This window comes from Panthera pardus, unplaced genomic scaffold (genome assembly GCF_024362965.1).
Source record: "Panthera pardus isolate Hobbes unplaced genomic scaffold, ASM2436296v1 HiC_scaffold_27, whole genome shotgun sequence".
NCBI lineage: Eukaryota > Metazoa > Chordata > Mammalia > Carnivora > Felidae > Panthera > Panthera pardus.
The window spans coordinates 55,278,598-55,566,955 of record NW_026526843.1 but is presented as its reverse complement, the minus strand read 5'-3'; the positions used below and the strand labels follow the sequence as shown (position 1 = coordinate 55,566,955).

Genomic DNA, 288,358 nt, shown 5'->3' with positions numbered 1-288,358 from the left:
TTGAACAAAATATTAGCAAACAGTATTTAGTGGCACATTAAAAAAATAACCCATCATGATTAAGTGGAATTATTCCAGGAATGCAAGGATTTGTAGTTAATCATATTAATACATCAAAGGGAAACATTTTATGATCATCTCCACAAATATTGAAAAGACAATTGACAAAAATTAATACTCCTTCATGAGAAAACACTTAATAAAAAAGGAAATAGATGAATATTTCCTTAACCTAATAAAGTATATCTCTCTGAAACCAAACATCAGCATTAGTCATAAGAAACACAGATTCAATCTCTGTAAAGTAAGGAAGAAGATTAGTATGCTGACTATTACCACTATTATGTAATACTATTTGAGATGCCAGACAATATAATTGGACAAACACAGAAGCTAGAGTTATAAAAATTAGAAAAGAGGAGTAGAAACTGTCATAATTTATGTACAGTAAAATCACATATATATAGAAAACAGAATTTTGCATAGAATAAAGTCACATCCATTTTTTCAAATAATGAGTTTAAAAGATATAACAAAAGAAGCTAGTCCATTTACAATAGCAACAAAAAGGATAAAATATTTACAAATTAAAAATTGAAACCGTAGGGGAGGAGCCAAGATGGCAGAACAGCATGGAAGTTTTTTGTGAGTCTTGCGTCCATCAAATACAACCAGACCAACACTAAACCATCCTACATACCTAGAAAACTGATTGGAGTATTAACACAACAATCTGCACAACCTGAACCACAGATTTCAGCAGGTACATGGCATGAAGAGGTGAACTTGGGGAGAGAGAAGCCAGTGGCAGGCAGGGAACCACCTTTGCAGGCAGAGAGAGGACTGAGACTGAGGTGGGGGAGAATACGGGAAAAGCACCCCTCCCCAAAAGCAGCTGGAGAGAAAGTGGAAAATTGGAAACCGCTGCAAGGACTAAACTAAAAAGGGAGAAAGGAGAAAGGAAAGGGTTTAAATTCCATTAAGACTGTAAACAATAGGAGCGCAAAGTCTGCAACTCGGCAGCTCGATACCTGGCGGTGCTCTGGTGGGAAGAGTGAATCCCCAGAAACAGAGTGAGGTCTGGGAGGTTCTCAGGCCACACGGGGGAAAAGCGGTTCCCCTGCTGGAAGGACATTTGGTAGAGACTGTTGAAGCCACCTGGTCCCAGCAGACCCCAGAAAACGGCTACATTACTGGTGTTGGAACAAGGTCATTAAGGGTGAAGCCTGGTGCCATATGTGTGTTGTGATTTTCCATAATCCCTGAAGAGCTGAGCTACACTATCTCGTGAACTTTTTCTGGCACAGACTGGCACCTGGCCACAGTCTCGGGGCAGCAGCAGCAGCAGCAGGGTCCAGCAGGCGTTCCTGGGTGCAGCTGGCATTTGGCCGTTGCTCATTCAGCCATTGCTTGGTGAGACCCTCCCACAGAGGGGTGGAACAGGTCAAAGCCGCAGTCCTTCAGAAGTAAGGGGCTGGGGAAAACAGCCACATCTGAGACAAAACATGGGAGAGAGTTACTGCCTGGGGCTTGGTAACAGTGAAGAAGCGGGGAGTGGATGAAAGCTGAAGACAGAGGACAGATGTGTGATTGCTGATCAGAGAGAAAAGTTCCCATTCTAGAGACTGGGTAGCTGGGTGACACCATTTTCACCACTCCCGGGCATGCACATAAGCACCTATGAGCCCTGCAACAATCCACCCCAGTAGGCTAGCAGTGCCATCTAGTGCAGAACAGAGCTGTTACACTGGGCCCCACCCAATTGGGCCAATCTCCCTCTTCAAGAACACAGGTCTCACCGCCTACTTAGTTTATGGACTATAAAGCGCTACATAATCTGACTTCCAGGGGAAAACGAGGTAATTTCAGTCCTATTTAAATGTGTTAGCAGGTCCATCTATAAGTTTTCTTTCTTTTTTTTCATTTTCTTTTTATTTCTCTTTTACACTATTCTTTTTCTTGAATACAGAAAGAGAAAAACCTCGTTTTTACTTTCAATTTTTATTAAAAATATTTTTCTTTAATTATTTTTACTGTATTTTTTACTTTTAGTAATTTTTTTCAAATTCTATCTTACCTCCATCATTCTATTTTAGTCTACTTCAATGTATTCACCTTTTCAAATTTTCAAACGATTTCCTTGTTTTTGTTTTTCTTTTTCTTTTTTCTCTTTTTTGTTTCTTTTCTTTTTCTTGAATGCATAAAGTGAAAAACTTCATTTTTACTTTCAATTTCTATTAAAATATTTTTCTTTAATTTTTTACTATATTTTTTGCTCTTATGTAAATTTTTTCAAACTCTATTTTACTTCCATGATTTTATTTTAGTCTACTACATGTATTCACTTTTTCAAATTTTCAAATAATTTCTTTTGTCCCCTTTTTTCTCTTCTTTTTCTTTTCTTTTTACTGAATATAGAAAGAAAAAATGTCGTTTTTATTTTTAATTTTTATAAAAATATTTTTCTTTAATTTTTTTCCTACTAGATTCTTTACTTTTGTGTAAATTTTTTCAAATTCTATTTTACTCCCATCGTCTCATTTTAGTCTACTTCAGTGTATTCGTTTTTTCAAATTCCCAAATGATTTCTTTTCCCCCTCCCCTTTTTCTTCTCTAATCTGTCAAACCACTTTCAACACCCAGACCAAAACACACCTAGGATCTAGCATCATCTATTCGATTTTTTTCATGTGTGTTTTTAATTGTTTCATTTTAATATTTTTTTAAATTTAAATTTAAATTTTCCTACCTCATTAATTCCTTTTCTTCCTTCAAAATGAAAAAACGAAGGAATTCACCCCAAAAGAAAGAGCATGAAGAAACGACAGCCAGGGATTTAACCAACAAAGATACAAGCAAGATGTCTGAACCAGAATTTAGAATCACGATAATAAGAATACTAGATGGAGTCAAAAATAGATTAGAATCCCTTTCTGCAGAGATAAAAGAAGTAAAAAATAGAATGAAATAAAAAATGCTATAACTGATCTGCAATCATGGATGGATGCAGCGGCAGCAAGGATGGACGAGGCAGAACAGAGAATCAGCAATATAGAGGACAAACTTATAGAGAATAATGAAGCAAAAAAAAGGGAGATTAAGACAAAAGGGCACAATTTAAGAATTAGAGAAACCAGTGACTCATTAAACAGGAAAAACATCAGAATCATAGGGGTCCCAGAAGATAAAGAGAGAGAAATAGGGGTAGAAGGGTTATGTGAGCAAATCATAGTGGAAAACTTTCCTAACCTGGGAAAAGACACAGACATCAAAATCCAAGAAGCACAGAGGACCCTCATTAGATTCAACAAAAAACGACCATCAACAAGCATAGCATAGTCAAATTCACAAAATACTCAGGCAAAGAGAGAATCATGAAAGCAGCAAAAGAAAAATAGTCCCTAACCAATAAGGGAAGACAGATCAAGTTTGCAGCAGACCTATCCACAGAAAATTGGCAGGCCAGAAAGGAGTGGCAGGATATATTTAATGTGCTGAATCAGAAAAATATGCATCCAAGAATTCTTTATCCAGCAAGGCTGCCATTCAAAATAGAAGGAGAGAGAAAAAGTTTCCCAAACAAAAAATAAAGGAGTTTGTGACCACTAAGCCAGCCCTGCAAGAAATTTTAAGGGGGACTTTTTGAGGGGAGAAAAGATGAAAAAATATATGTATAAATAAATAAATACCAAAAGCAACAAAGATTACAAAGGACCAGAGAACACCACCAGAAACTCCAACTCTACAAGCATCATAATGGCAATAAATTCATATCTTTCAGTACACACTCTAAACGTCAATGGACCCCATGCTCCAATCAAAAGACATAGGGTAACAGAATGGATAAGAAAACAAGATCCATCTATATGCTGTTTACAAGAGACCCACTTTAGACCTAAAAACAACTTCAGATGGAAATAAGGGGATGGAAACCCATGTAACACGCTAATGGTCAACAAAAGAACGCTGGAGTAGCCATACTTATATCAGACAATCTAGACTTTAAAGACTGTATCAAGAGATGCAGAAGGGCATTTTATCATAATCAAGGGGTCTATCCACCAAGAAGACCTAACAATTGTAAACATTTATGCACCAAAGTGGTAGCACCCAAATATATAAATTGATTAATCACAAACATTGTGATAAATCAATTAATCACAAACTCATTGATGGTAATACCATAATAGTAGCAGACATCAACACCCCACAGCAATGGACAGATCATCTAACCAAAAAATCAACAAGGAAACAATGTCTTTGAATGACACACTGGACCAGATGGACTTCACAGATATATTCAGAACATTTCATCGTAAAGCAGCAGAATATACATTCTTCTCCAGTGCACATGGAACGTTCTCCAGAATAGACCATATACTGGGACACAAATCAGCCCTAAGGAAGTACAAAAAGATCGAGATCACACCATGCATATTTCCAGACCACAACGCTATGACACTCGAAATCAACCACAAGAAAAAATTTGGAAACGTAACAGATACTTGGAGAATGAATAACATCCTACTAAAGAACGAATGAGCTAACCAAGCAGTTAAATAGAAAATTAAAAAGTATATAGAAGTCAATGAAAATGATAACACCACAACCCAAAACCTCTGGGACGCAGCAAAGGCGGTCATAAGAGGGGAGTATATAGCAATCCAGGCCTTCCTAAAGAAGGAAGAAGGATATCAGATACACAACCTCACCTTACGCCTTAAGGAACTGGAAAAAGAACAGAAAATAAAACCCAAAACCAGCAGAAGACAGGAAATAACAAAGATTAGAGCTGAAATTAATGCTATTGAAACACACACACACACACACACACACACACACACACACACACACACAAAATCAGTAGACCAGATCAATGAAGCCAGAAGCTGGTTCTTTGAAAGAATTAACAAAATTGATAAACCACTAGCCAGTTTGATCAAAAAGAAAAATGAAAGACCCACATAAATAAAATCAAGAATGAAAGAGGAGAGATCACAACCAACACAGCAGAAATAAAAACAATAAGAGAATATTATGAGCAATTATATGCCAATAAAATGGGCAATCTGGAAGAAATGGACAAATTCCTAGGAACATATACATTACCAAAACTGAAACAGGAAGAAATAGAAAATTTTAACAGACCCATAATCAGTAAGGAAATTGAATTAGTAATCAAAAATATGCCAAAAAACAAGAGTCCAGGGCCAGAAGGCTTTCAAGGGGAATTCTACCAAAAATTTAAGGAAGAGTTAACACCTATTCTCTTGAAGCTATTCCAAAAAATATAAATGGAAGAAAAACTTCCAAACTCTTCCTATGAAGCCAGCATTACCTTTATTCCAAACCCAGACAGAGACCCCACTAAAAAGGAGAACTATAGACCAATTTCCCTGATGAACATGGGTTCAAAATCCTCAACAAGATATTAGGCAACTGGATCCAACAATACATTAAAAAAATTATTCACCACGACCAAGTGGGATTTATACCTGGGATGCAGGGCTGGTTAAATATCCACAAAACAATTAATGTGATTCATCACATCAAGAAAAGAAAGGACAAGAACCATATGATCCTCTCAATAGATGCAGAGAAAGTATTTGACAAAATACAGCATTCTTTGTTGATAAAAACCATCAAGATAGTAGGGATAGAAGGAGCATACCTTGAGATCATAAAAGCCATATATGAACGACCCAATGCTAATATCATCCTCAATGGGGAAAAACTGAGAGCTTTCCCCCTCAGGTCAGGAACAAGACAGGGATGTCCACTCTCGCCAGTGTTCTTCAACATAGTTTTAGAAGTCTTAGCCTTTGCAATCAGATAACAAACAAATAAAAGGCATACATATCGGTCAGGAGGAGATCTAACTTTCACTCATCACAGATGACATGATACTCTATATGGAAAACCCAAAAGATTCCACAAAACAACTGCTAGAATTGATTCATGAATTCAGCAAACTTGTAGGATATAAAATCAATGCACAGAAATCGGTTGCATTCTTATACACCAAAAATGAAGCGACAGAAAGAGAAATCAAGGAATTGATCCCATTTACAGTTGCATCAAAAACCATAAAATACCTAGGAATAAATCTAACCAAATAGGGGAAAAATCTATACACTGAAACTATAGAAAGCTTATGAAAGAAATGGAAGAAGACACAATAAAAATGGAAAAATATCCCATGCTCCTGGAGAGGTAGAACAAATATTGTTAAAATGTTAATACTACCCAAAGCAATCTACATATTCAATGCAATCCCTATCAAAATAACACCAGTATTCTTCACAGACCTAGAACAAATAATCCTAAAATTTGTATAGAACCAGAAAAGACCCCGAATAGCCAAAGCAATCTTGAAAAAGAAAACCAAAGCAGGCAGCATCATAATCCCAGACTTCAAGCTATACTACAAAGCTGTAATCATCAAGACAGTATGGTACTGGCACAAGAACAGACACTCAGATCGATGGAACAGAATAGAGAACCCAGAAATGGACCCACAAACGTATGGCCAACTAATCTTTGACAAAGCAGGGAAGAATATCCAATGGAATAAAGACAGTCTGTTTAGCAAGTGGTGCTGGGAAAACTGGACAGCGACATGCAGAAGAATGAACCTGGACCACTTTCTTACACCATACACAAAAATAAACTCAAAATGGATGAAAGACAGGAAGCCATCAAAATCCTTGAGGAGAAAGCAGGCAAAAACCTCTTTGATCTTGGCCGCAGCAACTTCTTACTGAACACGTCTCCAGAGGCAAAGGAAACAAAAGCAAAAATGAACTCCTGGGACCAAATCAAAATAAAAAGCTTCTGCACAGTGAAGGAAACAATCAGCAAAACTAAAAGGCAACTGACAGAATGGGAGAAGATATTTGCAAATGACATATCAGATAAAGGGTTAGGATCCAAAATCTATAAAGAACTTATCAAACTCAACATCCAAAAACCAAATAATCCAGTGAACAAATGGGCAAAAGACATGAATACACATTTCTCCAAAGAAGGTAACCAGATGGCCAACTGACACATGAAACAATGCTCAACATCACTCATCATCAGGGAAATACAAATCAAACCACAATGAGAGACCACCTGACACCTGTCAGAATGGCTAACATTAACAACTCAGGCAACAACAGATGTTGGCGAGGATGTGGAGAAAGAGGATCTCTTTTGCATTGTTTGTGGGAATGCAAGCTGGTACAACCACTCTGGAAAACAGTATGGAGGTTCCTCAAAAAACAAAAATAGAACTACCCTACGACCCAGCAATTGCACTACTAGGCATTTATCCAAGGGATACAGGTGTGTTGTTTTGAAGGGACACACGCACCCCCATGTTTATAGCGGCACTATCAAGAATAGCCAAAGTATGGAAAGAGCCCATATGTCCATCGATGGATGAATGGATAAAGAAGATGTGGTATATCTATACACAGTATCACTCGGCAATAAAAAAGAATGAAATCGTGCCATTTGCAACTATGTGGATGGATCTGGAGTGTATTATGCTAAGTGAAATTAGTCAGAGAAAGACAAAAATCACTCATATGAGGACTTTAAGATACAAAACATGAACATATGGGAAGGGAAACAGAAATAATATAAAAACAGGGAGGGGGACAAAACAGAAGAGACTCATAAATATGGAGAACAAACTGAGGGTCAAAGGAGGGGTTGTGGGAGGGGGATGTGCTAAATGGGTAAGGGGCACTAAGGAATCTACTCCTGAAATCATTGTTTCACTATATGCTAACTAAATTGGATGTAAATTAAAATAAAAATAAATGAAACAAGTTAATAAAAAAATGAATTAAAAAAAACAACAACTCATGAACTGTGAGATCATAACCTGAATCAATGTCAGATGCTTAACTGACTGAGCCACCCAGGCACCCCAGACAGTTAATTCAGATTTGTATAAATGCTTTGTTGTTGTTTTTAAATACAATAATACATAGTAAAAAAATTGAAATTATATAATTAATAGAAAAATATAATTATTAGAAGAAAACATTAGAGAAATACAAGTTTGAAATGGGGGATTTTGTTTCTACAATCTAAATATATAAGCCATAAGTGACAAAGGAAATTTTACTGCATTAAAAACAATACAAACAAAACAGAAAAACTTCTATGTAGTCAAATCGCCATGAACAAAGATAAGTGACAAAGCTAAGAAAACGTATTTGCAAATCATACTGTACTAATCAGGGTCCCAGGAGCAAACAGTTGATTCAAGGAGAGTTTGTTTGTTTTATGACTCATATTCATTTTATCTGGGAAAATAGCATCTTTTTGGCTACTTCTTTACACCATGTAAATCAGAAATGCCTCCTCCAATTTCAGCTCCACAAATACTTCCAGCTCTTTTTTATTAAGTTTTTAAAATTTTAATTCCAGTAGAGTTTGTGGGGAATAAGCTTAGGAATCCCCCAGGCTTACACCAATGGGTTAACAAGGCATAAAGAAGTACAAAGCCATAGGATGTTCACACCTGAGTTTGGGTAAACAAGATTAGGTGCATAAGGATAGAGAAGGGGGTATTAGGCCCCCAGAATAGAGTAAAGGGGGGGCTGGGGCCCCCAGAATAAAGTAGAGAGGTGCTTAGGCACCCAGACTAGGGAGGGCCAAAGGCCCCAATATAGAACATAGGTATAAACAAGATCAGGTGTTCAGGGCGGAAGCACCACTCAATTTAGTACTATAGCAGTAATCTGCTTTCACAGGAAGGAAGGACCAAGTTAGGTAAACAGGTACATTGGGCTATAGACCACTGCTCTGCACTGAGGGCAAAGTTGCCCAGAGCTGAGATGATTAACAAAAGAAAGGTGCATTGTCAACTCTGAGGTCATATGTCCTATCTGTCTCATCCCCTAGGCGAGCTAAGATAAACAGAGGTGGTGCCTCATCTCTTCTGTAAACAACCTTCTGCCCGACCACCCAGTGCCAGGATTTTGTTTTGTATTAACCCAAACACCTAACCCCAAATATCTTCAAGAATCCCTTTTCCTCGCATACCCAAGTTAATGTTCACAGTTTCATTGTCTCTTTGTGCACGTCCATCACCATGTTTGTAAGCCTTCTGATCCTAATAAATGGGGCAAAGACCCTTATTCGAGGCTCTTGTCTTTTCCTGGACATTAGCCATCTCTCGCATTTTAATCCTGTGTCCCGCTCTCTTGCTAGACAAGAGAGAACATTAGACCCAGAGTCTATGACACGAGTTAACATCCAGTGTGATATTAGTTTCAAGTGTAAAATAGAGATTCAACAATTCTATACATCACTCAGCGCTCATCATGATAAGTGTACTCTTTAATCCTCATCACCTATTTCATCCATCACTCCACCCACTTCCCCTCTTGTAACCATCAGTTTCTTCTCTATGGTTAAGAGTCTGTTTCTTGGTTTCTCTCTCTGTCTCTCTCTCTCTCTCTCTTTTATCTTAATTCCATTCTTTTCTTTCTTAAATTCCAGATATGAGTGAAATCATATGGTATTTGTTTTCCTCTGACTGACTTATTTTACTTATAATTATACTCTCTAACTCTGCCCATGTTCTTGCAAATGGCAAGATTTCATTCTTTTTTATGACTGAATTATATATATATATATATATATATATATATACATACATATATATGTGTATATATACATATATATGTGTGTGTGTGTATATATATATATATATATATATATATTCCATTCATCTGTTGATCCATATATTCTTTATCCATTCATTTGTTGATTGACACATGGGCTCCTTCCATAAATTGGCTATTGTGAATAATGCTACAATAAACAGGGGTGCATGTATCCCTTTGAATTAGTGTTTTTGCATTTTTTGGGTAAATATCCAGCAGTGCAATTACCAGATCACAAGGATTTCTATTTTTAACTTTTTGAGGAACCTCCATACTGTTTTCCAGAGTGGCTGCACCAGTTTCCATTCCCATCAACAGTGCACAAGTGTTCTTTTTTCTCTGCATTTTCGTCAACACTTGTTGTTTCTTGTGTTTTTTTTTAGCCATGCTAACAAGTGTGAAGTGATATTTCATTGTAGTTTAGATTTACATTTCCCTTGTGATGAGTGATGTTGAGCATTTTTTAATGTGCCTGTTGGCTATCTGCATGTCTTCATTGGAAAATTTTCTGTTCATGTTGCCTGACCATTTTTAATTAGATTTATTCGTTTTAGGGGGTGTTAAGTTGTATCAGTTCTTTATATATTTTGGGTATTACCCTTTATCAGATATGTCATTTGCAAATACCTTCTCCCATTTTATAATTTTCCTTTTTTTATTGTTTCCTTCACTATGCAAAAGCTTTTAATTTTGATGTACTCCCAACAGTTTATTTTTGCTTTTATGTCCCTTGCCTCAGGAGATATATCTAGAAAAATGTTGCTATGGCTGATGTCAGAGAAGTTACTGTCTATCCTCTCTTCCAAGTTTTTTATGACTTCAAGTCCTACATATAGGTCTTTAATCCATTTTGAATATATTTTTGTGCATGGTGTAAGAAAATGGTCCAGTTTCATTCTTTTCATATACCTGTTCAGCTTTCCCTATACCATTTGTTGAAGACTTTATTTCTCCATTAGATATTCTTCTTCCTCTGTCGAAGATTAATTGACTATGAAATTGTGCATTTATTTCTGTATTTTCTATTCTGTTACATTAATATATGTGTTAATTTTTATACCAGTACCACACACTTTTGATTATTACAGCATTGTAATTTAACTTTAGGTCTGGAATTGCGATCCCATCAGTTTCATTTTTATTAAAAAAAAAATATATATATATATATATATATATATATATATAGAGAGAGAGAGAGAGAGAGAGAGAGACAGAGAGAGAGAGAGAGAGAGAGAATGAGCAGGGGAAGGGCAGATAAAGAGGGAGAGAGAGAGAATCTGAAGCAGGCTCTGCACTGTCAGCAGGGCTCAATCCCACACACAGTGAGATAATGACCTGAGCTGAGATCAAGAGTCAGTCGCTCAACCTACTGAGCCACCCAGGCTCCCTAGTTTTGTTTTGCTTTTTCAAGACTGTTTAGGCTATTTTGGGTACTTTGTGATTTCATACATATTTTAGGATTGTTTGTTCTAGTTCTGTGAAAAATGTTGTTGGTTGGTGTTTTGATAGGGATTGCATTAAATATGTAGAATACTTTGAGAAGTATAGACATTTTAACAATATTTGTTCTCCTAATCCATGATCATGGAATGTCTTTCCATTTTTTTGTGCTACCTTAAATTTCTGTCATCAATGTTTGATAGATTTCAGACTATAGTTCTTGCACTTCCTTGGTTAGGTTTATTCCTATGTATCTTATTGTTTTTGGTACAGTTGTAAATGGGATTGTTTTCTTAATTTTTCTGCTGTTTTATTATAAATGTGTAGAAATGCAACAGATTTCTGTATATTGATTTTTGTATCTTGCAACTTTGCTGACTTTATCAGTTGTAGTAGTTTTTGGTGGAGTCTTTGGGGTTTTCTGTAGTATCATGTCATCTGCAAATAGTGAAGATTTTACTTCTGCCTACCAATTTGGATGCCTTTTATTTCTCTTTGTTGTCTGATTGCCATGGCTGGGGATTCTAGTACTATGTTGATAATAGTGGACATCCTTGTCTTGTTCCTGACCTTAGGGGGAAAGTTCAGTTTTTTCCCCATTCAGTATGATGTTCTCTGTGGGTTTTTCATATATGGCCTTTATTAACTTGAGGTATGTTCCCCCTAGTACTACTTTGTTGAGGGCTTATATCATGAATGCATGTTTTAATTTGTCAAATGATTTTTCTGCATCTATTTAAATGGTCATATGGCTTTTATCCTTTCTCTTATTGATGTGATGTATTGTGTTGATTGATTTGTGAATATTGAACCACGCTTACATCCTGGAAATAAATTCCACTTGATCGTGGTGAATGATTTTTAAATGTATTGTTGTATTTGATTTGTTAGAATTTTTTTTTAAGATATTGACCTGCAGTTCTCTTTTTTGTGGAGTCTTTATCTGGTTTTGGTATCCAGGTAATGCTGGCCTTATGGAATGAATTTGGGAGTTTTCATTACTTTTCTATTTTATGGAATAATTTGAGAGGAATAGGTTAACCCTTCTTTAAATATTTGGTAGAATTCTCCTGTGAAGCCAACTGGTCCTGGACCTTTGTTTGTTGGAGGTTTTTTGATTACTGATTCAACTTGATTGCTGGTAATCAGTTCAAATTTTCTGTTTCTTCCTACTTCAGTTTTGGTAGGTTACATGTTTCTAGGAATTTATCCATTTCTTCTAGTTTTCCCAATTTGTTGGCATATAATTTTTTCATAATTTTTCCTTACAATTGTATTTCTGAGTGTCGGTTGTTATTTCTCCTCTTTCATTTCTGATTTTGTTTATTTGACTTCTATCTATCATCTATCAATCATCTATCGATCTATCTATCTATCATCTATCTCTATCTCTCTCTTTTTAATGAGTCTGGATAGAGGTTTATCAAATTTGTTGCTCTTTTCTAAGAACCACCTCCTGGTTTCACTGATCTTTTCCATGTTTTTTTTTTTAATTTCTATACAATTTATTTCTTCTCTAATCTTTATTATTCACTTCCTTCTTCAGGTTTTCGGTTTGCTTGTTTTTCTATCTTTAGCTTCTTTAAGTGTAAATCTAAGTTGTTTGTTTTAGATGTTTCTTGCTTCTTGAGGTAGGCCTGTATTTCTATAAACTTCACTCTTAGAGCCACTTTTGCTGCATCCCAAAGATTTTGGACTGTTGTGTTTTCATTTTAATTTCTCTTCATGTAATTTTTTATTTCTTCTTTGATTTCTTAATTCACACATTTATTGTTTAGTAGCATGTTATTTAACCTCCATGTATTTGTGATTTATCCAGATTTTTTTTATTATGGTTGATTTCTAGTTTCACAGAGACATGGTTAGAAAAGATGCATGTTATGGCTTTGATCTTTTCAAATTTGTTGAGACTTGATGTGATCTCTCCTGGAGAAAGTTCCATGTGCAATTGAAAAGAATTTGTGTTCTCATGTTTTAAGATGGAATATTCTGAATATATCTGTTAAACACTTTTGGTCCAGTGTGTCATTCAAAGCCACTATTTCTTTATCGATTTTCTGTTTAGATGATCTGTCCATTCATGTAAGTGGGATGCTAAAGTTCCCTACTATTATTGCATTACTATTAGTTCCTTTATGTTTCTTATTAACTCTTGTGTATTTGGGTGTTTACATGTTGGATGCATAAATATTTATAATTGTTCTATCCTCTTGTTATATTGCCCCCTGAATGATTATATAGTGTACTTCTTTGTCTCTTGTTACCGTCTATTTTGTCCAATATAAGTATTGCTACTCCAGCTTTCTTTGACATTCATTTGCATGATAAATGTTTCTCCATTCCCTCACTTTAAATCTACAGGTGTCTTTCAGTCTGAAATGAGTCTCTTATAGGAAATGTATAGCTTTCTGTCACCCTGTCTTTTGATTAGAGCATTTAGTTCATTTACATTCAAAGCAATTATTGACAAGTATGTATTTACTGCTACCTTGGTACAAGAGTGAGAGAGAGCATGAGCAGGGGAGGAGCAGAGAGAGGTTCACACAGAATCTGAAGCAGCCTCCAGGCTCTGAGATGTCAATGCAGAGCCTGATACAGGGCTCAAATCCACGAACCATGAGATCATGACCTGAGCTGAAGTCGAATGCTTAACCAACTAAGCCACCCAGGCACCCCACTTTTGGCTGGTTTTGTAGATTTTTTCTGATTTTTTCTTCCATTGCTCTCTTTCCTCATTTGTTGGCTTTCTTTATTGATATACTTGGATTCCTTTCTCTTTATTCTTTGCACATATATTACTGGTTTGTGATTTGTGGTTACCATTAAGTGTGTATATAACATCTGTATATAGCAGTGTATATTAGGTTGATGGTTGCTTAAGTTTGAACCTCTTATTTACTCTCTGCTCCCCCCCCCCGACGTTTTAAGTATATGGTGTCATATTTTACCTCCTTTTTATTTTGTGAATCCCTTGACTGATGTTTACAAATGTACTTATTTTTATTGCTTTTGTGTTTTTTACTCTTCATACTCTTATGGTCTTTCTTTTTCACTCAAATAATCCCCTTTAATATTTCTTGCAGGGCTGGTTTAGAGGTCACAAACTCCTTCAGTTTTTGTTTATTTGAGAAATTCTTTAGCTTTCCTTTTATTCTGAATGATAGCCTTTCTGGTTAGAGTATTCTTGGCTGCATATTTTTAGCTTTTAGCACTTTAAATATATCAAGTCCCTCTCTTCTGGCCTGCAAAGTTTCTCCTGAAAAGCCTGCTGAAGTTTCCTTTATATATAACTTTCCTTTCTTGTTGCTTTACTTTTTTTTTTCCATTTTAGTTACCATGTGTCTTGGTGTGGACTTCATTGAGTTGGATTTTTGGAGGGATCTTTGTGCCTCCTGGATTTGGATATCAGTTTGCTTCCACACATTATGAAACCTTTCAGCTATTATTTCTTCAAATAAATTTTCTACCCCCTTTTCTCTCTCATCTTCTTCAGAGATCCCTATAAGGTGAATGTTATTATTCTTGATGGAGTCACTGAGTTCCCTATGTGTATTCTCATTTTGCATAATTTTTTCTTTCATTTGTTCAGCATGATTACTTTCTATTACTCTGTCTTCCAGATCAGTTTGTTCCTCTGGTTTCTCTAGCTTGCAATTTATTCCATCAGCTGTATTTTTAATTTCATTTATTGGATTCTTCATCCCTGATTGGTTCTTTTTTATCTTTTTGTTAAAGGTCTTACTGATGTCCTTCACTCTTTTTTTTCAAGTCCACTAAGTATCTTTGCGATCATTACTTCAAATTCTCTACCAGGTATATTACTTATGTCTACTTCACTTAGGTCTATTGCTGTGCTTTTGTCCTGTTCTTTCATTTGTGACATACTTCTCTGTCTCCTCATTTTGTCTAACTCTCTGTGTCTGTTTCTGTGTTTTAGGAATGTCAGCTACGTCTCCTCTTCCTGAAGGTGATGGCCTTATGACAAAGAGGTCCTATCATGCCCTGCAGTTCAGTTTCTCCTGTTCCCCAGGACCTGGTGCTTCAAGAGTGTCTTCTATGTGTATTGCATATGCCATGCCTTTGAGTTCTGGCCACTTATCCCTTCAGTCTAGTCATCTGCAGAAGCTCTCTTTGCTTGTTATGGACTGTGTTTGGTACCTGCCAAGTAGAGTACATTTTAACAAGGTGTGGGATAGTCTGCTTGTGAAATGAGAACTGTTGCCACTGCTGCCAAAACTGCGGTTCCCCAAAATGTGCAGGTCAGGGGATGAAGTATTGGTAGGGTTTGCATTTGTCATCTGGGTTATGGGGTTCACAGCACCAGGACTTAAGAAAGAGTGGGGGGGAGATTTATTGATGTGTGGGGGAGGGTCAGGAGTTGGTGTAAGTTAGATAGTGAGTGTGGGAGCCATGCTGGTTCCCACAGGTGGCTGTGTGTTTATGCTGGGGGTTGGGTGAGGAAAATGGCACCTGCCAACTCCTTTTTTTCTGGAGGTGTCTTCCAATAATCCCTGCCTCTCCATGCCATGCTCTGAGATGAGTAAACAACTCTTCCTCTGTCTTCCTCTGGTGTTTTTCAAACTACTGCTTCCAAGCTGTATATTCACTGGCTGTTTGTCTTGTTGTCTCTTTAAAGGCAGTAACTCCACTTCCTAATGTCCTCCTGTCTTTCCCAGAGATGAGCCTGCCCAATTTAAAAATTCCAGGCTCTAAGTCCCTCATAAAATTCAGCTGCTCTTTCAAAGCCAAATGTTGTAGGGTTCATCTTCCTCATGTGGGCTTCCTAATGTTATTGTCTTTTTTTTTCCCTTCCTTGCCACCTACTGCCTCCCAACTATGGATGAGAACAATCTATTTTGCTCCCAAACCGTGTCTTCACCCTTCTTACCTTCTTTGATGTGGCCTTTTCACTACCTTTCATTGTGTCATTTGTTCTGCCAGTCTTTGGTTTGTTTTCTGTGTTTTTTATCCTAATGTTAGTATCATCTAGTTGTATTCAAGGAAAGTTTAATAAAGGAACTATTTACAAAGGTGTGGACAGCATAAATAAGGGAGTCACAAAGATAATGCTATACCTCAGAGGTAGTAACATCAAGGCTTTTACCACTGTAGGCCTGAAGGAGTGAGGAGAGGAATGATTACTGGAACCTGGAAGAAAAAGAGTTACATGGAGAGAATCACCTTGATTGAGGTATGTAGTCATCTCAAGTCAACCCTGTAGGGAGAGCACTTCATTCTCACTTTCCTCCTTCCCTCTTATCTCCTAATGAGAATTTCCATTAACTAAGCACATTATAGGCCAAGGAGCCCATTGATATGTTATAGGTCAGTATTCTGGGGCACAGAACAGGGAGGAGAAAGATGAATAGTAGATCTAAAGGAACAAGCAAAAAATATCCAGCCTAAATATAACAAAGAGATAATTTTCCTTCATATGTAAAACCTTTTCATAATCGTGAATTAAAAGATCAATAATTCAATTAAAAAATGGGAATATTAACCTTCTGTGGAGAGACAAAGGGAAGAGAAAGAGAGGCTGTGAAAACATATCTGGACAAGAGAAAAACCACGGACCAGGGACAGAGAAAGATCCAGTCTCTAACTGTGGGGCTTTTTCTGGACTGGGGCTGGCTGCCCTGTTCATGCACCTGGGGAGGAGGGGAGCCAGCCCCAGGCTCGGTAACTAGTTCAGAGACACAGTCAACAGTGGGAGAAAGAAATCCTCTGTTGGGAGGGCTGTGGGAAAAAGGTATATAACCATTCAAAGGACAAAGACTGACTGTGCCCTCCAGCCAGAGGCCATATCAGTGGCGGGGAGCAGCACTTCGCCAGAACTGGGGCACATGGAGCAGGACCCTTTAAGACATCAGAGTTTAAATCCAAGCCAAGTGCCAGGGAGAAGTGGGAGTTGGTGGAGTGGGACAATCCGCCTCCTTCATACCCACAGCACTATGAGGACACTGTGAGGAGCAGAGTGGTTTGAGACACCTGGTCCATGGAAGAGAAACGGGGATATCACCATTTTTCTCCCCATCACTGACAAGGTGGGGCTTCAGGGATCAGAGAGCAAGTCCACCTTGGTGGCAAACCCACCTACACCAAACCATGCCCCTCTGTGCCTGGTAACTGTGTAACCACCTAAAATTAACACTGACCACCCAGACAGCCCCTCGTCCAGACCAGCACTGCCACTGGTTCCAAGGCACCCAGTGGTTTTTCGTCTTCTGATTTCATTCTTGGACAATTTTTATTATATAAATATTTTTTCTTCATTTTCACCTTCTTATTTTTTCCCTCCTCTAGTCTGGTTATTTTGGTTGTTGGTTTGTTTAAGCAGACATATTTAATCTATTCTCTTTATAACTTTTCTATATTTCCTTCTATATTTTCCTTTATCTTTCTCTGGATTAAGCCATGTAGCTTCTCTGCTTTGTCAATTTTCTTTTATTTTCTTTTCCCCCACCCTGTTGTTTTGTTGTAGCTGGTGTCGTGGGGGTTTTGATTTTGTTTTTGTTTGTTTGTTTTCTTCTCCAGGGCTGCTTCAATGAAAAAATCAAACCACACATGGTGGAGGGTCCAAAACATTACTATGAGTAGGGAGACAAAACAACCAGAGTCACAACAACAAAAAGCAAGTAACACACTCCAAAAAACACCTCCTTAAAGGCCAGACCCTCGACAGTGTATGATTCCTCTTTTATATAGTAGTGCTTGCAGGTGCAGGACACATAACAAGCTTTGAAAACACACAAGGAACAGAAAACTAGCCAAAATAATGAAATGGAAGAATTGTCCTCAAAAGAAATTCCTAGAAGAAATGACACCTAAAGAATTGATAAAAAGAGACATAAACAATGTAACTGAACAAAAATTTAGAATAATACTCATAAGATTAATCGCCGGGCTTGAAAAAGCATAGAAGATAGCAGAGAATCTATTGCTGCAGAGATCAAGGAACTGAAAAAATAGTAATGAATTAAAAAACGTTATAAATGGAATGCAAAATAAACGAGAGGTGGTGACAGTGAGGACTGAAGAGGCAGAAGGGAGATTAAGTGAAATAGAAGATAAAATTATGGAAAAAGATGAAGCTGAGAGAAAGAAAAATTCTAGACCATGAGGGGAGAATTAGAGACCTAAGTGATTCAATGAAACAAAATAATATCTGTATGATAGGAGTTCCAGAAGAAGAAAAGAGAGAGAAAGGGGCAGAAGGTGTACTTGAACAAATCATATTGGAGAACTTCCCCAATTTGGGGAAGGAAACAGACATTGATACTCAGGAGGCACAGAGAACTCCCCTCACACGTAACTTGAATGGATCTTTTGCACGACATATCATAGTGAAACTGGCAAAATACAAAGATAAAGAGAGAATATTCAAAGCAGCTAGGGACAAACTGGCTTTAACCTACAAGGGTAGAGACATAAGGGTAGTAGTAGACCTATCTACTGAAACTTGGCAGGCCAAAAGGAGTGGCAGGAAATATTCAATAGGCTGGATAGGAAAAATATTCAGCCAAGGATCCTTCATCCAGCAAGCCTGTCATTAAGAATAGAAGGAAAGATAAAGGTTTTCCAAAACAAACAAAAACTGAAGGAGTTCATCACCACTAAACCATCCCTACAAGAGATCCTAAGGGGGACTATGTGAATGGAATGTTGCAGACCACAAAGTACCAGAGACATCACTACAAGCATGAAAACTACAGATAACAAAATGACTCTAAATCCATATCTTTCAATAATAACACTGAATGTAAATGGACTAAATGCTCCAACCAAAAGACATAGGGTATCAGAATGGATAAAAAAACAAGACCCATAGATAAAAACTATTTTCTATCTACAAGAGACCCATTTTAGATCTGAGGACACTTTTAGATTGAAAGTGAGGGGATAGAGAACCATCTCTCATGCTACTGGAAGTCAAAAGAAAGCTGGAGTAGCCATACTTATATCAGACAAACTAGATTTTAGACTAAAGGCTGTAACAAGAGATGAATAAGAGCACTATATCATAATTATGGGGTCTATCCATCAAGAAGAACTAACAATTATGTTCAAGCACCCAATTCAGCACCCAAATATATGAAACAATTAATCACAAATATAAGCAATCTTATTGGTAAGAATGTGATAGTTGCAAGGGACTTGAATACTCCACTTACAACAATGGACAGATCATATAAGCAGAAAATCAATAAATAAACAATGGCCCTGAATGATACACTGGACCAGATAAGCATGATATATATATATATATATATATATATATATATATATATATATACAGAGTTTTTAACCTAAAGTAGTAGAATACGCATTCTTCTCAAGTGCACACAGAACATTTTCCAAGATAGATAAAATACTGGGTCACAAAACAGCCCTCAATAAATATAAAAGAATTGAGATCAGACCATGCACATTTTCAGATCACAATGCTATGAAACTTGAAATCAACTGCAGGAAAAAGTTTGGAAAACCTCCAAAAGCATGGAGGTTAAAGAATATCCTACTAAAGAATGAATAGGTCAACCAGGCAATTAAAGAAGAAATTTAAAAAAGTATAAACAAATGAAAATAAAAACATGACAGTTCACACTTTGGGATGCAGCAAAGGCAGTCCTAAGAGGAAAATACATTGCAATCTCAAGAAACAAGAAAAATCCCCAATATAAAATCTAACAGCACACCTAAAGGAACTAGAAGCAGAACAGCAAAGAAACCACAAGGCCAGCAGTAGAAAAGAAATAACAAAGATCAGAGCAGAAATAAACAATATAGAGTCCAAAAACAATAGAACAGATCAATGAAAACAAGAGTCGGTTTTTTGAAAAAATAAACACAATTGATAAACCCGTAGCCAGACTTCTCAAAAATAAAAGAGAGATGACACAAATAGATAAAATCATGAATGAAAGTGGACTTATCACAACCAATCCCTCAGAAATACAAGGAATTATCAGAGAATACTATGAAAAATTATATGCCAACAGACTGGACAACCTGGAATAAATGGACAAATTCCTAGACACCCACACACTACCAACACTGAAACGAGGAGAAATAGAAAATTTGAACAGACCCATAAGTAGTGAAGAAACTGAATCAGTTATCAAATATCTCCCAACAAATAAGAGTCCTGGGCCAGATGGCTTCCCAGGGGAATTCTATCAGACATTTAAAGCAGAGTTAATACCTATTCTTCTCAAGCTGTTCCAAAAATAGAAATGGAAGAAAAAATTCTGGACTCATTCTATGAAGCCAGCATTACCTTTATTTCCAAACCAGACAAAGACCCCACAAAAAAAGGAGAGTTACAGGCTAATATCCCTGATGAACATGGATGCCAAAATTTTCAACAAGATACTAGCAAATTGAATTCAACAGCATATTAAAAGAATTATCCATGGGAATGCAAGCTGGTGCAGCCACTCTGGAAAACAGTATGGAGGTTCCTCAAAAAACTAAAAATAGAACTACCCTACAACCCAGCAATTGTACTACTAGGCATTTATCCAAGGGATACAGGTGTGTTGTTTCGAAGGGACACATGCATCCCCATGTTTATAGCAGCACTATCAACAATAGCCAAAGTATGGAAAGAGCCCAAATGTTCATCGATGGATGAATGGATAAAGAAGATGTGGAATATATATACAACAGACTATTACACGGCAATCAAAAAGAATGAAATATTATCATTTGCAACTACATGGATGGAACTGGAGGGTATTATGCTAAGTGAAATTAGGCAGTCAGAGAAAGACAAACATCACATGACTTCACTCATATGAGGACTTTAAGAAACAAAACAGATGAAAATATGGGAAGGGAAATAAAAATAATATAAAAACAGGGAAGGGGAGAAAATAGAAGAGACTCAAAAATATGGAGAACAAACTGAGGGTTACTGGAAGGATTGTGGGAGGAGGGACGGGCTAAATGGGTAAAAGGCACTAAGGAATCTACTCCTGAAATCATTGTTTCACTATATGCTAATTTGGATGTAAATTTTTAAAAATACAAAAATAAAATAAGAAAAATAGGCAGAAGAGAGGGAGCAGGAAGATGTTGGTGAAGTAAGTAGGAGGACCCTAGGCTCACACGATTCAGTGAACACGACTAGATAACTATCAAATCATCCTAAATACCCCAGAAATCGACCTGAAGACTGACAGAACAAACTCCACAACTAAAGCAAGAAGAGGCCACATTGAAGAAGACACCTAACATATGAAAAAAAAAAAAAGACATGAACAGACATTTCTCCAAAATACATACAGATATATAATGCTAAGTGAAATAAGTCAGAGAAAGATAAGTACCATATGATTTCACTCATATGTGGAATTTAAGAAAAAAAAAACAAGTAAGCAAAAGAAAAAAAGAAAGAAAGACAAACTAAGAAACAGACTCTTAACTACTTAACTATAGAGAACAAACTGATGGTTACCAGAGAGGAGGTGGGTGGGGAATGGGTGGGGAAAAAAGTGAGAAATCCATTTCCAGAGAGGATTTTTTCCATTAAATCCCTCAGCATGAGAGAAAAAACACTCACTTTTTTTTTGTAAGCTCTCATAATGCTATTGTGGCTAATCCAAGACTAAGTTTTTCTTTTACTTCTTTCCACCTATGTGCAGTTTTTTCAACTGTTATTTAAGAGGGAAACATGGCACTAAAACCAATTTAATACATTAGAACTCTACTATTTTTACTAGCAAATGGGAAATTCTACTTTTTTCCCAAGGCAATTACTTTAAGTTCCTGAAAGCATAATACTTTTGTGTGTTACGATGAGAATGGGATTCCTGATGAAAATACTAAGTACCCAGCCTTCTTTCCACTGAAATGTTACCCACTTGTTCTCAACAGATCACATATAACTCAGTGTACAAGGGAAATGAATTAGTTTGGACTGCAGAAACATATCAAAAGAAAACTGATCTTTAATTTTAAAAAAGCTAAGTATGAAATACAAGGGTTTTACTAAAATCACACACAAAATGTTTTTGCTTTTAAATACAACTAAAAAAGGAACATTTGCTATTGCAGAAGTAGAGGTGGAGAATGTAAAGTCTGTTAGAGTGCAAAAGATACAGAGTAAATTGGAACTTCAAGGAAGACATAGTAAGAATGCTACCCTTGAGAAATGTGTACTAACTACACTATGTATAGGTGCTATGGTAGTTACTGAGGAACAGTGAGGAGACATCCTAGAATAAAGCCCCTCCCCATCAGCTCCAAGCCAGTACTTTGTCTTGGTCACAGTCATTTGTACCTCATGTTCATATCTTTGCCTGTTTTACTTTACATTTGATTATTTATCATTTTTATTAATTTGTAAGCTCTTTCTTAAGAAATATTAAATCCATCCTTGCTAGTTATCATTTACATATGTATGTATATGTGTGTTCATATATGCCTAGAAAATATTCTTTTTTGTTGGTCAGAAAAAAAAAAGAATTATCCACCATGATCAAGTGGGATTCATTTCTGGGCTACAGGCCTCATTCAATATTCACAAATAAATCAATGTGATATATCACATTAATAAAAGAAAGGATAATAACCACATGTTCTTGTCAATAGATGCAGAAAAAGCATTTGACAAAATATAGCATCCTTTCTTAATACAAACCCTCAAGAAAGTTGGGATAGAAGGAACATACTTAAACATCATAAAAACCATATATGAAAAGTCCATAGCTAATATCATCCTCAATGGGGAAAAACTGGGAGCTTTCCCCCTTAGATCAGTAACATGACAGTGATGTCCACTCTCACCACTGTTATTTAACATAGTGTTGGAAGTCCTAGCATCAGTAATCAGACAACAAAATGAAATAAAAGGCATCAAAATTGGCAAAGAAGAAGTCAAACTTTCACTTTTTGCAGACGACATGATACACTACATGGAATACCCAAAAGACTCCACCAAAAGGCTGCTAGAACTGATACATGAATTCAGGAAAATCACAGAGTACAAAATCAAGTTACATAAATCAATTGCATTTCTATACACCAATAATGAAGCAAGAGAAATCAAGAAATTGATCCATTTACAATTGCACCAAGAACTATAAAATACCTAGGGAGAAACTTAACCAAAGATGTAAAAGATCTGTATGCTGAAAACTATAGAAAGTTTATGAAGGAAATCGAAGAAGACACAAAGAAATGGAAAAACGTTCCATGCTCATGATTGGAAGAAGAATATTGTTAAAATATCAATACCACCCAAATTAATCTAAACATTCAATGCAGTCCCAATCAAAATTGCACCAGCATTTTTTCTCAAAGCTAGAACAAACAGTCCTAAAATTTGTATGGAAACACAAAATTTGGATCGTGTAGCCAAAATAATATTGAAAAAGAAAACCAAAGCGGGAGTCATCACAATCCCAGACTTTAGCCTCTACTACAAAGCTGTATTCATCAAGACAGTATGGTATTGGCACAAAAACAGACACAGAGACCAATGGAATAGAACAGAGACTCCAGAATTGGACCCAGAAAAGTATGGCCACCAAATCTTTCACAAAGCAGGAAAGAATATCCAATGGGAAAAAGACAGTCTCTTTAATAAATGGTGCTGGGAGAACTGGACAGCAACATGCAGAAGAATGAAACTAGAACACTTTCTTACACCATTTACAAAAACAAACTCAAAATGGATAAAGGACCTGAATGTGAGACAGGAAACCATCAAAACCCTAGAGGAGAAAGCAAGAAAAAACCTCTCTGACCTCAGCTGCAGCAATTTCTTACTTGACATATCTCCAAAGGCAAGGGAATTAAAAGCAAAAATGAACTATTGCGACTTCATCAAGATAAAAGCTTCTTCACTGAAAAGGAAACAGTCAACAAAACTAAAAGGCAAACGATGTAATGGGGAAGGATATTTGCAAATGACATATAGGATAAAGGGCTAGTATCCAAAATCTGTTAAGAACTTACCAAACTCCACACCCAAAAAAACCCAAATAATCCAGTGAAAAAATGTGCAGAAGACATGAATAGTCACTTTTCCAAAGACGAAATCCAGATGGCCAGCAGACACATGAAAAGATGCTCAACATCACTCATCATCAGGGAAATACAAATCAAAACCACACTGAGATAACACCTCACCACCTCACACTGGTCAGATAGGCTGAAATTAACAACCTAAGAAACAACGGATTCTGGTGATGATGTGGAGAAAAGGAAACCCTCTTGCATTGTTTGTGGGAATGCAAACTGATGCAACCACTCTGGAAAACAATGTGGAAGTTCCTCAAAAAAATAAAAATAGAACTACCCTATGACTCATCAATAACACTACTAGGAATTTACCCAAGGGATACAGGAGTGTTGATTCATAGGTGCACATTTACCCCAGAGCTTTCAACAATAGCCAAATTATGGAAAGAGCATAAATGTCCATCATCTCATGAATGGGTAAAGAAGATGTAACTTATATGTACAATGGAATACTATTTGGCAATGAGAAAGAATGAAATCATGCCATTTGCAGCAACGTGAATGGAACTGGAAGGTATTATGCTAAGTTAAATAAGTCAGTCAGAGAAAGACAAATACCATATTTTCACTCATATGTGGAATTTGAAAAACTTCACAGAAGACCATGGGGGAAGTGAAGGGTCAAAAATGGTTACAAATAGATAGTGAGGGAGGCAAACCATAAGAGACTTTTAAATACAGAAAACAAATGGAGGGTTGGTGGGGGGTGGGGGAGAGGGGAAAATGGGTGATGGGCATTGAGGAGGGTATTTGTTGGTGTGATCACTGGGTGTTGTATGTAAGTGATGAACCACAGGATTCTACCCACAAAACCAAGAGCACACTGTACACACTGTATGTTAGTCAATTTATATACTAAAAATGGGAATATTAGATGAACTGACAGTTCACTTAAATAGGAAATTAAATAACTCTCAAGTATGAACAGATGTTTACCTTTCCTCATTATTATGAGAGAAATGTGACTATAATTACACTGAAATAACTTTTTGTTTGCCTATCATTTAAGTAAGTATCCAAAGGCTTGATAATATACCCTATTAGAAAGGCTGTGAGGAAAATGGATGATGGAAAGGCAGTTTGGCAATCACAAATATATATATAATTTGACCCAGCAATATCATGTCTAAGAGTGCATTCTACACTATATCTACAGATATATTTCCACAGGTACAAACTGATGTATTTACAAGATTTTCATTGTAGTTGTAAATTATAATAGGAAAGGATTGGAAACAACACAAATGTCTATCAAGCAAGGCTGATTAAATAACCTATAGTACATCAATCCAATGGAATGCTATGGAACTTTACAAAAGAAGAGTGTTATCTGTGTCCTGATATGAAAATCTCTATAATACATGATCAGTGGTGGGAGGAAGGTGCAAGTGATTGTGTATAGTATGCTTCCCTTTGTGTATAAAGGGTAGAACATGAGAATATATATTCATATTTACTTATATTTATAGTAAAAACTCTGGATGAATACACAAACAAGTATAAAAGTGATCACTGCTTAGAATACTAGGGGGGTAATAAATGGGTGGTTGGGGGACAGAGGTGGGAAAAAAACTTTATTGTTTAAATTTTTACTCATTCAAAAATTTTCAGAATATTTTGCTTCTAATAATGATATAATTAAAACCATGTTTTAAAAAATCATCCATTATACACCACCTTAACTATGTGGTCAAGATTAACATTACTTCTAATAAGTCATAGTGACATTACATACCCTCTGATATGATGTACTAATAAGGGCAAATCGCTCCTGAAGTTTTCTTGCCAAAAATAAATAGCTTCAATTTAATCATGAAAAAAACATCAGAAAATCTCATTTAAGAGTCCATTCTACAGAATAACTAACCAGTATTCTTCAAGAGTGTCAAAGTTATGGAAAACAAAGAAAGTCTGAGGGTCTGTCACTAACTGGAAGAGACTAAGGCAAGATGGCATGTAAATGTGTTGTATGATTCTGGATTGGATCATAGGTCAGGAAAATTTCATTAGTGGGGAACTGTTGAAATTCACCTAAAGTCTGTAGTTTAGTTAGCAATCTTGTGCTATTGTAATTTTCCTAATTTTGATGATGCACTATGATTATGTAAGATGTTAATAATAGAGGAAGCTGAGTCAAGGCAATGTGGGAACTCACTGCACAATTTTTGAAACTTGTCAGCAAGTCCACAATTATTTAAAAATAAAAAAAAATATTTTAAAATAAGCATTGATTGAAAACTCCTTTGTTCTCCAGTCCTGCTGTGACATGTGGGAATACAGACAAACATCATTATCCCTGGTATTGAGGGATATGATAAAGATCCTAGATGTTTCCTCCTTCATAACACATGTAACTTTGCAACTATATACTCACTTGGGTGGTTATTTTTTAATGTCTGTTTCCTCACCAGACTCTAAATTTAACAGGAGCAGGTAAATTTATGCACATGTTGTATACATGATATGTGTCTTAAAGCACTTGTAAGGCATATAAATGGAAGAAGGATTATATTTATTTTGCATTGTTCCAAAAGTCAGGACCAAAACCAACATTGGAGATTACAGGAGGCAAATTTCATCTCAGTGTAATACATTTATTTTCTAACAGGTGGAGCAATCAAATAATTATATATGTATATATATATATATATATACACACACACACACACACACACACACACACACACACACTTTTGGAAGTATTCCAGAAGAGGCTAGGTTGAGACAGGAGTGACATCTTCAGGAAAAAGAGCAAACTAGACAACAGCTAAGATGCTATGATAACTATGATTTTGTATGCTTCTTGGCATATTGTACTTTAAATTTGCTTCCACTGCATTCATATTTGAATAATCAAGGAAGTTCTTGTTTTTACTACCCTTCAACTCTTGTGTTTTCAGTATATTAAATGCCAAGGTTATTCTTTGAAGCCTATTTTCTAATAAATGACATTTAGCTCATTGAAGCCTATCTGCTGAGTTCTACAAACTCACCCAGCCTTGGGAGATTTCCATGCAGACTATCCTTGTCAGCTTGGCAGTTCATTTTCAGTAAGGCCAGTATCAAAAACTTTAGGGGCCATATATACTCTAGTCCCAGATTACCTGAATTTTAAAAGGTCTTTGGTATGGATACTTGTCAAATTTTGTTTAAAGTCTACATAAATTATTACCATTTCAACCCCTTTATCCAAATTCAAAATGCTGAAAAAAATCCTAGTTGATTTTATCAGTCATAAATTTCCTTTACAGAAATCATTTTTTGCAGTTAAAAGAAAAAAATATATAATCATTTTTTTAGTTTAAAGACAATTATTTTTGTGCATATCTTCCACTGTATTATACATTAACAGAGTTTGTGCATAAACTTAGCAAGCCAAGTTAATAACACAGATGGAGAAAATTATCAAGTTTGAAATTCTTTTTTTGTTTTCATTTGCTGAGCCCTTAAATACCTTATGGCATATTTGGAAGACTTTGAAGTAGAATGTGGTGTTAGGTGGCCAGGGGATGGAAATATATTGAAAGATATTCATTGAGCTGCTTTTTTTCAGATCAAGTATTTTTTTCAGCCAAAATATTTTGAGAGAGCTAATTTGATTGATAGGAGTGGTTCGTAAGTTGTACCTTTGTGTGATGTACTAAATAATAAGAATTCACTATAGCCACACTTTCAGTTTCGTGGAGTAAGACTTTATTAATTATAAGTGAGAGGCAATATAAGGAATCAAACAATTATAGTAAATATAAAGAGGGAGAGAAGTATAAAGAATAACAATGAAGGCTTAATACATCAAATCAGGTACTCACAACATCCAATCGTCTAGCTGGGGAAGTCTGCGGTGAACAGCCTGGTTGAAGTCATGACTGAGGGTCCTGGGCTTAGCATCCACCCTTCAGGTGAGACTTCCAACTAGCTATTCCCACCAGGGCAATATATATACTATCCATGTGTGATTTATGTTTAGTCATTGTTTGCCTATGTGCAGTCCCAAGAGAGCTGATTTTTCTGTTTCTCTTATAGTATCTGATAATCTTAGGAGCCTGGGTCTCTGAATATTCCTCTTCCCTCCCTGATCCATTCCTGGGGACCATCCTAGTCTGGTTTAAGAAGGTGAGACACGTTAATCCCTCTTGGCATCAGGAACAAAAGGGCCAGTTCTGATCCAAAGGCCAAGTATAGAGTACAAGCCAACTAAGCCCCCCATGATCTTGTATGCATGGCTCTGGGCAGAAACGTATTACAAGTCACACAAAGAAGTTCTATACCAGAAATCTGAGCATGTTTAAATTAAAACAACAGAGAAAAATGAATAGTACTAATTTGTTAAAAGAAATTCAGATAGTCACAGGAAAATTGGCTGTGTGGATAGACTAGATGTTAATAGAAAGCTGAATTTTCTTCCTTTGCATGAATGTTCTGACTCCAACAGAACAATACATTTTGAAGAATTTCAGAGATTTCCAGTGGAAATAAAGCCACGGTTTTAGAGATGAACCACAGGATTTGGATATCAATTATTTTCAAGTTTTTGCATTTCTTGAACTAACCTTAGAAGTTGTCTGAATTATCAAGTACTTAAACTTAAAGAGAGGAGGGAAAGTAAATCTTTGAATTCCTACAATTTAAATGTGTTTTTTCTTTTCAAATTTTTATTTAAATTCTAGTTAGTGAACATACAGGTCAATATTGATTTCAGGAGTAGAATTCAGTGTTTCTTCACTTAAATAGAACATTCAGTGCTCATTATAACAAGTGCCCTCCTTAATGCCCATCATCCGTCTTGCCCGCCACCCAACCACCACCCACAATCAACCCTCAGTTTGTTCTCTACCTTTAAGAGTCTTCTATTTCCCTCTCTTTTTTTACCTTCTCCCCTATGTTCATCTATTTTGTTTCCTATATTCCACATATAAGTGAAATCATATGGTATTTTTATTTCTCTGACTGATTTATTTCACTAAGCATTATACACAGTAGTTCCATCAATATGATTGCAAATGGCAAGATTTTATTATTTTTGATGACTAGGGAATTTTCATTGTATATATATTTGTATATATTTATATACCACCTCTTCTTTATCCATTTATAAATGGACATTTGGACTCCCTCCATAATTTGGCTATGTTGATAATGCTGCTATAAACATGGTGGTGCATATACCCCTTTGAATCTGTATTTTTTTTTTTTATCCTCTGGGTAAATACCTACTAGTTCAATTGCTCGATTTTAGGGTAGTTCTATTTTTTTTAATTTTTAACTTTTATTTATTATTGACAGACAGAGAGATACAGAGCATGAGCATGGGAGGGAAAGAGAGAGGGAGAGACACAGAATCTGAAGTAAGCTTCAGGCTCTGAGCTGTCAGCACATAGCCTGACGTGGTTCTCGAACTCAAAAACCGCGAGATCATGACCTGTGCTGAAGTGGGATGCTTAACTGACTGAGCCACCCAGGCGCCCCAGGGTAGTTTTATTTTTAACTTTTTGAGGAGCTTCCATACTGTTCTCAAAATTGGCTGCACAGGTATGCATTCTTACCAACAGTGCAAGAGGGTTCCCCTTTATCCACATCTTCCCCAACACCTGTTATTGTTAATTTTAGCCATTCTGACAGGTATGAGGTGATATCTCGTCTTGGTTTGATATGTATTTCCCCGATGATGTTGAGCATCTTTTCATAGGTCTGTTAGCGACCTGTGTGTCTTCTTTGGAAAGTTGTCTATTCATGTCTTCTGCCAATTTCTTAACTGCATTATTTGTGTTTTGAGTGTTGAGTTTGATAAGTTGTTATAGATTTTGGATACTAACCCTTTATCAGACATGTCATTTGCAAATATCCTCTCCCATTCTTTACTCTGCCTTTTAGTTTTTTGTTTTCTTCACTGTGCAGAAACTCTTTTCTTGATGAAGCCCCAATAGTTTATTTTTTACTTTTGTTTCCATTGCCTCCAGAAATGTGTCTAGTAAGAAGTTGCTATGGCCAAGATCAAAGAGGTTGCTGCCTCTGTTGTCCTCTAGAATTTAATAGATTCCTGTGTCACATTTAGGTTTTTCCATTTTGAATTTTTTGTGTGTATATGGTGTAAGAAAGTGGTAGAGTTTCATTCTTCTGCATGTTGCTGTACAATTTCCCCAACACCATTTGTTGAATAGACTGTGTTTTTCCATTGGATATTCTTTCCTCCTTTGTTGAAGATGAGTTGACCGTGTAGTTGTGGGTTCATTTCTGGGTTTTCTATTCTGTTCCATTGATCTATGTGTCTGTTTTTGTGTCAGTACCATACTGTCTTGATGACTACAGCTTTATAATATAGCTTGAGGTCTGGAATCGTGATGCCTCCAGTTTTGTTTCTGTTTTTCAGGATTGCTTTGGCTATTTGGGGTTTTTCGTGTTTCCATACCAATTTTAGGATTGTTTGTTCTAGCTCTGTGAAAAATGCTCATTGTATTTTGATAGGGATTGCCTTAAATATGTAGATTGCATTGGGTAGTATAGATATTTTAACAATGTTTGTTCTTCCAATCCATGAGCATAGAATGCTTTTCCATTTCTTTGTGTCCTCTTCAATTTCTTTTGTAAGTGCTCTATAGTTTTTAGAGTACAAGCCTTTACCTCTTTGGTTAGGTTTATTCCTAGGTATCTTACAGTTTTTGGTGCAATTGCAAATGGGATCGATTTCTTGGTTTCTTTTTCTGCTGCTTAATCATTGGTGTATAGAAATGCAACAGATTTCTGTATGTTGATTTTATATCCTGTGACTATGCTGAATTCATGTGTTACTTCTAGCAACTTTTTGGTGGAGTCTTTTGGGTTTTCTACATAGAGTATCATGTCATCTGCAAATAGTGAAAGTTACACTTCCTCCTTGCTGATTTGGATGCCTTTTATTCTTTTCGTTCTATGAGTACTGAGGCTAAGACTTCCAGTACTATGTCAAATAGTAATGGTGAGAGTGGAAATCCTTGTCTTGTTCCTGACCATAGGGGAAATGCTCTCAGTTTTTCCCCACTGAGGATAATATTAGTTGTAGGTCTTTCATATATGACCTTTATTATGTTGAGGTATGTTCCATCTATCCCTACTTTGTTGAGGGATTTTATCAAGAATGGTTGCTGTATTTTGTCAAATGCTTTTTCTGCATCTATTGAGAGGATCATGTGGTTCTTATCCTTTCTTGTATTAATGTGGTGTATCACACTGATTGATTTGTGAATATTGAACCACCCCGGAAGCCCAAGAATAAATCCCACTTGATCGTGGTGAGTGATTCTTTTAATGTACTGTTGAACTTGATTTGCTAGTATATTGTTGAGAATTTTTGCAACAATGTTCATCAGGAATATTGGCCTGTAATTCTACTTTTTCGTGGGGTATTTGGTTTTGGAATCAAGGTAATGCTGGCCTCATAGAATGAGTTTGGAATTTTTCCTTCCATTTCCTTTTTTTGGATCAGTTTGAGGAGAATAGGTATTAACTCTTCTTTAAATGTCTGGTGGAATTCCCCATGGGAAACGCTGGACTTTGTTTAGGGGAGATTTTTATTATTATTTTAATTTCTTTTCTGGCTATGGGTATGTTCAAATGTTCTATTTCTTCCTGTTTCTGTTTTGGAAGTTTGTATGTTTCTAAAAATTTATCCATTTTTTCCAGATTGCCCAGTTTGTTGGCATACAATTTTTCATAACATTCTTTTATAATGTTTGTATTTCTGTGATGTTGGTTGTGATCTCTCCCCATCATTTGTGATTTTATTTATGGGATCCTTTCCTTTTCTTTTAGATAAGTCTGGCTAGGAGTTTATCAATTTTATTAATTCTTTCAAACAACCAGCTCTTAGTTTTGTTGATCTGTTCTAGTGGTTTTTTGTTTGTTTGTTTCTATATCATTTATATCTGCTCTAGCCTATTATTTCCAATCTTTTGCTGGCTTTAGTCTCTATTTGCTCTTCCTTTTCTGGCTCCTTTAGGTGTAATGTTAGGTTGTGTATTTAAGACCTTTCTTCTTTCTTGAGGTAGGCCTGTATTGCAACATACTTCCCTCTTAGGACTGCCTTTGCTGCATCCCAAAGGTTTTGGACTGTCATGTTTTCATTTTCATTTGATTCTATATACTTTATTATTTCTTCTTTAATTTCCCGGTTAGCCCAGTCATTCTTTGGTAGATTGTTTTTTAAAGTCCATATATTTGGGGTCTTTCTAAGTTTTTTCTTGTGGTTGATTTCAAGTTTCATTGCATTATGGTTTGAAGATATGCACGGCATAATCTCAATCTTTGTATACTTGTTGAGGGCTGATTAGTGACCCAGTATGTGATCTATTCTGGATAACGTTCCATTTGCACTCAAAAAGAATGTGTATTCTGTTGCTTTAGGATTAAATTTTCTGAATATATCTGTTAAGTCCATCTGGTCTGGTATGTTATTCAAAGCCATCGTTTCCTTGTTTATTTTCTGTTTGATGATCTGACCATTGTTGTAAGTGTGGTGTTAAAGTCCCCTACTATTATTGAATTATTATCAATGAGTTTCTTTATGTTTGTTATTAATTTATATATATATATATATATATATATATATATATATATATATATATATATGTGTGTGTGTGTGTGTGTGTGTGTGTGTGTGTGCTCCAAGTTGAGGGCATAAATATTTACAATTGTTAGATCTTCTTGTTGAATAGACCCAAAATTATCATATAATGCCCTCTTCATCTCCTGTTACAGTATTTGGTTTAAAATATGGTTTGTCTGATATAAGCATGGCTACTCCAGCTTTTTTTTTTGCCATCCATTAGCATAATAGATGGTTCCCCATCCCTTCTCTTTCAATCTGCCAATGTGTTATATCTAAAAAGAGTCTCCTGTAGATAGCATATAGATGGGTCTTGGGTTTTTTATCCATTCTGTCATCCTATGTCTTTTGATTGGAGCATTTAGTCTATTTGTATTCATGGTGATTTTTGAAAGATATGAATTTAATGCCATTTTATTACCTGTACAGTTGGTGTTTCTGGTGATGTTCTCTGTTCCTTTCTTATCTTCGTTGCTTTTGGGTTTGGGTTTTTTCCACCCATTCAAAGAGTCCCACTTAATATTTCTTGCAGGGCTTGTTTAGTGGTCAAAAACTCCTTCAGGTTTTTGTTTGTCTTGGAAACTGTTTATTTCTCCATATATTCTGAAATACAGCCTTGCTGGATAAAGTGTACTTGGCTGCATATTTTCCACGTTTAGCACATTGAATATATCCTGCCATTCCCTTCTTGCCTATCAAGTTTCTGTGGATAGATCCGCTGTGAACCTGATCTGTATTCCCCTGTAATTTAAGAACTTTTTCCCCCTTGCTGCTTTCATGATCCTCTCCTTGTCTGTGTATTTTGTGAATTTGACTATGATATGCCTTGGTGATGGCCAGCTATTATTGAATTTAATGGGAGTTCTCTGTGCCTCTTGGATTTTAATGTCTGTTTTCTTTGCCCAGATTGGGGAAGTTTTCAGTATTATTTGCTCACATATACCTTCTGCCCACTTTTCTCTCTCTTTATCTTCTGGGACACCTGTGATACAAATGTTATTCCATTTTATTTTTTTAATGTTTTATTATTTATTTTTGAGAGAGAGAGACAGAGAACCAGCAGGGAAGGGGAGGAGAGAAAGGGAGATAGAATCTGGAGCGGGCTCCAGGCTCTGACAGAGCCTGACGTGGGGCTCAAACTCGTGAACCATGAGATCATTACCTTAGCTGATGTCAGCCACTTAACTGACTGAGCCACCCAGATGCCCCCAAATGTTTTTCCATTGTAGTAAGTCACTGAGTTCCTCATATCTACCTTTGTGGTCCATTACCTTTGTTTCCTTTTTCTATTCAACTTCATTATTTTCCATAATTTTATCTTCTATGTCAGTAATTCATTCCTCTGCTAATCCATCTTCACTGTTATGACATCCATTTGGGTTTGTATCCTTGTTTTAGCATTTTTAATTTTGGCCTGACTAGATTTTACCTCTTTTATCTCTGCAGTAAAGGATTCTCTAATATCTTCTATGCTTTTCTCAAGCCCACCTAGAATCCTTACAATTGTTATTTTAAGTTCTGGTTCATACATCTTATATATGTTTTGATTAAATTCTAGGCTGTCATTTCTTCCTGTTCTTTCTTTTGGGGTGAATTCCTCCATCTTTTTATTTTGGAGGAAAAAGTAATTAAAATAAAGTTAAAAGTAAAAAAAAAATAAAGGTAGCTAGATCTTGGTGTGTTTTGGTCTGATTGCTAAGAGAAACTCGATAGAAAAAAGAAAAAAGTAAAAATTAAAAAAAAAATTGTGTTCTGTATCCAAGAAGACAACAAAAACAAACAAAAACAAACAAACAAACAACCCAAAGGAAGCTAGATCCTTTTTCCCCTAGTGCTGAAGCTTGGCAGAACTCTATTATCAGTAGAATTCATGTGTGGGAGAGAATTATGCTGGTCTTCTGTGAGGGGAGGAGCCTGCTGTTCTGATTCTCAGGTGGATTTGCCCTAGCGAGATGTGTCTGAAGGGTGCGGGGGTGAGGGGGGCAGGATTAGTGTAATGGCTCCATTCTCCACCCGGTGGTGCTGTGTAGCTCACTGAGGTCTTTCAGTATTCATGGGCTAGGGATGAAAATGGCTTCACCTCACTTTCTAGTCTCTGGAGCGAGATGTTTGTGACCTCACAGACAAGCAATCACCCCTCTTGTGTTCCTGGCTCCTGTCAGATCCCCACTTTACCCTTTCCTTGACTAAACTGTCTACCTCCCTACTCAGTGCCGCATTCTTGTGTTTTATCTTGGGCATCATTATGTTTCAAAACCCCATACTTCAGAGACTCCTGGAGCTCAGACCCATGCTGATCCCCTGGGGGAAGGTCTCACTATACTGTGGCTGGGGCATGGCCACACAGCAGCAGCAGCAGCAGCAGCAGCAGCAGCAGCAGCAGCTGAGTTTACTGTAAATTGCAACACATGCCTGGTGCCAGGGTTTGTTTGCTGCTCTCAGTGGGTATCTTTTTTCCTATACTGGTGAATGGGCAGTTCTATGTTGCCTGCAGGGTCTTTTGCCTGTGGAGAGGCCACATCATCTCCACCAGATGCAGTCTAAGCAAGGGAACTTCTTCTCCCTGTGCAACCCACGTGATCCTCAGACCACGCTGCCTGCTCCTAGGGATCTGCCTTGCTTCCTCAGAGCAAGGCCAGGTGCTTACCTCCAAAACTTTAGACTCTGTGCTCCAGTGTTTATGAAATATTGGCGATATTGAAACCCTCTCCTTTTTCCCTGTCAATGGTTGTGGGGAACTTTATTTGTGCAGAACCTTGCCTGTGTTTTCACTTTTTTTAAAACTCTTTTTCTCTCTAGCTCACCTCTGTGCAGTCAGGGCTCCCTCCCCACCACAGTGCCAGTAGCTCTTTTCTCCCACAAATCAACTCTCCACAGTTGCTACCTTCCATGGGTCATTTTTTTTTCTGTTTGTAGAAGGTGCAGCTTTGTTCTCTAAGACTTCTGATAAATTTTTTTGGGTGTTCAGAATGATTTGATATTGATTAAATCCTCACTAATGATTTCAAATAGAATTTCCTATGATGACAGAAATGATCTATAAATCTATGCTGTCCAATGTATCAGCATCAAGCCGTATGTGGGTATAGTGGACTTAAATTGTGGCTAATTTGACTAAGGAATGGATTTATTTTATTTTAATAGATTTAAATTTAAATAGCCAAATCTGGCTAGATAGAACAGGTATAGACCATTCTACACATTTCCAATTTCTTTGATACCTCTGACCTATTTGACATACTATGCACTTTTAGACAAGCACTATTTCTAAATCCCCAAAGTAAAAGTTAATGAAAATGATGCATATAGTCTCTTTTCTAATATATAAATTTTTAAATTCTAAGAGTAGCTTTTGTACCTGTTCTTTCATTTCCTTCTTTGTGTTGGAGTGTGGAAAGCTCCGAAGCATGTAATTAGAGGATAAGAAATCGTTTTGTGACTTTGATCTTTTTACATTTATAAAATATGAATCTGTTAAATAATGGTCATCGAGTAGTTCCAATGACTTTTTTCCAACCAACCATCCATTTAGTACTCATTAAGCTGTTACTATGATCAAGGTACTCTGGGATGGAAGTAAGGTAATGGAGTAGAGAAGAACTATTATTTACCAGACATTTTCTTAATCATAGATATCTGTAATGTAGGATATCTATTTTAATTTTCATGACTAATTCTCATGACTTCCTTGCATAGTCTTATTACTCCTATTTTTTTTAAATGAGGATACCAAGGATAAGATAGGTTAAGTGACTCACATGTGGCCACAGGACTAAGCAACAGAACCAGGACACAAAACCAGGTCTTTGAAGTTTAAGTTCAATCTTCTTTCCAATAAACTGCAGCTGCCATCTGAGTAATTTTTAAAAACAACATTAATGTAACTAACATAGGTTAATTATATTCCAAGAAGTATGCTAAATATTTTACATTCATTACTATTCAATCCCAACAACTGTATTAGTTTTACAAAGAATAAATTATAAAACACAGAGTAAATAACTTTAAGTGAGGAGAGTCAAATACTCTAGGAATTGAAGCAGGATTTGATAAGTCAGCTCTTCTACTACCCTAATTTTTCTTTAAGCATAATTGACTGGCTTGAGATCTTCTTTATACTTCAATTTCCAAATATGTCTTGAGAGTTCAACATGTCAAAGTACTATACTAAGCTTGGGGAGAGTGGGAAGAATGCAGATACATAAAACTAGTTTTTTTTTTCTTTAAAAGTATTTTGCTCTTCCATTGTTTTCCGTATCCCTTGAAGACTCCCTTATTCACAATTTATAAAATTTATCAATAATATTTATGAAGAATATTTAATCTGAAAGCAAAGTTAGTAATGCGTATCTATTATTTATTGCAAATTTGGCTCCTGTTACAAGTTGTATTCTATTTTATACTGAGGTAAACAGGGCCAAGGTAGAAAGTATTTAAAAGTTGTTAGACTGGAATCAAAATTACCATGATGTAAGTCTACTTGTTGTTAATAAAACCCTTACCCAGTTTTTTCTATTCTATTTCACCTATTCTACCTTGTCTCACACATTTCAATGTTCCCCTTCCAGATCTTTTAATTTTATAATAACACTGAAAATGTATTTGTAGCCATTTTAAGGTTTAGAGTGTATCTTATTGTTTTTAATTTTCTCTTCTTTGCTCCTGGGGATATTAAGTACAGTCTAAGTGGAAAGATTAGAGTTAGTGCTGGCCAAGAGCATAAAAAGCATTTAACAATAGTAAAATTTTTCATTTGATAAAATAGTTCAACTTGAAACAAATAAGTAAAAACTTGCTGGGTAGAGTGTGTGTGTGTGTGTGTGTGTGCACATACCTACATATATTTCCTTCCTGGAATTAATATCGAGAAAAACTCACTTAAGTGAATGCCCAGGTAGATGTTGCTTTCCTCCTCTTTTTTTGGCATACCATTTCTGACTCAGTCTGGGGAAGAACAAAAGAATAATATGAAGTCTAGAATGATTCAAGATGCCTACTTAAAGACTTATGACAGTTCCCAAATTAACTTAACATTTCAATTTTACTTGGGGTGAGCTGGACAATTCAGTAGAGATCAATATCTCTGGGAATATTCTAGCCTGTCTCAGAACAGACTCAAATCCAACTTGTTTGGAGAAAGGGATGAATGATTATGAGTCTTAGTCACCAATTCCTCTCCTTTAACTCTGAAAGCAAAACCTGAAACTAATTTGTAAAATCAAGCCTGTAAATCATCTCTATGATCCTGATATCTCAGAAAGAGCATGGAGTAATGAGTTTGGCTATGTGAACACAATCAAATCACAGTTCTCTATATTAGTTACATCATCTATAAAAAAACAAATTATAAAAAAAGATGGGACTATGTGCCAATTTCTGTGCCTCACAAAGCTGTTATGAATATTCAGTGAGATAATAAAGGTAAAGTGTTTCAAATACCCAAATTGCTACACAAAATAATATATTATTATAGAGAAAAGAAAAAAATGTTTTCTAGTATTAAGCACTAAAATAATGCACACATTCCCCCCCTGGATTTTCTGTACATTAAAAAAAATTACCTCTCAGGGATGTCTGGATAACTCCGTTAGTTAAGCATCTGAATCTTGGTTTCAGCTCAAGTCATGGTCTCATGGTTTGTGAGTTTGAGGCCCACATCAGACTCTGTGCTGACAGTGTAGAACCTGCTTGGGATTCTCTCTCTCTGCCCCTCCCCTGCTCATGCTGTCTATCATCTATCTATCTATCTATCTATCTATCTATCTATCATCTATCTATCTATCATCATCTATCTCTCAAAATACAACACGTCATTATTTTCTTTAAGTAGGGCTCCATGCCCAGGGCAGAGCCAAACATGGGGCTTGAACTCAAGACCCTGAGATCAAGACCTGAGCTGAGATCAAGAGTCAGATACTTAACCAACTAGGCCACCCAGGTACCCCAATCTTTTATTTTTTTTATCAAGTTTTTATTTAAATTCCAGTTAGTTAACATAGAGTGTGGTACTAGTTTCAGGTGTATAATTTATTTTTATTATTATTACTTTTAATATGAAATTTATTGTCAAATTGGTTTCCATACAACACCCAGTGCTCATCCCAACAGGTGCCTTCCTCAATACCCATCACCCACCCTCCTCTCCCTCCCACCCTCCATCAACCCTCAGTTCATTCTCAGTTTTTAAGAGTCTTATGGTTTGGCTCTCTCCCTCTCTTTTTTTTTCTTCCTCTCCCCCAAGGTCTTCTGTTAAGTTTCTCAGGATATATATAACAGTGAAAACATATGGTATCTGTCTTTCTCTGCATGACTTATTTCACTTAGCATAACACTCTCCAGTTCCATCCATGTTGCTACTAATGGTCAGATTTAATTCTTTCTCATTGCCAAGTAGTATTCCATTTTGTATATAAATGACAATTTCTTTTTCTTTTAAATATGAAAATTATTGTCAAATTGGTTTCCATACAACACCCAGTGCTCATCCCAACAGGTGCCCTCCTCAATACCCATCACCCACCCTCCCCTCCATCCTACCCCCCATCAACCCTCAGTTTGTTCTAAGTTTTTAAGAGTCTCTTATGTTTTGGCTCCCTCCCTCTCTAACCTCTTTTTTTTCCTTCCCTCCCCCCATGGTCTTCTGTAAAGTTTCTCAGGGTCCACATAAAAGTGAAAACATATGGTATCTGTCTTTCTCTGTATGACTTATTGCACTTAGAATAACACTCTCCAGTTCATTCCACGTTGCTACAAAGGGCCATATTTCACTCTTTCTCATTGCCATGTAGTATTCCATTGTGTATATAAACCACAATTTCTTTATCCATTCATCGGTTGATGGGCATTTAGGCTCTTTCCATAATTTGGCTATTGTTGAAAGTGCTGCTATAAACATTGGGGTACAAGTGCTCCTAAGCATCAGCACTCCTGTATCCCTTGGGTAAATTCCTAGCAGTGATATTACTGGGAAAGAGGGTAGATTTATTTTTAATTTTTTGAGGGACCTCCACACTGTTTTCCAGAGCAGCTGCACCAGTTTGCATTCCCACCAACAGTGCAAGAGGGTTCCCATTTCTCCGCATCCTCTCCAGCATCTATAGTCTCCTGATTTGTTCATTTTGGCCACTCTGACTGGCATGAGGTAATATCTCAGTGTGGTTTTGATTTGTATTTTCCTGATGAGGAGTGACATTGAGCATCTTTTCATGTGTCTGTTGGCCATCTGGATGTCTTCTGTAGAGAAGTGTCTATTCATGTTTTCTCCCATTTCTTAACTGGATTTTTTTTTTTTTGTTTTTTGGGTGTGCAGTTTGATGAGCTCTTTATAGATTTTGGATACTAGCCCTTTGTCTGATATGTCATTTGCAAATATCTTTTCCCATTCCATTGGTTGCCTTTTAGTTTTGTTGATTGTTTCCCTTGCAGTGCAGAAGATTTTTATCTTCATGAGGTCCCAATAGTTCTTTTTGCTTTTAATTCCCTTGCCTTTGGAGATGTGAAAAGTAAGAAATTGCTGCGGCTGAAGTCAGAGAGGTTTTTTTTTTCCTGCTTTCTCCTCTAGGAATGATGGTTTCCCGTCACATTCAGGTCCTTCATCCATTTTGAGTTTATTTTTGTGAATGGTGTAAGAAAGTGTTCTAGTTTCATTTTCCTGCATGTTGCTGTCCAGTTCTTCCAGCACCATTTTTTAGACAGTTTTTTTTTCCATTGGATATTCTTTCCTGCTTTGTCAAGGATTAGTTGGCCATACTTTTGTGGGTCTAATTCTGGGGTTTCTTTTCTATTCCATTGGTCCATGTGTCTGTTTTTGTGCCAATACCATTTTGTCTTGATGATTACAGCTTTGTAGTAGAGGCTAAAGTCTGGGATTGTGATGCCTCCCACTTTGGTCTTCTTCAAAATTACTTTGGCTATTTGGGGTCGTTTGTGGTTCCATACACATTTTAGGATTGCTTGTTCTAGTTTCGAGAAGAATGCTGGTGCCATTTTGATTGGGATTGCATTGAATGTGTAGATTGCTTTGGGTAGTATTGACATTTTGACAATATTTATTCTTCCAATCCATGAGCACAGAATGTTTTTCCATTTCTTTATATCTTCTTCAATTTCCTTCATAAGCTTTCTATAGTTTTCAGCATACAGATCTTTTCCATCTTTGGTTAGGTTTATTCCTAGGTATTTGATGCTTCTTGGTGCAATTGTGAATGTGATCAGTTTCTTCATTTGTCTTTCTGTTGCTTCATTATTAGTGTATAAGAATGCAACTGATTTCTGAACATTGATTTTGTATCCTGCGACTTTGCTAAATTCATGTATCAGTTCTAGCAGACTTTTGGTGGAGTCTACCAGGTTTTCCATGTATAATATCAGGTCATCTTCAAAAAGCGAAAGCTTGACTTCATCTTTGCCAATTTTGATGCCTTTGGTTTCCTTTTGTTGTCTGATTGTTGATGCTAAAAATTCAAACACTATATTAAACAACAGCAGTGAGAGTGGACATCCCTGTCATGTTCCTGATCTCAGGGGGAAAGCTTTCAGTTTTTCCCCATTGAGGATGATGTTAGCTGTGGGCTTTTCATAAATGGCTTTTATGATGTTTAAGTATGTTCCTTCTATCCCGACTTTCTCGAGGGTTTTTATTAAGAAAGGATGCTGAATTTTGTCAAATGCTTTTTCTGCATCCATTGACAGGATCATATGGTTCTTATCTTTTCTTTTATTAATGTGATGTATCACATTGGTTGATTTGCGAATGTTGAACCAGCCCTGCATCCCAGGAATGAATCCCACTTGATCATGGTGAATAATTCTTTTTATATGTTGTTGAAATCGATTTGCTAGTATCCTGTTGAGAATTTTTGCATCCATATTCATCAGGGATATTGGCCTGTAGTTCTCTTTTTTTACTGGGTCTCCGTCTGGTTTGGGAATGAATGTAATGCTGGCTTCATAGAATGAATCTGGAAGTTTTCCTCCCCTTTCTATTTTTGGAACAGCTTGAGAAGGATAGGTATTATCTCTGCTTTAAATGTCTGGTAGAATTCCCCAGGGAAGCCATCTGGTCCTAGACTCTTATTTGTTGGGAGATTTTTGATAACTGATTCAATTTCTTCACTGGTTATGGGTCTGTTCAAGTTTTCTATTTCTTCCTTTTTGAGTTTTGGGAGTGTGTGGGTGCTTAGGAATTTGTCCGTTTCTTCCAGGTTGTCCAATTTGTTGGCATATAATTTTTCATAGTATTCCCTGATAATTGCTTGTATTTCTGAGGGATTGGTTGTAATTATTCCATTTTCATTCGTGATATTATCTATTCGGATCCTCTCTCTTTTGTTTTTAAGAAGTCAGTCTTCAGTTATTATAGTCATATATGACAAAAATAGAAACTATGAAGTTTCCTTTCTGTTAGCTTTGCTAGAATGTTCTATCTTTGAAAGTTTCTATTCTTGTTCTATGCACATGACTTCCCAGAAAACTTGTTGCAAAGGGGGTCTCTTTTGATAAGAGACAAATTTTGATGTGGCAATTTTGTTGTATCAAAAGGTCTTTACCAGGTTACAGCAGTGAAATTTGGTGAATTCTGTATATGTGCAGAACAGTGTTTGGCTTCCCCACTTTTCATGGTTTAAATGTAATCACATAAGATTTCCTGACAGCTGTATGGCACCCCAAAAAGGAGCCACTTTGTGTAACTTTTGCTTCAAAACCCCCTTCCTTATTTAAAAGTTCTCTATGAAGTTAATGCTAATATCCACTTGAATCATATATGAAGTTTTCAGAATGCAGGCATAGCAATACATCTGTAACACAAGAAAATCAATGCTACTTCTCAGGATTTGATATTCAATTGGTATGTATTGCTCTAATATGGATATTGCACAGTTGGGAGTCAGGCAACTGCTAGCTATACAGCTTGGTCAGAATTGCTAATAGCAGCATTCAATAAATGAATACGCACAGAAAGCAACCTCTTATCTTTTCTTCAATCATTTCCTTGCTGATGAGTTCTAATTTATTCCCATACCAATCTATTACTAAATTGAAACATATAATTACCAAATTCCTTCTTAGAAATGTAAAACATCAAAAATTTGAGCATTCACTTATTCATGCTTAAACATTTTTTGTTCAATTACAAATAAATATAATGTCCAGCATCAGTCTTTATAGCTATTATGGGTTGCTACTTAAAATCATTTTAAAACATATTTATTCTGAAATTATGGCTATAACACAGCTACACTTGGCTAATGAGCTAAGGATAAAAAAGTCTTGCCTGTAGGAAAGATACATAAAAGTAAAAATAATAGAAATAAAGTTGAGAAATAAGAAATAAAAATTGGCAGCTAAAAAACTTTTTGTCTTACCAGGAAAATTTTATTCTAATAACTATTTGCATACAATAGTGTCTGTCCTGTTTGAATAAATTAAAGTCATAGTCATCTGACATAAAAATAAAGTAGCATTAGTAATAATACCAAAAACTTATAATTATCTACAAATAGTCAATCCACCAATATTGGCAGTTAACCCAGGTGGATAAAGATGATGGTCTTAGTTTTCGAGAAACTCAGTCCGGCTTGTACTATTCCCCTAATAGGTATGATAACTATGTTAAGGTTAATCCATTAACAAATGTGCTATAAAAGAACTAACAACTTGAATGACAGAATACCTTAGAAAATACCCACTAAAAGATGTACTAGTTGTTAGAATAAATATTCTACTATTTAACAAAATAAATTAAAAAGTGGAAATTGGGGCGCCTGGCTGGCTCAGTTGAATGAACATGGGACTCTTGATCTCGGGGTCATGAGATCAAGCCCCACATTGGGTGTAGAGATTACTTTAAATAAATAAATAAATAAATAAATAACTTTTAAAAAATTGGAACTTATTCAGTTAGCAGTTTTAATTGTGTTATCACCAGGCTCTATCATTCATTCAAAGGGGAAGCAAGTTAACAATTCTACTATAAAATAATGAGACCAATTCTCACAAGCTAAACAAAAAGTCAGCTTCATTAAATTATCATAAGAGCTGATGCAATGTGAAAACTGAGACTTTTAGAATAATGGCAACTGTGTAGGCAATTAATTTCACATACCCTAGAAGTAAGTACTTCTAAATACATGGTATTTGAATCAACCAATCAGTATTTCTATGTTAAATGTTGTATAGAATAATGAAGTACAAGATGTATTTCCTTGCTTCTATGAACTTATAATAAAGTTGGATAGACTAAAGCAACATACATTTAATTACAGTTAAAAGCTAAATGGAGAAGTTTAAATAAAGATCAATGTGGGCTACAGTAGTTTAATTATGGTGAAGTTAGGACTTGAACTGGTTCTTAGAGGATTACCCTACAATGAATATGCCAATAATCAATCATTGTCATTTACTTGGCACAAGGTCTAGATCAATCTATAAAAATTAAAATGTCAAATATATGAGTTTAGTGCTGTTTCTTTTTCTAAATACAAATAGATTACAGTCTCAGCCTGAACAGAGTGCCTGATTTGACCTTTCTCTATTTCATCTTATAGACCAATATGGTAAAATAAAAAGAAGGTCACACCTAGCCTACCAAATAAAACTTGAACACTTATAGGGGCGCCTGGGTGGCTCAGTCAGTTGGGCGTCCGACTTCGGCTCAGGTCATGATCTCACAGTTTGTGGGTTCAAGCCCCGCATCTGGCTCTGTGCTGACAGCTCAGAGCTTGGAGCCTACTTCAGATTCTGTGACTCCCTCTCTCTCTCCCCCTCCCCTGCTCATGTTCTGTCTCTCTCTCAAGAATAAATAAACATTAAAAAAGATTTTAAAAAACTTGAATATTTATGCATGTAGGTCCAGAAGAAAAATGATATATCAACTAGTACAAGGCATGCACTACCATAAAAAAATAAAACCAAATGTACATTAGGGGACGTGTTGACATCTGGTCATAAGAGAATTGTTAAAGTATTAAATTGAATAAAATTTAGTATTACCAGCATAGCTGGGAAATGTTTTGATTGTTTCCTTTGCAAGCATTTTTTTCAGTCTGAATTGAATTCAATTGTTCTTTTTTAAAATTTGAATGTATCACTTGAGATTCAAATAATAGTAACATTATGTTCTTCAGAATGAAGGTGATGACTTTGGGCACAATGTTGTGGGATCACTTGGTGGCCAAGCCTCAACTATGAATGAGGGTTATTACCTTGTGGGAAATACCCCTGTGAAATATACAGCCTGACTTCTGGGGCAAAGATAGACCCCCAGATAGAGCTGGGAATAGTCTGTGTCAGTGGTCTTGCCCAAGAGGTCAAGTCTCTGGCATTTGTTTAAGTAGAATATAAGTGAATATAATGAGCATATGGTGATTTAGATATTTGTTGTTGTTTTCAACTTATATTCATCCTTCAAAGATTAGTTCAAAAGACACATTCCTTGTGCAACTCTTCACTGATGAAGTCATTTTCTTTATCCATGTGCTCCCATAACATCTCATACAAACCGACCCTGTATTGTATACTGAATTGAATGATAAGGATATACACCTATATTCCCCATTAGTTGTTTTAATTCTTTGGGGTTAAAAATTGTGTCATTCTCTTATTTATCCCTACTGCATAGCAGAATGTATACAACCTAGTAAGTTCTAAAAACTTATTTTAGATTATTTGTTTGACTTTATTTATAGATGTTGTTTGGTAAATAAGTTATACACAATATATTGCAAATAAAGCATATGTGTATTTTTAAAATGATGGGCAAGTTTTAATCCTAAGTGTTCAACCTCCACTATACCTCTTGATGCTTCTAAAAAAGTGAAAAAAATAAAACTAAAAATAATAGAATGGTTTTAATTAAAAACGAGCCATTATTGTATCTATAGTGGCAGTTGTGTACTTTTGGAAAATATGCAAATGTCGGGACACAATAGTACTCTATATTCCATATCATTCATTCACCAGATATTTATTGAACACCTAACTGATTCCAGGTACAGTGCAAAGTGCTAAAGATAAATATATCTTTATAATACAGTACTCAAACTCACAGCCTAATAGGGAGAAAAAAATGAAGACAGTACAATGTGATCAATTTTGTAATAGAGAAATGATCACAGAGTATTATGTGATCATAAATGTGCCTATCCCAGGGTTGTTAAGAAAGGCTTCCCAGAGCAGGGGTTACTCAAGCAAAGAAGCAGGATAGATAATCCAGGTACAAGAGTCCATGAAAAGACATGGAAGTGAGTGAAAGCGTGAACCATTTTAAGAACTGCACACAATATATGCATGTTTCAATATATCTGTAACATAAGGGACATGGAGATAAAAAAAAAAGCATGATGCAGTTCAAAGGCCTATCTAAGTCATGGTAAAGGATTTTATCCTGAAGACTGTGATAAGGGAGTGGAGAATTGGGGAAGATAACTGAAGAATTGTAAAAAGAAGAGTGTCATGATCAGATTTGCATTTTAGAAATATCACTGGTAATTGTGTACAGAATGAATAGGAGTGGAGGAAACAGTTGACAAGATCAGAGACAGACAGCAATTATAATTAAGGCAAAATGTAATCATTGCATGAACTGACTTAGTAATATTGGGAGTGAAAAAGATATTTAAAACATAGAATTGAGAGATCTGATAAGATATGTGTGTTAAGTAAAAGAGAGACTCCAGAATAGTCTTAGGTTTCTGGTTTGGGTTACTGATTTGGGTACTGGATATATAACATTCACTAAGACTGGGAATAAAGAAGGAAGAACATATTTGGAGACAAAAGTTTTTGATCTGTTAAGTATAAAGGACCGGTGGGTCATGAGGATGGAGACATACAGTAGACAGCTGAATATATAAGTATGAATCTTAGGACAAAGATCTTGGTTGTAAAGTTTGATTTGGGAGATATCACCATAGATATAATAGTTAAAATCATTGTAGTAAATAACTCCCAAATCTTTACTTTTATCCAAGGCTTTTCTTCTGGGCTACAGATTCAGAGCAAGCATGTTTTAAATGGACTAGTGCAGGACAAAAAAACAGATAGTGGTAGATTGAGAAGAGTGGTAGTAAAGAAATAGAAGTAGTGTGGTCCACACTTTTAGAATACTGAGCATGAAGAGCTCAAGAAATAGTGCTATTCTTGGAGAAAACTTAGGATCAAAAAGTTGATGATTGGAGGTGGGATTCAGAAGGAAGGATACGTTTTAAATTGAAGCTAGAGAAAAGCAGGAAGTATGGGTATGGATCAAAATAATTTTTTTCTGTGGTGTCTCAGAAAGTTGAGGGTGTTCAGAATTGCATTTTACAAAGATTACTATGACGACATTTAAAGATTGAACTGAAGCTAGCTAAATTATTTCATAAAGGTGTGCATTCCTCAAGACAGGAGAACAAAACAGGGTATTAGCTGTTAAAAGAAGAATCATAGTATACCCAACACATTCCTACAAGCCCATATTAGCCAAATATTGAATATAACCTTAGATTATATTGAACCTGAGCATGAAATTGAGCAGAATACAAGATCAATATACACACATTAATTGTATTTCTATGTACTAGCGATGAACACTTTTTTTTCCTTTTAGCAATGAACAGTTCTAAAATGAAAATAAGATCATTCCAATTACAATAGCATCAAAATAAATAAAATATTTAGAAATAAATTTAATGAAAGATGTACAAAACTACAAAACATTGTTGAAACAAAGTAAAGAATATCTTATAAACAGAAAGGCATCCCATGTTCATGGATTGAAAGACTTATTATTGTAAGATGGCAAATTCCCGAAATTGATATACAGAGTCAATTCAAGTTCTATCAAAATTCCAACCATCTTTTTTGCAAAATAAGGACTTTATTACCCTAAAATATAAAATATGAAAATGCAAGAGAACCAGAATAGACAAAGCAATCCTGAAAAAGAAGAAAAAAATTAGAGTACTGAAACTTCCCAACAAAGCTACTATAATCAAGATAGTGAGGTAGTGATATAAAAATAAACATAGAGATAAGTGGAATAGAATTCAGAGTTAAGAAATAACCCCACAAATTAAAGTCTGTTTGGGTTTGACAAGGGCACCAATACAATTCAATTTAAGTCTTAAAAATTGTGCTGGGAAACTGGATGTTCATATGCAAAATAATGGAATTTGGACATGTAGCTCACACCATATATAATAATGAACTCAGAATAGCTAAAAGACCTAAAAGCAGGAGCTAAATCTATACAACTCTTAGAAGAAGAAAACTAGTGTAAATCTTCATGACTGGTTTAAGCAATGATTTATTAGATATGACACCAAAAGAACAACTGATGGAAGAAAAAATAGATAAATTGGAAAAAACTAAAATTTAAATTTTTAAAATGTTTATTTATATTTTTTGAGAGAGAAAGAGAGAGAGAGAGAAAGCAGGGGAGGAGCAGAAAGAGAGGGAGACAGAGAACTTGAAAGAGGGTCCAGGCTCTGAGCTGTCAGCACAGAGCTTGATGTGGGGCTTGAATTCACAAACCATGAGATCATGACCTGAGCCGAAATTTGTTGCTCAACTGACTGAGCCACCCAGGCGCCCCATGGAAAAAACTAAAATTTAAAATTTTGTGTTTCAAAAGACACCGTTAGGAAAGTAAAAAGATAGCCAAGAAAGTTTTGGTAAAACGTGTCTCATAGGGGACTTGTATCTAGAACGCACAGAGTTCCTAAAATTCAAAAATAAAAAGATAAATAATCTAACTAAAAATTTGGCAAAGTATCTGAATAGACACTTTTCTAAAGAATATATACAAATGGTCAATAAGCACATGAAAAATTGTTCAATGTTATTAGCCATCAGGGGAATGCAAAGTGAGGTTCTGCTTCATACCCACTAGAATGGCTATTTTAATAAAAAAAAAAATACAGACAGGGGCACCTGGGTGGATCAGTTGGTTAAGCATCTGATGTCGGCTCAGGTCATGATCTCATAGTTGGTGGGTGAGCCCCACGTCGGGCTCTGTGCTGACAATTCAGAGCCTGGAGCCTGCTTCAGATTCTGTGTCTCCCTCTCTCTCTGTCCCTTCACCCCCCCATGCTCACGCTTTGTCTCTGTCTCTCAAAAACAAATAATAATTTAAAAAAGACAGACAATAGTGTCAGTGAGGATGTGGAGAAATTGGAAAGGTGAAACACTGCTGGCAGGAATGTAAAAATGGTGCAGCCACTTTGTAAAGGAGTCTGGAAGCTCTTCAAAAAGTTAAACATCGAGTTATCATATGACTTGCAATTCCACGTTGGTATTTACATAAAATAATTGAAATTTTATACCCAATCAAAAATTTTACACAACTATTAACAGCAGCATTATAGTAGTCAAAAAGTAGAAATAAATCTCCTTCAACTGATGAATAGATAAACATAATGTAGTACATCCATAGAATGGAATATTAGTTGGTAAAAAAAAAAAGAGGACTGTAATACTGATGAGTGCGACAACATGGGTGAGCCTTGAAAAAATTGTGGTAAGTGAAAAAAGCTGGTGCAATTGTGAATGGGATCAGTTTCTTTATTTGTCTTTCTGTTGCTTCATTGTTAGTGTATAAGAATGCAACTAATTTCTGTACATTGATTTTGTATCCTGCAACTTTGCTGAATTCATGTATCAGTTCTAGCAGACTTTTGGTGGAGTCTACCGGGTTTTCCATGTATAATATGCCACCTGCAAAAAGCGAAAGCTTGACTTCATCTTTGCCAATTGTGATGCCTTTGATTTCCTTTTGTTGTCTGATTGCTGATGCTAGAACTTCCAACACTATGTTAAAACAACAGCGGTGAGAGTGGGCATCCCTGTCGTGTTCCTGATCTCAGGGAAAAAGCTCTCAGTTTTTCCCCGTTGAGGATGATGTTAGCTGTGGGCTTTTCATAAATGGCTTTTATGATCTTTAAGTATGTTCCTTCTGTCCCGACTTTCTCAAGGGTTTTTATTAAGAAAGGGTGCTGGATTTTGTCAAAGGCCTTTTCTGCATCGATTGAGGGGATCATATAGTTCTTCTCTTTTTTTTTTTTTTTTATTAATGTGATGTATCACATTGATTGATTTACGAATGTTGAACCAGCCCTGCAGCCCAGGAATGAATCACACTTGATCATGGTGAATCATTCTTTTTATATGCTGTTGAATTCGATTTCCTAGTATCTTATTGAGAATTTTTGCGTCTATATTCATCAGGGATATTGGCCTGTAGTTCTCTTTTTTTACTGGGTCTCCATCTGGTTTAGGAATCAAAGTAATACTGGCTTCATAGAATGAGTCCGGAAGTTCCTTCCCTTTCTATTTCTTGGAATAGTTTGAGAAGGATAGGTATTATCTCTGCTTTAAACGTGTGGTTGAACTCCCTTGGGAAGCCATCTGGTCCTGGACTCTTATTTGTTGGGAGATTTTTGATAACCGATTCAATTTCTTCGCTGATTATGGGTCTGTTCATGCTTTCTATTTCCTCCTGATTGAGTTTTGGAAGAGTGTGGGTGTGTAGGAATTTGTCCATTTCTTCCAGGTGTCCAGTTTGTTGGCATATAATTTTTCATAGTATTCCCTGATAATTGTTTGTATCTCTGAGGGATTGGTTGTAATAATTCCATTTTCATTCATGATTTTATCTATTTGGGTCATCTCCCTTTTCTTTTTGAGAAGCCTGGCTAGAGGTTTATCCATTTTGTTTATTTTTTCAAAAAAGCAACTCTTGGTTTCGTTGATCTGCTCTACAGTGTTTTTAGATTCTATATTGTTTATTTCTGCTCTGATTTTTATTATTTCTCTTCTTCTGCTGGGTTTAGGCTGTCTTTGCTGTTCTGCTTCTATTTCCTTTAGGTGTGCTGTTAGATTTTGTATTTGGGATTTTTCTTGTTTCTTGAGATAGGCCTGGGTTGCAATGTATTTTCCTCTCAGGACTGCCTTTGCTGCGTCCCAAAGCGTTTGGATTGTTGTATTTTCATTTTCGTTTGTTTCCATATATTTTTTAATTTATTCTCTAATTGCCTGGTTGACCCATTCATTCTTTAGTAGGGTTTTCTTTAACCTCCATGCTTTTGGAGGTTTTCCAGACTTTTTCCTGTGGTTGATTTCAAGCTTCATAGCATTGTGGTCTGAAAGTATGCATGGTATAATTTCAATTCTTGTAAACTTATGAAGGGCTGTTTTGTGACCCAGTATATGATCTATCTTGGAGAATGTTCCATGTGCCCTCGAGAAGAAAGTATATTCTGTTGCTTTGGGATGCAGAGTTCTAAATAGATCTGTCAAGTCCATCTGATCCAATGTATCATTCAGGGCCCTTGTTTCTTTATTGACTGTGTGTCTAGATGATCTATCCATTTCTGTAAGTGGGGTGTTAAAGTCCCCTGCAATGACCACATTCTTATCAATAAGGTTGCTCATGTTTATGAGTAATTGTTTTATATATTTGGGGGCTCCGGTATTCGGTGCATAGACATTTATAATTGTTAGCTCTTCCTGATGGATAGACCCTGTAATTATTATATAATGCCCTTCTTCATCTCTTGTTACAGCCTTTAATTTAAAGTCTAGTTTGTCTGATATAAGTATGGCTACTCCAGCTTTCTTTTGGCTTCCAGGAGCATGATAAATAGTTCTCCATCCCCTCACTCTCAATCTAAAGGTGTCCTCAGATCTAAAATGAGTCTCTTGTAGACAGCAAATAGATGGGTCTTGTTTTTTTTTATCCATTCTTATACCCTATGTCTTTTGCTTGGCGCATTTAATCCATTTACATTCAGTGTTATTATAGAAAGATACGGGTTTAGAGTCATTTTGATGTCTGTATGTTTTATGCTTGTAGCGATGTCTCTGGTACTTTGTCTCACAGGATCCCCCTTAGGATCTCTTGTAGGGCTGGTTTCGTGGTGACAAATTCCTTCAGTTTTTGTTTGTTTGGGAAGACCTTTATCTCTCCTTCTATTCTAAATGACAGACTTGCTGGATAAAAGATTCTCGGCTGCATATTTTTTCTGTTTAGCACACTGGAGATAACATGCCAATCCTTTCTGGCCTGCCAAGTTTCAAAAGAGAGATCAGTCACGAGTCTTATAGGTCTCCCTTTATATGTGAGGGCACGTTTATCCCTTGCTGCTTTCAGAATTTTCTCTTTATCCTTGTATTTTGCCAGTTTCACTATGATATGTCGTGCAGAAGATCGATTCAAGTTACGTCTGAAGGGAGTTCTCTGTGCCTCTTGGATTTCAATGCCTTTTCCTTCCTCAGTTCAGGGAAGTTCTCAGCTATTATTTCTTCAAGTACCCCTTCAGCACCTTTCCCTCTCTCTTCCTCCTCTGGGATACCAATTATGCGTATATTATTTCTTTTTAGTGTATCACTTAGTTCTCTAATTTTCCCCTCATACTCCTGGATTTTTTTATCTCTCTTTCTCTCAGCTTCCTCTTTTTCCATAGCTTTATCTTCTAGTTCACCTATTCTCTCCTCTGCCTCTTCAATCTGAGCCGTCGTCATTTCCATTTTGTTTTGCATTTTGTTTAAAGCGGTTCAGCTCCTGGTGACTGTTCCTGAGTCCCTTGATCTCTGTGGCAAGAGATTCTCTGCTGTCCTCTATACTGTTTTCAAGCCCAGCGATTAATTTTATGACTATTATTCTAAATTCACTTTCTGTTATATTATTTTAATCCTTTTTGATCAGTTCATTAGCTGTTGTTATTTCCTGGAGATTCTTCTGAGGGGAATTCTTCCGTTGGTCATTTCGGATGTTCCCTGGAGTGTTGGGGACCTGCAGGGCACTTCCCCTGTGCTGTGGTGTATAACTGGAGTTGGTGGGCGGGGCCGCAGTCCGACCTGATGTCTGCCCCCAGCCCACCACTGGGGCCACAGTCAGACTGGTGTGTGCCTTCTCTTCCCCTCTCCTAGGGGCGGGATTCACTTTGGGGTGGCGTGGCCCGTGTGGGCTACTTGCACACTGCCAGGCTTGTGGTGCTGGGGATCTGGTGTATTAGCTGGGGTGGGTAGGCAAGGTGCACAGGGGCAGGAGGGGCAGGCTTAGCTTGCTTCACCTTAGGTGATCCACTTCAGGAGGGGCCCTGTGGCAGCGGGAGGGAGTCTGATCCGCTGCCGGAGGTTTGGCTCTGCAGAAGCACAGAGTTGGGTGTTTGCACGGAGCAAGTTCCCTGGCAGGAACTGGTTCCCTTTTGGATTTTGGCTGGGGGATGGGCAAGGGAGATGGCGCTGGTGAGCGCCTTTGTTCCCCACCAAACTGAGCTCTGTTGTCCGGGGGCTCAGCAACTCTCCCTCCCTTCGTCCTCCAGCCTTCCCGCTTTCCGAGCAGAGCTGTTAACTTATGACCTCCCAGATGTCAAGTCCTGCTTGCTGTCAGAACACACTCTGTCCGGCCCCTCCGCTTTTGCAAGCCAGACTCGGGGGCTCTGCTTGGCTGGCAGGTTGCCCCTCTGCCCCGGCTCCCTCCCGCCAGTCCGTGGAGTGCGCACTGCCTCGCCGCCCTTCCTACCGTCTTCCTTGGACCTCTCGTCTGCGCTTGGCTCCAGAGACTCCGTTCTGATAATCCTCTGGCGGTTTTCTGGGTTATTTAGGCAGGTGTAGGTGGAATCTAAGTGATCAGCAGGACGCGCAGTGAGCCCAGCATCCTCCTACGCCGCCATCTTCCAACATTCTCCTCCTTTAATACGTATAACAAAAATCTTTGAGGCAGGGAGAAGCCAAGTTGGTTGCATAGTAGCAGGCTGCTAGGCTCTTCTCGCCCCTCAAACATAACTAAAAAACTATCAAATCATAATGGATACCCAAACAATCAACATGAAGGCTGTCAGAACAGACTCCACAACTAGAAGGAGAGAAGAGGCCAGATTGAGGAAGGTAGGAAATGCAGAGTCATAATTTGGGGAAGGAACAATCATGGATGCTGTGGAGGGGAGGGAGATGTGATTGCAGAGACAGGCGTGTGAGAGAGGAGCACACAGTGGAACACACAAGGAGAACACTTCCCCAAAGCCCTTGGTTGGGAAAACAAGAGGGACTGGTTTTTGTGAGTCTTTGTAATCAGCAGGGCTTGAAGACTGGAGTATTAAAAGTCATCAGGATTGGCTGAGGTAGAGGCCAGAGTGCTACCCCACTTCTTGAATGAAGGCAGGCAAACAATCCGAGTGCATACAGTGTGGAAACAGAGATCTGAGGAACCCTGGGACAAAAAAAGGGGGGAGATTATTACTCTTCTTGAAATTTGTCCCAGAGTTGTAGCATTCTCTGACATAATATGCCTGACGGAGAATTTAAAACAACAATCATATGGATACTTGCTGGGCTTGAGAAAAGAATGGAAGACTTCAGGGAGAACATTAATGCAGAGATAAAATAGTTAAAAAACATATGAGTGAAGTCATATGATGTTTGTCTTTGTCTGACTGACTAATTTCACTTAGCATAATACCCTCCAGTTCCATCCACGTGGCTGCAAATGGCAAGATTTCATTCTTTTTGATTGCCGAGTAATACTCCATTGTATATATACATACCACTTCTTCTTTATCCATTCATCCATTTATGGACATTTGGGCTCTTTCCATACTTTGGCTATTGTTGATAGTGCTGCTATAAACATGGGGGTGTATGCGTCCCTTTGAAAGAGCTTACCTGTATCCCTTGGATAAGTGCCTAGTCGTGCAATTGCTGGGTTGTAGGGTTTTCTATTTTTAGTTTTTTGAGGAAACTCCATACTGTTTTCCAGAGTGGCTTCACTCATATGAGGACTTCAAGAGACAAAACAGATGAACATAAGGGAAGGGAAACAAAAATAATATAAAAACAGGGAGGGGAACAAAACAGAAGAGGCTCATAAATATGGAGAACAAACTGAGGGTTGCTGGAGGGGCTGTGGGAGGGGAGATGGGCTAAATGGGTAAGGGGCATTAAGGAATCTACTCCTGAAATCATTGTTTCACTATATGCTAACTAATTTGGATGTAAATTTTAAAAATTTAAAAATAAAATTTAAAAAAGAGTTAAAAAACAATCAGTCAGAAATGAAAAAGGCAATAACAGATTCAAAACAGACTATATTCAATGAACACAAGCTGAAAGAAGTAGAGGAATGAATAAGTGATATAGAAGACAAAATAATGGAAAATAATGAAGATAAATGAAAGAAAGAAGAAATTATGGAATGGGAGAATAGATTTAGGAAACTCAATGACTCCACCAACTGTAATAACATTTACATTATAGGAGTACCAGAAGGAGAAGAGAGAAAAAAAGGGAGCAAAAAATTTATTTCAGGGAATAATACCTAAAAACTTCACTAATCTAGGGAAGGAAACAGACATCCAATTCCAGAAAGCACAGTAGAATCCCACCAAAATTAGTAAAAGCAAATCCAAAACTAAAACAGGAAGAAATAGAAAACTTGAACAGACTGATAACCAGAAAAGAAATTGAATCAGTAATCAAAAATCTCCCAACAAATAACCTTCAGGGCAAAGTGACTTCACAGGCAAATTCTACCAAACATTTAAAGAAGAGTTAATACTTAATTCTTCTCAAACTGTACCAAAAAAATAAACATGGAAAGAAAACTACAAAATTTATTCTATGAGACCAGAATTACCTTGGCTCAAAAACTAGACAAATATCCCACATAAAAAGGAGAATTACAGGCCAATATTCCTGATGACCATGGATACAAAAATTCTTAACAAAGTACTAGCAAATAAAATCCATAAGTACATTAAAAGAATCAGTCACCACAATCAAGTGGGATTTATTCCTGGGCTGCAAGAATGGTTCAATATTCACAAGTTGATCAAGGTGACAGGAAACATATGGTAATCTCAATAGATGCAGAAAAATCATTTGACAAAATACAGCCTCCATTCATGATAAAACCCTCAAAAATGTAGGGTTAGAAGGAACATATGTCAACATCATAAAGACCATATATAAAAGAAGCAGAGCTAATATCATCCTTGACTGGGAAGAAGTGAGAGTATTTCCTCTATGGTCAGGAACAAGACAAGGATGTCCTCTCTGACTGTTGTTATTTAGCACAGTACTGGAAGTCCTAGTCTCAGCAATCAGATAACAAAAAGAAATAATAATGGATCCAAATAGGCAAAGAAGTCAAGCTTTCACTATTCACAGATGATATGATATCCTATGGAGAAAACCTGAGTCTCCACCAAAAAATTGGTAGAACTGATACATAAATTCAGTAAAGTTGCAGGATACAAAAGCAATGTACAGAAATCTGTTGCATTTCTATACACCAATAATGAAACATTTGAAAGCAAAATCAAGACATTGATCCCATTTACAATTGCACCTAAAACCATAAGATACCTAGGAATAAACCTAACCAAAGAGGTAGGATTTATACTCTGAAAACTATAGAAAAATTATGAGACATTGAAAATAATAAAGACATGGAAAAATATTCCATGCTTATGGATTGGAAGAACAAATATTGTTAAAATGTCTATACTACTCAAAGGAATCTTCACATTAAATGCAATCCCTATCAAAATACCAACAGCATTTTTCACAGAGTTAGAAAAAACAATTCTAAAAATTTTTATAGAACCACAAAAGACCCTGAGTAGCCAAAGCAATCCTGAAAAAGCAAAGCAAAGCTAGAAGCATCAGAATGAAGCTACAGTACAAAGTTGTTGTCATCAAGACATTATGGTACTGGCACAAAAACAGACATATAAATCAGTGTAACTGAATAGAAAACCCAGAAATGGACCCACAACTTTATGATGAAGTCATCTGTGACAAAACAGGAAAGAATATCCAATGGAAAAAAAGACAGTCTCCAACAAATGGGATTGGGAAAACTGGACAGCCACATGCAGAAGAACGAACCTGGACCACTTTCTTACACCATACACAAAAATAAATTCAAAATGGATGAAAGACCTAGATGTGAGACAAGAAACCATGAAAATCATAGAAGAGAACACAGGCAGTAACCACTTTGACATTGGCCTTAACAACTTCTTACTAGATATTTCTCCTAGGGAAGAGAAACAAAATACAAAAGAAAATACTGGGACATCATCAAAATAAAAAGCTTCTGGGCAATGAAGGAAGCAATCAGAAAACTAAAAGGCAAGCTACGGAATGGGAGAAGATATTTGAAAATGACATATCTGATAAAGGGTTAGTATCTAAACTATATAAAGAACTTATAAAACTCAACACCCAAACAACAGATAATCCAGTTAAAAAATGGTCAGAAGACATGAATAGACATTTTTTGCAAAGAAGACAGATGGCCCACAGACACATGAAAAATACTAAACGTCACCATAATAAGGGAAATAGAAATCGAAAGAACAATGAGATATCACCTCATACCCATCAGAATGGGTAAAATTAACAACAGAAGAAACAGTAGCTGTTGGCGGGGATGCAGAGAAAGGGGAACTCTCTCACACTGTTGGTGGGAACGTATACTGGTGCAACCACTCTGGAAAACAGCATGGAGGATCTACAAAAAGTTAAAAGTAATACTATCCTACAATCCAGCAATTGCACTACAAGTTATTTACCCAAAGGATACAAAAATACTAATTCAAAAGGATACATGCATTACAATGTTCATAGCAGCATTATCAACAATATGTAAACTATGGAAATCACCCAAATATCTATTCATTGACTGATGAATAGATAAATGAGATGTGATATACATATTCAGTGGTATAGTACTCAGCCATATAAAATAATGAAATCTTTTGCAAAGATGTGGATAGAGCTAGTGAGAATTATGCTAAGTGAAATAAGTTACTCAGAGAAAGGCAAATTCCATATGATTCCATTCATGTGTGGAATTTAAGAAACAAAACAAGCCAGAAAAGGGAACAATAGAGAGAGAAAATCAAACAAAGAAACAGCCTCTTAACTATAGGGAACAAACTGATGGCTACCAGAGGGGGGATGGAAGGAGGATGGGCTAAATGAATAGGTGATGGAGATGAAGAAGTGTACTTATTTTGGTGAGTACTTGGTATTGTATGGAATTGTTGAATCATTAAATTGTGCACCCAAAGCTAATATTACACTGTATATTAACTAACTGGAATTTAATAAAAACTTAAAAAATATATAACTGTTTTGAATATAAACAATATAAAATAATTTCATTAGACTCTGTGCTTCTGGCTAGGGAGAATTTAAACATAGCATAAAAGAATGTTAACAACATGAATTTTTAAAGGAAATTAAGGCTCTATTATACTAGTTTTAATAGCTTTTATTTTATTTATATTTGTATAAAGTTTTTATTTCAATTCATTATAGTTAACATACAGTATTACATTAGTTTCAGGTGTGCAATTTAGTGATTCAACAATTCTATACATTACTCAGTGCTCATCATGATTATTGGACTCTTTAATTCTCTTTACTTATTTAATTCATTCCCCCACTGACCTTCCCTCTGCTAACCATCAATTTTACCTGTATAGTTAAGGGTCTGTTTCTTGGTTTCTCTCTCTCTTTATTTTCCTTTGTTCATTTGTTTTGCTTCTTAAATTGCACATATAAATGAAATCATATGGTATTTTTATTTCTCTGGCTGGCCTATTTTGCTTAACATAATACTCTTTAGCTCCATCCATGTTGTTGCAAATGGCAATATTTTATTTTTTATGGCTGAATAATATTCCAGATTATATATATAATCACATTTTCTTTATCTATCCATCTATCGATGGAGACTTGGGCTTCCAGCACAGAACCTGATGCAGGGCTCGATTCCACAAACTTTGAGATCATGACCTGAACTGAAGTCAAGAGTTGGACACTTAACTCATGAGCCACCCAGACACCCTTTGCATTTTTTGTATTAGTGTTTTGTAGTGTTTGTAGTATGATTATTGCATGGTACAGTAGGTTTATTTTTACCATTTTGAGGAACCTCTGTATTGTTTTCCACAGTGGCCACACCTGCTTGCGTTCCCACCAACAGTACATGGGGGTTCCTTTTCCTCCACATCCTCACCAACACTTCTTGTTTCTTATGTTTTTTTTTTCTTTTAGCCATTCTGACAGGTGTGAGGCGATATCTCATTGTAGTTTAGATTTTCATTTTCCTGATACTGACTGATGTTGGGCATCTTTTCATGTGTTTGTTGCCATCTGTACACCTTCTTTGGGAAATGTCTGTTCATGCCTTCTGTTAAAGGCCCATTTTAAAGATTGTATTGTGTGTTAATATACTTTTTTTCGCTTGTTCATTTTTTAAAGTTTATTTATTTTGTGAGAGAAAGGGCATGCATGTGTGAGTGGAGGAGGGGAAGAGACAGAGGGAGAGAAAATCTCAAGCAAGCTCTGTCCTGTCAGCTCAGAGCCCAACATGGGGCTTGAACTCATGAACCATGAGATCATGACTTGAGCCAAAACCAAGAGTCAGATGCTTAACTGACTGAGACACCCAGGAACCCCATCTTATTCATTTTCTATTGAAGTATAGCTGACATACAATATTACATTAGTTTAAGGTGTACAACATAGTGATTCACCTTCTCCATACATTATGTTATGCTCACCACAAGGGTAGCTACCATCTGTTACCATACAATGCTATTAAAATACCATTGACTATATTCACTATGCTGTACCTTTCATCTCCATGACTCATTCATTCCATAACAAGGAGCCTGTACTTCCCACTCCCCTTCACCCATTTTGTTTATAACCTCACTATCTCCCCTCTGGAAACCACCAGTTTGTTCTCTGTATTTATGAGTCTATTTCTTCATGTTTTTTTATTGTATTATTTTTTAGATTTCTCATATAAGTGAAATCACATGGTATTTGTCTTTATGAGAATTGATTCACTTACCTTCTAGGTGCATTCATGCTGTTACAAATGCCAAGATCTCACTATTTCTATGGCTAAGTAATATTCCATTGTATGTATATATCACTTCTTTATCCATTCATTCATAAATGGACACTTAGGTATTTGTATGCCTTGGGTATTGTAAATAGAACTGAAGAAACTCAATAACAAAAGGCAGATGGCAAAAGAAAGTGCCAGTCAACGTGATGATAGGTCAGTAGAAATTATCTAATCTAAAGAGAGAAATAAAAAGGACTACAAAGAAGCAGTCCAGTTTGCAATTACTTGGAATAACAGAAAGATGGATACAAAAGAATATTCGGAGAAATAACGGATGAGAATTTCACTAAATTGCTACAAACATACACTTACAAGTAGCTTGGCAAACTTGAAGCAATATAAACATGAAGAGAGCTATACTTAGGCACATCATGGTTAAACTGCTGAAAACAAAACAAAAAAAAAACTAAGGGAACAACTAAGAAGTAGCCAGAAAGAAAAAAAAAATAAATGACATCAAAAGCAATGGAGGTCCATAGACAGCTAAACAATATCTTTAATTTATTTTTTAAATTTACGTACAAGTTAGCATATAGTGCAACAACGATTTCAGGAGTAGATTCCTTAATGCACCTTACCCACTTAGTCCATCCCCCCCCACAACAACCCTTCCAGTAACTCTATTTATTCTCAATATTTAAGAGTCCCTTATATTTTATTCCTCTCTTATTTTTATATTGTTTTTGCTTCCCTTCCCTTATGTTCATCTTTTTTTGTATTTTAAAGACCTCATATAATTGAAACCATACGATAATTGTCTTTCTCTCTGACTAATATCGCTTAGCACAATACCCTCTAGTTCCAACCATGTAGTTGCAAATGGATGTAGTTGCAAGATTTCATTCTTTTTGATTGCTTAGTAATACTCCATTGTATATATATACCACTTCTTCTTTTTTTTTTTTATTTTTATTTTTTTTTAATATATGAAATTTACTGTCAAATTGGTTTCCATACAACACCCAGTGCTCATCCCAAAAGGTGCCCTCCTCAATACCCATCACCCACCCTGCCCTCCCTCCCACCCTGCCCTCCCTCCCACCCCCCATCAACCCTCAGTTTGTTCTCAGTTTTTAACAGTCTCTAATGCTTTGGCTCTCTCCCACTCTAACCTCTTTTTTTTTTTTTTTTTCCTTCCCCTCCCCCATGGGTTTCTGTTATGTTTCTCAGGATCCACATAAGAGTGAAACCATATGGTATCTGTCTTTCTCTGTATGGCTTATTTCACTTAGCATCACACTCTCCAGTTCCATCCATGTTGCTACAAAAGGCCATATTTCATTTTTTCTCATTGCCACGTAGTATTCCATTGTGTATATAAACCACAATTTCTTTATCCATTCATCAGTTGATGGACATTTAGGCTCTTTCCATAATTTGGCTATTGTTGAGAGTGCCGCTATAAACATTGGGGTACAGGTGCCCCTATGCATCAGTACTCCTGTATCCCTTGGATAAATTCCTAGCATTGCTATTGCTGGATCATAGGGTAGGTCTATTTTTAATTTTCTGAGGAACCTCCACACTGCTTTCCAGAGCGGCTGCACCAATTTGCATTCCCACCAACAGTGCAAGAGGGTTCCTGTTTCTCCACATCCTCTCCAGCATCTATAGTCTCCTGATTTCTTCATTTTGGCCACTCTGACTGGCGTGAGGTGGTATCTGAGTGTGGTTTTGATTTGTATTTCCCTGATAAGGAGCGACGTTGAACATCTTTTCATGTGCCTGTTGGCCATCCGGATGTCTTCTTTAGAGAAGTGTCTATTCATGTTTTCTGCCCATTTCTTCACTGGGTTATTTGTTTTTCGGGTGTGGAGTTTGATGAGCTCTTTATAGATTTTGGATACTAGCCCTTTGTCCGATGTGTCATTTGCAAATATCTTTTCCCATTCCGTTGGTTGCCTTTTAGTTTTGTTGGTTGTTTCCTTAGCTGTGCAGAAGCTTTTTATCTTCATAAGGTCCCAGTAATTCACTTTTGCTTTTAATTCCCTTGCCTTTGGGGATGTGCCGAGTAAGAGATTGCTACGGCTGAGGTCAGAGAGGTCTTTTCCTGCTTTCTCCTCTAAGGTTTTGATGGTTTCCTGTCTCACATTCAGGTCCTTTATCCATTTTGAGTTTATTTTTGTGAATGGTGTGAGAAAGTGGTCTAGTTTCAACCTTCTGCATGTTGCTGTCCAGTTCTCCCAGCACCATTTGTTAAAGAGATTGTCTTTTTTCCATTGGATGTTCTTTCCTGCTTTGTCAAAGATGAGTTGGCCATACGTTTGTGGGTCTAGTTCTGGGGTTTCTATTCTATTCCATTGGTCTATGTGTCTGTTTTTATGCCAATACCATGCTGTCTTGATGATGACAGCTTTGTAGTAGAGGCTAAAGTCTGGGATTGTGATGCCTCCTGCTTTGGTCTTCTTCTTCAAAATTACTTTGGCTATTCGAGGCCTTTTGTGGTTCCATATGAATTTTAGGATTGCTTGTTCTAGTTTCGAGAAGAATGCTGGTGCAATTTTGATTGGGATTGCATTGAATGTGTAGATAGCTTTGGGTAGTATTGACATTTTGACAATATTTATTCTTCCAATCCATGAGCAGGGAATGTCTTTCCATTTCTTTATATCTTCTTCAATTACCTGCATAAGCTTTCTATAGTTTTCAGCATACAGATCTTTTACATCTTTGGTTAGATTTATTCCTAGGTATTTTATGCTTCTTGGTGCAATTGTGAATGGGATCAGTTTCTTCATTTGTCTTTCTGTTGCTTCATTGTTAGTGTATAAGAATGCAACTGATTTCTGCACATTGATTTTGTATCCTGCAACTTTGCTGAATTCATGTATCAGTTCTAGCAGACTTTTGGTGGAGTCTATCGGATTTTCCATGTATAATATCATGTCATCTGCAAAAAGCGAAAGCTTGACTTCATCTTTGCCAATTTTGATGCCTTTGATTTCCTTTTGTTGTCTGATTGCTGATGCTAGAACTTCCAGCACTATATTAAACAGCAGCGGTGACAGTGGGCATCCCTGTCGTGTTCCTGATCTCAGGGAAAAAGCTCTCAGTTTTTCCCCATTGAGGATGATGTTAGCTGTGGGCTTTTCATAAATGGCCTTTATGATCTTTAAGTATGTTCCTTCTATCCCGACTTTCTCAAGGGTTTTTATTAAGAAAGGGTGCTGGATTTTGTCAAAGGCCTTTTCTGCATCGATTGACAGGATCATATGGTTCTTCTCTTTTTTTTTGTTAATGTGATGTATCACGTTGATCGATTTGCGAATGTTGAACCAGCCCTGCATCCCAGGAATGAATCCCACTTGATCATGGTGAATAATTCTTTTTATATGCTGTTGAATTCGATTTGCTAGTATCTTATTAAGAATTTTTGCATCCATATTCATCAGGGATATTGGCCTGTAGTTCTCTTTTTTTACTGGGTCTCTGTCTGGTTTAGGAATCAAAGTAATACTGGCTTCATAGAATGAGTCTGGAAGTTTTCCTTCCCTTTCTATTTCTTGGAATAGCTTGAGAAGGATAGGTATTATCTCTGCTTTAAATGTCTGGTAGAACTCCCCTGGGAAGCCATCTGGTCCTGGACTCTTATTTGTTGGGAGATTTTTGATAACCGATTCAATTTCTTCGCTGGTTATGGGTCTGTTCAAGCTTTCTATTTCCTCCTGATTGAGTTTTGGAAGAGTGTGGGTGTTTAGAAATTTGTCCATTTCTTCCAGGTTGTCCAATTTGCTGGCATATAATTTTTCATAGTATTCCCTGATAATTGTTTGTATCTCTGAGGGATTGGTTGTAATCATTCCATTTTCATTCATGATTTTATCTATTTGGGTCATCTCCCTTTTCTTTTTGAGAAGCCTGGCTAGAAGTTTGTCAATTTTGTTTATTTTTTCAAAAAACCAACTCTTGGTTTCGTTGATCTGCTCTACAGTTTTTTTAGATTCTATAGTGTTTATTTCTGCTCTGATCTTTATGATTTCTCTTCTTCTGCTGGGTTTAGGCTGCCTTTGCTGTTCTGCTTCTATTTCCTTTAGGTGTGCTGTTAGATTTTGTATTTGGGATTTTTCTTGTTTCTTGAGATAGGCCTGGATTGCAATGTATTTTCCTCTCAGGACTGCCTTCGCTGCATCCCAAAGCATTTGGATTGTTGTATTTTCATTTTCGTTTGTTTCCATATATGTTTTAATTTCTTCTCTAATTGCCTGGTTGACCCACTCATTCGTTAGTAGGGTGTTCTTTAACCTCCATGCTTTTGGAGGTTTTCCAGACTTTTTCCTGTGGTTGATTTCAAGCTTCATAGCATTGTGGTCTGAAAGTATGCATGGTATAATTTCAATTCTTGTAAACTTATGAAGGGCTGTTTTGTGACCCAGTATATGATCTATCTTGGAGAATGTTCCATGTGCACTCGAGAAGAAAGTATATTCTGTTGCTTTGGGATGCAGAGTTCTAAATATATCTGTCAAGTCCATCTGATCCAATGTATCATTCAGGGCCCTTGTTTCTTTATTGACTGTGTGTCTAGATGATCTATCCATTTCTGTAAGTGGGGTGTTAAAGTCCCCTGCAATGACCACATTCTTATCAATAAGGTTGCTCATGTTTATGAGTAATTGTTTTATATATCTGGGGGCTCGGGTATTTGGCGCAGAGACATTTATAATAGTTAGCTCTTCCTGGTGGATAGACCCTGTGATTATTATATAATGCCCTTCTTCATCTCTTGTTACAGCCTTTAATTTAAAGTCTAGTTTGTCTGATATAAGTATGGCTACTCCAGCTTTCTTTTGGCTTCCAGGAGCATGATAGATAGTTCTCCATCCCCTCACTCTCAATCTAAAGGTGTCCTCAGATCTAAAATGAGTCTCTTGTAGACAGCAAATAGATGGGTCTTGTTTTTTTATCCATTCTGATACCCTATGTCTTTTAGTTGGCGCATTTAATCCATTTACATTCAGTGTTATTATAGAAAGATATGGGTTTAGAGTCATTGTGATGTCTGTATGTTTTATGCTTGTAGTGATGTCTCTGGTACTTTGTCTCACAGGATCCCCCTTAGGATCTCTTGTAGGGCTGGTTTCGTGGTGACAAATTCCTTCAGTTTTTGTTTGTTTGGGAAGACCTTTATCTCTCCTTCTATTCTAAATGACAGACTTGCTGGATAAAGGATTCTCGGCTGCATATTTTTTCTGTTTAGCACACTGTAGATCTCGTGCCAAGCCTTTCTGGCCTGCCAAGTTTCAAAGGAGAGATCAGTCACGAGTCTTATAGGTCTCCCTTTATATGTGAGGGCACGTTTATCCCTTGCTGCTTTCAGAATTTTCTCTTTATCCTTGTATTTTGCCAGTTTCACTATGATATGTCGTGCAGAAGATCGATTCAAGTTACGTCTGAAGGGAGTTCTCTGTGCCTCTTGGATTTCAATGCCTTTTTCCTTCCCCAGTTCAGGGAAGTTCTCAGCTATAATTTGTTCAAGTACCCCTTCAGCACCCTTCCCTCTCTCTTCCTCCTCTGGGATACCAATTATGCGTATATTATTTTTTTTTTAGTGTATCACTTAGTTCTCTAATTTTCCCCTCATACTCCTGGATTTTTTTATCTCTCTTTCTTTCAGCTTCCTCTTTCTCCATAACTGTATCTTCTAGTTCACCTATTCTCTCCTCTGCCTCTTCAAGCCGAGCCATCGTGGATTCCATTTTGTTTTGCAATTCGTTTAAAGCGTTTTTCATCTCCTCGTGACTGTTCCTTAGTCCCTCGATCTTTGTGGCAAGAGATTCTCTGCTGTCCTGTATACTGTTTTCAAGCCCAGCGATTAATTTTATGACTATTATTCTAAATTCACTTTCTGTTATATTATTTAAATCCTTTTTGATCAGTTCATTAGCTGTTGTTATTTCCTGGAGATTCTTCTGAGGGGAATTCTTCCGTTTGGTCATTTTGGAGAGTCCCTGGCGTGGTGAGGACCTGCAGTGCACTTCCCCTGTGCTGTGGTGTATAACTGGAGTTAGTGGGCGGGGCCGCAGTCCGACCCGATGTCTGCCCCCAGCCCACTGCTGGGGCCACAGTCAGACTGGTGTGTGCCTTCTCTTCCCCTCTCCTAGGGGCGGGATTCACTGTGGGGTGGCGTGTCCCGTCTGGGCTACTTGCACACTGCCAGGCTTGTGTTGCTGGGGATCTGGCGTATTAGCTGGGGTGGGTGGGCAAGGTGCACGGGGGATGGAGGGGCAGGCTTAGCTCGCTTCTCCTTAGGTGATCCACTTCAGGAGGAGCCCTGTGGCAGTGGGAGGGAGTCAGATCCGCTGCCGGAGGTTTGGCTCCGCAGAAGCACAGAGTTGGGTGTTTGCGCGGAGCGAGCAAGTTCCCTGGCAGGAACTGGTTCCCTTTGGGATTTTGGCTGGGGGATGGGCGGGGGAGATGGCGCTGGCGCCTTTGTTCCCTGCCAAGCTGAGCTCTGCCGTCCGGGGGCTCAGCAGCTCTCCCTCCCTTTGTCCTCCAGCCTTCCCGCTTTCCGAGCAGAGCTGTTAACTTATGACCTCCCAGACGCTAAGTCGCGCTTGCTGTCGGAACACAGTCCGTCCGGCCCCTCCGCTTTTGCCAGCCAGACTCGGGGGCTCTGCTTGGCCGGCGAGCCGCCCCTCCGCCCCGGCTCCCTCCCGCCAGTCCGTGGAGCGCGCACCGCCTCGCCGCCCTTCCTACCCTCTTCCGTGGGCCTCTAGTCTGCGCTTGACTCCGGAGACTCCCTTCTGCTAATCCTCTGGCGGTTTTCTGGGTTCTTTAGGCAGGTGTAGGTGGAATCTAAGTGATCGGCAGGACGCGCTGTGAGCCCCGCGTCCTCCTACGCCGCCATCTTCCGGAACCCCCCACATCTTCTTTACCCATTCATCCATCTATGGACACTTGGGCTCTGTCCATAGGTAGGCTATTATTGATAGTGGTGCTATAAACATGGGGTGCATGTACCCTTTGAAACAGCATACCTATATCCCTTGCATAAATACCTAGTAGTTCCATTGCTGGGTCATAGGGTAGTTCTATTTTCAGTTTTTTGAGAAACCTCCATACTGTTTTCCAGAGTGGCTGCACCAGTTTGCATTCCTACCAGCAGTGCAAAATAAATCCTCTTTCTCCACATCCTCACCAACATCTGTTGTTGCCTGAGTTGCTAATGTTAGTCATCCTGACAGGTGTGAGGTGTTATCTCAATGTGGTTCTGATTTGTCTTTCCCTGGTGATGAGTGATGTGGAGCATTTTTTCATGCGTCAGTTGACCATGTGCATGTCTTCTTTGCAGAAGTGTCTATTCATGTCTTTTGCCCATTTCTTCACTGGATTATTTATTTTTCGGGTGTTGAGATTGATAGGTTCTTTATAGGTATTGGATATTAACCCTTTATCTGATATGTCGTTTGCAAAATCTTCTCTCATTCCGTCAGCTGCCTTTTAGTTTTTCTGATTATTTCCTTCACTGTGCAGAAGATTTTATTTTGATGAGGTCCCAAAAGTTCATTTTTGCTTTTGTTTCCCTTGCCTCTGGAGATGTGTTGAGTAAGAAGTTGCTTCAGCCAAGATCAAAGAGGTTTTTGCCTGCTTTCTCCCTTATGCTTTTGATGGCTTCCTGTCTTACATTTAGGTCTTTCATCCATCTGAGTTTATGTTTGTGTATGTTTTAAGAAAGCGGTCCAGGTTCATTCTTCTTCATGTTGCTGTCATTTTCCCAGCACCACTTGCTGAAGAGACTGTTTTTATTACATTGAATATTCTTTCCTCCTTTGTGAAAGATTAGTTGGCCATACATTTGTGGGTCCATTTATGGGTTCTATATTCTTTTCCATTGGTCTATATGTCTGTTTCTGTGCCAGTGCCATACTGTCTTAATGATTACAGCTTTGTAATACAGTTTGAAGTCCGGGATTGTCATGCTTCCTGTTTGGTTTTCTTTTTCAAGATTGCTTTGGCTATACGGGGTCTTTTCTGGTTGCATACACATTTTAGAATTGTTTGTTGTAGCTCTGTGAAGAATGCTGGTGTTATTTTGATAGGGATTGCATTGAATACGTATATTGCTTTGGGTAGTATTGACATTTTAGCAATATTTGTTCTTTCTATCCAGAGAGCAGAATAGTTTTACACTTTTTGTGTGTCTTCTTCAATTTATTTCATAAGTTTTCTATACTTTTCAGTGTATAGATTTTTCACCTCTTTGGTTAGATTTACTCCGAGGTATTTTATGGGTTTTGGTGCAATTGCAAATGGGATTGATTCTTTGATTTTTCTTTCTGTTGCTTCATTGTTGGTGTATAGGAATGCAACCGATTTTTGTGCATTAATTTTATATCCTGAGACTTTGTTGAATTCATGGATCATTTCTAGCAGTTTTTTGTTGGAATTTTTTGGGTTTTCCATATAGAGTATCATGTCCTCTGTGAAGACTGAAAGTTTGACTTCCTCCTGGGTGATTTGGATGCCTTTTATTTCTTTGTGTTGTCTGATTCCAGAGGCTAATACTTCCAATACTATGTTGAATAACAGTGGCGAGAGTGAACATCCCTATCTTGTTCCTGACCTTAGTGGGAAAACTCTAAGTTTTTCCCCATTGAGGATGATATTAGCCTTGGGTCTTTCCTATATGGCATTTATGATCTCAAAGTATGATCCTTCTATCCTTACTTTCAAAGGATGCTGTACTTTGTCAAATTCTTTCTTTGCATCTATTGAGAGGATCATGTACTTCTTGTTTTTTCTTTTATTGATGTGATGAATTACACTGATTGTTTGGTGGATATAGAACCAGCCTTGCATCCCAGGTATTAATCCCACTCGGTCATGGTGAAAAAAAATTGTAATGTATTTTTGGATCTGGTTGGCTAATAACTTGTTGAGGATTTTTGCATCCATGTTCATCAAGGAAATTGGTCTCTAGTTCTCCTTTTTAGTGGGGCCTTTGTCTGGTTTTGGAATCAAGGTAATGCTGGCTTCATAGAAAGATTTTGGAAGTTTTCCTTCCATTTCTATTTTTTTGGAACAGTTTCAAAAGAATAGGTGTTAACTCTTCTTTGAATGTTTGGTAGAATTCCCCTGGAAAGCCATCTGGCCCTGGACTCTTGTTTTTTGGAAGATTTTTGATTAATAATTCAATTTCTTTACTGGTTATGGGTCTGTTCAACTTTTCTATTTCTTCCTGTTTCAGTTTTGGTAGTTTATATGTTTCTAGGAAATGTTCCAGTTTTTCCAGATTGCTCATTTTATTGGTGTATAATTTCTCATAATATTTTCTTATTGTTGTGTTTATTTCTGCTGTGTTGGTTGTAATCTCTCCTCTTTCATTATTCATTATTTCATTATTATTATTCACTCATCATTCATTATTCATTATTTCATTATTTCATTATTGATTTTATTTATTTGGGACCTTTCCTTTTTCTCTTTGATCAAACTGGCAAGGGATTTATTAATTTTGTTTATTTTTTCAAAGAACCAGCTTCTAGTTTCATTGATATGCTCTGTTTTTTGTTTTTGTTTCTTTGATTTTGATAGCATTGATTTCCACTCTAATATTTATTATTTCCTGTATTCTGCTGGTTTTGGATTTTGTTTGCTGTTTTTTTCCAGCTCTTTAGGGTATAAGGTTAGGATGTGTATCTGAGATCTTTCTTCCTTCTTTAGGAAGGCCTGGATTGCTATATGCCTCCCTCTTATGACTTCCTTTGCTGCATCCCAGAGGTTTTGGACTGTGCTGTTATCATTTTCATTGGCTTCCATGTTAAAAAGAAGTTAGTTTTCTCTTTAACTTCTTGGTTATCCCATTCACTCTTTAGTGCAATGTTCTTTAGTGTCCAAGTATTTGTTATCTTTCCAAATTTTTTCTTGTAGTTGATTTAGAGTTTCATAGCCTTGTGGTCTGAAAATATGCACGGCATGATCTCGATCTTTTTGTACTTCTTGAGGGCTGATTTGTGTCCCAGTATGTGATCTATTCTGGAGAACACTCCATGTGCACTGGAGAAGAATGTGTATTCTGCTGCTTTAGGATGAAATGTTCTGAATGTATCTGTTAAGTCCATCTCGTCCCATTGGTCATTCAAAGCCATTGTTTCCTTGTTGATTTTCTGTTTAGATGATCTGTCCATTGTTGTAATTGGGGTATTGAAGTCCCCTACTCTATGTTATTATTATCAATGAGTTTCAATGAGTTTGTGATTAATTGATTTATATATTTGGGTGCTGTCACATTTGGTGCATAAATGTTTACAATTGTTAGGTCTTCTTCGTGGATAGACCCCTTAATTTTGATATAATTCTCTTCTTCATCTCTTGTTACAGGCTTTATTTTAAAGTCTAGATTGTCTGACATAAGTATGGCTACTCCGGCTTTCTTTTGTTGACCATTAGCATGATAGATTGTTCTCCATCCCCTTACTTTCAATCAAGTGTCTTTATGTCTAAAGTGGGTCTCTTTTAAACAGCATATAGAGTTTTTTCTTATCCATTCTGTTACCTTATGTCTTTTTATTGGAGCATTTAGTCCATTGATGTTTAGAGTGAGTACTGAAAGATATGAATTTATTGCCATTATGATGCTTGTAGAGTGGAGTTTCTGGTTGTGTTCTCTGGTCCTCTCTAGTCTTTGTTAATTTTGGTCTTTTTTCATCTTTTCTCCCCTCAAAGAGTCCCCCTTAAATTTTCTTGCAGGGCTGGTTTAGTGGTCATGAACTTTTGTCTGGTAAACTTTTAATCTCTCCTTCTGTTTTGAATTACAGCCATGCGGAATAAAGAATTCTTAGCTGCATATTTTTCCAATTCAGCATGCTGAATATATCCTGCCACTCTTTCTGGCCGGCCAAGCTTCTGTGGATATGCTTACTGTCAAACTGATCTGTCTTCCATTGTAGATTAAGGACTTTTTTCCCTTGCTGCTTTCATGATTCTTTCCTTGCCTGAGTATTTTGTGAATTTGACTATGAGATGCTTTGTCGATGATCTGTTTTTGTTGAATCTAATGGGAATCCTTTGTGCTTCCTGGATTTTGATGTCTGTGCCTTTCCCCAGGTTAGGAAAGTCTTCTGCTATCATGTGCTTACATAACCCTTCTACTCCTTTTCCTCTCTTCCTCTTCTGGCACCCCTATGATTCTGATGTTGTTCCTTTTTTTTTTTTTTTTTTGATGTTGTTCCTTTTTAATGAGTCACTTATTTCTCTAATTCTTTTTTTAATATAAAAAAATTTTAACATTGATTTATTTTTGAGAGACAGAGTATGAGCAGGGGAGGAGCAGAGTGAGAGGGAGACACAGAATTAGTAGCAGGCTGAAGGCTCTGAGCTGTCAGCACGGAGCCCAACATGGAGCCCGAACTCTCAAACCACGAGATCATGACCTGAGCCAAAGTTGGACGCTTAACCAACTGAGCCACCCAGGAGACCCTGATTTATCTAATTATTAAATCATGGTCTTTTGCCTTAGTCTCCTTCTTTTTTTTGTTTTTTGCTTAATTGTTCTCCATTAGTTTGTCCTCTAAATCGTTGATTCGCTGCTCTACCTCACCCATTCCTGCCACCGTGGCATCCTTTCAACATTGCAGCTAAGTTATACCATTTTTTTATTTCATCCTGACTAGTTTTTACTTCTTTTACCTCCACAGAAAGAGATTCTAATCTATTTTCGACCCGAGGTAGTATTCTTATTGAGATTCTAAATTCTGGTTCAGACACCTTGCTTGTATCTGTGTTGCTTAAGTCCCTGGCTGTTGTTTGTTCCTGCTCTTTCTTTTGGGGTGAATTCCTTCATTTTGTCATTTTGAAGGAAGAAAAAGAATTAATAAGGTCAAAAATTAAAATTAAAAAATTAAAAACAACACAGACACACACAAAATCAAATAAATGATGCTAGATCCTTGGTGTGTTTTGGTCTGGTTGTTGAAAGGAGCTTGATAGATTAGAGAAAAAAGGGGGGAAAAAGAAAAAAAAGGAAAACGTTTGAAAACTTGAAAAAAATGAATACAATGAAATCGAATAAAATGAAATGATGGAAGTAAAATAGAATTTGAAAAATTTGCAGAAACATAAAAAATATAGTAGAAAAATAAGGAAAATGTTTTTAATAAAAATTGAAAAGAAAATAATTTTTTTCTCTTTCTGTATTCAAGAAAAAGAAAAAAAGACCCAGAAATTGAATAGATGGACCAGCGAACAGACTGAAATATGAATGAAATTACATCATTTTCCCCTAGAATTCAAACTGTGAAGCACTTTATAGTCTGTAAACCAAGCAGTTGGAGAGACTTGTGTTCCTGAAGAGCAAGGTTGGCTCAGTTGAGCAGGGCTTAGTGTAACAGCTCCATTCTCCACTTGATGGCACTACTTAGCTTACTGGGGTGGATTGTTGTGGCACGTGTAGGTGTTTATGTGCATGTGCAAGAGGGGTGAAAATGGCATCGCCCAGCTACCCAGTATCTAGTATCAGAACTCTGTTATCCCCACTCAGCAATCATGCACCCGTCCTTTGCCTCTGGCTTCTGTCCACTCTCCACTTTTACACTGTCCGTGACCAAGCTGTCAGGTTGCCAGGTGGCACCTCTCTCCTGACTTTTATCTCAGATGCGGCTGTGTTTCCCTATCCCTCACTTCTGAGGGACTGCAGCTTTCACCTGCTCAGACCTTTTGGGAGAGGGTCTCACTGAGCAGTGGCCAGGTGCCAGTCATGTCCAGGAATGTTCATGGCACCGTGCTGCTGCAGATGGCCAGAGACTGTGGCTGGGTGCCAGCCTGCCCCAGAAAAAGTTCATGCAATCGTGTAGCAGCAGCATTTCAGGGATTATGGAAAATCACAACATCCATCTGGCACCAGGCTTCCCCCGTAATGTCCTTTTTCCAGCACCAGTGAATGTGATTGTTCTCCAGGCCCGCTGGGAACTTTTCTTGTAGGGCAGCCACACGGCCTCTACCAAATGACCTCCCAGCAGGGGAACCACCTCTCCACGTGTGGCCTGAGGACCCCCTGGGCCTCCCTCTGCTCCTGGTGATTCACCCTTCCCACCAGAACACCGCCAGGTATTGAGCTGTGGAAACTCAGACTCTGTGCCTCCCTGTTTAAAGAGTCTTGATGAAATTTAAACACTCTCCTTTCTCCTTTCTCCCTTTTTAGTTCTGTCCCTGTGGCTGTTTCCACTTTTCCACTTTCTCTCCAGCAGCTTTTGGGGGGGTGCTTTTCCCATCCTCTTCCCCCATCTCTGTCCTCTCTCCACAAGCAAAAAGAGCTCCCTGCCCTCTACAGCTTCTCCCTCCCCCAGTTCACCTCTCTGTGTTGTGTACCTGCTGAGTTCTGTGGTTCAGGTTGTGCAGATTGTTGTGTTAATCCTCAAATCAGTTTTCTAGATGTGCAGGATAGTTTAGTGTTGATCTGGCTGTATTTCATGGACACGAGATGCAAGAAAACTTCCATGCTGTTCTGCCATATTGGCTCCTACCACCAGCTATCTTTCTTAATTGCATTGACAATTTTTACAAAGCAGGAACTTTAGTGTGAGACAATTGAAGTCTTCCGACTAATAACCTGCATCTACATTGGTTTGGGTTGGGAAGGAGATCTATGATGAATCCCAAGTTCTGCTAATGAGATCTTCTCCCAAGTTTCTTCTCATATAATTTCTGCCAGAAGGGATGCTCTGTCCAGGGGCGTGGGAGGAGAAAAGAAGGTGATATGGTAGCCAGGACTCAGGGAAGAGGGGTGGAAATCCTAAACAATATCTTTGAAGTGTTAAGTTCTCTCCTACTTTCTTCCTCTTTAAAAATTCGATTTATTATATTTTGTCCCAATTTGCATATCATTTTCTCCCTTTTATTACATGTGAACTCATTCTTCAAACCTTAGCTTAAGCATTTCTTTTCATAAATCTGTCTTGACTTCATTGTGTTTCAGGTGACCTTCCTCTCTGCAAATTTAACATACATTCAATTCTCAATTATAACCCTAAACTCATCTAGTGTTGTCAGTTTTTTTAAAAATACTTTTCTTGGGGCATCTGGGTGGCTCAATTGGTTAAGTGTCTGACTCTTGGTTTTGGCTCAGGTCATGATCTCATAGTTTGTGAGTTCAAGCCCCACATTGTGCTTTGTGCTGGCAGCACAGAGCTTACTTGGGATCTTCTCTCTCCATCTCTCTCTGTGCCCCTACCATGCTTGCTTTCTCTCTCTCCCAAAATTAATTAATTAACTAATTAATTAATTAAAAAAATAAAATACTTTTCTTCCCATTAATTTGTGAGCTTCTTGATGGCACATATTACCACATTCATTTTTTTATGTTCTCTTAGTACCTTGCCTGACAGTAGTAGCTGCTTAATACTGATTCAACTTATTCAACTTTAGTACAGGATGCAACAAATTAATAGGTGACGAAAAATGTGCCTACTCTATCCATTAGAATCTAATGAGGAAGAAGACATTAAAAAAGTAAAACAAAATTAAGGATAATATCACAGTTGTGACAAGTGAAAGAAATACACTGTGCTACAAAGGAAAAGAACAGGGATAGGAAGCAGAGAAAATAACTTAGTAAACCTATTTAGAGGTGGAGTCAAGGAGAATTTCACAGAAATGCACTTGATCTGTTTTAAGGTATGCTTTCAATGAGTGATTTTTGCTCCATTTACATGTACTTTCTACATATTTATAGATTTTTTTCCAGTTGTGGATGTGAAACTTTTCTGAGTTTAATAGTCCAGTCTACCATGAATTGAAGAACATTAAGAAAATTAAAATTCACTTCATAACTAATTCCAAAGAACTCAAAGTGGGCCTAGAGTCACTATTTTTGGTGAACAAAATTATTATTTGGGGAAGAAGCAGAAAGAGAAACAATTCTTTTCTGATTATTGTAGTAATCCTAGAGTAAGGGATTGAAGATTACATACTTCTTTCCTTTTATTCCATTTCTTTGAATCATTCCCTGGTTAGGTGACCATTATTCACCAGATCTTAAATGCCTAATGTTCATGTTGCTTATGAATTGAGGCAAGAGAAAATATGGATATATTTAATCTCTAGACAAAAAAAAATTAATTAAATTTCCCTTCACAATATTTTTCTTTCTACCAACTTTTGATTAAAGATGCTAATGGAACAATCCTGGTTAATCAGTAGACTGGTTCTGATTTAAAGCCATTATGCCTTATTTATTTTTAAGATTATTCCTCATCTAGGATTAGTGTTCTTTCAAGATAGACCCATCACGAGGTCATTAAAGTATAGAATGACAGCAAAGGAATTGTAGACTCCAAGTGAGAAGAAACCAATGTTGTTCCCTTTTGGTTCCTAGCATAAAAACCCACTTAGTAGTGTTTATTAGATACCATTGTTCATTTATCTATCCAACAACAACAAAAATATCGAATGCTTACTATGTGTTTGTGGAACTATTGTATACTCTCAGGATACAGTGGTATCTGAGATTAAGTGTTATCCTCATGTAACTTACATTAGGGAAGGGAGAGGAGGTAGACAGTAAATAAATAATCAAGCAAATAAGATAATTTCAGATTGTGATAAATTCTATAAGTGCAAAAAACAAGGTGATGTAATAGTGACTTGGAAGGGGGCAATGTTAGATACGAAGACTCTTCGAAGAGATATTTGAATTGAGACTTAAAGCTGAGTAAAACACTCTCATTAAAAAAAAGTCAGGGTGGGGTGCCTGGTTGGCTCAGTTGGTTAAGCATTTGACTCTTGATTTTGGCTCAGATCATTATCTCACAGTCAGGAGATCGAGCCCCATGTTGGGCTTCATGCCCAGAATGGAACCTGCTTAAGATTCTCTCTCTCCCCTGCCCCTGCCTCATGCTCTCTCACTCCCTCTCTCAAAAGAAAAAGTCACAGAAATAACTTAGCAGAGAGAATAGCAACTACAAAAATCCTAAGGGAAAAACAGGTTTTATGTGTTCAAAGAAAGAAATTCAACATGGCAGGAATGTTAATGAAGTAGACAGATCATGCTGGAGTTTGTAGAATATGTCAAGACATTTAGTTTTATTGCCAGCTCAGTGGAAAGTCACACTGTAGGACTACACAAGAATGAGTTTGAATGCTGTTCAAAGAATGGTTTGCAGGGTTCCACAACTGGAAGGAGAAAGAAGAGTTCAGAATCTGACAGAAGTACAAGAGAGTATTGATACCTTCAACTAGAACTTGACAGTGGGGAAAAAAGAAGTAATATATTTCAGCAGTGTAACAAAGTTTATTGATAGATTGGACATAGAGCATAAGGGAAAGAGAGAAACTAATGATGACCATTAGTTTTTGTTTAAGCAGCTGAATGAATGGGGAACACTGGAGGAGGAGCAGGAACACTGTGAGGGGAATAATCAGACTTCAGTTTTGACATGGTTAGTTGGGGCATCTACTAGACATCCAAGTGGAGGTCTTGAGTGGGCAGTTGGATATATAAATTTGTATCCCAGGAGACAAGTTTGAAATAGAAATAGAAATTTGATAGTCACCAGGATATGGCTACTATTTAAAGTCATGTTACTAGACTTATGCACAGAGTGTAAATATAGAAAAAAAAAAAGAAAGGTTAGTAACAAGACTTCAGATGTTTCAACATTTAGACATAAGGTAACAAGGGGAAGCTGGGCCAGCAAAAGGAACTGGGATAGATCACATAGATCATTAGGAGGAAAAACAGGAGAGTGTAGTGTCATGGGAGCAAAGAGAGAGAAGAACGTATTTCAAGAATTAAGAAATGGCCCACTATATTACATGCTACTGACAGAAATGCCAGATGAAGAGAAATAACATTGGATTTGGCAACGTGAATTGGTTAGTAACCTTGACAAGAGCTGTTTTAGCAGAGTAGTGGGGACAGAAGCAAGCCTGGCATGGATTGACAAGTATAGGAGAAGTTAGAGGGTTGTTACAATGAAGACAGACACCTTTTTTTGAAATGTTTTAGAGGGAAAGGAAGCAAAAAAAAAAAATTAAGCAGTAGCTGGAAGATAATGTGGAGTTAAGTTTTTTGTAATGCAAATCTGTATATTAATAAGAATAATCCAGGAGAGAAGGATAAAAGTACTACAAGATAGAATGGGAAAAATTACATGAATAAAGTCCTTGAGATGGCAAGAAGAAGGATCATGAGCACATTTGGAGGAATTGATCTTTGGATATCTTTATCCAAATGAAGTTTATGGATACAGATGTAGGTAGGTTTGTAAGTTGGTGGTGGGAAGATAAAAATAGTTCTCTTCTGATCATTTCTGTTTTCTTAGTGAAATAAAGTGACGTCATCAACTAAAAATAAAGAACATGTAGAAGTAGGAGGTTTGTGGAGAGATGGGGTGATAAAATAATTGTCTCAGAGAGTAGAAGTATGAATTAATTAATTCTAGAATGGCTAGGCAGTGCGTTTAGGCCCTTTGCAATTTTTTTTATCACACATTTTCAAACTTGAAGTTCATCTGAGAAAATCAGATCCAGCCCTCCATGATGCAGTCTATTCCTGGTTCTGGGTATTGCGCCCTAGATAGAGCCTTAATCTATAACAACTGGAAAAACTTTATTGACATAGGAAAATGGAATGAATAGGACAAGTGCTTTGCCTGTGACTTCTAATACATGGGGCACCCGGTCAGGCTGTCCCAGGTAGATAAGATGGACCTGTTGTGTATATTCTTGCACACAATATTTTTTGCTCTATGGAATGTCATTAGAGAAGTCCAGAAACTTCTCTTGATTTTCTTACTTTTACCAACCCTTAGATGATGTTTTGCTCTTTGATCATGAATTCAAATGGGAATCTACTGACTTTCCTTATCAGGTCCTAATGGGCCCCTCCACAAGGCTTTTTCTTTGTCCTTTGAAATTGTCAAGCTAGACCACGGCTTAATGCTCTACTAAATAGATCTGTCTCACACTCTCACAGCATCATCTTCACTGTGAGTGCTGAAAAATGGAATTAATGTTTGTGGCTGTGTAATACCGAATAGGAAATTTCAAGGTTTTTTTTAAAAATAAAATATAGAAAAGGAATTATTTTTGATGGAGAAAGTGAAAGCCACATTGTTTTTGAAAAACATGAAAAGGCTCAACTTTGGGTCTAATAACAGTGACTTCAGGATAGGGTGACCAGGATAGTCCCACTTTCTGTTGGTTGTTCCAATGCAAACATTAACAGTTCCTCGTGTTACTCTCCTAAGTGTTCTGGTTTGGACAATAAACTATATTATCACCCTGTCTCAATGGTCTAATATAGTCACTGACTCTGGAGAAAACTGTCTTCAGTAGCTAGCTGTTATTTTTTCTGGACTCCCATGTGCTTCTAAGAGTAGAGTGCCACACTACTATCAGAACCACCATCACCACTACCTATAGGGCATAATCTCAAAAAATAATCTCACCATGTCAGTCTGGCCCTGCCTTCTGCTCTATAATTTTGTACTCTTAGATTCTGCCTGAAACACATTTCTACATTTAACTAGTTAAATCAAGGGCTAGTTCGGGATTAATAACTTTAAATCAGGCCCAAAATGGGACACACTACAGGTACACAGCAGTCCTTCTACATGATATGACCCCTTTACTACTTTCTATGGTATTTTCTCCCCAATATATCCATTCTCCTGAAGCTAGAGAATCTGGTTTATAACCCCTAGTCCAAATTTTGGATAAGCCTCTTTTCACCAGATCAGATATACTATTCTCTTTTGCCTTCTAGAGAAAGAAACCTGATACAATGAAGTTAAGTCCACTATGGAAGCAAAGGTAACCCCTTTAAGACCTGATGTATGGAATGATCAGGAACGCTTGATTCTGACTACTGTGACATCAGGAATCAAAGATCAGAGGGACTGGCTATAGACACAAGTGAAGTTTTCTTGTCAAGCTTCACTGAAATAAAACTTTCAAGAATCATGGTCTTCATTTTTTGTTTTGTTGTGATTTTTTGTTTTATTTTAAAGAAAATCGCAAAAACAAAGCAGAAAAGGAAAGGTCGAAGACCAAAGAAAGATATTTAAACAACGGAGGAGACATATTGGGTCAGTCTCATTCTTCTTGTTTGTATCAGAGAATTTTTCTAGATACCTAATCTTTATCTCATCTCTGACATTATTACCAATCCAAGATTCCTCACTCCAACCCCCAGAGGTGGTTGTTAACATGACCTGAAAGTTAGGAATGAGTCATGATGTATATTTCACATATTACTTACTTACTCACTTACTTAATTTTTAATTTTTTTAATGTTTATTTATTTTCGAGAGAGAGGGAGACAGAGCCCGAGCAAGGGAGGGAAAGAGAGAAAGGGAGACATGGAATTTGAAGCAGGCTCCAGGCTCTGAGCTGTCAGCACAGAGCCTGATGCAGGGCTCAAACCCAAAAACCATGAGATCATGACCTGAGCCAAAGTCAGATGCTTAACCAACTGAGCCACTCAGGCAACCCACTTAATTTTTTTTTTAAATCAGAAAGTGCACTGTTTTATAGTCTGCATCAGATTTCCCCGTGTCAAAATATCTCTACCAAAGTAGCAATGTAAAACAAAATCAATATCCTTGATTTCAATATGGCTCCATCAAAATCATCATGTCAGCAATGTTATGTACCCAACATAACCAGTGTGGTTATAAGAATAGGCTTTGTGTAGATCCAGTATGAATCCAGTTATATGCCTCATATCTGTGTTAAAATGCTGATTTCTTGTTTCAATGCCCATATTATTACAACTTACTCTTTCTAATGCAATTACTCAAAGTGCAGTCTTTAAGTACCAAGCATTTATCAATCGATTTGTATGTATTACCTTCTCTCCAAAGCTCTCTGCAGTATGCCGTGCCTGTTTGATATTGAAGCTCTCTATATTCAGAGTGCTGAAAAGTATTCTTTTTCTGCATTACTTTTGTCCACTGTGTTTTCTCTGGGTATGTTTTCCACACTATGACAATGGGAAGGGGAATTCACATATAATCCTTTTGGCTAGAAAGGTCAGTTAGTGCTTAGAGTGGCAGCTGAAATGAATCTTCTATTTGCATTTCCCCTTCAGCAAACCATTCTCCATCATAGATAAAAAGATGGTAGATAGATGTTGATAGATGATAGATGGATAGATAGATAGATACATAGATAGACGATATAGATAGATAGATGATAGATAGATAGATAGATAGATAGATATGAGAGACAGACTTGCTAAGTTATCGCTATAAGTAAACATTTGCCTGTTAGCAATAACTTTGTTTATTGGTCATTTTTAATAATGAAGCCTGGAGATATATTGGCATTTAAATATTTAGCATGTAGAATCATTGTGGGCTATTGTGTTTCAAATTTCCTCAAAATCATGGCTAAATTTTTCCTCACTCCCTTAAAAAAATCTATGTGCAGATTCCCTGGAGCTCATCCTGTCAGAGTATCCTTCCTAGAAGTCCTGTATCTCCACCGCCAAAGTTCTCTGGAGGAAATTACAAGTAAGTTCTCTTAAAAAGAAAGTTAAAACATGTAAATACTGAAGAAGAAAGCCCAATCTTATTTGGAAATAATTTTAGTAGGGAGTTTTATGTATTTATTTTTCAGTAGGAGGTGGGGGTGCAGAGAGGAAGAGGCACTGTCAGAGATAACAATGTTTCTAACCAGAAGTATCTGTCGCTGTATTTATACCAGACTAGAAGATAACTCTTTGACACATTTCCTGAGGAAAAAGGCAGTATTGACCAAATTAATCTGCAAGATTTTTAAAATTGTACTTCCTTCATTTATCTAAATATCATAGTAATTTCTCAAACATTCTGAGGAAGAACAGGAAATATTCCCTAACAAAACCCCTAGTTTTAGTGAGAAATTGAATAAAAGGAGAATGATTTTCTTTGTTTTATGAGGATGCCATTATTTTACTATATGTGTTATATCAATCAAAGGTGACTTCTGGATTATTTCATTTATTTGTTTCCTGTAGAGTATAGTAATAACAATCTATTTTATTATAATACTTAACACTATGTATTTTATTTTTTAAAGCACCCTGAAATATTTCATATTTATTTTTTTTTCATTTAAAATAGCTTTATGATTCATGAACACAAAGAGGACAATCCTTTCATCTATCTGTCTTATAAATGGGATGGCTCTCTGGGAACAGCTAAACTTGAAGGAAATTATGGGAGCAACTATTCTTCAACCACATACTTGAAGCCACTCTTCGTATGTATCATACATTTCAATCTCTATATGTGGTTATCATCATCATAATTCAAGTAAAAATAACACAATGAATACTAAGACTTTGCTATAGCAAAATGATATGACAATATCAGTTGAGATAAAGATGGAAAGATTAGCTTATAAGACTTGCTATCACAACTATTTCATTTGTAAAATGAGATTAGGAAATATGAGTCAAAGATATAGTATATTTAATACTGCATACACATGAATATACTTTATGTATATAAAATATTATGTAAAATATTATATAAAGTATACATGAATCATTAGAAATATGAGTCAAAAGTATAGTATATGTAATACTTCAAATGTATTAATATACTATATATACCTTAGTGAAATTTGCAATTTTTAGAAAGGAGATTTGATATCACAGGAAGACTAGTTAAATGCTATGAGATCAATTCAGAGGTCAGAACAGCCTTATGTTATTATAATATTAACTTTCATAATTTACCTGCTATTTTGTGTTGCAAATAACACATTAAATAGTACATTGTTCAAGCTAATGCTGAACACTAGCTAATTGCTTATCTTTAGTTACAAGACGTATTAATAATGAACATAAAGTGCAAACTGCGTTTCTCTGTACAAGTAGAAACAGCAATCAAAATAATAGTGAAATGGATTATCATCTGAAAGTTATTTTTATGGATTTTCTTGAAATGTAATAAATTATAGAAAAATGGGACTAAAAATTCATCAAAAATGAATACCTGGTTTTGTTGACATATTGAAGTGTTTTTTTGAGGAGGCAGTTTTAGTTAAGTTGACCACATGACAAAATAACCTTCCCCAAAAAACTCACTGTGGGGAGTGACAACACCAAGATGGCAACATAGGTCTTTCCTGACTTCACTTCCTCTCACAAGAAGAACAACTAATGACTATTTATGAACAAGACACCATTGAAAGAATCCTAGAACATGGGGCTGAGGTTGAAACACCCGCCAGCACCACAGAGACCAAGACAGACTTCATTAGAAGGGTAAAAGAAGCAGCTACACAGTGACCACATCGTCCCTCCCCTAGGCCAGCATACCACCACTGGGAGACATCTCTCCTGAGTCTCCAGTTCCTCCAGTGGGAAAAAAGATCCTAAGGGGACAACTAGTCCCCCCAGCACTGTGGGAGTCCCTAATGTGGTGTCATCCCATGAGGGCTACAGTGGAATCTGCAGGGCTCAACCACTGGCAATCTGTGACAGAGAAGGTAGGGGGCTTGCAACAACCAATTTACATATCTTGGAAAACTGAGTTCATATCTGCAGTGTCCAAGTAGTAATTCCAACCAGCAGTTCTGCTCATCTGAAGAAGTTGGCAGTACACTTTGGCTAGAGAAGTTTTAGGATGCAGAATTGCCTGATTTGGGTCCTCAATTGAGTTTTTCAGGCCTTAGTGTCTGCTCTGTCCATTCCCAGGAAAACCCCCCATGGGAGGAGTGTCTCTGGGCCCCATCTGACCATAGGGGCTGGCAAGAGCACATGGAAGCTGTGTAGTCAAGCAATGCTCTTGCTGAGAAGCACGTGATGGTGATTGCTCCCAAAGAAAAGCCAGTAGCAGGCATGGAGGATTATTCTGCTATGCCCAGGCAGGAGGGTTAATTTATAGCCAAGGCTGAAAGTAGCTCCCAGTCCCTCTGAACTGGAAAGCCTGTTTGTGAAAAGTGTAAGGGGCCTGGAAGGGCCCTTTCTTATTCTGCCCAAACGAGGAAACTGAGACACAGCTCCATCCACTGTGGAGAGTGTCTCCCAACCCCGTCTGAACAAAATGACTGGAAGTAAGATCTGGTTACACAGGTAACTCAGTAATGCTCTAGCTGAGAGATAGGCAGGCAGAGCCAACAGACTGCAGAGTAAAGCCAGTGGCTCTCTGTGGCCAGGTAACTTGGAGTATGGGTTGGCTTGAGTTAAGACAACAAAGAGCTTTATCACCTTGAGAGCTGCTTCTTCTGCTGCACCTAGTAAAGAAAACTAATTCATAGCCTCACTTATTGCTGAATATAGTTTTCAGCCTGCCTGACAATGGAACCTAACCAGAACACATGGGAAGCTGTGTAGCTCATCCAACAGTCTTGCTCACAGTGGCACTTGAACAAAGCATGGCCTGTGGCTTTCCCCAACTGCAGAGCAAAACTAGTGGCCTCACCTGACAAGGGAATTCAGTCACACTCTTGCATGATTGGGGTCCCCAAACAATGAGCCCAGACCCTGCATCCCAACCTGCTTCCCAACAGGGAAGCTAATTCATAGTCCCGTTTACTACTGAATATAGTACCCAGTTCCAGCCATCTAGTAAGCCTGACCAGAGAATCAGAGCAACCCCACAGCCCATACTACAACTTCACTTGAGCAGTGAACCAAGCCAGCAATTCTATACAACTGTTCTCAGCCAGTGGTACACCTCCTTCATTCCTGACCTCAGAGCTTTAACAGCTGCCTCACCTAAAAATAGACCTTAATAGCCATCTCCACCTACCCAAGGACATTACCAGAAGATACCCAGAAATGCAAGCTACACCTAATGGTGAATATCTGCCTCTACCAAAGTAAACTTATAAAGTCTGGAAGAAAACGTCAATTACTCAAATGTACAGATACCAATATAAGGAATCAAAGATAATGAAAAATCAGGTAAATATGACACCACCAGAGGAAACTAATAAGGTTCCAAATAACTCACCCTAAAGAAATAGATATTTATGAACTGTCAAAAAATTCAGAATAATCCTCTTAAAGAAGATTAGCAACTAAAGGAACACACAAAATCTAAACAAAATTAAGTGAACAAGATGTGAACTAAACAAGAAGTTCAACAAATAGAAACCATAAAATAACCCCAGAAATCTTAGAGTTGAAAAATACAATAGCTGAAATGAAGAGTTCAACAGAGAGCTCCAAAAGCAGATTCAACCATGCAGAAGAATGAATCAATGACTTGAGGATAAGACGCTAGAAATCATTTAGTCAGAGGAGCAAAAAAAATTATTTTTAATGAGACAGAGTGAAAAAAGCCTATGAGACTTATGCAACATAATGGAAACATACAATAATCACATTATGGGAATTCCAGAAGAAGAGAAATAGAAAAGAACAGAGAGTATATTCAAAGTAACAATCACTGAAACCTTTCTGAACTTGAGGAAAGAAATGGACATCCAGATACATGAGGCCTAAAAGATCCCAAATAGGTTGAACCCAAATAGAACTACATCAAGACACATTATAATCAAATCATCAAAAGTCAAAGAGAAAAAAAAAAGAATTTTAAAAGCAGAAAGAGAAAAAAGAAAAGTTACATACAAGAAAAACTCCATAAGACTATGGGTAGATTCCTCAACAGAAACATTTCAGGCAGGAGACAATGGGATGACATATTCAAAATATTGAAAGGAAAAAAAAATGTATCAACCAAGAATATTATACCTGGCAAAGCTGTCTCCAGAAATGAAGGACAGATAAAGACTTGCCCAAACAAACAGAAGGTGAAGGAATTTATTACCACTAGGCCTGCCTAACAAGAAATGCTCAAAGGAGTTCTTTGAGTGGAAATAAAAGATGCTAATTAACATCATGAAAACACAAAAAGTTAGTGTAAAACTCACTCAATGGTAAACATATAGTCAAAGTTAGATTCTGTAATTTGGTAATGGTGGTAAATAATTCACTTACAATTCTAATTTAAAGGTAAAAACAAAGGTAGTAAAAATAACTGTAATGAAAATAATCTATTATTAGTTACATAAAAAATATGTAAAGTGTAACAGCAGTAACCTAAAATTTGAAGGAGAGGAAATGTAAAACTGTAAAGTTTAGGAATTATATTGAAGTTAAGTTGTTATTGGCTTAAAACTAGAGTGTTATAATTTAAGATAGTTTATGTAAGCCTCATAGTAACTGCAAGGGAAAAACCTGCAGTAATTACACAAAATAATGTGATAAAGATGTCAAATTATACCGATACAAAATATATCAAAATATACACAAAAATACAGCAGAATAAGAAGCCAAAAACCGTGAATCTACAAAATACCAGAAAACAATTAACAAAATGACAAAAGTAAGTCCTTACCTATAAAATATACTTTAAACATAAAAGGATTAAATTCTCCAATTCAAACACATAGAGTGGCTGCCTACAAGAGACTCACAGTAGCCTTAAAGACATGCATAGACTTAAAGTGAAAGGATACAAAAATACATTTCAAGCAAATGGTAACACATACACACACACACACACACGTATATATATACATATATATACATACATATACATAAAATGTATACACACACACATATATAGGATAGTCATACTTCTATAAGACAAAATACGCTTTAAAGTAAAAATGGTAAAAAGAGACAAAGAATGTCATTACATAATGATGGAGTCAACCCATCAAGAAGATATAACAATTGCAAATATTTATGTGCCCAACATTAGAACATCTAAATATATAAAGCAAAAGCAAACATAGCTGAAAGGAGAAATAAACAGAAATACAATAATAGTTCAGGACATAATATCCCACTCTCAAAAATAGCACTGCTAGGAATTTACCCAAGGGATACAGGAGTGCTGATGCATAGAGGCACTTGTACCCCAATGTTTATAGCAGCACTTTCAACAATAGCCAAATTATGGAAAGAGCCTAAATGTCCATCAACTGATGAATGGATAAAGAAGTTGTGGTTTATATATACAATGGAATACTACTCGGCAATGAGAATGAATGAAATATAGACTTTTGCAGCAACGTGGATGGAACTGGAGGGAGTTCTGCTAAGTGAAATAAGCCAGGCAGAGTAAGACAGATACCATATGTTTTCACTCTTATGTGGATCCTGAGAAACTTAATAGAAGACCATGGGGGAGGGGAAGGGGGAAAAAGTTACAGAGAGGGAAGGAGCCAAACCATAAGAGACTCTTAAAAACTGAGAATAAACTGAGGGTTGATGGGGGTGGAAGGGAGGGGAAAGTGGGTGATGGGCATTGAGGAGAGCACCTGTTGGGATGAGCAATGCGTGTTGTATGGAAACCAATTTGACAATAAGTTTCATATTAAAAAATAATAAAAGAATAAATAAATAGACTATCCAGACAATCAATAAACAGTGGATTTGAACAAAATTATAGACCAAATGGACCTGACAGATATATACAAAACATTCTATCCAATAACAGCACTGTACACATTGTCTCAACTGCACATGGATCATTTTCTAGGAGACATTATACGTTAGGCCACAAAATAAGTCTTAGCAAATTCAAGACTGAGATCATAACAAATATCTTCCCTGACCACAATCACATAAAACTAGAAATCAATACCAAGAATAAAAATGGAAAATTCACAAATAAATTGAAATTAAACAATACTCTTCTGAACAACCAATGGATCAAAGAAGAAATTAAAGAGAAAATAAGTGAAAAGAAATGTATTGAGACAAATGAAAGTGGAAATCAAACATACTAGAATTTACAATTTGCAGCAAAAGCAAGTCTAAGAGGAATGTTTATCAAAATAAATGTCTAAATTTAAAAAAAAAAAAGCAAGAAATATACCAAATAAAAAAATTAACTGAACACTTTAAGAAACTAGAAAAAGAAGAAAGAACTGAGCCCAAAGTTAGCAGAAGGACAAAATAAAGACTAGAGCAGAAATAAATGAAGTTGAGATCAGAGAAACAATAGAAAAGATTACCCAAACTAAGAATTGGTTCTTTGAAAAGGTAAACAAAATTGACAAACTTTTAGTTAGACTAATCAAGGAAAAAAGAGAGAGGACCCAAATCAATAAAATTACAAATGAAAAAGTCATTACAACTGATACCACAGAAATACAAAGGATTATAAGAAGCTACTATGAATAACTACATGCCAACAAAGTGGACAACCTAGAAGAAATGGAAAAATTTAGGGGTGCCTGGGTGGCTCAGTCGGCTAAGCAACCGACTTCAGCTCAGGTCATGATCTCACGGTTCATGTGTTTTTGGGGCCCACGTTGGGCTCCATGCTTAGGGGTTGGAGCCTGGAGCATGCCTCAGATTCTGTGTCTCCCTCTCTTTCTCTGCCCCTCCCCTGCTCGTGCCCTATCTCTCTCTCTCAAAAATAAACAAACATTTTTTAAAAATTGAAAAACGAAATGGAAAAATTCTTAGAAACATACAACCTACCAACTGAATCAGGAAAAAATTAAAAATCTGAATAAACCAACTACTAGTAAGGAGATTGAATCAGTAAGCAAAAATCTCCCAGTGAATGAAAGCCCAGGATCAGAGGCTTCTCTGGTGAAGTTTACCAAACATTTGAATAAGAATTAACATCAATCCTTCTCAACCTCTTGCAAAAATAAATAGATGAGGGAACACTCTCAAACTCATTTTACAAGGCCAGCCTTATCCTAATTATGCTAATATCCTAATACTTAATATCCAAATCAAAGCCAGAAAAGGACATTACTAGAAATTATAGACCAATATCCTTGATGAATACAGATGCAAGAATTCTCAACAAAATACTAGCAAGGCAAATTAAGCAGCACATTAAGAAGGATCATTCACCATGATCGAGTGGGATTTATCCCTAGGGTGCAAGGATGGTTCAGCACATGCCAATCAATCAATGTGATGCATCACATTAATAGAATGAAGGAAAAGGATGATTATCTCAATAGACAGAAAACATTTGACAAAATTTAACATCAGTTCATGATAAAAACACTTAACAAATTAGACATAGAAGGAATATATATCAACATAATAAGGGACATATGGGATAAGCCCACAGCTAACATCATGCTCAATAGTGGGAAATTAAGAGCTTTTCTTCTAAAATCAGGAACTAGACAAGGGGACTTAATGTCACCATTAAAAAAAATCAAGTCTAAGTTAGCATATAGTGTAATAATGGTTTCAGGAGTAGAATTTAGTGATTCATTACTTCCATACAACACTCAGTGTTCATCCCAACAAGTGCCCTCCTTAATGCCCATCACCCATTTAGCCCATCCCTCCCCACCTTCCTCCAACAACCCTCAGTTTGTCCTCTGTATTTAAGAGACTTATGGGAGCACTTGGGTGGCTTAGTCGGTTGTCTCTGACTTCAGCTAAGGTCATGATCTCATGGTTCATGAGTTTGAGTCCAGATCAGGCTCTGTTCTGACAGCTCAGAGCCTGGATCCTGCTTTAGATTCTGTCTCCCTCTCTCTCTCTGCCCCTCTGTCTCTCTCTCAAAAATAAAATAAACGGGAGCCTGGGTGGCTCAGTCGGTTAAGTGGCCGATTTCGGCTCAGGTCATGATCTCGCGGTCCATGAGTTCGAGCCCCACGTCGGGCTATGTGCTGACAGCTCAGAGCCTGGAGCCTGTTTCGGATTCTGTGTCTCCCTCTCTCTGACCCTCCCCCATTCATGCTCTGTCTCTCTCTGTCTCAAAAATAAATAAACGTTAAAAAACAAATCCTTCAGCTTTAAAAAAAATAAAATAAACATTAAAAAATTTTTAAAAAAGAGTCTCATGGCTTGTCTCCCTCTCTGTTTTTATCTTATTTTTCCTTTCTTTCCCCTATGTTCATCTCTTTTGTTTCTTAAATTCCATATATGAGTGAAATCACATGATATTTATCTTTCTCTGCTTGACTTGTCTTACTTAGAATAATACATTCTATTCCCATCCACGTTGTTGCAAATGGCAAGATTTCATTCTTTTTGATTGCCAAGTAGAATTCGTCACATCTTCTTCATCCATTCATCAGTCAATGGACATTTTGGCTCTTTCCATAATTTGGCTATAGTTGCTAGTGCTGCTATAAACAATGGGGTGCATGTGTCCCTTCAAATCTATATTTTTGTATTCTTTGGATAAATACCTAGTAGTAGTGCAATTGCTGGGTCATAGGATAGCTCTGTTTTAATTTTTTGGCAGAATCTTTATACTGTTCTCCAGAGTGGCTGCACCAGCTTGTATTCCCACCAACAGTGAAAAAGGGTTCCCCTTTCTCTGCATCCTCACCAACATCTGCTTTGATTTTCTTTTTCAACATTACTTTGGCTATTCGGGGTCTTTTCTGATTTCCTATAAATTTCAGATTTGTTTGTTCTATCTCTATGAAGAATGCTGGTGTTATTTTGATAGGGATTGCATTGAATATGTAGATTGCTCTGCGTAGTGTCGACATTTTAACCATATTCTTCTGATCCATGAGCATAGAATGTTTTTCCATTTCTTTGTGACTTCTTCAATTTCTTTCATAAGCTTTCTATAGTTTTCTGCATACAGATATTTTACCTCTTTGGTTAGGTTTATTCCTAGGTATTTTTTTGGTTTTCTGTGAAATTGTAAACGGGATTGATTCCTCGATTTTTCTTTCTGCTGCTTCATTATTGGTGTATAGAAATGGAAATGATTTCTGTGCATTGATTTTATATCCTGCAACTTTGCTGAATTTCTGTATCAGTTCTAGCAGTTTTTTGGTGGAGTCTTTCAGCTTTTCCATGTAGAGAATCATGCCATCTTCCAAGAGTAAAACTTTGACTTCTTCCTTGCTGATTTGGATGCTTTTTATTTCTTTTTGTTGTCTGATTGCTGAGGCTGGGATTTCCAGTACCATGTTGAACAGACATCCCTGAACTCAGGGAGAAAGCTCTCAGTTTTTCCCCATTGAAGATGATATTGTCTATGGGTCTTTCTTATATGGCATTTATGGTTTTGAGTATGTTCCTTCTATCCCTACTTTCTTGAGGGTTTTTATCAAGAAAGATACTGTATTTTGTCAAATGCTATTTCTGCATCTATTGAGAGGATCATACGGTTCTTATCCTTTATTTATTAATGTGATATATCACTTTGATTTATTTGTGGATATTGAACCACTCCTGCATCCCAGGAATGAACCCCACTTGATTGTGGTGAATACTTCTTTTAATGTATTGTTGGATTCTCACTCTCGCCATTTTTATCCAACATAGTAATGGAAATCTAGCTAGAGCAATCAGAGAAGAAAAAGAAATTAAAACCTCAAAATTGGAAAGGACAATTAAAATTGTTTCTATTTACTGATGAAATTATTTTATATATAGATAATCCTAAAGAATCAACCAAAAAGACTTAGAAATTATCAACGGATTCAGAAAAGTTGCAGGATATAAAATTAATATACAAATATCAATAGCATTTCTATACACTAACAGGAAATTTTCTGAAAAAAAGAGAAAATGATCCCATTTACAATAACATCAAAAACAGTAAAATCCTTAGGAATAAATTTAACCAAGGAGGTGAAAGATCTGTACTCTGAACACCATAAGGGATTAATAAAAGAAATTGGAGAAGACATAAATAAATGGAAAGGTATTCTATGTTCGTGGATTGGGATAATTAATATTGTTAAAATATCTATCCTATCAAAAGCCATCTGTATATTCAATGCATTCCCTACCAAGATTCCGATGGTATTTTTTTACGAAAAAAAAAAAAAAAACTTCCTAAAATTTATATGGAAACACAAAAGACCCCAAATAGCCAAAGAAATCCTGAGAAAGAAGAACAAAGCGGGAGGCATCATACTTCCTGATTTCAAGCTATATTATAAAGCTATAATAAGTAAAACAGTAAGGTACTGGCATAAAAACAAATAGACCAGCAGAAAACAATCAAGAGCACACAAATAAAACCAAGCATATACCATCAGCTAATATTTGACAAGGGAACCAAGAATACTTAATGAAGAAAAGGCAGTATCTTCAATAAATGGTTCTGAAAACATTGGATATTTACATATTAAAAAATGAAGCTTGACCCCTATCTTACACCACTCACAAAAACAAACTTAAAATGGATTAAAGACTTAAATGTAAGAACTGAAGGGGTGCCTGGGTGGCTCAGTTGGTTAAGCATCTGATTCTTGATTTCAGGCTCAGGTCATGATCTCATGGTTTGTGAGATCCAGGCCCCATCAGGCTCTGTGCTGACAGCGTGGAGTCTGCTTGGGATTCTCTCTCTGCCCCTCCCTTGATTCTTTTAAAGTAAGACCTAATCTCTGCCACTCCCTTGATTCTTTTATATTTATTTTAATTTTTTTAAATTATATAAATATATAAATATATATAAATGTATATTATATAGTCAAATTGGTTTACATACAACACCCAGTGCTCATTCAAGTGCCTTCTTCCATGTACATCAACCATTTTCCCCTCTACCCCACCCCCATCAGCCCTCAGTTTGTTCTCAGTCCTTAAGAGTCTCTTAATCACTGGGCTTGAAACAGGCATAGAAGACAGCAGAGAATCTATTACTGCAGAGACCAAGGAAGTAAAAAATAGTCATGATGAATTAAAAAAAATGCTATAAATGATGTGCAAAATAAAATGGAAGCAGCCACAGTGCAGATTATTTTAAAATAAGACCTAAAACACAAGCAACAAAATCAAAAGTCAACAATTGGGGCTACATCAATCTACAAAGCTTCTGCACAGTAAAAGAAACCATAACCAAAGTGAAAAGACAACTTATGGAATGGGATAAAATATTTTAAACCATATATCTGACAAGAGGTTAACATCTAAAATATATAAAGAACAAATACAACTCAATACAAAAAAAACCAAATAATCCAAAATGAGCACAGAAGCAGAATAGACATTTTTTCCAAAGAAGATATACAAATGCCCAACACGTACATGAAAAATGCTCAACATCAGTAGTCATCAAAGAAATGAAAATTAAAACCATAAGGAGATATCATCACATTTCTGTTATAATGGCCATCATTAAAAAGACAAGAAATAACAAATGCTGGTGTGGATGTGGAGAAAATGGAACCCCTGTGCATTGTTGGTGGGATTATAAACTGGTACAGCCAGTACAGAAAACAGTAAGGAAGCTCCTCTAAATAAACAAACAAACAAACAGAGGAGAAATTAAATAAATAAATAAATAAATAAATAAATAAATAAATAAATAAAGGAGCTATGAGATGATCTAGCAATTTCACTTCTGGGAATATATTCAAAGGAAATGAAAACACTAACTCAAAAAGATATCTGCATTACCATGTTCACAGCAGCATTATTTGTGGTAGCCAAGACATGGAAACAACATAAGTGTCCATCCATAGATGAATGGATAAAGAAGCTGTGGTATGGGGCGCCTGGGTGGCTCAATTGGTTAAGCGCCCAACTGTGGCTCTGGTCATGATCTCACGGTTCGTGGGTTCGAGCCCTGCATCAGGCTCTGTGCTGACAGCTCAGAGCCTGGAACCTGTTTCAGATTCTGTGTCTCCCTCTCTCTCTATCCCTCCCCCACTCACGCTCTGTCTCCCTCTGTCTCAAAAATAAATGAACATTAAAAAAAAAAAAAAGAAGTTGTGGTATATGTATCCAAAAGGAATATTCAGCCATTAAAAAACTGAGGAAATCCTATCATTTGCAACAACATGGATGGACCTTTCAGGCATTGTGCTAAGTGAAATAAGTGAGACAGGGAAAAACAAATATTGTATGATCTCATTTATATGTGGAATCTAATAGAGGTTGGGGTGAGGGGAGGAGGAACAGGAGGAAGGTGGTCAAAACGTACAAACTTCCAGTCATAAGATGAATGAGTACTAGGTGTGTTAATGTAAAACACGATAACTATAGTTAATACTACTGTGTGATATATAGGAAAGTTGTTAATAGAGTAAATCCTAAGAATTCTCACCACAAAGATACTTTTTACCTTTTTATTGTATCTATAAGAGATGATGAATGTTAACGAAACCTGTTGTGGTAATAATTTAACGATATATGTGAATCAAACCATCATGCTGTACACCTTAAATTTATACAGGGATGTAAGTCAATTGTTTCTCAATAAAACTGGGAAAAAATCTGATGAGTGGCATCAGAGAGGTAAATTAAGGAAATGCAAAAAATGGAATTTTAAAGATGTTAATTGTGCAAAATAGAGACAAAATGCTGGATGTGTGATAGAATAAAAACTGACTTTTGTAATTTGCTCAGCACATATTACATAGGTGGTACCATCTATGCGGACCAGTGATTCTGGAAGATAGTACTGGGAAGAACCTGGGAACATTTAAACGACATGTGAAATTAGTTAGAAAGAGGAGGAAATAAGAGAGTGGTACTGAACTTATTGTGGGCCATTATATGTGGAAATCCAAGAAGAGAAAGTCTAAGTAATAAGAGAGGAAAGACTGATATTGAGACTATAGAGGGAAAACTGGCTGAGTTTGAATGCAAGTAGCTTCAGAATTAGTTTTGATATGTAGATTAGTTTTGTTGCTGCAAATTACCACAGACTTATCAGCTTAAAACAGCATACATTCATTATGTCACAGTTTATGTGGGTCCAGAGTCTGGATATGACTTATCTGAGCACTCTGCTTAGGGTCTTACACAAGGCTGCGATTAAAGCATTAGGTGGGCTTAATTCTCATTTGGAGTTTGGGTTGTCTTGCAAGTTCACATGGTTGTTGGCAGAATCCAGTTCCTTGCAGGTGTAGAATTTAGGTAGTCTCCTCTCACCCCATTTCTTTCCTTGCTGTCTGTCAGCTAGGGAGTTGCTATTAGTTCCTAGATATCATTTACAGTTGCCATGTGGACCTCTGACAGACCATCTCACAACATTGTAGTTTTCATCAAGGCTAGTGGAAGAATCTCTAGGTCCATTGTTCCATGAGGGTGATAGAGGCTGAGACACTGATCCTTGTCTCACGGTGTCGAAGAATGAATCTCCCGGACAACAGAGAGTGAGCAAAACGATAGAGCTTATTGAGGGAAAGCATAAAGCTCTCAAGACTGAGAGGAGTTCCTACTGGGTTGCCATGGAGGAGTTTTGTCCCTGAATGGGACCTCATTAGAAAGTTTGTGAGACTCCACTCATGGCACCTATCCCAGGAAGGTCTGGAATAAATTTATCGTTTTTTTTTTCCCCAAAACTCCCCACCACTTCTTCCACTTCCCACTTGAAGCTACAGCTTTCCTCCTCCTCCCAGAGGGTCCCTTATGTCTCTGGGCCTAATGTTAACCCTTTCCCTACTCACCATTATGCTAGGACAGAGTCTTATACAACAAAACCTATTCAAGGAAGTAACGATCCCATTTATATCCCCTCACATTTCCTCCACATTTTATTGGCTAGAAGAAAGTCACAGGTTCTGCTCACACTCAAGAGTAGGGGGTAATGCAAGGGACATGACCCATTGGGGGGATCATTCATTAAGGTGTGAACAGATAAATAGCATGTTAGCCATTAAAAGGGACTAAAGTGGTACTAAATGAAATAGCTCAGCTTTTTGCTTCAAGGCAAGGTGAACAGGAAAAAAGCATACATATGGCAACCATTCAAGGTTATAAAATTAGAGAAATCTTGGGACAGATAATCGTTTAAAACTTAGTGACGTTAACTGAGTAACATGACATTTTTCATTCATTCAACCAAGTGGTTGTCCATGTTGTGTCAGGCATTGTTGTTGTAGTTAAACAATGATAAAAGTTACTATGCCTGCTCCTTGGATCTATAATATAGTAGGGGAAACAGACATTAAGCAAGTAAACACATATAGAATTACAAATTTCAGACTCCAGGGGGAAGATGGCTGTGTAGTAAACACATATAGAATTACAAATTGCAGACTCCAGGGGGAAGATGGCTGTGTAGTAGCAGTCACCTTGTCCTCTGACTGCTTAGATTCCACCCACATCTGCCTAAATAACCCAGAAAACCACCAGAAGACTACCAGAATGGACTCTCTGGAGCCAAGCATAGACAAAAGGCCCACGGAAGATGGTAGGAAGAGCAGAGAGGCAGTGCGTGCTACACGGACTGGCAGGAGGGAACTGGGATGGTGGAGGGGCAGCCCGCCTGGCAAGGCAGAGCCCCCGACTCTGATTTGCAAAAGTGGAGGGGTTTTGACTCTGTGAGTTCTGACAGCCAACGGGACTTAACATCTGGAATGTTAAAAGTCAACAGCTCTGGGTCTCTCGGGAAGATGGCAGCGTAGGAGGACGCGGGGCTCACAGCGCGTCCTGCCGATCACTTAGATTCCACCTACACCTGCCTAAAGAACCCAGAAAACCGCCAGAGGATTAGCAGAAGGGAGTCTCCGGAGTCAAGCGCAGACTAGAGGCCCACGGAAGAGGGTAGGAAGGGCGGCGAGGCGGTGCGCGCTCCACGGACTGGCGGGAGGGAGCCGGGGCGGAGGGGCGGCTCGCCGGCCAAGCAGAGCCCCCGAGTCTGGCTGGCAAAAGCGGAGGGGCCGGACGGACTGTGTTCCGACAGCAAGCGCGACTTAGCGTCTGGGAGGTCATAAGTTAACAGCTCTGCTCGGAAAGCGGGAAGGCTGGAGGACAAAGGGAGGGAGAGCTGCTGAGCCCCCGGACGGCAGAGCTCAGCTTGGCAGGGAACAAAGGCGCCAGCGCCATCTCCCCCGCCCATCCCCCAGCCAAAATCCCAAAGGGAACCAGTTCCTGCCAGGGAACTTGCTCGCTCCGCGCAAACACCCAACTCTGTGCTTCTGCGGAGCCAAACCTCCGGCAGCGGATCTGACTCCCTCCCGCTGCCACAGGGCTCCTCCTGAAGTGGATCACCTAAGGAGAAGCGAGCTAAGCCTGCCCCTCCACCCCCCGTGCACCTTGCCCACCCACCCCAGCTAATACGCCAGATCCCCAGCAACACAAGCCTGGCAGTGTGCAAGTAGCCCAGACGGGACACGCCACCCCACAGTGAATCCCGCCCCTAGGAGAGGGGAAGAGAAGGCACACACCAGTCTGACTGTGGCCCCAGCAGTGGGCTGGGGGCAGACATCGGGTCGGACTGCGGCCCCGCCCACTAACTCCAGTTATACACCACAGCACAGGGGAAGTGCACTGCAGGTCCTCACCACGCCAGGGACTCTCCAAAATGACCAAACGGAAGAATTCCCCTCAGAAGAATCTCCAGGAAATAACAACAGCTAATGAACTGATCAAAAAGGATTTAAATAATATAACAGAAAGTGAATTTAGAATAATAGTCATAAAATTAATCGCTGGGCTTGAAAACAGTATACAGGACAGCAGAGAATCTCTTGCCACAAAGATCAAGGGACTAAGGAACAGTCACGAGGAGTTGAAAAACGCTTTAAACGAATTGCAAAACAAAATGGAATCCACGATGGCTCGGCTTGAAGAGGCAGAGGAGAGAATAGGTGAACTAGAAGATAAAGTTATGGAGAAAGAGGAAGCTGAAAGAAAGAGAGATAAAAATCCAGGAGTATGAGGGGAAAATTAGAGAACTAAGTGATACACTAAAAAAAAATAATATACGCATAATTGGTATCCCAGAGGAGGAAGAGAGAGGGAAGGGTGCTGAAGGGGTACTTGAAGAAATTATAGCTGAGAACTTCCCTGAACTGGGGAAGGAAAAAGGCATTGAAATCCAAGAGGCACAGAGAACTCCCTTCAGACGTAACTTGAATCGATCTTCTGCACGACATATCATAGTGAAACTGGCAAAATACAAGGATAAAGAGAAAATTCTGAAAGCAGCAAGGGATAAACGTGCCCTCACATATAAAGGGAGACCTATAAGACTCGTGACTGATCTCTCCTTTGAAACTTGGCAGGCCAGAAAGGCTTGGCACGAGATCTACAGTGTGCTAAACAGAAAAAATATGCAGCCGAGAATCCTTTATCCAGCAAGTCTGTCATTTAGAATAGAAGGAGAGATAAAGGTCTTCCCAAACAAACAAAAACTGAAGGAATTTGTCACCACGAAACCAGCCCTACAAGAGATCCTAAGGGGGATCCTGTGAGACAAAGTACCAGAGACATCACTACAAGCATAAAACATACAGACATCACAATGACTCTAAACCCATATCTTTCTATAATAACACTGAATGTAAATGGATTAAATGCGCCAACTAAAAGACATAGGGTATCAGAATGGATAAAAAAACAAGACCCATCTATTTGCTGTCTACAAGAGACTCATTTTAGATCTGAGGACACCTTTAGATTGAGAGTGAGGGGATGGAGAACTATCTATCATGCTCCTGGAAGCCAAAAGAAAGCTGGAGTAGCCATACTTATATCAGACAAACTAGACTTTAAATTAAAGGCTGTAACAAGAGATGAAGAAGGGCATTATATAATAATCACAGGGTCTATCCACCAGGAAGAGCTAACTATTATAAATGTCTCTGCGCCAAATACCCGAGCCCCCAGATATATAAAACAATTACTCATAAACATGAGCAACCTTATTGATAAGAATGTGGTCATTGCAGGGGACTTTAACACCCCACTTACAGAAATGGATAGATCATCTAGACACACAGTCAATAAAGAAACAAGGGCCCTGAATGATACATTGGATCAGATGGACTTGACAGATATATTTAGAACTCTGCATCCCAAAGCAACAGAATATACTTTCTTCTCGAGTGCACATGGAACATTCTCCAAGATAGATCATATACTGGGTCACAAAACAGCCCTTCATAAGTTTACAAGAATTGAAATTATACCATGCATACTTTCAGACCACAATGCTATGAAGCTTGAAATCAACCACAGGAAAAAGTCTGGAAAACCTCCAAAAGCATGGAGGTTAAAGAACACCCTACTAACGAATGAGTGGGTCAACCAGGCAATTAGAGAAGAAATTAAAACATATATGGAAACAAACGAAAATGAAAATACAACAATCCAAACGCTTTGGGATGCAGCGAAGGCAGTCCTGAGAGGAAAATACATTGCAATCCAGGCCTATCTCAAGAAACAAGAAAAATCCCAAATACAAAATCTAACAGCACACCTAAAGGAAATAGAAGCAGAACAGCAAAGGCAGCCTAAACCCAGCAGAAGAAGAGAAATCATAAAGATCAGAGCAGAAATAAACAATATAGAATCTAAAAAAACTGTAGAGCAGATCAACGAAACCAAGAGTTGGTTTTTTGAAAAAATAAACAAAATTGACAAACCTCTAGCCAGGCTTCTCAAAAAGAAAAGGGAGATGACCCAAATAGATAAAATCATGAATGAAAATGGAATGATTACAACCAATCCCTCAGAGATACAAACAATTATCAGGGAATACTATGAAAAATTATATGCCAGCAAATTGGACAACCTGGAAGAAATGGACAAATTTCTAAACACCCACACTCTTCCAAAACTCAATCAGGAGGAAATAGAAAGCTTGAACAGACCCATAACCAGCGAAGAAATTGAATCGGTTATCAAAAATCTCCCAACAAATAAGAGTCCAGGACCAGATGGCTTCCCAGGGGAGTTCTACCAGACATTTAAAGCAGAGATAATACCTATCCTTCTCAAGCTATTCCAAGAAATAGAAAGGGAAGGAAAACTTCCAGACTCATTCTATGAAGCCAGTATTCCTTTGATTCCTAAACCAGACAGAGACCCAGTAAAAAAAGAGAACTACAGGCCAATATCCCTGATGAATATGGATGCAAAAATTCTTAATAAGATACTAGCAAATCGAATTCAACAGCATATAAAAAGAATTATTCACCATGATCAAGTGGGATTCATTCCTGGGATGCAGGGCTGGTTCAACATTCGCAAATCGATCAACGTGATACATCACATTAACAAAAAAAAAGAGAAGAACCATATGATCCTGTCAATCGATGCAGAAAAGGCCTTTGACAAAATCCAGCACCCTTTCTTAATAAAAACCCTTGAGAAAGTCGGGATAGAAGGAACATACTTAAAGATCATAAAGGCCATTTATGAAAAGCCCACAGCTAACATCATCCTCAACGGGGAAAAACTGAGAGCTTTTTCCCTGAGATCAGGAACACGACAGGGATGCCCACTGTCACCGCTGTTGTTTAATATAGTGCTGGAAGTTCTAGCATCAGCAATCAGACAACAAAAGGAAATCAAAGGCATCAAAATTGGCAAAGATGAAGTCAAGCTTTCGCTTTTTGCAGATGACATGATATTATACATGGAAAATCCGATAGACTCCACCAAAAGTCTGCTAGAACTGATACATGAATTCAGCAAAGTTGCAGGATACAAAATCAATGTGCAGAAATCAGTTGCATTCTTATACACTAACAATGAAGCAACAGAAAGACAAATGAAGAAACTGATCCCATTCACAATTGCACCAAGAAGCATAAAATACCTAGGAATAAATCTAACCAAAGATGTAAAAGATCTGTATGCTGAAAACTATAGAAAGCTTATGCAGGTAATTGAAGAAGATATAAAGAAATGGAAAGACATTCCCTGCTCATGGATTGGAAGAATAAATATTGTCAAAATGTCAATACTACCCAAAGCTATCTACACATTCAATGCAATCCCAATCAAAATTGCACCAGCATTCTTCTCGAAACTAGAACAAGCAATCCTAAAATTCATATGGAACCACAAAAGGCCCCGAAAGCCAAAGTAATTTTGAAGAAGACCAAAGCAGGAGGCATCACAATCCCAGACTTTAGCCTCTACTACAAAGCTGTCATCATCAAGACAGCATGGTATTGGCATAAAAACAGACACATAGACCAATGGAATAGAATAGAAACCCCAGAACTAGACCCACAAACGTATGGCCAACTCATCTTTGACAAAGCAGGAAAGAACATCCAATGGAAAAAAGACAGTCTCTTTAACAAATGGTGCTGGGAGAACTGGACAGCAACATGCAGAAGGTTGAAACTAGACCACTTTCTCACACCATTCACAAAAAGAAACTCAAAATGGATAAAGGACCTGAATGTGAGACAGGAAACCATCAAAACCTTAGAGGAGAAAGCAGGAAAAGACCTCTCTGACCTCAGCCGTAGCAATCTCTTACGCGGCACATCCCCAAAGGCAAGGGGATTAAAAGCAAAAGTGAATTACTGGGACCTTATGAAGATAAAAAGCTTCTGCACAGCAAAGGAAACAACCAACAAAACTAAAAGGCAACCAACGGAATGGGAAAAGATATTTGCAAATGACACATCGGACAAAGGGCTAGTATCCAAAATCTATAAAGAGCTCATCAAACTCCACACCCGAAAAACAAATAACCCAGTGAAGAAATGGGCAGAAAACATGAATAGACACTTCTCTAAAGAAGACATCCGGATGGCCAACAGGCACATGAAAAGATGTTCAACGTCGCTCCTTATCAGGGAAATACAAATCAAAACCACACTCAGATACCACCTCACGCCAGTCAGAGTGGCCAAAATGAAGAAATCAGGAGACTATAGATGCTGGAGAGGATGTGGAGAAACGGGAACCCTCTTGCACTGTTGGTGGGAATGCAAATTGGTGCAGCCGCTCTGGAAAGCAGTGTGGAGGTTCCTCAGAAAATTAAAAATAGACCTACCCTATGACCCAGCAATAGCACTGCTAGGAATTTATCCAAGGGATACAGGAGTACTGATGCATAGGGGCACCTGTACCCCAATGTTTATAGCGGCACTCTCAACAATAGCCAAATTATGGAAAGAGCCTAAATGTCCATCAACTGATGAATGGATAAAGAAATTGTGGTTTATATACACAATGGAATACTACGTGGCAATGAGAAAAAATGAAATATGGCCTTTTGTAGCAACATGGATGGAACTGGAGAGTGTGATGCTAAGTGAAATAAGCCATACAGAGAAAGACAGATACCATATGGTTTCACTCTTATGTGGATCCTGAGAAACATAACAGAAACCCATGGGGGAGGGGAAGGGAAAAAAAAAAAAAAAGAAGTTAGAGTGGGAGAGAGCCAAAGCATAAGAGACTGTTAAAAATTGAGAACAAACTGAGGGTTGATGGGGGGTGGGAGGGAGGGCAGGGTGGGTGATGGGTATTGAGGAGGGAACCTTTTGGGATGAGCACTGGGTGTTGTATGGAAACCAATTTGACTGTAAATTTCATATATTAAAAAATAAAAAAAATTAAAAAGAAAAGAAATCTTTAAAATTGGAGGAATGGAGGAGGCAATAGGGGCTCAAGGCAATTTATTTATTATGAGCTCTATGAATAATTCACTTTCATTTTTATTGTATGAATATATTACTTTGATAAAAATAATAAAATAAATCCCTCTACTGGCAAAAAAAAAAAAAAAAAAAAAAAAAGTCAACAGCTCTGCTCTCAGAGAGCGGGGATGGTGAGAGAACGTGGGGAGGGAGAGTTGTTGAGCCCCGGTAGAGAGAGCTCAACCCCGACGGGAACAAAGGTGTTGGCATGTGCCATCTCGCTCTCCCATCCCATAGCTGAAATTCCAAAGGGAACCAGTACACATCAATGAACTTAACTTGCACGCACAAACACCCTACACCGTGCTCCAGTGGAACCATCCCTCCAATGGGTCTGCCTCCCTCTTGATGCTTCAGGGTCCCTCCTGCAGGGGACCTCCAATGGCAAATCGAGCTAAGCCTGCCCCTCCCGCCCCTGTGCACCTTGAGAATCCACGCCGGCTAATAGCCAGATCCCATCAAAGCATTACCACAAGACTGGCAGTGTGCAAGTAGACCCGACAGGGGCCACACCACTCCACAGTGAGTCCTGCCCCTGGGAGAGGGGAAGAGAAGGTACACACCAGTCTGACTGTGGCCCCAGCTGTGGGCTGGGGGCAGACATTGGGTCTGACTGTGGCCCCTCCCACCAACACAAATTACTCCGGACTGCACAGGGGAAGTGCCCTGCAGTTGGGAGCTACTGCTGGGACTACCCAAAATGACGAAATTGAAGAACTCTCTTCAAAAGAAACTCTAGGAAATAGCGACAGCTAACAAATTCATCAAAAAATGATTTAAACAATATAACAGAAAAAGAATTTAGAATAATAGTCATAAAATTAATCACTTGCATTGAAAAAAAAGTATAGAGGACAGAAAGAATCTATTGCTACAGAGATCAAAGGACTAAGTAATTGTCATGAGGAGCTAAAAACTGCTAAAAAAAAAAAAAGGTGCAAAATAAAATAAAGGTGGCCATAGCACAGTTTGAAGAGGCAGAGGAGAGACTAGTGAATTCGAAGATAAAATTATGGAAAAAGAGGAAGCTGAGAAAAAGAGAGATAAAAAAATCCAGGCATATGAGGGGAGAATTAGAGAATTAAGTGATGCAATCAAACAGAACAATACCCGTATCATAGGAATTCCAGAAAAAGAAGAAGAGAGAGAAAGGTGCTGAAGGTGTATTTGAAGAAATTATAACTGAGAACTTCCCTGACCTAAGGAAGGCAAAAGGCATTGAAATCCAAGAGGCACAGAGAACTCCCTTCAGATGTAACCTGAATCAATCTTCTGCATGACATATCATAGTGAAACTGGCAAATACAAGGATAAAGAGAAAATTCTGAAAGGAGCTAAGGATAAACAGGCTCTAACTTACAAAGGGAGACCCATAGGAGTAGTGGCAGACCTATCTACTGAAACTTGGCAGGCCAGAAAGGAATGGCAAGAAATCTTCAATGTGATGAAAAGAAAAAACATGTGGCTGAGAATCTTCTATCGAGAAAGTCTGTCATTCAGAATAGAAGGAGAGATAAAGGTTTTCCCAAACAAACAAAAACTGAAGCAATTTAACACCACTAAACCAGCCCTACAAGAGATCCTAAGGGTGATTCTGTGAGTGAAATGTTTCAAGGACCAAAAGTATCAGAGACATCACTACAAGCATGAAACCTACAGACATCAGAATGACTAAACACATATCTTTCAATAATGAATGTAAATGGACTGAATGTAAATGGACTAAATGCTCCAAACAAAAGACACAGGATATCACAATGGATAAAAAAATAAGACCCATCTATTTGCTTTCTACAAGAGACTCATTTTAGACCTGAGGACATCTTCAGATTGAAAGTGAGGGGATGGAGAATGCTCTATCATGCTACTGGAGGCAAAAGAAAGCTGGTTGCCATATTTATATCAGAAAAACTAGACTTTAATTTAAAGGCTGTAGCAAGAGATGAAGAAGGGCATTATATAATAATTACAGGGTCTATCCATCAGGAAGAGCTAACAATTATAAATGTCAATGCACCGAAAACGGGAGCCCCCAAATATATAAAACAATCACAAACATAAGCAACCTTATTGATAAGAATGTGGTAATTGCACGGACTTTAATTCCCCACTTACAACAATGGATAGATCATCTAGACACAGGGTCAATAAAGAAACAAGGGCCCTGAATGATACATTGGATCAGAAGGCCTTGACAGACATATTTAGAACTCTGCTTCCCAAAGCAACATAATATACTTTCTTCTCGAGTGCATATGGAACGTTCTCCAAGGTAGATCACATACTGGGTCACAAAACAGCCCTTCATAAGTATACAAGAATTGGGATCCTCCCATGCACACATTCAGACCACAATGCTATGAAACTTGAAATTAACCACAGGAAAAAGTCTGGAAAACCTCCAAAAGCACGGAGGTTAAAGAACACCCTACTAAAGAATGAGTGGGTCAACCAGGCAATTAGAGAAGAAATTAAAAAATATATGGAAACATATGAAAGTGAAAATGAAAATACAACAATGAAAATGCTTTGGGATGCAGCGAAGGCATTCCTGAGAGGAAAATACATTGCAATCCAGGCCTATCTCAAGAAACAAGAAAAATCCCAAATACAAAATCTAACAGCACACCTAAAGGAAAGAGAAGCAGAACAGCAAATGCACCCCAGACCCAGCAGAAGGAGAGTAATAATAAAGATCAGAGCAGAAACAAACAATATAGATTCTAAAAAAAACTGTAAAGCAGATCAATGAAACCAAGAGTTGTTTTTTTGAAAAGATAAACAAAATTCACAAACCTCTAGCCAGGGATCTCAAAAATAAAAGGAACATGACCCAAATAGATAAAATAATGAATGAAAATGGAACTATGACAACCAATCCCTCAGAAATACAAGCAATTATCAAGGAATACTGGTAAAAATTATATGCCAGCAAACTGGACAACCTGGAAGAAATGGACAAATTCCTAAGCACCTACACTCTTCCAAAACTCAAACAGGAAGAAATAGAAAACTTGAACGACCCTTAACCAGCAAAGAAATTGAATCAGTTATCAAATATCTCCCAATGAATAAGAGTCCAAGACCAGGTAGCTTCCATGGGGAATTCTACCAGACATTTAAAGCAGAGATAATACCTATCCTTCACAAGCTGTTCCAAAAAATAGAAAGGGAAGGAAAACTTCCAGACTCATTCAATGATGCCAGCATCACTTTTATTCCCAAACCAGACAGAAACCCAGCAAAAGAAGTACAGTCCAATATCCCTGATGAATATGGATGAAAAATTCTCAAGAAGATACTAGTGAATCGAATTCAACAGCATATAAAAAGTATTATTCACCATGATCAAGTGGGATTCATTCCTGGGCTGCAGGGCTGGTTCAATATTCGTAAATCAATCAATGTGACACATCACATTAATAAAAGAAAAGAACCATATGATCCTGTCAATGGATGCAGAAACAGCATTTGACAAAATTCAGCATCCTTTCTTGATGAAAACACTCAAGATATTCGGGATAGAATGAACATACTTAAACATTATAAAAGTCATTTATGAAAAGCCCACAGCTAATATCATCCACAGTGGGTAGAAACTGAGAGCTTTCCCCATGAGATCAGGAAGGTGACAAGGATGTCCACTCTCACCACCATTGTTTAACATAGTATTGGAAGTCCTAGTATCAGCAGTCAGACAACAAAAGGAAATCAAAGACACCGAAATTGGCAAAGATGAAGTCAAACTTTCACTTTTTGCAGACGACATCATAATCTAAATGGAACCTGGCAAACTCCACCAAAGTCTGCTAGCACTGATACATGAATTCAGCAAAGTCACAGGGCACTAAATTAATGTACAGAAATAGGTTGCATTTTTAGACACCAACAATGAAGCAACAGAAAAGAAATAAAGACACTGATCCCATTCACAATTGCAGCAAGAAACATAAAATACCTAGGAATAACCCTAACCAAAGATGTAAAACATCTATATGCTGAAAACTATAGAAAGCTTATGAAGGAAATTGAAGAAGATGAAAAGAAATGGAAAAACATTCTGTGCTCATGGATTGGAAGAATAAATATTGTTAAAATGTCAATACTACCCAAAGCAATCTACACATTCAATGCAATCCCAATCAAAATTGCATCAGCATTCTTCTTGAAGCTAGAACAAGCAATCCTGAAATTTGTATGGAATCACAAAAGACCCCAAATAACCAACATAATATTGAAGAAGAAGACCAAAGCAAGAGGTATCAATCCCAGACTTTAGCCTCTACTACAAAGCTTTAATCATCAAGACAGTATGGTATTGGCACAAAAACAGACACATAGACCAATGGAATAGAATAGACACTCCAGAATTGGACCCACAAAAGTATGGCCAACTCATCTTTGACAACGCAGGAAAGAATATCCAATGGAAAAAAAGACAGTCTCTTTAACAAATGTTGCTGGGAGAACTGGACAGCAACATGCAGAAGAATGAAACTAGAACACTTTCTTACACCATTCACAAAAATAAACTCAAAATGGATGAAGCACCTGAATGTGAGACAGGAAACCATCAAAACCCTAGAGGAGAAAGCAGGAAAAAACCTCTCTGACCTCAGCCACAGCAATTTCTTACTTGACACATCTCCAAAGACAAGGGAAGCAAAAGCAAAAATGAACTATTGGGACCTCATGAAGATAAAAAGCCTCTGCACTGAAAATGAAATAGTCAACAAAACTAAAAGGGAACTGATGGAATGGGAAAAGATACTTGCAATTGACATATTGGACAAAGGCAAGAACTCACCAAACTCCACACCAGAAAAACAAACAATCCAGTGAAGAAATGGGCAGAAGACATGAATAGACACTTCTCTAAAAAAGACATCCAGATGGCCAACAGGCACATGAAAAAATGCTGACCGTCACTCCTCATCAGGGAAATACAAATCAAAACCAAACTCAGATACCACTTCATGCCAGTCAGAGTGGCAGAAATGAACAAATCAGGAGACTATAGATGCTGGAGAGGGTGTGGAGAAATGGGAACCCTCTTGCACTGTTGGTGGGAATACAAACTGGTGCAGCCGCTCTGGGAACATTGTGGAGGTTCCTCAAAAAATTAAAAATAGATCTACCCTATGACCCAGCAATAGCACTGCTAGGAATTTACCTAATGGACACAGGAGTGCTGACGCTTAGGGGCCCTTGTACCCCAATGTTTATAGCAGCACTTTCACCAATAGCCAAATTATGGAAAGAGCCTAACTGTCCATCAACTGAAGAATGGATAAAGAAATTGTGGTTTATATATACAATGGAATACTACATGGCAATGAGAAAGAATGAAATATGGCCTTTTGTAGCCACGTGGAAGGAACTGAAGAGTGTTCTGCTAAGTGAAATAAGTCATACAGAGAAAGACAGATACTGTATGTTTTCACTCTTATGTGGATCCTGAAAATCTTAGCAGAAGACCATCGGGGAGGGGAGGGAAAAAAAAGTTAGAGAGGGTGGGAGCCAAACCATAAGACACTCTTAAAAACTGCAAACAAACTGAGGGTTGATGGGGGATGAGAGGGCGGGGATGGTGGTTGATGGGCATTGAGGAGGGCACCTGTTGGGATGAGCACTGCGTGTTGTATGGAAACCAATTTGACAATAAATTTCATATTAAAAAAAGAATTACAAATTGCAATAATCACTATGAAGGAATAGCTCAGAGAATAGTGACAGAAAATAATTGAGCTGGTGCAATCACCTTCAGTGCAGTGTGTATTATCAACATTACTCTTAAGTATAGCCAATAAAAGAAAATCAATAAAATACAAGAGGTGAACAAGAGACTTAAAAGGGGAAAAATGGGCCAAAGCTCCTTTTCATGGCTTCTTCAGTAAAATAATAGTAGCAATAATTTCTGAGATGTAGGGGCAGAATTAGAAGTAGAGGAGGCAAGGTTAGAGAAACAGTTGAGGTGAAGTTAATTTTGATAAGGCTAGAAGACAGTGCATCAGACAAGAAAGAATGTGCCCAGAGCTCTTTAGGAAATAGTTGAGGGAAAATTTCATTTGAGTTTCTTTTGACAGCTTGAACTTACTTTTTTCTCAAGAAATCTCTCATTACAGATGTGGTATATATATATACAATGGATTGTTACTCAGCCATAAAAAATAATGAAATCTTGCCATTTGCAATGAGGTGGATGGAGCTAGAGAGTATTATGTTAAGTGAAATAAGTTGAAGAAAGACAAATATCATATGATTTCATTTATATGTGGAATTTAAGAAACACAACAAATGAGCATAGGGAGAAAAAAAGAGAGGCAAGACAAGAAACAGACTATTAACTATAGAGAACAAACTGATGGTTATCAGAGGGGAGGTAGATGGGGGGATGTGTTGAATAGGTTACAGGGATTTAGGAGTTCACTTGTGATAAGCACCAGGGTGTTGTAAGGGAGTGTTGAATAACTAGTACACCTGAAACTCATATTACACCATATGTTAACTAACTGGAATTTTAATAAAAATGTTTTAAAAAAGTGGGACACCTGGGTGGCTTAGTCGTTTAAGTGTCCAACTTTGGCTCAGATCATGTGATCTTAAGGTTCACAAGTTTGAGCTCCATTTTGGGCTCTGTGCTGACAGCTCAGAGCCTGGAGCCTGCTTCAGATTCTGTGTCTCCCTCTCTTTCTGCCCCTCCCCATTCACAATCTGTCTCTATCTCTCTCTCAAAAATAATAAATAAACATTAAAGAATCTTTTCAAAAAATTTTTAAAAAGATCTCTCATTGCACTATGATTTAATGGACACTTGAAAAGCAAACTTAACATTCCCTTAAACGATATTATTAAAAGTGTTCTCATTGAGTATACCTGTAATTCCGTTTTTGTCAAACCTAAATGTCTACTGTTAACACTCTACCTACCCTGATGTGTCTCTTGGCATTTGATACTCACTGCCCTGGTTGTCTGCATACCTCTCTATTACTCCCCAAATTCACTCTGAGACACCTTTAACTCTGTCCAAACTTAAATGGTGGTATTTTTCAGGGTTCCATCTTACTGGTGATTTCAAGTAATTTCAACCCATAAAAGTCTCTCTAGATCTATACCAGTGATTTTAATAGTTTACAAGATATTTGTACATTTTTATTTCTAGCAGGCCTCTTAAAAACCTAAGTCATTATCTCTTCACTCTATCCTGTTCCTCCTCTCCAGTATTCTGTACCTCAGTGAGTGTTGTCATTTTTCCATTTTTTTATAACTGAAGTCTGTGAACACCAGAAGACTCTCTTCACTCCCTTACTGCCCTCCCTAAATCTAATCGTGCACAAAGCCATATGAATTATTTTATCCTAAATCTAGGATGACCAAATCATCACAGTTTGTTTGGGACAGTTTTTGTTTTAAAACTGAAAGTCCTACAGGAACTCCCTCAATCCTGGAAAAACCCATTCCCTTTGCCATTGACTTAATTTAAGTCTTCATCATGTCCCTATTCAATTATTGCTAACTAATTTCCCTAACATTTGTCTCTCCCTTTCAGACTTAACTGTCACACTGCTGTCAAAGTTATCATCCTAAAACTAAATACGATCTTATTGTGATCCAGTTTAAAATATCATACACAATTCTTATTGCCTATAGATTTACTTCAAAATATAAAAGTCCTTAATATTTTAACCTCCCTCATCTCTCCAGCTCTCCAGCTTAATCTCCTGCTAATCCTGGGCTTGTGCCCTATGTATCAGCCATGTCAAATGTATGGTTTTCCAAGTATATGGTTCTCAAGCATTTATGGATCCATGACTGGGAAACTTTCAGTCATCTTAAAATATCTACTTTAAACATCACATTCTTCCTGAAGCCTTTCCCAAATCTCTAAGCAGAGGTAGTGCTCTGTCATCTGCCTTCCCAACAGCAGTTATTGCCTTTATTCTTGTACTAAGGTATAATGTTATAATTATTTATTATAATTACTTAAATATTTTTATGTATTTATTTATCTTTGGACCATTCTTTTAGAAATGAAGAATGTGATCAGTACTGTTTTTCTTTTAAAAAAAATTAAAAATGTTTATTTACTTTTGAGTGAGAGCATGAATGGGGGAGGGGCAGAGAGAGACAGAGACACAGAATCCAAAGCAGGCTCCAGGCTCTGAGCAGTCGGTGCAGAGCCCGACGTGGAGCTTGAACCCACGAACTGTGAGATCATGACCTGAGCCAAAGTCAGATGCTCAATCAACTGAACCTCCCAGGTGCCCCAGTACTATGTTTTTCAAAAAAAACAAAAATAGAGAACTGTAAAAATAAGGACCTTCAGTGTTCATACTTTCTCAAATCTATTTTTAAGTGATATTTCAAAATGCTCATGAACATGTTTTCTCTGGGTCTCTGCAATAGAAAAGTGACTCTGTGAGTGTAGAATTTTAATTGTCAAAAAGTAACATATCAACTACACTGAAATAAAAAAAAATTAAGTAACATGTTATGCTGAAAAAATGAAGTTTTAGCATGAACCCCTATCATATAACAATTCTATAGCAGTGACAAAAGTCTGGTTAGTATGACATAAACAATATTGCTATAATAACATGATGTGAAAACACTAATGATGTAATTTAACATTTGTTCAAATAATCATACAATAAGAGAAAAGTGGAATACTTTGTAAAAGCAACAAATTTAATTTTGCAGTTTTACAGTACTAACAGTCATCACTGTGCAAGATCAGAGTGTGAAGTATTATAACTTTTGAAAAGTAGAGATATTTGGTTTTTTATGTAAATTTGTTCCTGTAATGTTTGTTTCTTACTTTAGTAGAGATTCTGGATTGTACAATATTTAAACTTGTCTGGAGCAACTGTATTACAGCTACAGTATTTAATGGTTATTTAAAAATAGCCAACAATTCATTTGCTAAAATAAACTATTTTTGTATGTTGTTTTAAATCAGTAAAATTTATAATGGTGATTAAATAAGTTTTTAAAATGACTCAGATATTATATGACCAATTTTCTAATACATAAGTGTATCTAAACAAGAATAGAAATTTTATTAAATGCCATTTAATTACAATTGATACTTTTTAACTTCCTTGCAGAGTTTTTCCACACCAGAGGTCCCAAAGTCAAGCTACATTCAAAAAGATAAACAACAAATTGGATACCCAAGTTCTGAAGAGCCAGAAATCCTTTATAGGGTAGGACATATGCAGATGAAACCCAACTATTAAAAAATCTCCTGCAGAAAAAAAATGTTTATATATATTTATACACACATGCATATGATTATTAAAAATCATACTCAGAATACTTTAAGAAAACACTATGAGTATGACTCTGCTGTCAATTATACTTTGCCTTTATTTCTGAATTTATGCTATTAATTCTTATCTCTTTGTACCTTTAACTTTTCATTCCCCCCACCCTATGACTACAGAGCAAAATTTTGATTTCCAATATCTAACTTCATTAACTCAGAAGAGATGGCAAATACCTCCAGAATTCAGCATAATGCTTGCTTATTCATTTAAGACATGTATCTTCATAAAATGGTCAGTGAAATGCATTGAAGGTTGGTTGCAAATTGCTTATAAATAATAGTAAATACTTTTTAGTTACTGGATAAATCTAAAGAATTGCACCAAAGCATAGGCATATAAATAATCAATTCTATTTGAAATATGCAATTTGATTTTAAACTAATTCATTAAAATAAAGTAAGGATTGCTAAATGATTTCTGTAAACTGAGTGGTGAGTGATCCCAAGATCTATGTTCCTTCTTTCCTTCTTCCCTTTCTTCCCCTATTCCTTCTTCTCCCCTTTATCTCTCTTTTCTTTAAAAGGCACTTATTTCACACCACCTATGTGCCAAGCACTTGTTAGTTGCTAAGGTACAAAGACAAATCTGAGACAGTCCCTGCAGCTCAAGACTGGTAGAAGAGACACAGACAAAAATCACTTATTATTCATAAATGGCTAACAGACACATGAAAAAATGCTCAACATCACTCATCATCAGGGAAATACACCTCACACCTGTCAGAATGGCTAAAATTAACAACACAGGAAACAACAGACGCTGGTGAGGATACAGAGAAAGGGGAACCCTCTTACACTGTTGCTGGGAATGCCAACTAGTGCAGCCACTGTGGAAAACAGTATGGAGTTAAAAACAGAATTATCCTATGACCTAGAAATTGTACTAGGTATTTACTCAAAGGATACAAAAATACTGATTCAAAGGGGCACATTCACCCTGATGTTTATAGCAGCATTAACAATAATAGCTAAATTATGAAAAGAGTCCAAATGTCTATAGACTGATGAATGGATAAAGAAGATGTGGTATATATATATACAATGGAAAATTACTCAGCCATAAAAAAAAGAATGAAATCTTGCCATTTGCAACAATTTGGATGGAGCTTGAGTATATTATGCTAAATGATTAAATCAGTCAGAGAAAGACAAATAAAATATTTCAATAATATGTGGAATTTAAGAAACAAAACAAATGAACATAGGTAAAGAAAGAAAAAAAGAGAGGGAGGCAAACCTAAGAGATTCTTAACTATAGAGAAAAAAACAGGGTTGCTGGAGAGGAAGTGGGTAGGGTAGGGCTAAATGGGTGATGGATATTAAGGAGAGTACTTGTGATGAGCACTGGGTGTTATTTTTTTTTTAATGTCTATTTATTCTTGAGAGAGAGACAGACAGAGACAGAGTGTGAGTGGGGGAGGGTCAGAGAGAGAGGGAGACACAGAATCTGAAGCAGGCTCAAGGCTCTGAGCTGTCAGCACAGAGCCTGACGCGGGACTCGAACTCACAAACTGTGAGATCATGACCTGAGCTGAAGTCGGACACCTAACTGACTGAGCCACCCAGGTGTCCCTGAGCACTGGGTGTTATATGTAAGTGATAAATCATTAAATTCTACTCCTGAAACCAATATAACACTATATGTTAACTAACTGGAATTTAAATAAAAACTTGAAAAAAAAACTTCCAACACTTACTTAATACTTTATAAATGAATGAATAAATGGATGAATAAAATGTATACATAAAAGCTAAAAAAATAATAAAACCTAAACTTTTAAAATAAAAAAAATCACTTATTATTCAGTGTGATCAATAGAATGATAAAAATGTATACAAGAAAGTGGGAAATCAAAGAACAATTAACCAAATCTAGGGGCAAAATGTGCTGATAAAAGTGGAGGAAGAAGGAGATAAAGAAGGATGATGCTTAAGCTGTCATAGAAGGTAGACGGCGGGGGGGGGGGGGGGTGGTGTGTCTGGGTGTCTCTGTTGGGTAAGCATCTGACTTTTGATTTTGGCTCAGGTCATGATCTTATGGTCGTAGGATTGAGCCCTGCATTGGGCTCCGCAATGATAGCTCAGGCCCTGCTTGGGATTCTCTCTCTCCCTCTCTCTTTCTCTGCCACTCCCCTGCTCTTCTCTCTCTCTCCAAACAAATAAATAAAATTTTACAAAAGGTAAATGGTAGTCAGCTTCATGAGACACGAGGAAAGCAAAAGGCAAGGAAGTAAGAAACAACATGGAATATGCAGGGAACTTCAAGTACTGCTGGAGTGTAAAACAGACGAAGAGAATAGGATAAGAGATGAGGCTGAGGAGGTAGCTAAAGACTAGGTCATGGAGGCTTTCATATTCCTTGTTAAGGAGTTTAGACTAAATCTTATTAGTTATGGGGATTCATTGAAGGGTTTAAAATAATCATAGCCAGATTTTATGTTTTAGACTGATCACTTTGATGGCTGTGTGAAGGATGTGTTTGAAGGAAACAAAAATGAGAGGCAGAGCAACCATTTAGAAGGCAGAGATAATGAGTACTATAACTGGAACAGTGAGAAAAAGGACTGAGAAGAAAGGCATATTGAAGCAACTTCTAGGAAGTAAATTTACCAGAGCAGGAGGCTCATGAGATGTCACAGATGAGAGGAAGAAGTTATGATTGAAAGAATGTTGGCACTATTCATAGAGGTAGGTCTTTATCAGGTCAACAGGTCAACGAGCAGACAGGGTGGAGGTAAGAGAATGGAAGAGCTGGAAGGATAGCAGCAAATTAATGTCACTGTAAACCTATGACCTTCAGATTTAGCTGGGCCATTAACACCACCAGCCATCTGACCATGAGATAGGTCGCTCTACAACTCCCCACAGTGATTGTTGGCCTTTCCTTGAACTTTGACCAGTTTCCCATTCTTACACCTCCTTTCCCATGAGATGACCTCACTTTGTAATTTAAAGGGTAAATGGAAACCAGAGATGGGAATTCCCAGACCTACAAATGGTCCTTAATTCACTCGCTTATTTCAAGGTGTCTCACACCTCATTTAAGGGCAACACTTTTACCTGTTCTCTGAATTCCATCCTCCCCAGAATTTATCTGGCCCTTGCTGCATCAATTATCTTCTTTTTATCCTGGGCATCTTCAACCTTTCCCTCTCTACTGGCTCCATCTGATTAGCTGAAACATACACTAAACTTTAAAAAAAGAAAAAAAGAAAATCCCTCTATGAAAGCTGTGAGAATGTGCGTGGCAGACCTTTAACCAAGGGCCCAAGCTACTGTGCTCTGAAATACATCCCTGCACTTGCCTGGAGGCTATGCTTTCCCAAGGCTGCTCCTAGCTTAGGCAAGAGAGAAAGAGGGATACTCATGTGAGCACATCTCTAAGAGTTATGGGACTACTCTCAATGCTGACTGGTTTGAGGATTCCCTAATGGCTTTCTGAACATTCCTCAGACTGCACAGGTGTCTAGGACACTTCCTCCCAACTTTCCTTACTTCTCTCCTTCACTCAGGGTAAGACTCTGTCAACCTTTTCCAAATCCCTTCCCATTTTCTCTCAACAGGTGTTTACTCTAATAAAAAAAATCTTTGCACAGTCTAATCCCGTCCTGATGTTTACTTCTGGGAGGGACTAGTTAAACATACTTTCTCAACACCATTTTCTTCTGCAACTTGTCTATTCACCTTCACAGTCAGGCCTCTGAAATAAGTTATCTTTACTCCCTTTTTTCATTTCTTTCTCTCTGTCTCATCCCTCAATTCACATCAATTTACCTTCAATACCTACTACACCTACTATTACATCCACAATGTTCTCAGTAAGGTCATAAATTACCTGTGTCATAAAATCTATATATGATTTCTAATCTGTTATTTTACTAGTCATCAGCATTCATCATTAATGACCCTCCTTGAAACATTTTCTTCCTTTGATTTTGTGAGGCTATGTTCTCCTTGTCTTATATATAACTTTTTGCTCTTTCTCAGATTCTTTTGTTGGCTTCTCCCCTTACTCAATTCACTATTAGAATTAGGCCTTTTTTTTTCTTCTAACACTATTCATTCTTCATAAGTAATTTAATTTCCCCCTATTGTTTTAATTATCTGCAATAACTCTCAAGTCTGTATTTGCAGTCTAGACATCTTCCTGACCTTCCCATGTAGCCATTTGCCTATTGGACATCTCCACTTGGATATCTCAAAAACACTGAAATCTCAGTATTTCTTAAAGTGAGCTCATCTATGTAGTTGCATGTATTATTTTACCATGGCTACTGTAACAAATTATCAGGAATTTAATTGGCTTATAACACATATTTATTACCTTGAAATCTATATAGGTCAGAAGTCTAACATGAGTCTCACTGGGTTAAAAAAAAAGGTACAGATGTTGTTTCATTCCTTCTGCTTTAGGAGAAAATCCATTTATTTTACTTTTCCAGTTTCTAGAGGCTGCCAAAATCCCTTAGCTCATGGTCTCCATGGCCTCCAACAATGGTGGGTTGACCTTTCATATTGCATCACTCCAAATTCCTCTTCTGTCTCCCTCTTTCACTTTTAAGAATTACATTGGACCTACCCTGATAAATCCAGGATAATCTCCTTATCTTGAGGTGAGCTGATTAGCAATCTTCATTCCCTCTGCAACCTTAATTCTCTTTTACTATTTAAGGTAACATTAATGGGTTCCAGGGATTATGACATGGGCATCTTTGGGGTAAAGGCATTATTCTACTATTCCATTGTTTAAGCCAGAAACTTGAGAGTCATAATTTACTCATTAATCTCTTTGTATCCTGTGTCTTTTAGGGTCTCATTTGATTGCAAGTAAGAGAAAACCTAATTCCAATAGCTTCAACAGATGGATCTATTGATCTCATATAACATGAAGTCCAGAGCTCAACAGCCTATCGCTGGTGCAGAATATTTCAAGAATATCATCTTTCTAGTTCACACTTCTCAACATGTGGCTTTCATCCTTAGCATGTGACAACCATCCATAGTTACAGGGTGGTTGCTTCACCTATAGCTTCACATAAATGTTTAGGAGGAATGGGTAGTGGCAAATGAGTAAAGGGTGAAAGACAAAGTATTTGTCAGCTGTCTGTCTCTTTTCGGAAACCTTCCTGGATGTCCTGGTCAGCAATTTCCCCTTAAATTTCATTGGTCAGAACTAGTCAGACAGCTAGTCCTAATTGCAAGGTTTTCTAAATTTCTAAATAAATAAGTTGCTTTGATCACAGTGAGAGTTGTGTTAGCAAGAGGGAAGGAGAGAATGGATATTGGAATGGTATGCTGTGTCTGACACATTCCCCAAATACAATTCTGACCCATGCAGCACTTCTTTTTTTTTTTTAATTGTTTTTAATGTTTATTTATTTTTGAGACAGAGACAGACAGAGCATGAACAGGGGAGGGTCAGAGAGAGAGGGAGACACAGAATCCGAAACAGGCTCCAGGCTCTGAGCGGTCAGCACAGAGCCCGACGCGGGGCTCGAACTCATGGACCGTGAGATCATGACCTGAGCTGAAGCCGGAGGCTCAACCGACTGAGCCACCCAGGCGCCCCTAATGCAGCACTTCTTTTTAGAAAGGCATATGGGGATGGGTAAATGGGGAATTGACTTAACAGTTTCTCCATTTAGGCTATTGTTTCAAGAAAATGTTCAATTGCTACTTAGTATTCCACAGGAAAGATGCTGTCACTCTTGTCAACAACTGGAGAGAAGGGATTCGTATGATTATTCCAATGTTGGGGGAGGAAGAATCAAGCATAGTACTTTTGGCAGTTACTCTACCCCCTTTATTGCATAATGGGTAAGATCTGATTAGGCCTCCTTTGTAGAGGTTATGGGATCATGTATCTCCTCCTTAAGCCTTGGAAGAATAAACCAAGTGCATCCCCTCATTCCTTAATTACTCAATATCTCTATCTCATTCTGTCTCTTTGTCTCCATTACTCTTTTGCTCTACCCAGGCTTCCAGCACCCCTTTCCCTTTTGGCCCCTTCCCTCCCCAGCCAACTTTCTATGTCAGTGTCTCCTACAAAAAGCCCTACAGAAATGAACAAATCCTAAGACCCTTTTTGGATTCACAAATTTCATAGTCTCCAGTGTTGAATGTAGCATCTCTTCAGATTTCATGGATGGAGTGGGGATGAAAAAAATATAGAGGTCTTCCAGTATGGGCTTCACTGAGGCTAATTGTTCTTTAAAAAATCTAAAATCAAACACATTTATCTGCCAAAACTATTATAGTAAGAGAGCAATTGCCCCCTCCTACATTTGCATCACAAAGTGTCCTGCACTAACTTTTCAATTACTGTTCCTGTTCTTCAGTCATCTGTCCTTAATCTTCTGAGGAGAAGTGAGGAGGGGGTGAAGAATTAGCTGGCAAGTCTTATTTCACTTGCCTCCACTCCCTATCTCTTCTCCTTCCTAAGTATATCTCTAATATGTTCCTTTTACTACCTATATCTCTATGCACACTGTCCTAGTCTAAGACACAACTATCTTTCCCCTGGACTATCATAACAGATTCTTAATTAAACTCTCTACATCTTCACTTCCCTCCATCTAATCCTTTTTGCCACAGTACAGCCAGAGTAATATTTTAAAATGCTAATCTAACCTTGTTACTTCTCCCTTAAAAACCTTCAATATTTTCCAATTACCCTAGAATAAGGCTTCAAACCCTTACCATAGTTCATAAGGCTCTCCAAAACCCCAAGACCTAGGGTCTCTATTTCTCTAACATCTATCTATCTATCTATCTATCTATCTATCTATCTATCTATCTATCATCTATCTATCTATCTATCTATCTAATCTATTTACATCTGTATCTATCAAGTGTGTGTTAGTGTATAATACTTACAGAATACTTACTATGATGTAAGTACTGAAATGTTTTACATGCATCGTCTTATAAAGTCCTCAGAAAATCCCTATGAGGTAGATAGTATTAATTTTACTGATTTACAAATAAGGAAATTTAGGCTTTAAGTAGTTTAGTAACTTGCCCAAGTCCCCACAATTAGTATCAGAGCCAGGATTCAAACCCAACGAGCTTGACTCCAAAGTCTGTAACTATTGCAGTGCTTTTTTTTTAAGTTTCCAGTTTCTTCACACATCATTCTCCATCTTGCTCTCTGTTCTAATCATACTGGGCTTTCTGTTTCTCTTTTAGAACCTTATACATGTAGTTCCCTATACATAGATAACCTAATCAGAAATAAGTCCCTGGTATTCAGATGTTTCTTCTCTGAAAAATGTAGCCATCCCAGAAAGAAGCCTCTAAGTTAGGCTGACCCTGAAAGAGTTCCTGGATGGTTAAAAGTTTTGTATCAAATGCCATATAGTCCTGAACATGAACAGGCTTCAGGTTATTGAAAGCTTCCTTTCAATAGTTGTGTAGGACAAGACCCTGGATGGTAGAACTTCTGTAGGTATGTAATACAACACAAGAGCAAGCTCTATCTGGCTTTTAGAGGTCTAAGCAGTAATATATGTTGGGTATGTTCAGTATTGGTCTCTTCATGATGAGGCTGGCATAAGAACTATTCTAGGTAGTTAAAAATTTTGTCTGTATGTACTGAAGAGTTCCAAAATTGCTGGAAACTTTGGAGTTAGAGCAGGAAAGACCTACGATGGTCAAAGATATAGTCTATACACAGAAGATAATGTAGCATAGTGGCTAAGAGCCTAGACAGCTCTGTAGTCAGCCTTCTGCATTAAAGTCCTAGATTCTCCACTTACTAGCTATGGGAAATTGGGTAAGTGGCTTATCCTTTATGCTTTTGACCCTCTAAAGAAGAAATATCACATTTGAATTTACAGTATATGCTTCATTATACCGTCCTTAGCTATTTCCAATCCTGTCTATTTCTCTGGTGTATGCCACCTGGACTGCCTTATTTAACTACCTAATTATTAAATTATGACCAGGTCTGTTTTGTTGACTTCTATATCTCACAGTGATAAAGACAATTTGTTTTTAAATTGCTTCTTTCCAGGCACAAGTATGATTTTGGTTTGCCTTTCTGACACTGTCAAACAATATGCATGTCCTTATATCCCTTGCTCATCACAGCTAAAAAAGACAAAAAATAACATTGATAAGAGTTTAAGAGAGTAAGTACCCACACAAATAGGTTCTCCTCAAGCAGGAGAGAATTTTTTACTAAACTCTTAAGGAATAAAATATTCCACTTTACATTACTTTTTAAACTAGAAATATCTAGCTAATATTATTTTCAAGTTTATACACAATAGCTCTTGTTTTAGTTATCCTTGAGATGGCTACAACTTTATAGTCTTATATACAAAGTTTTCACGGTCTTTCCTGAAGCAATATTCATCCCTTCCGGGATTTTTAAGAGTTTAAGAGGAATTTTTTATTTTTCCTCACTATTTTATCTTAATAGATATTTCGAACACATTGTGTATTCAGTTATCATTGGTCTAGGTAGTACATGTTCAAGGTTTGTGCCTTCATATCATCTGGTTGAGATACTGTGAGATACACGGTAAAATTATTTTATCTTAGGAATTATCCCATGTCCTTGCCCACAAAGGTTGTGTTATGACACTTGTAACTTAGAGAATTCTTGGTATTAGGTGAGTGCTTGGCTGGAAGTTTTATTAGACTGGAAAAGGGGTAATATTTTGAGTAAGGCAGAAAAGAGAATTTCAAGGAAGCTATCTAAGACCAAGAAAAGGCAATAGGGGCACCTGGGTGGCTCAGTTGGTTCAGTGTCCAACTTCAGCTCAGGTCATGATTGCACAGTTCACGAGTTTGAGCCCCGCGTTGGGCTCTGTGCTGACAGTTCAGAGCCTGGAGCCTGCTTTGGATTCTGTCTCCCTCTATCTCTGCCCCTTCCCTGATCATTCTCTCTCTCTTTCTCTCTCTCTCTCTCTCTCTCTCTCTGTCTCTCTCTCTCTCAAATAAATTAAAAACAAACATTTAAAAATTAAAAAGAAAAGAAAAGGGAGATATGATAGAACCAAAGAGAAAAGACAGGTCAAATTCTTGGGTTCCTCCTCTGTAAAATGACAAGGTTAGACTAGATAACCTTTCAGTTCCCTCCCAGCCATTATGTTGCATCATCCAAACCCTGGCGGGTGAGCCAAGATAGGACCCTGGTCCAGAAAGTGGGTCAAATAGAAGAGGACAATTAGTAGAGAAAAGAAACTCAGGCTTGCTAATTGGGAAATAAAGATCTTATACCAAAGAATCAGGGCCACAAAATGTTGCTATCTAATTAGGGATCTATGAGATAGGCATAGGGCATCAGCAAGATATCAGCAGAGATGCTTGATACTGAGCCAAAAACACTTTTAGGAAGCAACTTCTTACATGCCTTCTTTCTAGGGTCACTCAGGATAGTTTTCAACATAGGTACAGGCTTAAATCTATACACAAAAGCAAGAGTAACTATTTGAAGAAATGGACTGGAGGAGGACGGGAAAAGATAATTCTAGATAATGACCATAATAGAAATGGTCTTTGTCAGGGATTGAAGGTAAGTTCAAAAGGAAAGTTCCTAAATAAAAATTATGTTTCTGAGTGAGTTATTAAAAGCCTGAAAATTACCATATTTTATTTATAAGAAGAAAATAATTTTTCTTTTAGCAGTAACTTTCTTTTTAAAAAGTAATTTTGAGAGAGAGAGAGAGAGAGAGAGAGAGAAAGCGCAAATGGGGGAGGGACAGAGAGAGAGGGAAACAGAGAATCCCAAGCAAGCTCTGTGCTGTCAGTGCACAGCCTGACATGGGTCTCGAACTCACAAATGGTGAGATCATGACCTGAGCTGAAATCAAGTGTTGGACGCTTAACCATCTGAGCCACCCAGGCACACGAGCAATAACTTTCTCCTGATAAATAGTACAAGATGTTTTACATTATCATGATCTTAAAAGCACCCAATTTTGTAGTTTTCCATTATAAATGGATTTTAAAAGTCTGAATCTCTTAACATTGGTAAAGAAATCAGAACATGTTTCATCTTTTCAAGAAGTTCTTGAAACTCAAGTCCTGCTAAACTTATTTCTCTCCTTTATTAAGCCAGACAAAGGTCCAGCTATGGTCCCCAAATGAGAGACAAAATCTCTGTGTTAGGAGCCTGCAATTCATGAGTTGTTTTTCTTTTAAGAAAGCTGGCAGTTAGTTGGTAATAGCATGCTTAATTTTCAAACACGTGTGAAAAGTCACCATGAGGATGTGAACAGAAACATCTAGACTGTAGGAGATTGTATAGGACAAATAATTCAGTTTTGTTCAACAAAGTGGAGAAAATAGATGGAAAGAGAATCTATAAGTTAACAGTGACTTAAGATACATATTGATCAATTGCAATGAACGGACCTTATTCAGATATCTTGTTTCAAAAAAAAAACCCATTGCTAAAAGGCAATTGGGGAATTGTGATTGGACACTTAGTGATATTAAAGAATTATTATTAACCTTTTAAGTGTGGTAATGTGGTTATATTTTTTAAAGAGCCATCTTTTAGGGACATATAATGAAGTGTTTATGGCTGTAATAATATGACATACGGATTTCCTTCAAAATAATCTGAGGAAAAGAGAGACTGTAGGTGGGGATATAAGAGAAATGATAGGTGATGAACAGATAATTGTTAAAGCTGCAAAGCCTGCTTAGGATTCTCTGTCTCTGTCTCTCTTGCTCCCCTGTCGCTCATGCTGTACCTTTCTCTCTCTAAATAAATAAGGAAACATTTTTTTTTTTTAATCTGGGTAATGGCAACATGGAGGTTCATTATCTTGTTCTTTTTATTTTTGTATATGTTTGAACTTTTCCATAATAAAGCACATTTTATTTTTTTATTTTTTAATATAATTTATTGTCAAATTGGCTAACATACAGTGTGTAAAGTGTGTTCTTGGTTTTTGGGGTGGATTCCCATGGTTCATTGCTTACATACAACACCCAGTGCTCATCCCAACAAGTGCACTTCTCAATGCCCATCACCTATTTTCCCCTCTCCCACACACCCCCATTCACCCTCAGTTTGTTCTTTGTATTTAAGAGTCTCTTATGGGGGTGCCTGGGTGGCTCAGTCGGTAGAGCATCTGACTTCGGCTCAGGTCATGATCTCCGGCTTGTGAGTTAGAGCCCCGCATTGGGCTCTGTGATGACAGCTCAGAGCCTGGAGCCTGCTTTGGATTCTGTGTCTCCCTCTCTTCCTGCCCCTCCCCCACTCATGCTCTCTCTCTCTCTCTCTCTCTCTCTCTCAAAAATAAAATAGAACATAAAAAAAAAGAGTCTCTTGGGGTGCCTGGGTGGCTCAGTTGGTTAAGTGTCTGACTTAAGCTCAGGTCATGATCTCACAGCTTGTAGGTTTGAGCCCCGCATCCGGCTCTGTGCTGACAGCTCTGAGCCTGGAGCCTGCTTCGGATTCTGTGCCTCCCTCTCTCTCGGCCCCTCCCCCACTTGTGCTCTGTTTCTCTCTCTCTCAAAAATGAATAAACATTAAAAAAAAAAGAGTCTTTTATGGTTTGCCTCCCTCTCTCTCTGTACCTATTTTTCCCCTCCCCCACCACGGTCTTCTGTTAAGTTTCTCAAGATCCACATATGAGTGAAAACATATGATATCTGTCCTCCTCTGACTTATTCCACGTTGCTGCAAATGGCATAATTTCATTCTTTCTCATTGCCAAGTAGTATTCCATTGTATATATAAGCCACATTTTCTTTATCAATTCATCAATAAAGCACATTTTATTTTTTTTACTTTCTTTTTTGAAATTTATTGTCAAATTGGTTTCCATACAACACTCTGTGCTCATCCCAACATGTGCCCACCTCAATGCCCATCACCCACTTTCCCCTCCCTGCCATCCCCCATCAACCCTCAGTTTATTCTCAGTTTTTAAGAGTCTCTTATGGTTTGCCTCCCTCCCTAACTTTTTTTCCCTTCCCCTCCCCCATGGTCTCCTGTTAAGTTTATCAGGATCCACATATGAGTGAAAACATATGGTATCTGTCTTTCTCTGTATGACTTATTTCACTTAGCAGAACACTCTCCAGTTCCATCCACGTTGCTACAAAAGGCCATATTTCATTCTTTCTCATTGCCATGTAGTATTCCATTGTGCATATAAACCACAATTTCTTTATCCATTCACCAGTTGATGGACATTTAGGCTCTTTCCATAATTTGGCTATTGTTGAAAGTGCTACTATAAACATTGGGGTGCAAGTGCCCCTATGCATCAGCATTCCTGTATCCCTTGGGTAAATTCCTAGCAGTGCTATTGCTGGGTCATAGGGTAGATCTATTTTTAATTTTTTGAAGAACCCCCACACTGTTTTCCAGAGCAGCTGCACCAGTTTGCATTCCCACCAACAGTGCAAGAGAGTTCCCGTTTCTCCACATCCTCTCCAGCATCTATCGTCTCCTGATTTGTTCATTTTAGCCACTCTGACTGGCATGAAGTGGTATCTGCGTGTGATTTTTGTGTTTCCCTGATGAGGAGTGACGTTCAGCATCTTTTCATGTGCCTGTTGGCCATCTGGATGTCTCCTTTAGAGAAGTGTCTATTCATGTTTTCTGCCCATTTCTTCATTGGATTGTTTGTTTTTCTGGTGTGGAGTTTGGTGAGTTCTTTATAGATTTTGGATACTAGCCCTTTGTCCGATATGTCATTTGCAAATATGTTTTCCCATTCCATCTGTTGCCTTTTAGTTTTGTTGATTGCTTCCTTTGCAGTGCCAGAAGCATTTTATCTTCATGAGGTCCCAATAGTTCATTTTTGCTTTTAATTCTCTTGCCTTTGGAGATGTGTCAAGTAAGAAATTACTGCGGCTGAGGTTAGAGAGGTTTTTTTCCTGCTTTCTCCTCTAGGGTTTTGATGGTTTCCTGTCTCACATTCAGGTCCTTTATCCAATTTGAGTTTATTTTTGTGAATGGTGTAAGAAAGTGTTCTAGTTTCATTCTTCTGCATGTTGTTGTCCAGTTCTCCCAGCACCATTTGTTAAAGAGACTGTCTTTTTTCCATTGGATATTCTTTCCTGCGTTGTCAAAGATGAGTTGGCCATACTTTTGTGGGTCCAATTCTGGATCTCTATTCTATTCCATTGGTCTATGTGTCTGTTTTTGTGCCAATACCATGCTGTCTTGATGATTACAGCCTTGTAGTAGAGGCTAAAGTCTGGGATTGTGATGCCTCCTGCTTTGGTCTTCTTCTTCAATATTACTTTGGCTATTCGGGGTCTTTTGTGGTTCCATACAAATTTTAGGATTAATAAAGCACATTTTAAAAGAGAGATTTTCCACAAGCAATTGGAAAAGAGATTCCTACTGACTCACCTGCAACAGTGCACACATATTCTCTCTTCCTCTTGCCATTATCCCTGCATATCCTTTTGTGCATTACGACCCATCCCTTCTCACTTATTCAAAGATATCATTCCAAAAATTCTCATTTTTCCCACTTGCATGATTAATTATCCCCTTTCTAGTGGATCAACCCCAATCATTATATTAACATTACTCTCATTTCTAACATTAAAAAGTCCTCATTAGACACCTTGTACCCCCCTCCAACTATTGCCCCATTTTTCTGCCCCTTTTACAGTAAAACAGAAAAGAATTTTCTACATTCATGGTTTCCAATTCCTCCCATCCCATTCCTTCTAGAATCCATTCCAACTAGGTTTTTACTACTACCACTCAATTGGAAATGTTCTTATTAAGGTCACCAATGACCGTGATGTTGTTAAATCTACTGATCAATTCTCAGTCCTCATATTACTTGAACTATCAGGAGCATCTGATGCAGTTAATCACTCCCTTCTCAAAAAGCTTTCTTCATTTGGCTTCAAAATGATGTACTCTACTGATTTTCCTCCTTGCTTGCCATTCTCTCCTTCACAGTCTCCTTTGCTAGTTTATTCTAATTTTTCTGGTCTCTAAACAATTTGCTTCCCTAGAGTTTAGTCCTTTTCTTTTGTATCTATGCTCTGTCTTGATCATCTCTAAATTTTATATTTCTATCCTGAACTCTTCCCCTAAAATCCACAATCCGCTTGCATATTTAACAGACACCATGAACTTGAAAGGCCCAAAACTGAACTCACTAAAAACATGCTTCCTTTCTATAGATTTCCCCATTTCAGTTGATAGAAACTCCATCTTTCTATTTGTTCAGGCTGAAAACTTTTGAGTCATTCTTTTTTTCTCTTACTGACTTCCCTCTTTGTCTCTGCCTCACATTTAATCTATCAGTGAAATGTATTAGGTCAACCTAAAAAATATATCTACAATCTGACCATTTCTCACCACCCATTGCTACCAACATGGTCAAAGCCATCATTATTTCTCATCTGAATTATCGTCATTACTTCCTAAGTGGTTTGTTTGCTTCACATTTTGCACTGCTATAGTCTACCCTCAACACAGCAGACAGGATCATCCTTTAAAAAAATATATGTCAAATCATGTCATTTCCATAGTAAAAGTCTTCCATTAGGTTTCCATTTCCTTCAGGCAAAAAGTCAAAAAGTTATTATAATGATAAAAAAACCCATGATCTGAAAAACCTTTCTCTCTCTGATTCCAACCACACTGGCTTCCTTGCTACTCAGAGATACACTAGCCAAATTCCTGTCTCAAGACCTTTATATTTGCTATTCCCTTACTTGGAATGTTTTTCTTCCAGACATCCACCTATCTCACTCCTTCATCTCTTTCAGGTGCTTGCTTAAATACCATATTCTCAGTAAAGTTTTCCCTGAACATCATATTTCAAATTGCAAGCCATTCCCCAAATTCTTATCCTTCTAACCTACTTCATCACTGTCTATCATACTACTCATTTTACTTATTCATTTGCTTAACCTTTGTCTCCCTTCCTTCTTAATAGAATGAACATGATAGGAAGTCATGTTTATTTTTCTTTTTTGTTTACTGATGTACTAATACTCAGTTCCTAGAACAGTGTCTGGCATACAGAAGGCACTCAATAGATACTTTAAAATTATTCAGTGAATGTATATAAAGAGTTAGGCTGGAGTTAAATCACACTAGCAGGGTTGACATATTCATTAAGTACAATAGTCACCATGCCTATGACCCCATGATACCTTTAAAGATCATGAAAATGCTTTACTTTATTTTAAAATCAGAAGAAAAAAGGAATAAAATAAAAATGAATATATAATATTAGTCTTTATACTAATGCAGTCGCAAAATGCAATGTTTCTCATATTCTTAGGGAGGAAGGCAAAAATGCCCAGGGCCTATGAAAGTCATGATGAGCTCTTGCATACTAAATTTTATAAGCATAGTTAAGGAATTGAACTTTAGAATAAAAAGGAACAAGCAAAGGATATAAGAAAATAGCAGAATGATTAGATTTTCATTTTTAAAAGAGCTCTTTTATGGACATGAAAGGATAGATTGAAGAAAGGGGCAGAGCAAGTTAAGAGACCTGTTAGGAAACTATTCCAGTGATCAAGGTAAGAGATGATGACAGATTGAAATATAGTATAGGCCCTGGGGGATGAAGAATACAAAAAATATTTAGAAGTTAGCATCAATCGGATCTTTCAATGACTTCTCATTGTGAATAAAATAAAATCCAAACTCATTACAAGACCCTGAATGATCTGGACTCTGTGTGCCTTCAATTTCATCTTGTACTGTTCTCCCCCTCACCTACCATGATCCAGCTACATAGGCCTTCTTTCAATCTATTTTTTTAATTTTTTTAATGTTTAATTATTTTTGAGAGACAGACAGAACTCGAGCAGGGGAGGGGCAGAGAGAGAGGGAGACACAGAATCTGAAGCAGGTTCCAGGCTCCGAGCTGTCAGCACAGAGCCTGATGTGGGGCTCGAACCCACAAACTGCAAGATCATGACCTGAGCCGAAGTCGGACGCTCAGCCCACTGAGCCACCCAGGCGCCCCTTCTTTCAATTTCTTAAATGCATCAATATTTTTCCAGCTTCAGGGCCTTTGCCTATGTTTGCTCTCTGTGTGCTACTTTTTCATCAACTCATTTTCTGACGAAAAATTTCTCAAACTTTAGGTTTCAATTTGTTACTTCCTCAGAGAGACATTATGTAAGCACTGACACCATTTCCTTCACAGCACTTCTCAAAATTTGCTTGTTAGTTTATTTATTATCTATATATCTCAACGAGAATGTAAGCTCCAAGAGGCAGTGACACACTAGGCAAAAGGCTGGCATGTGATAGGCACTCAGAGATTATGAATGTATGAATGACTTGATGACATTTGGTTTGTTTCCAGTTTTTGGTTAACTCAAATAATGACTCTTTGAGTAAAAATGAGAGACCAAAAGTGACAAAGACAAGAAAGGAACAGGGGAAATTTCCAGAAACAAGTAATAAACAAGTAATAAAATGGAACAAAATGCATATCTATCAATAATGCAAATCAATAATTTGCATTAAGGATGCAAATGGAATGAATGCTCTAATAAAAAGACATACAGTGTCAGAATGAATAAAAACCAAGACCCATCTATATGCTGCCAACAAGAGACTCATTTTAGATTTAAATACACCTGCAGATTGAGAGTGAGGGGATGGAGAAACATTTATCATGCAAACGAATGTCAAAAGAATGCCAGAGTAGCAATACTTATATCAGACAAACTAGATTTTAAATAAAAGACTGTAATAAGAGATGAAAAAGGGCACTATATTATAATAAAGGGTACACTCTAACAAGAAGATCTAACAATTGTAAATATTTATGCACCCAATATGAAATCACCCAAATATAGAAATCAATTAATAATAAACATAAAGGAACTCAATGATAATAATACAAATAGTGGGATTTTAACACCCCACTTACAGCAATGGACAGATCATCTAAGCAGAAAATCAACAAGGAAACAATGGCTTACAATCACTGGACCAGATGGACATAACAGATATATTCAGAACATTCTACTTTAAAACAGCAGAATACACATTCTTTTCAAGTGCACATGGGAAATTCTCCAGAATAGATCACATACCATGTCATAAATCAGTCTTTAACAAGTACAAAAAGATTGAGATCACACCATGCATCTTTTCTGACCACAATGCTATGAAACTTGAAGTCAAGCACAAGGAAAAATTTGGAAAGTCCACAAATACATGGAGGTTAAACATGTTACTAAATATTGAATGGATCAACCAGTATATTAAAGAAGTAAAAAATACATGGAAACAAGTGAAAATGCTTCCATAATCTGGCTATTGTAAATAACGCTGCTGTAAACATGAGGGTGTATGTATCCCTTTGAATTAGTGTTTCTGGTTTTTTGTTTTTTGTTTTTTTGTTTGTTTTTGTAAATACCCAGTAATGCAATCACTGGATAGTAGGATAGTTCTAGCTTTAACTTTTTGAGAAACTTCCATACTGTTTTCTACAGTGACTACACCAGTTTGCATTCCCACCAAAGTGAAAGAGGGTTTCTTTTTCTCTACATCCTCACCAACACTTGTTGTTTCTTGTATTTTTGATTTTAGCCATTCTGACAGGTGTGAGGTGGTATCTCATTGTAGTTTTGATTTTCATTTCCCTGACGATGAGTAATGTTGAGTATCTTCTCATGTGTCTGTTGACCATCTCACTCATATGTGGAATTTAAGAAACCAAACAGATGAGCAAGGGAAAAAGAGAGACAAGGAGAGAGAGACAAACCAAGAAACAGACTCTTAACTATAGAGAACAAACTGATGGTTATCAAAGGGGAAGTAGGTGGGGGAATGCGTGAAATAGATGATGGGGATTAGGAAGTGCATTTGTTGTGATGAGCACAGGGTGATGTGCGAGATTGTTGAATCACTATGTTGTACACCTGAAAGTAATATAACACTATGTTAACTATACTGGAATTAACATGAAAAACTAAGCAATCATGAACCCTCCTGAATCAAATATTAAAAATAAAGTATCAGCAAAGAAATAGAATATATAAAGAAGAATCAAATGGAAATTTTATAACCTAAAAATAAAATAACCAAAAAGTCTAAAACCCATAAGACCTCACTTTCTGGAATCAACAACAGAATAGAGATGAGAGAAGAAGTTGGCGAACTTTAAGTTAGACCAGTAGAAATTATCCAACTTGAACAGCAAAAAGAAAAATGATTGAAAAAATGAGCAAAGCCTCGGAACTGGGTGACAAAAAAAGTCTCAACTTTATATAATCAAAGTCTCAGAAGGACTGGAAAAATACGATGGTGCTGAAAGAGTATTCAAAGAAATAATGGCTGAAAATGTCTCAAATTTGGCAAATTATCTGACATAAATATGCAAAAAAGAAGTTGAATGGATTCTGAACAGTAAATCCAAAAAAGTACAAGCCCAGATACATTATAATCAGCCTGATTAATACTAAAGAAAACAACTGGAAACCAAAATTAAAGAAAATATTTACAATAATTCCCAAAAGTGAAATACTTAGGTATATATATAACAAAACACGTACAGAATCTGAATGCTAAGGACTACAAAATGCTGATGAAATTACCCAAGAAGACCTAAACAAATGGACATGCTGTGCTATATATATTAGAAAAGTTGAAATAGTAAAGATGTCAATTTTCCTCAAAGATCTATGGATTCACACAATATCAATCAAAACCTCAACAGATTTTTTTATAGTTATAGGCAAGGTGATGCTAAGAGTAACAAGAATAGTTAGTCCAATTTTGAAAAAAAAATGAAAGAATTGCATAACCCAATTTTAGTGCTAAAAAGCTAAAGTAATCAAGTCAGTGTGGTATAGGTGAAAGGATAGATACACATAGCTCTATGGAACCTAATAAATAGGACAGATATAGACCTACATAAATATGGCCATTTGATTTTTTATAAAGGTGCAAAATCTCATTGAAGAAAGGACAGTCTTTTTTTTTAGTTGATTCTTTTTTTTAATTTTATTTTTTATTTTTTAAAATTTACATCCAAATTAGTTAGCATATAGTACAACAATGATTTCAGGAGTAGATTCCTTAGTGCCACTTACCCGTTTATCCCATCCCCCCTCCTACAACCCCTCCCATAACCCTCAGTTTATTCTCCATATTTGAGTCTCTTCTGTTTTGTCCCCCTCACTGTTTTTATATTATTTTGTTTCTCTTCCCTAATTTCATCTGTTTTGTCTCTTAAAGTCCTCGGGGCGCCTGGGTGGCGCAGTCGGTTAAGCATCCGACTTCAGCTCAGGTCACGATCTCGTGGTCCGCGAGTTCGAGCCCCGCGTCGGGCTCTGGGCCGATGGCTCAGAGCCTGGAGCCTGCTTACGATTCTCTGTCTCCCTCTCTCTCTGCCCCTCCCCCATTCATGCTCTGTCTCTCACTGTCTCAAAAATAAATAAACATTAAAAAAATAGATAAATATTAAAGTCCTCATATGAGTGAAGTCAGTCAGAGAAAGAAAGGACAGTCTTTTTATTTTTTTTTAATTTTTTTTTAATTTTTTTTTTTAATGTTTACTTTTGAGACAGAGACAGAGCATGAACGGGGGAGGGTCAGAGAGAGGGGGAGACACAGAATTGGAAGCAGGCTCCAGGCTCTGAGCCATCAGCCCAGAGCCCGACACAGGGCTCGAACTCACGGACTGCGAGATCGTGACCTGAGCTGAAGTCGGACACTTAACCGACTGAGCCACCCAGGCGCCCCAAGGACAGTCTTTTTAACAAGTGTTGTTGGAACCTCTAGTCATTGATATGCATAAAAATGAACTACAATCTAAATCTCACACTTTATATAAAGACTAACTCAAAATAGATCATAGAAGTAAATATAAAGCCTAAAACAATAAAACCTTTAGAAAAAAATAGATGTTTGTGAGCTGAAAGTAGGCAAAGAATTCTTAAAATCCATATCAAATCACAATCTATATAAGAAAAAAATCAATAAATTAGACTATCAAAATTAAAAACTTTGCTCTGCCATATCTAGGGTATAGTATATAGTATAGTATATATACTATAAAGAAAAAGAAAAGACCAGGTGACGATGGGTAGAAAATACCTACAAGTAACATATCTGATAAAGGACTTGCTCCACAGTACATATTTTTAAAGCTCTGAAACTCAACAGTAAGGAAACAACCAAATTAAAAGATGGGCAAACAACCTGGACAGACACTTCACCAAAGAGGTTATAGCAAATGACTGCACAAAAAGATGTTTAACATCATTTGCTATCAGATAAATGCAAATTAACACCACAATGTGATATCACAACACACCTATTAGACCAGCTGAAGTAAAAAATAGTTATAATACCAAATGCTCCTGAGGATACAGAGAAGCTGATTAGAGGGTTCAGGTGATGATAGCTCAAACTCCTTTACTATTTTTCCATCAGTGTTTCATCTTATGTTTCACCCACCTGTGATCACTGTCTGAACCTATTACTTCAATAGAGATTGTAAAAAGGTGATTTTCTACATTTATTTCAACATTTCTTTTACAGTTAATAATTTTATTTCTTATGAAAAGAAGAACTTTGTCTCATCAAGTTAGGGCTATTTGGTTTCCCTGAAATAGTTTGTACAAGAAAAGCAGAATAAGAGGTGCCTGGGTGGCTCAGTTGGTTAAGTGTCCGACTTCGGCTTAGGTCATGATCTCACGGTTCATGGGTTTGAGCCCCACGTCGGGCTCTGTGCTGACAGCTCAGAGCCTGGAGCCTGCTTCAGATTCTGTGTCTCCCTCTCTCTCTGCCCCTCCCCCACTCATGCTCGCTCTCTCTCTCTCTCTCTCTATCCCAAAAATGAATAAATGTAAAAAAATTTTTAAAAAACTTTAAAAAAAAAGAAAAGCAGAATAAAATATAAGTTATTTTTCTTTTAATTGCTAATTTTCAGAGTAAGAAGTTGATATCTTATTTACTTCAAATGGTATCGAGTGAGGTTTTTCTCTGGGAATGGGGGGATCTCTATTTCTCTTTCTATATTCTTAATAATCTCATGATTTTTTATATATATTCCATGTGTTTCAATTACTTCTACTCACTATTATTATTTGATGCTTTTGTGTACTTTTGACATGCTCCCATTCATCTTTGATGGTTTTTGCTCACTGACACAATTTAACACAATTTATCTTATTTCCTATCTCAAACCTGGGATTAACTATTCTCCCCCCTCCCTGAAGAAGTCCTGCTACTTTTTATGTAGAATAGTATTTAGAGACCTTTTGTGCATCATTTTGTATTTTTTTTATTACAGAAGAAAATTTGTCCTCTCAATGTTGATTTAAATTAGTTTTATTATGTTACTTAAACATAAACATCAGTGGAGCTATGTGTAAGTAAACACCTTGGGTGTTTATAATTATAAAATCAAAACAATAAACAAAAACCTAATGAATTAACAGCATTAAAGTTAGGCATTATATTGTTTTGCCAAAACTAAATTACAGTTCACAACATGAATATGACTCCACAATGATAGTGTATTAAGTGCAGCTGGTCTGGTATGCTATGGGATGACTCACTTCTCACCACTTAATTCCAACTACCAAGAAACTGTATTATGCATAGCATACCTTATATAGGACCATATAATTTACAACGTCTTACTCATTCATTTCAAATCAAATAATTAAAGTGGTATTATCTGGTGTCAATGTGCTTGTAAATGTAAACACAAATGTAAGTGTTGATAATGTATGACAGGGTTCAATTATAAGGTGGTCTTTTAGATGACCCAGAATATTGTTCATGTTCATTTATTTTAGATTATTTCCTTTATTTAGATTATTTATTTAGATTATTCCTTGGTTCATTTATTTTAGATTATTTAGATTATTTAGTTCATTTATTTTAGATTATTTATTTTATATATTTAGATTATTTCGAACCCACGAATCACATTTATTTTAGATTATTTAGATCAAGTTACAGTTAAAGACAGAAGGTTAACTTTTCAAAGAGGTTGATATTGGAATATAGCTGACAACAAACTGTGATTCCAGAGGCATATGAGGAAGAAGAGACAGCAATATGTGGCATCTAAATATTCCACAGCAAAACACTACTGGTTGGCCAAGATTAATGGGTGAAGTAGAAGGAGTGAAGTGAAGAAGCTACAAAACAAAGAAGGCTACAAATTAAAAAGAGTTTATAGCACCTAATTAATATTATTGGTCTTGGTGCTAATATGAAACTGCAAAAATGCTGAAGCATGGATATAAAAACACTTACTATTTAAAATAATAGCACAGCCATCCTTAACATAGCATTCAATTTACTCCTCTAAATAAATACTGACCAAATATCTAAAGGACATATGTTGGTCTTCTACATTGTTGCCCAGCTGGGATTCCCACAAGTCCATTTCTGTTCTTGACAGGGTGCCATCTTTGACTTCTAGAGGGAGTTGACAGCAATGTTCAAGCAGGAGAGTGAGATAATCAATTTCCTTTGTTTTGTTATGCAAGTGACCCTGTGGTGGTGTAGGCTCTGTAAAAGCTATCAAGTGGAGTAAAGAGATAATTGTAGCAGAAAAATGAGTCAGGAAGGTATTGCATAGTCCCATTGGCTGAGAACCTCAACTAAAATGAAAATCGAAGGGGGGGGGGCTTGATTTGAGATATTTTTCACATTTGGTGATTTCTGATTTCAGGATTTGATGAGCAAATGACTACAGAGAAATTAGTTAGAAAGGTATGGCAGTAATCCAGGTAAGAAGGGATGTGAACCTGAATAAGGTAATGATTGATATTAGGAATGAAACAAAAGGGATGAATTCCACAAATATTAAGGAAGTAGAATTCTCCGAACATTTTGATGGATCAGATGATTCAACAAAGAGGGAGGAACAAGGATGATCTTCAGGTTTTAAAAATTATATACCACAATTTTTCACAAAGGTGATTTATGTTAAAAAAACTTCACATCTTTCTTAGTTTTCTTCCACCAGTGTCCTATTGGAATTGTCGCTGGGAGAAGACATTTCAAGTAGTATTTGCCAGAGTAGCCAATGTAGAACACGTCACATATGGGACTACACTCATAAAAATACCTTCCTCATTTAGGAGGGAACCTAAAAGTATAACACCTACAGGGGTTGGAAAACTACCGGACACAGGCCAAATCTGGAGCATTGCCTATATTTTTAATGGATTGTAACTAAGAACGGTGTTCACATTTCAAATAATTCAAAGAAAAATAATTTTTCATGACACCTTAAAACGATACAAATTCAAAAGTCCGTGTCCACAAATAAAAGTTCTATTGGCATAGAGCCATGCTCATTTGTGTACATACTATGTATACAAGCAGTCTATGGCTGCTTTGGGACTACAACTGCAGACTTGAATATTTGTGACAGAGACTCTACAGCTATCAAAGCCTAAAATGTTTACTATCTGGTCCTGGTCGCTGACTCCTAGTCTACTATGAACCAGGTACTGTGCTAGGTAGGGCTTTCACATAGTGCCTCCTCTAATTTTGTCAAATCCTTTAGTGGTATATTAGGTTATAGGGAACTGATGAAATTAGCTAATTGAGAACAATAACATGTTTTATTTGTAAAATATTCCAATTATTCATGCAAAGGTACTTAGTCACCTTCGCTTATTGTTTTAGGATCCTATCCTTTCCCTGTTTAAACACTGCTATTCAATCCAAATGCTTACAGTACTAAAGCTAAATTTTCAGAATGTAAAGCCCTTTGCAAATACAACCTTTTAGTCACATCTCATCTCTCTTTTCCCCACCCATCACCACTGAATTTCTCACTATTCTCCCATTTTGTGCAGACACAAGCTTAAAGTGACACGCTGAAGAGGTATTTAGCGTTCATTTCATTTAGGTTCTTTATCCACCTTTCCTTTCTATGCCTTTCTTCCTTCTTTACTTTCTTGATCTAATTGTCTACCATTATGAAATATAAAAAGAATGGAGGGAGGGAAACTGCAAAACACACAGAGGTAATTTGGGGGGGTGGCATACCTCTTACTACTCTGGACCGCCTAATTGGTCAAATCCTCGAGAGCAGGGCCGATTTTTTTAAATGTCTTCAGCTTGTATTAGAGGTTCAGTGAATGGCCATTCAGTCATTGATTTTTCCCCCTCCCCCTCTTCCTTTCCCTTGGGAAACCTGGAAAACTGAAAATCTTCCCACGGAAACTCCTCTGGGGCGCCCCAAGATCCAAGCTTCTTTACTTGGACTCGCCCGTGCTGCACCCTCACCCCCACCCCCTGCAAGTCCCTGGCGTCTCCAAGCACAAACTCAGCGCGGGATTCTTGATCTCCAGATCGCGCGCGCGCGCGCGCGCGCGCGTTCTCCCTTTGGCCCCCTACCCTGCAGCAAGGGCAGCGTGACGTAATGCAAACCTCAGCATGTCGGCGGCGATAAAAAGAAGGACTAGGCGGCGCGCCTCCCAGACGCAGAGTAGGTTGTGATTGGCTCGGGCTACGGAACCTCGGAAACCTGAATGTGAGGACCTTACAGATCCACAGCTGGCGACCCCCGCAGAAATCCGAAGCGCGGTCACAATCCAACGGCGGCGGTGGAGGAGCAGTGGCAGCAGGTAAGGAGACTCCTGAAGAGAAAGTAAAGGGATTTGGGTCCGCTGCGCTCAGTGTCGCTCCTGTGAGAGGAGAGGCTCACACCCAGCCTGTAGTGTAGGGCGAAGGGAACAATGGAAGGGGCGTCTAGTCCCTAAGCTTTGCCTCCCTCTCGGTCTGACAGTTTTTCTCCTCAGCCACAGCTGGTGACTGGAGGAATTGAGGGAAGTGAGTGTTTTCCCCCTCAGGCAACCTCTCCTTCTCCTAGGCCAGAGGCCCTAAGGGCTAGAGCCGTCGTTGAGACCGTCGGTGGTTTAGGGTGACGGGAAAATGGCGGAAAACAAAACGGTGAATTGAAGAATGCGGCGTCCCCCTGGCATTTTCTCCCGGCGACCCCCCCCCCCATATTCCTTTCACTCTCATCTCTCTCCCACCTCTCTGCCCCCCCCCCTTCCTCTGCTTATGGTAACCTTGGAATGCGCGAGTTATGGTGGCGTTTGCGAGGAGGTGGCACAAAATCGGGCATTTTAGGGAGTAGGGAACAGCCAGAGCCGGGGGGGGGGGGCGGCGCGTGTGTGCGGCAGTTGTCGCCTCCGTTAAAACACCACCATTTTGGTTCCCAGCCGTCTCCCATGTAGCGGGGCAGAGAGAGCGGGAGGAGGATGAGGGGTTGGGCAGCACGGCGTGGGTAGCAGCGGTGGCGACCGCTGCACCAAGTGAGAGGAGGGAGGAGGGGAAAGGGTATTCTTGTCTCTTCGCCTCCTGCCTTTCCACGGAGAAGGTTCTCTTGTTTGACTTAAGATCCAGTCAGATGGGTAATATATAAGAGGGCACGTCTGTGCGTTCTGCTCGAAATGATTGAAACTTGGCATGGTCACGGGAAGGGAGACTTATGCGGGAAGCTGGTTGCGTCCAAAGCTGCAATACTGCTACTTGCCAGGGCTCCTTTGTTTCCTATCTGCAAATACTACTTTCGCATTCTGTTGCTCTGCTGCCTTAAGATTTCTCTTGTACCTCTCACCCTGTTTACATCATCAAGAAGCTAGGTCCTGAGTGAGCTGTTTGGAGGAGACAGATGAGAGTAAAATGTTTTTTGTTGTTTGTTTTGTGATTTCTGCTCCCCGTACATTGATAGAAAGATGTTTACTTGAAGCGTACTTAGTGGTTAGCTCCATTCAATCAGGATGTAAGATACACTCTTGAGAATGTTGAGAAGCCCAGCTATCTCTTGGCTGTTGAATACTTAACACACTGCTGTACTCATACCTCATTTATTATTGATCTTATTTCAACGTCCTATATGGGAAAAGGTGCTCCAGTGTATTTATTGGGTATTCATACAGTATAATACTTCCCACAGTAGTTACACTATGTGTTAAAATTTTTACACTTCTTTGAGCACTAGTGCAGATTTGTCTCTATCGATTGGGCAAGGATAAAGCTTGCCCTTCGTTGGTTGTCTTTCACTTTACAAAATAAGGTATCACAAAATAAGTGATTTTTTAAATGTGCTTTAGAGAAAGAAGATTTTGGTTTAATGAAGTGGTCGAATTTCAATTGTAATAATGTTGCTAATATCGTAGTAGGTAGTTATTTCTGTTGGAATCCCTCCGGATGCATTTTAGATAAACAGATTTGAGCATTTGAGCCGTTCTTTACCTCACTCTGCACGTTAAAGTGTAAAGAAAATTCTTAAGTTGTGTAAGAGACTTGGTTGAAAATGTTTTAAAATGTCTAATTTTGAATGTATGTTTACAATAGGTAAAGAGAACGCTTTTCCAAAGAAAATAACATAGTTCAGAAGGAAAAATAACAAAAACAAATTGCTGCAGATTTTATTTTACAATATGTAAGAAAATCTACAATTTCTTCAAGACAGTCATATTAAGGTGATTAACAATTTAATGTTTTATCTTATTTAATAATTAAACAAAATTAAGTGTTTAAAACATTTTAAGGCATTTGTAGTTCTATTAGTTATGTGATAAAGAAAACAATACTCTAAAGTTGATATAGTACACTGTTTTAAATGTTAAAATAAGTCCTTATGACATTTTGATATATCTCTGTGAACATATGGATAGTTTATCATGAACTCTCTTGCCTCTGATGACTTCATTTTGGAGACAGAAAACAATGTGATATTTGAAAAATACAGAAGAGTTTCTAAAAATTTGTAATTTTGTTCATACATAAAGTGATTTTGTCCAATCAATTGATACATAGAAATGACACCTACTACTGTAGGATTTTTATCTGCACCATTCAAATGTTATACTCTTCTGCCTCCTACAGAACTTTAAGGCAAGGAAAAAAATCTTAGTAATCTCCTTACTTAAGGATAGATTAAGTTGCTTTACCTGGCAGCCTTCTAAAACTTTAATGATAATCTCATCTTTTGTGCAGTATAGCCTAATTTATTAAACACTCCTAAATAAAAATGAGACAAATGTTTTATAAAATTGACAGATTACTTTGGTTGATATACTTAGAATCTTATGTTTGAATGGGAAATACACCTATGTAATTGTAAGAAATAATATTTAGTGACAGCATCCGACTTTAGGTTCCATGCTGTCTGTGGATCCTAAATATAGGATACATCACTTGAAGTGAAATAGATTGAATCCTTGCTTTCAAAACTAACATGAAGCTAACATGACTTTATTAATCACTAAGGAAAAAAATCAGTTGTACAATTACAAGTAAATGATATTCTGAAAGGAACAATTTGCTAAATGTTTATATGTGATTGATCTTATCTCTACCATATTTAGGAAGCAGTCATGTTTCCATGAGTCCAAAACTATGTGACAAGAGAATGTAGTAGAGTGAGGCCAGAAGTCCTTACTGGCTCAAAGAACTCCAGGGAAACTGGGATAGAACATTTTACATTATAAGTAGAACCCCGGGAGCCAGAGGTGGAACACAAGTTTATCTGCAGAGCTCCGCTGCAGGGCTGATCTGGGTCTGGAAGAAATGGATGAGAGCCACTGGATGAAATTCACTAATACTAGACACCTGAGTCCTCTAGTAATGTATAAATATCCCAACTATTGTTTGTTGTCATTTTGTTCTTTTTCTTCTCTTATAACCTACATTTTAACTGGAACGTCAGTGCTACAGTTTTGTTCTTTCGCTTGCTTCTATCACTTCCCCTGTGGCTCCTCACCTTTACTGTGTCTTATTATCCATTTGATTTATTTCCTTTAATTTAGCCCTTCTTTTACTTATGTTTTTCACATAAAGCATCTAATTGAGGTTTATGGTTTGTTTTCTTTTCTTTTGTAATGAGATTTGCATACCTGGTTCTGAGGCATACTTTCCATTGCATTTTTTTTTTTTTCTCAGAACAACTGACTTTGGCCTAAACATATTTAAACTATTTTAAAACCATTTCTTTTACAGAGACTTGTGAATGAACTTTGCTAAGTATGGATTCAGGTGGTGGAAGTCTTGGATTGCACACATCAGACTGTAGAATGGCCCATACCATGATTATGCAGGATTTTGGTAAAGCATTTTCTTTGTTATATTTTTTTTCTTTTTAAAATCAGAGCATATTAAATGTCAAAACTATGTTGAGGAAGGGGAGAATTTATGAAAAGTTGTTCTTTTGCTAGGAAAATCCATTTGTAGGGCTCATTTTCTTAAAGTAAAGCTATGTCTCAGTAGTCTGCTTAAAGTCATTCTTAAAATTTTGTGGGAAGGTTGAGGTAAGGAAACTTGGAATATAGTAATAATATGGCATTGAAAATGAAAAAATTCAGCTTACATAATTAACCACATTAGTTCTTGAATATAGGGAATTTTAAATTGGTTTTCTAAAATACATTTTAAATTGCTTTTGTTAATAAAACTGGTAAAGGAACTACTTTAATCATTTCAAAGAAGTTAGATGCTTATATTGTGATATAGGAAAGTCATGCATTAGGTGGTTAATTATATTCTGATGCAATATCTTCAGAAAGTTGTTTCTAATAGCATTACATTTTTCTTTTTTTAAAAAAGAAAAGATTCTCTGCTTTTGTGGCCAGGTTTTTCAGTAGCCTCTTAACAGTAGTTATTTTCATGAAGATGTTAAAACTGTATAACAGTCAACAAAGAAACTGAATTTGGGTAGGGTCAGTCTGAATTATAGAAGAGATTGAGGTATCTGAACTATTAGAGGCAAGGATAGAGTGGTAAGAATTGAGGAAAAGTGGAGTGAGGGTAGAAAAAACAAATAGTAAATTGGGATAAACAAAAAACACAAGGTATTGTGGAATTGTCAAAGAGGATATTAGGGATGGAGGATTACAACTAGTGATACTTTTCTCAATTAAGAAAATGTTACTACTGTTTTCACATTAATGTGGTTGAATATGTTATTTTCTCCACTGTTGTAAAGCCCACAATGTTAAGAATCAGAAGAACTGGATTCTTGTCTTGGCTGTCCTATTAAGTATCTGTGTAAACTTGGGCAAATTACTTAATTTAGATTTGTGCGGGGATTGGACTAGATAACATTTAAGGTCTTCTCCAGTTCTGATTCCATGACACTTCTGTCTGATGAATAAAGATGTGGTGCACAGATCAAGATTGAATATGGTTGAGATCAAGATGACAATATAGTCAATTGATGAAGTAGAAAGCAATCATTGATTTATTCTGCTAAGTGAGTCAGAAGTCAATTGTGTTGATTATGAATGACTTACAAGTGATTTGGGTGTAAAAAGTACAGGAATAAATTCTACAAGAAGGACAAAGAATTCAAGAGTAAAGCTTTCACAACGAATGTTGTGAATTCTTTGCTTAGAGGTAGTTTTTAAAATACTGGAACACTTTAACTTCAGTATGTTAATAAGTTTTGGTTGAAATGTCACCTTTAATTTCTTGCCTTTTAAAAATAAGATATCTTATGAGGCACCTGGGCGGCTCAGTCAGTTAAGCCTCTGACTTCAGCTCAAGTCATGATCTCACGGTCCGTGAGTTCAAGCCCCTCATGAGGCTCTGTGCTGACAGCTTGGAACCTGGAGCCTGGAACCCGCTTCAGATTCTGTCTCCCGCTCTCTCTGCTCCTCCCCCACTCTCACTCTGTCTCTCTCTCTCTCTCAAAAATAAATAAACCTTTAAAAATTTTAAAAATAAGATACCTTAGAAATGGAAAAAATACAGTATTGTCTCCATATGATACAAAATTTAACCCACCCTGTAGCATTTGGTGAACTTCCAGACCCCCTTCACTCCTGAAGAAGTTGCGTATTAGCAAGTAAAGCCTGATTACTTTCAAAGATTGGGGAAAAAATGTCCATTTACTGCTGGTGAATATTTCCTTGATGCTCCTCTTACCTTCTTTTTCCTTGTTCTTCTTCAGTGTTTTAAGGTTTAATCAAACCCTTATTACATCTAATACTTTACTTCCTTTTAGTTGGTAGGGAAGTAGAACATGCATGTTGAAATACATTATGTACATCCTTTTTTTTTCTTATTGAGTTAATAATCCATATATCATACAGCCTACCCATTTTAAAGAATACAATTCAGTGGTTTTATTATACTCACAGAGTTGTACAAACATCACCACTACCTAATTTTAGAACATTTTGTCATTGAAGAAATAAAACCTAATACTCATTAGTGGTCACCCCCTACACTGCTCCAGACCTAGGCAACCACTAATATTTCTATGGATTTACCTATTGCAGACATTTCACATAAATTGAATCATACCATATGTGGCCTTTTGTGTCTGGCTTCTTTCACTTAGCCTGGTTTTCAAGTTTCATCCATGTTGTAGCCTGTATCAGTTTCTCTTCAAATTGGGGCACCTGGGTGGCTCAGTCGGTTAAGCGTCCAACGTCGGCTCATGTCATGATCTTGCAGTTTGTGGGTTCGAGCCCCACATCAGGCTCTGTGCTGACATCTCGGAGCCTGGAACCTGCTTCGGATTCTGTGTCTCCCTCTCTCTCTGCCCCTCCCCTGCTTGGGCTCTCTCTCTGTCCCTCAAAAATGAATAAATGTAAAAAAAAATTTAAATTTCTGTCAACATAGAAACTTAGATATTTGGAATCCCTAAAATTAATGATCTTTGTGAAACAGAGTTGGCATACACAAGTAGAGCTAGTCAAGTAAATATACTGTGTCAGAGGATCTCTAAATTCTATAATGTTCTTGGTCGGGATGGGCTGGCTATTATATTAAGAACCTGAAACATTAATTCAGAAACTTAGTAGGCCAGTTTCTTTTGAAGGATATTTGAGATTTTTAAATTTACAACACGGTTTGTATAACTTTGCTTGTGTCTCGGTACAATGGTTCTCTTTGGAATCTGTTCCATTGAATTTAATAGTTAAGATTTTATTTATGCAAAAAGTATGTTGGTTGCTCAGTGATTTAAATAACAAAACAGCCTTCCATAGTGGCCCAAGACAGACCCACCAAATACCAAATTTTATGCTATACCTCTGGTGAAGTTTCAGGTATTCACATTTAAATGAAATAACTTTAGTGAAATGGGAAATTCTTGAAATGATGACTTATTTCTTATTGTTATTTGGTTACCTAATTGATTTCACACTTTTTAAATGATGATTTCTTACCATTTATAATTTGTTACCTAGTGAGATACATTTTTAATACCATTTAATGCTGCTTACTAAATGCTTTAAAATTTAATTGAGTGACTTTGTGACAGATCTTTTTGCTCTCTCTCTCTCAAACTGTTCCTTTAATAGTGACTCACTTGGTTAACTCTATAAATCTCTTAAAAACAGTATGTAGAGTAAATAAACTCTATTTTCCTCCTGTAGACAGGTAGAAAACAGCCAGTCTAGAGTTAAACAATAACAATAAGTTCAGTCCTCAGCTTGAACCTTGGGCAAGTTTATTTAATTTCTCTAAACCATAGTTCTTTCGTATTTAAAAAGGAGATAATAATACATCATACAGTTGTTCTGAGGCTTAAATGAGATAATATTTGTAAAAATATTAGTAGGTTGCTTGATGCATAGTCAGGAAGCAATAAATACAGCTAGTGCGTAAATAAGTGACTTTGTTTAGAAATTTAATGAGATCTAACTAAGCAGATGAGAGGAAAATTAAGCAGATGAGCTTAACTAAGCTCATGAGATCTAACTAAGCAGATGAGCTGATGAGAGGAAAAAGCAAAATTTAATAGGGGACATCTTGGCTCTTGGTCTGAGTAATATGTCAGCACCCTGTGGGAAACTTGTCAATTCTTGGTCTAGGATCCTTGATATTATTATTTAGTTCAGTGTGAACGAGCATATTTGGATTTATTTTAATGCTTACATCTGGTTTATTTTGACCTGTAAGTTCCTACTAGAGTAGAGGCTAGAATCCTCCCAGTCAGGTTAATCTGAACCCAGGCCAGCATTTGGTGTTATTCTATCTTTCCATCATTCCCTAGTGTGTACTCTCAGGAACCAAACTAACCTCCAGAATTTTCCATATTTTAAGTCTGACTTGTGGAAGGATTTCATAAAATATTAATTTTATTGTTTATGTACATAGAACTCCAATACTATGACTTTTATAGGCTTAACATTTAATTTTTCCTTGCTAAAAACCACATTTCTGGTCTGGTTGAATGTTCGATTTGAACCTCCACCAACTCCCCATCTCCAAAATGGCTGGTGGAGTAACCAGTGAATAGAAAGTACTTGTTTTATACATACTCCCTTTGCTTACCAGATTTTCAAGATTGAAGCTCTCTCCTTTTGGGGTAATATGGTGGTTTAGGTAAAGTTTGAGAATATTGAGGACAGTACAGAGGGGTAGAAAGGAAGATAATCCTGAAAGGTAGTTTCCCTTTCTCACTTTATCTTTTGATAGTGTACTGGTTTCCATCTTAACTTGTTAACTAACTTCCATAATGAATTGGTTAATAATCGTGAACACTGTATAGCACTCTTTCAGGTATGACTTTATAGAAAGTGATCATTATGTGGAGAAAGCTTTGTACTAGATTATTTAATGTAGATAATTTTGTTATAACCTGGACTATAAACTCTATTAATTTGTTTCCTGTACACTTCAGTAAGGCAAAACTTAAGAGTTCTTCATGAAGTGATTTTATACTTTTATAATATTTATAAAGAAGGTAGGAGTTGGTGCTCAAGAAAAACATTGTTTAAAGCTTTGTTCCTTCAGACTTACTGGTTTAGAATTTAGTGAAATTTAGAGTCCCTATGTATGAATTTTATCAAACCAAATCTTTGTCTACAATGAGTTGGGTTTTCCCCCCCAAATCAGGTGTTAAAAGATGCTTTCCACTTTTGAATATAGTAATTCTTATAAGATAAAGAATTTTAGGGACTTTTATGCTTCTAATGCATATTTTATAATGTATTAAGCTTGCCATATTTTACAAACTTAATTTAACATATTAGTACGCATTTATGTTTGTGTGTCCTTCTTATTTTGATTTTAATTTTGTTGAAATGCTATACTTACAAGAAGTAGAAAAAATAGTACAGAGTCCCATGTAGCTTGTACTCTTCCTCTTGGAATGGTGACATCTTATATAACTGTACTATAGTATCAAAAGTAGGAAGTTAACATTGGTGCATTACTGTTAACTAGACTAAAGACCTTCTGAAGTTATCACCATTATTTTTACATATATTTGTGTAAGTGTATATAGTTCTGTGTAGTTTTACCCTATATATAGATTTTTGTAAACACCACCACAATAAAGATCTAGAACTATTCCATTACCATATATATGCTATGCCAATATATTTACACACACCCTTACCTTTGGCAACTGTGAATCTGTTGTCTATCTCTATAATTTGTAATTTTGAGAATGTTACATTAATGATTCCATTTATACATTATATAGTATCATAATCTTTAGTAATTTGCTTTAATTTTCTGGAGATTCATTCAGGTGTTGAATGTATCAATAGTCTGTCACCTTTTTTATTGCTGAGTAGTATTCCATGATAGAGATGTGCCAGAGTTGGTTTACCAACCATTTATCTGCTGGAAGTACAATTGGGTGGTTTTCTATTTTTTTGCAACTATGTGTAATAGCCACAATGACCTGTTATGAATTTTTATCTGCAGTTTTTTGTGTAAACATATGTTTTAATATCTCTAGGGAAAATGCCCTAGAGTGTAAATGTTGGGTTTTATGGTAAATACATGTTCAGTTTTTTAAGAAACTGCCATATATTTTCCAGAGTGGTTGCTACCATTTTACATTTCTGCCAGCAATGTATGAGAGATCATTTTTCTGTATCCTGACCAACCTGTGGTGTTATTGTTCATTTATGTTAGCTGTTCTAATGTAGTGATATCTCATTGTGGCTTTTACGTTTTACTTGAAAATAAAGTGCATTGTTTTTAAGCTCTTAATTTAGATTTTACTAACATTGTTTTCACCTACCTCCACCCCAATTCCTGGTTGGTGATGTTTTGTGTTTTTGTTTTTATTTTTGTTTTTATTTTTTTTACTTTTATGTAAGCTCTACACCCAATATGGGGCTTGAACTCACAGCCCCCAAGATGAAGAGTCACATGCTTTACCAACTGAGCCAGCCAGATGCACCTGGTGATGGTTTTTATTGCATTTAAATTGTCAGTGATTTTTAAGATGATAGTTTGGACAGACTACTTCATATTTTGAAAATGTTTTATGTAATCTGATATATTAAATATAGTACTTTTAATTAATAAAATAACTACTTTTTTTGGATAATTGTTTGTATTATAGTGGCTGGAATGGCTGGTACTGCGCATATCGATGGAGACCATATTGTTGTTTCGGTTCCTGAGGCTGTATTAGTTTCTGATGTTGTCACAGATGATGGGATAACTCTTGATCATGGCCTTGCAGCTGAAGTTGTCCATGGGCCTGATATCATCACTGAGACTGATGTAGTAACAGAAGGGGTAATTGTTCCTGAAGCTGTACTTGAAGCTGATGTTGCTATTGAAGAAGATTTAGAGGAAGATGATAGTGATCATATCTTGACTTCTGAGCTAATTACAGAAACCGTTAGAGTACCTGAGCAGGTTTTTGTGACTGACCTTGTTACTGGTCCTGATGGACACTTAGAACATGTGGTCCAAGATTGTGTTTCAGGAGTTGACTCTCCCACAATGGTATCAGAGGAGGTTCTTGTAACTAATTCAGATACAGAAACTGTGATTCAAGCAGCTGGTGGTGTTCCTGGTTCTTCAGTTACTATTAAAACCGAAGATGATGATGATGATGATGATGATGATGATGATGATGATGTCAAGAGCACTTCTGAAGACTACTTAATGATATCTTGTAAGTGAAACAAAAGTACATAATTACTTGGGAGATTTATTTATATATAACCTGGAAAGGTTTTCTGGGATGGGGGATCTAGTCAATAAAAGACACGAGGATAATCATTTTGCAAAATATTTTTTTACAAAGCTGTATTGTTGAGATGCTTTTTGAACTTGCTCATATTTTTAGTTTACTCAATTAAAGTTCATACTACAATCAGGTAAATTAATGTAATTTATTAATACATTAGCACCAAAAGGAAGGTTCAACAAGAACATTAACTGATAAAATTTTTAATGGTAAATATGCATATTTCAAAATAGGAAGTTTATTTTATGCAACCACTGCTTGCTTTTTAATGTGGTAGGTACTGGAGTTGTCAGTTAAGTTTTGCTTAGGAATTTAAGTATAATATATCAAGGAATGTGTAATTAATTTTTATCAAATACTTGAAAAGGAAATCTTAAACTCCGATTGTAATCTGCAGTTCTCCCTGTGTTTATTTTTTGTCTAAATATGCGTGTGTATATTCTGTGCAAAAAATGCCTTGATGTGTTTATTTCAGATTGCTTTATGATGTCTTTAAGACATTCTATCTGAAGGAGGAAGATAGAAATATCTTGTTCTCATTTTAAGTGGTGGGTTTGCCTGAACAGCAACAATAATAAAAATCTCATGATGAGTTATTGATGGAGCTTGAGGAAGAAGTAGGTCTGTTCTTTATGCAATTTGGAGGGATCATGTTGGAAGTAATAAAAATTAGATAAAGTTCACTTTTTCATGGTGGATTTTTCTTTTCTTTTTAAAATAAAAAAGGACTGATTGGGAAGTGCATCAACAAGTAGAGTAATGTGTATGTGTGCATGAAGTGATGATATGTTATATGTATCAGTGAATTTAAAACTAAAAACAAATTAGATTTAATTTGTAAATATGATTCTGAAGTATAGCATGTTAACTTTTTCCCTCTACAACCACTTTTGGAGGTGAATATTTACATTGTTTTTAAGGGAATGATTTAAGTCTCTAAAAGACTGTGCAAACTTACTACCTCTTTTTAAATTGATGTCCATTACTAAAGCAATTCCATATTTGTATCTTAACCTGATGTTTAAACAAAAAACAACTATGGTTATGATTATATAAAATAGTGTGACAAAAGTTGGTAGCCTTTCTAGTACCAAAATAATATTGTGCCTTTAAAAGAGTACTTGTCAGTGTGCCTGGGTCGCTCAGTCAGTTAAGTGCCCAACTCTTGATTTCAGCTCAGGTCATGATCTCACAGTTCATAGGATCATGCCCCATGTTGGGCTCTGCGCTGACAGCATAGAGCCTGCTTAGGATTCTCTCTCTCTCTCTCTCTCTCTCTCTCTGCCCCTCCCCTGCTCGCTCTCTCTCTCTCTCTCCATATAAATAAACATTTTAAAAGAGAGTACTTGTCAAATCAAACTCTGATATTAAAATAGTTTAAAATTTAGATATTATATGTTTCGTGAATTGTCATACCTTAACATGTCTTCTATGATTTGATTCTGCAAAAGTTTTTTTTGAAAGAGTTTCTAGAATATTTTAATTCACAGTATTTATTTTTATATTGCCCTATATGTCAAATGCAAAGGACTTCTGTCTTTCTACTCTAATAGGAGTAAACTGAAGATTATAAAGAACATTGTATTGCTCAAATACTGGGATTGCTGTGGGATCATTTTAGGGGAAATTTAGTCTGAGAATTAATTAACTCCTTAATCATTAGTAAGGACAACAACAACAAACTTGAGCAGGTTTTTTTTATTGTGGAACATGGAATATACAAAAATTAAATATTTTTTTATATCACCCATTTTCCTACCACCCAGATCTTTGACCATTTTTATAATGATTATTTTACTCAAATTGGAACTAGTTGCTCTTTCTTACCATTTTCATTTGTTTTATTTTATTCTCTTTTGATATAGTTTTTCCCTTTTTTCCCTTCATCTCTTAATCTTCACTTCATTTTCTTTACCTCTTGGTTTCTCTTGGCCTTTGAATCTTATAGGAGTGAAGAGAATAAATTGCCTTAAAAGCCTCAGTGTTAATTTAAAAAGTCCTCTTCTCTGTTTTTCTTTCCAAGATAGAGATTTTCAAAATGTTTAAGAGATAAAGTTGAGGACTTAAAACAGACCTTTGTCTTATTTCTGAGTCCCTTAATATTACTATAAGGAACTCTTACCATAGCTAAGTTTTAGAGATAGGGAATTTGTTTTGTCTCATATCTGAGGTGCATCTGAGCTTTTTCCCCTTTTAAGCCAAACATCACAAATTGTTTATCTTAACAATGGCTCTCCCACTTGTGCTAAGTAACTTGTAAAGTAATGTAGAGTAACTATATCTGTTTAAAATTATCCTAGGTGTGCTCTTTAAAAATAACTAACATCCATAATATCTTTATAAAGGCTTCACTGGAAGAAGGAAGTTCCATTAAATAATGAACCAATATAATGCTTTCAAATTGTTTTTTACCTATAAAATCAGTTTATAGTAAAATCTTGGATTGCAAGTAACTTGTTTTGCAAGTGTTCTGCCAGGGGAGCAAACATTTCTAATAAATTTTAAGTTGATAAACAAGCAGTCTTGCAATATGAGTAGTATGTGATGCTGAATGTCACATGATCACAACTGAGCCAGTGGTTCTTGAAATTCGCTTTGATATGTGATTACTTTGGATTACAAGCATGTTTCTAGAATGAATTATGCTCCCAAACCAAGGTTTTACTGTATATTTCTTTTGGGAACATAATCTTGTAAAAAGCAAAATGTCTTGGTACAGTCATTATGGGAGATGTCATCAAACCTCACCAATTTCAAGGGTAAAAAAGAAAAGTTAACACCTTTGTGTTTTTTTAACATAACAACTTTATTGAGATATGATTCACATGCCATAAAGTTCACCATTTAAGGTGTGCAGTGATTTTTAGTATATTCCACAGCATTGTATAAACATCACCACAATCAATTTTACAATTTTTTCTTCACTCCAAAAAGAAACCTCATGCCCTTTAGCAGTCACCCCTCTGCCACATACCAGTCCCCCTCCTCTGGCAACCACTAATCCAATTTCTGTCTGTATAGATTTACCTATTCTCAACATTTCATATAAAGGGAGTCATGTAATTTGTGGCCTTTTGTGTCTGGCTTCTTTCATTTAGCATAATCTTTCAAGGATCATTCATATTGTAGCATGTGTCAGTACTTCATTCCTTTTCATTACTAATATTTAATTATAAGGATAAACATTTTAGTTATCCATCAGTTGATAAACATATGGTGTTTCTACTTTTTGGTTATTATCAATAATGCTGCTATGAAGATTCATGTACAAGATTTTGTGCAGACATGCTTTCAGATCTCTTGGGTATGCAATTGGGACTGGAACACCTTTGTAATCTAAATGTTAGTAACTTGTGTTTGTTTTAGTGCTGTGAAATACAGATTCTTTACATATTGCCTGATCTAATCTCTGTAGTACATCAATATACTCTATACTGATAATAACATATCCATAATATAATTTTGGTAGATGCAACATAAAAGGGGTGCAGTAAAAAACCTACTTAGCTTTTAAAAGGAATGTTATATTGAATTTTTAATCAAATTGTGCTATTGAGTTCTATAAAGGAATATCAAACATTAGCAGACTTACCAACAATGCATCTTACTGTTTTATGTTACATTTAGCACCAGTAGAATTCTGTGATGTGGATAATATTACTTGCTATTACCGTCTGGAATGTCCTGTGGGTTAAGAAACAACACTGTGGGACTTGGATATTGCAAGCCTTAATTTGGGGTATTTTTAGTATTTGCATTAAGAGTCTTTGAGGATCCATTTCTAAAATCGCTTGATTGACCATTAAATCTTTGTTACCTTTGTACTTTCTGTAACAAAGAATATAGAATAAATCTTGGTGAAGTTGATGGTTTATCTCTCAAAACTGCATACTAACATTTTAATAACTTTATAACCTTCTATAATCTTAAAATACAAAACAAGTTTGGTTACTCAGTACATTTCAAAGTTGTTCATTCTGAGGAATCTAAGTAGAAAATAATGGGTACGTTAAACCATGGATGACCTTAAGGTATAAATGGAATCAGGATAGCAACAGTTATTTCAATATTTAAAGCAAAAACTATGGTACAAAATTATTGAGAAGTGACCAAAAAAATGTGTATTTCATTTCATGAGCTTTAATTTTGCGAATTATAGTTTTAATTCAATATGTTCCAGAAGTAGCTATGATCACTTTAAACCATTCAATGATAATAAAGCAGTATTTATCAAATGAGAGTATTTTCAGTATTTCATTTATTTACTATAAGTTATTCCAACTTAAGAAATTCATATTTTGGACACTTTTTGAGGTTTTTTATATCTTATGTCTTTATTTTCAAGAATGAGAAAACATTTTCTGAAATCTTAACTTGCCTCTTTTAATTTTTTTCTGTGATGTCATTGCTTTATTCAACATGTTTTAAAAGAGAAGCTATTATTAAATTGATAATATAAGATACTTCATCTTTTTTTTCTTTCATTTTAATCTGTCCCATTGTAAAAAAAAAATTTCCAGGAAATGCAGTAATAGAATTAGGGGCTATGTTGGAATGAACATATTTAGTCAATTTATTTTGATTATTTAGGTCCTTTCTTTCATAGACAAACTCTTTGAACTCTTAAATAGTATGGAATAATTTATATTTAATCACAGAGTTGAAGTAGCTTTGCATTGTAAAAAGAATTTCTGAAATGTGTTTTCCACCATTTTGAAAGGCCAAAAGAATATTTTTGAATTTGTATGTATCAAATTTAAAATGGAGGTAAGGGAAATCTAGACTTCGACCCATTTAGATCTTCTTGGAATTCGTTTTTTAAGAGTACTGAATTAATAATTTTTATGTCAGTTTATTCTTTTTTCAGTAGCTCTGGAATTGTTTAGATATAGTCAGAGGCTTTAGGATTTTATGTTTCATATATGATGCTATAATATACATAATAGGTAGAAGCAGATTTTCAATTAGATTATATTTCAGTTATTATAGGTATAGCATTGAAATAAAAAATGGTAGTCATATAATATTTGAAGGAATATATTAATATTTATGATTAAAGAACAAAGTTTATTGATATGTACTTATCGCATAGTTTGTGCATAGTATTCATGTGAAAATAAATGTTATTCTTAACCAGCTGAGCCACCCAGGCACCCCCTAAAGTAAATATTATTCTTAAAGACTGTAGAGAATAAAAATTTTATGTATACTTAAAATGTTAAGTAATACTCTCAAATATTGTTGCTTTACCTTTCTCTATGATTTTGAAGTCTAGCATATGTTTGTAAATATAGAAGTATACAAAATTTCTGGTTTGAAGTTGTCTTCCATTGACTCAACGGAAATTAAGAGTATTAAGATATTGTTTTTATAATTTCTGAAAAGGCCTTTTTATAAAATCATTCAGGTGATGTTTCCTCTTTTCTCAGTTCTAAATTCTAAATTTCATATGCTGATTGGTTTTAAAAATACTGCTAATTTAGTTTGGGAATTGTTTATGTGAGCTTATTTTATGAGTACTATGTATTTTTATGTTCTGATTTTTTCTGTTATTAGTTTTGGTGTTAGGATTTAACTTAAATGTTGAATGTAATGGAAGATTATTTAATCATTTTTAATTAAGGCTCTGTGGTTATTAAGTATTTCATATATATAAATTAAAATCTCTGAATAAATTTTTTCTGTAGTTACAATTGTGTAGTATATCTGATGTTGTATATTGTTTTTTCATGAAACAAAGCACTTTCAGTAGTTGCATAATAGGTCATAAAGTGAATACAGTGGATAGGTGATCAACACATTTCGTGTTGCTCTTATGACATCCACTAAATGTCGGTTATACTTTTTGTCTAAAATAGTTTCTTCTTTATATTTTACAGTGGATGATGTTGGGGAAAAATTAGAGCATATGGGGAACACACCATTAAAAATTGGCAGTGATGGTTCACAGGAAGATGTTAAAGAAGATGGATTTGGTTCAGAAGTAATAAAAGTGTATATATTTAAAGCTGAGGCTGAAGATGATGTTGAAATAGGTACAAGACTAATTTTAATTTATTGCTATAATAGTTATGAATGAAAACTTATTCTTTTCTGGTGACTATTCTAAAATTGTCTTTAAAGTGAAGATTTTTAAATTTTTATTTACTTTTTTTAATTTTTGAGAGAGAGGCACAGAGTGCAAGCAAGGGAGGGGCAGAGAGAGGGTGACACAGAAGCTGAAGCAGGCTCCAGGCTCTGAGCTGTCAGCACAGAACCCAGTGCGGGGCTTGAACTCACTAACCGCGAGATCATGACCTGAGCCAAAGTCAGACACCTAACTGACTGAGCCACCCAGGCGCCCCATGAACTGCAGATTTTTTTAATGTTTATTTATTTTTGAGAGAGATAGACGGAGCACAAGAGGGGAAGGGGCAGAGAGGAAGACACAGAATCCAAAACAGGCTCCAGGCTCTGAGCTGTCAACACAGAGCCCGGAGCTCGAACCCATGAGCTGTGAAATCATGATCTGAGGCAAAGTTGGATGCTTAATGACTGAGCCACCCCAGCACCCCAGTGCAGATTTTTATAGACTTCTTTGGGGATGGAATATTAAAAAATTGTATGTGAATAAGCAGGAATGCAGAATATATCATTCTTGGATTCTTTCAACATAAGTAGAATGTTATGGTTGGGATTATCAAAACAAATGAGTGGAGAGGCTTTGATTTAGAGTAGGAAGTTATAATGAGTATTTAAGGGCAGGCTTAGAGGCAGGCTGCTTGGATTTTAATCCTAGTTCTGCCATTTAGCTGAATGGTTATTGGTGAGTTACTTAGCCTTTTTCTGCCTCAGTTTCCTCATCCGTGAAATGGCCATGATGATAGTAACTACTTCATAGGGCTATTGTGAAGACTAAATGGGTAAAATACATATTAAAGACTTCTATAGTGCTTTGCATATAAGTGTGATGTAAATGTTAACATTTGTTGTTATTTCTCAGTGGTTACTGAAAATTCAGAGTGTATTTTATAAGAAAATTCTCTTGACACTTAGACATTTATATTGGAATATTTTGGGGAATATTTTTCCAAAGGAAAATATTTCTTATATATCTTCCTTATTGACTTAGGGAATTATTTCATGATATTTCTTTATATTGATATGTGATTTAATTTTTAAGGTGGAACAGAAATTGTCACAGAGAGTGAGTACACCAATGGACATTCTGTAGCTGGAGTGCTTGACCAGAGTCGAATGCAGCGGGAGAAGATGGTTTACATGGCAGTTAAAGATTCTTCTCAAGAAGAAGATGATATTAGTAAGAAAAAGGGGCACTGTAGTGACTTATCAGTAGCCATCATGCGTTCTTTAAAAAAAAATAAGCAATCTCAGAGATACAAGCACTATATAGGAGCAAAGTTCAATAAAATAAGTCAGACCTTTGCTGTAATTAATTTAAAAGAAAAGAGTCCTTTTGACCATTCATGCATACATGTATTATTCAAATCAGCAAACATGAAATACTATGTCTCATACTAGGGATACAGAGATAAACAACATAGGGTTCCTGACTTCATTAGAGCCCACAAATACATAGGTAATTATTAGGCATCTATTTTGTCTGTGTTACTGGATATGTTGCATAAATATTTAATACTCACAACTCGTCTCCGAGGTAGGTGGTATTATCTTTGTTTTATGGGAGGAAAAAAGTGCTCAGGGAACTTAAGTAATTGCCCAAGATCATTATAATATTAAGGGAAGAATGTACAATTTCAACTCTTAGCTATCTAACTCTACTGCCAGTGTTCTTTCCACATGGCAGTGAACACCGTTGGCCTCTCTGGATTTAGCAGTGGAAAGGCTAACTGGTTGTTCTCCTTCTGTCACTGAAGGATTAGATGAGTAAGTATTCTCCCAAGTAAGTTAAGCTCCCAGGATCTTTATTTATTATGCCTTTGATGGTCTCCAAGTAGTTGCTGCTTAAGGTTTCTTGGGGCTGAGTACCATAGGGTGAAAATAACTCCTCAGGTTTCCTTTCCTGCCCATTTCCTTATGAGGGCATGTTACACTCTGCCTACTTTCTTCTCACTTCAGTGTAGGAATGCGGCCCTTCAAGATGGCTTTTTCTGTCTTCTTTCCATGCTGAGACAAAACTATTTTGTTTTGCCCTAGAAGGGCAAAAGCCTCCACTTGAGTGCATTACCTAGATAATACTCAGCTTTTCCTAGACTGTGCTCTGACCTCCACGCCTCAGATTTCCTTCCATAGAAGGCATGGGAAGCTGAATTCCAATCCCAAACATGAATAATACACCATAGTTGATAATCTAAAAACAAGTAAGTCTAGAAGATTTGATTGGAGAGGAAAAGTGTTAAATGAAGTAATTTCTATTTGGTCTTTAAATTCTTTATTATTATTTTTTACTCATTGGTCAGTAAAGGGGCACAATAAAAGTTGGGAGACTGAAGCTTAAGTTAACTGATGCCAGAATTCCTTGTCTAAGTGGAAAGCTTAGACCAGTGTCTCTCGTTAATTGAAAGAAGGGAAACTTCGGATAAAAGGGACACTTTTTTCTCACATTTTTTCCACATTTCTTCCATAGTGAAGAGAAGCTCCCAATATGTGAATCAAAGGAAAAGCATAAATTCAAAGCCAATTTTTTACCTAACAGCTTAAACCAAAATGATTATGTCACATAAAATATACTTAATGACTCTCTAGGTTTATATTTTTTTACTCCGATACTATATTTTTAAAAAGTGAGTCTCACTTAATGCTTTTTTTCTCAGTAGAGTCTCTGAAAATCCTGCCTGTTAAAGGATGTCCACATATTCATGAAGACCACTTTATATATACATTATGTTTTATATATAAATATATATGACTTTGATTATTTTTATTTAAATTTTTTTCAATTACTAGTATTTTTGACTACTTTTCAATGCGTGTACAGAACTGCACTTAAGTTATAGTATATGGGGTAGCAAGGACCACTTTCTAGTATTGATTCTATGGGAAATGCTTTCTGAGTTCTAAAGATCAATCAAGCACAATTACGGACTACAGCATTTTTTACAAGTTCGTAATGCCCAATGGACTATAAAATTAGTCAATATATTCCAAGCGCAAATGTTTTATATAATCTAAAAGTCATTTTCATAGGATAGGTTCTAAGAGGAGAATAAGAGTTTTAATAAATGATTGTCTCCTAGAGGCACTCATCTCCAAAGTGCCTAATGTAATTTTAAAATTAACAAAATTGAAATCTTGACAGTTGGAAAAATTTTAATTGTTTGGAATTTTTTTACCCATTTATTAAATATTTGGGGTTATAAACAAGCAATTATTTCTAAAATTTAGGTTGCGCTGAAATAGCAGATGAAGTTTACATGGAAGTCATTGTAGGGGAAGAGGAAGGAACTTCTCTCCCTGAGACTCAGCTTGAGGACTCTGATGTTAATAAAACAATTGTCCCTGTTGTCTGGGCTGCGGCATATGGTAGGACACTGGCATTTTTTCACCTGCTAAGTACATAACATATCTATTTGATCAGCCTTTAGGTCATTAAATATGCTGTGCTAATGGCCCTCACGAGTTGACTAATATAAAATGTTTTGCTGTGGACTGATTAATCTCTAGTTACATACGTGATTTTCCTACCATATATCTTGTGTTATTTAAAATGAGCCTTGCTTAATGCATTATTGTTTTTCAGTAGGCTTTATTCAAAATCCTACCTGTATAAGTGAGTGTCATAAAAAGTTTTATTTTTCTAAAATAGGAATATCCTTTGAAAATTGATCCTTCCCCTTTTTCAAAAACTTATTTCATGTATTAACACCACAAATAAGATTTGGGGGGTTTGAAAAGAAAAAGGAAACCAGGTGTGCTCTTCTAGAAAGTATCTAATGGAAGGTAAATTGATCTAATGGAAGGTAAATTTATCAGGGTTTTTTTTTTCTTTCTATGTAACCTCATTCCTACTTAATTTAGAAGATGGTCCAGGTATACTCTTTATTTTGAAAAGTTTTGGTGTTCAAATGCATTATCTTATCTCAGTTTTTCCAAAGGTTCATTCATTCAACAGTCATTTATTGAACATCTTCAATTTTGAGTGTATTCTGCAGAAATATATACTCAATTTTTATTTTAAAAATAAGATTGTTCTAGATTTTAACAGTTCCAAGGATGCTAACAGTAGCCCTTATTTTCAGTGTGTGAAATTATATCTAATCTATGGGAGTGGAAGAACTCAACAACAAAAAAGTTTAATCCAAGGAACAATGGTCAAAGTAAGAGTTTTGTAGATTAAGATGTGATCCACTAGTAATCATTATAGTCAGCCTATCAGTTTTTAATTAGCCTTTTTTTTTTTAGGAGATGAAAGAAGAGTTTCCCGGAGGTATGAAGATTGTCAAGCATCAGGTAAGAGAGCATTACATGTGACATGTAAGTTAAATAGCCAGTTTTATATAGTGTTTGGAAAATAACCAGTTACTGGTTTGTGTGTATGGACACATAGGTTAGACTCTTACTTGCCTGGTCATATCTTATCTGGTTAGTCACATAAGAGTTTTCCTCTTCGGGGAATTGATTAATTTAGGTACAAACATAATGCATGTTATTCTCCAAGTGCAGTTCATTTTAGCTTTATCTCAAGATACAGATGTTGGGCAACTTACAATATGAATCATAAAAGGCTGCTATGGATAAAATTATAAAATAGAAATTATTTTATTTTATTTGTTTTTTTAAATGTAATTTTTTTAATTTATTTAAAAATTTTTTAATTTTATTTAAATCCAAGTTAGTTACCATATAATGTAATAACAATTTCAGGAGTAGAATTTAATGATTCATCACTCACATAAAACTCCCAGTGTTCATCCCAACAAATGCCCTCCTTAATGCCCATTACCCATTTAGCCCATCCTCCCACCCAACAGCTGTCTAGCAACCCTCAGTTTGTTCTCTGTATTAACGTCTCTTATAGTTTACCTCCCTCTCTCTTTTTATCTTATTTTTTTCCTTTCCCCTTTGTCCACCTGTTTTGTTTCTTAAATACACATATGAGTGAAATCACATGATATTTATCTTTCTCTGGTTTTACTTAGCATAATACATTCGAGTTCCATCCATGTTGTTGCAAATGGCAAGATTTCATCTTCTTTGATTGCTGCTGGGTAATATTCCATTGTATATATATACCACATCTTCTTTATCCATTCATCGCTCAGTGGATATTTGGGCTCTTTTCATAATTTGGCTATTGTTGGTAGTGCTGCTATAAACATTGGGGTACATGAGCCCCTTCAAATCAGCATTTTTGTATCCTTTGGATACATACCTAGTAGTGCAATTGCTGGGCCATGGGTTAGTTCTATTTTTACTTTTTTGAGGAACCTCCATACTGTTTTTCAGAATGGTTGCACCAGTTTGCATTCTCACTAAAGTGTTCCCGTATCTCCGCATCCTGGCCAACATCTGTTGTTTCCTGTGTTGTTAATTTTAGCCATTCTGACAAGTGTGAGGTGATACCTCATTGTGGTTTTGATTTGTGTTTCCCTAATGATAAATGATGTTGAGCATCTTTTCATGTGTCTGTTAGCCATCTGGATGTCTTCTTTGGAAAAGTGTGTTCATGTCTTTTGCCCATTTCTTCACTGGATTGTTTTTTGGGGGTCGAGTTTGATAGGTTCTTTATAGATTTTGGATACTAACCCTTTTTCCGATATGTCATTTGCAAATATTTTCTCCCATTCCGTCAGTTGCCTTTTTGTTTTGTTGATTCTTTCCTTTGCTGTGCAGAAGCTTTTTATCTTGATGAGGTCCCAATAGTTGATTTTTGCTTCTGTTTTGTTTCCCTTGCCTCCAGAGACATGTCTAGTAAAAAGTTGCTGCAGCCAAGGTTAAAATAGAAATTATTTTAAAGTAAAAATTCTCCTTGATACCAATTGCTTGTTAATGTCTTCCTTGGGGCAGAACTATTTTCTTTTTTTAAGTTTTTTTTTTGTTTATTCGTTCATTTTCAGAGAGAGGGAGAGGGTCGGGGGGCGGGCAGGGTGAGAAAATCTCAAATAGGTTCCGCGTTGTCAGCGCAGAGCCTGACATCATCGGCCTTCATTGGTGAGAAATTGATCTGATGCCAGTATTTTGTTTGGGTCATAAAATTCATTGTCTCATGTTACATTCACCTTATTAGTTTATTCTGTTAGGATGAATAAATTGAGATAGTTTAAAGTTAATTTCACATGATATTTAAAGTGCTTTTAGTTGTGTGTGTGTGTGTGTGTGTGTGTGTGTGTGTAAGGGTATAAAAGAAAGAATATGGGTATACTTTGTGAATTTAGTACTGCAGTTGTAACTTAATGCCATGTCATCTCTAGTAATTCATCTAACCAAAACCAAAAAGTATAAATATTATGTAATTTAATAGTGTATCATTTTTTTTCAGGAAATACTTTGGACTCAACATTAGAAAGCAGAAGTAGTACAGCAGCACAGTACCTTCAAATTTGTGATAGCATTAATACAAATAAAGTACTTAAACAAAAAGCCAAGAAGAGGAGAAGGGGAGAAACCAGGCAGTGGCAAACAGGTAAAAATACTAATACTTTATGAATATTATAATGATTTGAAACGTGGAAACATTTTTTGGTAAACAAAGGAAAAGGAGTCCATTGTTACAGAGTAGTCCTATTCCCGTATACCTGTTTGCATTTGATTTAAATAGTTGGTTTTTTTTTTAAGTGCTTGACATTTAGTAAAACTACACTTGTATGCTCTTTACCCAAATGTTGTTTTCAAAGAGAATTTTCAGGTTGGTTTCACAGAGGTTGCCTATTTCTGGTTTACAAAATGTATATAACATTTTGACAGGTGAATGGTCTATACTATGGTGATGCTCATTACTTTTTAATGAGGTATTTTATCACAAATCACTTTTAATGTGCATTTTATTCTACAGGATTTTATTCTACTAGTATAGTTCTCACATTGTGAATGTCAGCTAATTTTGGCACCTTTGTTGTAAAACCCTTTAAAACAATCTGGCCAATTGTTATAACTTCCTTTTTTTTTATCTAGCTGTTATAATAGGCCCTGATGGACAGCCCCTGACAGTATACCCTTGCCATATTTGCACAAAAAAGTTTAAATCCAGGGGATTCTTGAAAAGACACATGAAGAATCATCCTGATCATTTGATGAGAAAAAAATACCAGTGTACAGATTGTGACTTCACAACTAACAAGAAAGTGAGTTTCCATAACCACTTGGAAAGCCATAAGCTTATAAACAAAGTTGACAAAACCCATGAATTTACAGAATACACACGAAGATACAGAGAGGCTAGTCCACTGAGTTCAAATAAACTTATATTAAGAGACAAGGAGCCGAAGATGCACAAGTGCAAATACTGTGACTATGAAACTGCAGAACAAGGACTGTTAAACAGACATTTACTGGCTGTTCATAGCAAAAATTTTCCTCATGTTTGTGTTGAGTGTGGTAAGGGCTTTCGACATCCTTCTGAACTCAAGAAACACATGAGAACCCATACTGGTGAGAAGCCATATCAGTGTCAGTATTGTGTCTTCAGGTGTGCAGATCAGTCAAATCTGAAAACTCACATTAAATCTAAACATGGTAACAATTTGCCATATAAATGTGAGCATTGTCCTCAAGCATTTGGTGATGAGAGGGAGCTTCAACGCCATCTGGATTTGTTTCAAGGACATAAGACACACCAGTGTCCTCATTGTGACCATAAGAGCACCAACTCAAGTGACCTTAAGCGGCACATCATATCTGTCCATACTAAGGATTTTCCTCACAAATGTGAGGTCTGTGAAAAAGGTTTCCATCGTCCTTCTGAGCTCAAAAAGCATAGTGATATCCATAAGGGTAGGAAGATTCATCAGTGTAGGCACTGTGACTTTAAAACATCAGATCCATTTATTCTTAGTGGTCATATCCTTTCAGTTCATACTAAGGATCAGTCATTGAAGTGTAAAAGGTGCAAGAGAGGGTTCAGGCAACAAAATGAACTCAAAAAACATATGAAGACCCACACTGGAAGGAAGATTTACCAATGTGAGTATTGTGAATACAGCACTACAGATGCATCGGGCTTTAAACGACACGTGATATCAATACATACAAAAGACTATCCACACAGGTGTGAATTCTGCAAGAAGGGATTCCGAAGACCATCAGAAAAAAATCAACATATTATGAGGCACCACAAGGAGGCTCTTATGTAATAAGATCAATATAAAGAAAATATGATACACTACATGGGATGAAAATTTCATGAACTGTTTCATCTAGTTCCAAAGCTTGATAGTAAATCATAACTTTACATTCTTTGTATTAGAGATCTTGAAATATTTGAAATGACAGGGGATCTTATACCCCTTTGAAAATTACTTAAAGAATTTAAGAAGCACCATAGAATGGTTGCAGAAAAACTCTTAAGTGTCTATTTAATAGTATTATATGCATAAACTACAGAAGGGAAGAGCAAAGACAATGACTTTATTGGCTGATCATACTAGAGATCAATATTTCTGAAAAGATCATACATAATTGAGTTTAACAATGCTTTTCTATGGCAAGCAAGCCTCACTTTTATGTGGTTTTAGAAATGAAGTGGGGAAATAAAATTTAGTCATGCATCAGTCACTTAGTCATTGGGCCTTTTTTATGGTACCTGAAAATTGAATTCCAGAAATGGCAAAAGTTTTATGTATCCATTAAAAGAAATTCCACTGGAAAACAGCTTATATTAATTCAGTACTATTAAAAAGAATTTCAGAGCTGCTAAGATTTTACCACAGGATAGGATGTTTAAAATATAGCATTCTTTCCTGAAGTCTAAAGTGAAGTTTAGGATTACAGTTCTCTTTTTTCTGATGTTCAGGTTGATTTTTCAGTATGGCATATATGACAAAAGTATGTTTGAGTCAAATGTGGCTTTCTAAAACAAATGCAACAGTAGTGTTGCAAATAAAGTTAGCACTATATTTCTTAATGATCTAAAGTTTAAACTGGGAGAACAGTTTTCTTAAATACTATGTTTAGAAGTTTCTTTTTAGGGCAGTCTTAGCAAGTATGATTGTTCTATTTGTACTTGCTCTAATGTTTAAAGGTGCAATTTTATGCCATTATTGGAAATTTTGATTTTTTAAAATCTATATACCATATTGTTAACATGAATTTTCAATATGATGCAGTATATATGCAGTATTTAACAAAACACTATGCTGCCAGTAGAGTTTGGAGGTGGATATTCAGTTTACAGTGTATAAATTTAAAATATGCATCCCTTTAACAATGCTTTGTGTTAGCATGCTGCAAATCAAAATGGCGCTTAATATAAAAAGCTGGTTTAGGGAAATTTAATGAAAATCCTGTTCATAAATGTAATGCATATGATGTGTACTTTTAAGTTATAGTTGCTTCATGTTTACACTCAGCTGTTCAACATAACTAAAATGTAATTTTACTTTATGCTATATTGTGACTTTGTGTTTTAAATAATGTTCACCTTTCTGTTTTTGCACCAGATAAGGATCTGTTCCTTGAGAATAAATTTTTTATCTTTCTTAACTTCAGAATATTAAATTTGGAAAATCTAAAATAGTGTGTTATGTGGCTGTAAATGATGTACACGCTGTAAAATAAGATTGTCATTGTTATGTGGGATTATTATTTCTAAATGTTACTCATTAAAATGAGCATACAATAAAAAGCATTTATTGCACTTCAGGGTTTTATGAATTTATTTAAAGTATGTTGTAATGTTCACTCTTTATTAAAAGACTTTTTACTTAAAATTGTTATAGGTAATTTGGTCCATAATGTAATGTCTAATAGATTTTGTGCATTAAATACAACACGAGCTAGGAACTTAGATAATTATGATGACTATGGCATGATTACTCCTTAAAAATGTGTATTTCTGCTAAAACCATGATGAAATGCTATAAAGGTGTTCATCTTAAGACTTGAGATTAGAGAAAACTGTGAAAATTCCTAACCTGCTTAAGTAACACAATCCTGAGAAAAGAATTTAACTATGTTCCAAATAGACCAATATACATTCAAAAGGAAAAGCATTAAATCAAGTATTTGGGAAAGATTTTTGCAAATGACACTTAACCTGCTATATTTAAAGCGGTCAACATTTAATAGAATTCATGTACCTATATATATAGCCCTATTGCTTAAAACTGCCAATTGGGTTAATTATTCTTTAGTGATCACTAACAGAAAAAGAAGAAATCATTTAGTCATTACATGTTAGACCAGTGCTTTTTAAGCTTTAATTTTTATGGGGTTCACCTAGGGATCTTGTTAAAATACATGTTCTGATTTAGTAGGTGTGGGATGGGACATACAATTCTGCATTTCTAGTAAGCTCCCATGTGTTACCACCATAGGATTAATAATGTGGTAGACAAAATCCTCCAGTGTAATTCTTGTATGCTTTGGCAAATTTGCTTAAATAGATAGCTGTGCATGAGTGGATAGAGGCAATCTGTACTGAAGACATGGCTTTTCAGCTGAGACATGAGTGACAAGAAGGAACGAGTCATTAAGATCTTGTGGAAGAGCATACAAGGCAGAGAAGCATGCAAATACAAATAACCTGAGATAGAACAAGCTTTGGCTGGACCACAGTGAGGGAGACTGACTGATAAGAGATGAGAAATTGATATGGGAAACCATTAGAGGATTTTACGGGATTAATATGATTTACATTTTGAAGATCACTCTGGAGGTTATGTGAGGAAGGCATTGTAGAGAAGCTGAAAGAAGCAGAGAGCCATGTGAAGAGGTTATTCCAGTTCATAGTTACAGTGTAGCTGGAGAAAAATAGATGCATTTTCTTTCTTTCACTTATGAATTTGGTCTGGAAAACTTCAGTCAAGCTACAACAGATAAGAATTCAGAGCATTTGTTGGGATGAACACTGGGTACTGTATGTAAGCCAATTTGACAATAAATTATATCAAGAAAAGAAAAAAAATTACTTAAGCATATAGTTAAAAATTAAAAAAATATTCAGTCCATGTTACAAACAAGATTTTCTTAAAAAATACACATTTAAAAAAAACACACATTTTACCAGCAAGGCCCACCTTATATGGTAAAACAGATTTCATCTAAAAATGCAGGTCAAAGTACCTTTAGAGAAGGAGAAATAATTTGGGAATTGCCACAAAATAATTCTTCCAGAACAGTTCACAGTCATTATGTGGAGATGGATTTGTATGATTGTCACTTCTAAATGACCTATACCATGATGCAGAGGAAATTGTTACTCAGGTAGGGCTTTCAAATTCAACTCGTGTCTCATACAGGACAACCACCAGTTTGTACTTTGAACTTCCCTTAGAGATATGTATTATATATGTGTATATGTATAATATATGTATAGATATGTGTACATATATATGTGTGTATATATATATATATACATATATATATATACATATATATGATATGATAGCTTTTATTGCAGAAAACTTTCAACCATTTGCAAAGATAGAATATAATGAAGCCCTAGATAGCTATCAACCAGCTTCAGCAATCATCACTTCATGGCCAGTTTTGTCTCATTTATATTCTTCCTCACCCTTCCCCTCACCTACCTACCTACCTACCTACCCCTCACTGGTTTAATTTAAGATCCCCTTTTCCCAGTGGTTTAATTTGAACTAAATCCCTGACATCTTTTTAAAAGTTTTTGAAGGAAAATACAGCACAATTCTTAAATATGCCTACTTCCAGGGGAAAAAAAAATTACGTCTCATGAGGGTGGAGGAAAAAAGAATCCTCTTATTCAGATCTTTCTATTCCCCTTGTGAGAATCAAGGAAAAAAAAAACTAGCTAGACTTGGAATTCTATTCAATAATGTTCTTGGGACTAATAAGGCTTCACTTAGAGAAAACACAGAACTAAATTAAAACCCTAGAATATCATTGGATTAGAGAATCTTACCAACTTTGTTCAGGTTCACCCTGTCCTTCCAAAAGAATTAGCTTTGTAAAGTTGATACTGTTTAAGAAAGGTCTAAGAACCTTGGATCCTAGAATGAGAAGTGGATATTGTTATTTGGAATTTGGAGGCCTCACAGAAGAAATTGTATAATTTGTAGAGTCAATGGTCTAGCACTAGGTACCCTAAACTAAAAATGTTTTCCTATGCCTTGTTCCAGTTGCTATCCCTTTCTATTGAGCATTATCTGAGTATTCCAAAGAGAACGCTACTCTGTTTTAAAATCTGGACCAATTGGCAATATTGAAACTATCCTTTTTAACCCATAATGTATGTCCCAGTCACCTCCTGAGTCCAAAACCCTGTCATCCTAGATTCCAGCACCACCTCCTTATCATAACATGGCTGGGTCATCAGAACCCTTTAGGGAACCATCTCAAAAAGCTTATATATTCTCCCATTTTAATAAATTGGTCTGTTTCATCTGGGCACACATAAGCTAGGAGTGTTCAACACTATGTTAGCATACCAATTACTGAGGCAAAGCATATTGTAAAGGCTATCCCTTAACATAAAGGATCTCTGGAACATAAACTTTAATAACAAAATTATTTTAACGTAATGGGATGGATACCAAACATAAAGACTCTGGACTTAACGACATCTCATTTACAAGAGACCAATTCAAGATTACCAAGACTGCCCTGGTTATCATTTAATTATGTTATATAACAATTCCAGTGTTCTTTTGCAGACTCAAAAGAGGTATGTGTTATTTTGTCACTAAATGTTAAAGGTTTTATTAAGATGAATGTAATTATTACATTCCTTACTTTTAAAAAGATTATATTTATTATTTTATATATTCTAGGATGAGCACGAAATACTTTATATTTTTATTGAAAAAAAGTACTATGGAAATCCAATAAATTTAATAATGGTGTGTTGTGGGGGAGAGGTACCTTGTAGAGAAAAGTATTTTCACAGCTTATTATTTACTTTCAAAAGAATTATGTCTACATGTCATCTGTAGATTACAATAATGGAAATAAGTGAGAATGGTTTTTTGTTAGGGAGAAACATAAAACATTTGAAACAATGAGTTATGGAACTTGAAAGACTAAGTTTGTAAGCAAAGAAATTCTCATTTAAAGCAGAAACTTGCATCAACCAGAGGTCCAACTATGTTACAGTGTTGTCTCTAGTAGTTCACATTAGGTGTTTTTTTTTAAAAAAAAATTAAGGTTGTGCTTATTCTAATATAAACATTCACATGATAATAACTTTGTGATGAAAATATACAGCTAAGCTAAAAATATGTTTCCTGCTAGGACTTCCACAAGAACCATACAGATACTTAACATATTTTTTATGTTTTCTTAAATTATTTTTGAGAGAGAGAGAGAGAGAGAGAGAGAGCATGAGCAGGGGAGGGTTAGAGAGGGAGACACAGAATCTGAAGCAGGATCCAGGATCTGAGCTGTCAGCAGAGAGTCTGACATGGAACACCAACTCACAAACTGTGAGATCATGACCTGAGCTGAAGTTGGATGCTTAACCAACTGAGACACCCAGGTGCCCCTTAACATATTTTTTAATGTTTATTTTTGAGAGAGTGACAGGGACAGAGAGAGAGGGAGAGAGAACAAGCAGGGGAGGGGCAGAAATAGACAATCTGAAGCAGGCTCTGAGTGGACAACAGTCAGCCTGATGCAGGGCTCAGGACTCAAACTCATGAATGCTGAGATCCTGACCTAAGCCAAAGTCAGACGCTTAACCAACAGCCACCCAGGTGCCTCAACATATTTTATTTAGACACTTAAACAAATTGCCTTGCATGTAGTTGCACAGTCTCCATTTTATTTGATATCTAAAGCAAAACATACTGGAATAGAAATTAGATAAACAGGTATTTCTTACTTGGTAATAACTGTGCAATTTTCAAAGATAAGCTGTGTGAAACTTGTGAGAGGAAAAATATCACTACTGTTTCTATTAATCTTAACCACAAATTGGAAAAGGAATACATACATTTAAGTTTGTTAAGTATAATGAGCACCTCATTATAATACCCATCCATTGTGCATGGATCGAGTCACTGAACTGTTGATTTCTTAACTGCCCCAAATTTTGGACATTGTGATTTTTATTTAAGAACATTTTAGGAAAATCACACTTGTTCTAATTTTCATATGTCATGGTAGCATGACTACCATATCTATCAGGCTACTAAAAACTTCCATTTTATCATATGTAATGGGTAGATAACAAGGCGTAATTTTGTTGTAGTTACATGTATGTGTAGTTAGCAGAAGAGAAACTGCTCTGTTGTTCCTACACCAAGGAAAAAAAAATTAAGGACTATATAGCTCATGAAGAATATTAACATTTAATATCACAAAATAGTGATAAAATTGGAATTGTATTAATCCACATTATAAAGCTTAACATTTTAGTCAAAGTATTAAGATAATAAAATAAGGTTCTTAGTTTCATATCAAGACCTATTTAAATATTATATAAGAATTTTAAAAGCATTTATCTCATTTATGGTTTGATTTAGTGTAATTCCTCATCTGTTCCTACCTTAATGGTTTCTTAGTATAATGAGTAATTATTAGCATATAATTGTCAGGCATGGCAATTCTATATAGATATATACAAAGATATTTCATTGCAAAACCTCATTCACATGTAACCCAAATATATTTACTGCCTCAATCTATACTTTGTCAAATGTAAACATTTTAATTTTTGCCAATTCTTAACTTTAACCAGAGGGGTTGAAATTAAGATTTAATTTTCATCTACTAATGTATTTGGAAAATACTTTCTTTCACTTTGTAAAGTCATTAGAACCCAATTAATCAACCAACTTCTAAATGCATTAAATACTCTACTATAAAATCTTTTTCTCCCAAATAGGATATAGATAGCAAGTATTTGTTCTTGCTCTTTGTATTCCCTAAACCTTTATACAATTCAATGTTACATGTTTTATACTTCTGTAAAAATGCCTGCCTGCCTTCTTCCCACTACTACAATATGGTATTACATATTTTTCAAGAAGTGGGGTAGGCTCATTTGGGGACAATATGCTTTGAAAGAACAGATTTGCCAAATCAAGACACTGATATGTTCTTAGAACTATAATAGTATAATGACTAATGTAGTGGATTTAGTTTTTTAAAAAAGATATTATCCTACTTCTCTGCTAAATGAAATTAACCATCACCTTTGATTTAGTTGTTTCCAAGAGGTATAAATAGCATGTAATAGAGTATCTCTTTTAGTCACAAGGTTTAATGTGATGAAAGCAAATACATGCTGTATATACCATATACTAGTTAAACTTTTTTTAACACAGTATTTTTTTCTTTTTTTGGTTAAAAACAGTATTTTGTAGCTGAATTGCACATCTAATAACAGAGAAAATCTTCTAATAATAACTTGTAAAGTCTCTACCCCAACAAATTAATTCAGTGTCTAGAAAGCACCCTATTGAAAACCAGTGGATTATGTTCTACAGTATCTGGAATTGAAGTTTAAACAAACAACATGTTGCTATATTGAATACAAAAATGTGATAGAAAGCATTCAGGCTTCATAAGTGGCTGAAGAAACTGTCATTTTCAGAACTAATTTATTCCATTAAATTCACTGAGTAGTAGCATGGTTCAAAATTTTGATTGGCCTTTAGTTATGGGAAATAACAAAGTACTAATGTAGACACATACAAAAAAAAAACAAAACTCCTATGAGTTGGAGATCCATTCATGGCTAGAAAATGAAGAAAAAGTTAGTTTACAATTGGTTCATAATTCATTTAAGATATTCTTATTGTATGTATACAGTTATGGACAATGATTTAAATTGATATATATATATATATATATAGAACCAAAAGAAATGTACTGCACTTTTGTGGTAACATTTTATATGTATATTCAGTGAAACAATGGTCTCTCTGACTTTTTTCAAGGTATCTGTTTCAATAACTGAAGGGAGGATTGAATAGATTTCTTCCTTGGTGTCTTATTTACAGGTGAAATATGTTCAAACATATCTGTTAATAAATATAGATCTATCATCTGTGAAGTTACTAAAATATATTTTGAATTTTCTCTCACTATCTAATCCCCTTCAAATATCAGTTTGATGTAGATGTAGATCTTTTATTTGGCAAGTCCTCATATTGATGCTACCTCTTGGGCACATGTGGTTAGTAGCAGCGGTTGCTTTCCAATCTTAAATTTCAGTATCAAATAATCTCTGAGTGACAAATTTTAAATCCTATGCTGACTTTCTCTTGCTACTGGTTCTTGGGCCATCAAGTAGCCTTTATCATTTAATTAGTAATAAATAGTTCTCAGCTAACTAATGGACTGAGAAACACAATATGTCAAAGCTCAAACTATTATTTGGTGGGGGGGGGGGGGTTACCAAATATTGGTTGCTTTCACTGATGATAGACAACCATATAATCAAGATTGATGGCTGATTGTACTTAAGAGATGGGCTTCAAGGCTAAAAACTTTTTGAATTTTTTTTATTCAAATATTTGAGCTTATTCATCTAAAAGATCATTTTTAGTGTGTGTTATTTAACAGAGACTTAATTTTATTAACTATATATTAGCAGTAATTTATTAACAATATTTCTGCAATATTTTGTTAACTATAACTCTGCAATTTTAAAATTTCTTTAAAAGGTTCTGCAGAATAATTGACATTTGTGTATTTATCTATTGCTTATCATTGTATATATAGTTAGGCATTTTAAAACTTATTCAAGTATAATAAGCTTATAGAAAAAGTACACATATATGTATACAACTAAATTAATTTTTCCAAACTGAACACATATATGCAGCCATTATGCAGATCAAGTAACAGCACATTAAGACCCTAGTAATCCTCCTTATGCTCCCTTCCAATCAGTACCTTCCCTCACGGATAACCATTTCCTGATTTTAATAACCATAGCTTAGTTTTATCTGCTTTTGGTATTTAAGCAGTTTTTAATATAATAACACAAAGGCTGTCATTTTCAGTGTTAAAGTTAGATTCTGTGTGTTTTAAAGCTATGATCCTCAATGTTATTTTCTGTCCATTATACTTGAGGGATATCATACATTCCCATCATCATCATTGGTTTACTTTTAGTCTCTCTTGGCAGTAATGTAGAGTATACAATTAGGAAGAAAACCCCCATGATGATTCTGTCATGTTAGCAGGTTTCTCAGCCCTCAGCAGTATTAGCATTTTGGGCTGGACAATTCTTTGTTGTGAGAGACTGTTCTGCTCATTGTATGATCCTTAGCAGCATCCTTAGCTTTCACCCACCAGATGCCAATAGTACCCAATCCCTAGTTGTGAAAACCAAAAATGTCTCCAAACATTGCTAAATGTCCCCTAGGGGGAAAAATTGTCCCTGATAGCCACTGCACTAGGGTAAATATATCCTTTGTTTGATGTTCACTACTTTAAAAGTTAACAGAACAATAAGTAAAAGTTTTAGGAAAATAGCTTCAGTCCTTTATAAGAACAGGGTTTTAGTAATCAGCCAACTTAGCAATGCATTGGACTACTTAGAAAGATGCTAAGGTCCATGTCACTTGGTCATCTTGGAGGATGTTATAAAAGGTAGGTTTTAGAGTACATGACTTATAAAGTATTCTTCATCAGCACCACTATAACTGTGGGATTTAAAGCTGGGGGTTCTTACAATCTATTGACAAAGACACACCTCTTTTCAAAATATTAAAAATTTCTATCTACAAGAATAAGTAGCATATTCAAGACTGCAAGACAAACGCTATTAAAACATGTCTCTTCTCCATCTGTCATTCTTCATAACTGTCTACCTGCTTTAGAAAAAAGGAGGGTTTTTTTTGAAAATTTGAATGGAATTAGTTCAATAACAATTATATTATCCATGTATGAATCATCCCAAAGTTTCTTAATTCACATTATTTATCAGTAAGGAAAACATGGAAAAGTCTTTAAGAGAAAATCAAACTGGAATATTTTAGTTTGCTTTGGTATTTTACCACAATTTTTGAAGGCTATTTGTTATATTTAGGATATATATAAATTTCTACAACTAATATGACTATAAATACCCAAGTGAACTTACACAAGCCCATTTGTCTTCTGTTTTCTCAATCACAATAGTCTGTGTGTCACTACCTGGTGGTATATATTCATAGTCATCATAAAGGAGTCCTAGGATTGGATATTGTGTCCTGTACCTATACAAAAAAAAGTTAATTTACCAGCTGCACAAAAAAATGACTCTCCTTCCTTTTTAGTCACTCCTAGTTCAAAACCCCTTATTAAACTAACATGGCTCTGAATGCCTTTTAACTCTAAAAAGAAAATCCCCTCTTACTGTAAAAAGCTTTACTACTATTATTTTAAAAGGGTAAAAGGGAAGTACTTCTGCTTCTGGCAATGATGGACCACTGGCAGCACAAGACAATGATCCTACAGAAGGGAACCAAATGATATGAACCATACAAGTGCCTAGTTCACTGCCTAGAGAGTTTCTTGGTCACGGGACAGGGAAAAGGAAGCCAAATAGATCCCTGCAGTCTCACAAAGTTGAAGTGACTGAATTTCAAGTAAAGGTGTGCCAAAGCAGCCAGTGTGGGGTAGAACACCAGACAGGAGAGAACTATATAGATAGAGGTCAAGAGACCTGTAGAGGGTTTTCTACAAGTCTTTGGATGAGTACTGATTAGTGGAGGCATGTGAAAAAGTTACTGAACCTGGGGAAAGAACTAGGAAAGAGAAACCTAGAAATCCCTGGAGCTCACACAGTAAAGGGAATAGTTTGTGTGTCACTAACAAGAGTGGGAAGACCTTCCTAATATGGTGGGCATCAGGAAGAAACTACAGAAAAAAATATTGCCTTAGTAGTGGGATGACAGTCCCAGACTATAGGTTTTAACAGTTTAAAAGAAGTACTTAAAAACAAAGTTAAAGAATAGAATTCAATACACAAAAATCAATTTTAATCTTGTGTACTTGCAATAAATGATCTGAAAATGAAATTAAGAAAAACAATTCTACCACATGGTAACCACAAACACAAAACCTATAATAAATATACAACAAAATAAAGAGAAAGAAAGCCAAACACACCATTACAGAAACTTACCAATCACAAAGAAAGAACACGAGGAGAAGAAAAGACAAGAACTACAAAAAAAGAAAGAAAACAAACAACAAAATGGCAATAAGTTATTTTATCAATAGTTACCTATCAATAGTTATTGTAAATGTAAATGACTTAAATGCTCCAATCAAAAGCCATAGGTGGTAAAATGGCTACAGAAATTAATACACATCTATATGCTGCCTACAAGAGACTCACCTCTGACCTAAAGACACATAAAGACTGAAAGTGAAGGTATGGAAAAACATTTGCCTTGCAAATGGAAGCCAAAAAATAAAAAACAAAAAAGCTAGGGTGGCAATACTTATATCAGACAAAACAGACTTAAAGACTGTAACAAGAGAAAGAGAAGGGAATTGCATGATGATAAAAGGATTGATCCAACCAAAGAATATGACAACTGTAAATATCTATGCAACCAGCATTAGAGAACTTAAATTACATAAAAGCAAATGTTAGCAGACATAAAGACAGAAATTGATAGTAATAGCAAAGAACTTTAACACCCCACTTACATCAAGGAATAGACCATTCAGACAGAAAATCAATAAGAAAACAGTGTCTTTGGCACATTAGATCAGATGGATATAACAGATATATTCAGAACATTCCCTCACAAAGGAAAATATGCAAATTCTTTTCAAGTGCACATGGAATGGTCTCCAGAATAGATCACATGTTAGGCCACTAAACAAGTCTCAATAAATTCAAGCAGATTGAAGTACCATGCATCTTTTCCAACCACATTAGTATAAACCTAGAAATCAATCACAAGGGGAAAAAACTGGAAAAGCACAAACACATGGAGGCCAACCAAAATGATACTAAACAACCAACAAGTCAAAGAATAAATTAAAAAAAACATGAAGACAAATGAAAATGGAAACACAATGGTCCAAAATCTTTCAGATGCAATGAAAGCAGTTCTTAGTGGGAAATAATATAATGATGACAGGCCTAAATCAAGAAATAAGAAAAATTCAAATAAACAATCTAATCTTAACACCTAAAGGAACTAGAAAAAGAAGAACAACAACAACAACAAAAAAAGCCCAAGGTGAGCAGAGGCAAGGATATAATAAAGATTAGAGAAGAAATAAATGACATAAAGACTAAAAAAAAAAAAAGAAAGAAAAAGAAAAAATACATAAAACCAAGAGATGGCTCTTTGAAGAGATAAGCAGAATTAATAAATCCTTAGCCAGACTCATCAAAAAAAAGAGAAAGGACTTAAATAAAAACATCAGAAAAGAAATAAGTAACAACAGACACCACAGAAATAGAAAGCATTATAAGAGAATATTATGAAAAATTATAACCAAAAAATTGTACAACCTAGAAGAAGAGGATAAATACCTAGAAACATACAATCTTCCAAAACTGGATGAAGAAGTAGAAAATCTGAACATACTGGTTACAAGTAACAAAATTGAATTAGTTGGAAAAAAAACTATCAAAAAATACAAGTTTAGGACCAATGGATTGATTGGTAAATTCTACCAGTTAAAGAAGAATTCATACTTATTCTCTTCAAACTATTCCTAAAATAAAAGAGGAAGAAAAGCTTCCAAAAACGTTCTATGAGACCAGCATTACCCTGATACCAAAACCAGACAAAGATAACTACACTCAACAATACATTAAAAGGACCATTCACCACGATCCAGTGGGATTTATTCAGGGGATGCAAGGATAGTTCAATATTCCTAAATCAATCAAAGTGATGCACCACATCAGCAAAGGAAAGATAAAAATCATATGATCATCTCAACCGATACTTTTGACAAAATTCAACTCTGTTCATGATAAAAACTCCCAACAAAGAGGGTTCAGAGGAACAACACCTTAACATAATAAAGGTCACATATGAAAAACCCACAGCTAACATCATACTCAATGGTGAAAAACAGAGCTTTTTCTCTAAGATCAGAAACAAGATAAAGATATCCACTCTCACCATTTTTGTTCAATATAGTACTGAAAGTCTTACCCACAGATATCAGGTAAGAAAAGGAAATACAAGGCATCCATATTGGTAAGGAAGAAGTAAAACATTTATTATTTGTAGATGACATAATACTATACATAGAAAATCCTACAGACTCTATAAAAACAATTGGAAGTAATAAATGAATTCAGTAAAGTCACAGGATACAAAACCAAAGTACAGAAATCTATTAAATTCCTATAAACTAATAGTCAAGCAGCAGAAAGTGAAAATTAAAAAAACAATCCCATTTACATTGCACCAAAAAGAACAAAATTCCTACAAATAAACTTAACCAAGAGGTCAAAGACCTATACTCTGAAAACTATAAAACATTGATGAAAGAAATTGAAGACAACAAACAAATGGAAACATATACCATGCTTATGGGTTGGAAGTCTTACTATTGTTAAAATGTTTATACTACCCAAGCAATCTACAGATATAATGAAATCCTTTTAAAAAAAACCAACATTTTTCAGAGAACTAGAACAATCCTAAAATATTTATGGAACCACAACAGACCCTGAATAGCCAAAGCAATCTTGAGAAATGGGTAAGGGGCATTAAGGAATCTACTCCTGAAATCATTGTTTCACTATATGCTAACTAATTTGGATGTAAATTTTAAAAAATAAAAAATAAAATAAAAAAACATGTGAATATTATATTCATCTCTAATAGGAAAAAAAGAAAGAAAAACAAAGTAGCAGGTGTCACAATTCCAAATTTCAAGATATACTGCAAATCTGAATTTATTAAAACATTATGGTACTGGCACAAAAACTAGACATATATGTCAATGGAACAAAATAGAAAGTCCAGAAAGAAACCCAAACTTATATGGTCTATTAGTCTAACAGAACAGGCAAGAACATACCGGGGAAAAGATAGTCTTTTCCACAAATGATGTTGGGAAAACTGGGCAGCAACATGCAAAGAATGAAGCTGGACCACTTTCTTATACCACACACAAAAATAAACTCAAAATAGATTGAAGACCTAAATGTGAGACCTGAAGCCATAAAAATCCTAAAGGAATCACAAGTAATAACTTCTCTGACATTGGCCTTGGCAGCCATTTTCTAGATTGCACAGCAAAGGAACCATCAACAAAACAAAAAGGCAATCTACTGAATGGAAGAAGATATTTGCAAAGATATATCTGATAAGGGGTTAACATCCAAAATATATAAAGACTGTTTATACCTCAAAACCAAAAAAAAAAAAAAAAAAAAAAACCAAAAACCAACAATATGTTCAAAACAAGGTCGAAGAACCTGAGTAGACATTTTTCCAAAATAGACATATAGATATCCAATAGACACATGGAAAGATGCTCAACATCATTAATCATCAGAAAATGCAAATCAAAGCTACCATAAGATATCACCTTACAACTTTCAGAATAGTGAAAATAAAAAATGTCAAGCTATAGCAAGTGTTGGTGAGGATGTGGAGAAAAAGGAAACTTAGTGTACTATTCATGGGAATGAAAATTGGTACAGCCACTCTGGAAATCAGCATGAACTTTCCTTAAAAAATTAAAAATAGAAATACCATATGGTCTAATATTTCTACTCTTGAGTACTTAACCAAGAAAACAAAAATACTAGTTTGAAATGATATATGAAATGGATAAGGAAGATATATATCTATATATCTATATCTATATCTATATCTATATCTATATCTATATCTATATCTATATATCTGTATATGTATCTATCTATATCTATCTATATCTATACCTATAGATATAGATATATAAAATGGAATACTATTCAGCCATAAAAAGATCAGATCTTGCCTTTTGTAACAACATGGATAGAACTAGAGGGCATTATGCAAAGTGAAATAAGTCAGACCAAGAAAGAAAAATACTATATCATTTCATTCATATGAAGCCTAAAAAAACAAGTACACAAACATGATGCAGAATCAGGCCTGTAAATAGAGAACAAACTGACGGTTGACAGAAGGAAGTATTGTGACAGTATGGACAAAATGGTAAAGGGGATTGGGAGATACAGCCTTCTAATTATGGAAAAAGTAAGTACAGGAATAAAAGGCACAGCATAGGGAATATAGTCAATTATACTCTAATAGTGTTGCATGGTGACTAATGGTAGCTACACTTGTGATAAATGTAGCATAACATATAGAGAAGTTGAATTACTACATTATACACCTGAAATTAATGTAACATTGTGTGTCAACTATACTCAAATAAAAGCACTGGGTGTTATATGTAAGTGATTCATCACTAAATTCTACTGCTGAAACTAATATTACACTATATGTTAACTAACTAGAATTTAAATAAAAAACTTAAAACATAAAAAAAAAGAAAACAATTCTATTTACAGTAACATAAAAAATATAGTATACTTAGCAGTAACATAAAAAATATAGTATACTTAGAAATAAATTTAACAAAAAAGAAGGGTAAGACTTATGCAGTGAAATTCTCAAATACTATTTTAAGAAATTAAAGAGGATCTAAATGGAAAAGGACTCCATGCTCATGGATAAAAAGACTTAATACTGTTAGCATGGCAATAATACCCAAAGTTTTCTACATATTTAATTAATCTCTTAACAAGTTTATCCTAAAACACATATGGAAAAGCAAAGGACCAAAAATAGCCAAATCAGTCTTGAAAAGAAGTTTAAAAACTCATACCCCTGGTTTCAAACTAAAAAGCTATAGTAATCAAAGCAGTGTGGTACTTGCATAAACAGACAAATAGATCAGTACTTATATAAATACAAGTAGATCAATGGAGTAAAACTGAGAGTTTATAAATTTAGCCTTACATTTATGATCTTGTGATTACTGACAAAGATGCCAAGTTAATTTATTGGGGCGGGGGAGGAAAAATAGTATATTCCACAAAAGATATTGGAACAACTGTAAAGCCCCATGCACAAGAATGAACTTGGAACCCTACTTAACACCATATAAAAAATTAACTCAAAATAGTTCATAGATCTAAATGTAATAGGTAAAAGTATAAAACTCTTAGAAGAGAGCTTGGGTATAAACCTTCATGACTTTGGGTTAGGCAATGGTTTCTTAATATAATACCCAAAGTACAAGTAAGAAAAGAAAAAAATAGATGAATTGGACTTCCTCAAAATTAAAAACTTGTGTTTCAAATGATACTATCAATACAGTAAAAAGATAACCCATAGAATGGAAGAAAATATTTAGAAGTCATATCTCTGATAAGGGAATTGTATCCAGAATATATAATATTTCTTGCAATCTAACAGTAAAAAAAGCAAGTAGTCCAGTTTAAAAATGGAGAAAGAATTTGTATAGTCATTTCTCCAAAGAAGATATACAAATGGCCAATAAGCACGTGAAAAAATACTAAACATTAATTATTAGAGAAATACAAGTGAAAACCACAATAAGATGCCACCTCCCATCCTTAGCATGGCTATAATCCAAGAGACAAACAGTAACAAGTTCTGAGGAGGATGGAGAGAAATTGGAACACTCAATACACTGCTGGTGGGAATGTAAAATTGTACAGCTGCTTTGGAAAACAGTTTAGCCATTCCTCAAAAAGTTAAATGTAGAGTTACCATGTGCCCCAGCAATGCCACTCCTAGGTATATACTCAAAAGAAATGAACACATGTGTCCACACAAATCTGCACACAGATATTCACAATAGCATTATTCTTAATAGTCAAAAATTGAAAACAACCCAAATGTCCATCAATTTATGAATGGATAAATGTTGTATATCCATATAATGTAATATTATTTAGTAACAACAAGCAACGAAGTATTGACACATGCTAAAACATGGATGAATCTTGAAAACATTATGCAAGGTGAAAGAATCCAGTCACAAAAGACCACATTTTATATTATTCCATTTATATGAAATATCCAAAATAGACTTTTGCTGAAACTGTTCTTAAAGTGTCACTTTCTATTTGATTTTGCTAAATTTCTGGGATGTAAGCTGTGGTCAAATTGCTATTATGAGAGGAGATGCCTAAGAATGATGTCTACATAGGAAAAGGCAGAGCCAAGAGATAAAGAAAGACATATTTCTGAAGACATGTTTTGAGCATACAAATCCATCTGGACACCAAGCAATTCCAATTAAGTGAATTAACTAATTTCCATGTTAAGTTGAATTTTTGGCATGTGCAACTAAAAGAATATTGACTAATATGGTTGTTTAAACAACAAATTTTGTTTTTCACTTACATTGTATTTGATATATTATAAATACAGGAAAGGTGCTACCGAATTTTATTTACTATAATTGCTATGCCCTTGTGCAAATATCCGTTCTTCAGTAGATTTACTGCCCTGCAGAAAAGAAACTCTGTCTAGGGGTGTGCATGTATATATATATGTATATATATATATATATATACACACACACATACATATATATATACATATATATATATATACGTATATATATGCTATAACTTGGATTGTATATATATATATATAAATTAAACATGCTATAACTTGGATTATATAATAACCAAAGTTGCATTCAAATTTCATTTAAAAATACATTACTTTTTTTTGATAATAGTAGTCTTTCCACCACTGGAGGGTTGGTTATGAGATGAATGCATTTCTTGTCTCAATTTTGAGAGTTCCTTACAAATAAAAGAAAATATAATTATTTGAAAAAAGTAGAAACATGAGGTAAGAAGCATGTTTGATCATTTAATAAGGTTAGTAAGAATAATTACTTTTTTTCCTCCCCCTTTAGCTTGGACATAAGAGTGTTTTAATCCCATCTGTTAAATACCTTATATTATTGCTTTGTGGTGCCAAATAAGTTGTGTTATATGCCTGTGCAGGAATTCACTAACTGGTGTAGGATCTCTTTATTTGAGGGATTACATGATATTGAATGGACATGGTTCTCAAAGATGCGAAAGTTTTTGTCCTAAAAAGTTTGAAAAGTATAGTCATAGCAGAAAAGCACTAAAACTTCAATATGGAAGCAGGTATTATTTCCTAACTGAAAATCTATCACTGATCATTATTACAAACACCATTAGTTCAATAACAACAATATAACATCAGCCACCGTTTTTGGTAGTTCCTTCCTTCAATATAAACTATTTTATAACAGATCCTGGACCACATGCTACAGATACAGAGAGGAATATAACACAGCCCTTTGCTGAAGCAGCTAATATTCTAGTAAAGAGCTCACAGTCTTCCTGGAAGTTTCACTGCTAATGAGATATAAAAGTAGAAATATTAAATGCACAATAGCACTCTTTTTGCTTTAATTCTTGCTTTCATTTGAATTATATCTCTTCAAATACGAATGTTGCTCTTCTTCGTAGTTACATTCTACTTAGTGAATAAAGTGAGTCTTGGAAACGTGCCCTTGTCTAATTCATGGGAAGTATTTATCATACCTAACTGAGTTCCTCTCCACCTCTATCACTTCCCTTCTTACCTCTGACTGACGTTTTATAAGGGAGTCCTTCTCTTCCAGCAAGCTTGTCAGTTCATGAAGCTTGAATTGGAAGTCACTGCAAGTTCCTTCTCTTCTTGAAACATCTTTTTGGTACTGATTTAATTGAGTCTAGTGATTTAAAAGAAATAAGAATTATTATACATATGATTTACAAAATAGCTAATTGAGTTCCAAGAGGTTAAGTGGCATAAAGTCATACAGGAAGTTATGAAATGAAGAGCAAAGTGCCAATAGTTGTAAACATTTGTAGAGTTTGATGAATAAAAAATGTGAATTAAAATGCCAACAAGAGTTTCTCATTTTTTAAAGGTGTCTTTCCTATATAGGGCTAAGCATTACTTAAGTAGCAGTCCTAGGCCACAAAGATTAAAATAAAGCTAAGAAATAGGTACTTTAGATTCCTTCAGATATTAATTAAAGAAAACTCACTAATAATAACCAATATTGTATTGTGATTTATAGTTCACAAAGTATTCCTCTGGCATGATTTATCTGCTCAGAGCCTGGAGCCTGCTTTGGATTCTGTGTCTCCCTCTCTCTCTGTGCCTCCCCCACTTATGCTCTCTCTCTCTCTCTCTCTCTCTCTCTCTCAAAAATCGATAAACATTAAGAAAATGAAAATAAAATCCTATTCACAAAATAGTTAAATGAGATTACCAGAGAGGTTATATGACATAAAGTCCCACAGCTAGTAAGCAACATAGCTGCAATTCCAAAACAGGTATTCTGACTCCAAACCCCACCCATTTTCTTCTGCACTACATTATGTGCACATAGACGGATGTTAAGTTGAAGTGTTATTAGTTATGTTAGGATGAAAAAGAAACAAGTGAAGGTAATCTTCTAGAAAAATTGGTAGGCTTTTGAACAAACTACATTTTGTTTCATTTTGGTTTGTGGAAAAAATTCTACGGTGGTATTTGGAGAGAAAACCTATGGTCAGTTTTTCCATTAAATATTTAAGTATATTTAACTATTTTATGAATCATTAAATTAAGAATTAGTCAATTTGATGTAGAATTGCAAGATAAGGTAACATATACTTATTCTCACAAATATAATCCTCATTTTGAAGCCAATTAAAGGTACATAATTCAACACTGTTTTTATCCTTGTGCTTGACAAAGTTCTTGCTATGTATCATCCTTCAAAGTCTAGTGAGGATTTTTAAAAATCAAACTGTGGTTTTGCTGGATAATCTCAAATGTTGCTTTTGACTGCACAAGCATGCTGTAAGCAAAATCATAACGGGTTCCTCCCAACCACTAAAAGTAAATGAATAAAAATAAAAAAACCAAAACACTGAACTTAATGTTTTATTTTGCTTTTCTAGAGAAGGTTAACATGATTAAATTAAGGTGATTAAATTTAAGAAGATTAAATTAGAAAACAATTTAGCAATATCTATACACAGTAATATGTATTTAAAAAAGGTTCTATGCCATATTCCTGACTCTACCTTTAGTTGTTTTTTTTTGTAGCTGTAAACTTGAAACCATCATAATCTTATTAGAAACTTTGTGCTGACCTGTGTATTTATGCACTGGAGGATCAACATACCCTTAACTTGCAGATCTCTCTATCTTTCTCCATTCGTAAGTTTTTTACCATCTCCATATAATGATTGCCAATCTCATCCATTTTCACCTGCAGCATCGGGCCTTTGCAAGTCTCAGAAACCTACAGAAGGCAAAATAACTTTCCGTAGTTGGATTGTTATGAAGGAAATACATATTATATTATAAGACTTATTATAAGATGAAAACCACACGATTAAACAAAGCATTGAAATGACAAGAGTGGAATTGCATTATATAGTTCAAATGGCAGTGAGATGAGACATAACCACATATGAAATCATCAGAAAGCAGTCCATATATCTTCTCAAGAGGAATGGGATATATACACATGTAAGATATGCATATATTTACTGTTGGAAATTCTAGGATTACAATGGTATAACTAAGGCAATAATGTGTATTTAAAACAAAATTTTAATACCTGTATTCTGAGATTTTTATTCTCTTGCTCTAAATTACGCTTACAGTAGTCCAGTTCTTTTAGTTTATATTCCATGTCTGATAATGTATGTCGAAGAGAGAGATTGTTTTCTTCCAATGCTTGGCATTTTGAGGTTGAATCTTGAAGTCCTTGCTATAAAAAAGACACAAGTAAATAAGACAAAAGGATTCTACTTTTTTGGAGGAGAGTAATCTCTTAGTTGATTAATTCAATAAATAAAGCAATATTTTTCCATTATATATTTACCTTTACATGGTAAATTAGATCAGCTGTAAAATAGATTCTTGCCCCTAGTGTGATATGCTTATCTTGAATGAGAAGGAATTAAGACTGAACAAATTTTCAGTGTTCCAATTTAACAATCTGACTCTTGCTACTCTTTGACAATATTCTGCCTTCTAATAGGCACCAAAATGATGATATACCTGATTATTTATGTGGAAACTGAGAAAAAATATGAGACTGTCATAGGAGTGAAGATTAGGAAGGGATGAGCCTTAGGGACTCATAACAATTTCTTAGAATCATCTCTGCTCAGACATCTGGATAATACTTCCAGAGTTTATTCATTTATTCACTGCACAAACATGTGTTGAGACTACAGAACCTTTTTAATCAAAATATTAGTAGATTAAATGAATGAGTGTACTTAGCTCTTCAATATTTATACAATTTTTGTCACCCAACAGCACAGATAATTGTGGATTGTATATACTTTATATCTATATCATACAAGGTTATCTGTTCTTATGAGAAGTCTTTCAGTCATTGTAAATAACCAAAGCCACTCAAGTCTCATATGAATAAATTGTTCCATCATATTTTAATTCTGTGTGTATTATATGTCATAACTACAATGTGTCAATAATTGTGCATATGAAAATCTATCAATCTACTTTATCATCAATGAAAATATCAACTTACCTGCTGCTGGCGATTATTTGCTCTCACTGATGCCAAGAGTTCTTCATACTCTTTTATTTGAGTTTCTTTGAATGCCAAGTCTTTCTCAAGTCTTATCTTGTCATTTTCCAGTGCCTAGAAGCAAAATTATTTGTTATAATTCAGAAATTGTCAACAATCACATAATACAAAGATTTGTTTATACTTGAAGCCTTAAATAAGCACTTGGTTCATCTGCAGCTGTCTAATAAAACAAAATTCTAAAAAATCAAGCAAAATATAGGATACAAATGGATGAAACTTTAAAAACTTGCATTCTAAGAGACATTTGATGAACCAATTCTAAGTTCAATGAAGCAGAACCTTCAAATTATTTTAATGTTTTGCCCCAATCTACAAAGACTTTTTGTTAATCCCAGCAGATGGTTAATTTTCAAATTATAATCTAAATGTGTTCATCAGAACCCAGAAATGAAATAACCCACTCCAGGCTTCATTGTATGCAAGATATTCTAAATATATTTAGATAATGCCACCAAGAATGCCAACTAAAAAGGCTCAAGGCATTCTAAATATATTTAGATAATGGCACCAAAACCACCAACTAAAAAGGTTAAGTTCTTGGAGAAAGGAGTTTTCAAGTATTCTAAGAAATTCAAAGTATGCTTTATTATTACAGAAAAAAAGGGGAAATTCCCATTCAATGGGTTAGACTATTCTAATTTTGGAAGCTACTTCCTGGCTCTAGGTATCAAATTACCTTTGTGTCAAACTAAATAATAAGTGTATACCCAACTTTTTTCATTTTGACATTGGGGATCTTTTATTTCCTCTCTCAACCCCAAGTAACTGTTTCAAGAATATATGTCTGGATGAGCATAATATTGTTGCATTGTATTGAATTTTGCAAGGTAGATTAAATGACTTAATTTCTACATTAGAAGGGTAAGAACTAGTAAGTCTTTGGAAAGAAAAATTAAAATAAGTGTTACTGTCAAGTCATTTTGAAGATGTCCAAGCTCTTCCCGTATGTTGCTGAAGGTGGACAGCACTAGCCGGAGTGATTTATCAGACATACCCCTCATCTGGAGGAAGAAAACGATTGATGGTTTGTATTTACTAGCATTTACAAATAGGCAATATAAGTAATAGTAGTCTTATTTTTCTATTCCCATAAAAAAACTTATTTAAAGTTTTATTTTTTATATAGCAATATTAGAATAGTGATAGAAGGCATTTTGTCAATAACATGCACAAGTAATCCAATCAGCATTCCTGAAGAGATCATAGCTATGTGATTAGAACAAGTTCTATTATTTTTTCCATGAAGTTTCATCTTTCTCACAAGACAGAAATCTATCAGCAAATTTTTAAATTTGCTTTTATACTTTATTTAAAGATTAGAAAAGATGAGGCATTCAAACTTCAAATAATAAAATGCATATCCCTAAGTTGCTTCCAAATGCATGGATTTTTCCTGAAGTGAGAAGAATATAATATTAATTTAGTTTAACCTTGAAGTATAGAAACATCTCAATTTTTAAAGAAGATGGAGAAAATCCCTTTCACTAGATTAAACTCACTTATTTTTTAAAAAATGGTTTAAAAAACAAACAACTTCCATTTTTGGTAAGCTAGAGTAAAAATAATTTTCTTTATTCCTTCTGCTAAGTATAACTAAAACCCCTGGACATTACTATGTATAAAAAAAAGACTTGGAAAAGTGGAAAGAAGGAAGTCTGGTTAGGAAGATTTGTACCCAAAAAATAACACAGAAGTGAGTTCCTGTTTTTTTTTTTTTTTTTCTTGCTTCATGTATCACTGACTGGTGTTGGAGAAACAGCACTGGAAACAGACAACAAAAGTCTTTAGAAAAGCCTGCTTTATCTAGCCAAAGGACCATGAAAAGAGCAGCCTAGCAAGGCAGAGAACTTTTAGATAATATCCAGTTATTCCAGTCAAACACCACAGAAAATAATCTTTAAATTTACTGCCACCCAAACTATCAAATGTCAAGAAGGGAACGCAGACTTTCTCCCTTACTAGGCTCTAAAAAGGTCCATCAACACCGCTTACCAGGTTGGTGTTAGAGAAGGCAAGGTGGAGAGATGGGACCTTCATCCCCGCTGGGAACTAAATGAGACCCTCAGCACTGTGGTTCAGTTGAGAGTATGAAAGGAGCCTAGGCTTTCACTTTATCCAGTATTAATACTGCTTGCCTCCCTGCTAGGGTGATGTCAGAGATTTCTCAATGAAGAGTCAGGACTTTCATCACTGCCCAACAGAAATGAAGCCACTCACCTTACAATGTCAGTGGCGGCCAACTGGGGAACAGTTATGAGGCACTTCTCTACATCCAAACCAGAGTGAAATCAGTGGGGGCTTAGTAGAGAACCACAATTTCTACCCTGGCCTAGGAGGAACAAGGAGTTCCTCCCCTGATAAGTGTCAACAGAGGCTGAGTGGGGAACCTGGACATCCACCCACAGCTGATAGTAACAGGCAGTTCTCCCATGTCCTCTGTTGTTTCAGTTTAAAGGAAGCCTACTATGTGGATCTTGAGAAGTTTAACAGAAGACCATGGGGGAGGTGAAGGGGAAAAAAAACTTACAGAGAGGGAGGGAGGCAAACCATAAAAGACTCTTAAGTACTGAGAACAAGCTGGGGGTTGATGGGGGTAGGGAGAGGGGAAAGTAGGTGATGGGCATTGAGGAGGGCACTTGTTGGGATGAGCACTGAGTGTTGTATGGAAACCAATTTGACAATAAATTATATTAAAAATAATAAAAAATAAAGGAAGCCTACTAAAACAGAAGATATGAATAAGATTCAGAGTCATAACATAATATTCAAAATGTCCAAGTTTCAATTTAAAAAATTACTAGTCATTCTAAGAACCAGAAAATTTTAGCTTCATAAGAAAAACAATTAACAGATACCAACATCAAGATAACAGAAATGTTAGACTTGTCTGACAAGGATTTTAAAGCAGTCATTATAAACATACTTTAATAAAAATTTACAAAGAGACTTAAAACAAAAATAAAGTCTCAGCAACAAAACAGAAAATCTCAGAAAATAAATAGAAGGTATAAAGAATAACTAAACAGTAATTTTAGAATTATAAAACTCAATAACTAAAAAAAAAACCCAAAACCTTAACGTATGGACTAAAAAGCAAAATGGAAACAACAGAGCAAAGAATCAGATAGAAAAATAAAAACGTGCTTAATCACAACATCAGAGAAAAAATAGATTGGAAAATAATTGAACAGAGGCTCAGAGACCTGTGGGAGTATAAGACATATCTTATATACATGTCATAAGAGTCCTCGAAGGAAAGAAAAAAGAGGGGGGAGTTGAAAAAGTATTCAAAGAAATAAGGGCTGTAAACTTCCCCAAATTAGCAAAAATCGTAAGTATAAGTTCAAGAAGTTGGGCAAATTCCAAATCGGATAAATCCAAAGAAATCCAAAGAAACTTCTTAGAACTAAAGATAAATTTTAAATCTTTAAAGCAGCAAGAGAAACCTTAACTATTGGTAATAACAACTCAAATGACAGCATATTTTTCATCAGAAATCCGAATGGCCAGAGGGAAATAGCACACCATTTTTGAAGTGCTGAAAGAAAAGAACTGTCAACTACAAATTCTGTATCTAATGAAAATATCCTTTAAGAATTAAGAGGGAATCACAAAATTAGGAGATGAAGAAAACTGAAAAAAAAATTTGTCACTAACAGACTTACCCTAAAAACTGGCTGAAGGAAGTTCTCTGAAGAGAAAGAAAATGATGATGGAATTTGGAACATCAAAAAGGAAGAAATAACATCTTAAGTAATAATATGAGTAAACAGAGTAAGTTTGCCTTCTTTTGCATTTTCTAAATTATATTGGTGTTTGAAGCAAAATTATAACACTGTATGATGTGGATCTCAATGCATGATGAGAAAATATTTAAGACAATTATGTTATAAATGTGGAGAGTAAAGAGAGATAAAGGAAGCAAACTTTTCTATAATTCACTGAAACTGACAAATTGTTGACAACAATAACTAGGATAAATTATGGATATATAATGTAATTCTTAGAGCAACCACTAAAAAGGCTATACTAAAAGATATAATCAAAAGAATCAGAGATAAATAAAAATTAAGTTATAAAACATGTTCAGCTAATCCACAGGAAAGCAAGACAAAGAAAACAGGGAAACAAAAAAGCAGAACAAACAGAAAACAAAAAATAAAAATAGGAAATCTAGCCCTAACGTTTAAATAATTGCAACGTGGTCTAAATACACCAATCAAAAGACAGAGATTTGCAGAGTGTGAAAAAAACCTTTACCCAACTACGTGTTTTCTACAAGAAATTAACTTCAAATATAATGAAAATTTAAAAATATATAATGAAAGTAAAAAGTTGGGGAAAAAAATATACCATGCAAACATTAATCAAAAGAAAACAAGAGTGTTATGTTGATATTAAATAAAAATGACTTCAGAGCAAAGAAAATTACCAGAAACAGAGAGGGACCATTACATAATGATAAAAGGGTCAATTCACCAAGAATACATAGTAAATCCTAAATGTTTATGCACCAAACAACAGAGCTGCAAAATGTATAGTACTTCAAAAACTGATAGAACTGAAAGAAAAAAGACAAGCTCACAGTTATAACTGAAGATTTCTATATGCCTCTCTCAGCAACTGGTAAGAACTACTTGGCAGAAAATGAGCAAAAATAAATAAGAACTCAACAACCCCGTCAATCAAAGTATCTAACCCTTTCATGTACCCATGGAATATACACCAAGATATACAATATCCTTGACCATAAAACAAAACTTAACCATTTCAAAACAATTAATTTCATATGGAATATATTTTCTGGGCACAGTGGAATCAAACTAAAAATCAATACCAGAAAGACAACAGGAAAATCTCTCAGCACTCTGAAACTAAATAATATACTTCAAAATAATCCACAAGTCAATGCAGAAGTCTAAAGGTAGCTAAAAGTACATAAAGCTGACAGAAAATGAAAATATATATCATAATTTGTGGGACACAGCTAGAGCCATGCTGAGAGGCTGTTTATAGCACTAAATGCTTACATTAGAGAACACAAAAAGTCTCAAATCAATAATCTAACTTTCTATATCAAGAAACTAGACAAAGAAGAGAAAAACAAATCAAAAACAAGCAAAAGAAGGAAATATATAGACAGGGGCAAAAATTAGTGGAAATATAAACAGGAAAACAATAAAGAAGATCAATAAAACTAAAGTCTAGTTTTATGAAAAAAATGATAAAATTGATAAACCTCTAGCAAGACTGACAAAGAAAAAAAGGAGAAGACACAAATTACTAGTATCAAGAATTAAGTAGGGGATAGTAATACAGACCCTGCAGACATCAAGATAATAAGGGAATACTATGAACAACTATACACTATAAATTTGACAATTTAGACGAAATAGACTACTTCATTGGAAAATACAAGTTACCACAACACACCCAATATGAGATAGATCATTTGAATAGACCTATAACTATTATGGATTTGAATTTAGAATTTTTTAAACTCCCCAGAAAACAAATCTACAGGCCCACATATTTTTACTGAATGATTCTACTAAATGTTTAAAGAATTAATACAGAGTCTATATAGTCTCTTCTAGAAAATAGACAATGATGAAACATGTCCCAGTTCATTTTATGCAGCTAGTATTATCCTGATAGCAAAACCAAAGGGAACACAAGAAAACTATAGACCAATGTTTCTCATGAACTTAGATGCAAAAATCCTCCAAAAGAGTTTTTCAAAGAAATAGGTCTTGAATTCACTTTCAATAGACATCCGACCACCAGAGATAATATCAAGAATGCCTCCAAGATTCAGATTCTGCAGAGCATATGTGTTCTCTATACCACTGTCTCTTTATAATACAGACTGTATTCCACTAAAATTATTTTATTTTAGTTTCACAAAAATGACATCAGGTCCAATATTTGGATGACCAAAAAAGGTTTAAGAACAAACTTAGAAATTGGCCTCACTTAGACAATGCTAGGTTATCTCTAGAATCCATTCTTGCAAACAGATGTACTCTTTAGCCATATTCTTTTATTTATTTATTTATTTATTTATTTATTTATTTATTTAATTTATTTATTTTAAATTTAAGTGAAATTGATTTCCATACAACACCCAGTGCTCATCCCAAAAGGTGCCCCCCTCAATACCCATCACCCACCCTCCCCTCCCTCCCATCCCCTATCAACCCTCAGTTTGTTCTCAGTTTTTAAGAGTCTCTTATGCTTTGGCTCTCTTCCACTCTAATCTTTTTTTTTTCCTTCCCCTCCCCCATGGGTTTCTGTTAAGTTTCTCAAGATCCACATATGAGTGAAAACATATGGTATCAGTGTTTCTCTGTAAGACTTATTTCACTTAGCATAATATTCTCCAGTTCCATCCACGTTGCTACAAAGGGCCATATTTCATTCTTTCTCATTGCCACGTAGTACTCCATTGTGTATATAAACCACAATTTCTTTATCCATTCATCAGTTGATGGACATTTAGCCATAATTTGGCTATTGTTGAGAGTGATGCTATAAACATTGGGGTACAAGTGCCCTATGCATCAGCACTCTTGTATCCCTTGGGTAAATTCCTAGCACTGCTACTGCTGGGTCATAGGGTAGGTCTATTTTTAATTTTTTGAGGAACCTCCACACTGTTTTCCAGAGTGGCTGCACCAATTTGCACTCCCACCAACAGTGCAAGAGGGTTCCCGTTTTTCCACATCCTCTCCAGCATCTATAGTCTCCTGATGTGTTCATTTTGGCCACTCTGACTGGCATTAGGTGATATCTGAGTGTGGTTTTGATTTGTTTTTCCCTGATGAGGAGCGATGTTGAGCATCTTTTCATGTGCCTGTTGGCCATCTGGATGTCTTCTTTAGAGAAGTGTCTGCTCATGTTTTCTCCACATTTCCTCACTGGGTTATTTGTTTTTCAGGTGTGGAGTTTGGGGAGCTCTTTATAGATTTTGGATACTAGCCCTTTGTCCGATGTGTCATTTGCAAATATCTTTTCCCATTCCGTTGGTTGCCTTTTAGTTTTGTTGGTTGTTTCCTTTGCTGTGTAGAAGCTTTTTATCTTCATAAGGTCCCAGTAATTCACTTTTGCTTTTAATTCCCTTGCCTTTGGGGATGTGTCAAGGAAAAAATTGCTACGGCTGAGGTCAGAGAGGTTTTTTCCTGCTTTCTCCTCTAGGGTTTTGATGGTTTCCTGTCTCACATTCAGGTCCTTTATCCATTTTGAGTTTATTTTTGTGAATGGTGTGAGAAAGTGGTCTCGTTTCAACCTTCTGCATGTTGCTGTCCAGTTCTCCCAGCACCATTTGTTAAAGAGACTGTCTTTTTTCCATTGGATGTTCTTTCCTGCTCTGTCAAAGATTAGTTGGCCATACGTTTGTGGGTCTAGTTCTGGGGTTTCTATTCTATTGCATTGGTCTATGTGTCTTTTGTTGTGCCAATACCATGCTGTCTTGATGATTACAACTTTGTAGTAGAGGCTAAAGTCTGGGATTGTGATGCCTCCTGCTTTGGTCTTCACTTCAAAATTACTTTGGCTATTCGGGGCCTTTTGTGGTTCCATATGAATTTTAGGATTGCTTGTTCTAGGTTCGAGAAGAATGCTGGTGCCATTTTGATTGGGATTGCATTGAATGTGTAGATAGCTTTGGGTAGTATTGACATTTTGACAATATTTATTCTTCCAATCCATGAGCATGGAATGTTTTTCCATTTCTTTATATCTTCTTCAGTTTCCTTCATAAGCTTTCTATAGTTTTTACCATACAGATCTTTTACATCTTTGGTGAGATTGATTCCTAGGTATTTTATGCTTCTTGGTGCAATTGTGAATGGGATCAGTTTCTTTATTTGTCTTTCTGTTGCTTCATTATTAGTGTATAAGAATTCAACTGATTTCTGTGCATTGATTTTGTATCCCACAACTTTGCTAAATTCAGGTATCAGTTCTAGCAGACTTTTGGTGGAGTCTATTGGATTTTCATTGTATAGTATCATGTCATCTGCAAAAAGTGAAAGCTTGACATCATCTTTGCCAATTGTGATGCCTTTGATTTCCTTTTGTTGTCTGATTGCTGATGCTAGAACTTCCAACACTATGTTAAAAAACAGTGGTGAGAGTGGACATCCCTGTCATGTTCCTGATCTCAGGGAGAAAGCTCTCAGTTTTTCCCCATTGAGGATGATGTTAGCTGTGGGCTTTTCATAAGTGGCTTTTATGATGTTTAAGTATGTTCCTTCTATCCCAACTTTCTCAAGGGTTTTTATTAAGAAAGGTGGCTGAATTTTGTCAAAGGCCTTTTCTGCATCGATTGACAGGATCATATGGTTCTTATCTTTTCTCTCATTAATGTGATGTATCACGTTGATTGATTTGTGAATGTTGAACCAGCCCTGCAGCCCAGGAATGATTCCCACTTGATCATGGTGGATAATTCTTTTTATATGCTGTTGAATTCGATTTGCTAGTATCTTATTGAGAATTTTTGCATCCATATTCATCAGGGATATTGGCCTGTAGTTCTCTTTTTTTCCTGGGTCTCTGTCTGGTTTAGGAATCAAAGTAATACTGGCTTCATAGAATGAGTCTGGAAGTTTTCCTTCCCTATTTTTTGGAATAGCTTGAGAAGGATAGGTATTATCTCTGCTTTAAATGTCTGGTAGAACTCCCCTGGGAAGCCATCTGATCCTGGACTCTTATTTGTTGGGAGGTTTTTGATGACTGATTCAATTTCTTCGCTGGTTATGGGTCTGTTCAAGCTTTCTATTTCCTCCTGATTGAGTTTTGGAAGCGTGTGGGTGTTTAGGAATTTGTCCATTTCTTCCAGGTTGTCCAGTTTGTTGGCATATAATTTTTCATAGTATTCCCTGATAACTGCTTGTATCTCTGAGGGATTGGTTAATAATTCCATTGGTGGAGAACAAAGGCACTCACCAGCGCCATCTCCCTCGCCCATCCCCCAGCACCGGGAGGGAGTCAGACCCGCCAATGGAGGGATGGATCCGCAGAAGCACAGCGTGGGGTGTTTGCGTGGTGCAAGCAAGTTCCCTGGCAAGAACTGGTTCCCTTTGGGATTTTGGCTGGGGGATAGGTGAGGGAGATGGCAGTGGCGAGCACCTTTGTTCCCCGCCAAGCTGAGCTCTGTTGTCCGGGGCTCAACAAATCTCCCTCCCGTTGTCCTCCTACCCTCCTGCTCTCCGAGCAGAGCTGTTAATTTATAACCTTCCAGATGTTAAGTCCCGCTAGCTGTCAGAACACCCTCCGTTCAACCCCTCCGCTTTTGCAAGCCAGACTCAGGGGGCTCTGCTTGGCCGGTGGGCCGCCCCCCCCCCCCACTACCTCCCGCCAGTCCGTGTAGCGTGCACCGCCTCTTTGCCCTTCCTATCCTCTTCCGTGGGCCTCCTGTCTGTGCTTGGCTCCAGAGAACCCATTCTGCTAGTCTTCTGGCGGTTTTCTGGGTTACTTAGGCAGGTGTAGGTGGAATCTAAGTGATCAGCAGGACACAGTGAGCCCAGTGTCCTCCTACGCCGCCATCTTCCCGACCAATCCCTCCAAATGAGAATCTAGCCATATTGTTTAGCATCTATCTTCTGTTTCTCATTTCATTGTAGGGGAACTTACTACTCCAGTAGTCTCTACCCTTCCGTAAATCAGAAAAAGCAAGGCACTGGCCTTTCTCATTTCTTACTGCAAGGATACGGTGGGGACGGGTAGAATAGAAAATGGAAAAGATGAGGACAAAGACTACAAGTTAGAATCAGGTTTTGCTATAGGAGTGAGGAGAGAATAAGGGCATTACTATTTCTATAATGCTTTCCTGAATGCTAATTATTCAATATAAGTGTATGCAACCCTTTTTTAATCAAAGTATAATCAACTATAATGCAACCCTTTTTTAATCAAAGTATAATAAACTCTTGTAAAACAGGATTTTTATTTAGAACTTTCTGTTCTTAATTAAGGGAAGCATCCTTGGCTAGTGGTTTGTCACTGTTGATTTCACATCCACTCTTGACCTCATCTTACCTGCAGAATATAGCAAATTTGCTGTTTTGTACACTCTGACAATCCTCTGGGAATCAAGGATTCAATGTCTTCTGACTGTAAGAAAAGAGAGGCTTATACATTGAAAAGATACACATGAGTATTGTAATTTTAGGGTCTGCAGTTCACAAACTTTTGTGCAGCAGAGCATATTTTTAGGAACATCAAAAGATTATTTCAGTTTTGGGCGATAGTTGCTACCAACTTCCTTTCTACCCTGATAGTTCTTACTTTTAAAAAAATTGACTATAGAGGCACCTGGGTGGCTCAGTCGGTTAAGTGTCCAACTCCTGGTTTCAGCTCAGATCATTATTTCACAGTTTGGTGGGTTCGAGCCCTGCACTGGGATCTGTGCTGACAGGGCAGAGCCTACTTGGGATTCTCTCTCTCTCTCTCTCTCTCTCTCTCTCACTATCTCTGCCCCTTCCCCACTCATGCTGTCTCTTTTTCAAAATAAATAAACTTAAATTATTTAATTTTTTTTTAAAAAAATGATTATACTACAGACACTATGGAAAGTACCTTGAATTCTAGGCATTTTAGGGAAAAACTTTATGCAACCAATCAGATGTTCCATTTCTACATTTTTTAAGAGTAATTTGAAAAACAAAAAGATGGCCTCTCAAGTCCCATTAAATACTCTCAGTGTATCTTTCAACAACTGGAAGCTTTGATGAGTGATAAATATGACATTTGAGAGGCTTATTTTTTAAATAATGAAAATTGAGGATTTACATTGAGCTATGATGACTTCTGAAAAAGTAAATGTTGACACAGCAACATTGAAAAGCTTTAACTGATTTTTTTTTTTAGTTGAAGCAATGCAAATTTATTATCTAGTAGTTTTGGAGGTTGGAATCAATGGGGCAAAATTAATGTGTCAGCAGAACTGCATTCTTTTGATGGGCTCTAGGGGAGAATCTATTTCATTGCCTTTTTGTTTCTACAGGCTGCCTGAATTCCTTGGCTGGTGGCCTCATCACTCCCATCTCTGCTTCCATTGGCAGATCTCCTGACTCTGACCTCCTGCCTCCCTCTTTTAAGGACCGTTAGTGTTAACATTGGGCCCACCCACATAATCCAGGATAAGCTCCTCACTTTAAGATTCTTAGCTTAGTCACATTTGCAAAGTTTATTTTACCATATTAAGGTAACATATTCAAAAGTTTCAGGGATTAAGGTGTGGACATCTTTGGGGGGCCATTATTCTGTCTTCCACATAATCTTATTGCCCTTCTTCTGAAGCTCATATCCATATAGTTTCCCTCTGTGAGGTCTAGATCCAAGAGAGGGAGATTCTAATAGAGGAAGGGTCTTCTCTTCCACCTGCTCAAGACCCTCCTTGGATGACTAACCAAGAATCCACTTCCTCAGAAGACATCTTTCCCTCTTCCTCAGGGGGTGATTTTTCTCTATGGCTGCTGCAAGACAAGTTAATTAGAATACCATCCAGTACCTCTGACTTCAGTACCCTTATCCCAAACTATAGAAGGATGATGTCCTTACAAAAAACAAAAAAAAAACAAAAACAAAAAACAAAAACAGATAGCCAAGGACTGAAGTTAAGACATCACAGCAGATACTTATCTTGCCAAATCCTATGCCCAGCCCAACATGTATCATTGTCTTCTTTTATTTTATTCAAATATAATTAACATACAGTGTTATATTAGTTTCAGGTGTACAATATAATGATTCAGCAATTCTATACATTTCTCAGTGCTTATCAAAGTAAGTATACTCTTAAGCCCAGTTATTTATTTTACCCATATCCCCACTGACATCCCCTTTTGTGAGAAGCTTCAACTAATTTTAAGTGAAAATCACTGTAATGAATGCAGTATATCAATACATTGAAAATAAAGAAAAAAATTGGAGCACCTGGGTGGTGGTTAAGCATCCAACTTTGGCTCAGGTCATGATCTCATGGTTTGTGAGTTCGAGCCCTGCGAAGGGCTCTGTGCTGACAGCTTGCAGCCTGGACCCTGCTTTGGATTCTGTGTCTCCTTCTCTCTCTGCCCCTCCCCCACTTGTGTTCTGTCTCTCTCTATTAAAAAATAAATAAATGTAAGCAAAAAAATTTTTTTAAAAAAGAAAAAAACACAAAAGAGGCCACTGTACTTTTTTATTACATCGAAATCAGTTCTTTCTCTATCTGATTACTTATTCCATTTGAAGTAATACTTAACAAAATGTGCATATATAATAGAATTAAAAATTGAAAAAAACTTAAGTTGATTTCTGTTTGGCATGGGTCATAAGGTTCAAAATACATTAAAACTAACTTTGCTACTTAGTTAATGTAGGTCTTAATTTTCTTTTTTTTTTTTTTTTTTTAATTTTTTTAACGTTTATTTATTTTTGAGACAGAGACAGAGCATGAATGGGGGAGGGGCAGAGAGAGAGGGAGACACAGAATCGGAAGTGGGCTCCAGGCTCTGAGCCATCAGCCCAGAGCCCGACGCGGGGCTCGAACTCACGGACCGCGAGATCGTGACCTGAGCTGAAGTCGAACGCTCAACCGACTGAGCCACCCAGGCGCCCCAGGTCTTAATTTTCTAAAGCAGAGAGTATGTGGTAAATGAAATTTTAAATGTTTTGATAAGCAAAGACAAAGTCATAAACAACAGTTGATGAAATATTTTTCACATTAATAATTATTACCTTTATGATTATTACTTTTATGGCCATTAGAAAAATATAAAAAAATTAACATTTTTATTTATTTTTGAGAGACACAGAGAGATGGAGTGTGAGCATGGGAAAGGTAGAGAGGGAGACACAGAATCTGAAATAGGCTCCAGGATCTGCATGGTCAGCACAGAGCCCAACCTGGGGCTTGAACCCACCAACTGTAAGATCATGACCTGAACTGAAGTTGGATGCTTCCCCAACTGAGCCACCCAGGTGTCCTGTAATTACAAACATAAACGGTTCTATCATTTTAAAGACAAAATAATCATTATATCTTTCACTAATCTGTGTTTCTAGTCTAATAAAGGTACCAAACTAAAACAGTATTATTGGTGCAAATATCAGAATCTGCTTTGTTATCACCTATATTTGATTTTCAACTATTTTTGCACTTACCTCATCTGTAGACTCAAAGTCCTCTTTGCTGCAAGAGTGAAAATAAAAAGATAGACAACCTTAAGAAAATGTATGTATTGATCATATATAAATGCTAGTGTTTCTAATTCTTTTATCTTATGTTTTAATATATCATAATAACAGCAATTCAATTTACAATTCAAGTAAGAAATTTTAAGCTAACTAAAATGGCACTTATCAAAAATAAAGATAATTTTCCTGAAACGAGTTAATCTACTAAAAATGACCAATATTGATTAGGGAGAGGAAGAGGCCAACATGGCAGAGAAGTAGGGGGATCCAAACTTCCCACATCTCTCAAAGAATGCTGAAGCCAAAGGACTTTGAAACCCCAAGAGTCTGGGAGGAAAAGAGACTGAGTCTAAAAGGGAGTCACTGGAACATCCTTGATGGGCTATAGGTAGGTGATTGAGAACTGGGGGAGATAAAATGGGCCATGTAAGCACAGAGGGGAGTGATCCCCTTTTGTGGAGAGACAAAGGGAAGAGAAACAGTGGCTGGGGAAGCATAGGACTGTATCTGGACAAAAGATAAACCTCGGGCTGGGACTGAGAGCGATACCATCTCTAACTGCAGGGCTTTCTTGGACTGGGGCCAGCTGACCCATTCGCACACCTGGGGAGGAGGAAAGCCAGACCCGGGTTCGGTGGTAGGTCAGGGGTGCAGTGCACAGTAGAAGAAACCAGTCCCCTCCTTGGAGTGCTGTGGGAAAGGACAAAGCCTGCCTGCCTCTGCCATCCTGGGGCGCAGCGGGGATGTCAGCAACACAGTCTGCAGCAGGAAAAGATGGTCCTCCCTGAAGTGCTGAGGCACAAAGCCAGCTGGGAGCACATATCAGGCTGCACAGAGAGGCACTTCCTCAGTGCCAGAGCAGACAGAGTGGGACTTTGAATCCTAGCCAAGCACTGGTCAGGGGAGTCAGGGGAGCAAGAAGCACCGCCCCATCTGCACCTGCTGCAGTGAGGATGACTCAAATGGAGTCCACCAAGCCCCATGGAGAAGAGACTGGGGGATCGCCATCCCCCACCCCCACCCCCTGCACCACCAAGGCAAGACCTCAGGGATCTGTCCGGGGCCCATAGTGGAGGCAGAACCAGCCTACACCAAACCACGCCCCTCCATGCCTGGTCACTGCATATCTGCTGGAGCAGGACAGATGCTGTGGAACCAAAGGGCTCTATCATCCAAACCAGTGCTGCTGCAGAGCCTGGATTAATTCTCGGACAATTCTTGTTATTTAGATACATATTCCCTTCTTATCTCTTCCCTCATCTAGGCTGGTTACTCTGGTTGTTGGTTTGTTTAAGCAGACATATTTAATCCATTCTCTTCATACATATTCTACACCACTTTCTCTACTTTCCTTTCTCTCTCTTTGGAATAATCAAGCCATAGTTTCTCTGTCTGGGTAACTTTATCTTTTATTTTTCCCCCACCTCCTTCTTTATTTTCTTTCTTTCTCTCTCTCTGGATAAGGCCATTTAGACTCTCTGCCTAGTCAATGTTTATTTTCTCTTTGTCCCCACCCCTGTCATTTCTCTCTTTGTATATGATCTTCCATCAGCACTGCCTCTACCCTGTTCTTTACTTGTAGCTGGTGTTTCTGCTTTTTTGCTTTTGGATTAGTTTGTTTGTTTTATATGTGTGTGTGTCTGGTCTGTCTGTTTGTTTGTCTTATTTGTCTGTGTGTTTGCCTGTCTTTGTTTCCTGTTGGTTTTTCTGTTTGTTTTCCTTTCCAGGGATAATTCAAATAACAACTCAAATCAGATCTTGTGGAGGGTCCAAAACATCACTACAAGTAGAGAAATAAAATGACCAAAATCGGGACAACACAGAGCAAGTAACACTCTCCAAAAAAACACCTACTGAAGGACCAGGTCCTGAACAGTGTATGACCCCCCTTTAATATAAGAGTGCTCACAGGTACAGAGCACATAACAAGCTTCTAAAACTCATAAGGGACAGAAAAGTAGCCAAAATGATGAAATGGAAGAATTCCATGCAAAAGAAAATCCAGGAAGAACTGAAAACTAAAGAATTGATCTAAACAGATATAAGCAATATAACTGAATAAGAATTTAGAATAATAGTCATAACATTAATCACTGGGCTTGAAGAAGGCATAGAAGACAGCAGAGAATCTATTACTGCAGAGATTAAGGAACTAAAAATCAGTCACGATGAATTAATAAATGCTATAAATGAGGTGCAAAATAAAATGGAGGCGGCCACAGCACAGATTGAAGAGGCAGAGGGGAGAATAGGTGAATTAGAAGATAAAATTATGGAAAAAGAGGAAGCTGAGAAAAAGAGAGATTAAAAAATCCAGGATCAAGAGGGGAAAATTAGAGAAGTAAGTGATGCAATCAACTGGAACAATATCTGTATCATAGGAATTCCAGAAGAAGAAAAGAGAGAGAAAGAGTCTGAAAATGCACTTGAATGAATCATAGCTGAGAACTTCCCTGATCTGGGGAAGGAAAAAGGCAGTGAAATACAAGAGGCACAGAGAACTCCCTTCAGACATAACTTGATTCGATCTTCTGCATGACATATCATAGTGAAACTGGCAAAATACAAGGATAAAGAGAAAATTCTGAAAGCAGCTAGGGATAAACACGCTCTAACTTACAAAAGTAAACCCATAAGAGTAGTGGCAGACCTATATACTGAAACTTGGCATGCCAGAAAGGAATGGCAGGAAATCTTCAATGTGATGAACAGGAAAAACATGCAGCCAAGAATTCTCTATCCAGAAGGTCTGTCATTCAGAATAGGAGAGATAAAGGTTTTCCCAAACAAACAAAAATTGAAGGAATTCATCACCACTAAACCAGCCCTACAAGAGATCCAAAGGGGGATTCTGTGAGTGAAATGTTGCAAGGACCACAAAGTACCAGAGACATCACTACAAGCGTGAAAGCTACAGATATCACAATGACTAAACCCATATCTTTCAATAATAACATTGAATGTAAATGGACTAACTACTCTAATCAAAAGACATAGGGTATCAGTATGGATAAAAAGAAGAACCATCTATTTTCTGTCTACAAGAGACTCATTTTAGACCTGAGGACACCTTCAGATTGAAAATGAGGGGATGGAGAACTATCTATCATGCTACTCAAAGTCATAGGCAAGCTGGAGTAGCCATACTTATATCAGACAAAGTAGACTTTAAATTAAAGGCTGTAACAAGAGATGAAGAAGGGCACTAGGTAATAATTACAAGATCTATCCATCAGGAAGAGCTAACAATTATAAATGTCTATGCACCAAATTCGAAGGTACCCAAATATTTAAAACAATTAATCACAAATATAAGCAATATTATTGATAAGAATGTGGTAATTGCAGGAGACTTTAATACTCCACTTACAACAATAGACAGATCATCTAGACACAGAATCAGTAAAGAAACAATGGTTTTGAATGATACATTGGACCAGATGGACTTGACAGATATATTTAGAACTCTACATCCAAAAGCAGCAGAATATACTTTCTTCTTGAGTGTACATGGAACATTCTCCAAGATAGATCATGTACTGGGTCACAAACGGCCCTCAATAAATATAAAAGAATTGAGATCATACCGTGCACACTTTCAGATCACAATGCTATGAAACTTGAAATCAACCACAGGAAAAGGTCTGGAAAACCTCCAAAGGCATGGAGGTTAAAGAACACCCTACTAAAGAACAAATGGGTCAACCAGGCAATTAGAAAAGAAATTTGAAAATGTATGCAAACATATTAAAATGAAAAGACAACAATCTAAATGCTTTCGGATGCAGTGAAGGCAGTCCTGAGAGAAAAATACATTGCAATCCAGGCCTATCTCAAGTAACAAGAAAAATCCCAAATACAAAATCTAAGAGCACACCTAAAGGAAAGAAAAGCAGAAAGACACCCCAAAGCCAGCAGAAGAGAAATAATAAAGAACATAGCAGAAATAAACAATATAGAATCAAAAACACACTAGAGCAGATCAGTGAAACCAAGAGTTGGTTTTTTGAAAAAATAAACAAAATTAATAAACCTCTAGCCAAGTTTCTCAACAAGAAAAGAGAGGACCCAAATAAAATCACGAATGAAAATGGAATTATGACAACCAATTTCTCAGAAATACAGTAATTATCAAGGAATACTATGAAAAATTATATGCTAACAAACTGGACAACCTGGAAGAAATGGATAAATTCCTAAGCACCCACCCACTTCCAAAACTCAAATGGATCATATAGAAATAGAAAATTTGAACAAGTCCATAATTAGTGAAGAAATTAAATCAGTCACCAAAAATCTCTCAACAAATAAGAGTCCTGGCCCAGATGGCTTCACTGGGGAATTCTACCAGACATTTAAAGCAGAGTTAATACCTATCCTTCTCAAGCTGTTAGAAACAATAGAAAGGGAAGGAAAACTTCCAGACTCATTCTATGAAGCCAGCATTACTTTGATTCCCAAACCAGACAGAGACCCAGGAAAAAAAGAGAACTGCAGGCCAATATCCCTGATGAACATGGATGCAAAAATTCTCAACAAGATACTAGCCAAGTGAAGTCAACAGCATATAAAGAGAATTATTCATCATGATCAAGTGGGATTCATTCCTGGGATGCAGGACTGGTTCAATATTTGGAAATCAATCAATTTGATACATCATATTAATAAAAGAAAAGATAAGAACCACATGATCCTGTCAATGGATGCAGAAAAAACATTTGACAAAATACAGCATCATTTCTTGATGAAAACCCTCAAGAAAGTCAGAATAGAAGGAACATACTTAAATGTCATAGAGGCCATTTATGAAAAGCCCACAGATAATATCATCCTCAATGGGGAAAAACTGAGAACTTTCCCCCTGGGATCAGGAACATGACAGGGATGTCCACTCCCTGTGATGTCCACTATGTGTAACATAGTGCTGTAAGTCCTAGCATCAGCAATCAGACAACTAAATGAAAAAAAAGCATCAACATCAGCAAAGATTAAATCAAACTTTCACTTTTTGCAGAGGACATGATACACTACCTGGAAAACCCGACAGACTCCACCAAAAGTCTGCTAGAATTGATACATAAATTCAGCAAAGTCACAGGGTACAAAATTAATGTACAGAAATTGTTTGCATTTTTATACACCAATAATGAAGCAACAGAGAAATAAAGAAACTGATCTCATTCACAATTACACCAAGAACCATAAAATACCTAGGAATAAACCTAACCAAAGATTTAAAGGATCTTTATGCTGAAAACTATAGAATGCTTATGAAGGAAATTGAAGAAGAGACAAAGAAATGGAAAAACATTCCGTGCTCATGCATTGGAATAAATATTGTTAAAATGTCAATACTACCCAAAACAGTCTACACATTCAATACAATCCCAATCAAAATTACACCAGTATTGTTCTCAAAGTAGATCAAACAATCCTAAAATTTGTATGGAACCACAAAGTGCTCATGTAGCCAAAGTACTATCAAAGAAGAAAACCAAAGCAAGAGGCATCACAATCCCATAGTTTAGCCTCTACTACCAACTGTAATCATCAAGACAACATGGTATTGACACAAAAACAGACACATAAACCAATGGAATAGAAAAGAGAACTCAGATTTGAACCCACAAAAGTATGGCCAACTAACATGCAACATGCAGAAAAATGAAACTAGATTACTTTCTGATACCATTCTCAAAAATAAACTCAAAATGGATGAAAGACCTGAATGTGAGATAGGAAACCATCAAAATCCTAGAGCCAAGAGCAGGAAAATATCTCTTTGAGTGTAGCTGCAACAATTTCTCAATCAACACATCTCCAAAGGCAAGGGAATTAAAAGCAAAAATGAACTATTAGGACCTCATCAAGACAAAAACTTCGGCACTGCAAAGGAAACAATCAACAAAACTAAAAGGCAACCAACAGAATGGGAAAAGATATTTGCAAATGACATATCAGATAAAGAGCTAGTATCCAAAATCTCTAAAGACCTCACCAAACTCCACACCAGAAAAGCAAATAATCCAGTGAAGAAATGGGCAGAATACATGAATAGACACTTCTCTAAAGAAGACATCCAGATGGCCAACAAGCACATGAAAAGATGCTCAACATTGCTCCTCATCAGGGAAATACAAATCAAAACCACACTCAGATACCACCTCATGGCAGTCAGAGTGGCTAAAATGAACAAATCAGGAGACTATAGATGCTGGCAAGAATGTGGAGAAATGGGAACCCTCTTGCACTGCTGGTGGGAATGCAAACTGGTGGAGCAGCTCTGGAAAACAGTGTGGAGGTTCCTCAAAAAATTAAAAATAAAACTACCCTATGACCCAACAATAAGGCTGCTAGGAATTTACCCAAGGGATACAGGAGTGCTGATGCATAGGGACACTTGTACCCCAGTGTTTACAGCAGCACTTTCAACAATAGCCAAATTATGGAAAGAGCCTAAATGTCCATCAACTGATGAATGGATAAAGAGGATGTGCTTTATATATACAATGGAATACTACTTGGCAATGAGAAAGAATGAAATATGGCCATTTGCAGCAACGTGGATGGAGCTGGAGTGTATTATGCTAAGTGAAATAAGTCAGGCAGAGGAAGACAGATACCATACGTTTTAACTCATATGTGGATCCTGGGAAACTTAGCAGAAGATCATGGGAGAGGGGAAGGGGAAAAAAGTTATAGGGAGGGAGGGAGGCAAACCATAAAAGACTCTTAAGGACTAAGAACAAACTGAGGTTTGATGGGGGGTGGGGGAGAGTGGAAAATGGATGTTGGGCATGGAGGAGGGCACTTGGGATGAGCAGTGGGTGTTGTATGAAAAACAATTTGACAATAAATTTTATTTAAATAAAAAATGAACACTATCAAAATAACAAGCCAAAAGAATATACAGAATCAGTTACAGCCATGCACTAGCATTAATCTGTTTATGACTAGATGTACAAGTCCTTGGTGCTTTGTAATAAATGATGCCTGAGTGAATGAATAACAATAATAGTTGTTCTCTCTCTCCACTCACATTTTCTCCTGTATCATTCACTTTCAGTGCTGAGTCCAACTTCTCTCTATAGTCTTCAAGTTATTCCATACCCTTTCATCAAAATCAAAACTTGCAGTATAAATTCATTCAATCTACACTACAGTATATATGGCAGTGACAAAACCTTACACATACCTGGATGTTTACATAGAGACAGAGCTTTAAGCAACATGACCAAAATTCTAGTGGGATGATAAAACTTCCAACATCAAAATGAGGATTTGAGCACCAGGGTTAGAAGACCCTTTGTGAAGCCATGTTAGGTAGGCAAATACCACAAAAGAATTCTTAGTGATTATACCAGTCTGACACTTGCTTCTTTGGGGAGTGATGAAAGTGGAAAACGATACAGTTTCAGTGTCAGTGGCAATAGACAGGTCTTTATTTCTGACTACTTGTTTTATCTATGCTTCATTGAAGAATTCGGCACAAAATATATGGTGAATGTACTTCTCAAACAAAAACACACTACACATGTTCTGACAACAAGGCAGAATATTTTAAATGTGCTTGTATATTTTAAAGATGCTTGTATAAAATCAGAGGTATGTGAGTGACATATCTTTGATATAAAAGAAAAATATATTAGAGATATGTTAGGACATTATCTCCTACCTTTACCTTCTAAGTAACTGCTTATGGTAATATATTGCTTGGAGAGATAAGAAGGTCTCTCACTGTGCAAAACCTCTTGCATATATTTATAAAAATATATATGTTAATGTGGAGGAAGAAAACTGAAGGTTCAATTTACCCGAGGCATGACTACATATTTGCAATGGTCTGTATGTATGTATGTGGCATTTCCTATATTGCCCAAAATAGAAATTGTGGGGAAGCCCTAGTAAAATAAATAAATAAAATATTCTGTACTTTTTAAATGTTTTACTAAAGAAACTGCATGCATATACTGGGAGTTACAACAAGTTAAAAATATGAATCAATACTTTAGTCATACTCCATTACTATTAACTGAAATAATCACAGTTATTAATGGACCTTTATGCTAAAAATTCCACTGCCCAAGCCAACCTAGTACACATGTCCCTAATCATTTCTTTCTACAGATAAGAAAACAAAACAGAAATAGAGCAATTAACAATCAACAGGACTTAATACTGCATTTTTTTAAAGTAACCAGAATGGTTTCATGAGACAACCTTCTTTAATTCTGACCCTGCATCCTCTCATTGCTAAATTGTAACATGGAAAAAGGAGATTAAGGGGGAAAAAAGAAGAGGGAAAGAGAGAAAGAGAGTGGAAACAGAGATAAGAGCAGAGAGTTGGAGAGACCAATGTGAATTACACCTCCATCCAGCCGTGGGGAGTGGTAGTTGGAATTACAATGGGCAGAAAAAAACAGGGGCAGGAGAAAGAACAATATGGCTTCAGAGTAGGAGGACCCTAGGCTCCCCTCTTCCCACAAACACAACTAGATAACTATAAAATCATACTAAATACCCCAGAAATTGACCTGAAGAGTGATAAAACAAACTCCACAATTAAACATAGAGAAGAGGTGAACCTGGGTGGCTCAGTCAGTTAAGCATCCAACTTTGGCTCAGGTCACGATCTCATGGTTTGTGAGTTCAAGCCCCATGTCAGGTTCTGTGCTGATGGCTCAGAGCCTTGAGACTGCTTCAAATTCTGTGTCTCTCTCTCTTCCCCTCCCCTGCTTGTTCTCTATGTCTCTCTCTCAAAAATAAATATTAAAAGAAAAAAAAAGAAATGTTACAAAAAGGAGGGGGGAGAACAGGCCACATCAAAGAAGGTAGGAAGTGCAGATATGTGGTTTAGGGGAGAAATAGATCCTAGGTACTTTGGGGGGAAAACCAGGGTCATAGAGAAGAGACAGAGAGAGATAAAGAGAGGAAGAGAGAGAAGCACAGAAGGAAACTCTGAAGGAGAATGTTTCCGCAAAGCCACTGGCTTGGAAAATGAGAGGGGCAAAATTTAGTCAGAACTTGCAGTCAACAGGGCTTAAAGCCTAGAATTTTAAAAGGTAGCAGGCTTGGCTGGGATAGAGCCCTGAAGGCACTGCCCTGCTCATAGAGAGAAGGCAGACAAACAACATGGGAGCAGATGGCATGGCAACAAAGATCTGAAGCATGCTTGAGGCAAACAGTGGGGAGATTATTCACTCTTCTCAGAGCAAACTGAAGTCAGCTTTCACAGAGACACCTCTCTGAGAAGAAAGGAGCTGGCTGGCACCACTCCCCACCCTGATACTCAGCAAAAACACAGTGCCGCTTGTAGTAAGCAGCTCAGCAGGGACACAGGCTGCCAAACATGCTTATACCAAGCCCAATCCCTGCACCTCAGGGAGACTGTCCTTTTAAGTCAAAATTAACTTAATACCAGCATGGCGGGCCCCTCCTCCAGAAGACTGGCACAAACCCTTGTTGACACCACACCTCCTGACCAGAGAGTTCTGCAGGGCCATGGCTCTGGTGGAGTTGGTGTCAGGTCTCATTTCACAAGCACACCAGAGCACACCTAGTTAAAACTCACCATATTCAGGCCAGGGACAAAAACCTGCCCACAGTAGGCAAGGAGAACATCTGCAGATAACTTTCTTGAACGATAGAGCAGTGAAAACACCACAGTAGAGTGCACACAGTACACACCTGAGATACTCCCTGAAGTGCCAGGCCCTGAGCACTACATGACCTCTTCTTCATAAAGCTATTACTTTTAGCAGCAGTAAGCATAACTGGCTTTTCCAACACAGAAAAGAAGGCAGAGACTTACACAAAATGCTGACAGAAGAATTTATGCCAAATGAAAGAACAAGATAAGGCCAGTACCAAAGATGTAAGCAAAACAGATATAAGTAATCTGTTTGATGGAGAATTTAAAGCAACAATCATAAGGATACCCACTGGGCTTGAGAGAAGAATAGAAGACATCAGGGATACCCTTAAACACAGATAAAATAGTTAACAATGAAGCAATCAGAGATGAATAATGCAATAAATGAGATTGGAAACAAGCTTGATGCAATGGACAGCAGGCTAGAAGAAGCAGAAGAATGAATTAGTGACCCTGAAGACAAAATAATGGAAAATAATGAGGCTTAACAAAAGAGAGAAGAATTCATGGAATATGAGAATAGATTTAAGGATCTGAATGACTATATCAAATGTAATAATATTCATATTATAGAAGTCCCAGATGAAGGAGAGAAAGGGGGACATAAAATTTATTTGAAGAAATAGATGAAAACTTCCTTAATCTAGGGAAGGAAACAGACATCCATATCCAGGAGGCACAGATAAGTCTCATCAAAACCAACAAAAGCAGGCCAACACTAAGACATATTATAATTAAATTTGCAAAATATAGTGAAAAAGAAAAAAATCATAAAAGTGGCAAGACAAGAGAAGTCCTTAACTTACAATGGAAGACTCATAAGGCTAGCTGGAGATTTCTCAACAGAAAATTGGCAAGCCAGAAGGGAGTGGCATGATATATTCAAAGTGCTAATTGGGAAAAATCTTCAGTCAAGACTACTCCATCCAACAAGGCTAACATGCAGAATAGAAAGAGAGATCGTTTCCCAGAAAAACAAAAACTAAAGGAATTCATGACCACAAAACTAGCCATGCATGAAATATTCAAAAGGACTCTTTGATACAAAGGAGAGGCCAACAGTGACAAATATAAGAAAAGATCAGAAAATATCTCCAGACAACGACAAAGTAAAATGGCAACAAATACATTTAAATTAATAATTATTTTGAATTATAAATGGACTAAATGCTCCAATCCAAAGACATAGCATGTCAGAATTAATAAAAAAAAAAAAAGAGTCATCTATATAGTGCTTAGAAGAGACTCACTTTAGACCTAAAAACACTTGCAGATTGAAAAGGAAATAATCCAACAAGAAGATATAACAATTATAAATATTTATGCATCCGACATGGGAGCACCCAAATACATAAAATATTTAATAACAAACATAAAATAATTAATGGATAATAATATAATAATAGTAGGGGACTTTAATGCCTCGCTTACATAAATGGACAGATCATCCAAACAGAAAATCAACAAGAAAACAATGGCCTTGAATGACACACAAGACCACATGGACTTAACCAATATATTCAGAACATTTCCTCATAAAACAGGAGAACACACATTGTTTTCAAAGGCATGTGGAACATTCTCAGAATAGATCAAATACTAGGTTACAAAACAGGCCTCAACAAATACATAAAGATTGATATCATACCATGTACCTTTTGTGACCACAACACTATGAAACTAGAAGTCATTCACAAGAAAAAACTTGGAAAGACCACAAATACATCGAGCTTAAACATGCTACTAAACAATGAATTGGTTAAACAGGAAATCAAAGAAGAAATAAAAAATATATGGAAGCAAATGAAAATGAAAACACAACAGTCTAAAACCTTTGGGATCCACCAAAAGCAGTCCAAAGAGGGAAATATATAGCTATATAGGCCTACCTCAAGAAGGAAGAAAAATCTTACATAAACAACATAACCTTATACCTAAAGGAGCAAGAAAAAGAAGAACAGACAAAACCCAAACACAGGAAAATGAAGGAGTTAATAAAGAGTACAACAGAAATCAACGATATAGAAACAAATAAAAACAATAGAACAGATCAATGAAACCAGGAGATGGTTCTTTGAAAAACTTAATAAAATTGATAAATCTCTAGTGAGAGTTATCAACTAGAAAAGATAATGCACCCTAATAAATGAAATCAGAAGTGAGATAGAATTAATACCCAACATAACAGAAACACAAGCAAATATAAGAGAACATTATGAAAAATTATATGCCAACTAATTGGACAACCTAGAAGAAATGGATAAATTTCTAAAAACATATAAATTCCAAAACAGGAACAGGAAGAAATAGAAAACTTGAACAGAGCAATAACCAGCAAAGAAATTGAATCTGTAATCAAAAAGTCCCCCAAAAGACCTGTGTCAGATGAGTTCACAGGCAAATTCTACCAAACATTTAAAGAAGACCTAATACCTATTATTTTCAAATTATCACAAAATATAGAAAAGGAAAGAAAACTCACAAATTCATTCTATGAGGCCAGCATTACCCTGATACCAAAACTAGATAAAAACTCCACTAAAAAAGAGAATTACAGGGAAATATCCCTGATTAACATGAACACAAAAATTCTCAATAAAACACTAACAAACCAAATCCAACAATACATTAACAAATTCATTCATCATGTTCAAGTGGGATTTATTTCTAGGCTGCAAGGGTCGTTAAATATTCACAAATGAATCAAGGTGATGCACCACATTAATAAAAGAAAGGATAAGAAATGTATGATCATTTCAATAAATGCAAATAAAGGATTTGATGAACTACAACAATGATTCATGATAAAAATCTTCAACAAAATAAATTTAGAGGGAACATACCTCAACATCGTAAAGGGCGTATATGAAAAATCCACAGCTGACATCATCCTCAATGGTAAAAAAACCTGAAAGCATTTTTCCCTAAGGTCACAAAAAAGGCAGGGATGTCTACTCACACTGCCATTGTTTTACATAATACTGGAAGTCCTAGCCACAGCAATCAGACAAGAAAAACAAATAGATGGCATACAAGTTGGCAAGGAAGAAGTAAAGTTTCACTATTTGCAGATGACATGATGCTATGTATAGAAAACCCAAAAACTCCACCAAAAACTCCTAGAGCTGATACAGGAATTCAGTAAATTCACAGCACAAAAAAAGCAACATACAGAAATCTGTTGCATTTATATACACCAGTAATGAAGCAGCAGAAAGAGAAACCAAGGAATCAATCCCACTTACAATTACATCAAAAACCATAAGATACCTAGGAATAAACATAACCAAAGAAGTGAAATACATGTACTCTGAAAATTATCAAACACTGACGAAAGAAATTGAAGAGAACACAAAAAATGTAAAGGCATTCCATGCTCATGGATGGGAATAACAAATATCGTTAAAATGTCCTTACCACCCAAAGCAATCTGCACATTTAATACAATTCCTATAAAAATACCACCAGCATTTTTCACATACCTAGAAAAACAATCCTCAAATTTGTATGGAAACACAAAAGATCTGGAACAGCCAAAGCAATCTTGAAAAACAAAAACAAAGCTGGAGACATCACAATTCTTTTTTTTTTTTTTTTTTGATATAAGTACACTTTAATCATGGGTGGGCATGTAATTGTTCATTATACTATATTCAGTATTTTTTGATATTTTGAAATATTTTACAGTTACAAAAGACTTAGAATACATATATTGCACTACTTATCAAAATATACGGTAAGCAGGACTCTGAAAATTATTTTTCTACTATCTTGGACATTGATGAAATCCTTTTAAGTCATTATATTTAATTTTGGTCTCACATTTCACAATGAAAAAATACGCTCATCAAGGAAATATCAAAACTGTATATTAATTTGTCATATGAAATAAGATTAATGATTTAGGAAAGCCTTAGGATGTGATCAATATCTTATACAAGTCTTAAAAAGATAATTTCACTTGATTTTCTTTTTTTTAATTTAATTTAATTTTTTATTTTTAAAAATTTACATCCAAATTAGCATATAGTGAAACAATGATTTCAGGAGTAGATTCCTTAGTGCCCCTCACCCATTTAGCCCATCCCCCCTCCCACAACCCCTCCAGTAACCCTCCGTTTGTTCTCCATATTTATGAGTCTCTTACACTTTGTACCCCTCCCTGTTTTTATATTATTTTCATTTCCCTTCCCTTATGTTCATCTGTTTTGCCTCTTAAAGTCCTCATATGAGTGAAGTCATGTGATTTTTGTCTTTCTCTCACTGACTAGTTGCACTAAGCATAATACCCTCCAGTTCCATCCACATAGTTGCAAATGGCAAGATTTCATTCTTTTTGATTGCAGAGTAATACTCCATTGTATATATATACACCACTTCTTCTTTATCCATTCATCCATTGATGGACATTTGGGCCCTTTCCATACTTTGGCTATTGTTGATAGTGCTGCTATAAACATGGGGGTGCATGTGTCCCTTCGAAACAGCACACCTGTATCCTGTGGATAAATGCCTAGTAGTGCAATTGCTGGGTCGTAGGGTAGTTCTATTTTTAGTTTTTTGAGGAACCTCCACATAGTTTTCCAGAGTGGCTGCACCAGTGTGCATTGCCACCAACAATGCAAAAGAGATCCTCTTTCTCTGCATCCTAGCCAATATCTGATGTTGCTTGAGTTGTTACTGTTAGCCACTCTGACAGGTATCAGGTGGTATCTCATTGTGGTTTTGATTTGTATTTCCCTGATGATGAGTGATGTTGACCATTGTTTCATGTGTTGGTTGGCCATCTGATGTCTTCCTTGGAGAAGTGTCTATTCATGTCTTTTTCCCATTTCTTCACTGGATTGTTTGTTTTTTGGATGTTGAGTTTGATACGTTCTTTATAGATTTTGGATACTAACCCTTTATCTGATATGTCATTTGCAAATATCTTCTCCAATTCCATTGGTTGCCTTTTAGTTTTGCTGATTGTTTCCTTGGGTGTGCAGAAGCTTTTTATTTTGATGAGGTCCCAGGAGTTCATTTTTGCTTTTGTTTCCCTTGCCTCTAGAGACGTGTTCAGTAAGAAGTTGCTGCAGACGGGGCGCCTGGGTGGCTCAGTTGGTTAAGCAGCCGACTTTGGCCCAGGTCATGATCTCGCGGTCCGTGAGTTCGAGCCCCGCGTCCGGCTGTGTGCTGACAACTCAGAGCCTGGAGCCTGTTTCAGATTCTGTGTCTCCTTCTCTCTGACCCTCCCCCATTCATGCTCTGTCTCTCTCTGTCTCAAAAATAAACATTAAAGAAAAAGAAGTTGCTGCAGGCAAGATCAAAGAGGTTTGTGCCTGCTTTCTCCTCGAGGATTTTGTTGGCTTCCTGTCTTAAATTTAGGCCTTTCACCCATTTTGAGTTTATTTTTGTGTATAGTGTAAGAGAGTGGTCCAGGTTCATACTTCTGCATATCGCTGTCCAGTTTTCCCAGCACCACTTGCTGAAGATACTGTCTTTATTACATTGGATATTCTTTTCTGCTTTGTCATAGATTAGTTGGCTATACATTTGTGGGTCCATTTGTGGGTTCTTTATTCTGTTCCATTGATCTGAGTGTCTGTTCTTGTGCCAGTACCATACTGTCTTGATGATTATAGCTTTGATGGTATAGCTTGAAGTCTGGGATTGTGATGTCTCCTCTCCTGCTTTGGTTTTCTTTTTCAAGACTTCTTGCTATTTGGGGTATTTTCCTGTTCCATACAAATTTTAGGATTATTTATTCTAGCTCTGTAAAAAATGCTGGCGTTACTTTGATAGGGGATTGCATTGAATATGTAGGTTGCTTTGGGTAGTATAGACATTTTAACAATATTTGTTCCTTCTATCCAGAAGCATGGAATCTTTTTCCATTTTTTTTTTTGTGTTTTCTTCAATTTATTTCATAAGCTTTCTATAGTTTTCAGTGTATAGATTTTTCACCTCTTTGGTTAGATTTATTCCTAGGTGTTTTATGGTTATTGGTGCAACTGTAAATGGGATCAATTCCTTGATTATTCTTTCTGTCACTTCATTGTTGGTGTATAGGAATGCAACCAATTTCTGTGCATTGATTTTATATCCTACAAGTTTGCTGAATTCATGAATCACTTCTAGCAGTTTTTTGGTGGAATCTTTGGGGTTTTCCATATAGAGTATCATGTCATCTGTGAAGAGTGAAAGTTTGACCCCTTTCTGGCTGATTTGGATCCATTTTATTTCTTTGTGTTGTCTGATTGCAGAGGCTAAGACTTCCAATACCATGTTGAATAACAGTGGTGAGAGTGGACATCCTTGTGTTTTTTCCTGACCTTAGGGGAAAGCTCTCAGTTTTTCCCGATTGAGGATGATATTAGCATTAGGTCATTCATATATGGCTTTTATGATCTCGAAGTACGATCCTTCTATCACTACTTTCTTGACGGTTTTTATCAAAAAAGGATGCTGTATGATGTCAAACGCTTTCCATGCATCTATTGAGATGATCCTATGGTTCTTGTCCTTTCTTTTATTGATGTGATGAATCACGTTATTTATTTTGTGTATATTGAACCAGCCTTGCATCCCAGGTATAAATCCCAATTGGTCGTGGTGAATAATTTTTTTAATGTATTGTTGTATCTGTTTGGCTAATACCTTGTTGAGGATTTTTGCATCCATGTTCATCAGGGAAATTGGTCATTAGTTCTCCTTTATAGTGGGGTCTAGGCCAGCTTTTGGAATTAAGGTAATGTTGGCTTCATAGAAAGAGTTTGGAAGTTTTCCTTCCATTTCTATTTTTTGGAACAGCTTCAAAAGAAGAGGTGTTAACTCTTCCTTAAATTTTTGGGCAGAATTCCCCTGGAAAGCCATTTGGCCCTGGGCTCTTGTTTTTTGTTTTTCTTTTTGTTTTTTTTAAATATGAAATTTATTGTCAAATTAGGTTCCATACAACACCCAGTGCTCATTCCAACAGGTGCCCTCCTCAATATCCAACACCCACCCTCCCCTCCCTCCCACCCCCCAACAACCCTCAGTTTGTTCTCAGTTTTAAGAGTCTCTTATGGTTTGGCTCCCTCCCTCTCTAACCTTTATTTTTTCCTTCCCTTCCCTATGGCCTTCTGTTAAGTTTCTCAGTATCCACATAAGAGTGAAAACATATGGTATCTGTCTTTCTCTGTATGACTTATTGCACTAAGCATAACATTCTCCAGTTCCATCCACGTTGCTACAAAAGGCCATATTTCATTCTTCCTCATTGCCACGTAGTATTCCACTGTTCATATAAACCACAACTTCTTTATCCATTCATCAGTTGATGGACATTTAGGCTCTTTCCATAATTTGGCTATTGTTGATAGCACTGCTATAAACATTGGGGTACAAGTGCCCCTATACATCAGCACTCCTATATCCTTTGGGGAAATTCTTAGCAGTGCTATTGCTGGGTCATAGGCTAGGTCTATTTTTAATTTTTTGAGGAACCTCCACACTGTTTTACAGAGTAGCTGCACCAATTTGCATTCCCACCAACAGTGCAAGAGGGTTCCCATTTTTCCACATCCTCTCCAGCATCTATAGTCTCCTGATTTGTTCATTTTGGCCACTCTGACTGGCGTGAGGTGGTATCTGAGTGTGGTTTTGATTTGTATTTCCCTGATGAGGAGTGACATTGAGCATCTTTTCATGTGCCTGTTGGCCATCTGGATGTCTTCTTTAGAGAAGTGTCTGCTCATGTTTTCTCCACATTTCCTCACTGGGTTATTTGTTTTTTGGGTGTGAAGTTTGGTGCACTCTTTATAGATTTTGTATACTAGCCCTTTTCCCATATGTCACTTGCAAATATCCTTTCCCACTCCATCACTTGACTTTTAGTTTTGTTGATTGTTTCCATTGCAGAGCAGAAGATTTTTATCTTCATGAGGTCCCAGTAGTTCATTTTTGCTTTTAATTCCTTTGCTGTTAGATATGTGTCAAGTATGAAATTTCTGCTGCTGAGGTCAGAGAGGGTTTCCTTTTCAGTGAAGAAGCTTTTATCTTGATGAAGTCGCAATAGTTCATTTTTGCTTTTAATTCCCTTGCCTTTGGAGATATGTCAAGTAAGAAATTGCTGCAGCTGAGGTCAGAGAGGTTTTTTCCTGCTTTCTCCTCTAGGGTTTTGATGGTTTCCTGTCTCACATTCAGGTCCTTTATCCACTTTGAGTTTATTTTTGTGAATGGTGTGAGAAAGTGGTCTAGTTTCAACCTTCTGCATGTTGCTGTCCAGTTCTCCAGCACCATTTGTTAAAGAGACCGTCTTTTTTCCATTGGATGTTCTTTCCTTCTTTGTCAAAGATTAGTTGGCCATACGTTTGTGGGTCTAATTCTGGAGTTTCTATTCTATTCCATTGGTCTATGTGTCTGTTTTTGTGCCAATACCATGTTGTCTTCATGATTACAGATTTGTAGTAGAGGCTAAAGTCTGGGATTGTGATGCCTCTTGCTTTGGTCTTCTTCAAAATTACTTTGGCTATTTGGGATCATTTGTGGTTCCACACAAATTTTAGGATTGCTTGTTCTAGCTTAGAGAAGAATGCTGGTGCAATTTTGATTGGGATTGCATTGAATGTGTAGATTGCTTTGGGTAGTAATGACATTTTAACAATACTTATTCTTACAATCCATGAGCACGGAATGTTTTTCCATTTCTTTATGTCTTCTACAATTTCCTTCATAAGCTTTCTATAGTTTTCAGCATACAGATCTTTTACATTTTTGGTTAGGTTTATTCATAGGTATTTTATGCTTCTTGGTGCAATTGTGAATGGGATCAGTTTCTTTATTTGTCTTTCTGTTGCTTCGTTATTAGTGTATAAGACTGCAACTGATTTCTGTACATTGATTTTATATCCTATGACTTTGCTGAATTCATTTATCAGTTCTAGTAGACTTTTGGTGGAGTTTATTGGGTTTTCCATGTATAATATCCTGTCATCTGTAAAAAGAGAGAGCTTGACATCATCCTTGCCAATTTTCATGCTTTGATTTCCTTTTGTTGTCTGATTGCTGATGCTAGGACTTCCAACACTATGTTAAACAACAGTGGTGAAAGTGGACATCCCTGTCATGTTCCTGATCTCAGGGGGAAAGCTCTCAGTTTTTCCCCATTGAGGATGAAGTTAGCTGTGGGCTTTTCATAAATGGCTTCTATGATGTTTAAGTATGTTCCTTCTATCCTGACGTTCTCAAGGGTTTTTATTAAGAAGGGATGCTGAATTTTGTCAAATGCTTTTTCTGCATTGATAGACAGGATCATGTGGTTCTTATCTTTTCTTTGATTAATGTGATGTATCACATTGATTAATTTGCGAATCAATGCGAAAATCAATGCGAATCAATGCGAACCAGGCCTGCAGCACTGGAATAAATCCCACCTGATCGTGGTGTATAATTCTTTTTATATGCTGTTGAATTCGATTTGCTAGTATCTTATTGAGAATTTTTGCATCCATGTTCATCAGGGATATTGGCCTATAGTTCTCTTTTTGCTGGGTCTCTGTCTAGTTTAGGAATCAAAGTAATGCTGGCTTCATAGAATGAGTCTCAAAGTTTTCCTTCCCTTTCTATTGTTTGGAACAGCTTCAGAAAGATAGGTATTAACTCTGCTTTAAATGTCTGGTAGAATTCCCCAGGGAAGCTACCTGGACTGGACTCCTATTTGTTGGGAGATTTTTGATAACTTATTCAACTTCTTCACTGGTTATGGGTATGTTCAAGTTTTCTATTTTTTCCTTTTGGAGTTTGGAAAGTGTGTGGGTGCTTAGGAATTTGTCCATTTTTTCCAGGTTGTCCACTTTGTTGGCATGTAATTTTTCATAGTATTCCCTGATAATTGCTTGTATTTCTGAGGTATTGGTTGTCATAATTCCATTTTCATTCATGATTTTGCCTATGTGGGTCATCTCACTTTTCTTTTTGAGAAGACTGGCTAGAGGTTTATTAATTTTGTTTATTTTTTCAAAAAACCAAGTCTTGGTTTCATTGATCTGCTCTACAGTTTTTTTTTTAGATTTGTATTGTTTGTTTCTGCTCTGACGTTTGTTATTTCTCTTCTTCTGCTGGGTTTGGGGTGTATTTGCTGTTCTGCCTGTATTTCCTTTAGATGTGCTGTTAGGTTTTGTATTTGGGATTTTTCTTGTTTCTTGAGCTAGGCCTGCGTTGCAATTTATTTTCCTCTCAGGACTGCCTTTGCTGCATCCCAAAGCATTTACATTGTTGTATTTTCATTTTCATTTGTTTCCATATATTTCTTAATTTCTTCTCTAATTGCATGGTTGATCCATTCCTTCTTTAGTAGGGTGTTCTTTAACCTCTATGCTTTTGGAGGTTTTCCAGACTTTTTCCTGTGGTTGATTTCAAGCTTCATAGCATTGTGGTCTGAAAATGTGCATGGTATGATCTCAACTCTTGTATACTTACGAAGGGCTGTTTTGTGACCCAATATGTGATCTATCTTGGAGAATGTTCCATGTGCACTCGAGAAGAAAGTATATTCTGTTGCTTTGGGATGCAGAGTTCTAAATATATCTGTCAAGTCCATCTGATCCAGTGTATCATTCAGGGCCCTTGTTTCTTTATTGATCCTGTGTCTAGATGATCTATCCAATGTTGTATGTGGAGTATTGAATTCACCTGCAATTACCACATTCTTACCAATAAGGTTGTTTATGTTTGTGAGTAATTGTTTTATATATTTGGGGGCTCCCATATTTGGCGCATCAACATTTATAATTGTTAGGTCTTCCTGATGGATAGACCCCATAATTATTATATAATGCCCTTCTTCATCTCTTGTTACAGCCTTTAATTTAAAGTCTAGTTTGTCTGATATAAATATGGCTACTCCAGCTTTCTTTTGACTTCCAGTAGCATGATAGATAGTTCTCCATCCCCTCACTTTCAATCTGAAGGTGTCTTCAGGTCTAAAATGAGTGTCTTGTAGACAGTAAATAGATGGGTCTTGTTTTTTTTATCCATTCTGATACCCTATGTCTTTTGGTTGGCACATTTAGTCCATTTACATTCAGTGTTATTATGGAAAGATATGGGTTTAGAGTCACTGTGATGTCTGTAGCTTTCATGCTTGTAGTGATGTCTCTGGCACTTTGTTGTCCATACAACATTTTACTCACAGAATCTCCCTTAGGATCTCTTTTACGGCTGGTTTAGTGGTGATGAATTCCTTCAGTTTTTGTTTGTTTGGCAAGACCTTTATCTCTCCTTCTATTCTGAATTACAGACTTTCTGGATAAGGGATTCTCAGCTGCATATTTATTCTGTTCAGCACATTGAAGATTTCCTGCCATACCTTTCTGGACCGCCAAGTTTCATTAGATAGGTCTCCCACTACTTTTATGGGTCTCCCTTTATATGTTAGAGCCTGTTTATCCCTAGCTGCTTTCAGAATTTTCTCTTTATCCTTTTATTTTGCCAGCTTCACTATGATATGTCATGCAGAAGATCAATTCAAGTTATATCTGAAGGGAGTTCTCTGTGCCTCTTGGATTTCAATGCCTGTTTCCCCAGATCAGGGAAGTTCTCAGCTATAATTTGTTCAAGTACACCTTCAGCCCCTTTCTCTCTCTCTTCCCATTCTGGAATCTCTATTATACATATATTGTTACGTTTGATTGCATCACTTAGTTCTCTAATTCTCCCCTCATACTCCTGGATTTTTTTTTATCTCTCTTTTTCTCAGCTTTGTCTTTGTCCACAATTTTATCTTCTAATTCACCTATTCTCTCCTCTGCCTCTTCAGTCCGTGCTATGGCTGCCTCCATTTTATTTTGCACCTCATTTATAGCATTTTTTAGCTTCTCTTGGCTGTTTCTTATTCCCTTGTTCTCTGTGGTAATAGATTCTCTGCTGTCCTGTATACTTTTCTCAAGCCCAGCGATTAATTTTATGAATATTATTCTAACTCAATGGTCCATTATATTGCTTAAATCGTTTTTGATGAATTCATTAGCTGTCTTTACTTCCTGGAGTTTCTTTTGAGGAGAGTTCTTCAGTTTCATCATTTTGGGTAGTCCCTGGAGTGGTGCAGAACTGCAGGGCATGTCCCCTGTGTTGTCTGGAGTACCTTGTGTTGGTGTGAGGGGCCACAGTCAGACCCGATGTCTGTCCCCAGCCCACAGCTGGGGCCACAGTCAGACTGGTGTGCACCTTATCTTCCCCCCCTCCCAGGGTCAGGACCCACTGTGGAGTGGTGTGGCCCCTGTCTGGGCTACTTGCATACTGCCAGGCTTGTGGTGCTACTTTGATGGTATTTGCACTATTAGCCGGGGTGTATCTGCAAGGTACACAGGGGTGGGAGGTGCAGGCTTAGCTCACTTTGCCTTCAGTGGTCCCCTCGGGAGGAGCACTGCACCACCAGGAGTGAGGCAGGCCCATCGGAGGGATGGATCCACAGAAGCACAGTTATGGGTGTGTGTGTGGTGCAAGCAAGTTCGGTGACGGGAACTGGTTCCCTTTGGTATTTTGGCTGAGGGATGGGAGAGGGAGATGGCACTGGCCATCGCCTTTGTTCCCCACTGAGCTGAGGTCTGTCTTTCGGGGCTCAACAACTCTCCCTCCCGGTGTCTTCTCTGCCTCCTGCTCTCTGAGCAGAGCTGCTGATTTTTAACATTCCAGATGTTAAGTCCCGCTGGTTGTCAGAACTCACGCAGTGAGGCCCCTCTGATTTTGCAAATCAGAGTCAGCGGCTCTGTCCTGCCAGGCGGGCTGCCCCTCCACCGCCCTGGCTCCCTCCTGCCAGTATGTGTAGTGCGTATTGCCCCTCTGCCCTTCCTACTCCCTTCTGTGGGCCTCTTGTCTATGCTTGCCTCTGGAGAGTCCATTCTGCTAGTCTTCTGGTGGTTTTCTGGGTTATTTAGGTAGATGTGGGTGGAATCTAAGTGATCTGCAGGACGCTGTGAGCCCAGCATCTTCCTATGCCTCCATCTTCTCCTTCTTCCTGGACTCTTGTTTTTTTGGCAGATTTTTGATTACTGATTCAATTTCCTTACTGGTTATGGGTCTGTTCAAATTTTCTATTTCTTCCTGTTTCAGTTTTGGTAGTGTGTATGTTTCTAGTAATTTGTCCATTTCTTACAGATTACTCATTTTATTGGCATATAATTGCTCATAATATTCTCTTATTATTGTTGTTATTTCTGTTGTGTTGGTCGTGATCTCTCGTCTTTCATTCTTGATTTTATTTATTTGGGTCCTTTCCTTTTCCTTTTTGATCTTACTGGCTAGTGGTTGATCAATTTAGTGAATTCTTTGAAAAAACCAACTTCTGGTTTCATTTATCTGTTCTACTTTTTTTTTCTTTTGGTTTCAATAGCATTAATTTCTGCTCTAATGTTTATTATTTCCTGTCTTCTGTTGTTTTGGGGTTTTATTTGCTGTTCTTTTTCTAGCTCCTTAAGGTGTAAGGTTAGGTTGTGTATCTGAGATCCTTTTTCTTTCTTTAGGAAGGCCTGGATTGTTATATACTCCTTATGCCCACATATGCTGTGTCCCAGAGGTTTTGGGTTGTTGTGTTATCATTTTCCTTGATTTCCATATACTTTTAAATTTCCTCTTTAACTGCTTTGTTAGTCCATTCATTCTTTAGTAGGATGTTCTTCAGTCTCCAAGTATTTGTTACCTTTCCCAAATTTTTCTTGTGGTTGATTTCAAGTTTCATAGCATTGTGGTCTGAAAATATGCACGGTGTGATCTCGATCTTTCTTACTTCTTTAGGGCTGATTTGTGTCCCACTATATGGTCTATTCTGGAGAACGTTCCATGTGCACTGTAGAAGAATGTATATTCTGCTGCTTTAGGATGTAATGTTCTGAATATATCTGTGAAGTCCATCTGGTCCAGTGTGTCATTCAAAGATGCTTCCTTGTTGATTTTTTGATTTGATGATCTGTCTATTGCTGTGAGTGGGGTGTTGAAGTCTCCAATATTATGGTATTACTATCAATGAATTTCTTTATGTTTGTGATTAATTGATTTATATATTTGGGTGTTTTCACATTTGGCACATAAATGTTTACAATTGTTAGGTCTTCTTGATCTATAGACCCCTTGATTATGATATAATGCCCTTCTGCATCTCTGGATACAGTTCTTCATTTTAAAGTCTAGATTGTCTGATATAATTATGGCTACTCTGGCTTTCTTTTGTTGACCATTAGCATGATAGATGGTTCTCCATCCCCTTATTTTCAATCCGAAGGTGTCTTTAGGCCTAAAGTGGGTCTCTTGTAAACAGCAAATAGATGGATCTTGTTTTCTTATTCATTCTGTTACCCTATGTCTTTTGCTTGGAGCATTGAGTCCATTGACGTTTAAAGTGAGCACTGAAAGATATGATTTTATTGCCTTTATGATGCTTGTAGAGTTGGAGTTTCTGGTCTGTTCTCTGGTCTTTTCTAATCTTTGTTGCTTTTGGTATTTATTTATTTTTATATGTATATTTTCATCTATTCTCCCCTCAGAAAGTCCCCTTTAAAATTTCTTGCAGGGCTGGTTTAGTGGTACAAACTCCTTTAATTTTTGTTTGTATGGGAAACTTTTTATCTCTCCTATTTTGAATGACAGCCTTTCTGGATAAAGAATTCTTGGCTGTATATTTTTCTGATTCAGCACACTGAATATATCCTGCCACTCCTTTCTGGCCTGCCAGGTTTCTATGGATGGGTCTGCTGCAAACCTGATCTGTCTTCCCTTGTATGTTAGGGACTTTTTTTCCCTTGCTGCTTTCATGATTCCTTCCTTGCCTGAGTCTTTTGTGAATTTGACTATGATATGCCTTGTTGATGGTCGGTTTTTGTTGAATCTAATGGGGGTCCTCTGTGCTTCCTGGAGACATCACACTTCTGGGCTTCAAGTTATATTACAAAGCTGTAGTCATCAAGGCAGTATGGTACTGGCACAAAAACAGACTCATAGTTAAACCCAGAAATGAACTCACAACTATAAGGTCAGTTAATCTTCAACAATCAGAAAAAAATATCTAATGGGAAAAAGAATGTTTCTTCAACAAGTGTGTTGGAAAAACTGGATAGCAACATGCAAAAGAATGAAAGTGGACCACTTTCTTAAACCAAATACAGAAGTAAGTTCAAAATAGATTCAAGACATAAGTGTGAGGCCTGAAACCATAAAAATCATAGAAGAGAATACAGGCAGTAACCTCTTTGATACTGCCTTAGCAACTTCTTTCTAGATGTTTCCTGAGGCAAGGGAAACAAAAATAAAATTAAACTATTGGAACTTCATCAAAATAAAAAGCATCTGCACAGTGAAGGAAACAATCAACCAAAGAAGGCAACCTACTGAATTGGAGAAGATATTTGAAAATTATATATCTGATAAAGGTTTAGTATATAAAGAATTATATAAAGAACTTATAAAATTCGACACCCTAAAATTGAATAATCTAATTAAAATGGGCAGAAGACATGAATAGATATTTTTCCAAGAAGACAGAGTTGGACAACAGGCACATGAAAAGATGCTCAGCATCAGGGATCATCAGGGAAATAGAAATCAAAACTAAAATGAGATATTATCTTTTTCCTGTCAGAATGGCTAAAATCAACAACACAAGAAACAACAGGTGTTGGAAAAGATGTGGAGAAAAAGGAACCCTCTTGAACTATTGGTGGGAATGCAAACTGGTGCAGCCCCTCTGGAAAACAGTATGGAGGTTCCTCAAAAAGTAAAAATAGAGCTACCCTAGGATCCAGCAATTGCATGACTAGGTATTTACCCAAAGAATACAAAATTACTAATTCAAAGGGATATATGTACTCTGATGTTTGTAGCAGCATTATCTACAAACACCAAACTATGGGAACAGCCCAAATTTCCATCCACTGATGAATAGATAAAGAAGAGGTGGTACACACACACACACACACACACACACACAATGGAATATTACTCAGCCATAAAAAAGAATTAAATCTTGCCATTTGCAATGACATTGGTGGAGCCAGGGAGTATTATGCAAAGGGAAATAAGTCTGTCAGAAAAAGACAAATACCATATGCTTTCACTTATATGTGGGATTTAAGAAACAAAACAAGTGAGCAAAAGGGGAGAAAAAGAGAGGTAGAGGCAAATGAAAAAACAGACTCTTAATTACAGAGAACAAACTGATGGTTACCAGAGTGGAAGTGAGGGAGGGATGGGTTAAATAGGTGATAGGGATTAAGGAGTCGACTTGTGATGAGCACCACTGTTGTACGGTAGTGTTGGATCACTATAGTGTGCACCTAAAACTAATATTACACTGTATGTTAACTAACTGGAATTAAAAATATATATCCTTTAAAAAATTTTTTTAAATATTTAAAAAAAAATCATGGCACTTACTATATGCTATCTCACCTCCTAGAAAGGACGGAATATATTAAGGAAAAACAAAAAAAGGAAAGAAAGGTGGAAATGGGGGAAGTAATAAAAGAAACTCACAAACTTCTGACAGTCTTAAGCACCAAAATTTTATGAGGCCCTCTCCAAATGGAGTTTTTACTAATGTGGAGACACTACCTTTCTATTTCGTTTGTGTGTGTCGTATTTTAGGTACTCTAGGAATTAAGTCCAAGGCTTTATATTGCTTAATAACACATTTAAGTCATCCATGTAAATTTATCAAAACTCCTCAAAGAAAGAGCTGTTCTGAAGCCCTGATTACACCTTTTCTGGAATAATCATTATGAAATAATATAACTCCATTTGCTCAGTTACTTTGTCTGCTTCTAAATAGTATGAAACTAATAAATTTAGAATATATTTAACTCTCATTCTGTATCCCTTTATTGAGAAACGACATTGTCAAAGTCATGTGCTCTGAACTATTTTGGGGCAATACAAAGCACAAATATTATCTTACTTCATACAAACATAATTTTCCCAAGGCAAAATTTGAACAATGTAAAACCAGTCTAAATTATGTGAACTTTTCAAGTTCAATGAATCCAAAAAATTGATAGTTTATTCAATTTGTCTATAATATCTTTAAAAATTTGGAAATATATGCCTAGTATTGAAAGTTTAGCCATAAAAGACTCTTAAATACAGAGAACAAACTGAGGGTTGCTGGAGTTGAAGTTGGGGGGGTGGGTTAAATGGCTGATGGGCATTAAGGAGGACACTTTTCAGGATGAGCACTGGATGTCCAATGTAAGAGATGAATCACTGGGTTCTACTCCTGTATGTTAACTAACTTGAATTTAAATTAAAAAAAAATATTATAGCCATCAAAAACAAAGATAAAGTTTAAAAAAATTGCTTAAGGAGAAAAGGTTCTCAGATTATGGGTTCTAGTCCCAGGTTGTTCCACTTTTGTGGCCTTAGGTAAATGGTTCTCAAACTTGATCATGTGTCAGAATCCTCTGGAGGGTTTGTTGCTGACCTGTACCCCCTGAGTTTCTGAGTCTGTAGGTTTATTTTCAAGTTCTTACATGGTGCTGATGTTGTTTGTAAGTGTACATCTTAAATCATTTATTGCTTATAACAAATCTAGAAGTATTGTTATTATAATTCCTATTTTATAGATGAAGAAACTGAGGTACAGAGAAGTTAAGCAAGTTGCCTGACATTACACATCAAGTATGTAACTAAAGCTGAAACATAAACCAAGGATATGAACTCTGAATATAGAATCAGGGTACTTAAGACTAAGTCTCTATATACTCTTATTTATTTATTTATTTATTTATTTATTTATTTTTGAGAGAGACAGAGAGTACAAGCGGGGGAGAGGCAGAGAAAAAGACTGAGAGAGAGAGAGAGAGAGAAAGAGAGACAGAGAGAGAATCCCAAGCAGAGAGAGAGAGAGAGAGAGGGAGAGAATCCTAAGCAGGTTCCACACTACTGTCAGTGCAGAGCCTGACCTGGGGCTCAAACACACGAACCGTGAGATCATGATTTGAGCTGAACTCAAGAGTCAGATGTTCAACCTACTGAGCCACCCAGGCACCCCTCTATATACTCTTGATTACACAATGCAATACTTTGATAGAAATATTCACAGGGAATAATTAATTCACAGAAGAGGAACACTTAGACCAAGCTAAATATCTAAGGGATGCTTTGCAGAAAAGCTGAATCACAATTTATAGGTAAAAATAGTTCTCAGAAATGTTGAATCCATCTCAAGCACTTAGTAGCTGTTGTGACCTTGATAACTTACTCTCTTTGGGTCTCTATTTGAAACTTTATAGTGTTACTGTGCAAATAAGACAATACAGGAAAAGCACTTAGCACAGTGTCTCTGGCACATAGTGGACACTCAATAAATAATCGACTACTCAGAGAGAGGGGGAAGATTTTAAGCTAGTGACCTTATGCACATGGATACTTGTGTGTAATAGTTGTTTGGGTAATGGGAGAAAGTGTTGATTAGTATAAAATAATAGAAGATGGAAATCATGCATTTATAATAACATCAATTCAAATAAATGCTTGTGCTTTCCTCTAACAGTGCTTAACTGCATGGATGTAGCAGTAAAGAAGGCATTCATTGTAGTTTTGATTTGCCTTTCCTTTATGATCAGTGATGTTGAGCATCTTTTCATTTGTCTGTTGGCGATCTGTATGTTTCTTTGGGAAAATGTCTGTTCATGTCTTCTGCCCACTTTGAATTGGATTATATGTTTTTTGGGTGTTGAGATTTATAAGTTAACTATAGAGAACAAACTTATAGTTACCAGAAGGGAAGTGGTGGGGGATGTGTTAAATATGTGATGGGGATTAAGGAGGGCACTTGTGATGAGCACCAGGTGATATATGGAAGTGTTAAATTACTATATTGCATACCTGAAACTAATATTACACTATATGTTAACTAACGGGAATTTAAAAACTTAAATAAAAAAAATAAAGCATTCATATATTCGCCAAATGTTTATTGAGCACCACACTAAACTAGTCACCATGCTAAACACTAAGGAAATCAGGGTAAATAAAATAGCCCCCATAGAGTCCTCTGAATTCTAGGGGTAGTGCATGTTAGGTATTATAAAGAGGAGATGGTGGTAAAAAGAAACAATATATAAAGAGAGATAGACTACTCCAGAGATGGGATTTTGCTAAGTGGGAGGGACAATAAGATAAGGAGGTAAAGCAATTGAGGATAATAGTAACAGAATGGTTGCAGTTACAAATACTGAAGCAAGAAGTTAGAGAGGATGGAGCTAAAAATGGAGAGAAAGGGATGTAATAAGTGGAGAGGAAAAAAGATGGATAAGAGATTAAAGATCTCTAAGAGGCAGAAGAATCCAGTTAGTGAAGTTTGAACTAGAAAAAAAATTATACCAACACTCCTTTATCCTACATATTTTTCTGAATTTGTGAAGCTTTCCTAGACTTTGATAGTTGACCATATATATGAAGTCACTATGTAAAAGGGGTATAGCTTGTGGAATTCATTTAATGACATAATATTCTCTCGTCTGTACATGAATAGTTGATAAATTCCTTATGTGTATATATTTAAATACATACAATTATTATTTAGTATATAGTATACATATTTGTATTTATATTAATTTATAGGTATATAAGTTATGTTTGATATATTATATGTAATATACATATATTAAATTATGGCCTTGTACATTGAGTGCATAACAATGGAAGATAAACAGTGATGTATTGACAGTGGGATTGTATCTTCCATCATCAATGTAATATCTTACAATGGGCTTGTATCTTACATCATCAATGTAATATCTTAAAACAAGTCACAGTATGCCATGAATTTTTTTAGCTCCTTGTCCAAGAGTTCACATTTGCCATCAAAGTATGTTATAAAAGAAAGTTCACAGAATTCTTTACTGATCTTAAAAGGACTGGTGTGATCTCTTTTGATGATTTTCATAAAGTATGTTAACTCTTAAGACATGTGTTCAGATATGCTCATTAGTTACCCTGTTTCTCCATTAAGAGTACAAGTGTTTTGGGGAACCTGGCTGGTTCAGTCAGTGGAGCATGCAACTCTTGATCTTGAGGTTGTGAGTTTGAGCCCCATTTTGGGTGTAGAGATTACTTAAAAATAAAGTCTTTAAAAAAAAAGTTCTAGAGTTTCACTGTGAGCTCCAAAGTGCTCTAAACAATAAAGCACATTAAAAATACCAAAGTATCATAGAATGTTTGATAGCTACAACATTGAGGCAAATGATATATTTACAGTACCTTCCTCCAATTCTCTGCAAATGTTCTAATAAGCAGTGATATAGATCTGTATTTTTACGGCTTAGATCAGCAAGTAACTCTCCAAAATATTTGGGGTCCAATTTTGCAGGGCAATCATCTTCAGTTATCACCTGATGAAAACATCAACCACAATTATAAACAACATTAAGTATTTCTAAATTGATAGATGTTTTGATGTCAAATGAAAAAAGTTACATAACCTATTAATACAAGTCACTCATTACAAAGTCATCACATGAATCAACTCACTAAATTTCCTTTGCGTCTAAGGTATACATTTTTCAATATGGGAGGAATTTAAAGGAAAAGCAACATTGCAATAGTATTTTCAATTTTATACCACTAATCTAAGTGACCTAATGAACGCAAAACTTGAATAATTTATATAAAAATTCTTGAATATATATGTTTGCATAAAACTAGTAAATCAAAATCTCTAAATTTCCCATTATCATTGCATGGCTTACTCTTCTATTCCCTATTGGAAAAGAACATATGAATTATTTGAATTATATTGACATAGAAGAATGACTTTCATTTGGACTTGCATCTTCTCAATGAAAGGCAGCTTAATTTATTAGCATACCTTGAAGATAGATTAAATTAACCTCGATTCAATGTTTTATGTATTTTTTCTTATATTCCCTCCACTTATTGTTTGCACTAAATATCTAGTCAACTGACATGGGAAAGAGTAGCTAAGGGCCAAATGTAGAAAATTCATAGATCTCAAAGACATTTGAAATCCTAAACACAAATTATGATGAATAGTGCCCAAAATAAAACCTATTCTGTTGGCCTCATATAATTTGTTATCAATCTTTTCAATAATGTTGACCGCCTTGCCACCCACCTCCAAAATAGCACTATGGGGAGGTTAATAACTTAGGTTGCATTCCATACTACCTTTGATATTGCATGTGGGACCAAAGGTGTCCTATAAATACATTTATTCCTGAGTATATATAGGACAAATGGACTCCAAATTTGACCACTGATACTTCCTTTTCAACCTGTCTTCTGAATACAGACCCTAAAAATATCATGCATGCTAAGGCAAATGGAAGATTTGCAAAGTAAGATTGCAAACTAAGCAAAATGGACTTTCATAGCCATGTCTGTGTTATGCTAAACCATTTGTAATATACAGATAAGTACAAAAAGCCATATTCAAAATACAGTATAGTATCATCACATCTCATTAAGATATATATTTTTCACACTTTTGAAAGTCTTAATGAATACACCACAATGTTATCTTGTCCATTTACCCTTTGAAGTTGCTCCCAGAGAAGTAATGATTGCCTCTGAAAGAGGGTAAAGTCTCCTATGTGAAGGCATGAATAGATAAACTGGCAAAGTCAATATCATCACATAATATGTATAAATGTCATAGAATTACTAAGTTGTGTATATTCAATATAAAAACTTCAAATGCTAACATGAATATAGTAACATTATCTATTTCCCAACATTTTCTCTGTTCTAACCATAGTAGATTTCACTGTCCTGGGCACACATCATGTTATTCCTGTCTCTAGTCTTTAGTCACATTTTTTGCTCTTGGAAAACTCTCTCTCCTTCTGGCTGTGTATCCAAATCTTACCCATACTTTGAACTCCATCTCAAGATTTAATATCACCATTAAAACTGAAAATATGCCAGCCAACAAGCTAATTCAATTTAGCTTTTTGTGCTCAATTATCTTGAATCATTTTCATATTATTTTACATATGTAAATCTTGTTCTCTCAGCATTCTCTCCCTACCCAAAAGAAATAAACTTAAGAATAATGAATAAGTCATACTTTTTGATATATCCCATATTATCTAGCACAATACTGGTTGAACACTGTATAGTTAGTTGCTTAGTAAGTCTTTGTTGAGTTGAAATAAGTCATGTATCTACCTGGTTAGAAGTGATCCCAAATGCTAGTTGATTCTGGAAAGATTTTTTTACACGTTTCTCTCTTAAAGAAGCTAACCAAGAATGGTTAGAATAAAAAAGAGCATAGATAGCACTTCCTCAAGGATATCGTGGTTATCCCTTACACTTTCTTCCTAAGTTTATGTAAGTCTGATTGTAGCAACTAAACTGAACTCCTTGCAGAGTTGGAGACTGGCATTTGAGTCTTACCTATATTTCTAGATCTTGGCAGTCGGGTCCTTAGTGGTAGGCCCCTCTCAGGAAATGAAGATCAAAATGAAGCAAGGCTTTATTCAGAATAATCAAAAGAATGCTTTTGATTTCATGTTTTTCTCATGCATTACTCCCTTATCAACCATCTATATATTTACCAAACTCGGAGTGGCTTAAAAACATGTTTTCCAAGGGGTACCTGGGTAGCTCAGTCAGCTAAGCGTCCGACTTCAGCCCAGGTCATGATCTCACAGTTCGTGGGTTTGAGCCCCGCGTTAGGCTCTGTGCTGACAGCTCGGAGACTGAAGCCTGCTTCAGATTGTGTCTCCCTCTCTCTCTGCCCCTCCCTAGCTCATGCTCGCTCTCTCTGTGTGTCAAAAATAAATAAGCTTTAAAAAAATAATAAAAAACATGATTTCCAATATGATTTTAACATTCAAGGATAACTGGATAAGGGAAAATCTAGCTGTTATGTTAGTGTCATTCTACTGACCTTCAAGTTGTTTCATTGCTGTAACTGGTCAGGTATATAACCTCTTCCTGCCTCACCACTCTATGTGTGTCCCTTCCAAACCTGTAACTTTCCCAAGTAAAAGATGACATTTCTTTAGCCAATAATATTCAAGTGCTGAGCTCCCATTAGAATCTCCAAGCAACTATTTCATGTTTAGTATTTTGCATATTTTTTCTTTTAGCTTCTTATAATCCCCTCATAATGCTGTGAAAATCATTTTATTTCCTTTTAGTGTGATTCATTTGACAGAGTAATTTCATGGTTCCAAACTGTCTTAAAATATTTCTTTCTTTCTTATTTTTGCACAAATATTTTGTCATTGCACTTCACACTAGCACACCTTTTAAGTACATAATTCTTTCCCCACATGAATATTTAGTGCCATTACTAAAACTTTTGATCATGTGATTTCTATGTGGTGGATTTAGGCACCCAAATAAAGAATAACAGAGTCCAGTCGGTTAAATATCTGGATCTTGGTTTTAGCTCAGGTCATGATCTTGTGGTTAGTGGGACCAAGCTCCACATCAGACTCCACACTGACAGCACGAAGCATGCTTGGAATTCTCTCTCACTCTCTGCCCCTCCCCCATGTTTTCACTCTCTCTATTTCTCTCTCAAAATAAATGAATAAATTTAAAAAAATCACAGAGTCTAGGATAAGGAATGATTTACATCAACATTGTATCTGTGTCCATAGTTATAAAGAGGTGCTAAAAGTTACAAAAGGAAAGTGATTTTATTTTGGGAAATGATAATAATAACTAGTATTTATTTAGTCCTTACTATGTGCCAGACAATGTTATGAACTCTACATAAATATTAAATAAGGTAATGCTTTCTCGTACCCACTAGAAAAATTGTCTCCCCAGATGACCTTTTGTATTTGTCTTCTCAGCTACTTTTGAATTCCACTGTCTCTACTTGCGCTATTTTGGAGTTTAGTTGGGCTACAACTTGAAACAGTAAGAGTTTAGGGCACCTTGGTGGCTCAATCGGTTAAGCGTCCGACTTTGGCTCAGGTCATGATCTTATGGTTCGAGCCCTGCATCAGGCTGTGTACTGGACAGCTCAGAGCCTGGAGCCTGCTTCCAATTCTGTGTCTCCCTATCTGCCCCTCTCCCAGGTGCACTCTGTCTCCCTCTCTCTCAAATATAAATAAACATTAATAAATTAAAAAAATAAACAGTAAGAGTTTGATTTTATTAGTGGAAAACTATGCAAAATACGCCTGAATTTTAGGTAATAAATTTTAATCAGCCAGTGAAAGGGTAAGAGCATTAGAATTGAAGAATGGGTTCTTCTGGCCAAAGAGATGTCAAGATGGAAAATCAAGAAGCAAAACATCACTCCTTTGTGTGTATATTTCTTCTCAGTTTTGTATCGTCTACAATTTATAACATTTGAGTAATACTCAGTAAAAAACAAAGCCAGTTGGGTTCAAAAATTTGGAGGGAGAGGACAGACAGAAGTCAGATTCTCATACACTGTTAAGTCTTTTACAGGACTGTGCTTAACAATAAGATGAAATTTCCTAACCATAAACTGTGATGTGCCAGTTACAAATATTTTCTATTACTAAATCACAGGTTGTTGGAGCTCTTTAACTTTATTGGAACTGTTTTTAGGTATGTTGTGACATATATTTTAGACTTGGCTCAAATCTATGTTCTTGTTGCTTTGAAAAAGCCAAAATAAGGAGCCTCCCAAAAAAACCATGAATGTTTGGGTCAGAATAATGGTAGTTCTAATGGATGGAGGTTTTCTCTCTGTGACCAATATTGAATTGATAGGATTGATTGGGATATAGGTGTATCCATATCTACTTTTCTGCCTGATGAATGAGAGGTATCTTAAATGTCAATCTTGGATAACAGCTTTAATTTTTCACATATAAACTGGGAAGGAATGCAAACTATGCTGAAAAAATAGTTGTTCCCAGTGACATTTCTCCAAAAATTTACAAAAATCATTAAAGATTGTTTAGCATGCATCAATCAAGTACCTTCAATCAGATCATTATTTAACTATAATAATGGCCAAGCAGTCCAACTCCTCGTTTCTGATTGCAGTTAAAAATTCTTTGTTTAGAATTGCTGCCATAAACCCAAGACAAGGCAACAATGGTTAGTAGTGAAACCAGAGGCAAATCTGTGGTCATTTTTCAGAAAAATCTATAGAAAGAAATTACCTTCTAAAGGAAAACCATGGGCCTCAACTTACTCCTGCCTTAGAAGTTTTTGTCCTGGTTCCAGTCTGGGGTTTTGTTTCCTATGTGTAGTCTATGAGATTCCAGGAGTGGAATTTTCTTGCTAGCATCTACATTAGATATATTTTGATATTTAAAGATCATACTTTTGACCATATTTGCAAAGTTCATTGGTAGTTATTATAAAGCCGCTGAAGATAGTAGACATGCAATAGTTATGGATTTCAGCTGAGCCATCTATATTTTCTTGTCTGGTGTCCCTCAAGCTTAATGGCACACATTTGTGAGAATGCTGCTTAGGACTAAGGATAGTTTGTGATCAAGGGATAAATCACAATCCAGCAGTACAGGGTGTTGGCTTAATTAAGTTTATTTCCACTGAGTAACTGGCCTAAGTGTATACATTTTTGGCCTATTTAGAAGGGTTGCTTAGCAGATTATAAAGTGCTTAAAACGCCATGTTATATAAAAGTGATTATACATAAAGGCCTAACCCTCTAAAAGGTCATGAACATATTAAATAGCAAGTTCTGTTGTGGTTAGACTTTATTGAGTAGTAACTTTGCTACATGATAATGGAAAATATCACTGAATAAAAGGTTTCAACATATAGATTATTATCTTGCAAAGCTCATAATGATATAGTGACATTTATAGATAAATAATGTTACTGCTTCATTAATTTTGCTTTGATTTGGAACATTTAATAGCTGTCAGACTGATTGAAGCCCTAGTTAATCCTGGGGAAATTAACCCTTATGGAATTTCATGCTTTTTAGGTAAAACATCATTTAGCTAATAAGGTAAAAAATATAATTGGTCTCTTCTTATCTTGTACCACAAGAAGAAATCATAGCAGAATACAAAGTGTCAGAATTTTAGGTTTTGAAAACCCTCACTTCTATTTTAATCTCCATAGGTACTTTAATAAAGAAAAGTTGCATTATACAGTACCTGGTACATAGAACATTTTCAATAAATGTTGACACTGAATTGAAATGTATTATACAAAAATCGCAATTCTAAACTGAAGACTTTACTCATAACAACAGTTCTGTACTTGAAATAAAGGCCTAATTTAATTTTCTACGTAACTAAACCTAGGCAGCAAAATGTTACAATGAGAAAGAATGGAAATTGGAGCCAAAAATGGAGATCCCACTTCCTAGTTGAAGGTTAAGTATATTGCTTACCTCTATGAACTTCAACTATAAAATGTAAATAATTTATTACCTATTTGATAAAGTTACTGGAGATATCACATTTTTTTGGTAAATTGTTAAGCTATCATATAAATTAGTGGTTTTATTTAACCTAAGGCAAATGGACAATTGGCTATTCAAATAGTGATAGAAGGAATGGAAGACAATTGTAAATTTTCTATAAAAATCTCAACTGCCTGAGAGTAGAAACACAGTCTTTATATCTTTATTTAATTCCACCATCTAGCGTAGTACCTGAGTATTGCAGATGCTAATTAAACATTTGTTGCAAGGTAAGTAGTGAGAAAGTTGTAATAAAAGTTGTAATTGGGGCTAAATGTTAAATATAATAGATGGAAAAGCACTATATGGAAGAGGTGCTTTAACACCTTGAGTGAAACCTAATCAAAGTTGTCCTCATTCCTCATTGGGTGTGTGTGTGTGTGAATTTTGACATTATGTTATAAAATAAGATGATTTTTCCACTCCCAACCAAGTGAAAAAAGGTAGGTTGTTTGGATTGTCATGTTAGAATGAATACAGGTGATTGAATTTGTAACATTTTGTGAAAGCTTAGATTATTCTTTCTGACTAGAAAAAAATGTATAATATTTTCCTACAATACAAGTGACTATCAAGAATTCATAAAACTTTTTCTCATAATGGACACTTTTCACTAATCATGTTTCCCCTTTTCTTCCCCTATGGTTTCAAGAAAGCTCAAAGTATTTAACCCAGTTTTACTAGTGACATGGAACTCTGTGGCCTGTTTTTCTGTGTACTCTCTTTTCCTTCTGGTGTTATTACTCCATTATATTTACACTGCCCCTGACATCTATTTGTAGTCTATTACCTCTTATTCTCTTGAGCTACTCAAAATCCTTTTTTTTAAGTTTATTTATTTTGAGAGAGAGAGAGAGAGAGAGCATGAGCCGGGGAGAGAAAGAGAGAAAAGGAGGGAAAGAATCCCTGGCAGGCTCCCATGGAGCCCGACATGGGGGTCGATCTCACAAACCATGAAATCATGACCTGAACTGAAATCAAGAATAGGACATTCAACACAAGGAGTCACCCAGGTGCCCCCAAATTCTTTTATTCCTTTTTGTAATGAAGTGGGATATATACAAACGAAATTAAATTAATTTTTTAAAGTTTTATTTATTTAAGTGATCTCTACACCCAACATGGGGCTTGAACCCACAACCCTGAGATCAAGGTTCGGATGCTCTACCGTCTGAGCCAGACAGGTGCCCCTCAAAGAAATTGATTTCAAATGACCATGTATTTTTTAATGCATAACTTCTTGGTAACACCTTTGTCACCACATTTTTCTCTTTTCCACTTCTCTGTCATTTCTATATTCCACCATTCTTTAGTATATAATTTATTCAAGGAATAGAACCACATTTTTATGTAAGGTAAGGCATTGAAGGAACTTACTATGCATATGCAGTAGCTCTTTTAATGCAATTTATCTTATATTCTAACTTTTTTTCTTAAACCAAAGTCTAAAATCTATACCCACAAGCTACATTCAGGATTTAAAAGATCTCAGTGGCATGATTCTTTTCACTCATTCAGCACACATTTAGTGAGAACTTACTAAACACTGTCCTAAGGTACACTTCTAAGTGCTACTGGAAAATATACATACATAAGATACTATCTTCTCTCTCAAGGGCTTTATGGTCTTTTAGAAGAGCTAAGACATGTACCTAAATAAGTTTAATGTAAGGAATGTGTTGACCAATTAGTAAGGGCTATAAAGAGAGTCACAGATCAAATACTAAGGGAGTTATAAGAAGGACACCTAACCTTCAGCTCTATGGGGGGGGGAGTATAAATAGGAAGAATCTTCAGACTATGACAACTGATTAGGTTTGGAGTGGCAAAGGAAAGGGAAAGTAAAAAATAATGCTGAATTCTAACCTTTGTTATTAGGGCACTGAAGATATTAGTATAAATAGGGGACATAGAATGAAAAGCTATTATGTGGTCAGTTGAAGGTGACTGTGGGACAGCCAAGTAGAGATGCAACTAGTCCATTAAAAATGATGAACTAGAGCAGAGGAGAAAAGTTTTGGGAGTTGTCTATGTAAAGATAATCATGTGCAGTTGTCCATGTAAACATTGCAGAAGTCAAGATTTTATATCATATAGTCAAGCGAGAGAGGGTAAAGAAAAGAGAAGGAAGCCAAGGACACGTTCTTGGAGAAGATCACCTGATGAAAGAACAAAGTGTGGTCCCCCGGACCAGGAGTTTTAGGGTAATCAGGGAACTTAGAAATGCAAATTATCCAGTTCCAGCAATCTCTATTTAAGCACACCCTCCAACTGATTGTGGTACACAATAAAATGTGAGTTCCAGTAGCCATTCTCAGTAGAGGGTAAAAACTACATGCAGAGAGGGAGAGAACAGCAATGGAACACAGAGCATGAAGAGGGTGGGAAAGATAAGGATTAGATTTTGAAGACTCTGGCAGAAAGTTAATTAGAATTAATTGAAATGAATTTCTAGCAACAGAGGGGGTCCAGCAAGATAGAGACAATCTGTTCTAGACTAAATTGGCCTAGTTTGTGGACTTTCTCTAGATCACAAAAGTCAAAATCTAGGGGCAGAGAAAATGGATGGTAGTCTACCCAAAAGTAAGGGATCAGTAAAATGAGGACAGTAATCAGAGAAGGCAACATAAATTTTAAGGGTTTCTAGCAAAAGCATTGTTGGATGAAAATGGAGTCCAGTCTGGCTTGGAACTGAGGACTGGAGACCTTGATGAGGGTGAAGTTTAGCAGGAATGAGAGTGTAGAAGATGTAGTAAAAAAGTGATGATAAGAAAAACAGACATTAAATAGTTTCATGTGATGAGGTTCAAAGAGTGGCCAAAATCTGTGAGGGCTGAAGATGTACTGGAAATGAAGAAATTGAGGGTGATAAAGAAACATGAGGACAGAATGTGGGAAATATCACTGATATGAGCGATGAAGTTTTCATTAATGATTCCAGGGCAGGGGTTAGCAGGAAGTGGACAGAAGATTGTAAGTGTACCAATGAAGCTGTCAAAATATGGGGAGAGTAATGAGGCCAGTAGATAGTGACAATTCAAGCCAAGAGGTATGCTGTATATATAGTTTGCAGGGTTTTAGAGAAAGGAGGTGGCTGATCAAAAATCCCAGAACACAAGAGTGTATAAAATTGTATTGAGAAAAGAATTAGCAATAGATATATAAAAAACAAAACAAAGAAAAAAATAGGGAATTATTAACAACAAAAAATAGTTGTGTTGATAAAGAAGCAAAATAGTACACAAATTGGTTCTGCAGTAAATAATATTTTCATAGCATTAAGAAACACTGAATACTGTTTTAGCCAGAAAATGGGGATTTAACTATATTAGGATGATGGAAGGGATGGAAACAGATGGATAGGGGATTAATAGAACTAAATCCTTATGTATCAGAATTATCAACAGATAATATACAACATTGCTACATCACGCAATAGCATAGGAATTTGCATATTATTTAGCTGTACGGAGGTAAATATGAAAAGAAAAAGCTAAAATTTGAAGATGGTTGCTTCTGGAACAAGTTTTGGACAGGGAATTGCTATAATATGCCTTTTAGTACTATTTGAACTTCTAAGCTGTATACATGTTTGATTAAAAAATAAAAACTATTTTTTGAAAGAGCAAATAAGTAACAATTCTTGTTCACCACAAAACAAAGAGTACAAAAGGGAACCAGTGCAGGAGGTAGCAGGAGACAGATAAGGGTGGAGTTTGGAAAAGATGGGTCCAGAATAAATATGTATTGAATTTTTGGAAGGGATAAGCAGGGGGTAGAGGTTTGTGCAAAAGAAAATTCATTTTCAATTCACTTATTTGATGAAGAAAACAAAACATACAAAGAGGGACTTAAGCTACATTTTAGTGAGAGACAAAACAGGAAAAACTGCTGAGTTTATTGAGCTAACGAGCCTAGAGATTCCATCATTAGTGAATGACATGTCAAATAAACATTGTAGCAAGCTTCTTGTATAATTGCCAGAAAAAGCACCTGACATTAAGATTTGTACTGTCTTGATGCTGACAAAAATTGAATTTTCAAGTAATGGGAGAAAGGCATCACAATTTGGAGTATTTTCATTGACAATAGCAATATCCAAGTGAGGGAATGGAAGGAAAAATAAAATAAGATAAAAAACACTGAGGGAGGCAAACCATAAGAGACTCTTAAATATAGAGGACAAGCTGAGGGTTGCTAGAGGGGAGGTGGGTAGGGGGATGGGCTCAATGGGTGATGGGCATTAAGAGGGCACTTGTTGGGATGCGCACTGGGTATTATATGTAAGAGATGAATCACTGGGTTCTACTCCTGACACCAATACTACACTGTATGTTAACTAACTTGAATTTAAATTAAAAAAAAAAAAGTAATCACCATAAAAAAAATCATCATTACATAAGCACTGGGTGTTATATGTAAGTGATGAATTGCTAAATTCTACTCCTAAGACTAATATTACACTATATGTTAACTAGCTGGAATTTAAATAAAAACTTGAAACAAACGAACAAAATCATCTTAAAAATGTAAAAAAATGAAAATGAAAATATTACAGTGGGAACCAATTTCTTCTATTGATGTTTTGACAGATTTGGAGCCTGGCATTGGGGAACAAAGAAGATACAGAATCAAACATTTATTTCAGCATCTGCTATGTACTTGACTCTAAGCTGAGTACATTATATATTTTATTGTATCTAATACAATAAATGGGGAAATTGAGTTCTAGTTAAGTCAATTATCTCAGTCTAGTTAGGTCAGTTACCTAAGATCATGCAGCCCAGCAGAGGCAGCTTTTATAAACTAAAATAATTGAATTGAAAGTCTTTGTTCTTTTCACATTCTTATGCTACCTCCAAGTTACAATTTAATTCTAAACACAAACTAAAAATGCGCCAACCTTTAGTTTTAAGAAAGTCCAACCTATATCTGCTTTATAACTCATTAAAGAGACTCTTCCACACATATGGACGAGACATTTAAAAATCAAGGAGCCTAGATGGGAGAACTCATTTTCTTCTCTCCTTTGTTTATGGGATCTGTACAACCAGATTATCCCATCTTCACTCTGACCAGGGGTGGATCCAATCCTATGAAATCCATACAAGTGAAATTACTAGCTCTATGCTTCCCAGGGCACTATCTTGTTTTCAGCGGCACTGCAACTTTTTCCTCAAAAAATATTGAAAAGTCAGAAAAATTTAATCTATACAAAAAACCTTCGGTCTTTAACAAAATTACATCAGAATCTCAAACCAAATGTATACATAATAAAACAGAAACTAATATATAAGCAATCTAACCCTTCCCATTTTCTAAATAGACAGTATCTAGTCTAGTCAAATGTACTATTAGTCGTACTAAGCTAGTAAAAGGATATCATAGTATCACCACTGACACTAGACAAGATTTTTAATCCTGTGGTATTCTTCCCCATCTCTGATACTTATCCCTCACTTTATTCCTACTGTTATTATTATAGTTTAAGTTTTACACTTGAAATAGCTTCTAATAATCTCTGCAAATCTTTTTCCTTGGCATTTTTCATGTTGTAGACTTTATAGTTTATAAAGCACTTTCAACATATGTTTTTATTTAGACTTTATATCATCAACCCTATGAGGTCAACATTACTACCTGAACTTTTGTGGATGAGGATGTTTCTGAGAGATTTAGTATTTATTAAAAACACACAGTTTGAAAAGTACAAAGCCTGGGGCTGGAACCCAGGTCTTCCTTCTCTGAAGCTAGTCCACTTTCTGTTATGTCACCAATACCTCTCTACTGGCAGGCTCTTAATCCAGTGCTCTATTCACATTTCCACTATTGATAAAGAACTCTCTTCTCTGTATGAATTCTGACTCCACCACATACTAGCTGTGCAAAACTTTGCAAGTAACTTAACCTCTCTGAACCTCAGTTTCCTTACCAAATAAGGGTAACAGTAAGGGCAATAAGGGCAACAATAACACCTTCCTCAACTGATCATTGTGAGAAGAAAATTAATCAATATGCCAATCTATCTTGTATAAAATTTGCTAGGATTAACCTCATAAGGCATATGTATCAATATTTTCCTACTTAATACCCTTCACTTACTCTCCATTGCCTACCAAATAAAGTACAAGTTTTTAAACTTAACATCCAAGGACCTCATGATCTGGCCTTAATGTACCATTTTAACACTATACTCTAGTACTCCTCATTTCATGTTTTCCTTTCAATACAAAATGAATCACTGACATTTCCTGAAACCCAAGGTACTTTCCCAAATCTATGACTTTTTTTCATGTAATTCCCTATTCTCAGGATGTCATCTCCATGCCACATCACAATACCACATATTGAAATTCTCACTTTTCAAAGTCCACGTCAGTTCCTATCTCCTCAATAAAGCTTTCCTTGATCTGCCAGCAGAAATTAATTTCTTTTCTCTTCTATTCCCAAAGCACATTGCCTGTTCCTCTTTTATGACAGACAACACATTGCTTTGCATCATGTTTTATGTGTTTGCCACTTTCCCCTATTAGACGGTAAGCACCTATAAGAAATGTGACAATGTCTTACCCAGTTGTGTATTTCTCATGGTACTTGGCATGAAGATTTAATGTTTATGAATAATAACTACTACTAAAAACCAATAATTACTATTTGTTAAGTACTTACCATTAGCACTCAACTATGGTAAGTGCTTAACATGTAAAATATAATTTGTTTTTACAAACAAATTTTTACAATAACCCTATAAGAAGGGATCAATAGGGGCGCATGGGTGGCTCGGTCAGTTAAGCAACCGACTTCAGCTCAGGTCATGATCTCGCAGTTCGTGTGTTCGAGTCCTGCATGGGGCTCTGTGCTGACAGTTCATAACCTGGAGCCTGCTTTGGATTCTGTGTCTCCCTCTCTCTGCCCCTCCCCCACTCACACTCTGTCTCTCTCTCCATCAAAAATAAATAAACATTAAAAAAATTTTAAAAAAAGAAGTGATCAATAAATCTCTACTCTATGTTGAGGAAACCAAAGCAAAGCAAAGTATTAGATTGAACTGTATGAAATTGTTTCTATTTGATCAACATTGACCTATAAAAATGACAATTTCAAATGATTTCACATAATAAAATGTTTTTAATCATTATTGCTAATCCATTTAATGTAAGAAGTTCAAGACCATCTGAACCATATTTTAGAGTAATCCTAGACCACAATATTTCCATACATGATATTCAAAGAAAAGATACTTTTGGGCTTTTTTTAGTTTGGAAAAATATGAATTTTGAATTTTTATGGTTATTTTTTCCAATATGACCAAAGTAGATAAAATTATTTCCAATTCATTACTCATTTAAATACTATACCTCATGAAAATATTTAATATTGCACAACTGTAGAACCAATTTTAGAACTGAGGATCAGCTAGAAATCAGGTATTCATTTTTCAGTTTATAACTTCCTTCATAGATTTCATGCATTAATAGACCTGAATTATTTTGTCTTCTGAGAGGAAATAGAAAATTTTGTTTTAAATATGCCATAAACAAAACACAAATACCCCAATATTTTGATGAAAATTCAATGTGAGTGGCTATAAAGTGGTGTGAGAAGGGTTTAAGAGAGTTATTTCAGTTTTATAAGCAAATCAGTTGATCTTACCTGGTCACGTATATGGCTTAATCCACCATGGTACAACTCATTTCCAGTGTTTGTAGAAATTGAATCAGTTCCCGTGATGATTTGGATTTGTTGGCTAGAATGGGATTGTTGGCACTGTGGAGAGTGGATGATCTGGGGCTGTTGGACAATGTGATGATGGCATTGAACCTGTGGATAGCACTCCTAAAAAAACATATACATGCCAAAATAGCAACTGAGAATAAAAATTACTAATCAAGAAAACCCACTGAATCCTTTTTTTAAAATTTAATGTGTTCTTTCACAAGATAATTCAAGTCCTAGGATATATAGTTTTAATATGTGATATATTGTTTTTTAAAATTATTTAATTGGGAGAAAATGTATTGAATTCTATTTTGTTTGATCAGGTGGCAGTGACCATCCAAATACTTACTTAAATTGGCCAGGGAATTGCATGTTCTGATTAAATTAATATTCCAGCTATACTTAACACTAAAACTATAATGAATATTAATATTAACTATTCTTTGATAATTCACCAGGCATTTCAGGATCTAATTTCATAATAATATGATCATACTGAAGATTTAGATGTAAATAAAATTAGAAAATAATATAATGTAGTGATTTTCAATTTCAGGAAGCATATTAGAATCACAGAGGGGCAGGCAAAATTCTTATGCTTATGAAAATCAAGCATGAATTAAGAAAAAAGCTTGGAAAACAGTGACTGAAGCTCCAGATCTGGAAAACAGGTATTCTAACTCTGATTCTACCACTTACTCTGTGATCTTGGGAAACTGTGTATGCAATCTTTATGAGCCTCAATTTCCTCATTTGCAAGTGTTGAGATAATATATGTCTCATTGGACTGCTATGAGGAGTAAATGAACTGATGTTTATAAAGTGCCTAGTACAATGTAGGTGGATAATAAATATTTATTATTATTATTATTATATTATTTCTTTATCATTGTCATCTTCAACTTAATCATCATCCACCCCACAAATTTTTCAGGTAGAAAAAAATCACTGAGGTCCAGAGAAGTAAGATGATTTACTTGTAATGCCACAACTAATTCATGGAAAAATTGGGATTAGAACTCATGATTTCTAGTTCAGAGTTCTTTCAAAATATAAGGTTGAATTTTTACTGTCCTCAAAATAGTCTAGAGTTGTTTTTAAACTATATCTTTGCTATCTGCTTGTGTTTTTTTGTTGTTGTTTTTTTGTTTTTTTTTTTTTCTGAGAAAGTATAGAGCCCAGAGTAAGAAAGGATATCTGGTTGTTTCAGTTTTGTGGATTTTAGGCATACTTGCATTTCCTATATTATTTTGTTATTATTCTACTTTAATAACAGTCATCTGAAAACCAGTTTTCAAAGAAAAACTCTATTTTGAATCATAATGCTACATTAATGCACATGCATTTACTTTGAAAGTATAAATTCAATGCTCTATTTCCTTTTGACAGTGGAAAGCTGACCTGCATTAATATAGTAAACCACTTCAAATTTTATGTTTTTTATGTGGAACAATTTTCAAATTATATTAAATTAAAAAAGCAAGATGCACAAGAATCAATATACTTTGCTACCTTTTGTATAACATTTTAAAATAAACATATGTGTATATTTACAAATATACATGACTGCTTTTAAGTGCATAGAGCAAACTCTTTTAAGGGTGACTGCCCCTGGCAAGAGGAACTGAGAGACAAGGGGGTTAGGATAGAGAGGCTTTTTTTTTTCACTGTGTACATTTTTTATTCTCTTTTTACACTGTTTTTGTACCTTTTTATACTTTTTATTTTTGAAAATTTTAACATGTATACAAATTATCTTTTTTATGTGTACAAAAATTATTTTTAAAGAAAGAAAAATACATAGAGAAACATATTTTACAAATAGAAATTACTTTCGTAGTCGTTGGTAATAAAGGTCACAGAATCATTTCATAGAATCATTTTCTCTAGGATCTTTTCAAGCGCAACTCACTTTATAAATATGCTAGCACTAAGATCTCTACAGTTTAGAAGTCAGGCTATGTACTATCAGCCATTTCTGTACAAATTGTATGGGTGAATGTATTATCTATTCTTTTATGTTATAAAATATCTTCATACATTGTATTAGAATAAAGTCACTGTGACAGTCTGAGAAAAACTTCACCCAGTGGGAAACTTATACACTACTGAAATAGAATTCATCCTGAAAACAAAATTAATGTGTTCCTTAAAAAGCAAGTTAGGAAACACTTTGAAGGACACATCAATACAGAACAATAAACAAAGCAAAACTCATTTTTCAATCATCTTCCTTTCTTAATATATCAGTTGACTCTTGAATAGAATGCTGACAGTCCCTCCATCTGGGTTGTCTTGTGGTTTCCCTGAGCCTGTCTGGCCTCTGAACCACTCATTAGTATCATTGAAGTCTTAGACGACTTTCAGTTTTCAATTCTCATACCTGACTACTAATGTTATTGTTCTAAAACAAGATATTCATACATTACTCATACTTTTGAAGTGTACCACAAGGTGAATTTTTAATGTACAAAATCTCAAACATTTCTGATTTATCATGTTTTGTCATCTTTGATAGAGGAAAAAATACACAGAGTACAATTCATATGAACTGGATAATTATCTTGTAACTGGTACCAATTTACCACCCTTCCATGACAAAGATCTCTTTTTTGGTCAGGTCTCATCTCTTAAGAACTAGTGCTATTTGAACTAGTCTCATGTAATATTAAACCATTTCATCCAAACTCTGGCTTTATCCAGCTTGTCTTACATCTCTATCCAGCATCTCTATCACTGAGGAAACTCAACTAGGTCAAAAAGTTGTAGTTTGTTCCATATGTATGGTTCCTTTTACCTTGGGAAGTCTGCCATGGCAGTTCCAAAACTCCCAAGTCATTTAAGTCATTACTAAAAAAATGGGCATAAAAAAGTTAATATTCAAATTGATAATAAGTAATAGTAGTGTTCTTTCAAAGGAGTTAATTGTTCCAGATTTATAGCAATAATAATGTACAGGATATTCAATCTTTTCCTCTAAGAACCAAGGCTTAGAAAATCTTTATCCTTTTTGAGACAAGAAATTAGAAGGAACCTGAGATGATGCATCTCAAACATTTCTTATTATGTAAAATGTGTCAAACTTATTGTTTTGTCAGTCCAGTTGGACAAAGGAGAGATGTTATAAATTTATAGCTTGAGGAAAGTGACCCTTGAAGAGCTGACACATTTGATGAAATTTTTCTATTTGGTATCATAATATCCAGAAATATTCTGCTGTTCTTCTGAAAGATAGGCGTTCAATACATACTATACCATACCCTCTAATAAATCCAATTTTCCAAGCAGACCAAAGTCTTAAAGGTTTGGATGTTTATGATTCTGACAGTTTACACTATTTTATTTTTAATGAGCATCAAATACGTAAAAATGTATTAATTCCTATGAATCTGGTAACAAGTGCCCATAAATACTTATAAAAAGATGTGTTCTCATGCCAAGAGAATTAAAAAGAATTTAGTATACTTTAATGTTTAATTTGTATATGAGAAAAATGATTTTGTGATAAAAATTTATTTGATATTATTTCACTGCCTGTTGTAGGTTAAATTGTGCTGCTCCCACAAAAAGCATATGTTAAAGTCTTAACCCTTATACCTCAGAAAGTGACTTTGTTTAGAAACAGATTTTTTTAATGAAATAAGACCTTTATAGAATTAAGAAGTTAACACAAAGTCATTTGCATGGCTCCTAATCAAATATGACTGGTATCATCATAAAAAGGGACAATCTGTACACAAAGACAGACATGCACAGACAGAAGATGATATGACAACATACAGGGAGGATGCCATGTGAAGATGGAAGATTAAAGTTGTGCATCTACAAACCAAGGAATGCCTAAAGTCACAAGAATCTAGGAGATAGGCATAGAAGAGCTCCTTACCTAAAGGCTACAGAGGGACCATGGCCTTGCCAAAACCATGATTTCATACTTCTGGTCCCAGAACTATGAGACAATGAATTTTTGTTGTTTTAAGCCATCAGACTGTGGTACTTTGTTACAGCAGCCCTAAGAAATTGATACACTGTTCTAGTTCAAGCATGTCCAATAAACAAGTCCCAGGCTTTGTCTGGGCTGGACATGCTTTGTATCCACTGAGAAGATCAATGTGAAACCTCTGCTGGTTACAGTAACAGCTCTGCTTGAAGGACTGGTAGCTCTATATGTCATGAAACTACCATTGCCCTGCTAGTTTTAAATGTTATATACTTGGTCTCTCAGCCAAATTTAATTAAAATTTTAAAATGTGACTTGAACTTTAGTTTTCTAGACTTTTATAGTATTTTACATATCTGCTCATACATATTTTTCATTTGTTCATTGAAAATTCACTTTGTATTAAATGAATTAAGACAAAGTTATAATGTTTTAAATTATAATTTTTGTGAGAGCAGTTTGAAAGAAACATACAAAGGATTGGGGTATCTGTATTAAATTCAGATTCTACCACTAATTTTCTATGTGGCTTGATATATTTTTACCTGAGTTTCCCTTTCAGTAAAATAGGGACAATAATACTTCACATGAGAAAATGAATATGAAAGTGTTAAGGATGATCTGAAGGGCTGTAGACATAATAAGGTATTATGACTCATAGTGGTCTTGCTTAGCACTTGACAATTGTCATTTTAACTCTATTAAAATACTCATGATTCAAAAGTATACAGTTAATAAGCTTTAAAACAGATTTTACATACCTGATCCATATTTAGCTTCTTTACTTTTCTTATTGTTTTTTCATAAATAACATTGTTTCCTGGGAATAAATGGCCTCCTTTTAGGAATGGAGAAAGTGGTTCCTATAAAGACAGTAATGACTGTGTTTTGTTTTGAAAGGTACCTTTTCAGAGAAACCTTAAGCAAATATCTAGTATCTAATAAAATCTGACTTAGTAGCAGACTTTAGGAGAGTGGAATGACATCCCAATAAAGTTTTGAGAGATGGAAGGAAAAACCATAAAGATAGTCTATTTTCTCAAATAGAGCTCTCTGGATTCTCTTACTACATTTTAGGCTTAACAGTGTTTTAAGAGAAATTGGAAGGAGGTGAGAAAAATATTTTTTTTTCTGTTTCTGAGACAAGATATAATGAGTTTCCTCTGAAGTAGACAGGCCTGAGGTCAACTTCATTTAAGTTGAGTTCACTGCCAAGTTTCTTTCTATGCAAAAGTATTATTGGAGAAATGCAAAACAAACAATTCACTACTGAGCTGCAAAGTAGGTAGACCTATATTAAAGATTTTTTTCCCAGAATTTAGCTTCAGTGATTTTGAAGTGTACAATTCTTACTTGTGATTATAATCAAAGCTAAATCTCTCTGTATAACATATGTTTTGAAAACCAAGAACAGAGTAGAGGCTTTAAGAGCACTGTATCCCCATATAATCAACTAAGTTAATGCAGGATAATCCAAGCATTTAAAAGTTGTCAGCCAATGAAATAAAGGCTGATGACAGGTCCAAAATCTGAAAGAAACCAAGGAAGGAGTAGTAAGAATAAGACCAAGAGTTTTTTTTTTTTCTCAATATATGAAATTTATTGTCAAATTGGTTTCCATACAACACCCAGTGCTCATCCCAAAAGGTGCCCTCCTCAATACCCATCACCCACCCTCCCCTCCCTCCCACCCCCCATCAACTCTCAGTTTGTTCTCAGTTTTTAAGAGTCTCTTATGCTTTGGCTCTCTCCCACTCTAACCTCTTTTTTTTTTTCTTCCCCTCCCCCATGGGTTTCTGTTAAGTTTCTCAGGATCCACATAAGAGTGAAACCATATGGTATCTGTCTTTCTCTGTATGGCTTATTTCACTTAGCATCACACTCTCCAGTTCCATCCACGGTGCTACAAAGGGCCATATTTCGTTCTTTCTCATTGCCCTATAGTACTCCATTGTGTATATAAACCACAATTTCTTTATCCATTCATCACTTGATGGACATTTAGGCTCATTCCATAATTTGGCTATTGTTGAGAGTGCTGCTATAAACATTGGGGTACAAGTGCCCCTATGCATCAGTACTCCTGTATCCCTTGGGTAAATTCCTAGCAGTGCTATTGCTGGGTCATAGGGTAGGTCTATTTTTAATTTTCTGAGGAACCTCCACACTGTTCTCCAGAGTGGCTGCACCAATTTGCATTCCCACCAACAGTGCAAGAGGGTTCCTGTTTCTCCACCTCCTCTCCAGCATCTATAGTCTCCTGATTTGCTCATTTAGGCCACTCTGACTGGAGTGAGGTGATATCTGAGTGTGGTTTTGATTTGTATTTCCCTGATAAGGAGAGATGTTGAACACCTTTTCATGTGCCTGTTGGCCATCCGGATGTCTTCTTTAGAGAAGTGTCTATTCATGTTTTCTGCCCATTTCTTCACTGGGTTATTTGTTTTTCAGGTGTGGAGTTTGGTGAGCTCTTTATAGATTTTGGATACTAGCCCTTTGTCCGATATGTCATTTGCAAATATCTTTTCCCATTCCGTTGGTTGCCTTTTAGTTTTGTTGGTTGTTTCCTTTGCTGTGCAGAAGTTTTTATCTTCACAAGGTCCCAGTAATTGATTTTTGCTTTTAATTCCCTTGCCTTTGGGGATGTGTTGAGTAAGAGATTGCTACGGCTGAGGTCAGACAGGTCTTTTCCTGCTTTCTCCTCTAGGGTTTTGATGGATTCCTGTCTCACATTCAGGTCCTTTATCCATTTTGAGTTTATTTTTGTGAATGGTGTCAGAAAGTGGTCTACTTTCAACCTTCTGCATGTTGCTGTCCAGTTCTCCCAGCACCATTTGTTAAAGAGACTGTCTTTTTTCCATTGGATGTTCTTTCCTGCTTTGTCAAAGATGAGTTGGCCATACGTTTGTGGGTCCAGTTCTGGGATTTCTATTCTATTCCATTGGTCTATGTGTCTGTTTTTGTGCCAATACCATGCTGTCTTGATGATTACAGCTTTGTAGTAGAGGCTAAAGTCTGGGATTGTGATGCCTCCTGCTTTGGTCTTCTTCAAAATTACTTTGGCTATTCGGGGCCTTTTGTGGTTCCATATGAATTTTAGGATTGCTTGTTCTAACTTCTAGAAGAATGCTGGTGCAATTTTGATTGGGATTGCATTGAATGTGTAGATAGCTTTGGGTAGTATTGACATTTTGACAATATTTATTCTTCCGATCCATGAGCAGGGAATGGTTTTCCATTTCTTTATATGTTCTTCAGTTTCCTTCATAAGCTTTCTATAGTTTTTACCATACAGATCTTTTACATCTTTGGTTAGATTGATTCCTAGGTATTTTATGCTTCTTGGTGCAATTGTGAATGGGATCAGTTTCTTTATTTGTCTTTCTGTTGCTTCATTGTTAGTGTATAAGAATGCAACTGATTTCTGTACATTGATTTTGTATCCTGCAACTTTGCTGAATTCATGTATCAGTTCTAGCAGACTTTTGGTGGAGTCTATAGGATTTTCCATGTATAATATCATGTCATCTGCAAAAAGTGAAAGCTTGACTTCATCTCTGCCAATTTTGATGCCTTTGATTTCCCTTTGTTGTCTTATTGCTGATGCTAGAACTTCCAACACTATGTTAAACACCAGCGGTGAGAGTGGGCATCCCTGTCGTGTTCCTGATCTCAGGGAAAAAGCTCTCAGTTTTTCCCCATTGAGGATGATGTTAGCTGTGGGCTTTTCATAAATGGCTTTTATGATGTTTAGGTATGTTCCTTCTATCCCGACTTTCTCAAGGGTTTTTATTAAGAAAGGGTGCTGAATTTTGTCAAAGGCCTTTTCTGTATCGATTGACAGGATCATATGGTTTTTATCTTTTCTTTTATTAATGTGATGTATCACATTGATTGTTTTGCGAATTTTGAACCAGCCCTGCATCCCAGGAATGAATCCCACTTGATCATGGTGAATAATTCTTTTTATAGGCTGTTGAATTCGATTTGCTAGTATCATATTGAGAATTTTTGCATCGATATTCATCAGGGATATTGGCCTGTAGTTCTCTTTTTTTACTGGGTCTTTGTCTGGTTTAGGAATCAAAGTAATACTGGCTTCATAGAATGAGTCTGGAAGTTTTCCTTCCCCTTCTATTTCTTGGAATAGCCAAAAGTTTAAAATAAATGCAATATTACTATATTTATTTCCCTTCTTTCAGTTTTCATATGAGTCTACTTTTATGGGGGGAGTTGAGGATGTTTTGTTACAAAGCATAATTGCATTCATTTATTTTTGTAATACAGGGGAACAGTGTGGAAGGAGATTGACTAAGTCTGCTACCAGTTAATGTGTTTAAAACCATTTCAGAATTGGGGCGCCTGGGTGGTTCAGTCGGTTAAGCATCCAACTCTTGGTTTCCACTCAGGCCATGGTCTCACAGTTTGTGAGTTCAAGCCCTGTTCTGGGATCTGTGCTGACATTGAGGAGCTTGCTTGGGATTCTCTCTCTCTCTCACTCTCTCTCTCTGCCCCACCCCCACCCATGTTCTCTCTCTCTCTGTCTCAAAATAAATAAATAAATAAACTTAAAAAAGTAAAAAAAAAAAAAAGACCATTTCAAAATCAACAAAATATGGTAGCATTTTTGTTATCTGCTAACATAAAAACTCTTAAACACAATTGGATAAAAACACTGGTTGTTGAAAATGTAAGACACCCTTGAATCCAAAGTTATATACTTCTTGTATTCAAGTTTGAATAAAATATACTTTAACTAAATGTTCCTGGAATACTTAAGTGAAACAAATATACAAGTGATTAAATTTAGTTAGCTGATGAATTGTTAAATCTAAAGATGGATATATTTAAAAAGATTCCCCTAGAAGCTCTTTTGTGTTTGTTTTTGTAAAAAAAAAAAAAAAAGCCTATTTGCAAGCATGTAACACACGTTTATGAGTTTACTATGCATAATATACTTTGTTAAGTGTTACAAAGCATGAATCAAACTTAGATTATTACCACAAGCACTGAATATTGATCAGTATTCATTAAACTATAGCCAGCAGCCTATTTTTATAATATCTTCAATAAGAATGACAGGTAGATTTTTTTAATGTTTGTTTTTATTTTTGACACACAGAGAGAGAGACAGAGCATGAGTGGGGCAGGGGCAGAGGGAGAGGGAGACATAGAATCTGAAACAGGCTCCAGGCTCCGAGCTGTCAGCACAGAGCCCAACACGGGGCTTGAACTCACAGACAGCGAGATCATGACCTGAGCTGAAGTCGGACGCTCGGCCGACTGAGCCATCCAGGCGCCCCATGAATGGTATTTATATTTTTTAAGGACTGTAAGTGCAAAGAAGGAAGACCAAAACCCTATGGGGACAGCAAATTCTAAAATATTTACTATTTTGCTCTTTATAGGAAAATTTTGCTGATGTTTGGTCTGGATGATATATGAGCATAAACATCTATAATACAAGGTAGAAAGAAACAAGTGCCTATAAGAAGTATAGAGAAAGAACTTATGAGATGGAATTCAGAAGAGGAAATATTGAATTCCATCTGGCAGTACTCAGGCTACTTGGATCAGGTGGCATTTGAAAGAAGGTTAAGGTGGGCTTTGCATATAAGGAGATGGAAAAGAATGGTATTCCAATTGAAGTCAACAGAATAAGTCATGACACCAAGGCTCTAAAACTATAAATTATATGTAGGGGACACAATTGGCAGATGGAACTTGGTTCTGAAAGCAGTGAGAAATCTTTAAATGCTTTTAAACAGGGATGTGAGGTGAATGTAAATCTACTTCAGGAAGATTAGTTGAAGAAAGGAAAGAGTACAGGTGAGGAGACTAGTTAAGAGATTATACTAAATCTTCAAGGACAGTACTTTCCAAAGATGACTCTAAGATCTTAAACTTGAGAAATCTACTATATAACCCATGGTGTCAAAAACAGGAAAAGTTGAGACATATTGAATTTCATGTGCTCCTGGTAAGAATCTATGTCTGATTCATGTTTTTATTCCTCATAACACTTAGTACATATACAGTGCATAGTAATCCTTTAAACATGTGTTAAATTATTGCAACGAATTAGCAAATAGACTTTTACCTAAATGTGTAGGTAAGCATTCGGGTTATATTGATCTCCAGAACACAGGTGAGTGGGGATTTCGTGGCTATAGTTCTAGTTCTAGACTTCAGAAGTATATGCTTAGAAGTTCTTGTTAAAATCATGCAACTTCTGAAAAGGCAAGTGAAGATCAAAGACATAACTACATAAGCCTTAAGAGATATGAGGATCAGAAGAGAAAATTGAAATAAAATTAAGAGAAGAAAAATTTTCAAAAAACAGTAGAAAGGTGAGTGAAGGTATAAATGCTTCAGAGAGGTCAACAGGTGAGAATTCCAAAGCAGATTGGATTTGGACTACTATAGTTCCACTGGATCTGACCACTAAAATTAGTGGAAGAAGGTATCATGGAAAAAAAATTCTGGAGTCATAAAACCTATATTCATTTCTGCCTCTATCACCTACTTGCCATGGAAATGTAAGCAAGTCATTTACCTTCTTTGAGGCTCAGTTTCTTTATAATAGAAATAGTAATGCAGAATACATTATATCAAGCAAAAGAATGTATTTTAAAGTACCTTTAATCTGTGATTTTAATGTACAAAAGACATTGGTTTGCAATAATATAGTAATATAATAATTTGAGAGTGAGAGAGAGTACAAGCAGAGGAAGGGCCTAGAGAAAGGGAGACACAGAATCTGAAGTAGGCTCCAGGCTCCAAGTTGTCAGCACAGAGCCCAGAGGAGGGCTCAGACTCACAGACAGCAAGATCATGACCTGAGCCCAAGTCCGCCGCTTAACCAACTGAGCCACCCAGGCGCCCCAGTAATATATTTTTAAGTCCATACTGCTTTAAAAAATTTTTGTAATCACCTTGTTAGAACTTTTCTAAGATATCAACCTAAAGTATATACAAAAGTATGGGGCACCTGGATGGTTCAGTTGGTTAAGCGGCTGACTTCGGCTCAGGTCATTATCTCATGGCTCATGGGTTTGAGCCACACATCAGGCTCATGCTGACAGCTCAGAGCCTGGAGCCTGCTTCTCATTCTGTGACTCCCTCTCTCTATGCCTCTCCCCTGCTCATGCTGTCTCTCTCTCTCTCTCTCTCTCAAAATAAATAAAAACGTTAAAAAAATCAAAGTATATACAAAAGTAGGCTTATTGAGGGCAAGGACTGTATCCATCTTGAATACCCCATAGTGAATGAACAGATGACTGGATGAGAAGAGATGATATGAACATTTATCTTAAGGATATAAGCACCTTCTAAGAGGAGAAAACAAATTTAGCAAAAGCATGAAAATTTCTCTTGTTCACTATAAATGCCGAACCATTAATATTTTTAAGAAGAAAAATGGTTTAGGTGCTAACAGTGTTGATTCTCTCCAAAATGTGTGTTTGGACTTATTATTTTATATGACTTACTGAAAAAAAAACTTCCAAATTAAGGGGACTATTATTTTCCAAAAATGTGTAAAAGAGTACAGCCAAATTTTACTATATTCGAATAAATCATTCTGAGTCAAACAAATCAGAACAATAAATTTAATTAGAAGTCCTAGATTTTTCACAAATGAGCTGTTAGACAGTTTTACTATTTGGGCAGCTTATTTTTTTTATCTGTACATTTGAATTGGTGGTAGATCCACCCTAAAAATTAATAGGTGTCTTCAAATCTAGCTGATATTATCATTTTAATTGATACTTTTAGAACCTCTGATAGTAGTTCTCACATCTAACAAAGTGCATAATCCCCAGCATCTACTTTGCTGTTCCCAGGCCATGAAACCTTGCTGGAGAAAACTTTAAAATATTTGCTGATTTGGCTCAGTGCAAATTCAAGTTATCTAACTTTAAGAGCCCCTCCAACCTTCATGGTCATACTTCTATTTATTAAATTTTCTATAACTGTGGTTACAATTTTTTTCATTTTCCTTAATTCCCTATGCTCATGTTCCCTCATTCTCCTCAATAAGTAAATTGAGAAAACCAAGATCTATTCAGTGAGATTCCTCCATTTTCCTCTCTACTTCAAATCTCTCTTCAATTTCTGCTCTTCCATTTCATTACCAAGAAAGACATACTCTTCCTTTTTTCCTGAAGTCACTTTTCTATCTATACCTGGAATCTTATCCTCTCTTTTCTCTTCCAGAATTGTGTTCCATTTGTACCCTTTCTCTGTGGCATATTTAATCTTATTACTGGTTCTTTCCCTCTGTCTGTAAATCTCTCAGATCTCCAAGTTTCTCTTTTCTTCTTTAGCTACCATCCCATCTTTCTTTATTTTGGTCAATATCTTTCTTAGAAGAGTAATCCTCACTTATTTCCTCCACTTCTTGATCCATTCACCCATCTACTTTTTCCATCTGGATTTTGCCTCCCCAAGTATAAGGAACCTGCTCTCTCAAATATCACCATTAGTTTCTTAACGTTCAAACTCTCTATGGCCATTTGGTCATTTGAGACAGTTGACCACATCCTTTCCCTATTTGTTTCAATTTCTCTGTGTTGACATTTCTCTCTGACAACTCCTCTGCCCATGAAAGTGGCTCCTTTCTATTTCTGTTAAAGTAGACATTTCTCAAGGTGCTATACCTCAACCCTCTCCATTATCGCTTAGTTTTCTCATTCATTCTCACAGCTACAAAGACAATTTACAGACGAATAATTCCCATGTCTCTATCTCAAATGTGACCTTTCTTCAGATCATTTTTAACTACCTGTGTGGTCATTTTCTATTCCATGCACCTCAAACACTACTGATTCAAACACATCTCAGGATCTGACGTCGTTTCCAAACAAGCTTCTGCTCCCCCTCACTTCTTAATTAGGCTGTCATATTCCCAGTATCTCAAACTGAAAAGCTTAGGGTCATATTTGACTTTTCTTCTTTTTTAAACCACATATTCAATATTAGTTGTCAAATCTTATCAAAACTACCCTCATAATAAGTGCCAGAAAAGACAGTGATGTATTTGGTGTGAGAAGACCTGAGCAAGTCACACTTATTTAAGCTTTAATTTCCTCATTAGTACAATGATAGCAGTAACCATGTTAACTGTCAAAATACCTTAAATAACACAATAAATCCTTCTCTGATTTCCCCAAACCAATGTGTTGTCTCCAACTCCTGGAATTTCAATAAGACTTCATCTGTAATTCTCTCATGTTATCTCTCATACACTCTACCATGTATTTTATATAGCTATTTGTGGACATATATTATTTCCCTTGCTGAGAGGAACTGTAAGCTCTTTTGGTATGGGAACCATGTCTTGTTTCCTTTTTTCCCCCAATTTAAAGGCTATACAGTGCCTTCCCCACAATGAGAACATTAATAAAACTGATTAATATCAATTGGATTCTATCTACTGATGGAAAAAACATATATTCTTCATTTCTAGATCAACTTATATACCAGAATGAATAAATCTTTTGACTAAAATGAAAATAAATGGAAAATCAAGAAGATAAGGAACGACCAAAAATAAAAAGGCTGAACAGAGGTAGAAGAAAATCATAATGAGAGAAGTAGAGTGACATCAGTTTAATTATAGGGAGAAGTGAAGATTAGAGAAGCTGGGAGGTGAAAGAGGATAAAATTGCCATTTGAGGAGGCTCAGCTTATTATAAATATTGTAATTAAGCCAGAATCTTCTCCTGGGGGAATTTAAAAGAGCAAGCAAAAAAGCATATACTTAGATAAATAAAATGGGGAATATATCTAAATAGGATTTTCTTTTTTTGTTTTGTTTTGTTTTTATTATTTATTATCAAATTTATTGTCAAATTGGTTTCCATACAACACACAGTACTCATCCCAAAAGGTGCCCTCCTCAATACTCATCACCCACCCTCCCCTCCCTCCCACCCCCCATCAACCCTCAGTTTGTTCTCAGGTTTTAAGAGTCTCTTATGCTTTGGCTCTCTCCCTCTCTAACCTTTATCTTTTTTATTTCCTTCCCCTCCCCCCTGGACTTCTGTTAACTTTCTCATGATCCACATAAGAGTGAAAACATATGGTATCTTTTGCTGTATGACTTATTGCACTTAGCATAACACTCTCCAGTTCCATCCACGTTGCTACAAAAGGCCCATTTCATTCTTTCTCATTGCCACGTAGAATTCCATTACGTATATAAACCACAATTTCTTTATCCATTCGTCAGTTGATGGACATTTAGGCTCTTTCCGTAATTTGGCTATTGTTGAGAGTGCTGCTATAAACATTGGGGTACAAGTGCCCTATGCATCAGCACTCCTGTATCCCTTGGGTAAACTCCTAGCAGTGCTATTGCTGGATCATAGGGTAGGTCTATTTTTAATTGTTTGAGGAACATCCACACTGTTTTCCAGAGTGGCTGCACCAGTCTGAATTCCCATCAACAGTGCAAGAGGGTTCCTGTTTCTCCACCTCTTCGCCAGCATCTATAGTTTCCTGATGTGTTCATTTTAGCCACTCTGACTGCCTTGAGGTGGTATCTCAGTGTGGTTTTGATTTGCATTTCCCTAATGAGGAACAACGTTGAGCACATTTTCATGTGCCTGTTGGCCATCTGGATGTCTTCTTTAGAGACGTGTCTGTTAATGTTTTCTGCCCATTTCTTTACTGGATTATTTGTTTTTCGGGTGTGGAGTTTGGTGAACTCTTTATAGATTTTGGATACTAGCCCTTTGTCTGATATGTCATTTGCAAATATCTTTTCATATTCCATTGGTTTCCTTTCAGTTTGGCTGATTGTTTCCTTTCCTGTGCAGAAGCCTTTTATCTTCATGAAGTCCCAATAGTTCATTTTTGCCTTTAATTCCCTTGCCTTTGGAGATGTGTAAAGAAAGAAATTGCTGTGGCTGAGGTCAGAGAGGTTATTCCTGCTTTCTCCTCTAGGGTTTTGATGGTTTCCTGTCTCACATTCAGGTCTTTATCCAATTTGAGTTTGTTTTTGTGAATGGTGTAAGAAAGTGTTCTAGTTTCATCCTTCTGCATGTTGCTGTCCAGTTCTCCCAGTACCATTTGTTAAAGAGACTGTCTTTTTCCCATTGGATATTCTTTCCTGCTTTGTCAAAGATCAGTTGGCCAAACTTTTGTGGGTCCAATTCTGGAGTATCTATTCTATTCCATTGGTCTATGTGTCTGTTTTTGTGCCAATGCCATGCTGTCTTGATGATTACAGCTTTGTAGTAGAGGCTAAAGTCTGGGATTGTGATGCCTCACGCTTTGTTCTTCTTCTCGAATATTACTTTGGCCATTCAGGGTCTTTTGTGGTTCCATACAAATGTTAGGATTGCTTGTTCTAGATTCAAGAAGAATGCTGGTGCAATTTTGATTGGGATTGCATTGAATGTGTAGATTGCTTTAGGTGGTATTGACATTTTAACAATATTAATTCTTGCAATCCATGAGCACAGAATATTTTTCCATTTCTTCATATCTTCTTCAATTTCCTTCAAAAGCTTTCTATACTTTTCAGCATACAGATCTTTCACATCTTTGGTTAGGTTTATTTCTAGGTATTTTATGCTTCTTGGTGCAATTGTGAATGGGATCTGTTTCTTTATTTGTCTTTCTGTTGCTTTATTATTAGTGTATAAGAATGCAACTGATTTCTGTACATTGATTTTGTATCCTGCGACTTTGCTGAATTCATGTATCAGTTCTAGCAGACTTTTGGTGGAGTCTATTGGGTTTTCCATGTATAATATCATGTCATCTGCAAAAAGTGAAAGCTTGACTTCATCTTTGCCAATTTTGATGCCTTTGATTTCCTTTTGTTGTCTGATTGCTGATGCTAGCACTTCCAACACTATGTGAAACAACAGCGATGAGAGTGGACATCCCTGTCGTGTTCCTGATCTCAGGGGGAAAGCTGTCAGTTTTTCCCCATTGAGGATGATATTGGCTGTGGGCTTTTCATAAATGGCTTTGATGATGTTTAAGTATATTCCTTCTATCGTGACTTTCTCGAGGCTTTTTATTAAAGGATGCTGAATTTTGCCAAATGCTTTTTCTGCATCGATTGACAGGATCATACGGTTCTTATCTTTTCTTTGATTAATGTGATGTATCACATTGATTGATTTCCAAATGTTGAACCAGCCCTGCATCCCAGGAATGAATCCCACTTGATCATGGTGAATAATTCTTTTTATAGGCTGTTGAATTCGATTTGCTAGTATCTTATTGAGAATTTTTGCATCGATATTCATCAGGATATTGGCCCGTAGTTCTCTTTTTTTACTGGGTCTCTGTCTGGTTTAGGAATCAAAGTAATGCTGGATTCATAGAATGAGTCTGGAAGTTTTGCTTTCTTTTCTATTTTTTGTAATAGCTTGAGAAGGATAGGTATTATTTCTGCTTTGAATGTCTGGTAGAATTCCCCTGGGAAGTGTCCTGGACACTTATTTCTTGGGAGATTTTTGATAACCGATTCAATTTCTTAGCTGATTATGGGTCTGTTCAAGCTTTCTATTTCTTCCTGTTTGAGTTTGGGAAGAGTGTGGGTGTTTAGGAATTTGTCCATTTCTTCCAGATTGTCCAGTTTGTTGGCATATAATTTTTCATAGTATTCCCTGATAATTGCTTGTATCTCTGAGGGATTGGTTGTAATAATTCCATTTTCTTTCATGATTTTATCTATTTGGGTCATCTCTCTTCTTTTTGAGAAGCCTGGCTAACGATTTATCAATTTTGTTTATTTTTTCAAAATCCAACTCTTGGTTTCATTGATATGCTCTACAGTTTTTTAGATTCTATATTGTTTATTTCTGCTCTGATCTTTATTATTTCTCTTTTTCTGCTGTGTTTGGGGTGTCTTTGCTGTTCTGCTTCTAGTTCCTTTAGGTGTGCTGTTAGATTTTGTATTTGGGATTTTTCTTGTTTCTTGAGCTAGGCCTGCATCACAATTATTTTCCTCTCAGGACTGTCTTTGCTGCATCCCAAAGTGTTTAGATTGTTGTATTTTCATTTTCATTTGTTTCCATATATTTCTTAATTTCTTCTCTAATTGCTTGGTTGTCCTATTCCTTCTTTAGTAGGGTGTTCTTTAACCTCCATGCTTTTGGAGGTTTTCCAGACTTTTTCCTGTGGTTGATTTCAAGCCTCATCGCATTGTGGTCTGAAAGTATGCATGGTATGATCTCAATTTTTTATACTTATGAAGGGCTGTTTTGTGACCCAGTATGTGATCTATCTTGGAGAATGTTCCATGTGCACTCGAGAAGAACATATATTCTGTTGCTTTGGAATGTAGAGTTCTAAATATATCTGTCAAGTCCATCTGAATCAATGTATCATTCAGGGCCCTTGTTTCTTTATTGATCCTGTGTCTAGATGATCTATCCATTGTTGTAAGTGGGGTCTTAAAGTCCCCTGTAATTACCACGTTCTTATCAATAAGGTTGCGTATCTTTGTGATTAATTGTTTTATATATTTGGGAGCTTCCGTATTTGGAGCATAGACATTTATAATTGTTAGCTCTTCCTGATGGCTAGGCCCTGTGATTATTATATAATCCCCTTCTTCATCTCTTGTTACAGCCTTTAATTTAAATTCTAGTTTGTCTGATATAGTATGGCTACTTCAGCTTTCTTTTGACTTCTAGTAGCACGATAGATAGTTCTCCATCCCCTTACTTTCAATCTGAAGGTGTCCTCAGGTCTAAAATGAGTCTCTTGTAGACAGCAAATAGATGGGCTTTTTTTCTTTTATCCATTCTGATACCCTATGTCTTTTGGTTGGAGCATTTTGTCCATTTACATTCAGTGTTATTTTAGAAAGATATGGGTTTAGAGTCATTGTGATGTCTGTAAGTTTCATGCTCTTAGTGATGTCTCTGGTACTTTGTCTCACAGGATCCCCCATAGGATCTCTTGTAGGGCTGGTTTAGTGGTGATGAATTCCATCAGTTTTTGTTTGTTTGGGAAGACCTTTACCTCTCCTTCTTTTCTAAATGATAGACTTGCTGGATAAAGGATTCTCAGCCGCATTTTTTTTCTGCTCATCACATTGAAGATTTCTTGCCATTCCTTTCTGGCCTGCCAAGTTTCAGTAGATAGATCCATCACTAGTCTTATTGGTCTCCCTTTATATGTTAAGCATGTTTATCCCTAGCTGCTTTCAGAATTTTCTCTTTATCCTTGTAATTTGCCAGTTTCAGTATAATATATCATGCAGAAGATTGAGTCAAGTTACATCTGAAAGGAGTTCTCTGTGCTTCTTGGATTTCAATGCCTTTTTCCTTCCCCAGATCTGGGAAGTTCTCAGCTATGATTTCTTCAAGTACACCTTCAACATCTTTCCCTCTCTCTTCCCCTCTGGAATCCCAATTATGTATATATTATTGCGTTTAATTGTGTCTCTTAGTTCTCTAATTCTCCCTCATATGCCTGGAATTTTTTATATCTCTTTTCCTCAGCTTCCTCTTTTTCTATAATTTTATCTTCCAATTCACCTATTCTCTCCTCTTCTTCTTCAATCCTAGCTGTGGTTGCCTCCATTTTATTTTGCAGCTCATTGTAGCATTTTTTAGCTCCTCCTGGCTGTTTCATAGTCCCTTGATCTCTGTAGCAAGAGATTCTCTGCTGTCCTTTATACTGTTTTCAAGCCCAGCGATTAATTTTATGACTATTATTTTAAATTCGTCTTCTGTTACATTGCTTAAATCGTTTTTTGATCAGTTCATTAGCTGTCGCTACTTCCTGGAGTTTCTTTTGAGGAGAATTCTTCTGTTTCATCATTTTGGATAGTTCCTGGAGTGGTGTGGAACTGCAGGTCACTTCCCCTGTGCTGTTTTGAATAACTTTCGTTGGTGGGTGGGGCTGCAGTCAGATCTGATGTCTGCCCCCAGCCCACTGCTGGGGCCACAGTCAGACTGGTGTGTACCTTATCTTACCCTCTCCCAGGGCAGGACTCACTGTCGAGTGGTTTGGCCCTGTCTGGGCTACTTGCACACTGCCAGGCTTGTGGTGCTGCTTCAATGCGATCTGGTGTATTAGCTGGGGTGGATCAGCAAGGTGCACAGGGGCAGGATGGGCTGACTCAGTTCACTTTGCTTTCGGTGGTCCACTTCAGCAAGGGCCCTGTGGCACCAGGAAGGAGGCAGACCCGTCGGAGGGATGGATCCACAGAAACACAGTGTTGGGTGTTTGTGCAGTACAAGCAAGTTCAGTGACGGGAACTGGTTCCCTTTGGGATTTTGGCTGGGGGATGGGTGAGGGGGATGGCGCTGGTGAGCATTTTTGTTCCCCACCAAACTGAGCTCTGTCCTCCAGGGCTCAACAACTCTCCCTCACATTGTCCTCTAGCCCTTCCGCTCTTGGAGCAGAACTGTTGACTTATAACATTCCAGATGTTAAGTCCTGCTTGCTGTCAGAACTCACGGAGTCTGGCCCCTCTGCTTTTGCAAGCCAGACTCGGGGGCTCCACCTTGCTGGGCGGGCTGCCCCTCCACTGCCCCGGCTTCCTCCTGTCAGTCCGTGTAGCGCACACCACCTCTCTGCCCTTCCTGCCTCTTCCGTGGGCCTCTTGTCTATGCTTGGCTCTGGAGAGTCTGTTCTGCTAGTCTTCTGGTAGTTTTCTGGGTTATTTAGGCAGATGTGGGTGGAATCTAAGTGGTCAGCAGGACAAGGTGAGCCCAGCATCCACCTATGCTGCCATCTTCCTCTGTGGAATCCTGCATGCAGTCACGGGGTCCATCCTAATGATCTTAACACCACATGGCTGCTCAGGGCTGTGTCTCTAAATAGGATTTTCAAGCTGTTCTGCAAAACCAGTGAGACTATTTTTGTGCACAAAGCATGGGGGTTAAAATTTATTTTATTCCTCAATAGTAGAAAGAGTTAAAAGTTTTAAAATAATCATTACCCTTTGTTGGATGTTTTCCCTGAGAAATTATTTGCTTCTTTGTAGTTGAAAAAAGCCATAATAATAAGCCTTTACAGGAGCAGGCCAAGTGTTACAATATGTTATGTATTTGTATACATACTTCTAATTTCTCTGCCTTTGTATCACACTGTCACTGGGGATGAGGAGGGGAGGTGGTATGTAGATGAGTCTCTGGAGCTTAATACCTACATCCTCAATTGTCCTTAATTTGCAAATGTAACTCTTCCAGATCTGCATTGTTCAATTTCTGTTCTCCCTCTGTTGCTTTGTAACTGAATGGTTTAGGGCTAGTTAACAGCTTAAATTTCAAGGATGTTGAGGGTTTGTTTTGTCCACTACTCTATCCCTAGTTCTTGGGGGCAATTCTTAGGACATAGTAAGCAATCGATGAATATTAATTGAATGAATAAGTGAACTTGCCTGTGCTTCTGTTTTCTTGCCTTATTTGAATTAAATGGGATAAAATATGTAAATTTTCTAGCAAGGAGTGTGTATACCCAATAAAGATTAACTCTTCCCTTTCTCCATTAACTAAAGAGTAAGAATTTATCAAAAGTCACATAAGAAATCACTGGCAAAGTGGAGTGGAGTCCAAATTATTTTATATTTAAAAATTACTCTATGAATATATACTAGGTAAACACTGAAATTCCCATATTAAGAAAAAAAAAACTGCTATCAAAAATAATTCTTTGAAAGCCAGGGATATCAAGTGCAATATGCATCCAAGTATACATGTCTCCCAGTTTGTGTGTGAAAGAAAGAAAAAAAGAGAAAGAGGGAAGAAGGGGAAGGGGTAAAGTGGCCATGTTGTAGAAAAATGCACACTCTCATCTTCCAAGCCCTCTTTATGTCTCTCTCCCCCAACATACTTTTTAGATATATTGTTTAAACATTTGATTGTGCAAAAGAAGGCACAAGTAACTGCTATACTGTAATCACATTCTCTTTTGGTATTTACATATATATGTGACAACTAAAGCAAATGTTCAAAATAATCATCCCCCCCCCCCCCATCACAGAGCTTGCATGCTCATATGTTAACGCATGGACACATGTGCAACTAACTTCTTTTGTAGCTGAACAAACATGAGAAAATGATTTTAAAATAAAGAAGAGGGGAGATAGAAGCATAAAAACAGTGCACCCCGCCATCCATACACCTAGACATATTAAGTGTGTTACCCTAATTTAATCCTTTGCTTTCCACAGCTGAAGCAAATAATTGATTTTGTTTTGTGAGATAGGGGAGGATTCTTTCCTGTAATAGTGGAGAAGTAAAATAAAGAGAAAAGCAAATAATTGCTGTATTATTATCTGGGGCACACTTTCTATTTGTGAAACTTTGTCCTTATAGCCCCATAGAACCTCCTGTTGCAGCTAAAGAAGGGTTGTTTATGGTTTTGTGTGTGTTGAGGAAGGCTTTTTACCGTGGGAAAAAAGTTTTCTTAATTTTCTCCTCAAATGAGATAGAAGAAATAAAATAAGATAAAAACAGAGAGGGAGGCAAAGCATAAGAGACTCAACTTTAGAGAAGAAACTGAGGGTTGCTGGAGGGGAGGTGGCCGGCGGGGGGGCTAAATGGGTGATGGGCATCAAGAGGGCACTTGTTCGGATGAGCACTGGGTGTTATATGTAAGTGGCGAATCACTACATTCTATTCCGGAAGCCAATACTACACTATATGTTAACTAATATGAATTTAAATAAAATCTTGGAAGAAAAAAATGAGATAGAAAATAATATCTTAGTGTGTAAAATATAAAGTTATATATCTTAGTAGAAAATATAACAATATAATTTTCAAAAGACCTTATTGCTAGCAACAAAAGTTCATAATATAGGCAACAAAGTCATGGAGACACTTTTGAACTTTTGACTTTTCATTATCTTCTTCCTATCCCATATCTCAATGGCATATCTAAATAAAGACTCCAATCCCCGATGTAACAGCTGATAATTTTTATGTGAAGTCTGCGAAAGAACTCTGTCCCTTTTTCCTTTGGTTCAAAGGGCACAAAATCCTTTGTAGCACAAAGGTGGAGCTACAGAAGTAGAAAAACTTTATAACCCAAGAATTTCCATGCTGTTTGCAACTGTTGCATCCCTGAATCAGAATATATGGGCACACAGTTGTCTGGAATTAAAAATGACTTTTTAAATAATAATTATTAGTAATTAAATTTATAACTGGAAGAAACACCAACAATCTGATTTTAGGGATCTGGTACTGACTCACCCTTCTTGTTTAAGCTATCAGCTTCTAAGGAATTATGGGCTGGAACAAAGGTTTCTGTGATATAGCTTACCTGTTCAGGATTTTGTACTATGTATCTCCTAATAGTAGTCTGTGGATATGCAGTGACTTTCACTGTTGGAGAATGGAGTTCCTGGGGAAAAAGGTAAAAGCTGCATATAATTATAGTTGTTTAGTGAACTTGAAGCCATTAATAATAAAAAACAATTTTCAGAGTGAAATTTTAAAAGTCATTTGCATAACGATGACATATGAATTTATGCTTTTAGTTAATTTCAGTCTTAGAAACATATATGAAAGCATGTGTTTATGTGCTCAGCACTGTGCTAGGTGTTTCTATTATACTCATTTCATGGTAATTCATCACGCATTCCAAACTATATATATATATATATATATATATAAAGTTTATTTATTTATTTTGAGAGTGATAGAGTGGGGGAGGGGCATAGATGGAGGAGTGAGAAAGAATCCCAAGCACCCAAGCAGGTTCCAGGCTGTCAGCACACGTGGGGCATGATCCTACCAGCAATTGGGTCTAAACCCAAGATCCATAATTGACTGAGCCACCCAGGGACCCCAAACTATATTTGATGAGAGTTTCAAAATATTCATTTCACTGTAAATGCTCCCACATGAATAGAAGAAAATATAGCTTAATATTTATTAATTATCCCATATTTTTAAAAATGGAAGGAGACACAAAGAGAAAAATGTGTGTATGTGTGTGCGTGCGTGTGTACTTAAGCATTTAAATCTTCAATGCAGTGGTGGGAAAGGACCATAAATAACATTAAAAGAGAGACAAGAGGCAGGGTGCCTGAATAGCTCAGTCGGTTAAGCATCCGACTTCACTTAGGCCATGATCTCACAATTTGTGAGTTTGAGTCTTGTGTGGGGCTCTGTGCTGACAGCTCAGAGTCTGGAGCCTGCTTCTGATTCTGTGTCTCACTTTCTGCCCCTCCCCTGCTCATGCTCTCTCTCTCTCAAAAATAAACATTAAAAAACTGTAAATAAAAAAAAGAGATAAGGGGCGCCTGGGCGGCTCACTTGGTTAAGTGGTTAAGCATCCAACTCTTGATTTCAGCTTCTGTCATCAACTCAGGGTAGCGACATGGAGTCCCACATCAGGCTCCGCACTGGGCCAGGAGCCTGTTTAATGTTCTTTCCTTCCCTCTCCCTCTGCCCCTCCCCAGTTTTCACTCTTTTCTCTGTCTTTCTTTAAAAAAAAAATAATTCAAAAAAAGAGACAAAACACTAGAACAAAGTCATTTGTAAACTTTTAATGGAAAAAGGATCAATATCATTAATATAGAATTTTTATACCTCAATAAGAAAACAAAATCATACTACTAGAAAAATGAGAAAATGGCACAAACATTTATAAAAGAAAAACAAATGGTTAATGGACAGCAAGAATATTCAAACAAAGAATCAAATAAACATAACAAAAGGATACCATATTTTAACTGGACAAAATTTTTATTTATTTTTTTATTTTCTTAATATTTATCTATTTTTGAGAGAGAGAGAGAGACAGAGCATGAGCGAGGGAGGGGCAGAGAGAGTGGGAGACACAGAATCCAAAGCTGGCTCCAGGCTCTGAGTTGTCAGCACAAAGCCTGATGTGGGGCTCGAACTCAGTGAGATCATGACCTGAGCTGAAGTCAGACCCTTAACTGACTGAGCCATCCAGGCGCCCCTGGACAAAAATATTTAAATAATAATAGTGATGAAAGTGGAGTAGGAGGAGTGAAATATGTAGCTATTAAAATAATGATTTTAGAAATACAAACTTTCATGAAAAAATCATAACATTATATAATGTTAAGTGAGAAATGAAGATATAAAACTACATATATAGTATGATCTCAATTCCTTATTTAAATGGAAGAAAACATGAATCTAGCATTTCATGGCTAGTATAGTATCTGTGGGTAAGAGAAGGGATCATGAGTGATTTTTATTTCTTCTCTACATTTTTTATTGTTCCAAAACTCTCTACAATAAACATATTTTTATTATCAGAATTAAAACACAGTAAACCAAATTTTAAAGCCCTTCATTATGAAAAATAATAGCTAATGTAATTTGCTGACTGGATTTGAATGTAGTGAATAGCTCTACTATTTAATTGGACTTATTTTTCTAAGGCAATCCTATCTTGGAGATCCTGTAAGGCTCTATTTCTATCACTGTTGTAGCCTTCATGCCCCTGCCCTATGTTTTGATATATATGTGACCCATGCTAGTCTAGGAGCTCTTTGAGAATAGCAATTGGATCTAATGTATCTTTGTACAATATTTGATAGTCAGCTCTCAGTAAATGTTTGCTTAATAAATGCATGACTCTAACTGACTTAGCTTTAGGCTAAGCCAAATTGGGAAGTGGTAGACAAACTTCTGATAATCTTGTTTTACATAAGATCACCTTTTCCTTACTGTATTGAACTCTAGAGACCAGTTTTGGTTCTTTGTTCCCTTACTGTGCAAGTTCATACCTTGGTACCTCATCTGGGAAGGTCTGCTTTCTTAGAACACCATCTTTCTCCCTCCTAACCTCCAAAATCCACACCCTTTATACTCCCCTCCTATGCAGTAACAAATTTAGGATGTTTTATGTTTTATTTTCTTAGAATTCACTTTTTACTGTATGGAGACTAGTTCATTAAACACATATTTGTGAATATGTTATTTCATTATTATTACAGGTACTTTTTGGAGATACAATGCCTAGTCTCCAGGGTAATCTTAAAAGTGGAATTATTAAGTCGCAAAGGCTAAGGGAACTAGATCCTTGCATGTCTTTCAAGTCATGTACCTTTGAGAAGGGCTAGTTCTGACCCTATAAGCTATTCTCTCTGAATGTAAACTTACAGTTATATCACTCACAGTCAGGTCCTTGATCAGTCTAAGATCTAAGTATTTTATTTGTGCTGAAAATCGAGGATCCTTAAAATATATATAATCACTAGGAGATCCTTGACTAAAAGTCACACTAAAAGCAATCAGATTGAATAGACAATGAAGCTGAAAAGTCTCAGTTTGCAGCGTTTATTTCAGCGTTTGTTTCACATTGCTTTAATGGGCTGAGCTGATTATCATATGTGAGAATTCCCTTTCTAGTTTTGTGTTCCGGACATTTTGTGAACGTGTAAAGCCTTAGGAGGGATTCAAGATTACTTAAACATATGAGCAAGGCTTACATAAAAAAGAAAAGGACCTAATATATAACCATAACTTCTTTTACCTGTTCTGTATTTTGGGTTCTATGTATACTGCTTGGGGGACAAGTAGCTATTTTCAGAGTTGGAGAATGGAGTTTCTGTTGAGAAAAGCAAAAGGGGGTTCAGAAATTGTTACAGAGCAGTGAATGTCTTACCTTCTTGAGGCTGTATTTCCATTAATTTTATAATAACCCAGTTTGTCAGAAATAAGAACTTTATTTAGAGTTTTCTTATATCCAAAGAGCATATTACTAAATTCCTTTGTCAGTTTTGCTAGTAAACTAATGATAAAATAATTTCTAGAATACTTTCATAACAACACATTTTTCTTGTACTTCTAGGTTGCATTCTTTTCTTCTTTTTGAGATTTTTGCTAATGTACACACCGTCTGCAATTTAACAAGATGCAAAATTTATCAACACAAAAACATCAAATGCAAAAATTCCCTAATCATGATAGAATACTACCTTTGAAGACTCAACTAAGACTACTTCCCTGAAAATGCAAATGAAAACTACAATGAGATATCACCTCACACTTGTCAGAATGGCTAAAATAAAAAACACAAGAAACAACAGGTGTTGGGAGGATGTGAAGAAAGGAAAACCCTCCTGTACTGTTGATGGGAATGAAAACTGATGCAGCCACTCTGGAACACAGTATGGAGATTCCTCAAAAAGTTAAAAATAGAACTACAGTATGATCCATCAATCAATAGCACTAATGGATATTTACCCAAAGAATACAAAAATACTAAGTCAAAAGAATAAAAACATCCTGATGTATATAGCAGCATTATTTAAAATAACGGATATGGAAGTAGCTCAAGTCTCCCATCCTCCCCCCCTACACACACACACACACACACACACACACACACACACGCACACACATACACATACACACATATGGCTAAATATTACGTAGTCATAAAAAAAGAATGAAATCTTGTCATCTGCAACAACATGGATGGAACTAGAGTGTATTATGCTAAGCAAAATAAGTCAAAAAAAGGCAAATACCATATGACTTCACTCATATGTGGAATTTAAGAAATAAAACATATGAGAGAGAGACAGAGAAAAACCAAGAAATAGACTCTTAATTACAGAGAACAAACTGATGGTTACCATAAGGGAGGTGGGTGGGGGGATGGGTTCAATAGGCAATGGGGATTAAGGAGTGCAATTGTTGTGATGAGCACTGGGTGATGTATGGAATTGTTGAATGACTATATTGTACACCTGAATTTAATATTACACTGTATGTTAACTAACTGGAATTCTAATAAAAAATTAAAAAAAAAGTCTACTGCCCTGAGATTACTTCAGTCTGACTTTTAATTATGGTCTGTCTGATCTACTTGTGGTTAAATTTCAAAGAGTAAACTCTGATGTTCTAAAAATGGTCTATAAAAGTGAGAGTATGAGTTTTAATAATGATCTGATAAAAGTCAGTTTATTGATTATGCTCACATTCCTTACATTTTTCCCAAATCAACAAACTGTGTAGATTTATTAGTGTGCAACAAGTTGATAGCTTTACACAATCTCTTCATACATTACTGTAATTTACACCTAATTGACACAACTACAGGATATAGTCCCACAACAATAAAAATATTTTTTTTATTTAGAACAAGGAAGCTATTAAAAATTAGAATCATGGACTAAAAATTAGAATCAAGGGAAACACTGACAGACTCATATGGAAGCATAGTTACAAAATAGGTGTAATGTGCTGTTCTTAAAACAAATTGCCAAATATTCTGTATGCTATGGTTTTTCTTTTGTTTTTCTTTTGGTTCATCTTGGAACATTTTCATCCCCCCTTTCCCTGTTACACCAACAGTAATACTGCAAGCTTAATATATCAAGGCAGCCTTTGAATATGTTCTCACATTTCCTGCTGTAGCTGAGAATTTCTCAGACAAATGTAGGCCAAAGAGGTATATCATCCTTACCTCAGGATGATGGTTATAAATGCAACCAAATGCAGGTGGGTTTGACCCACAGATCCAAGGGGAGAATGTTTAGAGAGATAAAAAAAATGGGGGCTCCTGGGTGGCTCGGTCGGTTGAGCGTCCGACTTCGGCTCAGGTCATGATCTCACGGCCCGTGAGTTTGAGTCCCGCATCGGGCTCTGTGCTGACCGCTCAGAGCCTGCAGCCTGTTTCAGATTCTGTGTCTCCCTCTCTCTCTGCCCCTCCCTTGTTCATGCTCTGTCTCTCTCTGTCTCAAAAATAAATAAACGTTGAAAAAAAATTAAAAAAAAATGAAAGGCGATTTTTAGTTGTGCAATAACACATGAATACATGTGAACATAAAAATTTATATAGATAAAACTCAAAGATCTTTCCTTAATCATCCTCCCTTTATCGAAATCCTTTACCCAGAAATAATCATTGTTTCATGTACCATTACATAAATATATATGTACAAATAATAATCTTTATTGCTTTTATTATTCTGTAATGTAAATCAAAGATATTTTGTATTATATATTAGGTATATGTCTTAGTTCATTATTTTAAATTAATATATAGTATTCCATAATGTTTAATAACTTATCTACTTCCCTACTGAACAATGTTTAAATTGTTTCCAGTTTTCACTATGCTGCAATGAGCATCCTTATGCATGCGAGTGTTTCTATAAAATTACACAAAGAAGTGGGATTGACCAGGCACAGAGTTTGTGCATTACTCATTTTAACAGATATTGCCAAGTGATTTCCCAAATGGCTATGCCAATTACACATCTGCCAGCAGTGTGCAAAAGTATACATGTTTGCAGGATGTTTTTCTGCAAATTTTTAGCCTTTTTAGGCTGGGACTAGTAATACTAGATCATGTTGAGAAGACAATTTGTCCACACTACCTGCCACCTGATAAGTATTCTGTAAATGGTAGTTCTTTCCCCCTTCCTTTAACCAATTCAAATCTGATGACATCAGCAAATTAAATAGAATGAAACTTATTAGCCAAGTAGGCTAACTTTTAAGATAAAAGAGTGTACTGAAAACTATTTAAATTTTTTTAATGTTTATTTATTTTTGAGAGAGACAGAGCATGAGTGGGAGAGGGGCAGAGAGGGAGACACAGAATCTGAAGCAAACCTCAGGCTCTGAGTTGGCACAGAGCCTGACATGGAACTCCAACTCACAAAGTGTGAGATCATGACCTAAGCCAAAGTCAGACGCTTAACTGACTGAGCCAACAAGGCCCCCAAGAGTCTACTGAGAAGTTTTATAAACTTGCAAAAATTAACCAGAACAAGGATAAGCACGCACACACACACACACACACACACACACACACACATCACACCTTTAGGACACTTATTTATAGTGGTATAGACAGGGTTACTTTATTCAGACGCCAAGACAGTAGTTATTTAAAAGAAAATTGGTGCATTTATACAAAGACTAGTTTGGTCTTAAAATGAAGTAATTAATCTTCTTATATTTGAAAATCCAGTAAATTAATTCTATAACTTATAATTTACTTAATTAGTTTAAGCCTTCATTATTATAATTAATCTAGGCAAATGTAGCTTTTCCCATTAAACCCTCATGGAAACAGAGGACAAGTGGAGTAGTTCCAAAAAGTGAAATATTAAGGTGATAGCTTAATAAGGGTAAAAAAGATTAAGACATGTAGTATTGACCAGCATGAACTTAAATCATAGCAGTATTAGGCTGATCAAAGGTTCAGAAAAACAACTGAATAGAAGGTTTATTAATTCCAGAAACACCTGCTAAAGAAAACATTTTCCCTGGAAGTCTACAAAATTAAGTAAAATAGTGTGAGTAAATGTCCCAAATGAACATTATCTTAATGATGGAAGTTACTTTCAGTGGCATCTATCTCTAAGCAGGATTGCAGCAAGTCACCCCACAAATAGTCATTGCCTACTCCATAGGAAGTGATCAAAAATGTAAATAAGTGAATGAAGATGTCTTAGTTTCAAAGGCATCCCAGGAAAAGGACTAACTTTCCCACTTGATAACCTATATGAATGTTTAATTTTCAGTGTGACTTATATGTATATAGCTTACTTAAATCCTTCATGTTGAAAACATTAAATTCAATGAATAAGTACGTCTTTTGTGCTTCAGCCCCCTGTGCAACTGTCTTACATACCTTGTAATAAAATAATCAAAGGCTGGGGAAGAGGTAGTGATAAGTATAATAATCTAGTGGAAAGAGTCCTAGATTTGGGAATCAAGAATCCTGGGTTCTACTTATAGTTACACTATCAGCCAGCTGTGTGCCATCAAACAACTGATATCAAACTGATATCAAACAGGTCTCCCTGAGCTTCAGTTTCCTCATATGAGAAATGGAATTTGGGTGTGGGTGAGTGTGAATTAGAAGATAGGAGATGATTTCCAGCTTATTTTTCCATAGATACAAAGCAATTTCAAATCCTTTAAACTTGTCTGTCTTGCTTTCCTTTGATGATGATGATGATAATGAGGACAACTAACACTAAGAGCTTTCTACGCCAAATAGATTACATAGATTATTTCATTTGACACTTAAAGCAATCCCATGAGGGAGGTACTATTATCATCTCATTTTACATGTAAAAGTTACACAAAGATAGGTTAAGTAATTGGCTGAAAATCATAAAGCTAATACTAGAGTGTTAGAATTCCAACTCAAATAGCATGACTCCAGAACTCATGCTTTTAGTCACCATACTTTGCTGCATCTATAGGTTGCCTCATTATATTTTGTTTTTCAAGTTGTTGAACAAATTCTGTTAGATTTGACTAGTTCTTACAATAACAGGCTAGATATTTGCCTTTTTTTAAATTACTATCAAAAGTAACTTTTGAGTGCCTGAAAATAAGAGATCCACCCAAAAGTGACTGTGTGAAAGAATACCCTGATTAAATAACTTAAACTTCTAAAAACTTTAATATAGTATTTTTTTACAGACTGCATGATATATTTACAGAGTGTATGCAAAGACCTTCAAACTCAATAAAACATTAAAATTTTCTTTACTACTCATATTTTCTAAGTCCTTCAATTTTTGTAAGAGGGCCCTACTTTTTATGTTTAAATATTTAGCACAGTATTGAGTTGTTTATTCTTGTGGCTCACATTTGCCATATACGTAACTATTGTCTTGTTGGGTACTATCTTTAGGTAGAGTTCTGGTAAAAAAAAATAATTTTGTTTATAATCAGGTGGGCTTAGGCTTAGCATAAAATCCAAGCTCTTTTTCCCACACTTCCTAAAGTAATGATTTTCAACTTGTAAAGTTGTACCAGCCCTCTTCCTCCTTTTCCTTCTCTTTTTCTTCCATTTATAAAGCACATATGACATCACCAATTTTAAGATCAGAGTGGATTAAATCCATCTGCTTTTTTGGATAATTTCACTACATCACCTGAGATAATTGTCCATACCTTAGTATACCCTAAATCAGAGCTGGGAAACTCAAGTTGCCCTAGGGAGGATTCACAAAACTGCATCTTATTTCTGTTTGTTAAAATAGTTATGTTTTTTCAGAATTAACAAATCATATGAAATGCAAATGGCCCCAATTTCTCAGTTACTCACCTCAGTGAGAGAGCTTTCCAGTAGCTCAGTGAAGTGCAGAAAGAAGGGAAAGCAGAAGCTGGAGAGGTGTTATTCTCCTTCAGGTAGAAGGAAAACTTTAAAAACCTAGGACATACTCTGAATTCCAGGATTATTTCAGGGCAAGACCTTGAAATTTAGAACAGATACAGTTTTTTTTCCTTTGATATATTTTTTATACTTTCCACTCTGATAATGGAACATTAGAATGGGGAAATCTATCAAATGATTTGCTGAATCTCAAAAATTTAAACCTGTTTAAACTGAAAATACTTTAGTATCTAACTAAGGTTAATTAAGGGTGATAGCTGACATAGGGAAACTATCAAGAGCTGGTTTCTAAACCTAGGACATTCATTAACTAGCTGTTATGACTTGGACACGTTATTATTCTGAGCTATTTGAGCCTCAATTTCTTTATTTGTACAATAGACAATAATACACAATGCATATTTTTACTTGCACACTGTACAGTGGATGTAATATTTTCCTACTTAGTTTTTGGAATTCCAGTGGGTAAAGAATGCATGTAAAAGAATTTCAAAAAAATACCATCTGTTAATATGGGGCATAATTTTTACTGGATTGGTAACATGTATAACTAAGTAAGTTTTTCAATACTTGTTATTCGATGGTGGTGAAAGAGATATAAAGCATAGACAGAATATACTCTCTACCCTTACCAAGCTTATAATTATTTAGGTGGTAAAAACTATTAGTGTAAATAGAGATACAGTATCATAAGAGCTATGAGGAACTTACTATGAGAGTTTTTGAGAGCTAAGAGAAGATTTCAGCATGGGACAATTTAAGATTTCATCACAAGGTTACACTTGAGGAAAGTCTTGAAAAATTGTTGTAATTTCAACTTATCTAGATTGGTGAGGATGGGGAATGGGACATTTCAGGTATAAGAGCAACATGAGCAAAGGCATAGTTATGGAACATTAGGGGCTATATTTAGAGAACAACAGTTTACATTTTGGCTGAAACAGAACACTAGAAGGGGAGTTCCAGGAAGTAAGGTCCCTAGAAGCCAGATAATGAAGGGCTCTGAAAGTCAGACTAAGAAATTTATAGACACTGAGTGTTGCTGAAGGTTTTATTGAAGCAAGAGAATGATATAGGGTATTTGCAGGGAATTGAAGCAACTTTTCTAGATAACATATTCTTAGATATAATTATATTTGTGAATTATTTTAAAATAATGTTATGCAGGAAACTATGCATCCCAGCTGAAGTTTGTTTTAGAAAAGAAATGGGTAAATACTATTTTTGAGGGTAAAAATCTTTCCTTGGAAATTTTAAAATGCATTTTGGTGTATGGGTGAATACTCAGCAGTAGTAGTAGTTTTTATGAGGGAATCTTGGGGCATATAACTGATGTGCTAAAACAATTACAGATTACTGAACAAGATTCAATAAATAAAATCACTTCACCTAGACAGAATTTCAGTAACAAGGGAGGTAAAAAAATATCTTTATAAGCAGACTAATTAGCAGCCTCAAACTGTAATTTACTTAAAGGGAATATCACAAAAAGATCCCTGGGAAATAATATGATGACAGATCAGAGCCACTAACCCTTTAACAGAATTTGCCATAAGTAATGATAAATATTTGCTCATAGGGGAAAAATATAAATCAAATATAAATGCTTAATGTGACCAAAGAACTAAAATAGAAAATGAATTGGCTTATTAAATAGCTTCCTAATATATACGTTATGTGTTGTTCACTTTTTTAAAGAAGCAATTTGTGTCCTACTTTCCATTTTCAGTTCAAAGAGAAGGCATAGAAAGGTGAAGCCCACAAACAATCATAACTATATATCTTTATTAAAGCCATTGCTTACAGCCACATTCAGGCATTTTTGCAAGCCACGATCATAATGTGGGGGGAGAGAAAACACAGAAAAGCTGGGAGAGAAGGGAGAGGGGAGGGGGGGGAAAGATGAGAGAAAGAGTGTAAGAGAGAATTTCCAGTTCCATCCCATTCCCCAAAATATTTGTTTTGATTTGTCTTTGAGTTTTGATTTCTAAAAAGTCTCAACCCTCAACAAGTGTAGAGTCTATGGTGGAGGGGAAGAAGGACCACATCAATAATATACTACTCAGTATTATAAGTGTGTTATAGTTAAATAATATAAAGTGATAGTAGGTAGGAGAACACATCTGGGATGGAGGTGGGGGTGGAGTACTACACTGAGGAGAGGGTAAGAAGATTCAGAATTGGAGATGTCAAGAGGATAACTTTCCAGATGTATTTTGAGGGATAGGTAGAATTCCGGAGGCGATGTGAGGGAAGGGTGGCTATTGCCAGAGTGGGGAATGAAATGAACAAAGGCAGGGATAGGAGGGAGGCAAAATGCTCAGTCTGCTCAAGAAACAGAAAGCAGTACAGTGTGTCCAGAACACAAGGTGGGAGGAAGTAGGTAGTGGGAGATAAGACTGGAAAATTAGGATAAGACTGTTCTAAGGATCTAGAAGATCCTTTGACATCATCATGATGAAGAGTTTGAACTTAATTTTGGAACTCGATTATCAAATTTTTTGAAAAGATTCTGTATTACAAATGAAATATCATTTTATTGCTGAGATTATAAATTCCATGCTAAGGTAAAAGCTCACTTTATTTCTTAATACTATTTCTATCAATGTTCTCCTAAAGCATTTATGAACTTTTAAATAACTAAAAATTTAATGAACTTATTATTATCCAGTGCTGGAGCCTTGTATATTTTAATACAAAACAGTCAATACAATCTATAAGAAAAATATTTTAAAAAAGAATTCTGAACAGCAGCAAAAAAGTCAGCCTTCTTTGTAAATAACTAAGTTTTAAAGTATTTAAATGCTCATTATATTATTATTTATGCCCCGGCTTGTGTCAAAAGATTTTAAATGGTTCATAATGGAAGCACATATAAGGAAATGATCATGAAGTATAAGTAAGAATCAGATATCAGATGTTACTGTGTGAGATAAATAAGAGTCAAATGTGTAGACCAGGAATATAGTGATTACAAGTATAGACCTGGAACTAGACTGTTAGATTTAAATCTTAGTTCTACCACATACTACCTATATGAACTTCAGTAAGTCATATAACATTTCACTGTTTCAGTTGCCACATCTGTAAAAATGGGAATGGCATTTGAACCTTACTAAAGTTTAAAATTGATTCAGTAAGTTAAGGAAGATAGGTAGTTCCAGAGAAGCTATGAAACCCAGATCATGTGCCCAAAACAAAGAAAGATGCATTTGGGGGTGCCTGGTTGGCTCAGTCAGTTAAGTGGTTAAGCATCCATCTCTAGGTTTCTGCTCAGGAGGTCATCTCACTGTTAGGGAATTCATGCCCCAACTTGGGCTTCCTGCTGACAGGGCAGGGCGGAGCCTGGTTGGGATTTTCCCTCTCTTCCTCCCTCCCTCCCCCTACAGCATGCACTTTGTCTCTCAAAATAAACCTTAAAAACAAGGAAAGACAAAGAAACAAAGATGCATTTTGATTGAGGGATGTAATTTTTCATCTTTTTCATCTTCTTAACCATTTACTCTGTCAAAAAGTGAGGTTCCGGGAAAATCATGTAGCTAGAAGTATACATACATGCATATATACATAAAAATCTTTCATTCATTTCTTTTAAAAAGGTTTCATTCATTCATTCATTCATTCATTTTAAAAAGGTTTATGAATTTAATTCTCTTTTTCCTGTAAACTTATACTTTGAGCATTTGTGGCTTCATTTTTATTTCATTTTAATCTACCCATTATAGCTGATCATGTAAATTGACAACACTTTGATCACACATTTGTACCACCATAAATTTTCTTGAATGTGATGATCTTAAAGGTATTTCTATATTTAAATGAGTAGCCTGAATATATAGATTTCCAGTGTCCTGTAGAACACTCTGCAATGGTGGAAATGTTCTATATTTGTGTTATCCAATATAGCAGCCACTAGCTACATATGGCTGTAGAACAGTTAAAATGTGGCTAGTGTGACTGAGAAATGGAGTATTTAATTTTATTTGATTTTAATTAATTTAGATATAAATGAAAATAGTCACACGTTACCCTATTAGAAGTGCAGCTTTAGAAGAAACATTAGGTAAGAATCAGACAGCAAACAAGCTTTAATGTTCAGTGTCACTACATTTCAGAAGAATAAAACAAAAACACAAACTAAAAACACTCCATCTAAAATATCAAAGACACTAAGAACATGGGAACTTCCAAATTACTCTTTCTAAAGGATACTTATGCCAGTAAACATTTTAAATACATCCCTGCTTTTCTAGTATTTTGATCATATACCATGAGTTTTAGAAAATTGTTTTAATGTTTTTCCTCATTAGTCTCTCTTAGCTAGTAGAGCCCTAATAAGCCTTTCAAACATATGTGTTTACCCAATCTTTCCAGTGTTAAAAAAGCTCTTATTTTATAGCCTATTCATTATCATTTATTTTATTTTGTCTGTGGCGCTAAGGGGTTTTTTGGCTATATTTTTATAGATCAATGATAAAATCGGAAAGAATTATTGAGTGCTCTATGCCAGGTAGTGTGCTGGACACCGTGACATGATATCTTATTCAATATTCACTAAAACCCTGAGGAAAGGTATTATTGTCCACACTTTACCCATAAGGACACTGAGGTCCTGAGAGATCAGTAATTTATTCTAGGTTCTAGGACTTAATATTTACTGTGTGTTAGGCACTATGCTGTGCGTTTTCCATCATATGTTATCGAATTTGACCCTAACAACTATCCTATGAGTTAAGTATTATTGTCCCATTTTACAGATTAAGCAACTGATCCCCATAGATAGCATGTCCCTGAACCAGGAATTAAACCTAAGACATTTAAAACATAAGTCTACATTCTTAGCCACTACACTAGACTGTTTCATAGTTTTGTTCTGCTAAAGTCTACCTTATCACTGCCCATTTATTATTTGCCTCTCTATAAGCCATTCCAAATAGATTCATATTTATGGGCATTTTCTCCACACAGTGTTTTTTTGTGACTCATATTTTCACTCTGAAAAACATGAACCTCTTTAGCCAACACCTATTGGCTTTCATTTTGATAATCTTATCAAAGAGTTCAAGACTTTGGTGCCGTAGATACAGGAGAGATGGCAAGACTTCTGGGAATGACAATGAGGTAAGAGATTACATTCATAGTATAGGACTTTGTTTTTTAAATATTTGGAAGCTTGTTGAAATGAATGGAACTCTCATGCTATCTAATTTGAACTTTAAAACTTTTAAAAACTAATAAATAATATAATGTTCCAAGAAGGAGTCTTAAAATGACTGTGAGAATCCCTGAACATAATAATAGTGACTTAGGAACAGTTTAGGACTAACAGTTTCAAAAGAGGCAATGTCTTTAAAAACCACCTGACATTTATGCTGGCAGAATTTGCCAAGGCAAACTGCCATTTGAATAAATTTCTTGAATAGTAAAAAAGATGCTTTTGTTAAAACCTTTCAACGTTAGTAACATGGTTAAATGCCTGCCTTAGGTTATTGTTGAATGTTCTGAACTTTGTACAGGAAGAAACATATAAATTCTAATGATATTTTTTTTAGATGAAGCAAATACTTCCTTGATTTAGAATAAAATCTGTAATTCTGTTCTCATGTAAAGAAAGCAATAGAATGTATTAGAATGTACTAGTAATAAGACTTCTTCCCCTCATCCCTTTCTTCCAAAGGAAATTCCTCATTTAAGAGAGTTTCTTTTCTTTTCCTGAAGGAACCTAGGAGAAAAAATAAAGTGTACAGTCTCTTTGTACATGCTTCTTGTCTTTAAAAACTAGAAGTATATATATGCTCCATTGGAAATCAAAAAAAGATGCTATTGCCATAGCTGTTATTGTAAAAAAAAAAGTTAGCTCAAAAATACTTGTTTACAAAAAGTTTTTACTTTTATTTATTTTTTTAAAGCATGCTCCAAATTTAGGAGGCATTCTGTTTGTTTGTTTTTTTTTTTAATTTTTAACGTTTATTATTGAGAGACAGAGAGACACAGAGCGTGAGCATGGGAGGGGTAGAGAGGGGGAGACACAGAATCCGAAGTAGGCTCCAGGCTCTGAGCTGTCAAGGGGAGCCTAATGTGTGGCTCAAACCCATGAACTGTGAGATTATGACCTGAGCCAAAGTAGGTTGCTTAAGCAATTGAGCCACCCAGGCGCCCTCCAAAATTTTTACTTTTAAATGGGGTTTAACAAACAAAAAGCAGAATCAGACCTATAAATAGAAAGAACTGATGGTTGCCAAAAGGAAGGGGTGTGAGGGTATGGGCAAAACAGGTGAAGGGGAGTGGGAGATACAGGCTTCCAGTATGGAATGAATAAATCACAGGAATAAACAGCACAGGGGCACTTGGGTGGCTAAGACAGTTAAGTGTCCAAGTGTCCAACTCTTGATTTAGGCTCAGGTCATGATCTAATAGTTCCTGGACTCAAGCCCCCCTGGAGCCTGCTTGGGATTTCTCTCTCCCTCTCTCTCTGCCCCTCCCCCCACTCACATTTTTTTGATAATAATAATAAATAATAATAATAATAATAAACAGCATAGGAACTATAGTTAATGATATTCTAATTATACTGGAACAGATGGCAGCTATACTTGTGGAGAGCATAGCAAAATGTATGGAGAATTTGAATCACTATGCAGTACACCTGAAACTAATGTAACATTGTGTCTCAGTTATAGTAAAAAAAAATTAATAAAAATAAATGGGATTTAAGAGCATGGCAACTCCCAGTTATTTTACCATGAATTGCCGAACAAAGAAATTTGGATCATAGCAGTTAAAGCACCAGTTCACCTCCTTTCCCCTTGCCATGCCCCCTCCCCCACCTTTCCAAATACACACACAAGGAAAGCTTGTGAGTGTCATGACCTGAAAACAGGCCCAGCAATTTATCAAACCTCCCTTAAATAAGAGACAACTGCCATGGGAATTTTTACCCAGCAATTAGTTGCACAATTTCTATAGCTTTATTTAATTGTAAGCAAAACAAGGCTGACCAAAGCTAAAAACATGGGCCTCTTTTCCTATGACCTCATTCCATTTTAAGGCAACCTACTTCCCTGAACAATCATTCATGTTATTGACCACACCCTTGAACAACAATGTATCAAAGCAACACACCCTCCCCACAGAGGAGGAAATTTTTCTGATAGTGTATAAAAATCCTGGCACAGTAAGGGAGCTATCCACAATCTTTGTAACCAAAGAAAAGGGGAAAATATCACCTAAACAAAGATAAGCCCAAGCTGACTAATTATTGATAACAGAAGTTATCAATAACACTCATAAACATAGATTCTCCCCGGGAAGCTCTCTAGAGTTAAATTTGGTTTCAAGTTTTAAATTCAGAAGAATGGTAACCCATGCAGCACACATATTAAGAGGTCCCTTCTTTCACCAAAACTTATTTTATTCAATAAAATATTGATGGCCAAAGCACAAAATTATATTTAAAAATGAAATATAGACATATGGAACACTTACAGACCACTTCCTATACATCTATCCTCAACATGGATTTTCTCTAGGAGAAGCAAATGGTATTTATCCAAATAATTACTATGTTTTCTATATAATAGGCATTTAATAAATATTCAACTCAATTAATGACTGGTATTAAAAAATATTTTATTTTGGGGACACCTGGGTGGCTCAGTCGGTTAGGCATCTCACTTTGGCTCAGGTCACGATCTCATGGTTCCAGAGTTCAAGCCCTGTATTGGGCTCTGTGCTGACAGCTCAGAGCCTTGAGCCTGCTTCGGATTCTGTGCCTCCCTCTCTCTCTGCCTTTCCCCTGCACATACTCTGTCTCTGTCTCTGTCTCTATGTCTCTCTCTCAAAAATAAATAAAACATTTAAAAAATGTAAAAACACTTTTTTTATTTTGATTCAATTCTCTCTCATGCAACAGAGCTCCTTTGAATACATGGAAAATATCTTAAACTTCATGAAAAGCTAATTAGTAGATGGGAAACATATATGTTCAGTAATTTTACATTAATGGTATTCATTAAGACAGTATTTCATTTTGCGTTAATGATGGTAAGCTAATATTTAAGCTTTTTAAAAGGTTGAGTTGTAAAATTTTTTATTTTGTTTTGTGTAGTTTCTAGAACTCCATTTATTTACAAGATTGCGTTCAGTTTTAAAATGCATCTGTGCCTTTGATTACCCCTGTGTTTGATTTTACCTGTCCATATATATAAATCTGGTCATTTTAATTCTAGCATTAATTTATGTAATTTCATCAGCAACTGCTTTCTACATTCAATTTTCTCTGCTCTATCAATCAGATAAAACAATAATTGAGAGAATAATGAAATATATCTATTAATTATAGACGAGAAACAGGGCAACATTATGTCTGGAGAAATTTTAAATATTTATATTTATAAACCCCATCTTAGTGCACAAGAAAGCAATAGAGGAAATCAATATACTAAAAAGAAACAGAAAATACTAAAGTACTGCAAAAAGCATTTGGTTAAATCTAAAATGTCTACTACATAAGCTAAAATTAAGATTCAGGAAACAAAGAAGAGTGACATTAATTTCAGTTTCTCAAAGGGAACATATTTTACTATTGACAAGTACATTTTATTTATTTATTTATTTATTTATTTATTTATTTATTTATTTTTAAAATGTGTATTTATTTATTTTGAGAGAGAATGAGCAGGGTAGGGACAGAGAGAGAGTTAGAAAATCCCAAGCAGGCTCTGAGCTGTCAGTGCAGAGCCCAATGGAAAACTCGATCCCGGGAACCATGAGATCATGATCTGAGCCCAAATCAAGAGTCTGACGCTTGCCACCCAAGCGCCCTTATTTATTTTATTTATTTTACAGTAAGCTCCATGCTCATCATGGAGTTTGAGCTCACAACCTTGAGATCAAGAGTCACCTGGTCTACTGATTGAGACAGTCATGTGCCCCAATTATATATTTTTAAATCTTATGAATTATCTGAATGTCATCCAAAACACCAAAATGCTGAAGGCAATTAAAGTAAAAGTTTAACTGAATTTATGGTAAGCAACAATTGATTATAATACACAGGCCCAGCTGCCAGGATGACAAACTCTAGCCTCAGAATAGTTGCTACATACCAACTCAAAATGGCTTTAAATTATGGCACATTAAAGAGAGACTTTATTAAAACATGAAACAAACAAAAAAAGATTTTGAGTAATATGTGCTGTTTGATTTTTCTTGACATGGTACATAATAAAGCTTCTGCCACATCTTACCCATCACATTACCAGGAAGGTAATTTCATGTAAAATCTAGGTTCTACTTTACACAATGGCATCCTGTTAAGAAATAGGGAGAAAGAAAAAAAGAATAGAAGAGTTTCTTCATCACATTGTTTGTGACAGCTACCTAAATAATTCTTGCCAAATTATCTTTTAGTGGATTTGTGAATGCCCTTTGATATCTAACTAGGTTTGAAATTTTATAGTCAAATTTTCTTCTTGTTTCACTGAGGGAATGAAACTTCTTAGTTTTGTCCTTTACTAAATATATAGAATTTCACCTACCTCATCCTCACACAACCTTTTTTTTTTCTTTTCAATTAAAAAAAACATCAGACTTCACAACATTCTCCATTCCAATCTCTTATCCAAATTTTTGTGGCAATACTTGATTTCCCTAAGGTTCTTTATAAATTTGTCTATGGGAAACTATGCTTCAGGATGGCAATAGTCTTATAAGGATTGCTTTAGCAATTGACAGGTAGAAAGAAGAAAAGTCTTGTAAAAAAGCTTGACCAGCTTGGTCCTGGGATTTTTAAAAAGGACAGTTGAACTAAGGAGATACAATAAAGTGATCCTAAAATTTGTTCTGTAGTCAATATTTACAATTTGATAAATTTCCACTCTTAAATTTTTATCTATATTTCCTTTACTAGCAAGTTGACAAGAAAAAGGATTAATGTTTTTAAATAACTATGGCAGGGTGATTTTAGCATTTCTATGATAATAGTAACCTGTTTTTGCATTGTTTTGGGGCTACTAAGGAACATAGATGATACCCACTTTGTTGTTCATTAACATCCTAATACTAAATATTAGAATGTACATTTGCATTATTATTATCAGTTATGCAAAGTAGTATTTTGTTATCTTTATATTTTCTTCCTTTGACTTCAATACAGGTGGAAGTTTTTTTCAACTAGAAAATTACCTACAGTAAATTCTGGATTTTTTCTTCATTATTTCCCCCCAAATTAAGCTAGGCACAAAATGTCAGTAAAATCATGATCTTTGTAGTTGTTGGGTTATCTAGGTCTTTAAAAATTCTTTAAAAAGTTTTATTATATACTTTAGAAATTTTGCTTTATATCTTACTTTACATTGTGGTTTTTGGGAAAATAACCCATATTATTCCAGATTTATACAATAATCCAACATCAGATAGTATCATCCCAATGGTTGCTTTTTGAACTTTTTACAGTATAAATTTTATCTTGAAAACATAATTTTAGTTTAGACAGATGTTTCCAGAAAGCTTAAATTCATACAAATTTAATGTAAACAGATTCAAAGAATGAAAACAAACAGAGCTGTTAATTTTACATAGTCTTGCAATGTTCTTTTACATTCATTGGCAAGATTATTAGCACAGACACTAATGCTAAATAGCCCCTTTAAAAGCAAATTTATTTTATTTTAAAGGGTGCCTTAAAGTTCTGCCTTTTTAAACTTTTATATAACAATTACTTACATCTTGTCTTCCTCAGTCCTGTATCCACTCTTTCAATCCTCTGTCTGCCAATATTCATAAATTATTCACTTTGGCTATACAAGAACCAGTGTGTTGTTTTCAGAAGATGAAACACATACAGCAATTTGAAATGATATTTGTGCCTATCACTTATCCTGGAGCAGCACACTGTTTGCTGAACACAAATAATTGCTCATCACTCCATATAAGCCATTGCCCCTGTACTACCATATTTGATATAAAAAAAATCTACTTATTTCTGAAATCAAGTGAATCAGTGGGAACTTACTCTATAAAAATCATTGTATTCAAGTTGAGGATTGTTTTGCGGTAAAGGCAAATGAATACTTCGGGTCAGATATCCCAATCAAATCCAACAAAAAATGAGTCATCGTATGCTCTAGTTAGATTATAAAACTCACTGAAGCTGTTAAAACAACCACAAGCACTAGGAAATGAAAGAACAGCAAGAGATGGAATTTAGATGACTGTACATTGCATATATAGCTGCAGAACAGAGGCAGAGAAGCTGAAAGAAAAGAAATGAGGTTGAAGACATCCCCTATGAATCTGGCTTAACTATCATTGTGGTACCTGAGAATGGTTGCTCCAAACCAAATTTTGGTAGGAGGAGGCAGTTTTGAGAGGGGAGAGCACTTCCTGTGAGTTGATGGAGTCCAAGGCCTGAACCACCTTGTTCATGGGCCCACTGTAGGTTCTCACTCTCTCATACACTACATTTTTTTCTGGAAGGTGCTGGGTTTGGCTTGACTGATGGTGGCAGTGGTAATGCTGGGTTTGGCACTGCGGCACCTCTGGGGGCTGCTGAATCCCACAGCTGCTGCTGCTGTTCTCATTCCAACAGCTTGAGCTCATGATGTTCTCAGTGGTCAGCGAAGTACTCCTCAGACACTCTCCCTACAGAAAAAACAGAGAGAGAGAGAGAGAGAGAGAGAGCGTGCTCATGAATAAGGGTAGGAAGGAAGGCAAGCATGCACATGTTGAAGCCATTTATCAACCCCCTCTGCTTATAATGGTGCCCAGGAGAGGTTAGAGTTACCTGAGCAGCAGCAGGAGCAGGTCTGGCAGCTTCAGAGGAGGCAGCAGGTATTTGAGTGCAAATGAAAAGTTGAGTCACCCTGTGAGATTGCTCCAGGAAATGGTACTGACACGCCCCTCAGGGGTGGATTCACCTGGCAGGTTTACCTGCCAGGAGAGGCCCTGCTTTGCCACGAAGATTCAAGGCTGCATTTGAGTAGGTAAGAGAGTTTGAAAAGAACAGAAATGTGGGATTTTTAGGGCTGAAGCCAGAGCTTCCAAGTCCACAGGCTTGGAAATTCATTTAACTGTAAATAGGCAAAGACATGCTCATGCCTAAATTTACTGAGAAAAAAAAGTCACAAACATCACATGAAAGTGACTTACTCATGGTTCTTAAGCTTAGCAAAAAAAATTACAAGCATGGGTGTTATCATTCCAGAGTCCCAGACCAAAATATAAGGTATTTGCCTAAGGACACCCTAATTTTTACAGATAAATTTGCATTCTTTGCAAACCCCAGCTGGTAATTACAGTTAAGGGAGATTGCTTTTGGGTCTACTTCTAGCAACTCTAATTTATGGGCCTGTGCATCTTGACAGGCCTAGTATGACTTTCTAATGTACATTGAACTAGATTTGTCTAAATGATTGAATTATTGTCTATAAATGGGAGATTGGTCAAGAAAGCTGTTACCATTCCACAAATACTTTGCATTTCAGCATTTGTTTTTATTGTTTTGCATTTTTACAAAAGAATGTACCCTGATTTTATATGTGCCCTAGGAAACACTGACTTTGATTTCTTTTTTTAATATCTAGCTGTTAAGGGAGCTGCAAGTCCTGGGAGGTGCCTTACTTTATGTAATGAGATTTAAACATGCTCAGCACTTATTACTACTTTAAATTAGAGATCATAATGCATGCCTACTTCCCTACCAAATTTTGCCTTTCAGGATACTTTAGCATCCCTGAACTCTAGAATACTCACCAAGTGTGTCTTCAGAAAACGGGTGCCTTCCTAGTGTGTATATCCACCATAGAATCTAGCATATCATCACCATGCTAGAGAAGAGGAGAATATTATTAACCTGGCTAGCCAGGCTTTTATTTGCTAAGTGAACAAAAAATAATGATTTACTGGTCACTTACTATGACCAGGTACTATGTGAGGAATTTTACATAGATTATCTGTCATCCTCACAACTTTATGAGGGTGTATAGGTGAGGAACTGAGACACAGACATAGAGAGGCACAGAAATTTCCCAAAGTTAAACAACTAGTAAATGGTGGGTCTGGGATTTTAATATAAGGCAACTCATTTTAGAGGCTAAACTCTTATTTACTGTATTATTCTGCTAGATAAATTTTAAAATTGTGTTCTGCATCTGGTCATCTAACAAATCTTCTAGGTGGAAAATCAAAAAACAGTTTTTAACTGATGCTTTGTAAGTGACTTTAAAAGGAATCTTTGGATTTTTTGTGGGAGACAGGTGTGCAAAATGCTGAAAACCAACCTTTAACTCTTTAAAATAATTTATTGTATATTTACATTGTGTGCTGTGTACTTCAAATCTAATCCTTGTTCATTTTAACGCTATTCCTCAAGAATCAATGAAAATTTATTTATGTATTTATTTTTAAATTTTTAATGTTTATTTATATTTGAGAGAGAGAGAGAGAGAGTGCCAGGAAAGGGCAGAGAGAGACAGAGACAGAATCTGAAGAAAGCTTCAGGCTCTGAGCTGTCGGCACAGAGCCTGACACAGGGTTTGAACTTACAAAACATGAGATCACTACCTGAGCAGAAGTTGGACGCTTTACCGCTGGAGCTACCCGAGCACCCCAAGAATCAATGAAATTTTACTTAGAAACATGTGATCTGACAAACAGCTTGGCAAAATGTCAGATTGGTAACTTGAGAATATCATTAGCAGTATCATTTTGGATAAGCTTTGTGTGTGAACAGGGAATGGGTAAGTGAGGTCATCCAGTCAGCTCTGATTGTTTAACTCTGGATTTAAAATACAAACACATATACATAGTACTGTTAATATTTTCAGCCAAGAGGTGGCCTAGTAAATAAAGAGAAGGAAATAAATAATAAAAATTCTTTCATCCATAAAATGGTGACCATACCTGCCCTCTTTTTGAGGCAGCCACCTTTATGCATTTGGGCAAAAATTAATGTGTTGGTTCCCTGAGCCTCATCCATTATTCTTCCCCATGGGCATGAAGGAGAGAAAGAGCTTAAAGCTCAAAGATAGTGTATAAGAAATTGGATTAGGCATTATCTGGCAAACAAACCACATCTGACTATGAAATAGATATTGACTACTTTGGTTCACCTCAGAGAGGTTTATCAGTATTCTAACCAAAGTTTCTGCTCCTTTTCTGAGAATTTATTTGTGTCTTCAATGATATGAATATCCAATTGTCTTATTTCAACTTTATGCAGATGATATTAATACTCACCTATTTTTATTAATAAATTCATATAAATATATTTGACTGTTTAATAATGGTATTTGTCTTGTTTTCTAGTTGAAAATCCAAGGGATTGACACTGAATTCTGCAAGCTTCATGATTCTGCTACCCTTCTAATATTGGTGGATAGAATAGTAAGAGTTGATTCCTTATTCTCAGCTATAGACTTGTCCATAGAATCTTTAATTATATTTCTGGCAGTTATTTTGTTCTACTCAGTAATATAGACATTTTACGTTTAGTACTGAAAAAGACTCATTTATATGATAGATTTGATTTCCTTTACAACTGATATCACTTTAGAAACTAATTTAGTTCTAACAGATTAAAAAAATCTTTATTGTTCCTGCTTATAAAAATAATTCATTCTTTAAAAATTCAAATAATTAAATAGGTGAATAAAGTAGAAAATGAAACTTCCCATATTGATAGTGAGAGTAAGGGATGGGTTAAGAATCAGGAATGTTTGCCGTATACATTATTGGTAGTTAAAAAATAAGTGATTTACATTTTGACTGAGATGTTTTGAAGATCATCTGAAAAAGTCTTGATTTTAGCTACCTCATAAAATTGTTTTTACAATCAAATGAGAAAGTGTCTGCCAATTATAATGCATCATCCATGGATAAGTTTTTAAATATATTACTCAAAGATAATGTGTGTGATTTTTGTAAAATATTAGGGTTTGAAAAGCAAATATGAATGTCATAGGAAGCTATAGGCCTGATTTTTGAAAAGCTTAGCTACCTAAAACCATTGAAGTAAAATACATCAGTAATTAATTTACCAAAATGGATGTATAAAACTATCTTAGAATATGAAACAATATAAGTAATTATAAATTTAACACCAAATGAATTTCATCAGCATCAGCAGTCAAGTTTATATAATCCTGTACTCCACCTCTTGTTTTATGGGAATGAAGCTCAGGTCTATCTCAAGCCTTGGCCCACTGTTGAACCTCATGGTGTAATGGCAAAGGATAGAGAGTTAAAGTGAAATTACTCAAGCCTTTTTACTTCTGCCTTCTTTGTGATCAAGTAGAAGTGCGTTCATATGGAAAGGGTCAATAAGCATTGGTCAGAGAGAGCTGAAGCCCAAGGTAGTGAGATGATTGTATGAAAGCACCTATGTTTTACTAAATGGGTCTAGGTCACTTGATCTAGCAGAACTCCATTCCAGCCTTTTGACAGAACTTAAAGTTGAGCTTGCTTAACTGCTGTTGGGAAACTTTAGACTAGGAAATGTTTCAGGATATCAGATATGAAAAAAACATTGTCTTGATTTAAAAATATGAATGGTGAAGTTTACAAACTAAACAGTTTAGTCTGACAACAATTCAGCCAATGTGTGTCTGATGATACACATACTTAAATTAGAGATAAGTGATCTCTGAAAGACCTTTGGTTATCCCCCATCCTGGTTTCTGAATCTTAGTCCGTAAGTGTTAACTGTGGCATAAATTTGCTCAGAACTAATTTCGATGTTCCAAGAGCCACACTAGAGAAAAACAGACCTCAATTCTATACAGAGTAAATAACTCCTCAGTATGATTTTAATGCAGTTGAAAAGGGAGAAAGCTTCTATTATTCTTGCAATCCCCCAGGGATATCTGAACTTTGCTATAAAAAAGATTACTTTAAAACAGCTTTTTTCAAAGTGTGTCTTAAATTACACCAGTCTATAGAGTGTTATACCTAGGAAAGAGAAGTGTTTTGTATCCAAATGAGTTTAAGAAATAGCTGGTTAACTATACTTTGAGAAATAGCTTTACTGACAACATTATAGCTTTTCATAAGCTAATATACACTATGATCTTCTAAATGGGTGATGTGATGTGTACAGGTTTTCAAGTTTTGCTGGTGATGGAATATATTTTCCGTGGAATAGCTTCAGTGAATTGTATTCTTCAGATTTTTTTCTTCTTTATGCTTTCTTCCTCCATACACTTTAAACTAACTCACAAAGCAAGTGGGAATTCATACCTAATTTATAATTCTATCAATATCATTAAAACATTCCAAAGACCATTTGATCAGGCCACATCACTGTACCAGTGACACTTGAAGTGAGGTCCCTGAACCAGAAGCATCAGCTTCACCTGGAAGCATTTTAGAAATGCAAATTATTGGGCCCCACCCCACATCTACTGAGTCAGAAACTAGAGGGGTGGTGCCCAACAGTCTGTTTCACAAGCTTTCTTGGTGATTCTGATGCACACTACAATTTTGTAAATCCTGAATTATACTAGTGTGTTTAGGGCAGGCTTGGATAAAAGAGGAAGATGGCAGTGCCAGAGAGATGAAACTTGTAGTGTATTGGCTAAGAACTAGTAAGTAACTCAGGTGATTAAAAGTCCTTAAGAAAGTAGAGCTACAATCCTTGGTAAGAGTTAAACTTTTCTATATATAGAAAGAAGTTAGAATGGGAATAAACTATGGTGTAGTACATTAGTTAGAGCTATCTAAGGTATATGATATTAAACAAAATATTTTTATTTTAATAAAAAGGGAATATTGGAGTATACCAAAGGACTATATAGTGTAGTGTTGATGAGTGTAGCTTTGCAATCAGACAGACATAGATTTAAATTTTAGCTCTACTGTATATTAGCTCTATGGCTTGGCAAGGCATGCCAAGACTTTTTTCCCCCACAAATGGGGAGGATGAATCCCCATAATATTTGCCTTTGAAAGCAAGAGGGGATGATTCTTAAGTTCTTACAACCAGCAGGATTTGAAGCCTAGATCTTAAAAATCTGCAGACTTCTGATCTGGGAAAGCATGGAGGACAAAAGAAAGCAGAGTCCTTTCCCTTAAAAAGATAGCACAACAAACAGCCCCTGCAGATATAGACTAGAACCAGGAGTTTGAAGGGCAAATGGGAAGGGCAGTGATTTGTTCATCTCAGATCATAGGCTAGTGAGACAGGGACCAGGGGGTGACCGCTCCAGGACCAAAGGAGCTGGCAGGTTCCACTTCCCTTCCCCACCCCACAAGATAAACAATGGCTACCTGCAGGAACAACACCAACACTCACTACCTGACTTGCTTGCACCAAGCCCTGCATTCCCTGCACTTCAGGGGATCCACTCTTCCCAGTCACACTGGCCTCAGTCCTGGCACAGTGGGCCTTTCCCCCAGAAAACTGGCCCAAAATCTGTCAACACCACATCTTCTGAACTGTTTTTTTTTTTGTGGGAACTCAGTCAGGCAACAGCAGGGGCAGGTCCCATTTCACAAGCAGACCACTGCACACCTTCTTAAAATGAACTCCACCCCTGCTGGGGGCCAAACATTGTCCACAATAGGCAAAGAGAGCATTTGCAGACAACTAGACTGAATGAAAAAGAGGCCAAGACAACAGCAGAGCACATGCAACACACATAGGAGACACTCCCTTAAACTCAAGGCCCTGGGGAACAAGGGATACTTCACTGAAGGACACTATAGGATCTTTTCTTCATAAGGCTATTATTGTTAACAACAAGAGAATTACCTCACTTTCCTAACACACAGAAACATATACAGAAAGTAAGACAAAATGAGACAGAGAAATATCTGCCAAATAAAAGAGCAAGACGAAACCACAACAAGAGACCAAAGCAAAATGGATATAAGTAACATGCTTGATAGAGAATTTAAAATAATGACCATAAATATACTCACTGGATTGCAGAAAAGAGTGGAGGGCATAAGTGAGACCCTGAACAAGAGATAAAAAAGAACCAATCAGAGATGAAGAACATAATCAATGAAATAGAAAATACACTTGAGGGACACCTGGTGGCTCAGTCGGTTGAGCGTCTGACTTTGGCTCAGGTCATGATCTCACAGTTCTTGGATTCAAGGCCCGCATCAGGCTCTGTGCTGCCTGCTTGCTTAGAGCCTGGGGCCTGCTTCAGATTCTGTGTCTCCTTCTCTCTCTGCCCCTCCCCCGCTCACGCTTTGTCTCACTCTGTTTCTCAAAAATAAATAAATGTTAAAAAAAGTAAAAAAAAAATACACTTGATGGGTGCCTGGGTGGCTCAGTAAATTAAGCATCTGACTTCAACTCGGGTCATGATCTCATGGTATATGGGTTCAAGCCCCACATCAGGTTCTCTGTTGTCAGCACAGGGACCTCATCAGATCCTCTGTCCTCTTCTCTCTCTGCCCTTCCCCCACTCATTCTCTCTCAAAATAAATAAATAAAAACTTAAAAAATACACATTATAGAATAGATAGCAGGCTAGATAAAGCAGAGGAATGAATTAATGACCTGAAAGACAGACAAATGGAAAGTAACCAAGCTGAGAAAAGGAGAGGAAAGAAAATTATGAAAATTGAGAATAGCCTTAGGTAAACAGTGATGCCATCAAATGTAATTAACATTTGCATTATAAGGATCTCAGGAGAAGAAGAGAGAAGAAAAGGAGCAGAAGATTTGTTTGAAGAAATAATAGCTTAGAACTTCGTTAATCTGGGGAATGAAATTGATATCCAGATCCAGGAGACACAAATTTCACCCCTCAAATTCAACCCAATGAGGTCCACGCCAAGACACAAAGTAATTCAAATGGCAAGAAGTAGTGATAAAGAAAAAAAAATTAAAGCAGCAAGAGAAAAGAAGACAGTTATATACAAGGGAAACACCATAAATCTAACAGTGGGTTTTTTAGCAAGAATTTTGCAGGCTGGAAGGGTAAGTCATGATATTTTCAAAGTGCTAAAAGGGAAAAATCTGAAGCCAAGAATACTCTATCCAGCAAAGCTATCATGACAGAACAGGAGAGATAAAGTGTTTCTCAGACAGAAAACAACTAAAGGAGCTTGTAAGCACTAAACTAGTCATAGAAGAAATATGAAAGAGAATTCTTTGAGTGGAAAGGAAAGACCAAAAGTGAGAATATTAAAAGTAAAAAAAAAAAAAAAACCACAAATGCAGTAAACATAAATAATTCTTTAAAAATCAGTCAAAGGATTTCTAAAATAAAAAGATGAAAAATATGACACTATACACCTAAAACTTGGGGCGGGGTGAGAGGAGTAAAGATTGGGCTTAAACCTGACTGATAATCAACTTAATAAAAGACTGCTATATGAAGAAGATGCTATATAAAAACCTAACAGTAACCACAAATCAAAAACTTGTAATAGATATGCAGAAAATAAAGAGAATGGAATCCAAGTATATTGCTAAAGAAAGCCAACAATCCATGAAAGAGACAAGAGTTGAAAGTACCTGAAAAAATCTCTAGAAACAATCATGAAACAAGTAACAAAATGGCAATAAATACATATCTATCAATAATAATGTTAACTATAAATGAACTAAAGACTCCAATTGAAACACAGGGTGCCAGATCGGATAAGGAAACAAGATCCATCTATATGCTGCTTACAGGAGACTCATTTCAGACTTAAAGACACTTGCAGATTGAAAGTGAAGAAATGGAGAAATATTTAGCATGCAAATGGATGTCAAAATAAAGCTGGAGT

General features: G+C 36.3%; 2 protein-coding genes across 10 annotated transcripts; one reads left to right on the top strand and one right to left on the bottom strand.

Annotated features, from left to right (window-relative positions):
* Positions 1-134,481: 134,481 nt before the first annotated feature.
* Positions 134,482-160,790, top strand: ZNF711 (zinc finger protein 711). Of its 8 annotated transcripts, none has more exons than XM_019439680.2 (12): positions 134,482-134,699; positions 136,438-136,565; positions 137,454-137,709; positions 138,085-138,189; positions 144,401-144,964; positions 150,919-151,074; positions 152,202-152,339; positions 154,385-154,522; positions 155,239-155,316; positions 155,402-155,449; positions 157,479-157,622; positions 158,111-160,790. In XM_019439680.2, exons 4-12 carry the CDS (start codon positions 138,111-138,113, stop codon positions 159,286-159,288), a joined length of 2,523 nt encoding a protein of 840 aa, XP_019295225.2. In that variant the 5' UTR covers positions 134,482-134,699; positions 136,438-136,565; positions 137,454-137,709; positions 138,085-138,110; the 3' UTR covers positions 159,289-160,790. The 8 variants fall into 8 exon arrangements, with proteins under 8 accessions (XP_019295225.2, XP_019295226.2, XP_019295227.2 ...); XM_019439681.2 differs by having other exon boundaries at positions 137,454-137,714; XM_019439682.2 differs by lacking the exon at positions 137,454-137,709.
* A 4,079-nt stretch (positions 160,791-164,869) lies between these two features.
* Positions 164,870-280,491, bottom strand: POF1B (POF1B actin binding protein). 2 transcript variants are annotated; one of them, XM_019439678.2, is made up of 16 exons: positions 280,413-280,491; positions 279,947-280,270; positions 259,805-259,885; positions 242,311-242,412; positions 237,544-237,726; positions 223,743-223,873; positions 193,850-193,877; positions 190,742-190,816; positions 181,606-181,698; positions 180,635-180,748; positions 179,690-179,842; positions 179,249-179,368; positions 177,668-177,796; positions 176,764-176,846; positions 169,170-169,284; positions 164,870-166,811 (listed from the first exon to the last, which is right to left on the bottom strand). In XM_019439678.2, exons 2-16 carry the CDS (start codon positions 280,226-280,228, stop codon positions 166,806-166,808), a joined length of 1,695 nt encoding a protein of 564 aa, XP_019295223.2. In that variant the 5' UTR covers positions 280,229-280,270; positions 280,413-280,491; the 3' UTR covers positions 164,870-166,805. The 2 variants fall into 2 exon arrangements, with proteins under 2 accessions (XP_019295223.2, XP_053747420.1); XM_053891445.1 differs by having other exon boundaries at positions 237,544-237,681.
* Between the last annotated feature and the right edge of the window lie 7,867 nt (positions 280,492-288,358).

Excerpts from the sequence above, each read along its gene's own strand:
- ZNF711 (XM_019439683.2), top strand. The coding sequence starts at position 138,111 with ATGGATTCAGGTGGTGGAAGTCTTGGATTGCACACATCAGACTGTAGA. Across the intron at positions 154,523-155,238 it reads TGTCTGGGCTGCGGCATATG|TGTGTGAAATTATATCTAAT; the intron begins GTAGGACACTGG and ends CCTTATTTTCAG. Across the intron at positions 157,623-158,110 it reads AACCAGGCAGTGGCAAACAG|CTGTTATAATAGGCCCTGAT; the intron begins GTAAAAATACTA and ends TTTTTTATCTAG.
- POF1B (XM_019439678.2), bottom strand. The coding sequence starts at position 280,228 with ATGAGCTCAAGCTGTTGGAATGAGAACAGCAGCAGCAGCTGTGGGATT. Across the intron at positions 259,886-279,946 it reads TTTGGAGCAACCATTCTCAG|GAACTCCATTCTCCAACAGT; the intron begins GTACCACAATGA and ends CTTTTTCCCCAG. Across the intron at positions 190,817-193,849 it reads ACTTTGAGTCTACAGATGAG|TCAGAAGACATTGAATCCTT; the intron begins GTAAGTGCAAAA and ends CTTTTCTTACAG.